We start from the raw sequence: 288358 nt of genomic DNA, 5'->3' as shown, positions 1-288358 counted from the left end.
GTGCCTCTATCAATATGGCCTCCCAGGAGGAATACTTCCTGTGCCTCAAATAGGCGGGTCATAGCCAGGAACTTCATGAAAATAACAAGACCACAGAAACTGGAAACTATACCCTATGAGGATTGAGGACAAATCTTTTATTAATGCGGTTTCTCAGTCCCAGGGGGGGTGGGAGGTAACCGAGGACTGGGACCAGGAAGACTATGACTCGGAGTAATGAAGATTACCGATAAGTAACTGAGTCATTTACCCTGGTTTCCAGTTTCTTTTGTGTTGTTTTCTGCACTGAAAAAATTGCCCACTATATGTTTTTACTAGATCTCATGCATCTGCTCTCATGATGTATCATGGTCAGTTCTCTTCAGATTCCCAAATGCAACATCTTGCATGCATGAAGTAATGTTTACTATTTAGTGCTCACCTATTCTCTCACATTGAAGTGTTTAATAGAGGCACTCTAAAGTGTGAGTCCAACTCCAAGTACAATCTTTATCTTTAAATGAATGTACGTTTTCCAGACTCAAGGGGCTTGATTCACAAAAGTAATCTGAGACAAAAAGGATTTAGTAATAGTAAAGTTAGGATTCCTAACTTTACTACTACTAAATGTCTTTTGTGAATACCGAAAGTCGTAAAGGTAGGATTTTGTCTCAGTTTAGTAGTAGTAAACTTAGGAGTCCTAACTTTACTACTGCTAAATGACTTCTGTGAATACCAAAAGTAGTAAGTTTAGGAGTTTGTCTCAGATTAGTTCTGTGAATCGGACCCAAGGTTTTTAACCAGCAGCATTTGCCTATAAAGAGTCAGCACTATGCCAAAGCGCTGCAAGCCAAACGGCTGTCACTGATTGATTTTTCATTTGTCTTTATTTACAGTTCAGGCCCTCATTCTCATTGGACTTTTAATTCTGAATAGGTAGTTAACAAGAGTTTTCAGCCCTATTGCAATTACGAGATCTGTGGAAACTCAGCAGAATTCATATCTTTAAACCAGAAACAGGTGGAATCCCATCTGCTTTAAATAGATGGAGTCTCTGGGTGAAAAGCAGGAGGCAGTGAGAATGAACCTGGGGACTGTGGACTGCCATTACTGGTTCCACTGGTAATTCATCATTTCTAATGGTACCCTCAGGGTTCCACTTGTAATCAGACTGTAATCCCACCACCTCCTCAGAGTTTCAGCCTGTAATCGTCCCTCTCTCTAATTAATTATGGATCAAGTTGCCAGCTGCATTTTCAAGAATCTCATAATAGAGCTAATGAGACTGAGGGCCTGATTCAAAATGGGACTTACGACTCGTTAAGTTGCGAGTGCTGAGTCTTCGCACTGGGGGCAGAATCTCCGCACTGCAGTGCAGAGATTCAGCCCAGAGTATCGGAGACTAAGCACTCGTAACTTTACAAGTTGTAAGTCCCTTTGTGAATCGGGCCCTGAGTGTTATAATTGTCTTCTGTAATTTGTAGGAGGCCTGGGAAACAATCCTATATCTGTAAGTGAAAAAACAGGTGCAGAAAAGTGGCATCTGTATCCGCATATTCCAGATCCAGGCACAGACAACATTACAACTGCAAACCTCTGCCAGGTTGGGCATGCCAAAAACATAAGAACAGTGGGGGCTTTCACAACGAGTACATTTCCCATATAATGTGCATGCATAAAACTACACTGAAAGTTTTGAGTAAGATTGCATTTAGGATGGAAAAGTACCTCAATAGGCCGGTATTTCCGGGGTTTGCACGAGAAGTGATTTCTCCACTTGCAAAATGATTTCCATGTGAAGAGCAAAACATGGAAAATAATGCGCAATTGCTTGTTTGCTCTTAAACCTGTGGATTTTCCACTCTGGACAACTAGCAATTGTACGACCACGGTAAGTAAGAATCCAAGTGGAAGTGTACGATTTCCATACCTTCCAATACCGATTGGAAATAAGTGAATCTAGCCATATTGTATTCATAAATCTAGCATCTATAGATTTATATTTATAAAAAAAACGGAAATTAAGCTGTATAATTATATTTGCATAGTAATCCATCAGATATTACACAATTTACTGATTACACAATTTACTGAGCTGTAGATTATATATATATGTACATATATATAAATATGTCAAAGTTCATTGACTCATTTCTGGCCCCATGGGTAACTCAATTGAGTTCGTACACCAAAGATACAAAGGACTTCCTTAGGCAGATACAGGATGTGGAGTGGGAAAATGACCTGATAATGATAACTCTAGACATTTCCAGCCTATATACGAGCATAAGGCATACTGATGGGATGAGAGCGGTGAAAACCTTCCTTGACCTAAGATCTGCCAGATACCTGAAACACAGCAGAATGATTATGGACTTTATATCATTCTGTCTCAATAACAATATTTTTTATCTTCCAGGACCAACGGTATAGGCAGATCAGGGGGACGGCTATGGGCACCTGCTTCGCCCCCAGTTACGCGAACTTGTTTGTGGGCTGGTGGGAGAAGCAGGTGGTCTAGGCGGATGACAAGGCTGAATGGGTGGACAGGGTAATCTGTTGGAGGAGATACATCGATGATCTCTTCCTTATTTGGAAGGGATCGGAATCCTCAGCAGACCAATACATAGCAGCCCTGAACATCAATGATTTGAATCTGAATTTCACCCACAACATGAGCAGTAAAGAGGTCAATTTTCTGGACCTTAGGGTCTTTGTCGACTCAGGCGCAATCCAAACTGCACTTTACAGAAAGGAGACAGCGGGGAACTCCGTTCTGCATGGACGGAGCAGTCACCCCGGAACCCTTGTGAAAAGTATCCCCTACGGGGAATTGTTGAGAATAAAACGCAACAGTTCCCTGGATAAGGACTTTGAGGAGGCAGCTGAGAAAAGTATAAAACTTTTTAAATCACGTGGCTATTCTCACACGGTGCTTCAACAAGCAAAAGGCAAAGTATTAGCTACTGACAGGCAGGCACTCTTGATGGAGAGGCAGAGCAGAGCAAGGAAAGGCGGTAATGGCATAATAAGACTAATCACCAACTATTCGGTGGCAGCGAATAGGGTGAGAGCCATTATGCTAAGGAATTGGGGTATTCTCAAATCTGATGTTGTCATCGGTAAAGATCTACCGGATCATCCAATGATAATGTTCAGGAAAACTAAGTCCCCGAAGGACAGGTTAGTACAAAGCGATCTGTCCAAAGAAAGATCTAAAGCAGAATTACATGCCATGCAGGGGTCATACCCATGTGGGAAATGCAAGGCCTGTAGCACGAGTCAGAGAGTCTTATCGTACCAGGTACCTCACAAGGAAGTCAAGATCAGAATCCCTAAATTTATAACCTGCTCTACCACGTATGTAGTGTACTGCCTGAAATGTCCCTGCGGACATCGCTACGTAGGGAGCACGACAAAAGCAGTGAAGCTAAGAATACTAGAACACCAACGGGCCATCGCTAACAAGGATGAGAACTATCCGATGGCTCGCCATTTTGCCACGCACCATAATAGTGATAGAACTCTTCTTAGCTTTTTTAGCCTAGACTGCATCCTACAAGATTTGAGAGGGGCCGACTACAAGCTTAAGCTAAGACGCTTGGAGTCGAGGTACATCATTGAACTCCAAACAAAGTCACCTGGAGGTCCTAATGCAGGGGAAGAATTAATATCACACCTGTAAATAATGATACAAGAGAGTCACCATGAACTGTGTCGGTGCCAGAGTATTTGTTATGAATGAATTGAGGAAACCAGGGTAGTAAGGAGTCAGGGGACTATATGATACATGATATAATGCATACTTCCATTTAGAAAAGACAGTGATTCTAGAATAAACTATGATTAGTCTAAATAAACTTTTTCACTGTTTGCCCATTCAGGGCTTTATGGTTGCTGCGTGTTTTAATATATTCAGATTCTCCTCATGACATGCCACTACATGATATAATAACTCAGGTGCACTTCAGAGACTGAGGGACCGCGATACATTAATTAATTCAGATGACACTGAATTAACTGACCCGTAACGATTGCCCATTCAGGGCTCAAGACAGGGATGTAATTATTTATTTGGTGTAATGTAATATTAAACACCACTGGCATATTTTTTCCAACAGTAATCTGAACTGATACACTTGAACTGATGAAATTGTAATTTGGTTTCTTTTTTTGCCATTACAAGATGGCGCTTATGATTTGGACAGTGGTCCGTTTTTTATTTTGATTATGTTTGCCTTTATTAATTTCCGCCTTGCCGCCGCCAGCTGACACTGACGAAGGCAAGTGCTGAAACGCGTTTGTTTCATTGTTTTTCTGTGCAATAAACCTGACTAGGTTTAACCTACTACGAGTGCTGGTGTGTCAAGTTTTTGGCAGCGGAGCAATAATATATATATATATATATATATATATATATATATATATATATATATATATATATATATATTTATATTTACCGCTCTCCACGCACCTACATGCGCGGCACTCGCAGGCGGGTGCTGACACGCGAGGGTGCACTCGCTAGTCAATTGCCGCTCCCAACTCCAAAGGTGGACAATTCTCCACAGGAATAAAGCACTCGCGGGGGCCGTTTGAATCATTTATTGTGAAACAAACACAGCAGCCAGCAAACAGTTTGCTGGCTGCTGTGTTTGTTTCACAATAAACGATTCAAACGGCCCCCGCGAGTGCTTTATTCCTGTGGAGAATTGTCCACCTTTGGAGTTGGGAGCGGCAATATATATATATATATATATATATATATATATATATATATATATATATATATATATATATATATATATATATATATATATAGTTACTGAAAAAACCCAAAGGTTACAGGGACGTTATAGTTAGGCTTAGATTGTACATGCATAAAACCATAGTATTTCAGGGTAACTGGCCAGGAACTGCCGGTGGAGGTTGGTACCAGCAGGACAAACTTCCACCTTGGATACTGCAAACCCACTTGGGATTTATTTTGGTCTTATTCAGCGATTTCTCGGCGACTCACATGTGGATAACTAATGACACTACATGCTCCATGAGGCCACGCGGGTGGCCACGCCCATCGGGGTGGGGAGAACTGTCAATATCAATCAAGCCGAGACTTAGCTGTGTACCAATGCCCTGAGCCCCTGAAGAAATGCTGTTGCATGAAACGCGTCGGGAAGGACATTTAAAGCGTGCATGACAACGTAGCAGTTTGAAAATGCTTTCCTCCATCATTAAAGTGGCTGGATATACGTACCTGGGTGTGGTCCTCTCCTATTGTGGCAAACTTATGATTGAATATATATATATATATTTTTATATATAAATATATAGTTACTGAAAAAACCCAAAGGTTACAGGGACGTTATAGTTAGGCTTAGATTGTACATGCATAAAACCATAGTATTTCAGCAGTTATAGTTCAATGTGCTAACTATAACTTATGCTCTATCAATGCACTGCTTATGACCTCACATCTTACGTCACTGATGACATTGTCATCAGCATAATGCTGTTAAGATGGCCCTGCACAGAATCCATGCTATTTGAACCTCCAAAGTTCAACAAACAAATAAGTATAGCCCAATCTTTTTCACGTAATGTCCTGAAAATGTACAACTCGATTTTCTCCTTATTCCACACAAATACATATTTTGAGGTGTTCAGACAGTAGCTGACACAACTAACGCTCCAGCGATACTTCCAAAGATAATCATAATCTTCCTTAAGCACCGACCAAGCACATTAACTAGTATTATGCTCTGCATGAGTATCAACATATGACTTGTCCTTTTATATACATTTCATCACTCTATACATTGTGGATATGCTGCTGTGTTATATGTGCCTGGCGGAAACCACACTAACGCCCTCAGGTCTGCTTCATGCTATATAAAAGTGCATGTATAAATTAATGAATTAATTAATAAAATCCTTGGAGCTTATTTACAAGCCCCTTGCGTCACCCTTACGTCACTTTTCCCATGTTAAAAATGACGCAAAAGTTGTGCAAAAGGTTTGTAAAGAAGCCCCCTAGTTTCTTTGAGCAAAGAAAATATTCATGAATCAGCACTAAAACACCATTTCCTGTATGGTACTCCCCATTTCCCCACAATCAGGAGTCATTCCCACCAACCCCGATTTACACATGGTACCGGGTAGTTCCGTGGAACTGGAATTCCAGGCCCATTTTCAGCCCGTAAAATGGGCTCCACAAGGCCTCCCTTGGTACATCTCTATGGTATGAGGAAAAGGAACTGTGGTTTCTCCTCCTCTGTGTTGTCCTTTCTCTCCTGTACCGATTCACCAAAGGACTGATAATAACCGGAAGGCTCTTAGCGTTTCTCATGCAGAAGGCAAACAATCAACTATGGCGCCACACAACTGGCTAACCAATTACAGCTGGGTGAGCAGTTCCAATCATGCCCACAAATTTGGGAACAGAATGCAATGGTCTGGTGGTTCATTTTGTGTCCTATCAGAGGTTAGTATGCAGATTCAGTTAGATTCTGACTCAGGCGTCACAAAATCTAACACTTGAATCAACACTCCTTACCAGGGGAGTAGCGTTTATTAGAGCAGCAGGTGCAGTTGCACCGGGCTCCCACTAAACCCTGATTATAACTGTATTTTATCATGATATGTAGACCATAATTTGCTCTCTTGAAAAGATGAAATTGGCGAGGCAGCTAAAACCATTTCTAAGCCAAACCAAATAATGGCTGGGATGCCAGCTGAATACAGAAATGCACCTTGACAGAAGTTTGATGGTGATTAGGTAGACAATACATATGACTTTGGTGACTTTAAAAAGGGGAGTCCCGGCTGGTTTTCCAAACTGAGTATAAAGGCTTACCAACATTACTTCTATCCATTACTATTATGCATGGCTTAAGGATACACACGGATGTTCACTACCATTTGTCATAGGGCATAGAGATCTATACTAGGCAGACAGAGATTCCAAAATATTGTGAGGGGATTACCTCCATCCCCCCAGTCAACGTCTGGCCTTTAGTCCCTTATATATCAACACCAAGGGCGGCCGGCAGGGGTCGGGTGGGGGAGCGGGTAGGAGAGGTGAGGGGGTTAAAAATAAGAACAAAAGATACCTTATTACCGGGTCTCTCCTGTGCCGTCCCTCATCGTCTCTCCAGCCGGAAGAGGGAAGCAGGAATCACCTGGCTCCCCTGAGCCAATTACAACGCTGCAATGCAGCGTTGTGATTGGTCTGAGCGCCGTGGATTGGCGCTCAGCCAAGGAATGACGGCCTGGGCATGTTTTCCATGCAGACTGTAATGCAGCCTGTATGGAGAACATGCCCGAGAGGGCTGACCAAATATTTATGCACAGGTTGTGAGTCCAAACCACTCCTCCCCTGCCGTGCCCCACTCTGTAAGGGGAGCAGCCCCGCCCGCCCACACAGATGCCACAGCAGGAAAACATAAAATGATAATAGCAAAGAGTTGTTATCATTTTATGTTTTCTTTATTTCACTGCTGCAAGCAGTGGGGCGATGCTCCTCCGCCTTAGAGGAGGATCCGCCTCTGATCAACACAATTGCCCACAAATAAGTAATTGGTAAATCTCTTTGCTCCATCAGGTCATTAGAATGCGTAGGACTGTTGGTTGAAAAAACAGAACTAGTCCATGAAATGCAGTCAACTGTCAGCCATTAAAAAGCACAGCATTAAAAATGAAGGGGCATATTATCAAGGGCAATATCGCCACTTTAGCAGCATTTTTTGCCGCTAAAGCGGCGATTTTTTTATTACCCTATTAGCAAGCTGTCGCTAACATATGTTAGCGACAGTTCACTGGCAATAGCTTCCGTTTTCTTGCTGCTTTGCATGTCAGCGATATTTATTGCTAATGAAATGCAAAGTAGGCATTCCTCAGTAACAGTAAAGGGAAACGGTCGCAAAGACAAGTTCTCCCTATTATCAAAGCCCACGTTGCGTCCAGAAAAGTAGCGATAACCGCGATTACCGCTGTAAGCTAACGTCTGCAAAAAAACAGACTTAGCTATGTACACCGTGGGAGGTGGATTCTGTGGCTGAATCCACATCTCCCTATTATCAAGCTTTCCCCTATCGCTGCGGGAATATCACTGGATTTCCAGCGATATTCCTGCATATCGCCGCTTTTGCAGGATTTTTGATCGCCTCGGCGATACGCCTTGATGATAGAGCCCTAACCGGGCGATAATTTCCTGAGACAGACGGCGATAAATATTACAGCGCTAAGCGAGCTTTGCGAAATTTACCGCAGTCTTTTGCTGATATGCCCAGAAGATGCTGTGTATGACACAGAGCCATTTAGCAGCTGCCGTTTTGGTTGATAAATCCAAGGCAGACATAAGTGGTTTTGTAGGCATCTGATTTTTAACACAAAAATGTATGTGCTCCAAAGGAGATAGTGTAATTTCCACTCAGGGCCAGATTATGAGTAGGAGTTGGGCCAGAGATTTCCTACCTCTGAGCTATCCCCTATGTACACAGCTGCAAGTATTCTGAGTTGTGCAGAGTTTACAACACCCTGTGCAATAAAGACCGCAGGTTGTGACCCTAATTATGAGTGAGTCAAAATGTTTTCGACCCCTGCGTAAACCCATGATTACGCTGGGGTCACACTTATGAGTAGTAGTATTTAATACATCCGGTAATTGGATGGTGTGTTTAATATCTCACCCTTCGTTACCCATCATTAAATGTCATAAGGTCAAACCTACTGGAAATGAACAGGGGGAAACTGTACGATGTTACAGTGCCCTGTGTATGTTTGTGAGGTCAGCACTAAAATCTGCATGTCATTCCTCAGAAACTCATAATAGGGCTATTTATAGCAAGGTATAGACTTAGAGCGGATTGTTAAAATTCAGCAGATAAGTCTGACTCAGATTTAACAAGGGAAAAGAGTACAGTATGTACCATTATTCGGATTTTGGTGCTGCAACCGCCAAAATTGGCATGCTATTCCCCATAAACTGAGAAAAGGTGCACTTTTTTGCATCCTCTATAAATTCTGATATCTGCGGAGTCTGGTTTGATTGGGTGAGACAAATTGAATTTTCCCCCGCTGTGACACTTGTAACCAGCCTCAGGAATGTTAATAAAAGATACTCTCTGCAACACACACAGAGTAAATTGAGCAATGTCCTAATTAGCCGAGTTTTCATGGACAGTTGTTTGGTAATGGAACATCTCTACCCAGTGACGCGGCGCGTGCTATGGATCCGCGGCGCTCCTCGCGCGTCTTTTATTGCTCGCGCTGAGCATCTCTACCCAGTGACAAGGCGCGTGCTGCATGGATCCGTTGGTCTCCTCGCGCGCCTTTTATTGCTCGCGCTGCTCTGCGCCTCAACGGCCCTGTGACGGATGGCCTGCCTGCCCTTTCAGGAGGCGCGAGGCGGCCTCTCCTTGGGAATTCGTAACGAACCGTCTATATTTAGCCTTTCCATCGTGTCTTCGACTGGAAAAACGTCTCGCTGATTAATCTGTTAATTGATCTGCGTCGGGTAAGAGCAGGCGAGGGGCATGGTGTCTGGGGACCCGGCTGCATTGACACTTCTTGGGCTGAAGTAAATCCCATTTCACAGCAGGCCCGCCCCGACAGGATTAGTGGATAAGGCACTCTGTAAGGTAGGTCTGCCTCGGTTTGAGTGTTCCAGGAAAAATTTAAAGAAGGAAGGGATCTAGAAACCTCCAAAGGCCTCTTGGTCTAATCTAAGGTAGCCAATCTAATGTGCATGTATGCCACTCGTTAGCTACACACTGTGCTGCTAATGTCTCAATTACACAACGGTAATCTCTTTACTCCGATTAACCTTCTCTTGTACCAGTAATTACTATATGAGGTTCCACTATGCACCCCTCAAGCACTACATGACTCAGCAAAAATAACAAGATGCCCATCAAACTCCTTAGCCTTCCCCGTCCTTGTCCCAGCAGCGGCTCATGCAGGTAAGAGCGGTGAGGCAGTGGGGCCCGATTGGGGGATTTCGGCAGACAACGACGAGGGGAAAATATTTATTTATTTAATTATCCCTCGTGGTCATCTGTCAAATCCCCCCAACTGGCCTCACCACTCTTACCTGCATGGGCCGCGCCTGCCTTCACTCCTTCAAAGACCTGAAGGATAAATCAAGGAAAGGGTCTCTAACCGCTTCCTAGCATTACCAAGCTTTGTGGAATGGAAGTTGAGAGTTGGCGGGGGGGGGGCTGTCCTAAGTGCCAGAACAAAGAAAAGTTAATCGGAGTAGTGAAAATGTACTAGTAAGTTATCAGGACATTACCTCCTCAACTCTTTTCTCGTCCCAATATTACAATATGATGATTTACCAGAGCAGCCATAGTGACATGATTCCACAAACATAAGGCACAGCCCCAGTCTGATGCAACACATCTAGGGCCAGATTTACCACTTACTCGTGCAGCGCAGTGCAGCAGCTGCAAATGCTGTGCTGCATGAAAAGGAGACAGGAGGAGAGCACCATATTCACAAAAAATGTGGCACTCTTCTCCCCTTTTCCTAGCGCCGGCGCTGAAATCAGATGCCGTGTGCCAAGTAGACACCTTTACGCCATAGTGCAAGGGTGTCTCTATGAGTCTAGCATAAGTTTGGCACTGGAAGGGTACCCTTCCAGTAAAAAATAATATGCATGGAATGGCTTTAACCCTTTTCCCACTTTTATGTGTACTGTAGAGTGCAGCACACGTACAAAGTTGGAAAAGGAAGGAGACATGAAAGCATTTCTCCTTCTTTGCGCCTACTTAAAAAGGGTACAGTTTTCTGATGCTAAACCCTGTCTACTTTATTTAGTAAATAAGGTTTAGGATCAGAAACCTTGGGTGGTTGCATGGCAACGCCCATGCTCCAACCATGGTACACCCCTTGCCGCTAAGCAATGCAAAGCAAGCTATTCACTGCTCTGCGTTACTTAAACGTTATTTCCAGCGCTAAATAGGTTTAGCGTTGAAAGTCAATCAGAAAAAATATTTTACACCAAGTTGCATCCCTTTTGTGATGCAAACACAGCAAAAAAATCTTAGTAAATGTTTCCATTAGTATTTCATGAACATTTGCAAAAATACACTAGAGGGAAAAGTATTTCAGCTACGAACAGCAGCTGATAATACTCTCGATTCAAATTCCAGTGATTGTTGATTGCCAATGTCAAATCTATGTTGGGAGAAGTTGTAGATGGGATGGTGATATGGTTGTCTCAGCGGCGTCCTTGATAAAAGCTCCGAAAGCCTCAGGCCAAGCCATCCATCAACTAGACTTACCTTCAATTGAGCCTGCAAGGGAAGAATCCTTGAAAAAAAACTGTGCCTGTATCGTCAGGCCTGAAAACAGAACAGCACAACCCACACCTTCTATGATAGTTGCAGCTACACAGTGAATGTCATTAAGCAAAGATCAAGATGCATATGGGAAGTGGAAGGTTCAAAGCAGAATTTGTTTTGTACTTCCACCTTGCCTTCACCACATCAGTTTAGAAAACGTATTCAGAGATAAAGAATATATCCTGCTAAATTAGACACAATTAGTCAGATCAAAAAGAAAATAACTGCAACTCACCCTTTACAAGAAGATTAAACAAGTCAGGAATTTCAGCAGGTCTACTTTCACATGATTCTTTTAAACAGGCCAGAACTGGTACTTGGTTGGTTGTGTGAGAAGCTGACTTAGTATATGGTGCTCACTTATGTAAGTGTAGCACCCTGCACTAAACCAGACAACCCTTATGGTGATTTTAGTGGCCTTAGACAACCTTAGAAGGCTCTCTAAATGGTAGCTGTGGAGAACAGCCTTCAATCTTAGTCCAGAAGGAGTGTAAAGCAGCTTGTTTTACCAGAGCATAATCTTATTGATATAGATTAAGTGAAAAAGAACCACACATTGTATTTATAAAAATATGTATTTATTATAAGACACTCACACATACAAATATCTCCTAACCGGAGATATACGAAATGCACACAATACTTTGCATAGAAAACAGGTAAGAAGCACCTATAAAAAATTTGTCACCAAGGTGGGACCAAACCATATACTAAAATAGTGGGATGCGAACCACGACTCAAGTCAAGACTATACACAGAAGATGTAGAAGTGCTGGTAACCAGGAACCCCACGGAGGCCGTGTGCAGTGTGGGAACGTGACTGCGTGGTCAAGTCAAGTCAATTGGTAAGTTGTGGTTGCAATTTTAAAGAAGAAGGACCCTCCCAGTGGACCCTGAAGAAACCCAGTGAAAGACAGAAGGTTGGTGAGCCACCCCACCCATGGATACCCTAGGAACCAGGATACCTACACCAGGGAAGCCAGGTGCATAAGTGCGAAGTGGCGTCAGAAACCGCTGTCGAATTCAATGGAGGACTTCAGGTAGATGCCTCTGACGAAGATGTGTAAAGTGTCTGGTGGAACCCGAAGGTGGATTCAAGTTAAGAAGTACCTGCAAGCAGAGGGGACAGAGTCTATGCCACTTGGGAGTGACCAGGGGGCATGAAGTCGAAAGCCCACTGATGTCGGGTGTTGCAGGAATGTTGACGGTGACCTTGGAGCTGCAGCTGTGCGTACCAGGCAACGATGAAGACCAGGAGCCATTCACAAGCTGTCCCACGTTAAATGTCAAGAGTTTAGGGGTCGGTGTCTGTCGGGAGCACCAACAAGCCTTGGCAACCACAAACAACATGGAACGCGAAGAAGGTGCAATGTCGGGACCAGCAAGGTCCAGATGACTCACCGCAAGCAGGGTTTCAGAGCAGGCCAGAACAATCAGGGGAGCCCACTGAAATCAAATAAGACCCTTAAATGGACCTACAGGCCTGAGGCACTGGAGTCGCGAGAGGACCCCGAGCAGCTCACCAAAGATGCAGGCCCACGTTTCAAGGGATGTGATGAGGACAAAGACAGTGGTCACAGGAAATGCTTGAGGTGAGGGCTACTTGGAGCCCAAATGTCTCTGAGGAAGACAGCCAACAAGCCTTTGCAACGGCAATTCAACTTGGTGCACAGGAGTTTGGTTCCTGCAGCTCCGACGAGGGATACTGGCCACAAACTTGTTGAGAGGACATGGCAGGCCTCGATGGATGTGAAGAACCACCATTTGTGTCACTGAGCCTTTCGGAGTCTGTGGGAGCCCAGGATCGGCAGACCAGTCAGCTTTGTTGCAGAGCCTGCAGATGCAGGAAAGTGACTCCTTCACTTCAAGCGAGATTCCTACAGGTGTCTTGGATGCCCACAGGTCTTGGAAGGTTCCTGTATGGAGCACAGATGTTTCCTGCAGACGAACAGGGCGATACGACTAGGAGCAGCAGGAGTCTTCCCAGTTGCAGTCTCAAGACCCAGAGCGAAGTCCAGAGAAGTCCAGAGTGCCCAGATGGTTGAAGAAGAAGTGGTGTCTTGATATGAATCTTGTCCCGTGATGAATCTAGGGACCCACCTACAGGTAAGCCCTTAATTACCCTAAGGAAAGGGTTGGGACAATTCAGGGTTCCCTCCCTGGAGAGGGGTCGTATAGTGGGTAGGATACAGACATGTCCTTTGTCCAGTTTCGCACCAGAGCGGGAGCCAACGGCTCCCCTAGCTGGTTTGAGCTGGACAATGCAAGGAGGGCACCAAATGTGCCCCTCAAGCAGACGGAGTGGTGCTGGGAGGTGCTCCCACCCGGCCCCAACACACTAAACCCAGTCTGGGAGGTGGTCACACCTCCCTGTGACAGGATACCTATTGTTCTACTGTCCCGTGCTCAAGCTTGGCTCAGCAGCAGGAGGGCAGAATCGTGTCTCTGGTCAGCAGCAGACATGTTGTGCTGTCTGGGTCTACAAGACTGGTACCGAGAGCACTCAGGGCCTCCCGGAGGAGCTTTACAGTGCATGAAATCATACCTCCCACATCATTTACAGTGTGAGGGTATACCAAGCATGAAAGGGATCGTTACAGCCAGTTTTATAATAATAATACCAACATTTATAAAGCACATACAGATACCTCTAACAGAGTTGTTCCGGCGCTGTAGCAATAGGGGGTAGGCAAAGAAGATCTGAAACATAGAAAGCCTTGGGCATACTAACCTAAGCTAAAGAGCCATGTTTTTACCACTTAGAGATGGTCATCTCGTAATGACGCATCGCCACCCAATGTATCTTATTGGCTGATGCACTTACAACCTGGTGGAATGTACTCTGAAGTTGTAGGGGTGTTTTGCTCATGCAGAGGCACCCTCACACTTAGAAACAAGCACCCTGCCTTCAGGAACGAAAGGCCTCCCTTAGGGGTGACTTATAGGTTTTAAGTGCAGTGACCTCAGATATAGGGAAACCTATATCTGTCATAAGTGGTTCTGGCACCAGCTTACACGGGCTGCAATGACTGGCCCGTAGTCACAATTTGTGTGGTCCCTCATGGGCAGCATACCTACTGCAGCCCATGGGAGACCCTTGGTGCACCTATGTCCTGGGTACCTCCGTACATATACTAGGGACTTATAATGGTACACCAGTAGCCAATCTGGGATGTACCCAAGTACTCACCATAGTCAATTTAAGGGAGAAAGCACAGAGAATGAGGTCCTAGTTCGGACTAGTCAGAAACAGCATAGCACCAGGTAAGAAAGTGGGGGTAACCATAAAAGCAGATCCTACTTTCCTACAGGTTGTTTCTTTTCCTCTGAAATCTGGAGATTATCTGCTAGGTAGTTAAAAAGTACAGAATGTTCAGATCTCTTAATAAACGTACATACAGATGTTAGATCCAAAGACGACATATTCTGGTGAAGGCCGTCAAAAAAAGTGGATACAGTCCAAGAATATATTGAAAAAGTAGAATATAAAGGAGAATAGAAATTTTCTATATAGGCTCTTGGCCTCTAGTATATCTGTGATAGGGAAAGAATTAAGAAAGAAAATACATGGAGAGGAATTGTTGCAAAATTCTTCTCAGCATGCTTTTACCTATCCCCGTTTTGTCCCTTGATTCCTGGAAACAATGATGCGTTTTGTAAATGTCTTTCCTTTGCTACATGATGAATAAAAATGGCACACTGAGGAAAAATAAATCTCTTCTAGTATATCCTCAAAACGGGTTCCTAGGCTGACCTGACCAATGCCTGCTAAAATGAACAAGCATTTGCAATGCAATAGGTCTCGCATTTACTCAAGTTTAAGCTATTGACATTGTAAATTACAATGCCTTTTATTTATGTTTCAAAAACCAAAACATAAATAAGACATTGTCATTTACAATGCCAATAAGTCAAAGTCGCATAAATGCGAGACCTATTGCATTGCAAATGCTTGTTATAGATTGGTAACAGAATGAACTGACTTTCTTTCTGGGCTGAATAGTTGTTGCTAATCCCATTTGAGCTGTCCCTAAACTGAGTTCAAAGACCCGGCTCGTGAACTCCCTCGATAATTTGGCAGAAAATCAGCTAGGTGATTGAGACAGCCTCTTACGTTCAATGACAATCCGTTCCACCTTTATAGAGGGTTAGCCCATCTTGACTTTGTGCGAAAAAAGTGACTTCTAATTGCAGCATTTATTGATGCAATTTTACATTTCAGAAATCTCTTTAGGAACCGTTAATATTCATACACAAATGTTGTAACACTGAAATATGATTGACTACTCGATGTGCATTTTCTTGGCCTAATTTAAAATCAATACATGTTTTTATTTTAGATTTGGCTTTTTTTTTTACTAACTATATTATAATCATCTACCTTAAAAAAATATACTAGAATTCAGGGCATTCATTCATTTACTTTAGTAGGTTTCTGCATATAAAATGAAGCAGGCACATATTGTCAGCCTGACAGCATTTTACTGCCCGATTGGTTTGCAGGCTAGAGCAACCAGAATGAAAACTAAAAAAATAAAGCAGTAAACAATAAAGGGCCTTTGGAATGACCTTTAACTCCCAGCCCATAATTAAAAATATGCTTTCAATGCTTGGAGAACAGAGCATTGGACAATGAACCGTATGATTATTTATGGAACGAGACCAGGTCTAATTTTAATCTGTGCACATTGGGCTTGGATCGAATATTAATATCTCTATTCTAAATTTGGTGCTAAGTAGAAGCAGATGTATGCAATATATTAGTGCTCAATTAAATAGGATGTGGCGTAACGGCCAGAGCTACCCGATTTGCAAGTGGGGAAACGGGTTCGAGTCGCAGCGTGGGCTCAACATCCTGTGTTTCTGAGCAAATCACATAACCTCCCCGTGCCTTCAAAAAAATGAATGTTTCCTCGTGTAATGAAACTGGTGCTAATGTAAAGCACTCCAATACCTACTGGCAGAGTTGTGGAGTTGGCGCTATATAAAAACTGCAACAACAAAAAAATTATATGATGTGCGGTTCTCTCAGTAGAGGTATTGCGCAGTTTAAAATATAGACAAAGAGCCAACCTTCCCTGACATTTTCGCCACTATTACAATCTGCCCAATGTACAGAACTAGAGAGCTCGATTTTGAGAGAGCGGTTCTAACCATCATTTAGCACAGTTGTTTTAAATTACATATTTTATAGCTTTCTGTATTGTTTGGAAGTCTCCCTGGAAATGTCCAAACTGCTGTGCCTCAAGCTGGGTATGCGTTTTCAGCAAAATGGTCACATCTTGTCTGCAAATACTTTCCACCTTTTAACTATTGAAGGCTCCTTCCAGTTTGGCTATAAACTTGCAGTCGATAACTCACTTGAGCAACTCTATCAGATAAGTTAAGTTCAGGAATTTCAAGTTCAGGAATTTGTATAGCGCACTACTCACCCAGAGGGTCTCAAGGCGCTTGAGGAATGGTGGGTGCATTACTTATCGAATAGCCAGGTTTTAAGTTGATTTCTGAAGGAGAGGTGGTTCTGTGTAAGTCGGAGGTGAGTGGGGAGAGAATTCCATGTTTTGGCCGCTAAGTAGGAGAAGGATCTTCCTCCAATGGTGGATCTGTGGATGCGCGGAATTGCGGCGAGGGCTTGATTGGATGATCGTAGTTGGCAAGCGGGTGTGTAGAAGGACAGTCGTGCATTGAGGCATTCGGGTCCTAGGTCGTAGAGGGCCTTGTGTGCGTGGGTAAGGAGACGAAAAGTTATTCTCTTGTTGACGGGGAGCCAGTGGAGATCCTTCAAGTGACCGGAAATGTGAGCATGATGGGGAATGTCCAGTATGAGTCTGGCTGAGGCATTTTGGATGCGTTGGAGTTTTTTCTGTAGTTTGGCTGTAGTCCCGGCGTAAAGGGTATTACCATAGTCCAGTCGGCTGGTGATCAGTGCGTGGGTGACTGTCTTTCTTGTGTCGGTGGGGATCCAGCGGAAGATTTTTTTGAGCATGCGTAGGATATTGAAGCATGAAGACGAGACGGCGTTGATTTGTCTGGTCATCGAGAGGGAGGAGTCTAGGATGAAGCCCAGGTTACGTGCGTGATCTGTAGGTATGGGTGCTGTGCCCAGGGCCGGTGGCCACCATGAGTCGTCCCAGGCAGAGGGGGATGATCCTAAGATGAGGACTTCCGTTTTGTCCGAGTTAAGTTTTAAACGGCTGTTCTTCATCCATTCAGCTACTTCTTTCATTCCTTCGTGTAGATTTGTTTTGGCGGTGTTAGGGTCTTTGGTGAGGGAGAGGATCAGCTGGGTGTCGTCAGCGTAGGAGATGATGTTGAGGTTGTGTTGTCGCGCGATGGCTGCGAGGGGACTCATGTATATGTTGAAGAGGGTGGGGCTGAGTGAAGATCCTTGTGGTACACCACAGATGACTTTGGCGGCCTCTGATTTGATTGGGGGGAGGCGGACTCTCTGGGTTCTTCCGGCGAGGAACGAGATGATCCAATCCAGAGCTTTTCCTTGTATTCCGATGTTGTTGAGGCGTTGTATGAGTGTGTTGTGACATACTGTGTCGAAGGCGGCGGAGAGGTCGAGTAGGATGAGGCCTACTGTTCTCCGTTGTCCAGTAGCGTTCGGATGTCGTCTGTAGCTGCGATGAGGGCGGTTTCGGTGCTGTGTTTGGCTCGGAAGCCGGACTGAGAAGGGTCGAGGGAATTGTTGGATTCAAGGAAGGTGGCGAGCTGACTATTGACGGCTTTCTCAATGACTTTGGCAGGGAATGGGAGGAGTGAGATGGGGCGGTAGTTCTTGAGTTCAGAGGGGTCTGCTGTGGGTTTCTTCAGAAGGGCGCAGAGTTCGGCATGTTTCCAGCTTTCCGGGAAGGTAGCGGAGTTGAAGGAGCAGTTGATGACATCGCGGAGATGGGGTGCGATGATGGAGTCTGCTTTGTTGAAGATGTGGTGAGGACATGGGTCGGTGAGTATGCCTCGAGGCAGTCAGCAGAACGCAGTACACAGTTAGCCTTCTATAATGCACTGCCCTCGTGTTCAATCCGACTCTGCCAGGGTGCACGCGCTTTGCGGACGGCATTTACAAACAACTACTCGGGAAACAAGAACAGCGAAAGTAAATGCCGTCCGCAAAGCGCGTGCAGCCTGGCAGAGTCGGATTCTGACACGCGCCTCTTGCCTGTTTATCAGCGCCGCGCGCCTCTCTGCAGACTCCCCCTGCATTCCATAGAGGCGCGCGACACGATCCGGTCTGCATTCGCATGCCGTGGAGACAAGACCTGGCCGCGCGCACAACGTTATCCTATGGGAAAGCGCTGCGCGCAGCCAGGTCTTGTCTCACTTCGTCGTCTCAGACTGCTGAGACGACGACTATAGTTCTCGCTTGCGAGAACGCGCTTTCAGCGCGTTCATCGTAGGCGAGACCTAAAAAGGCCCTCTTTTCTTTCTTTAATTTATATTATGTAGAAGGGTTGGTTTAAATACAGTTTCTCAAATTCAACATCAGGTCCTAGGGAAAATTCCCAGTGTATACTGGCCCCAGTCCCCTATCAGACAGACAGAAAATTAGCTAGGTCAACATGCTTGAACTTATAAAAAGCACCAGCCTGGCATTATATATGTTTGATATCTGACAGAAGGTCTTGCTCTCTTCAACTCTTGTCTATCCTTGGGCATGTAGTAGAACTTGCTTACTGCAATTATCCTATAAATGGAAGACACAATGAAAGAAAGAGAAGGAAATGTCCCCTACACATTCCCCCCTTACATCCTCCAATGCTTAGCTGCATTTTCCCTTACCGGCCATGATAGGAGCAAATTCAAATGAAGAACAAGAGGGTACTGTGCCCTCAACTTGCTTCCTTAATCTGTCCACCACAGGGCATGACCGAAACAGAAACATGGTCATGGGTGAAGACAGAGGGCCCTGCCCCTTACACCCAGGCAAGAATACAAAGGTCAGAGTGGAAAAAGATGACCTACCTTGCAACAAGGTAGTAACGATCTTCAAAACGCATTAAAAAAGGGCTCACCCTTAAATTAATCCACCACACTCAATTCAGTTACCCGAGGACCAGCCCAGACTACCACTATACTTACCAATGTACCGCAGAGAAAAGAAGGTGCAACTACGCACCCCCAGACATGGTCAGTAACCTTGAAAACCTTACTGAGGACTAAGAAATGGATAATTGTCCATGCATACATCTGGCTACACCAGAATGACAAGATATCTGTCCAGTTTTTAACTCTGTCACCCCCTCTCACATCTTTTTGCACCTGGCCCAGACAGAAGAATTTTAAGAGGTCCTGGTTACTGTCATGTTCCAACTAAAAATGATCCGATGGGTCTGATCCCTGTTAGTGATAACCCGCATTTGTTCGAGCACTCTCTTTTTGGAAGGGTGCAAAGTGCTCCATATATAACATTTCCCATAGGGACATGTTCAACAGTAAATGATAAATTCAGAATTGCAATTAAACTATTCTAGAATAATTCTGGATTTTTTCCTCCCAGGGACCTCCCAGTCTTGCACTTTACTGATATTCTTAAGGCCTTACAGTTGAGATACAGGAAGAATCCCATTTAGGGATTTCTCCCCATTTGGTTCTGCCCTAAAGTGACTAAATACTAGCTGTTCTTTCATCGAGGAACCTTTCCTAAATGTCATTTGTGGGGATTACGTTAGCTGTGTTCCAGTTATATTGTCGGTTTTCAGGATGTACCAATTCCTTTAGAATATCGGAAACACCTTAGAGGGGCTTGCAGAGAACTCTTTGAATATTCTCACCTGTTGCTCATCCTGTTTCTCTTAGTCCCGTTTCTGTTGATTTTTAACTGTAAGCAGTTGTTATGTTATGTTATGTTATTAACATAAGTTGTTGTCTTGGAACCTGCCCGGTCTTTCTGACTGCTTTATTAAGGACCCCATAAGTATAACACCTGTTTTTTTAACCTCTACAGAGCTATTCTTTCAGCTTTCTCATATTTTGCTATGGTAGAACAATTGTGTTTGATACACAAGGGCTCTCTATGTGGAATGTTCTTTATTAAACTCTGTGGATGGTGGCTACGTGTTTTCAATACAGCAACTTGGTCTGTAATCTGTTATTTTCAACCTATACTACCAAATCCAAGTAGGCAACACTCGTGTCACTAATACATCCTGTGAATTGCAGGTTCAGGTCATTACAATTCAAAGCAGAGATATACTCGTCACTGATTACATCATCCACAGAACCACTTACACACCCACTCAAACACCCATATACAACCTCTCATACAACCACTCAAACACCCACATGATGACTCACATACCTATTCATAAACCCGTTCACAAACTCACACACGCCCACTCACTCACTGATACAGCCACTAACAGGCAAGTCACCCACCCATACAGCCACTAACACACCCACTCACTCACCCATATAGCCACTCACACCTACTCACTCACCCATACAGTCACTCATACTAGCTTTCATTCACTCATAGAGCCACTCACACAACCACTCACTCACCCACACAGCCAGTCATACTAGCACCCTCTAACCCATACAGCTACTCACACAGCCACTCAATTACCCATACAGCTACTCACACATCCATTCGCTAATCCAGTTAAACACTTACATAGCCACTCACATATCCACACAAGCAGTCACACACCCACTCACTCACCTATACAGCTACTCACACAGACACTTACTGTGCAAAAAAGCCACTCACACAAACTCACTTACCCATAAATCAATTCAAACAGCCAATAACGTACCCATACAGCCACTGACACACCCATTCACCCATCCATAAAGCCAATCACACAGCCTCTCAGTCACCAAAACAGCCACTCACACACTCCCCGCCCATATTGTGACTAAGGCAGTCACTCATTCACCCATACAGCCAATCACCCTCAATCACCAATACAGCCACTCACACACCCATACAGCTACTCACACACACCCATATTCACCTACTCAGGCATCCTATTGTCATGTGCCCAGTGCTTAATTTGTAAAATAAAAGTGCCAGGAGGCCACTGCAGCTTGCACCACCCATTGCCCCGTCATCACTGCCAATGACTGTACCAAAACAACTGCTAACCATCTCTCTCACCTGCAAGTGCGACAGTTCAGATTATTCCAGGTCTTCAAAGATAAACGAATGGCTGGGGAGTCAGGTATTAGTATTGTTTATGTATATTGTATTAATAAACAACCAGTATTCTGCTCATCTTCAAATTGGATGAGCAGTGCCACCATGTGTCAGTGTCATAAGTGTGGTAATGACAATTAAGTGCTGGTCGGAGCACCAGAAACCAATTAAGCACTGTTATCTGGCACAGAATGGAGAAAGGAAATTACAGAGAGCGCTCAACAAAGCTTGATGCAAAAAGTCACATGCCATGGTATGAATGCATACTTTTCCTTCAATGCATATTTTATATGTGATGTACTATGCTTTACTCTGTCCCACTTCCTTTACCAAGCATCTCCCTTCGGGCTGGAGGTATTATGTGTGCAAACCAAACATCTTATAATGATGAATGTCAATATCAATCATCAGGCTAATATTCCACCCACCAGTATAGGCACCTTAAATGCAAGATTATGTGTGCATTTTGTAAGCTCCAATAGCTAAGGCTTCCTTGTGAATGCCGAGACATCACTCTTCGCTCCCCTTCATTGCAATGCAGCTCTCATACAGAGCTGAACAGGCCTGACAATTTGGTGTATGGGCCAGTTTCTTAGCTGTTTTCCAGCCTGTTTTATGGTCAGGTGGGCCATATTTACTGTTGTTTCCTCTGGAATGGCCATAAATATTACTTGTAGGAAGCACAGATGCATGCAGTCTCCCATATCTTGCAAACATCCTATATACAGTGTGTTTATAAGTTCAAAACGGCCTCAATGTGCGCATTATGGGCCATGTTTTTAGCTATCGGATACACTCATATAGGGATTTTCTGTCCAAGTCCGACCTTGCTCCCATACCCTTGGTGAGGAGTGGTTACACTAGCTGAAACAGTCCCAATTCCATGTTGTAGTTGTTTAAAGCACGCCACCTTCAGAACTAACATTTACTGGCTGGTTATTAATTGCTCAAGCAAAGTTACGATGAAATTGTAGAAGGAAAGTACACAATAAATGTGTGGGTAGCTTTATGTGGCATACACACCAGACAGTGGGAGCATAACTTCATAGAATGACATTTTTACTATAGTTAGTGTATGGGTGATCTTTAATGTAAATGAAGTATTTTAAGATAGCCTGTTCTGAATACTGATTTTTTTTACATGCACTGTTGTGCAGTTTGCAATCAATTTCACCAACTGCCAATGACCAATCCTCATATTGGAGTCATTTCCTAACGAGCACAAGATATAAAATTGAAACGAGCATCGAAACTTCAAACTTCGCCTGAGGAGGAATAAGATGATAAATCATGTGACTTAGGGCATGATTACGAGTCAAGCGGTCTTGCAGTTCGAGGACCGCCAGACTTGTGGGGCGCGGCCATGGTGGTCCAGCCACCGCTGCCCCCACCGCCCTATTACAACTAGGGCGGTGGACTGCCATGGGACTGCCACTGTCGCTAGAGAACCGCCGTTCCCCAACGGTGGCGTGGCGGTCGTGAGGCCACAATATGCATGGCGGAACCACCACAGTCCCGCCAAGCATATTACGAGTTTCCTCTCCGCCGGCAGTGTCATGGCGGTTCCTACTCCATAAATGATGTGGGGGACAGGAAACAAATGGGGCCGTGCGGTCCCCTGTGCCTCCTCTGCTTGGGGGTGTATGCAGGGGGGGCACATGTCGTGCCAGCATGTGAATGCACCCCAGTTCCTGCACGTCATGGACTTCGTGCAGGAACCTTGTTGCACTGTCCCATTGCGATGCCTATTTTTTTTAAGGCACCGCTGGTGAAACACCATGCTGCCCTCTCGCCAGACCACTTTAAACTTGTAATCTGGTGAGCGGCAGTGACTTTCAGCAGTGCAGGAAAGCAGCTGTGATGTACCGCCAACTCCTGCACCGCCATAAGTTGTAATTAGGCCCTTAATGACATCACGGACCAGAACATTTTTGAAGATTCAGCATGTAATTTCCTAAAAAAAAGAAGTCAATCTTAACCCATTCACATTTTTCCCAAACCTATCAACATGATGATTGATACATGTCTGTACGCAAAGGAGTTTTTAGAGGGTAAATCTAGCGAGAGAGCAATGGGAAGTAGAAGAAAGATAGATGCCTCAAGTTACAATTCAGGAACCTTTATTACAGAGCATTATGCCTGTGGGCTGTGCATCCTTTTGTGGTCGGATGTGATGCTCTCCGACAAGGTGAGTAGCTTTGATAGATCAGGAAAACGGTATTTTTTGTACAACAGAATCTTCCCAAGTCAAATTTTTATTCAGGAAAACTCCCTGGAAGTCTTCACAAGACAGAACTACATTAGCAAAACAAAAACAAGGCTAAACAAGAATGTCTTATAATGTCCAAAACTCAATCCATCAAAAAAAAATGCTTGCCCAAATTCTAAAGGGTAGATACGGTTCATGTAAAGACCGAAGAGTGCAAGACAACCTGGGTTTATTGTTTGATTTATTTTGCACTTTGGATGCCACTAAGCGCTGTAAATAACAGATGTTACTATTAATCAATTTAAAAGGTAAGCCATATACTGAGCTTGGAAAGATGGAATCTTGAGATGGATTTTCCCTGATTCTTACTTGTGACCTGTAGATCAAAGCGGGTGTTATCATGCAGAGATTTTCCAAGATCTGCCAACAGTATCTGTTCAGGATACTTGCCCTGCTACTCTAGAAGAGCCAAGCCTCTTTACACTCACTTTTTAGAAATCAAGGGCCAGATCTCAGGAATCTCCTTATGGGCTAAATAAGCAGGAGAAACCCATTAGATTCTTATTCTATGTGTCCAATTCAGAAAAGAGGAGACAGATTTTGTACCAGGTCACATCACGGACAGCTTTTTGCACCAAGGCAAAACTGAGGATAATTGATTGTGAAACCATCCGCAAAGCATGTAATGTTTACAAATGATTTTAGGCAAGTCCGAGATTTTAGCAAAGAAATCCCCAGATATTAAAAAAATCTATCTTCAAAAACTAAAACAAGCTCCTTCTGGGCAGTTTGTTTCTACTGTGTCATAAAAAGGACAAACTGATTTATTTTGCCTCAAACGCACAGCTATATTTTATGTCTGAAAACGAAGTTCTCTTTCCTAACTATTATTAATTATGCAAACTGCACAAGTAGTATGAAATCAGTTTGTTTCTAGTTTTGAGTTGATGCAAATTCCACTTTCAATGGCATTCTAAGAGCACCAAAACTGTGCCAACTGCTTTGCGTTCCTTTATATCTGCACCTCTACAACGGTTGTTCCTTTGTTCCAAATGTAAGTGTAATTCCCACAAATGTTGGAAAATCCCTGGCCCTCACATAACGCAGTGCATGTTGCTGCCCCATGGACTAAGCACCTGGGGTGAATAGCTCAGAAGATTAAGACACCATTCTCGATAAATCAGAGGTTTGCCTGAAGCTCACCCTTAGACAAGAGTGGATAGAATTAATACTTTTACCTAACAGAAAAATCAAGAGATGCTCCTATTTAGTCATGAACAACATAAGCACTTTACAGTAGAAGCAGCGTAAATAATCATAGAGAAGGACTTAAAACTGGCGCCTGACAGCACGGCCATGTGACTATTAAATGAGGGTTAAAGTACCCCTATCGTAAATTATAAGAATACTGAAGGTCACTGAGGAGTTCCATAACCATATATACAGGAATGAGGCCACAGACTGAGTTCCTTCATAAGGTTATGGGACTCCAAGGTGACATGAAATGTATCCTTAAAATGTACAGCAGAGTGTATTCTATTACTTATAATACACGGTCACAGCATCACCCTTCCCACAGACCATTTAAAATCCTTGGTGCCATGCTCTTTCATATGAAAGAGGTAGACTGGTTGTAGACACGAACAATAAAAACAAAATGTAGTGCAAAATTAAACACTTCACTAAGCATTTAGGAATTTGATGCACACATATTGAAGAATCAGGATGTACATACATTACATTAAATAAATGCTGAAGCTCAAAACATGTAGAAAAAAGCAGATATAATATTTTTGCTGTACTGACTAGGAGAGTGCAAAAACTAAACAAATTGCTGTAAATATCTCCTTTCTACTGATCAGAGTCTGTTTTAGAAAAAACAGATCATAAGAATGAAAAAACAGCATTCTTTGCCTGTTTAAACTGCAGCTGTGTGTATTCTGCGACCTGCCTTTTGAATTGGCTGGTCTTTGAAATTGGCTGCTGGCAGGTGACACTATGACAAAGAAATTCACTGTAATAACTTATTACAGTTGATTAGCTATGTTATTTCATTATTATAGATGACTAGAGAAGCATGTCGCCTGTAATAAGGAAATCAGAGCTGGGTTTTTACACAGGTATTCCATGCTCCAATGTATTAGATATGGGATAAAGTACTCGCCTACAGTATATTATAAGAATATATCAAGACGCCAAGAAGTTCTGTGACCAAACAGAGGAATGAGGCCAAAGGCCCTGCGCCTTTATGAAGACATGAAACAGTGAGGTGACTAGCAATATCCTTTTAAGGTACAGAGGGCTGGTTATTCCTTATAATATGTGGTCATTCCATCGCTCTTCCCACAAACATTGTAAGTCCTCAGGGGCTTTCGCCTTCATTTGAAATAGTATGGTTACAGAGATTAATAAAAATGGAATCGATAGTGCAAAATTTTAAACACACCAAAAGGAAGAATTTGTTGCAAAGACATATTAGAATCAGCCTAATGTAAACCAGATTAAAAAGAGTAGAATAAATTGTAACATGAAGAGAGACTCTGCCTTTCCTGTAATGATCTGTGTGAAAAAAAGAAACATGAACACCTCTCCTTTCTGGTCATTGATTTTAGAAATATATATCTTAAGTAATAACCTGTAATAGTTGAGAAGCTTTTTCTTTTTTTATTACAGGTTACTAGAGAGGTCAAGCAATAAGAAAATTAGAGACATATTTTATGCTAGGACTGCAAGCTTCCATGACCTATTAAGTTAATAAATTGATAAAATTTTACTTGGGACTGTAGAGCATTATTAGATTCCTGTTTGTTGAGAGTTCATAAGAAGACAATGGTGTGACATTGGGACAATAATGAGTGGGGTCCACATGGTTTCAACCTTACAATTATTGTGTTTCTGGTTCTTCCTTTCAATTTCCATTCTTCCCACAGTAAAAGGAGTGTTTTGAAAGCATTATCGTCCTTCTGCCTTTGACTGTACCATTTATTTAAGGCTGCCTCCCATTTTACAGGCGCTCTCCTGTGAGTGGGACTATAATTTAGGCAGCGGGCCTTCAATGAACAATATTGCCTAAGGTAGAAGGGCTCTGCTATAGGAGAAACTGTGAGCAATGTTTGTCCAGCACACAGGGACCAGATATGGATCGGCCTACATGTACAGTGGGATGTTTGTCCCAACCAGCAATTACGTCTGAAAGGCGCGTAAGCCTAAAGGCCTTAGTCACCTAATACGTCAGGCACATCTGACATGCAACTATTCTGCCCCAGTGCCTCCAGCCGTACAGAAACAGAGGCCTGTTGGGAAATCACATCTTACAGGAGAGGCCTGTTTCTATCAGGAACCTGAGGCCAGTTGTCGTTCCAACCATCGCGTCTCATGTCTTGTGGCCCTTCACAGCTAATTAGTGCTACATGAGCAACTGAAATGGCATGTTTTCTGTAGTTGTGGCTCCTAATACCAGCAGTAAAAAAACTAGAATGTTTACCTGCTCAAAGGACATTTTTAATTAAAGACTTCACTGCCTTAGCAAGGGCCGCCTTCTTATGAACTACATTTTTGGAAAATGTGTACACCTTTACCCTGATCAAATATCACAGTGCTGTGTCATTTCATAAACATTCACCTGGGCATGGCAAACTGAAAACATGTTAGTGAGTTACAAAGGACTTAATACCATATCACAAAAAGACAAATCTATATCTTAAATTATTCTTTTATTGGTTTTCGGATGTGCAAACAGAACAGCGCTGTCTGTAAAAAATAACTAATGTATTTTATACATATGTACAATTTTTCTATGTACAGTTGAACACCAATAGGCCATTTTGTTTCTTTTGCACAGCAAAGATAAAACATGTACATAAGATATCACTATGTACGAAATAAACATGTATAATTAGGAAATATAGGCCAAAAAAACTTCACAACAGTGCAAAACTTACACACAAAAAAAAGGATGTAATGGAATGTGTTTTTGTTAGAGGAGGAAACACCCGGTGGATCATTTCTGAAATGTAAACAAAAAAAGAATTGCTCCCCAAGAGCGTTTTTGGCAGATCTTCCACAAGTGGAGTTAGAGGTAAACAAGGAAGTTCGTGCACGGAAATAACAGGACAAGAGCTTAAGGGAATACAGTTGTACGTGTTTCTACATGGAGCGGGCACGGTTGCTACGTTTGGGGCTCAAATGGCCCATTCGCAGAAGTTATAAATTAACGTTCTTTTGTGTGCAAAATACAATGTCAAAAAAGGTCACCTTGTGCGGGGCTAAAGAAGCCCTAAGTATTGCACAGTTGTCTTCCTCAGGCGTGTGAGGCTCCACCATTGAGGTTCAGTTGTGAACCAGAGAGGGCTGAGGCCAGGACACATGAGAGGTGGTGGTGGCAGGTAGCGGGGAACAATCAATGTCTCATATTTTGAAGAACAATCCAGGTCTGCGGAGAAAAGAATAAAACTAGTGCCCCTCTGCACAAGCAGTCCATAACAAAGCTTATTTTTCATTGCACTATTGTCACAATTCAGCTGAACCCTGCCATTCAGAGGCGTGTGAAGAAGGAGTTCAGCTGTGTGTCACCCCCCAGAAAGTACAGCTGAACCGGATGGTTTGGGGTTCACTTGCCCACATTGTGGTTGGTAGTCCTGGAGCCGAAGCATAGGGGTGACAACTGGGGAGGATGCAAGACGTGTCAGATGCAAAGGACCCTTTGTAAACAATAGGTAGAGCCTGGGTGGAAGGCCCATCCACTCCTGACTGATTGCACAACCCATCTGTCCTTCACTAGTGGAAACAAAATGGCACCTTTTATGAGAATTTCCTTGAGGTGGCAGTCACCCTGTCCTAATGAAGCGTTTGAGAGTGTGTTCTTGGTTCATCACTGACACTAGGCTCCCAAGCAATGTTAGAGGTGGTTTGTGTCTGCTCTGACTGGTCCTCTTTCTGCCAGAGTCCCTTTCTGTGTCACCAGCATAGCAAGGGCCCAGACTCCCGTCCCCTGGGATTTGTGTAGATGCCGCTGCTATGCTCTGGTCGCCTAGTCCCTGTGCTGTGTAGCGCATGAGTCACTATGGCCCCAAGTGCATGAAACTATGGCTTTCCCTGTCAATCGCTGTGCACCTTGATAAATGTGTGCGCGCCCCCTGATACCAAGCCCCTGTCCAGTGTACTGCAAAGATGAGTGCATTGGGTTCTGGGTCCCTGCGCCTGTGGGTGCATGAGTGTTATGTATCCTGCCCTGTAAACTGCCCCAAGATAGGATGTGTGTGCTTCGCACCCCCTGTGCAATGTGCTGTGCGCAGATGTGAATTGCGCCCTGAGTCTGCACCCTTGTGCAAGACCCCCTATGCCTTGAACCCTTGGTCTCTGTAGTGAGCACCAATGCATCTGCTGTTGTCCCCGGGCCCCCACAATCCCTATGGCTAAACCCATGTCCGTAGTGCACGAATCTGTCTGGTCCCTGCGAAGGGGCCATTATGCCCTCGGTTTCGATGCCTGGGCCTTCATTTAAATCCATGTCTCGTGACCCCTGGACCCCTGCATGAACCATTGGATCCCAGGAAAAGGTGTATTGGTGCCCCCCAGTGTTCACAGCCTCAGTCCCTGGTTGCCTCAGTTCTCGCAGCCTTGTTTGGCCATGGGCCCCTCAGTTCTCGAGCCCCGGCCTGCGTCGGTCCTTTCCCCCCGGCCCTTTCAGCCCGTGTCGCCCCCTTCCTCGTCCTCCTCTTCATCCTCCCTGTCCTCCTCGTCGTCGTCGTCCTCCCCCAGGGGGCTGGCAGGCTCCTGGCTGCCGCTGCTCTCGATGCTGGACTCGCTGCCCGTGCTCTCCCCGGACAGCAGGCGGGTCACGCGCAGGTCCGCGCGCAGGCTCTGCAGGTCGTTGCCGATGCTGAGCGCGCCCAGGCCGTGGATGAGCTGCGCCAGCTCGGGGCTGCGCGCGCGCTCCTGCCCGGGGCCGCCCCGCCCCCGCGGCTGCAGCAGCGTGTCCTCGCAGTGCTCGCGCCGGGCCAGCAGCGCCTCCTCGCGCCGCTCCTCCTCCTCGCCGCGCGCGTCCTCCGCGATGCAGCCCAGCTTGGGCGCGCTGCGGCTCCGCTCCACCGGCGGCTTGTAGCAGCACTGGCCGTTCAGCAGCAGCTTGCGCAGGGGCACCAGCGGCACCCCGCTCTGCTCGGCCCCGGCGCCGCCTCCTCCGCCGCCCAGGAGCAGCTGCTGCTGCTGGTGGCGCGCGTCGTCGCGGCGCTTGAGGCGCTTGAACTCCTGCAGCGCGGCCGCCGAGGTCTGGTAGAGCAGCAGCGCCATGGCCCGCGCCTTCTCGGGCCGCGACACCAGCACGGCGTGGCAGCGCAGCATCACCGCCTTGTGGCGCATCTCGTGGCGGTACACCCAGGCGAAGACGCGGGGCAGCCGCGGGTCGGCCACGCAGTAGGTGACCCGGTGCAGCAGGTAGAGGTGGCCGGGCCGGGGCGGCTGGCGGTCCTCGGCGTGCACCATGCGCAGGCCCTGCGCGCTCACCGTCAGCCGCATGCGGCTACCCTGCCGGCCCAGGCCGCTCTTGGCCCAGATCTTGGCCACGGCGGCGTCGGTGCAGCCCTCGCCGCGGGACTGCAGCGTGGTGGCGTTGCCCAGGTAGAGCACGGTGTAGCTGGGGTCCTCGGCCGTGATGCGGATCTTCTTGCGCCGGGACTTGAACATGCTGCCCACGCGGCTCAGCGCGCTCTCCGGGCAGCCCTTGGCCAGCGTGGACAGCGCCGAGCAGTGCAGGCTGACGGCGTACGCCTTGGGCTTACTCTGCTTGTCCTCCTCGATCAGCTCGAACTTGTTCTTTTTCCAGGGCAGCATGTCTGCCTGGGGGCGGCCGGGCTGGGGAGGGAGGCGCCGGGCTCAGAGCGGGTGCATGCCAGAGCGAGGGGTCTGTGGATCAGCGACTCCTGCCCAGGGGGGGCCGGATTGCTGTCAGTCTTTCGGATCCACTTATCGTGCACGCACGGCCCTATCCCGCCTGTTGCACAGCCACACAGCTCCAGGGTTTTCTCGTTAGCACACACAGCTTCTTGGAATGATTTGCAGTCTGTCTGTCCTCTGCCCCTTTAAGTCTCTGCGGCCTCACAGACAAGGTTGTAACATTTTACTGCACGCGGGGCGTCTTCACTTTCATTCCTTTGCACGCAGGATGTCTCCTTTCATAGATTTCTATTTTTGCACTCACGCAGACAGGCTCGACTGTTGGGTCGCCTGTCACGGCTTGCAGTGTCTCGGATTCAGTCATTTATTCTGTGCATGCACTGTTCCCTGTGCCCCCTCGACGCCAGTGTCCGTTTCCCTACGGGCGCTGCATGCAGTGATCCAGGTTTAAGAATTCCCTTGGTTACAGCCACAGTTTATCGGATATAGCGCTCCCTGCCCCAGTGTGCAACAGTGTCTCAGATCCAGTGTTTGCCCTCAGCCGCTGGATGCCTCTCCACTGCCTGCAGTGCGCTTCCTGCACGACTCTTGTCTTTAGAGCCTCGCTGTATCCAATGCTTAGACTCAGCCCTTGGCGCCCTTCCTCTGCATGCAGTGCGTCTTTGCTGCACGATCCCCCTATTGGATGCAGTGTTTCAATAAGCGCTTCGATGTCCTTTCACTGCTTGCAGCGCTGTTCGATCCCCTTTCACCGTGTGGCGCTGCTCGAACCCCTTCCACTGGGTGTACCGCTGCTCGATCCCCTTTCACGGCGTGTAGCGCTTCGATGTCCTTTCACTGCGTGTAGCGCTGCCAGATCCTCTTCTTTGAGCTTACTGCCTCATCTCCAGCGTTTCCCCTGCTTCCAGTGTCAGGGCTCGCCGAGCTGCATGCAATGTTTTCGCTTGGGCGGCTTCCCTTCTAGCGCATGGAAACTGTGCTCCGATGGAAATGAAGGGTCAGACCCCTCCACCCCTCCTGCGCTCCAGGTATCGGCTTCCCTGGCACGCACCGGGTCACTGTCACTGCCCGTGTCCTGTTTCTGTCCCCGGCGGGGGGAAGCTCCGTCTGCCGCCCTCAGTGCACTGACCCCGGCTCGGCTCCTGCAGCGCTTCCCTTCATTGAATTGAGAGCAGCCTGCTGCTTCCCCTCTTGGCTGGGACGGACTTCCTCTCCCCCCCAGGCTGCTCCAGAAATGATGCTGTCAAACGAGGAGAGCCAGTAAATATAGGCAGGAGCGAACCATGCACACAGCTGGGGGAGGGGAGGCGTGCGCGCAGGAGCGTGCCACTTCTTTAAAGGGACGACTTTGTATTCCTGAAAGGATTAGGGGAGGAGGGGCAGGCTTTGCCGGAGACAGCTCAAGTCTGACACAATGTGGCGCAGGCTGAGGAAAGTGCATCAACAGGAAACATTTGGAATGGATACACAATCGCGAGAAAGCTGTGGTTTTGTACAGTAACAGTGTGTTTTAGTCAGAGGAACGTCGCACGATACGGTAATAAAACTTGATACACACACACAATGGAAACATAATTACAATTTGTAGCAATTCAAACTTGCTTTTGGTTATGTTTTCGGTTATGAATGCTGGCGTCCCGAATTCCATGACGTTGTGTGATCTGGTCAATTCACCTTTTCTTCCCGCCTTGTGTGATCCTGGTCAATTAACCTTTGCTTCCCGCGCCTTGCTTTATGTTGCAAGCATAGGCATGCTGAGAAACGGGCTAAGTGGTAGTAACCATGGACGGTGCTAGGCATGGGCAGCTGCCCAGGGCCACGCACTCAGCCCACCAGCATGGGGCCACGCACTGGTGGTGTGTCCTGTTGTTTCCCTGGGATCAATTTCAGAGAAAGGTGTCGCCTTGTAATTAAGGTCCTTCATAGGGGCCCCCCCTCCCCGGGCCTCTCAGGGATGGTGTCTTGAGGCATAGGGGAGGGAGACTCTCCCTTCAATTGCAAGGAGACCCATTCAAAGACACGGTGGGAGGCCCATTGTCCATCATTTTGGCACCCCCATAGTTTTAACTTTTAGCCCACAAACAATTCTCACACCTGTCAGACTGAAGGTGTGAGAAATGCTTGTGGGCTCAAAGTTAAAACTGTGGGGGGTGACAAAATGCTGGACAATGGGCCTCCCACAGTGTCTGTGAATGGTCTCCTTGAAAAGGGCCACTTATCCGCAATAGAGGGGCCTCGCACATTCCATTGTAGCCCAGGGCCTCGCAAATCCTAGAACCGGCCCTGGTAGTAACCATCAATTTGAGAAACTTGGGGGTAGATTTACAAGAAAGTGACAGTGCATTTCGCAAGCCATGTGCCTGTGCCACACTGAGTCACTTCAGAGCACAGAAATGTCAAATATTTACAATGACATGTCGTATTCTTGTGCTCTCCCCTGCGCTAGCGCACAAACATCTGCCATGCGCAGGGACCCTTGCACCATGGTGCAAGGATTCCTGCGTCATTGGGAGATTGTTTTAATGCAGTAAGGTGCCCCTTCCTGCACAAAAACAATATCTACAGGCATTTCCCTCTTTCAGTGCGTGCTGTAGAATGCAGCACGCATTGAAAGAGGAAAAAACGAGGAGAAATGAGTTTGCGCCTCCCTACTCCTCCCCTGGGGAGACTTAGCATTCACACGCATTTCCAGATTTACGATTCTTCATAAATCTGGAAATGTGTCTGGTTCCATAGGTGTTGCGTGGGAACACCCACAGCAACACCCATGGAATGCCCCTTTCACGCACAGTGCTGCGTGTAAAGAGGCTGTATTTGCAAGGACAGGAAAAAAACATGCAGAGTGGCTTTTCCTGTCCTTGTAAATATGGAGCTGGAAAATACGCCACCGGTACGTAACAAATAGTGATGTACTGGTGGTGCAGGGGGCTTGTAAATCTGCCCTTTGACGTTTACATCAGAGTGACCCTTCACAAAAAGGTGTAGGTTAGTAAATGCTGGGGGCAGCACAGTAAATGTAGAATGAGAACAGGAGTGGTGCAAAGATTTCTGGCATTTAGTCAAACTGAAATTTCACCACCTGTTTTCACAGTGAGGGCATAACTGATTCATATAAGAATTATCAGATGACCCGTACAGGGGCAGCTCAGGGCCTGAAACTGCCTTCCCGTAGAACCAGCCCTTTATGAACAAGCATTAGCAAAGCCAAATGGGCACAGTTTTATGAGCTAACAGTGCTGGAAAGTAGGGGGATCGCTCTGGGCCCAGGTTCCATCAGACAAACCCTGGTTCCAGCAGCTATTTCTGGTCAGGAATGGCGAATCCGAACCAGGGAAATATTCTGAATGGGCCCTAGTGTCCTTTTTCATTACCTGGACACAATTCAGCAGTACCCACACTTTGTCTGCATTCCATTTGATGTAGCAACTTGCATGTAGGAGCGGGCATTCTTATTTTCACTTCAAGCTAGGTACAAACAAAGGCCTGATTTAAAGGGCCATCAGCCCTTCTTTTGTTCAAGTATCATCATGGTTGGAAGTCACCTGAAGCCTAGCACATAGAAGCCGATTGTAGTGGAAGGAAACAAAGGTACATAGCTTATCAATTCACATGTATTTTAGACAAACTATAACTTGAGGCAGGTTTTTGACTTTGTTCAACCCATGTATATAAGAGAGGTGCACGCTCTAAAAGAATGCAAGATTTATCTGTTTGTGTAAGTAATTACAATAATAAGGATTTAAAGGGCACCTTCTAAATTATTTGTAACTTAATTCTTTTATACCACTACTCATCCCAGTGTAGGGTATCGGAGCGCTTTACTTCATACAGAGAGACACAAGAAATCATACACCTTTGTAAATAAATGTGCAAGAGATGTTATTTAGAACAATTAGGTTTATTGGGAGTAGGAATCATATGATCCATGCTTGTAGGCATATGTAACAGTGAACTGCAGAGAGAAACACAAAGTCAGGATGTATAATCCAACACAGTGTTTGGGGTAGTCAGTTCTAACATGGATTTATAGATTACTAGAGGAGCCCTTCTTTGAAATCTTAGAATACCAGCAGATTGGGAAAAAAAATAAGGATCTAAACAGTGACATACAATTTGCATGTTGCTAATTGATGCCAGTAAATAGATCACTGTGCTATATATGAGAAGGATTGCAACCTATAAATTGGGAGTAACAAAATGATCTCGTCAAAAGCAGGAACTCACTTATCTATCCACATAAAATACAATTGTGTGATCTTCTGTTGCGCAATGTGCTTTGCAGCACACACATTAACTCTCTATGCTACTTTATGAGTGAAAACTGTGATCAAGCAAAACACAATTGTTTTTTTTGCCAACTCCAGCACTGTGTGCTAATGCATGCAGTGTTAGCACATAAGTAGTCCCTCCTAGGCAATGCAATGCAGGCACTCGAGCGGATGCAGAAGGATGCACCCTAATAACCAATAGCATTAGGTGAGATATGAATATTCCACTGGGCTGAGCCAAGGCTTGACTGACAAACTCTCAAGCCAATTGCTTAAAAAGATTTGTCAGATAAAGCCATGGATGAAAGGGACAGACCCAAAGCCCACTCTTTTTATATTGATAGGAATAGGTCTGTTTGACAACTGTTCTGTCAAGCCCAGTCAGTGCTTAATTTAAGCTGGTGGTTGCAGGTGGAGCCCACCTGCATTTACTTTACTCATCAGAGTTTGACCCAGAACAAGAGAGAGAAAACCATAAATGGGGAAAAGGAAAAAGTTGGAAAACAGTGACAAAGGAGGGATGAAAAAGAACCCGAAAGAGTGATATAAAGAGGCAGGGAGTGTCTGGTGGTGGATGAAAAAGACATGACGTGGAATCAAGACTATGCAGCCTCGGGTTTCAGTACCCCTGGCTGCATGCATCTGGGCAAACCTTAGGGACCAGCATTTATTCTGTTACAAATTAAGCACTGCAAAACCGTGACCTAAAAATAAGCTGAGTGTGAGTAAGGGGATTGAACGATGGACCTTTATCAGCAGAGATATATCTCTCCCACACTAAGGGCCCAATTCACAGAACTAACTTAAGACAAAATCCTAAACTTACTACCATTTTGGTATTCACAGAAGGCACTTGCTCATTTCGGTATTCACAGAAGTTAGGAGTCCTAACTTTACTACTCCTAAACTGAGAAAAATCCTAACTCTAAGACTTTCGGTATTCACAGAAGGCATTTAGGAGTCCTAAAGTTAGGACTCTTAACTTCTGTGAAAACCGAAATGAGTAAGTGCCTTCTGTGAATACCAAAATGAGTAAGTGCCTTCTGTGAATACCAAAATGGTAGTAAGTTTAGGAATTTGTCTTAAGTTAGTTCTGTGAATCGGGCCCATTGATCACAGCGTTCAATCCCACATCTAAATAAGTTTAGTTTGAGGCATATTCAAGGGCATTTGCAGGTGAATGGTTTGACTAGAATGGGAGCAAACAGCTGTCTTAGTTTTAGCACTAGCTCATATGACGACCTGAGTGCAAACTGCTCATGCTACCGTATTCAGCCGAGCTCCTCCCACCATCTTTCAACTGGTGGTAACTACTACCACTAAACCTGAAAATATGGTATTCATGCACACACAACCCATAACGGAGGCAAATATTTTTGCACTTTTTTCCTCATTTTTCTATTACAGACGTTTGTCAATAGGACCCAAGACATACCCAATGACTACAGCTGTCTTACTGTGTTACTTTTGCATCCATTTTTACCACCAGTGTCTTAATTATCCTTTTATAACAGCCTATGATACGTTTCTGTATTGTGGAATTGTGTTTCGTGAGCCAGAAGGCCCAAATTCCAAGTGCCGTAGAGACAGGGTTGGGATAATTATCACACCTGGTGAAATCCAAGACCCCAATGTTCAGATTTATCAGGTGCATCATTATGCACTTGATGAACTTCCAATTGCAAATTTTGTTCTTCAAAACGTGGCCCAACATCCTGATTTTGGTGCTTTCCACAACAAAACCTGCATGTTCTGATATTTCTAAGCCTTTTCTCTCCATCTATATTGTGAAAAGTTTCCACTGTCGAAGGAGTACCCAGAGAGAGAGAGAGAGAATTAAAGGGATGCATAGTTTAGGCACTCCGCTCCCCATAGTTTGTAAATCTGATTCCTGCACAAGCAAGGGATTCCATAGAGGTCAGAATTATTTGGCACACTTGTAATCAGGACCAAACATTTTTTGAAAATAGTAGTGCAGTTGTACTTTATGATCTTCCAGTGTCACTCTCCTGTGGACTTTTGATCTTGTACAACATCCTGTTCAGTAGCTGCAATTCCTCTGTGCAAGGTGTTTACCTGTGAAACTATACATCATTTGGCAGAAAATCTCCAGAATAGGTTAAAACGCTATGGTGGATAGACTGCAGGAATGAGTTGGTTACAGACATAGGCAAATTCAGTGGTTAGGTAGGGATGAGGGTACAGCAACTTCCAGCAAGCAGTTCAGCATATCTGGGTGACCCGCACATGTGTGGGATTGGACATGCTTGTAGAGTCCACGAACACATGCACCAGAAACCTTTTATTTAGGGAGTACTGGGCTTGGCTCCCAGGTGGACCCCTTATGATTATGTGCCCCACCCAGTGCTTTTTTTGTGGAAAAAAATAAGTGCCATTGCAGCTGCCAGTGATGCCAATGACAGTACCACCACAACTACTAATCATCACACTGCTACATGTGTGACGATTCAGACTGTTAGAAGCCCACAAAGCTATATTAATAGGTTGGGCAGCAGGTAATAGTTGTTTTAAATGTATGTTGGATTAAAAAACAGCTATTCTGCTGACTTCAAAAGTACACAAACAGTGCCACCAGGTGGCAGCTGTCAAAAGTTCTGGTGTTGACAATAAAGTGCAGAGCACGAAAAAACCACCGGCTCAAATTAAGCATTGGCCCCACCCCACAGGCAAAGCGTAAATGGTGCCTTCGTTATATTGAAGCTACTAATGTATTAATTTTGGTCTCATCCTACCGCAGGCAGTACCAGCTGATTCACCAGATAACTCTAAGGGGGTCACAGGAAAATCCCCCCCTCGGGAACATCTGCTTGATGGTTGATGCCAGGAGCTAAGACACCAATGGGAGTCCATTCTGTTATCTTTCATGGCCTGTTGGGTCAGCAGGCATCGCTTGAACGCTCATCACGTACTAAGGGGTGTTGCTACCACTGGTGTAGCATGTTCAGTGAGTGGCACAGAGGCTATTTGAACCTGGACAGTGCTGTACTTTACTACCCCAACAGCAGTCAACAGGGACATTCTCCTTGCTTGCACTAGGGCCCATGGCATTCTCACTACACTACTGTGTGTGCTCCACACTATTTTTCGAATCCACTCTTCTTGTGAAGGTAACTTTTCGTGGGCCTTTCATTTTAAGGAATAACTTACTGTGTTTGCTCCAAATTTGATGTGTCATCAATACGTCCTCTTCCAACTTCCTTCATCCAGTTTTCACCAAGCAAAGTTGGGTCTGTGACTTCGCGGACGAGAACTCAAAATAATGATTTCTTGCAACTGGGGTAATATTCTGTGACTGTATTTTTTGTTTGCATCTATCACCTTCCTCCTTTTCAAATTAATGTTTACAAATCTCAGTTTCGTTGTGGGTACTACTGTAAAAAATAATGCATCCTCACTGCCGGATAGACATTAAAAAAAAAAACGCTATTTTTATTGGCAATGCAAGAATCTTATTTTCAGGGGAATTTACACAATTTGAGATCTTCCTTGTAAGCATTTAAGGTTCTGCATCCTCTTTGCTTCTCAGCATGGCATGCAAAATTCCAGGTCCATTAATATAATTTAAGGAGTTTTTCTCTGAGCACAGACATGATTTGTCTGCTGTGTAATTTATAGCATCTACTTTCTGTAGTTTTTAGGCAGGTTTACTAACACATTTATTACGCTCATGCTTTGTGGAAGGAGACAGGCTCCATGGTTAAAATACTTATGTTTTTCTAGAGTATTTACTAGGGAAGTTTTGCCTTTTTGCCTTGTTGTATAGGGTTGTTCTCATGATCAAACTCTTTTTTCCCCTTATGAAATCGACTTCAGAAGGAGGAAGGGCTGATACTGTTCTGTTGAGATTCAGCATGTGTCCTGCAACAGGGATCTCCACATGGAACGCTGACAGTTTTTGCAACATCTGCTTTTGATCAGTAGCAGGAAAAACTCTGATATTCCAGTGTCAGAAATCTGAACCAATGCCTGAAAGTCCATCTGTCAGGTTCCATGTAGCATTATATACTGAAAAATAAAGGGAGCGATTTGGAAATTCACAGTAACATGACATCTGTCGAGTCCCAGCAGATATGCTGGTGGGGGCATGTCTCTGCATTAATTAGCTTTACCCCCCTACAGCATTGCTTCGTTAACTTTGCAGGAAGTGACCCCCACTGGTGACAGCACGTGCCAGGAAATCAACAGATTTTTCATTATAGCTCATCTCTCAATCACAAGCCCAGAGTCTGCAAAAAAATTCTAAAAACACGCTGCATCAGAATTTTAACCACACACAAATATCCCCTATATAAATTTCAACCTATTTTAAACTTCTGACTCGAGCACAAGTCACTAGGGGTGGGCGTAACTTATATAATTCAGTGTAGCGGAATCAAGCGGACTTTCCCGAACATTCTGCGAGATTCCACATAAGTACGTGAGAAGAGTAATTCTACATGTAGTGATATTTCTTAATGCCCTCCTGTGTCCCAAACGGGTATGAGAACACATTTTACGTTAAGAAATAGTGCTAAATGCAACAGAACGCAAATAACAAACACGAGCAACCACTCTTGCTCGCCAAATGTGCTCTTGGGGCAGGATTTCCCCCAATTTACCCTGCATCATTTAGTGCTATTTACTTATCACAAAACACCTGCATCATGTCAAAAATGGGTTCCTAACGATACACAAGAGCCATAGTGTGCTCGACCGAAACGGAAGATGCTGATGAGTGCCAATCCAACGCAGTAACTCTGCCTTCGCAGACTATATAAGAAAAACCCCATAGACCCACACTTTCATGACGTCGAATGATTGTATGATTGCAAAGTTTCGTGACATGTTGTAATACGCTGCCGAACCCCAGGGTTGTCGGCCTTGAGGCTGTGTTCATTTATTATACCCAATGCAATATTCATTACTCGCAGCTGGCCCGGCTGGGTTGTAAGCTGAATGCTGTGTACAGTACATGTTGGAAAATAAAGGTCTTTTAAAAATAAAAAATAAAATAAAAAAATCATGTCAAAAATGGGTGTGAGGCTACATTTTGCGTTCAGAAATAGCGCTAAATCCAGCAGAACACACATAGCAGGTGCAAGCAACCATTCACGGCCGCTAAATGTGCTCTCGCGGTATGACACTTTCCCCCCAAATTACTCTTAATTTTGCGATCAGGCATAATCGTGTTATCAGTTATTCTGTATCAAAGAGTAACATGGAATTACCAAATTGACTGATTACTCCAACGTAAAATGACCTATTGTAGGAAATTTGTAGCACATTCAATTTAATCGCATTAGGAGCAAGTAGAAAATTCTATAGGGAGATATTATGGCGGTCTCTATTGTTCAATCATTTCTTTTAACAGTTTATATATTATACACTTTATTATTGATCATACTGCCATTTTGGCTGCCTGGATATTCGAACCTCATGGCTGCCGATGGGGAGGCGGGGAGGGCCGCAAGCAGATAACATTGCAGGAGTTAAAAGGCCCCACCAGTGTAAAAACCCACTCAGCACTGAGCATTTTATTTAGGTCCCAAAACTGCAATACAGCATTGATGTGGATAACATAATTACACGTTCCCTTATTTATTGTGCTTACAGTGCGAAATGGGAAGAGATGAGCCCTTGAAGCCATCTTCAGAGATGCACTTTTGCTTACAATTCAGTTTTGCAACTTCATATGTATTACTGTGTTGTTTTGGAATAAAAGTCAGGGATTTGGAATTTAGAAGCTCATGTATTTGAATATCTATTGTGATGTGTCTTTTTAGGTGCTGCATTCAGAGGTGCCGGGCATGTCCCTCTCATGCGCTTAGTGACACCATTGCAAACTTCCCCTACCTCTATCACACTCCCTATGAGTGAGAAAGTCCAGCAGGGGCCATTTCAAGACCTTTTTTTGATCTTTACTGAGGCTGCCATGGGCAGGAGATGACCATTTAGTGTCATAAGCACTATCACGACCTAATAGGAGAATTGTATCCAGTGTGTGTGCCACCCCAACATTGCATATGAATTCGGGATACGTTTGCCCACCTTTTCATCAAGGTGTCGACACCGGTTTCAGCAACAACAAAAAAAGGGGGGCAATTTGCTCGACTGGTAACAACAGATAAGCTAATATGTAATTATTGCTCCTGGTTGTTGTTTTTTTTAATGTGACTATATTTAACGACCAACTGGAACTCTCAACTGCAATATGAATGTACCTGTATTTGTAGAAAAATAATTTAAAAACATTATACAGAGAATGCTTGAATTGATATCAGTCGCTGGTGATTGTTCGCCCACATTTCCAGTCCATCATTTTCAGCCAAGATGACACTGTAGAAACCAGCCATATGCAAATCAGTCAAGGTCCTGCGCCAATAGAATCAATCGAGCTCGAATTGGCATGCAAGGCCCCCTCCAGACAGGAACACAAGCAACCTCAGACCGGTTTCTGGATACTTAGGCCTCGTCAGTGAGTTTTAGCTTGAATCCTGTTGTACAGTGAGCACAGGGCCCATGTCTGGGCACACCCAACACACTTGAATTGTTGTACCAAGGGAAACAGAAATGTGATGAGTGGAATATTTGAATTAATCTCGTCCTCTGGTAAATAACAGTGGAATGCTGTAGGCGTGTTGCTGGTTAATTAAATGAAGGAGTTTCACTTTTTTTCTGAAATTGTCTTTTACTACTGATTGAAGTAATATCTTGTTTTGTGTTCTGCAGCATCGGTCGGTGGCGGGAGTGCTGCCGGGCAGTGATGTGGTGCGGGGCAGGGGCAGGGTGAGGGTGGGGGATAGTAATCTACGGAATACGGCCAAATACAGGTAAGTAAACATAAAACTAATTTCGTTGCGTGCACTTCATCTCATTTCTTCCTTCCAAATGGATGCCTTTTTGTGGCACCCTTTCAATGTGCCTCCTAAAGGCATGTTTGCCTCTGCATCATCATCCATAATATGTCATGGGTGCAGAGGCAAAGTGATTGCCTCATTTGCATTCGACCATGCCCCCATGTAAATGAAGGAATTACCTCTTATGATAGCGCTGGCGCAACATGTGAGCCAGCACTATCAGTTTTACAGAAAGGGACACACAAACTTCTGCGCCCCCTCTTTAATACCATTGTGCCCTGTGGGCACACAAAGCAGGTTCACATGCCCGTTGCACCCCAAAGGCACAATGTATATTAGTGCCCCAGCACTCATTTTTTGTTACTGGGCATTATTTTTCAACAACAGACTTTTACCCAGGGAAAGGCCGTAAAGGGAAAGATTGGAATACAGTGACAAAAGGAGAAAGAAGGGAAGAAAAGGCACCTGCAGGACTGAGATGAAGAGACAGGAAGTGTAGGGTAGTGGGAGAAATGGGCATGAAGTGGGATCAAAACCAGGGGGCTCTGGAATTCTTAACACCCAGCATTTGACAGGACCTGTGATAGGCTCCCAAGAAAATATTTGGGCCCCTGTACTTGTATTTTTACAAATTAGGCTCTGAAGTGCAAATTCACATGTGCATAATTTACATATGAATGCACACTCTTGGGACGTCCTCAAGTTACCCATGCAAGTCTGCCATCATCCATTTAATATATTTTACACATGTATAAGTTATGACTTCTCAGGCAAGAGTTTGGCTTACTGCTGATAAAGCTGTTTATTCAAGCAATACTGAGCAAAATAAAAGCATATTGCTTTACCATAAAACCCCTAGGCTCACCTAGATCCTGATGGACAGAGGCCAGATGGCCTGTTCTACTGTGCAATGGAAAGTACAGTGGTGCAATGAATTTGAAGGTGTGGCTTCATCATCTGAGGTCACCTTGACCATGGCTAGCACCTCCCAGTAATCTGGTGCGGTCACAGCCTGGGCTTATACTTGTCCAGCAGGTCTTCAGCAGATGGCAGGAGCGCTCCTGCTTAGGTGTGTTTCTGTCTAATAGGAAACATTAGAAACTTGTCGCACATTCCTGTTGGGTCTGCTATCAGGATATATTGCGATACATGAACTATAACATTAAATACCAAGTTTGGTAGGTCTGCTCAACTATATCATTTTAAAGAGGTTGGCAAAAAGGTTGTCATGTGAGGCTTGACTCCCCATATTGACCACTCATCCTGGGCTACCTAATAGAATACTTTTTCATATTACTCTAAGTCTTCTGTAAACATAATAGTCATGTGGGTTGCAAATTGATGTCAGTGAGGCACAGCCTCAGCATAAAATGTGTGCTGTTTTCCTGATTCTTTTATCAGAAAATAAACACAAATAATAATACACTAAATGAATCTACAATGTTTTAATCACACGGTAGATGAAGCCAGAATATGGTATCAAACAATTTATCAAATTCTTGAATCTTAAGTGGTTGGATAGTGCCCAAGAACAAGGGTAGGTGATAAGTGAGGATAGTGCAAGTTGGGAAGGTGACATAAAAATCAGAACAAGATCTGATACATTTGCATCTGTATGAAAATAATACAAGGATAATAAATCACAAAAATTATTCACAACACGTGCCCCATGAGTACATATTATGTCATTATTTTGCGATGGGGCTGCGAAACAAGAAAGTGTTGTCGACGTTTCGACCCTCAAAAGAAGCAGGACTTATTGCACCCTTGCGGTGGGGTCTTCTTCAGGACGGGGGTTGGGACTAGCAACCTAATGAAGTTAAAAATAGAGGAGTCAAAATTAGTGACCCCAATATGGAACTAGCATAATCATTAGGACATTATTAATCTCTGGCACACATTAGAAAGAAGAGAGCATACCAATTAGTGTGAGGCTCATCATCTTGTCATCGCATAGGGAAAACCTCCATGGAGACGAAATTAATCTGGATAGAGTGAACAGAGATGGCAGAGGTACTTAATACTGGTTTGATAGAAGAGGAAAAAGCTGCAACATCCGTAATAGATGTCTACCCCTTGAAACTTACATATGAGTGAGTAAATATCAGAGGCGAGCGTCGAGGCGTGGGTCAGGCGTGGCCCGGGGACGTTGGGCAATGGTTATCTTGATTCAATCTAAGGCAATAAGAAGATTTATTCAGGTGCCGAGTTAATAAGGCTTACCGAGATATTAGGCAAAATGCGCGGTAGTCCCCATTGATGTAAACAATATCACTTTAAGTTTGCAGGGGGGAGGAGCCTCAACAGTTGAGGTAGGATCTAGTGCAGCCCAGGGACGGCAAGCACGAAGTTGCACCAATCAATCTGAAAAATTAAATAAAATAAATGGGGAAATGGCGTCAGGGGAGAACGAGCCACAGGACACCGTACAAGAAGTAGGCTGGTTCCTGGACCGTGGCTTACCGTGACTGTAGGTCGTTACTGCTGGCGTCCGATGGTAATTCCTCCTACTACTACCAACCCGGTAGTCAATATCTCCCAATATGCCTTGAGTGAACATGAAATGCAAGTACTCAATAAAGGATTATCCTACGTCCCCACCAGTAATCCTGATCCATTTATGGTACGCACTGAACTCTTTAAATTCTTCCGCAAAATCAGATTAAAATATTTTTTCAGAGACGCAGGTCCATTTTCGGATCGCTCACATACAGGCCTGAGAATACCCTCCACCTTTGTTCCTGCATCATGCACCATGTCACACAAAATTCTGGCCTATGAAGCAGTGGTATGGAGAGATGTAAATAAAGTATTACTTGAGAAAACCTTTGTCAAATATAACACCAATCGGTCTGAAAGAAGTGCCCTCTAATCACTGGCGAACAATACCCAGGTTGTCATCAAACCGGCTGACAAGGGTGGGGCCATTGTGGTCCAAGACGTCTCAAAATATGAATCTGAGATCAACCGACAATTGATGGATGGTGCCAGCTACCATAAATTGAGATCTGACCCTACACCAGCCATTGCCTCTGAAATTTTGTTACTAACTAAGGAAGGATTTGACCAGGGTTTCCTGTCAAAAAATGAGTTTGATTACCTCAACCAACAACATCCTCGCCTAGCGACGATCTACACACTTCCCAAGATCCACAAGAACACCACGGACCCACCCGGACGTCCCATCGTATCAGGATGTGGTTCGATTTTGGAACCCCTTGGTAGATATATAGACTTTTTCTTAAAACCCTTGGCCGAAGCTACCCCAACTTACTTGAGAGACACACTTCACACGATCAATATCATTGAGAACCTACCCTTCAACCCAGAGCACCAAATTCTTGCCACCTGCGATGTGGTTTCCCTCTATACCTGCATTCCTCAAGAGGAAGCATTGGCAGTCATCTTCAAACACCTACAGCTAAGACCAGCTCCCATGCAAGTACCAACTGAATTCATCATCGCACTACTCCGGATAGCGATGACCAAAAATTTCTTTATGTTTAAAAACCAATTCTTTTTGCAAACCCAAGGAGTAGCCATGGGGGCACCGTTCGCACCGGATGTGGCCATTCTATACATGGCATCATTTGAGGAAGACACTGTGTTAGGCCCATACAATCCATTCAGAGGTAACCTACATCTATGGGTGAGGTATATCGATGACATTTTACTGATCTGGAATGGAGATCAATTGGAATTGTCAGCTTTCCATACTTGGTTAAATCAACAACTACCACACCTTCAATTTACTATTGAATCCAATACTCATAATGTGAACTTCCTTGACATCACCATCTACGAGGAACAGGGACACCTACTGACAACCCTATATCGTAAACCTACGGAGAGAAACTCTTTACTGCAGTACAATAGCCATCATCGTCGGGCCCTCCGCGACAACCTGCCCTTTGGCCAATTTTTAAGGATTCGTCGCAACTGCTCTAATAAAGAACACTATCTCCAACAATCAGATGACCTGTCCAATCGCCTGAAACAGCGTGGATACCCCAGAAGACTCATCACAAAAGCTCGCAAAAGAGCTTGGTTCTATCCTCGAGAAGAACTTCTGGCTCTTAAGGACCCACCTAGTCAGACACAAGATCGCATAGTCTGTGTCACCACTTACTCTACCAAGAGCAACAAAATCAAAAACATTGTGAATCATCACTGGAAACTTGTCTCAGATGATATCAACCACTCTGGGACTCCGTTACACGCCTTCAAACGAGGAAAGAGTGTGAAAGACTTTGTGGTACGATCTCTGCTACCGACCCCAGCTCAACCCACCTTAACAACATTATGGAATTTGCCACCAATAATCGGTCATTTTAGGTGTGGCAATTGCAAGGCTTGTGACTCTACAATGCAAGTAAAAGCATTCGAACACAACCAACGTAAGATCACTCTAAAGACTTTCAGCAATTGCAACACCTGCAACATCATTTACGCAATAGTCTGCCCCTGTAATCTAATTTACATTGAGCAAACCCAGCAGAAGGCTAAACTACGTATCCTCCAACATATGAGCAGAATCCGCTGTGATGTACAGGGCGCACCTCTCGTTGACCACTTCAGATTGGCTGCCCACCCTCCAGAAAGTCTTAAATGGGTCATAATTGAACAAGCGATACTTGGACCCCGGGGTGGCAACATTGCCACCATATTGAACACTCGTGAACTAAAATGGATGTTTTTCTTTAATTCCATACAAACTGGTCTTAACGAACATGATAGCTCATTTTCTCAGTTAACGACATTGCCCTAATACATCTGTAACATTTTTCGAGATTTTGGCATTTCTTCCCATACGACACTGTACCAGTACTTTTTAACTAGTATATCTAATGCAACTCTTAAATTGGTTTATTTAACATATGTTGATGCACTTATTTTGACATCTAAATTGGTTTTTTCCATAATTTGGCAGGGTGTGAATAATGACAGTATTTAACTTTGAACCTTCATGGGTTTGTTTGTTTAATTTTGAGCTATCAAGGTCTATACCGTCTTGTGACAGGTACACCTTTACAACTACAAGCCATTAAATGCCGGAGGTTTGGGGTTTGCCAGGTTTTGACACGGCCGATTCTTTTCACAACACCTTGAAGCCATTTCCCTTTGCTCCATAATTCTATTGTCAACCCCACTATTAATAATGCTTCAGTGCGTTACTAATCCAAATTGAAACGGAATCTGTCTTTCGTACAAACCATGTGGCATGCTTGTTGCGCAGTCTTTCCACCATTTCGACCATTTTGTTTGGTCACCTGGTCAGATTACCATGGTAACAACCTCCCCTACAGGAAGCGGGTTAGTCAGCTTCCAGCCTTCTGTGAAGACGCCGCACTCGACTACCCACCAGGTATTCCTGACGGCTGCCCTGATCATTTTCTCGTACTTCAATATGAACGAGACCCCGCTAATGCGGTGGATACTCATTTAGTCTTGTTTTCTTCCAGCGGGTGAGCACCGATTTATTCACAGCGCTCGGTGACCTTTGGGGACGCCAGCAGTAACGACCTACAGTCACGGTAAGCCACGGTCCAGGAACCAGCCTACTTCTTGTACGGTGTCCTGTGGCTCGTTCTCCCCTGACGCCATTTCCCCATTTATTTTATTTAATTTTTCAGATTGATTGGTGCAACTTCGTGCTTGCCGTCCCTGGGCTGCACTAGATCCTACCTCAACTGTTGAGGCTCCTCCCCCCTGCAAACTTAAAGTGATATTGTTTACATCAATGGGGACTACCGCGCATTTTGCCTAATATCTCGGTAAGCCTTATTAACTGTCACATGTTTGCTGTCTTAGCTACGATTAAGATCGGCACCTGAATAAATCTTCTTATTGCCTTAGATTGAACCAAGATAACCATTGCCCAACATCCCCGGGCCACGCCTGACCCACGCCTCGACGCTCGCCTCTGATATTTACTCACTCATATGTAAGTTTCAAGGGGTAGACATCTATTACGGATGTTGCAGCTTTTTCCTCTTCTATCAAACCAGTATTAAGTACCTCTGCCATGTCTGTTCACTCTATCCAGATTAATTTCGTCTCCATGGAGGTTTTCCCTATGCGATGACAAAATGATGAGCCTCACACTAATTGGTATGCTCTCTTCTTTCTAATGTGTGGCAGAGATTAATAATGTCCTAATGATTATGCTAGTTCCATATTGGGGTCACTAATTTTGACTCCTCTATTTTTAACTTCATTAGGTTGCTAGTCCCAACCCCCGTCATGAAGAAGACCCCACCGCAAGGGTGCAATAAGTCCTGCTTCTTTTGAGGGTCGAAACGTCGACAACACTTTCTTGTTTCGCAGCCCCATCGCAAAATAATGACATAATATGTACTCATGGGGCATGTGTTGTGAATAATTTTTGTGATTTATTATCCTTGTATTATTTTCATACAGATGCAAATGTATCAGATCTTGTTCTGATTTTTATGTCACCTTCCCAACTTGCACTATCCTCACTTATCACCTACCCTTGTTCTTGGGCACTATCCAACCACTTAAGATTCAAGAATTTGATATATTGTTTGATACCATATTCTGGCTTCATCTACCGTGTGATTAAAACATTGTAGATTCATTTAGTGTATTATTATTTGTGTTTATTTTCTGATAAAATAATTTGTTTGATTCACTAACATAATTTCACTGGGACCCCCCTCTTTGCAATACCTCATACAACCCAGGTCCCAGCGACTCTATTGGGTAAAACCCCCTCGCTATACCCCGTTTTCCTGATTCAGCATTGATTTTGCCCAAAATGTTTTAAAAGGTTTCTATGTTCAAGACACCATTCCTGCCCCCTTTAATTTGCACCTTTTGTAATATATTGTTAAGTGGTCTGCACACACCCTAAGTGCTCTCTAAGTTGTGCACTTGTCCAGAACAGAATAGCATGTATTATGGCTTATTAATACATTGACTGGGTGCCTGCATGACAGTATAACACAACTGTAGGCTGTACTTCTGTGTGCATAAGTATCAATGTGGTATGATGTGTGTTACTATCATGTCATCCTCTCCATGAGCCATGAAGGTACAGTTTATCAACATGGAATTGTGAACCTTTATGTCAAGCTGCAGATTGACTTGAGCAGGTTGTGAACCACTATAGTGAAATATTGTGTTACGCGATCAGCAATTTATAAACAAAACATCATTACATGATCAACCGAGTCATGTATATTCTGGTAGACTCTGTAGTAGTCAACAATCATATTATGAAATAGCATCCATCAATAGAAAATTGAACAGAAAATTGAAACGACTTTCAATTTTCAATTTGCTGTTCAATTTTCTGTTGATGGATGCTATTTCACAATATGAAATGTTGACTACAGAGTCTACCAGAATAAACATGACTCAGTTGATCATGTAATGAAGTTTTTTTTAAATAAATTGCTGATCGTGTAACAAAATATTCCACTATAGTGGTGCACACCCTGCCCAAGTCGCCTTTTGGGACTTGGCCACTACGGCTTACATTTCAGAATTACAAGGCAGTAATTATAAGGGTGTAGCACACTGATCGCATTCACAGTCAAAAATCCATATTCTTTTGACTAACTGGAGTGCACAATCTACACAATTTACTTAAGCTGCAGATTGCGTCAGCTGCCTGTAGGTGTTTCTAATACACTACTTCCGGGAGATGGCAGTGGTGGCTCATCTACTGGGATGAGTGGGCAGTGCCCCGTCACCTGCTTGCTGCCACCTAATGTGGGCTGCCCGACGTCCACGAAGGGGACCCTCCTAAGAGGGCAGCTCCTTTTGTGCCACAGGATGGCACACGAGACAGCCCAACGTCGCGAGACCCCTTTGGGGTCCCACTCGTCATTTCCGGCCCAGGTTGGGGAAGGGGAGAGGTATAAGTTCCTCCCCCGCCCACCTGCGGCCTCCCTACCGCTTACCCGGCGTAATCGGGGTGGGGGACGGGATGGAATTTCTAATCTTTTATTTTGTGTTGCAGGCGGAGTTACAGGGTGATCCAGAGGCGGAAAGGTACTCAGGGGTACCCTCTTCAGGAGCACAAAGGGTGCTGAGGCCTTATAACCCCAGGAAGTATTCGCGGTGGCCCTGGGGTGCGACGGCGCCCCGTCTGTCCTACGGGCGGTTGGAAACCTGTACAACCGGGGGTTGCTTGAACACTCCGCCCCTCGTAGGGGGGGACGTGAGTAATGGGGTGGACCGAAGGTGGGAGGGGCAATCCCCTCACCACAACTGCTAAGCACCGATTGGCTAAGGCCACGATGCAAGTTGGCCCATCAGGTGGTAGGCCGTATGGGGTTGTTAACCTTTGGTTCGCCTGTAAGATAACCCACCATGTTGGCATAGTTGGTATGTTAATAAACCTGCAGCAATTTTATCTACGAAAAAGGTGTTGTGTCTGTTTATTTATTCTGTATGATGCTGCATGAGGGGTGGTGAGATTTAAAGATATTGGCACTATGCCCCTGGCCTTTGCCCACAATCTTCTGCATTTCATTTAGCAGCGTTTATGAAAATGATGGGGCATATTAGCAAAGAGTAGCAATAATTATCGCATTTTTTTTATCGCCGGATATTATCGCAGAGATAACGTGCTATTAGCAAAGTTTATCTCCAAAGCGATAAAATATCCAGCGATAGCGGCTCAATGCGTGAATATCGCTGGAAATCCAGCGATATTCAGGCATTATCGCTAATGGGGACTTAACCTTAATATCCACCTCCCATTGAATATACAGGTTAAGAAGTGGTCCGAGCAGGTGTTAGTTTCTTGCGATATTCGCGCTTAGCGTGAATTTTTTTCTCTCTTCGCCTGTCTTGCTAATAGGCGATAGCTGTGTTAGGGACTGCTTTCAGTGGCTAACAGGTTGGGTACGCCCACTTTGCATGTCATTAGCGATAAATATCGCTCACATGCAAAGCGGGCCCCTAACCTGTAGCTATCACCTACAAGCTGTCGATAACTGCTGTTAGCGACAGTTTGCTAATAGGGCGATAAAAATATCACCACTTTCGCAGGAAAAAGTCCAGCTAAAGTGGTGATATCGCCCTTGCTAATATGCCCCTATGTTCTTCTTGTCATAAACACTGGCAGTGTGCAGGTCAAAGCCGATCCCCTGCAGTCTCTTCAGCCAATGACAGTGTGAGGAGGATCCTGAGGGCGCTGAGACACATTCTATCTGCAAAGTGCTGTTTAAGAAGATGGCATTTTGTTAATCGATGTCTGGATTGCACATGTGTGAGGGCGTACTTAAGCTTGTTCTCTGCCACCGATACAATCCATGTGATTTACTATATACAGTGGCGTAACATTAGCCCGGCAGCTCCCGCGGTGTGTGGGGGGCCGAGCTCCAGGCTGCCCCCTCCAGCGATGTGCACGAGCGGCCGGCTCTTGGCCTGAGAGGTCCTGACTGGGCCAAGCAGAAGGGCCTCCAGAAACTTTGCGCGGGGGCTCCCTCAAGTTTCACTATGCCACTGACTATATTTTCGGCTTATGCCAAAGGCAACACTGTATATCTGATAAAATGAGGTTGTCAGGAAACTACTTGAGGGCAGCTAAAATGCTCCCACGTCAGCAGGCACGGGATCCCCAGCTCGGTCTCAGCTTCTGATAGTACCAGGCTTCCGGCTCTATCAGACGCTGCATCACTCAGAAGCCATGTTCCAAAAAAAACTCAAAACCTGTTTTTTTTTAGACAACTTCATGTGAGCACTGGAGTGTGTTGTGGGATCCTTGTGGCCTGTGGAAGCCTAGCGCAGGGGCACTCCGAATGGAGTAACCATGCACTTTATAAAACTCGTAATAATAATAATAAGAAGAAGAAGAAGCTGGAAGAGGGCTTTCGGGCCGCTCTTCCTCCCAGCAGTACTGCCCCTGCTGCCTTTTCTGGCTCTGCGGTTCCAGCGCTGGAAAGCTAGCCAGCATTTCCTATCCCCAGCAGCAGATTATTTCTGTGCTGCTGACATGAAGCGGTGGAGAGCAGCCAGCAGCGGAAGCAAGGTAAATAAACACGCATTTCCAATGCTGCTCTGTGTGAGTGAGTTCATGTGGCTGTGAGTGAGAGTATAAATGCGTTTGAGTGGGCATGTGGGAGAGAGGAAAAGTTTGAGAGTGAGTCAGCGACTGAGGGCCATAATATCAAGAAAGGGCGATACATTATCTCTGCTTTTATCGGCAGGAAACTACCGCTAAAGCGGCGATAATGGGCTTGATAATAGGTCCTTGTGAATTCCCATAGAAGCCCAGGTTAACACAAGAAACTGGGCTGCTATGGGAATTCACAAGGACATATTATTAAGCCCATTATCGCCGCTTTAGCGGCAGTTTCCTGCCGATAAAAGCAGCGATAATGTATCACCCTTTCTTGATAATATGGCCCTGAGTGACAGTGAGTGAATGTGTCTAGAGAGGGTGAGTACATGAGTGTGAGAGTGATCAGTGGCGTAGGCCTGTGCCGCCCGTGGTGGTCCCTGCGTTTGCCGCACGCGGCGGCCACATGTAAGAGGGGGAAGTGCTGCTGAGTTGCAGATTCCTGCCACGACCTCCCCGCGACGGCCACAGGTAAGAGCAAGGGGGTGCCAACCCCAAAACTCAAGCCCCCCGGGGCGGACCGCCCTCCTCCCCCCCCCACCCCCCCGGCCACACCTCTGAGAGTGAGTCTGCGAAAGCTAGTGCCTGTGTTTGTCATAGAAAGTGTGTGAGAGGCTGAATGAGTGAGAGTCAATGAGTAAGAGTGAATGCATGAAAGCATTAGAGTGAGTGTTATTGTGTGCATAGTTAAGTAGAGTGTGTGTGTTATCCTCGCAAGTATATGGCTGGGCTTGGAACACAGACGGTTTCTGGACACCAGTGTAGCATGGGAACATGGGCGTAAAACAGGTCCCTACTGCCCCTGCAGCTCAACCCCCCCACCCCCAACCCTTCAGCGGGCCCCACACATTCAGGGGGCCTCATTCTGTACAAGAGCAATTAATATATTTGAACAATGGGAACTTAAAGGCCCCTCATCATATTCCATGGAGACTTAAGGGCCCCTCATCATATTCCGTGAGGTAGAGCCGGGGGGTAGGGAGGGGGCATTGGGGCCATTATTTTGCGATACGCCACTGATGGGAACACCCAGGGTCGGATTGGGATCACAATTTGGCCCGGGCACTGACGAAAAAAGTGGCCCACGTTCAAGGGGCGTGGCATACATTTAAGGGGTGTGGACTACAGTTAAGGGGCGTGGCCCACATTCAAGGGGCGTGCCCTTTCATGAAACACTATTTGGTTACTCTTTGAGGTCTAATTCGTAGAGAAATATTTAGTAAATTAAGCCTTTTAAAGCTTACAGAGCAAGTAACATTGGTAAAGACTAGGAGCACTGCAGGTCTGATAACTGAATACTTACATGCAGTCTTAACGCCCTGCACAAGGTCGTTAGATACTCTTTCCCAACCAGCTAATCATCACATAAATCAGAAATCTAGTACAAAGTCAAGGAGAAAGGGTAAGACTGGAATCTCTGGAAACAGAACATGTAATAACTAAAGTAAGAATTCACAAATGAGGAAAAGGCAGTCTGGGGTGTAAAGAATGCTGAAAAAATGTATCTGTACAATCTAGTCATAAATTTATTTCACAGCCAGCAAGTGATGTCTATATACAAAAAACACAGTTTTATTCACATCTGTTGCTGCCTTCAAGTCTGGGCCATGAGGAGACTGAGGATTACTCAATTAACCATGAAAATGATATAAAATCTGCAAAAAGGAATTCTAACCTGAACATGCTAGAAAAGTTAATTCTTCTGCACAGAGAAAGAAGTGCCAAGTTTGCAAATTTTGCTTAGGCCTCGAACAAGGCCTAGCATAGAATGAGGCTAAACAGCTCTCTTTTGAGAAATCACATTACATAAAGTCTTAGACATGTCCTGAAATCAACACACAAACATGTTGCCACATTCTGGCCTAGGACCTAAAATAGAGTGCAGTCAGACCTACACACTACAAACAAAAACGAACCAAAACTTACTAATTAATATGTTTTGCATATAGAGAAATATGCCCCTTGTCTGCATTTTGGATGAGGCCTTTAAAATAAAGTTACATTATTAACTGGCACACAAATGAATCAGTAAATTGTGCAAAGAAATGGTAAACAAAATGGTTCCTACCGGTTCCTTCTTGCTTCAGAGGAAGGGATCGGCTAGCAACACATTGCATTTCTGGGTGCTGGATGTGGCAAGTCAAGTAAACCTTTGAGGAAGACCTACTGAACTGAGTCTAGTGCAGTATTTTCTGGATTTGGTGGGATGACAATTGAGGCACACTCGATGTAGCTTTGAGTACTTAGCTACTAGCTTTACTCAGCCTACTTTGGTCAGCCCTGTGGAGAGTGGGATGCCAAGGGGATTAGATGGCCCCTCTTGAGTTAGAGCTTGGCAGTGTGGTGCATCTGGTTACAAGAGTAACCAAATAGAAAAGGCAGGGTGAACACTCTGTAGTTCTGTATGGGAGTGTCAGGACTAGGGTGACCAACTGGCATGGGTGCAAATTCAGGATGCGGAGTGTAAAAATTCAGGACAAAGGGTTAAAATTCAGAACAAACCTTCTGGACAAAAGGTACGTTTTACAGACCCATCAGAGGAGGTTGCGCATTATTATGTACGTAAGTAAATAGACAACCATTTAAGCTCTAGTCAAAATAAGTTTATATCAGGTTGAACCAATCGTGTACTTCACGGTTTTTCGGTATGCACCCAGCTTTGATCAACTGTGCAGGTCTTTTTGTGATATTTCATATGATAATAATCTATATATATGGTTACAGCACTGGGTTGTCCAGTCTGATATTTTGTTTACAATTCATGGTTCTGAGCAGGCATGTTTGGTGAGAGAAATGGTCGGGAAGATCTGCTTTGATAGTCATTGTGAAATGTAAAGTGGCAAACATAAGATGCCGCTAATCCAGATCCAAACATATTCAACCATTTGCAAACCTATCCATCATGTATTCTTCCATCCATCATTTCACTCATCCATCCCTCCATCCACCCTTTTACTCATCCACCCATTAATCCACTCTTCCACCCATCCATCCATTCACTCATCCATCCATTTACCCTTTCACCCATCCAGCCACCCTTTCACTTACTCATCCATCCACCCAGTCACTCACCCTTAGGCACATTCACCCTTTCAGTCATCCACACATCCATCCTCACTTTTTCTCTCCATCCACCCTTTCACCCAATTCATCTCTTCACTCATCCATCTAGCCATTTGCCCTCTCACCTATCCAGCCATCCTTTCACTTTCTTATCCATCCACCCAGTCACTCATCCTTCCACCTATTCACCCTTTCAGCCATCCATTCTCCCTTTCTCTCTCCATCGACCCTTTCACTTAGCCATCCATCCTTCCTTCCATCCACCCAACTATCCATCTACTCATCCACTCATGCATCCATCCATTGACCCTATCACTCATCCATCCTTTCAATCATCCATCCATCCATCCTTTCACTCCTTCACTCATCTATCCAATCTTTTGCCCATGTACCCTCCCTTTCACTCACTCATCCATCCTTACGGCCGCCCTTTCACACATCTGTTCATCCATTCACACTTTCCCTTATCAATTAATCAATCCATCCATCATTTCACTCATCCATCCACCCATTCTCTCTCATCATCCATCCATTCACCCTTTCATTCATCCATTCACCCTTTCACTGATCCATCCAGCCATCCCTTCACTTACTCTCTCACCCACCTTTTCACAATAATTGTGAGCTGAGCCTTTGTAAGCAGCGTTGCAGACAGAAGAGACTCATCAGGAACTCACCCCTCGCTTTAGTTCCTAAAGCAAAGGGAGGCGTTCAAGATGCCCCTGCACATAGTCAATCTGAAACCTTGGAAGTCATGAGTCATGCATGATGCACAGTGCCAGGCCCTGAGGTGTCTGTGACATGGTGTTGTTTCCAGGGCTTTAAGTGGGATGACAAAACTGAGGGGTCTCTCCAAAGGGGGTGTTCAATGTAATTATGGGCGTAGCTTAAAACACCTAAGCTACAAATCTGTGCTTAGCATAGTGTGCCGCGCGACTGGTATTTTGCTGCTTCTGTCATTGCGTTCAGATATATAATACAGCAAGTAATGTTACACCTACAACAAGCCAGAACTATAGGTTTTGTCAATGGTTGTTAGTTGCATAAAATAGAAAAGCTGCAACCATGACTTCCTTGAATGTAATATTGAAAATGCATCAGTTCTAAAATGACACCGAGAAAGAACTATAACCCTTTTTTTTTTTAAACTTCTTGCACGGGGGACCGGGGGGGGGGGGCTAAGGTGAAGATTGTGCGCTTTCAAAACATCACCTGGCCCCCACAGCCAGACCCATTCTTCCTCGCCCTCTGTGCCCTGAATGTGAGGGGCTGTGGGCGAGGTGTTAAGACTATCACTGTTTCCCAGGCGGCGTGGGCCCCAGGGGGGCCATGGTGAAAATGGCTCAAAAGGCCTGAGAAACACCTGGCCCCCAGGGAGGCCGATTCTTGTAAACAATCACCCCCTCCCCAGCGTGATTGCTTTGCAGGGCAGGGGGTGCAGTAGAGGCCACAGCTGATAATCGCTGTATGGCCTGCACAGTGAAGCGCTTTCATTTCTGTCTCTGTCTCCGTGCTGTGGGCCGTTTTTTTTCTCCCATTTCCCAGTCGACAGAGAGCAGACAGCAGAGAGCACTCTCTGTGGACTGGGAAAGGGGAGAAAAAAAACGGCCCACAGAGGGCACTGAAACAGCGGGCCTTCGGCCGATTCCCGAATGCCCGCAGTGCCAATCCGCCCCTGGGAACACCCGTAGCAAAAACTTGTTTTTGACATTCTGTCCCTGACACACTAAAATTAATAATTGTCATGTTTTCACACACGGACTCCCGCATTTAACACTTTTGGGCAGTTTTAAGCAAGAGTCAAGAATACATGTGAACAGGCAGGCTCACTTTATTTACTGTGCCAAACAAGGGCTCCAAAAAATACGGAACTATACGCTTCACTATTCTGATTGCGTAGTGCCATCTACTGGATTATTGTGGTAATGCAGCTGTTTCTAAAATTGCTTTCTGTTGCAACCCCTCTTGGTATTTAGTACATCAGGTTATGGGCAGGGCCACGGGAATGAGGCAGGGACGGGATAGGGGCCACATTTTACACCAGGATTGACTACATTGTGCAACAACGAAAGGCAAATTATGTGGCATAATGCTACACATTGTGTGATGCAAAAGAAACTATTGATGGACAGAATGCTGGACAATGCAAACATTCACACCCAGTAACAAGGATCTGGGTTTAATCCATCAATCTTTTGCTCTCCACACCACCCCAGTTTGGACCCAGCCAAATGCAAATCAGTCTTGACCCTGTTTCTTAAGGGAACACACCAGCCCGAACTGCCAAGTCAGCTCTTCCCTGGACCAGAAACAAGCATCCTGGGACCAGTTTCAGGGAATCACCCTTCATTAGTCAAACTAGCCTGAATCCAGTGAGCACGGGACACACATCTGGGCAAGCCAGAACAGGAAACAAGCATCCTAGGACTGATTTCAGAGCATCAACCAGCCTGCCTTGAAACCAGTAGTGTAGTAAGCACAGGACGCATGTATGGACATACCCATCCCACTTAGGGCGACATTTGCAAAAGAAATAATTAATGGACAGAATGCTGGACAATGCAAACATTCACCACCAGTCACAAGGATCTGGGTTTAATCCATCATTCTTTTGCTATCCCCACCATCACAGTTTGGACGTAGCCATATGCAAATCAGTATTGACCCTGTTCCTTATGGGAAGAGTCCAGCATAAACTGACAAGAAATGCTCTATTTGTACCGGAAAAAAGCATCCTAGGACTTAGTTTCAGAGCATCATCCTTCATCACCAAGACTAGCTTGATTCCAGTAGTGTAGTGAGCACAGGACCCACATCTGGGCATACCCTTCCCACTTAAGTCGACATATGCAAAAGAAACAATTGATGGACGGAATGCTGGACAATGTAAACATTCACCCCCAGTCACAAGGATATGGGTTGAATGGATTATTCTTTTGCTCGCCACACCACCCCAGTTTAGACACAGCCAAGTGCAAAAAAGTCTTGACCTAGGGGCATATTAGCATGAACCTTGTTAAAATGATCACCGTTTTAGCGGCAGGAAACTGCAGCTAAAACGGCAATAATGGGTTTGCTAATATGCGTTATAGAATTCCAATAGAAGCCCAGGTTAGATGTCCTGCACATCTGACCTGGGCTTCTATTGGAATTCTATAACACTTATTAGCAAGTCAATTATCGCCGTTTTAGCAGCAGTTTCCTGCCGCTAAAACGGCGATAATTTTACTAAGGTTCTTTCTAATATGCCCCCCAGTTCCATATGGGAACAGTCGAGCCTGAACTGTCTAGCCAGGTCATCCGAGGACCAGAAGCAAGCATCCTGGGACCGGTTTCAGCGCATCACATTTAATCAGCCAGGCTAGCTTGAATCCAGTGCTGTAGCGAGGACAGGACCCACTTCTGGGCATACCCTTACCACTTAGGGCAACATATGCAAAAGAAACAATTGATGAACAGTATGCTGTACAAAGCAAACATTCATCCCCCAGTCACAAGAATCTGGGTTTCATCCATAATTCTTTTCTCTCCACACCACCCCAGTTTGAACTCAGTCATTTGCAAATCAGTCTTGACCCTGTTCCTTTTGGGAACAGTCCAAACCGAACTTACAAGCCAGGTCAGCCCTGGACCAGAAATCCTGGAACAGGGTTCAAGACATCATCCTTCATCAGCCAGGCTAGCTTGAATCCAGTGGTGTAGTAAGAACGGGCCCTTAGGGCAACATTTGCAAAATACACAATTGATGACAGAATGCTGGACAATATAAACATTCACCCCCAGTCAACAAGGATCTGGGTTTAATTCATGATTCTTTTGCTCACCACACCACCGCAGTTTCAACCGAGCCATATGCACATCTGTCTTGACTTTTTTTCTTATGTGAGCAGTCCAGCCGTAAATGCCAAGCCAGGTCCTCCCTGGACTGGAAAAACATCCTGGGACTGGTTTCAAGCATCACACTTCATCAACCAGGCTAGTTTGAATTCAGTGGTGTAGTGAGCATGGGACCCACGTCTAGGCATACCCTTCCCACTTAGGAAAACCTATGCAAAAGAAACAATTCATGGATGGAATGCTGGGCAATGCAAACATTCACCCACAGTAACAAAGATCTGGGTTAAATCAATCATTCTTTTGCTCACCACACCACCCCAGTTTGGATCCAGCCATAAGCAAATCAGTCTTGACCCTGCTCCTTGTGGGAACAGTACAGCTGAACTGTCAAGTCAGGTTCTCCCTAGACCGGAAACAAGCATCCTGGGACCGGTTTTAAAGCATCACCCTTTATCAGCCAGGTTAGCTTGAATCCAGTGGTGTAGTGAGCATGGGACCCACATCTGGGCATACCCTTCGCTCTTAGGGCAACATATGCAAAAGACACAATTGATGGACGGACGGAATGCTGGGCAACGCAAACCTTCACCCCCAGTCACAAGGATCTTAGTTTGATCCATCATTCTTTTGTCCTCAAGACCACCCCAGTTTGGACCCAGCCATATGCAAATAAGTCTTGACCATGTTTCTTTATTGGAATAGTCCAGCCGGAACAACCAAGCCAGGTCCTTCCTGGACCGTAAACAAGCATCCTGGGACCAGTTTCAGGGCATCACTCTTCATCAGCCAGGCTAGCTTGACTCCAGTGGTATAGTGAGCAGAAGACCCACGTCTGGTCATACCCTTCCCTCTTAGGGTGACATATGGAAAAGAAACATTTGATGGACGGAATGCTGCACAAGGCAAACATTCACCCCCAGTCACAGAATCTGGGTTTAATCCCTCATTCTTTTTGCTCTTCACACCACCCCAGTTTGGACCCAGCCATTTTCAAATTATCCTTGACCCTGTTCCTTATGGGAACAGACCAGTCCACATTGACAAGACAGATCTTCCCTAAACAAGAAACAAGCATTGTGAGACCAGTTTCAGAACATTACCATTCACCAGCTAGGCTAGCTTGAGCCCAGTGGTGTAGGGAGCACGGAACCCCCGTCTGGTTATACCCTTCCCACTTAGGGTGACATATGGAAAAGAAACAATTGATGGACAGTATGCTGGACAATTCACCCCCAGTCACAAGGATATGGGTTTATTCCACCATTCTTTTGTCCTCCGTACCACCCCAGTTTGGGAAGAGCCATATGCAAATCACTCTTGACCCTGCTCCTTATATGAACAGTCCAGCCTGAATTTCACAGCCAGGTCTTCCCTTGACCAGAAAAAAGCATCCTGTGATCACCCTTCATCAGCCAGGCTAGCTTGAATCCAGTGGTGTAGTGAGGAGCAGACCCATGTCTGGTCATATCCTTCCCTCTTAGATTGACATATGCAAAAGAAACAATTGATGGACAGAATGCTGGACAATGCAAACATTTACCCTCAGTCACAAGGATCTGGGATTAATACATCATTCTTTTTGTTCTCCACCATACCACAGTTTGGACCCAGCCGTATGAAAATGAACAATTACCCTATCCCTTTTGGGAACTGTCCAGTCCGAACTGCCAAGCCTGGTCTTCCCGAACAAGAAACATAAATTCCCAGACCGGTTGCAGGGGATCAGCCAGGCTAGCTTGAATTAAATTGTGTAACGAGCATGGAACCCACGTCTCGGTATACCCTTCCCACTTAGAGTAACATGTGCAAAGGAAAGAATTGATGGAGGGAATGCTGGACAATGCAAAGCTTTAATTCCAGTCACAAGAATATGGGTTTAATCCATTATTATTTTGTTCACCAGACCAACCCAGTCTGGGCCCAACCATACGCAAATCAGTCTTAAACCGGTTCCTTTTGGGAACAGTCCAGCTCGAATTGCAAAACCAGGTCCTCCCAGGACCGGAAACAAACATCCTGAGACCGGTTTCAGGGTATCACCCTTTATCAGCTAGGCTAGCTTGAATCCAATGGTGTAATGAACCCTTCATCCACGTTTTGGCATACCCTTCATACATAAGTCAACACATGCAAAAGAAACACTTGGGGAACAGAATGCTGGACAACGCAAACATTCACCCCCATTTACAAAGATCTGGGTTTAATCTATCATTCTTTTGCTCTCCACACCAAGCAAGGTTTGACACAGCCATATGCAAATCAGTCTTGACCTTGTTCCTTATAGAAATACACCAGTCGGAACTGCCAAGCCAGGTTCTCTCTGGACCGGAAACAAGCATTCTGGGACTGGGTTCAGGACACCACCCGTCATCATACAGGCTAGATTGAATCCAGTGTTATAGTGAGAACGAGTCCCACGTCTGGGCATACCCTTCCCACTTAGGGTGACATATGCAAACAAAAAATTGATTGATGGGATGCTGGACAATACAAACATTCACCCCCAGTCACAAGGATCTGTGTTTAATTTCACATTCATTTGCTCTCCACACCACGCAAGGTTGGTTCCACCTGTATGCAAACAGCCTTAAACCTACTCCTAATGGGAGCAGTCCAGCCCTAACTGGCAAGCCACGTCGTCCCTGGACCGGAAACAAGGATCATGGGACTGATTTCCAAGCATCACTCTTTATCAGCCGGGCTAGCTTGAATCCAATGGTGTGTGAGGGCGAGTCCATCATCTGGGCATACCCGTCCCACTTAGGGCAATATATGCAAAAGAAACAATTGATGGACAGAATACTAGACAATGCAACCATTCACCCCCAGTCACAAGGTTCTGGGTTTAATGCATTATTCTTTTACTCTCCAGACCACCTCAGTTTGGAACAAGCCATATGCAAATCAGTCTTGATCCTGTTCCTTATGGGAAAAGTCCAGCCCTAATCACCAAGTCACATCCTCCATGGATCAAAAACACACATTCTGGGCAAATTACAAGGCATCACCATTCATCAGCCAGTCTAGCTTAAATCCAATGGTATAGTGAGCACAGGGCACACGTCTGGGCATACCCTTGCCACTTAGGACGACAAAAGCAAAAGAAAAAATTGATGAATGGAATGCTGGACAATACAAACATTCACCCCTAGACACAAGGATCTAGGTTTAATCCATCATTCTTTTGGTCTCAATACCACCCCAGTTTGGACCCAGCCATATGCAAATCAGCCATGACCCTACTTCTTATATGAACAGTCTAGCCTGAATTGCAATGCCAAGTCCTCCCCGGACCAGAAACAAGCATCCTGAGTCTGGTTTCAGAGCATCACCCTTCATCAGCCAGGCTAGCTTGAATCCAGTGGTGTAGGGAGCACAAGACCCACGTCTGGTCATACCCTCCCACTTAGGGCGAAATATGCAAAAGAAACAATTGATGGAGACAATACTGGACAATGCAAACATTTACCCGTAGTCATAAGGACCTGGGTTTAATACATAATTCTTTTTGTTCTCCACACCACCCCAGTTTGGAGCCAGCCATATGCAAATCAGCCTTCACCATTTTCTTTATGGGAAAAGTCCAGTCCGAACTGCCAAGCCAGGTCCTTCCTGAAACAGAAAGAAAAATCCTCAGACTGGTTTCAAGGCATCACCTTTCCTCAGCCAAACTAGCTTGAACCCAGTGGTGTAGTGAGCACAGGGCCCAAGTCTGGGTATACCCTTCCCACTTACGGCGACATATGCAAAAGAAACAATTGATAGACGGAATGCTGGACAATGCAAACCTTCACCTCCAGTCACAAGAATATGGGTTTAGTCCATCATACTTTTGTCTTACAGACCACTCCAGTTTGTACCCAGCCATATGCAAATCAGTCTTGACACTGTTCTTTATAGGAACAATCCAGCCCGAATTGCAAAGCCAGGTCCTCCCTGGACCAGAAACAAGCATCCTGGGGCTGGTTTCAGGCCATCACCCTTCATCCGCCAAACTATCTTGAATACAGGGGTATATTGAACACAAGACCCATGACTGGGTATACCCTTCCCACTTTGTTCAACATATGCAAAAGACACAATTGATGAACGGAATGCTGAACAATACAAACATTCACCCCCATCACGAGGATCTGGGTTTAATCCATCATTGTTTTTGCTCTCAACATCACCCCAGTTTGGACCCAGCCATATGCAAATTAGCCTTGACCCTGTTCTTTATGGGACCAGACCAGTCCAAACTGCCAAGTCAGGTCCTCCCTGAACCAAAATGAATTGTGATCCTGTGAGGGAAGCACCCGCACTCGTGATTCTGGCAGATGGTATACACAGTGTCAATGGTAGGTAGGTGCTGTTTGGTAACTCCTCCTGAGTAAGAGGATGTGAAAATCAGGGATTGTGCGTTGTACCAAGCGTGGACAACATCCCTAAACGCACTCAAAATTGAAAGTTCTTCACATAAATTTGTGATCATTTGTTTATAAGTTCATCAGAAAAATGTATTGAGTTTCTGCTCAATTTCAATCATTTTCTTAGTGATGTTGTTTTCACATCATTATATTATCTCATCTTCAATTCATTGCCCAATGCATTTTGGGCCCTAAGCCCTTCTTCAGGGGCTTCACAATCTACCAAAGGAAATATACACAACATTAGGATTGTTAGCAATTTCCATATATACATTTCGCAATTTATCAAGATAAGATGGTGTGCATCAATGGTAATAATGAACCTTATATCCCAAACGGTGTGTCTGTTGGTTCGTAATTGGGAGAGTCAACCTGTGCGAAATGTCCCATCTGTGATACGAAAAAATCGAAAGAAAGTAAAGTTCAGGATGACCAGATCCACGAGTGAATAAAAGCGTGAAACAAAAACCGAAATTGTGAAATGTATATATGGACATTGCTAAAAATCCTAATGTTGTGTATATTTCCTTTAGTAGATTGTGAAGCCCTTGAAGAAGGGCTTAGGGCCCGAAATGCATTGGGCAATGAATTGAAGATGAGATAATATAATGATGTGAAAATAACATCACTAAGAAAAAGATTGAAATTGAGCAGAAACTCAATACATTTTTCTGATGAACTTATAAACAAACGATCACGAATTTATTTGAAGAACTTTCAATTTTGAGTGTGTTTGGGGACGTTTGGGGACATTGTCCACGCTTGGTACAACGCGCAATCACCTCCCTGAACCAAAAACATGCAGCCTGAGACCAATTTCAGAGCATCCCCCTTCATCAGCCAAGCTAGCTTGAATCCAGTGGTGTAGCGAGCACTAGACCCACGTCTGGGTATACCCTTCCCTCTTAGGGCAACATATGCAAAAGAAACAATTGATGGACGGAATGCTGGACAATGCAAACCTCCACCCCCTGTCACAAGGATCTCAATTTAATCCATCACTCTTTTGTTCTCCAGACCAGCCAAGTTTGGACCCAGCCATATGCAAATCAGTCTTATCATTGTTTCTTATGGGAACAGTCCAGCAAATTGCAAAATCAGGTTCTCCCGGGACCGGAAACATGCATCCTGGAACCAGTTTTAGACCATTACCCTTCATCAGCCAAGCTAGCTTGAATCCAGTGGTGTAGTGAGCACTGGACCCACGTCTGGGCATACCCTTCCCACTTAGGGAAGCATATGCAAAAGAAACAGTTGATGGAAAGAATACTAGACAGTGCAAATATTCACCCCCAGTCACAAGGATCTGGGTGATATATGCAAAAGAAACAATTGATGGACGGAATGCTGGACTATGCAAACATTTACCCCAGTCACAAGGATCTGGGTTTAATCCATCCTTCTGTTGCTCTCCACACGATTCCAGTTTGGAACCAGCCATATGCAAATCAGTCTTGACCCAGTTCCTTATGGGAACAATTCTGTCTGAACTGCCAAATCAGGTCCTGCCTGAACCAGAAACAACCATCCTGAGACCAGTTTCAGGGCATACCCTTCTTCAGCCAGGCTAGCTTGAATCCAGTGGTGTAGTGAGCATGGACCCACGTCTGGGGATACCCTTCCCACTTAGGGAAGCATATGCAAAAGAAACAGTTGATGGAAAGAATACTAGACAGTGCAAATATTCACCCCCAGTCACGAGGATCTGGGGTTAATCCATCATTTGTTTGCTCTCCACTCCAGATTGCAACCAGCCATAAGCAAATCAGTCTTGTTCCTGTTACTTATGGGAACAATCCAGCCCAAACTGTCAAGCCAGGTTCTTCATGGACTAAAAACAAGCATCCTGGGACCGATTTCAAGGCATCACTCTTTATCTGCCAGGCTAGCTTGAATCCAGTGAACACAGGACCCACGTCTGGGCCTACCGTTCCCACTTACAGTGACATATGCAAAATAAACACTTGATAGAAAGAATGCTGGACAATGACCACATTCCCCCCAAATGCCAAGAATCTGGATTTAATCCCTCATTCCATTGCTCTTTACACCACCCCAGTTTGGACCTCACCATATGCAAATCAGTCTTGACCCAGTTCCTTATAGGAGCAGTTCAACCTGAACTACTAACCAGGCCCTCCCTGAACCAGAAACAAGCATCCTGAGAACCCTTTCAGGGCATTACTCTTCTTCAGGCAGGCTAGCTTGAACCCAGTGGTGTAGTGAGCACGGGGCCCACGTCTGGGTATACCCTTCCCACTTACGGCGACATATGCAAAAGAAACAATTGATAAACGGAATGCTGGACAATGCAAACCTTCACCTCCAGTCACAAGAATATGGGTTTAGTCCATCATACTTTTGTCTTACAGACCACTCCAGTTTGTACCCAGCCATATGCAAATCAGTCTTGACACTGTTCTTTATAGGAACAATCCAGCCCGAATTGCAAAGCCAGGTCCTCCCTGGACCAGAAACAAGCATCCTGGGGCTGGTTTCAGGCCATCACCCTTCATCCGCCAAACTATCTTGAATACAGGGGTATATTGAACACAAGACCCATGACTGGGTATACCCTTCCCACTTTGGTCAACATATGCAAAAGACACAATTGATGAACGGAATGCTGAACAATACAAACATTCACCCCCATCACGAGGATCTGGGTTTAATCCATCATTGTTTTTGCTCTCAACATCACCCCAGTTTGGACCCAGCCATATGCAAATTAGCCTTGACCCTGTTCTTTATGGGACCAGACCAGTCCAAACTGCCAAGTCAGGTCCTCCCTGAACCAAAATGAATTGTGATCCCGTGAGGGAAGCACCCGCACTCGTGATTCTGGCGGATGGTATACACAGTGTCAATGGTAGGTAGGTGCTGTTTGGTAACTCCTCCTGAGTAAGAGGATGTGAAAATCAGGGATTGTGCGTTGTACCAAGCGTGGACAACATCCCTAAACGCACTCAAAATTGAAAGTTCTTCACATAAATTTGTGATCATTTGTTTATAAGTTCATCAGAAAAATGTATTGAGTTTCTGCTCAATTTCAATCATTTTCTTAGTGATGTTGTTTTCACATCATTATATTATCTCATCTTCAATTCATTGCCCAATGCATTTTGGGCCCTAAGCCCTTCTTCAGGGGCTTCACAATCTACCAAAGGAAATATACACAACATTAGGATTGTTAGCAATTTCCATATATACATTTCACAATTTATCAAGATAAGATGGTGTGCACCAATGGTAATAATGAACCTTGTATCCCAAACGGTGTGTCTGTTGGTTCGTAATTGGGAGAGTCAACCTGTGTGAAATGTCCCATCTGTGATACGAAAAAATCGAAAGAAAGTAAAGTTCAGGATGACCAGATCCACGAGTGAATAAAACCGTGAAACAAAAAACGAAATTGTGAAATGTATATATGGACATTGCTAAAAATCCTAATGTTGTGTATATTTCCTTTAGTAGATTGTGAAGCCCTTGAAGAAGGGCTTAGGGCCCGAAATGCATTGGGCAATGAATTGAAGATGAGATAATATAATGATGTGAAAATAACATCACTAAGAAAAGGATTGAAATTGAGCAGAAACTCAATACATTTTTCTGATGAACTTATAAACAAACGATCACGAATTTATTTGAAGAACTTTCAATTTTGAGTGTGTTTGGGGACGTTTGGGGACATTGTCCACGCTTGGTACAACGCGCAATCACCTCCCTGAACCAAAAACATGCAGCCTGAGACCAATTTCAGAGCATCCCCCTTCATCAGCCAAGCTAGCTTGAATCCAGTGGTGTAGCGAGCACTAGACCCACGTCTGGGTATACCCTTCCCTCTTAGGGCAACATATGCAAAAGAAACAATTGATGGACGGAATGCTGGACAATGCAAACCTCCACCCCCTGTCACAAGGATCTCAATTTAATCCATCACTCTTTTGTTCTCCAGACCAGCCAAGTTTGGACCCAGCCATATGCAAATCAGTCTTATCACTGTTTCTTATGGGAACAGTCCAGCAAATTGCAAAATCAGGTTCTCCCGGGACCGGAAACATGCATCCTGGAACCAGTTTTAGACCATTACCCTTCATCAGCCAAGCTAGCTTGAATCCAGTGGTGTAGTGAGCACTGGACCCACGTCTGGGCATACCCTTCCCACTTAGGGAAGCATATGCAAAAGAAACAGTTGATGGAAAGAATACTAGACAGTGCAAATATTCACCCCCAGTCACAAGGATCTGGGTGATATATGCAAAAGAAACAATTGATGGACGGAATGCTGGACTATGCAAACATTTACCCAAGTCACAAGGATCTGGGTTTAATCCATCCTTCTGTTGCTCTCCACATGATTCCAGTTTGGAACCAGCCATATGCAAATCAGTCTTGACCCAGTTCCTTATGGGAACAATTCTGTCTGAACTGCCAAATCAGGTCCTGCCTGAACCAGAAACAACCATCCTGAGACCAGTTTCAGGGCATACCCTTCTTCAGCCAGGCTAGCTTGAATCCAGTGGTGTAGTGAGCATGGACCCACGTCTGGGGATACCCTTCCCACTTAGGGAAGCATATGCAAAAGAAACAGTTGATGGAAAGAATACTAGACAGTGCAAATATTCACCCCCAGTCACGAGGATCTGGGGTTAATCCATCATTTGTTTGCTCTCCACTCCAGATTGCAACCAGCCATAAGCAAATCAGTCTTGTTCCTGTTACTTATGGGAACAATCCAGCCCAAACTGTCAAGCCAGGTTCTTCATGGACTAAAAACAAGCATCCTGGGACCAATTTCAAGGCATCACTCTTTATCTGCCAGGCTAGCTTGAATCCAGTGAACACAGGACCCACGCCTGGGCCTACCGTTCCCACTTACAGTGACATATGCAAAATAAACACTTGATAGAAAGAATGCTGGACAATGACCACATTCCCCCCAAATGCCAAGAATCTGGATTTAATCCCTCATTCCATTGCTCTTTACACCACCCCAGTTTGGACCTCACCATATGCAAATCAGTCTTGACCCAGTTCCTTATAGGAGCAGTTCAACCTGAACTACTAACCAGGCCCTCCCTGAACCAGAAACAAGCATCCTGAGAACCCTTTCAGGGCATTACTCTTCTTCAGGCAGGCTAGCTTGAACCCAGTGGTGTAGTGAGCACGGGGCCCACGTCTGGGTATACCCTTCCCACTTACGGCGACATATGCAAAAGAAACAATTGATAAACGGAATGCTGGACAATGCAAACCTTCACCTCCAGTCACAAGAATATGGGTTTAGTCCATCATACTTTTGTCTTACAGACCACTCCAGTTTGTACCCAGCCATATGCAAATCAGTCTTGACACTGTTCTTTATAGGAACAATCCAGCCCGAATTGCAAAGCCAGGTCCTCCCTGGCTGATTTGCCATATGCAAATCAGCCTTCACCATTTTCTTTATGGGAACAGTCCAGTCTGAACTGCCAAGCCAGGTCCTTCCTGAAACAGAAACAAAAATCCTCAGACCGGTTTCAAGGCATCACCTTTCCTCAGCCAAACTAGGTTGAATCCAGTGGGGTAGTGAGCACGGGGCCCACATCCGGGTATACCCTTCCCACTTAGGGCAACATGTGCAAAAGAAACAATTGATGGACGGAATGCTGGACAATGCAAACCTTCACCCCCAGTCACAAGAATCTGTGTTTAATCCATTATTCTTTTGTTCTCCAGACCACCACAGTTTGGACCCTGCCATTAGCAAATCAGTCCTGACACTGTTTGTTTGTGACCAGTCCAGCGTGAATTGCAAAGCCAGGTCCACCCTGAACTGGAAACAGGCATCCTGGGACTGGTTTCAAGCCATCACCCTTCATCAGCTAGGCTATCTTGAATCCAGGAGTGTATTGAGCACAAGACCCACGTCTGGTCATACCCTCCCCACTTAGGGAGACATATGCAAAAGATACAAATGATGGACGGAATTCTGGACAATGCAAACATTCACCCCCAGTCACAAGCATCTGGGTTTAATCCATTATTGTTTTTGCTCTCTACACCACCTCAGCTTAGACCCAGTCATATGCAAATCAGCCTTGACCCTGCTGTTTATGGGAACACACCGGTCCAAACTGCCAAGTCAGGTGCTCCCTAAACCAAAAACAGGCATCCTGAGACTAGTTTCAGAACATTACCCTTCATCAGCCAAACTAGCTTGAATCCAGGGGTGTAGTGAGCATGGGACCCACGTCTGGGTATACCCTTCCCATTTAGGGCAAAATATGCAAAAGAAACAACTGATGGACGGAATGCTGGACAATGCAAACCTTCATCCAAAGTCACAAGGATCTCAGTTTAATCTATCATTCTTTTATTCTCCAGACCACCCCAGTTTGGATCCAGCCATATGCAAATCAGTCTTGACCCTGTTCCTTATGGGAACAGTCCAGCCAAATTGCAAAGCCAGGACCTCCCTGGACAATGCAAACATTCCCCCCCCCCTCAGTCACAAACATCAGGGTTTAATCCATTATTGCTTTTGCTCTCTACACCACCTCAGGTCAGACCCAGCCATATGCAAATCATGCTTGACCCTGTTCTTTATGGGAACAGACCAGTCCAAACTGCCAAGTCAGGTGCTCCCTGAACCAAAAACAAGCATCCTGAGACCGATTTCAGGGCATTACCCTTCATCAGCCAGGCTAGCTTGAATCCAATGGTGTAGTGAGCACGGTACCCACGTGTGGCCATACCCTTACCACTTAAGGAAGCATATGCAAAAGAAACAATGGATGGACAGAATACCAGACAATGCAAATATTCACCCCAGCCACGAGGATATGGGCTTAATCCATCATTCCTTTGCCCTCCACACCACCCCACTTTGCACCCAGCCATAAGCAAATCAGTCTTGTTCCTGTTACTTACGGGAACAATCCAGCCCGAACTGTCAAGCCAGGTTCTCCGTGGACTAAAAACAAGCATCGTAGGACGGATTTCAAGACATCACCCTTTATCAACCAAGCTCGCTTTAATCCAGTTAGCAAGGGACCCACGTCTGGGCCTACCCTACCCACTTAGAGTGACATATGCAAAAGAAACAATTGATGGACAGAATACTAGACAATGCAAACATTCACCCCAAATGACACTCTTCACATCACCCCAATTTGGACCCAGCCATATGCAAATCAGTCTTGACCCAGTTCCTTATGGGAATAGTTCTGCCTGAACTACCAAACCAGGTCCTCCCTGAACCAGAAACAAGCATCCTGAGACCAGTTGCAGGGCATCACCCTTCATCCGCCCGGCTAGCTTGAATCCAGTGGTGTAGGGAGCACGGGACCTACGTCTGGTTATACCCTTCCCACTGACGGCAACATATGCAAAAGAAACAATTGATGGACGGAATGCTGGACAATGCAAACCTTCACCCCCAGTCACAAGAATCTGGGTTTAGTCCATCATTCTTTTGCCTTACAGACCACGCCAGTTTGGATACAGCCATATGCAAATCAGTCTTGACACTATTCCTTATGGGAACAGTCCAGCCCGAATTTCAAAGCCAGGTCCTCCCTGGACCAGAAACAAGCATCCCGGGACTGGTTTCAGGCCATCACCCTTCATCCGCCAAGCTAGCTTGAATCCAGGGGTGTATTGAGCACAAGACCCATGACTGGGTATACCCTTCCTACTCAGGGCAACATATGCAAAAGAAACAATTGAGGGACGGAATGCTGAACAATGCAAACTTTCACCCCCAGTCACAAGGATCTGGGTTTAATCCATCATTGTTTTTGCTCTCAACATCTCCCCAGTTTGGACCCTGCCATATGCAAATCAGCCTTGACTCTGTTCTTTATGGGACCAGGCCAAACTGCCAAGTCAGGTCCTCCCTGAACCAAAAACAAGCAGCCTGAGACCAATTTCAGAGCATCCCCCTTTATCAGCCATGGTAGCTTGAATCCAGTGGTGTAGCGAGCACGGGACCCACGTCTGGGTATACCCTTCCCACTTAGGGCAACATATGCAAAAGAAACAATTGATGGACAGAATGCTGGACAATGCAAACCTTCACCCCCTGTCACAAGGATCTCAATTTAATCCATCACTCTTTTGTTCTCCAGACCACCCCAGTTTGGACCCAGCCATATACAAATCAGTCTTAACACTGTTCCTTATGGGAACAGTCCCACCGAATTGCAAAATCAGGTTCTCCCAGAACCGGAGACAAACATCCTGGGACTGGTTTCCGGGCATCAACCTTCATCAGCCAGGCCAGCTTGCATCAAGTGGTGAAGTGAGCACGAAACCCACGTCTGGTTATCCCCTTCCAACATAGAGTGACATATGAAAAAAAAACAATTGATGGACGGAATGCTGGACAACGCAAACATTCACCCCCAGTCATAAGAATCTGTGTTTAAACCATCCTTCTTTTGTTCTCCAGATCGCCCTAGTTTGGACCCAACCATATGCAAATCAGCCATGACCCTGTTGCTTATGGGATCAGTTAAGTCTGAACTGCCAAGCCAGGTCCTCCCTGACCCAGAAAAAAGCATCCTGAAACCGATTTTCGGGCATTACCCTTTACCGGCTAGGCTAACTTGAATCCAGTGGTGAAGTGAGCACGGAACCCACGTCTGGTTATCCCCTTCCCACTTAGGGCAACATATGCCAAAGAAACATTTGATGGATGGAATGCTGAACAATCCAAACCTTCACCCCCAGTCACAAAGATATGGGTTTAATCCATCATTCTTTTGCTCTCCACATCACCCCAATTTGGACCCAGCCATATATAGATCAGCTTTGACCATGTTCCTTATGGGAACAGTCCAGCCCGAATTGCAAAGCCAGGTCCTCTCTGGACTGGAAACAAGCAACCAGGGAGCGGTTTCAGGAAATCACTCTTCATGAGCCAGGCTAGCTTAAAACCATTGGTGAAGTGAGCACAAGACCCACATCTGGTCATACCCTCTCCACTTAGGTTAACATATGCAAAACAATTGATGGACGGAATGCTGGACAATGCAAACCTTCACCCCGAGTCACACGTATCTGGGTTTAATCGGTCATTCTTTTGTTCTCCAGATCACTCCAGTTTGTACCCAGCCATATGCAAATCAGTCTTGACCCTGTTTTTATGGGAAAAGTCCAGCCCAAATTGCAAAGCCAGGTGCTCCCTGGACCAGAAACAAATATCCTGGGACTGGTTTCAAGACATCACCCTTCATCAGCCAGGCTAGCTTGAATCCAGTGGTGTAGTGAGCACTGGGGCTACATCTGGGCATACCCTTCCCTCTGTGGGCGACATATGCAAAAGAAACAGTTGATGGACAAAATGCTGGACAATGCAAACATTCACCCCAGTCACAAGGATATGGGTTCAATCCATCATTCTCTTGGCTCACCACACCACCCCAGTTTGGACCCAGCCATATGCAAATCAGCCTTGACCCTGTTCCTTATGAGAACAGTACAGTCCGAATTGCTAATCCAGGTCCTTCCTAAACAAGAAACAAACATCCTGAGACCAGTTTCAGGTCATCACCCTTCACCAAGCAGGCTAGCTCGAATCCAGTGGTGTACTGAGCACAGGACCTACGTCTGGGTATACCCTTCCCACTTAGTGCAACATATGCAAAAGAAATAATTGATGGACGGAATGCTGGATAATGCAAACCTCCTCCCCCGCCACAACGATCTGGGTTTAATCCATCATTCTTTGGTTCTCCAGACCACCCCAGTTTGGTCCCGGCCATATGCAAATCAGTCTTGACCCTGTTCCTTATGGGTACAGTCCAGCCCGTATTGCAAAGCATGGTCCTCCCTGAACCAGAAACAAGCATTCTCGGACCGGTTTCAGGGCATCACCCTTCATCAGCCAGGCTAGCTTCAATCCAGTGGTGTAGTGAGCACTGAACCCACATCTGGGCATACCCTTCCCACTTAGGGCGACATATGCAAATGAAACAATTGATGGACGGAATGCTGGACAATGCAAACATTCCCCCCCCAGTTACAAGAATATGGATTTAATCTATCATTCTTTTGCTCTCCACACTACCCCAGCCATATGCAATTCAGTCTTGACCCTGTTTCCTTATGAGAACAGTCCAGCCCATACTGCCAAGTCAGGTTCTCCGTGAACCAGAAACAAGCATCCTGAGACCGGTTTCAGGGCATCACCCTTCATCAGCCAGGCTAGCTTGAATCCAGTTGTGTAGTGAGCACAGGACCCACATCTGGGCACACCCTTCCTACTTAGGGCGACATATGTAAAATAAACAATTGATGGACAGAATGCTGGACAATGCAAACATTCACCCCTGGCACAATGATCGGGGTTTAATCTATCATTCTTTTGCTCTCCACAACACCCCGGTATGGACCCAGCCATCTGCAATATAGTTTTGACCCTGTTTCCTTATGGGAACAGTCCAGCTGAAACTATCAAGCCAGGTCATTCCTGGAACGGAAACAAGCATCCTGGAACAGGTTTCAAGGCTTCACCATTCATCAGCCAGGCTAGCTTGAATCCAGTAGTATAGTGAACACGGGGCCCACGTCTGGGCATACCTTTCCCACTTAGGGGGAAATATGCAAAAGAAACAATTGATGGATGGTATGCTGGACAATACAAACATTCACCACCAGTCACAAGGATCTGAATTAAACAAATCTTTCTTTTGCTCTCCACACCACCCCAGTTTGGACTCAGCCATATGCAATTCATTATTGGCCCTGTTTATTTAAAGGAACAGTACAGCCGGAACTGCCAAGCCATGTCCTCACTGAACCAGAAACAAGCATCCTGAGACCGGTTTCAAGGCATCACCCTTTACGAGCCTGGCTAGCTTGAATCTAGTAGTATAGTGAACACAGGGCCCACGTCTGGGCATACCTTTCCCACTTAGGGGGACATATGCAAAAGAAAAAATTGATGGATGGTATGCTGGACAATACAAACATTCACCACCAGTCACAAGGATCTGGATTAAACAAATCTTTCTTTTGCTCTCCACACCACCCCAGTTTGGACGCAGCCATATGCAATTCATTATTGACCCTGTTTCTTTAAAGGAACTGTACAACCCGAACTGCCAAGCCATGTCCTCACTGAACCAGAAACAAGCATCCTGAGACCGGTTTCAAGGCATCACCCTTCACGAGCCAGGCTAGCTTGAATCTAGTGGTGTAGTGAACACAGGACCCAAGCCTGGTTATGCTCTTCCCACTTAGAGAAACAAATGCAAAAGAAACAATGGATGGACTGACAGCTGGACAAAACAAACCATCACCCCCAGTCAAAAAGACCTGGCTCTAATCTATTATTATTTTGTCAGTCTTGACCATGTTTTTTATGGGAACATTCCAGCCCGAATTGCAAAGCCAGGTCCTCCCCAAACCAGAAACAAGCAACCTGGGAGCAATTTCAAAGCATCACTCTTCATCAGCCAGGCTAGCTTAAAACCAGTGGTATAGTGAGCACTGGACCCACCTCTGGGCATACCCTTCCCACTTAGGGTGACATATGCAAAAGAAGCAATTGATGGACAGAATGCTGGACAATGCAGGCATTCACCCCCAGTGACAAGAATCTGGGTTTATTCCATAAATTTTTTTGCTCTCCACACCACCCCAGTTTGGATACAGCCATATACAAATCAGCCTTGACCCTGTTCCTTATGGGAACAGTCCAGGCCGAACTGCCAATACAGGTCCTCCCTAAATCAGAAACAAGCATCCTGAGACCGGTTTCAGGGCATCAACCTTCATCAGCCAGGCTAGCTTGAATCCAGTGGTGTAGTGAGCACGGGACTCATGTCTGGTTATACCCTTCCCACTTAGAGTGATATTTGCAAAACAAACAATTGATGGACGGAATGCTGGACAATGCAAACCTGCACCCCCAGTCACAACAATCTGGGTTTAATCCACCATTCTTTTGTTCTCCAGACCACCCTCATCTTGACCCTGTTTATTATAGCTACAGTCCATTCGGAATTGCAAAGCAAGGTCCTCCCTGGAGCAGAAACAAGCATTCTGGGGTCCATTTCAGAACATCACTCTTCATCAGCCAAGCTATCTTGAATCCAGTGTTTTAGTGAGCACAAGACCCACGTCTGGTCATATCCTTCCCACATTGCGCGACAAAGGCAAAAGAAACAATTGATGGACGGAATGCTGGACAATGAAAACATTCACCCCCAGTCACAGGGATCTGGGTTTGATCCATAATTGTTTTGCTCTCCACACCATCACAGTTCAGACCCAGCCATATGCAAATCAGCCTTGACCCTGTTCCTTATGGGAACAGTCCAGTGCAAACTGCCAAGCCTGGTCCTCCCTAAACCAGAAACAAGAATCCTGAGTCCGGTTGCAGGACATCACCCTTCATCAGCCTGGCTAGCTTGATTCCAGGGGTGTAGTGAGCATAGGACCCACGTCTGGGTATACCCTTCCCACTTGGGGCAAAATATGCAAAAGAAACAACTGATGGACGGAATGCTGGACAATGCAAACCTTCATCCAAAGTCACAAGGATCTCAGTTTAATCTATCATTCTTTTGTTCTCCAGACCACCCCAGTTTGGATCCAGCCATATGCAAATCAGTCTTGACCCTGTTCCTTATGGGAACAGTCCAGCCGAATTGCAAAGCCATAACCTCCCTAGACAATGCAAACATTCCTCCCCCCCTCAGTCACAAGCATCTGGGTTTAATCCATTATTGTTTTTGCTCTCTACACCACCTCAGGTCAGACCCAGCCATATGCAAATCATGCTTGACCCTGTTCTTTATGGGAACAGACCAGTCCAAAATGGAGTAGGTGTGGTGAGCATGGGGCCCACATCTGTGTATACCCTTCCCACTACGGGCAACATATGCAAAACACACAATTGATAGACAGAATGCTAGACAATACACACCTTCACCCCAGTCACAAGGATCTGAGTTAAATCCATCATTCTTTTGCTTTCCGCACCACCCCTGTTGGACCCAGCCATATGCAATTAAATCTTGACCCGGCTCCTTATAGGAACAGTCCAGCCCGAACTGCCAAGCCAGGTCCTCCCTGGACCAGAAACAAGCAGCCTGGGACTGGTTTCAGGGTATCACCCTTCATCAGCCAGGCTAGCTTGAATTCAGGGGAGTAGAGAGCCCGGGACCCACGTCTGGGCGCACTCTTCCCACTTAGGGTGAGATATGCAGAAAAGAAATGATGGACAGAATGCTAGACAATGCAAATATTCACCTCCAATCACAAGGACCTGGGTTTAATGCATCATCCTTTTGCTCTCCACACCACCTTGGTTTGGATCCAGCCATATATAAATCAGCTTTGACCCTGTTCCTTATGGGAACAGTCCAGTCCAAACTGCCAAACACGGTCCTACGTCAACCAGAAACAATCAACCTGAGACCAGTTTAAGGGCATCACCCTTCATCAGCCAGGCTAGCTCGAATCCAGTAGTGTAGTGAGCATTGGACCCACGTCGGGGTATACCCTTTCCAATTAGGGAGACATATGCAAAAGAAACTATTGATAAACGGAATGCTGGACAATACAAAGCTTCACCCCCAGTCACAACGATCTGAATTTTATCCATCATTCTTTTGTTCTCAAGACCATCCCAGTTTGGACCTAGCCTAGTCCAGCCCGAACTGCCAAGCCAGGTCCTCCCTGGACCAGGATAAAGCATCTCGAGACTGGTTTCCCGGCATCACCCTTTATCAATGAGGCTAGCTTGGATCAAGTGATGTGTGAGCACGGGACCCACGTCTGGGCCTACTCTTCCCACTTTGGGCGATATATGCAAAAGAAACAATCGATGAACGGAATGGTGGACAGTGCAAACATTCACAAGGATCTGGGTTTGATCCATCATTCTTTTGCTTTCCACACCACCCCAGTTTGGACCCAGCCATATACAAATCAGTCTTGACCCTGTTTCCTTATGGGAACAATCTGGCCGGAACTACCAAGCCAGGTCCTTCCTGAACCGGAAACAAGCATCCTGGGACAGGTTTCAAGGCATCACCAGTCATCAGCCAGGCTAACGTGAATCCAGCGGTATAGTGAGCATGGGGCCCACGTCTGAGCATATCCTTTGCACTTACGGCAACATTTGCGAAAGAAACAATTGATGGGTGGAATGCTGGACGATACAAACATTCACCCCCGTCACAAGAATCTGGGTTTAATCCATCTTACATTTGCTCTCCACACAACCCCAGTTTGGACTCAACAATAGGCAGTTCAGTCTTGACCCCATTTTCTTAATAGAATAGTACAGGCAAAACTGTCAAGCCAGGTCCTCCCTAAACGAGAAACAAGCACCCAGAAACCAGGTGGAGGGCATCAACCTTCACCAGTCAGGCTAGCTTGACTCTAGTGGTGTAGTGAGCACGAGACCCACGTCTAGTTATACCCTTCCCGCTTAGGGCAACATATGCAAAAGAAACAATGGATGGACAGAATGTTGGACAATGCAAACCTTCACCCCCAATCACAAGGATTTAATTCATCATTCTTTTGTCCTCCAGACCATCCCAGTTTGGACCCAGCCATATGCAAATCAGCCTTCACCCTGTTCTTTATGGGAACAGTCCAGCCCGAATTGCAAAGCAAGGCCCTTCCTAGGAGTATATTCACAAAAAGGTGTGCTAAACACCACCAAAAAATGCGAACGCAGCTTTACACATTGGAGCTGATCACGGGAAAATAACCCAGTGTAAACGTGGAATTCACAAAAAGGGGTTAGCATGCAATAGTCTGCCAAAACCGTGGCCAATGTCCACGATACACCCACCTCGGCGGCGATAAAAACACAAACCTGAACGCGCAAAAACATGCGATGGGCCAAAGCGCGATTAGGAAATCAGCAGAAAAGAAGCTCCAGGCCTGCAACACACATGGCACTGGCAGGCGGGAAAAATCACTATAAAAGTAGAAAAAACACCCAAACACAATCTGACCAACACCCAAGCACCATGGAGGCAGCCGGAGCAGGCGCAGAGGAGGAGCGCAACCCCACAGGCTCCTTGGACGACCAGCCTGGGACCTCGGGGACAGGGAAGGGCATGGACAAGGAGAAGAGGAAGACTAAGTTCAGTCCGCAGGAAAACAGGAGCCTGATTACAGAGGCGATGGAACACCATCAACAACGGTTCGTCATCTCCAACGTGTCATTGGGAACCAAAAATGGGACATGGCGGAACATCGTGGACAAGGTGAATGCCGTCGGAGAGTACAGGAGGTCAATGGACGAGGCCAAGAGGCAATGGATTAACATCAAGCGTATGACCAAGGAGAAACTCGCAGCCATCAGAAGGCAACAATGCAGACTGGAGGTGGGAGCCCAGCGCCACAGCTCGTGCTGGATGGCATGGAGGAGCTGGTGTCGACAGTCATCAGTGTGGAGACTGTGGCCAGAGTCGGGGGACCGGACACTGCTCGACAGGACACAACACAACCACAACATGGTGAGTGACCACCAGGTACTAGGGGGATGGGTAGAGAGGGCCACAATGGCACACATGCACACCCACAATGACTCTGGGTCATGCCCCTGATCTACACACTGTCACAATGTACAATGCCATGCTGTCTGAATGTCAACTTGTACCATGCGGCTACAAACATGTGGACACATATTATAATACACCATCTCTCCTTCACATTGCAGGGGCACTATCAACATCCCGTGCAGAGCAGTCACAGCCACTCTTCATTGATGACGAGGAGGACAACGCCAGCATCGACACCCAAGCCCTCCAACATATCATGGACATCATCCGCAACTCACCTCGAGGATCAGGGCAGCCCAGCTGCATCGAGGAGACCCCACCCACTACCCAAAGCACCCAGCAGGAGGCACCCAGAGCTCCGGCACTCTCCGAAGACCCCCAGAAACAAACCATGGCTTTCCAATGCCGTTTGCTGGAGGGCCAGAGGTAGATGGCTGAGCAGGTGCTGGTGTGGTTCGGCCTCGTGGCTACCAAACCGGACGCCATCCATTGGTGTCTAGGTCCCATCAGGGTCCAGCTCCAGTCCCTAACGGACACCCATGGCCCACTCCTTGCTCTCCAATGAGCCCTGACTGACATCGCTGGAGTCATGACATGGAGAGAATCCAAAACAACGACCTTTCTATGAACCACGACATCATTAAACACGACTTACACAAACAACTACTTTCCTAAACCACAAATAAAATGACCTCCTAACTGGCCAATAGATATCACTTTTGTTATATATATCAATGACAAGCCGTAGTTTGATAGTGTTTATTTGTGATCACCTTTTGTGAGGGGGTATAAATAAAGAGAAAGAACCCGCCAAAGAACAATTTTAGAAGCATGAATAATAGGTTTGCATTGTTGGGGTCATGGTGGTAAATCAACATCACATAAAACATGTATAATAAAACAAATACAACAGCAATATTGGTAACATTTATACAGGAGCGCACAGCGTGTATAAGTATGTACATATGAGAAACAATATCCAATTGGTGCTCCAAGTGGAAAAGAGTAGGTTACCACTACTCAAATTATAAAGCCAGTGGCTTAAAAACAAGTCCAGAAAATCCACCAAGCACTCAAAATATCAAATAAAGTCCAAATTATCAAAGTCAAAGTCTTCCAGAGTTTTCATAGAGTTTTCATTTCTTTACTTTATTCCATCATTCAACGTAGTTTTCAGAGCACAGCCAACACGTGTTTCGTCTTGTCAATCTCAGACAAACAGACTTCTTCAGGGCTGTAAACAATACAGTAACCAATATTCAAATCGCAGTTCTGTTCTAAACGTTATCGTAATATAACCAAGGTTCACCGAGTACTGTGGCCAAAAAAGTAAAATAGGAAGAACCTGTCACCAAGGAAAAGCCAGAATCACCTAGCGTGTGATAAAAAAAGCCACAAAGGCAATACCAGAAATATAGTTCCATAAATAAATCAGAGTAGGTAATAGCTGGTGTAACGTACCATTCAAAGTAATCTCAGAGGTATTCAATTCTTCTCAGTAGGCTATTCTATGTTAGGTTTTCTAAAATTAAAAAGGCCCCGATCACAAACAAACTCTTCGAAATAAGAAGACTATTAGATATGAATAGAGTAAAGTAACTCACCATCATAATATGTCTTAAGTCAAGTAGCACGAACAAACAAAAAGTAGTATAAAGTTCCGTAGGTAACAAGTTGCAAGTAAACGTTCCACTCTGTAACAAATAAATGTCATGTAACGTCTGGGTAAATCGTAAAGTATCTAAGTCCCATTTATATTCAATGAAGTTCGTAATCTTACCAAAATCAATAGTTGAATCACTTTATCATCGGAATCAAGAGTAATCCGTCATCAAATCCAATTACTAGAAAAGAAGAACATTCAACCACTCAGTATAAAACCCACAAGATAATCCTAGCGTTAAAGTAAATTACACTACGCTCTACGGAAAAACTCACCGCATATCTGCTTGGAAATCGTCATGAAAAAACTCCGCGTGCTACACGGGCGCCATCTTTCAATGGCAATTTATAGTGAAATATAGGACGCGCCATCTTTGAGTAGCTAAAGTATAGCGTTATGTATCAGCGCGCTAAATGGTGCGACATTAGTAAACCTTGTACACGCCATCATAGAGTGGTTAGTAAATAAACTAAACTCGCTATCTTAGTAATAATGATAGATTATTTACAATTGTTAAATTTTCAAAACGTAAGTATTCAGCTAGAATAAGTAATAAGTAAGTTAGTGAGTGAAATAAAATGAATTATGAATAAATAATAAGTCAGTACAACAGTACTGAAATGTCGGACCAGCAAAACCAAGAAAGGGGAGGATGAGCAGAAGGGCAAGGGAAAGGCAAAGATGACAGTATAAATGAGAAGTTAGTTCAACCTTACAGCAATCAGTAATTACGGACATTCAGTTTGTAAAGTATCACATAGGACCATGCACTTAAAAGATGTTACAATTCACAGTTCACAGTTTTAATCATTCCCTAGGTAGTACTCAAATTCATGATTTTATTTCACCCCGGGGCAGACATGCATTTTCGAAATATTAGAGACAACCAAGTGACTGTGGCGGTTTACTAATCTAATGCCGAGTTTAAACTTGCTCCTACTACTAGATTCTGACGCGTAGCAATTTTGCAATCTTGACTTTGTTTTCTACTACACATTTACGCAATTTACACATTCAGCGCTATTAGTGGGTTTATTATTTCTAATACACCAATAGTTGACATTATCGATGTTTTATGGCTATATACTCACTAACTTACTTATTACTTATTCTAGCTGAATACTTACGTTTTGAAAATGTAACAATTGTAAATAATCTATCATTATTACTAAGATAGCGAGTTTAGTTTATTTACTAACCACTCTATGATGGCGTGTACAAGGTTTACTAATGTCGCACCATTTAGCGCGCTGATACATAACGCTATACTTTAGCTACTCAAAGATGGCGCGTCCTATATTTCACTATAAATTGCCATTGAAAGATGGCGCCCGTGTAGCACGCGGAGTTTTTTCATGACGATTTCCAAGCAGATATGCGGTGAGTTTTTCCGTAGAGCGTAGTGTAATTTACTTTAACGCTAGGATTATCTTGTGGGTTTTATACTGAGTGGTTGAATGTTCTTCTTTTCTAGTAATTGGATTTGATGACAGATTACTCTTGATTCCGATGATAAAATGATTAAACTATTGATTTTGGTAAGATTACGAACTTCATTGAATATAAATGGGACTTAGATACTTTACGATTTACCCAGACGTTACATGACATTTATTTGTTTACAGAGTGGAGCGTTTACTTGCAACTTGTTACCTACGGAACTTTATACTACTTTTTGTTTGTTCGTGCTACTTGACTTAAGACATATTATGATGGTGAGTTACTTTACTCTATTCATATCTAATAGGCTTCTTATTTCGAAGAGTTTGTTTGTGATCGGGGCCTTTTGAATTTTAGAAAACCTAACATAGAATAGCCTACTGAGCCTACTGAGAAGAATTGAATACCTCTGAGATTACTTTGAATGGTACGTTACACCAGCTATTACCTACTCTGATTTATTTATGGAACTATATTTCTGGTATTGCCTTTGTGGCTTTTTTTTATCACACGCTAGGTGATTCTGGCTTTTTCTTGGTGACAGGTTCTTCCTATTTTACTTTTTTGGCCACAGTACTCGGTGAACCTTGGTTATATTACGATAACGTTTAGAACAGAACTGCGATTTGAATATTGGTTACTGTATTGTTTACAGCCCTGAAGAAGTCTGTTTGTCTGAGATTGACAAGACGAAACACGTGTTGGCTGTGCTCTGAAAACTACGTTGAATGATGGAATAAAGTAAAGAAATGAAAACTCTATGAAAACTCTGGAAGACTTTGACTTTGATAATTTGGACTTTATTTGATATTTTCAGTGCTTGGTGGATTTTCTGGACTAATAAAACAAATACAAAGTTAATATTTGCCTCAAAGACACCTGCTTAAAGGTGAGAATGATATGAGTAAATGGAAATCTTGCAATATAGAAATTGAAGCAAAAACGTTTTAATTGTATAATTTCGTTAAAAAAAAATACACAAGCTCATATCTGTATTAAAACTAATTTATTTTCAGGGGTTTTCTAAAGACACACAGAGCAATGGCAAAGCAGTGTAGTACAAAAATAATTCACTTTTGCTAATAATCTAGTAAGCATGAATCACCCTTGCTTCGGAATGTTAACATTTTCTTTCTAAGATGATGCTGGTCCAGAGATGCTTTTGTAATAAGAATGTAGGGCCCGATTCACAGAACTAACTTAAGACAAAATCCTAAACTTACTACCATTTTGGTATTCACAGAAGGCCCTTACTCATTTTGGTATTCACAGAAGGCACTTACTCATTTCGGTATTCACAGAAGTTAGGAGTCCTAACTTTAGGACTCCTAAATGCTTTCTGTGAATACCGAAAGTCTTAAAATTAGGATTTTTCTCAATTTAGTAGTAGTAAAGTTAGGACTCCTAACTTTAGGACTCCTAAATGCCTTCTGTGAAGACCGAAAGTGTTAAAATTAGGATTTTTCTCAATTTAGTAGTAGTAAAGTTAGGACTCCTAATTTTAGGACTCCTAAATGCCTTCTGTGAATACCGAAAGTCTTAAAAGTAGGATTTTTCTCAATTTAGTAGCAGTAAAGTTAGGACTCCTAACTTTAGGACTCCTAAATGCCTTCTGTGAATACCGCAATTCTTAAAATTAGGATTTTTCTCAACTTTACTACTACAAACTGGAAAAAATCCTAATTTTAAGACTTTCGGTATTCACAGAAGGCATTTAGGAGTCCTAAAGTTAGGACTCCTAACTTCTGTGAATACCGAAATGAGTAAGTGTCTTCTGTGAATACCAAAATGAGTAAGTGTCTTCTGTGAATACGAAAATGGTAGTAAGTTTAGGATTTTGTCTTAAGTTAGTTCTGTGAATCGGGCCCACAGTGCTTAAAATTGTGTTAAAGTAAAATGAATTAACAAAAGACAAATAAAAAGTTCCCAATTCTATTTGTAATTCTATATGTGGGATTTTCTCAGAGGGACTCACCACGTGGAACTATCTGTTTGAATGGTATCTTCAGGAAAAGAGCAAATTAAATAATTTTCGTTGTTTAGGAAGTCGTTGTTAAGAAAGTAGTGGTTTGGCATTGCTCGTGGTTTAGCATTCGTGGTTTAGGAATTTGTTGTTGAAGTAGTAGTTATTAAATTATATATCTGCGAAATGTAGCTGGGATCTACCAGTCCCTGCAGATCCTCATCATGGCATTGCTGCCACAAAGTGTGGCACTCATAAATGTTGCTGCCCCCACACTGTCCACATCTCCGCCACCTGGTGTGTCAGTTGCCTCACAGTGCAGCAGGCGTATTCACTCCGGCACCTAATGTGCCACTGCCACACAGTGCAACCGACAATCCTCCTCTGGCCCCTGATGTGTCAGTGGCACAAAGTGCCCCAGCCGGTACTGCAACAGCCACAGGTGGGGCAGGGCACACATACGAGTACGAGGACGTGGATGGGATTGATGTCAGAAGGAGGCAGTAGCATTCATTTCCGCCACCTGGCCTGTGTCTGCTTGGTGTCGCACATGGCCTCGTGACCTCCCACTGACCCCGATACACTCCGCTGCACTCACCTTGGACCACAACATGGACTGCCATATCCTGTCTGATGACCAATGACACGGCGGCCAGACTGCGGACTGTACCGTTCCTCTTCCGCAGTACCTGTCATCCACGGATGGACTCTGGCTGGCCCTCCAAGGGCCCATATTGTGTGGTGTGCTTGGCATGGCCCTGTACCTCTCCAGGTGCAAAACTCCACTGGATGTGAAATAAACATCCAGTAATGCACTTCTGTGTCATGTCTTTCATCATTCCTGCATGAATGTATGAATAGAAGTAGGCACAGTGATTTCCCTTACGTCAATGATGCTCATCTAGTGTGATGCCAGTCATCATGTGCTACATTGCCTATTGTGTCCCAGGTGCCGTGGACACTACAACAGGAACACACACATTAGTCACTTCCTTGTCCGGACATGGACTGAACCACACCCAGAGTGTACGCCTGGTGTACGCCAGGCCAGACCACTCCGCTGATGCTCTGAGGGGGTGCCCACATAGCTGTCGCAGGCATACTCGCTGGTGGTGTGCAGGTCACGTGTCTAGTTGTCAGCATGTCACAGCCATTCCCTGAGGGCAGGTCTGCACACAGACCACACCCATCCGGCACAGGCGTCACAGGCCATGTGACCCCATTAAATATAAGGGGCCAACAACGTCACATTCCTCTCTGCTGGGGTGACTGGATGACGGAGGCTCCACGGTGCTAACCCATAAAGGGCCCATGATTTGCTGTGCACAGGGTTGGTGGCATCCGAGGCCTTGCGGCCGACATGGGCCTACCACCACGTGGTGCTGACTTGCGTAGCACAGGGTTGGTGGCACCCGAGGCCTTGCGACCGACACGTGCCTACCACCATGTTGCGCTGGCTGGCGTTGGCCAGGGTTAGTAGCACCGAGGCCTTGCGGCTGACACGGGCCTACCACCATGTGGCGCTGACTGGCGTTGCACAGGGTTGGTGGCACACGTAATTGCTGAGCGGGTGTGCAGCCTGCGATGATGATGCGTGCACTGATGTGGTCTCTGCCATTGATGACTCAGGACTCAGCGTCATGTGAGTCCTGAGGACCCACATGACGTGGGACCTGCTGGGCCGTGGTGAGGGATGTATGTCATTACCACGCATGCTTTTACAACGCATGCCTTTACTACGCAACTTTAACAATGCAAGTCGTTACAACGACTTGCGTTGGGGGATGCTGGACAGTGAATAGTTTAATTTACTCTTACAACTCCAGTCCCCGTGGATAGTAGGGAAGGTTTTGGATAGTAAATTAACTATTCCCTATCCTAGAGCGCCCCCCAGCGCAAGTCGTTGTAATGACTTGCGTTGTAAAAGTTGTGTGGTAAAGGTACTGCGTTGTAAAAGTTGCGTTGTAAACGCTGTTCCGCATGGGGAGGGCCCGCATGAAGTGGACCATGCCATGGTGGCGTGACCGGGGCCTGGAGTTTGCACGGGCACGCGGTATGCCTACTGATGGACACACCGGTGGCAGCAGGTGAGCAGTGGGGCCTGTGTGCGCAGGGGTGGCGGTGTCTCTCTCTCCCTTCATTTTTTTGTCTCGCACTCTGACTCTCCCTTCCCTCTCTCTCTCTCACTCACTCTCTTGCCCTTCCCTCTCTCTCTCCCTCCCCTCTCTCTCACTCTCTCTCCCATCCTTTCCTTCCCTCTCATTCTCTCTTTGACTCACTTTCCTTCTCTGTTTCTCTGTGTCTCGCTCCTTTGATGTGCGCATGACACACATCCTGATTTTGCGCTTTCTTTTCCAGGCTGTGTCATCGAGATTGTCTCTGGCGGACTCGACAGGAGTCTTCCGCATTGTTGTTTTATGTTGTGTTTCAATAAAGTTTTTGGTTGTTACTTCAGTGCTGTGTGACTGTTTCTCATTCTTCTGGCCACACATGTGTATTTATTTTGGCTCTGTGTGTCATCATGCGTTTGTTGTGGCTCTTGTGTCGTGCACGGTATTTGTATGTCTGGAGGGGAGGGCCGGGGGGGCCTGGGGTGGTTGCAGGGGGTATTGTGGCCCTCATGGGTATCCGCGTTGCATGATCATTGTCTCCATGGCATCTGTGGGTCTTCAGGTGTGGCTCTTGGCGGGGCTCCCTGTCATGCTGCAGGTAGTCATCCTGCTTAACACCAGCAGAAGGCAGGTGTTAATTCCCTGCTGCTGCGGCTTATCGTCTGTTTTTGGTTCGCTTCGCAGATCTGGCAGTTCGTTGTGAATGTGGTTTTGTGTGTTTTTTTGTGTGTTTTTGCATGGGAATGCCCACTCTGCATCTCCTTAGGGTTAATTGGTGGTGTCGCTGTGGTGATACATTTTGGGGCAGTTATCGCGGGAATACAGGCGATGTCTGCAGATTGCACCAGCTTGTGAATGGGGTGTTAAATCTAGCTCCACATTTGTTGCGTTAGGTGGGAAAAAGTCGGAGTTGAGTCCTTGTGAATATCAGTGGAGTAGTGTGGCTCACTGGTTAGAGACGGCAGACCCGGGAGCAGAAGTCGGCCCGGGACCAGGGTTCAATTCCCGACGCGGCAGGGTCGTGGACCTGGGTCAGCGGACTTGATAATTCTCGCTTCGGTGCCTACTCTAATCAGGGGTCCCACTCGGCAACTCTGGGCATTAGCTTGCCTAATCTCCACAACGGCCCCATCAACGCTGGGGATGCCTGGCTCCACCTTGGGGACTCCCAGCAGGGACCATCCCACAGGGAAAGCCAGGACGGGTTCCCCAGCGTTAAACAGCACCAGGAAACCTCCGGGTAGCAGTGCGCTTTACAAGCTCAAATACATTTACATTTACATCCCCCAGTTTCTCTCAGAGGGAACTGGAGAGATGGATTTATTAAATGATACAGAAGGAGTAAAGTCGAGATAAAGACAGAGACTGGCGTAAATGTGAAGACAGGGAATGGTAGAGAGGCATCTCTCTTTCCAAAGGAAAGTGGCAGAGTTGGATTATTGCAATTTCCTGTTTTTTGGGTTTTGTTCTAACATAATCAAGGTGGGCTCTCCATTGGGAAACTGAGGGGCATATTCACAAGGAGCTATAGCCGAATTAACAGCACTTTATAGCAGCCAAAGTCGTGATAAATTTACCCCACCATTCACAAGCTGGTGCTAACAGCCCACAGCATCAGTTTGCCCGTAATAGCAGCCCCAAAAAAGATCGCCACAGAGGACCCCTGCAACTATCGCTAATGAGATGCAGAGTAGGCGTTCCCATACCAAAACCCGCGATAACACCACACCTCAACATTCACAACGACCAGAGAGATCGGCTATAAGAACACAAAACACGCAATAAGGTGCATTAGCTGCAGGAATTTTACACCTGCTCTGACCAGGTGCAAAGTCGGACCACATCCTGCACCACAAAAGGGAGCACAGCCCACAGCCACATCTGAAGACAAACAGATGCCATGGAGCAACTGAACATGCAGCATGGACACCCAAGAGGGCCACAACACCCTCTGCCACCACACCTCCAACCCCGGACCAAGAAACTGCACACCAACACCACGAATCCCAAAACAAATATTCTGCCTGATGTCACAAAAGCAGGAACATTAACATACATGCGTGGGCAGAAAATGGAGATTCAGTCACACAGCAATGCAATCACCAACACAAAACACCATACAAACAATGCCAAAACACTCATTTGGATGAGACCTGGCGGGTCCTCACTAGGCAATCCGTAGGACACATACTGGATCACTAAACCCAAGAGAAGAAGGTGTGCCATGCACCCAACAAAGGAAAGAGAAGGAGAGAGCAAGGGAGAGAGACAGAGTGAAATTGCACAAGCAGCGTAGGGCCTTGCACGGCACCTGGCAACTCATGCCAACATGTGTGTGTGCATCGCCATCCGTGCACCATGAGCCCAAAGCCGTTTCCCAATCTCAGCGCCAAAGCCACATCACATTCCGAAACTGCAAGTAGAAGACAGACAAACATCTGGGATGAAAGCTCCATTGTCCAATGCAGAAGGCGGGAGGACACCTGCCCCTCTGACCTTGGTCCAGAATGCGCCTGGAACACCCTGAGATAGATGCAATGGCAGATGTGGAGGACTGGCACAAACTCGTTTGGTATTTCTGTCTATTGCAGTAGGTAAGATTAAAGCTAAAACTATTTCACAATTGGCTTGGGTTCTTACACTTGGGTACTTATTATAGTTTTTTACACTTGGGCACCAGCATTAGTTTTTCACTAGAATCGGATATACTCTATTTCGTCTAGGTAACTTCACCTATGAATGAATGGGCAGGAACGAGGTCTATAACACTCTGGTTGTGCGCACATTTTGTTTTTGTTGTTTATAGAAAAAGAGGAACGTGTTTGAGCTGGTGAAACCAATTCATGACAAATAATGTAAAATAATGTATATAGCAACACCCCTCTTTAACATAATTGTCGAGAAATGAAAATGTCTAAAGCAATTTATTTAAAAACAAAAAATCTTGTTTTGCTTTTTGTAAAGCATTGGTTACATACGTGATTATAATTTTTGCAGTGTTCCCCTGATGAAGGTGCAAGCACGGAAATGTATTGGGAGGTGTTGGACGCATTACTGAAAGATTGGAATTTGTGAAAGTGTAAATCTGTAAAATTGAAAATTTAGAAATCTTGCTCATCTGAAAATTGAATATAGAGAATGAATTCTTGTTTTCTAGTTGCTTTTCTTCTTGTTCTTTAATGTAATTTTTGCTTTTATGTTGATAATATTACACATTTGGTCAAAAATTGGTATGACTTGTGATATCTCACAGTGTTTTTCATGTTGATTAACGGCCACGCAAATGATAGAATTTTTGAGGAATTTTGATCACTATAGTAGAAAGGAGTTTGTTAAAAAGTGAATTACTGCACTCAGTAGCATACATTTATGTTAACGTTTGATAGCACCTAACAGGGCAATTTCTTGAACAGTGCACCCTGGTAATTAAACACTAAGGGCCTCATTATGATGGAGGATTTTCCGCCTCCTCCGGGCCGGCGGAAGCCACCTCCGGCCCGGAGGAGGCGGAAAATCCTCTGCGGAGTCACCAAAGACCCACCGCCGCATTACGATGGCTGGTGGGTCTTGGTTTCTGTCCGCAGCATTTCCGCCGCGGTCGGATTACAACCGCGGCGGAAAAGCTCTCATTTGGCTGGCAGTGTCTATCAGACACCGTCAGCCAAATTAGGAAGCATTTGTAAATATGCTTTTCCGCGTCGGTTTTTCCGCCGTGGAAAAGCATGTGTACTTTTGATTTTGGGGGCCCGTTGCGGGCCCCCAGGGTGTAGGCGGGTGGGGGGTGCACATGGGGGGTACCTATGGTACCCCCCAGTATTTACATGCACAAAGTGGCAGGCACCGCGCGGTGCTTGCCGCTTTGTGCATGTAAATGTTAAACATGCACTTTTAACATTGCGGCGGGTGCTGCTTGAAGCAGCACCCGCCGCAATGTTAAATATCCAGGATGTGATCGCCAGGGTGGCGGTCACATCCTAATTTGCACGGAGGGACCGCCGCTGCCCCTGCGGACGGTCCCTCCACCTCTGGGGTGGCGGACGGACGTCCGTCCGCCATCCTAATCGGCCCCATAGTGTTTATAATTTATAGATGTGGACGACTCCCACACCACGCAGAGCACAAATAAACTATCCGACTCATCCACACCCCACACACAGAAGCCCCTGTCGGAGGTACCCCCGCAAGGGATGCCCTTGCCACTCACGGAAACAGCAACCCATTCAGCCCAACGTTGCACACACATTCAAAACAATGCCCAGAGCTGTGGCATATCCTCCACACAACAGCCGCAGTTAAGAAGAGTACCAGTTCCATGAGACGCAGCAAGGCAATGGCAGGCCATACCGGGCACATGCACAACCCCCATCAGGTGGAACACTACAGTGCACATATGCTGCATTTACTGGGTGCAGTGCCACTGGCAGTGCTGCGGATCAGTTACCGGCTCAACTTCCGCATTGCCTACGTCACCTGCGTCCAGCCCTGTTTCCACTGCCGAAGATGCTCATTCGAGTGTCCCATGGATGTCTGCCTATCCAACTCAACCGTAGATAAATTGGACTATGACTTGAGTGTGCGCCCCCTGTTGGAACACAAACTGGAGTGTAACCGAGACAGCTGTGCATGGGATGCCTTGAGATACTGCGTATGTATTGGCAGTTGTGCATGGAAATTGCACAATTCCTCATTATGTGCAGTGACCATATAGAGGCACTTCCCCATTGGGCTGCATTGCGGATTGATGAAATGGCGTGGGCTGAGCACACCTGCCCAGACCAGTTAATGAATTGGCTCACCCTGGGGTTCGGGTGGCGGGGAATAGAAAGGGAGACCAGGTGCGGTCCGTTGTTATGCGCGGAGAATAACTTTGTTTAAAAAGCGTAGGGGCGATGAGAGAGTGGATCTCACATTAATACACTTAGGGCACTCCTAGGAATACTTAAACGACATTGTAGAGAGGTCAGTGCAAGTACTGGAGTTAAAGCGAATCTGACCTGCACTAAAACCGCCCGCAAAGGAGCGGATGTGTAATAATGGCAATACGAGGGTGGAACACCTGGGGGAAGAGGCCTGCGAACAGAAGTAAACCTTATGCGAGTCTCTGCTTCAAATAAATAGAGCATTGATCGGCGAGTAAATGATGTAGAGGACCCTTATACCAAACGAAGGAGAAAGAGCGTAGGAATGTATAAATTACGGTATAAATAGACCCCTGATTTATGACCCTTCAAGATTCCATCGAGATTCAAGGCTGGGAAATTTTGGCGCATGACCCGCAAACAAGTGCAACAGGAGCTGTGGGGCGCTAGTGGATCCCAATCAAAAAGAAAAGAAAAAAAGGAATTTAAGTACAAATCTTCAATAGATTCATACCGACACCAAGGTAAGCAACACTGAAAAATCCCTCTGACATATAAAATTACAGAGAGGTGTCGAACTGAATAATAAAACCCCTCCATATATCACCATGCAGGGAATCATTAATGTTATCCTTTAATGAAATTCTACATATGAGAGAGCAAGAGGAATAAGCAACTCTTACACGGAAGGTAAGATAGCTGTATTGCAAGTAACGGCTGAGAAGGGCCATACAATACTGCTATAGAAACTAACAAGGCTTTTATATTCTCATACTATTCTAGCTCTGACCAGTGTGGGAACTCCTTTTATCAGAACTGCATATAAGATATGGATGCACCACCAGAAATTAGCCTACTCCACGGTTAGTGGATTACATTATACAACAATAGAGTGCCTGTGTATGAATGAGCATGTTAATATGAAGTGGGACAACCTACATGGGGAGGACCCTTTTTCTCAAGAAGGGAGGATTCCAAGGGGGAGGTAATGGCAAAAACATATGAACTCCAGAATGGAAGGTAGTGCTAAATTAAAATTATAGGCTTAAGATTATGATATCTGGTTGAGAAAAAAATGAGGGAGGTAATTAATACAGTGAAACGTGAATAGAGAAAGGTTAATGTATTTATATGTATTCAGGGAACATAGGAATATGCATTGTTTATGTATGTATAATCTATGGAGATAAGTTTGACATTTGTTTTTTCTTATTTAGATCAATGATTTGCAAAATTGGAACATTAGACCTTGTACTCATTTATGTTAGTCCTGAAGAAGGTGGGTGGGCAATAAGTATAAACACCACCGAAACGCGTTGACGCACTTGTAAAGAATCCACTGCTGAAGGGTTTTTCAGGACAAAAAAGAAAAACTATTTGCCGAAATTACATTTAAGTATATATCAGCTTTGGATCGATAGTTTGGCTACAACTCAACGTTATTATCGGGTTGTTGGTGGCCTCAGGGTCTTGCATTTTGGTTTGATGAACTGTTTATTGTCGTGTCACTGTTTTTTATAAAAAAGTCTTCTTGATAGCGTCCTCTATATACAATTGTGTAGGAGCTGTTCTTTTTAATATTTTGTATTGATATAATTGAATATTTGTCTATAGGGGGAATATATTGTGACTTCAAGGAAGAGTGGATGTGTGATGTAGAATTAGTTGTGAGTGAACATTACAATTGGATGTGAATTCCTATCTACCATTAGAAAGTCCAGGGGAACCTTTCTTTGTGTTCCTTGAACACGACAACAACGTACTATTGGAACACATTGCACATGAAGCAGCGCGGGCATTCACGGACAAGTAACTACGTCCCTGCAGCCACATCCGATTGTTACCCACACCACATGTCCCAACAACTTGTTGCCTCGTGGGGATTGCTCACATATCCCACCACAACAGAGGACATGTCTGCTATCGTCATGACTCTGTATGCATGTGCGTGGCACAACACGTTTGTACACACACCTGTGCAAGGTGATGCAGGTTCATGGTTGGAGCAACACAGAGTCATTTGGCAACATTGCCAATTCGGACACACTGCTGTGGGAGAGTACACACATGGCAATGTAGCACGACATGTGAACCTGTCGGACCCTTTCACCTGAACACTGTCAGCAGAGCAGGCAATCGAAGCACTCCGGTGGCAGAGCACTATGCAGATCCCATGGGCAGTGAGTCGTGCCTCCTCACACAGGGCAACGGTCAGACGCCACACAACACATGACACATCCAGCAAGGAAAGGTGGGCTGGGAGCGTTGCCATCCGTGATGATTGTTGTACATTTTTGCACCACCATTCCTGAACCTCGACATGTACCAATGCTGCATGTACTTGTCTTAAGCATGTCCTTGCCTGTTGTGGCCGTTGCCTCGTCCACACTGACACACACATCCCAATAAAGTTTATGCCACCCCACTGGTGTCTAACTGTGAGGTGTGTTGATTTGATTGTCCACTCGTATGCCACAATGAGCATCGTCCCTACACAGGGAGGAACTGATGGTTGCATGTGCAATGGGGGTAGGTCCCTTTTGCAAGGTCAACCTCTGTGAGCAAGACATTGTATTGGGATAGGTGTTGGCCAACATGTGCACTGACGTGACTTCAGCAATGTGAGTATTGTGTCCAACCTCTGACCATGTGGAGCAATGTCATATATCATAAAAGAATGTATCCACATAGATGTGTGTAAGTAGGTATACGTCGTGAAGTTCTGTTCTCACATGTGAAGTAGGACACCACTCCTGACCTGCTACCGATTTGGTCACTCTGATAGCACTATTCAACACATGGGCGTGTGCCTACATTGAGGGCTCATGAGATTATTGTTGATGTGCAATGGGCCACAGCTAGTACTCACCTTCACAGTCATCCAATTTGCCATGTGTCTCAGGGATAGATGTCAGTTACCATGGTGTACCTTCATGTGCAATCATTGTCCCCACATCCAGCCATTCATCCATACATTAGTGAACATAGTAATGACACATCTGTGTGATTCTGAATGGTAAATTCACATACAGGTGATTGACGGAGTTGGTGCTGTACATGGGCATCCAAGCCCACATCACATGGAAGCCCAGTGGTGGGCAAACCACAGTCATTTGGGGATTGAGAAGTGATTAGGAAGTGGGAGGGTGTAGTCCGAAGCAGGATTGGTGTGTAATTGGCCAGCAGTGATGAAATTGGAGTCCCTGTCGGGGTCCGGGTGCATGTCGCTGAGTGTTCTGGGAGGTCTGTAGGAGGTGTTTCCCAGGGCATGATGCATAGGTCATCACCAGGCAGGGACAGGGCATATGGTGTTGATGGATTGTACTGCCTCCTTCCTCACACAGTATTTCCCATCCCGTTCTTACTCCCCTGATACAGGTTCTGTGTCCGGTGTGTCCGGTGTGTGTGGTGGGGTGATGGCTACACCACTGTGTGCCACTGACACAACAGACTGCGAGGGTGATGGGGCAGCATCACTGTGTGCCACGGACACATCAGGGGTCGGAGCTGTGTGTTCAATGTTCCCGCTGCAGTAGTCTGGGAGCGGCTTAGTGGCATCAATGGCAATTGAAGCACTGCAGGGCATTGAAGTTCCCAGTTACTACTTGCTGGTGTTCAGCCTTGGCAGACATACTTCCAGCATGATCTGCTCCATGGTCTCCATTGGCCTCCGCATCTGTGCCGACTCTGTGCTGTGATCGCTGGTGCCTGTCTGAGCAGACAGTTCCTATAGTATATTCATGGCCCCAGCGAGGTCAGCCAAAGTCTGTGGCGGAGCATAGTGCGTGCAGGAGGTGTCAGATAGGGACTGTACGTGGTCCCTGATGGGACTCAGACACCCACGTATGGCATCGAGTTTAGCTGCCACGAGTTCGAAACCCACCCGCAGCTGTTCAGCCAAATTCAGCTGGCAACTCCACACACGTTGTTGGAACTCCATGTATTGGTCGGGGGTGCTGGGAGACAGCCGTGGTGGTGTGTGTTTCCTGCTGTGTGGTCTGTGCAGGTGGTGGGCTCACCTCGGAGCAGCTGGCCTGCCCTGATCCTGGGGATGGGGTGCGGCGGCTGTCCATTATCCTTTGGAGGGTGTCTTGACATGGTATAGAGTCAAAATATCGAGTTTTTAATATCGACTAGACATAATATCGAGTAAAAAATATAGAATGGACATAATATCGACTAGACATAATATAAACTACCAAAATATCGATTAGAAAATTTTAATATCGAATAAAATGGACATAATATCGAATCAAAAATATAGAATGGACATAATATCGACTAGACATAATATAGACAACAAAAATATCGAAATTTAGGTAAGTTAATATTCATTTTCTTTTTGTGTAATGTAAATCTGTAGCGGGTTGTGGGTTTATAGGGGAATAGGGTGGGAAGTAATTTAATTATAATTAATTAAATATGTTAATTTATTTTTTGTTATTTATTTAGAATTAAATGTTAATTAATTATTAATTGGTAATTAATTAAAATATAATTGGTAATTAATTTTAATTGATTAATTGATAATTATTTTAATTTTAGTAATTTATTTTCTGTAGCGGGTTGTGGGTCTATAGGGGAATAGGGTGGGAAGTAATTTAATTATAATTAATTAAATATGTTAATTAACTAATTGGTATTTATTTTGAATTAATTGTCAAGTAATTTTTAATTGATAAATAAATTATTCTTAATTGATAATTCATTTAAATTAATTGTTTAATTAATAATTATGTGAATAATAATATTTTATTTGTAGTAGCGGGTTGTGGGTTTATAGGGGAATAGGGTGGGAAGTAATTTAATATAATTAATTAAACATGATAATTAATTAATTGGTATTTATTTTAAATAAATTGTTAATTAATGTTTAATTGGTAATTAATTATTTCTTAATTGGTAATTAAAATGTATTAATTGATTAATTTATAATTATGTGACTTAGATTAATTTATTTTCACTAGAGTGGGGATAATAAAATGTACCCCTATGCTATCCAATGCTTTCCTTACTGTTGCACTCTCTGGAGTGGGAATAGTAATTTTTACCCCTACGCTATCCAACGTCTTCCCTACTGTTGCACTCTCTGGAGTGGGAATAGTAATTTTTACCCCTACGCCATCCAACGCTTTCCCTAATGTTGCACTCTCTGGAGTAGGAATAGTAATTTTTACCCCTACGCTATCCAACGCTTTCCCTACTGTTGCACTCTCTGGAGTGGGAATAGTAATATTTACCCCTACACTATCCAACGCTATCCCTACTGTTGCACTCTCTGGAGTGGGAATTGTAATTTTTACCCCTGCGCTATCCAACGCTTTCCCTACTGTTGCACTCACTGGAGTGGGAATAGTAATTTGTATCCCTACGCTATCCAACGCTTTCCCTACTGTTGCACTCGCTGGAGTTGGAATAGTAATTTTTACCCCTACGCCATCCAACGCTTTCTCTACTGTTGTACTCTCTGGAGTGGGAATAGTAATTTTTACCCTTATGCTATCCAACGCTTTCCCTACTGTTGCACACGCTGGAGTTTGAATAGTAATTTTTACCCCTACGCTATCCAACGCTTTCCCTACTGTTGCACTCGCTGGAGTTGGAATAGTAATTTTTACCCCTTCTCTATCCAATATCTTCCCTACTGTTGCACTCTCTGGAGTGGGAATAGTAATTTTTACCCCTACACTATCCAACGCTTTCCCTACTGTTGCACTCTCTGGAGTGGGAATAGTAATTGTTACCCCTACGCTTTCCTACGCTTTCCCTACTGTTGCACTTGCTGGAGTTGGAATAGTTATTTTTACCCCTACGCCATCCAATGCTTTCCCTACTGTTGCACTCTCTGGAGTGGAAATAGTAATTTTTACCCCTACGCTATCCAACGCTTTCCGTACTGTTGCACTCGCTGGAGTGGGAATAGTAATTTTTACCCCAACGCTATCCAACGCTTTCTCTACTGTTGCACTTGCTGGAGTTGGAATAGTAATTTTTACCCCTACGCTATCCAACGCTTTCCCTACTGTTGCACTCTTTGGAGTGTGAATAGTAATTTTCACCCCTACACTATCCAACGCTTTCCCTACTGTTGCACTCTTTGGAGTGGGAATAGTAATTTTTACCCCTACGCTATCCAACGCTTTCCCTACTGTTGCACTCACTGGAGTTGGAATAGTAAATTTAAAACTCTCGCTATCTTACGGAAAAAATATTGTATATGTTTTGTTAATAATATGTATGTATATATATATATATATATATATATATATATATAAACACACACCAGATTCCCGTATTGTAGCCAGTACCCGCTCACAAAAGGGTCGCTGTCAGGGTCTCGGAAACCCAATATTTCAAACCAAAGAGTTCCTCGGTAGAAGAAAACGTGCAACGACACACCAGGAATTGCTGTGCTGTAAAGGTTTATTCGGCAGCAAAAAACAACAAACAACGCGTTTCACCTCTCGGCTTGTTCACGTTTGCCGTGGACCCAAAACAATAGTCCTTTTACGTTCTCAGTGATTTGGTCTAAACATAAACAAAGGACTTTTTTGTGCACACCCTTTAGTGTCATAAGTGTAGCGGACATATTGGAGTGGAGATTTCAGCATATATCACGTACTTCATTAGTTAAATTCATGTCTGATCATGCACTTAGGTTATGGCAACAAATATCAAAAGTATTTGCGGTTTTTGTCTGAAGGATAGCTTGTTCAAAGCCAATCATTGTTTACATATATTAACATGAATTGTATATAAATGTGCACACCCCTCAACAACATCAGTATAACAAACTTGTTGGAGAAGAAATTTCAGTGTATATCATATAGTCCATAAATTAAATCCATGTCTGATCAGACACTAAAATGTTGCAATATATATATATATGAATGTGATCAAGGGCTCTGGAAGCCCGAAACGCGTCTTTGTAGGCTGCGGGTAACGCAAATAAATTTACATCTTGCCTGAACTACTGTAGTGGTCCGAGTTCCTTCTTCGCCGAAGCACGGATGTGGTCGGAAGTGGTGGGAATTGTTTGGCATATATATATATATATATATATATATATATATATATATATATATATGTTTTAAAAAAAAATGTAAGTTACAATCATTAATTTTAAGTTTATTTAAGTATTTTAAGTATGTTTAAAATAGTTATATTTATTATTATAGTACTTTAAAATTACTTTTAAGATAATTTAAAAAATCGATATTTTGACTGTCTATATTTTTTCCTATCGATATTTTGGAGTCGATATTTTTGTACTTACCTGTTTGTAGATAGGAGGTCGATATTCTGGCATTCTATATTTTTACCTCGATATTTTGACTGTCGATATTTTGACAGTCGATATTCTGTCAGTGATCCGTCTTGACATATGTTCAGGTTGTCCTCTTTGTCATCATTGAAGTGAAATGTGGTGTGCACTGCATGAGGTGTTGTTTGTCCCTCTGCAATGTGAAAGGTGAGATGCAGGTTAACAGAGTTACACATGTATTTTGGATTTTTGCACATGTTTACATTCAGACTGCATGCAAATGTACATTGTCACAGTGGAGCTGGCTATTTGATGGCAGTCAGTGTGTTTTGTGACTACATGACAGATGTGTGGTAGTACCCATGCATCTTCATCACAAAGTCTCAGGCAATGCCAGATGTGAGTGGACAGTTACTATGCACGTGTGGGACCTGTTGTGAGCCGTGGCCTATGCTGTTGGTGTTCCACTGTGTTCCACATTGCCGTCATTGCTGATGTTCTGGGATTGCTACATGTGTGTGCTGCATTGTGGGGGAGTTGCCAATGCAACTCAGGTTTCATGTGTCCTTCTCCCTTTGAGGAGGTGTGCCTTTGAATCGGGTGCTTTTCGGACCCTGAATTGTTTTTGACTTGGGTCATATGTGCTCTTGGACAGGTTCTGTGGTCTGGTGCATTGATTGTCTGCTGCGTGTATTGTATGGCATGGGTTGTGTGTGCACGTGGGCATGTCAGAGTGTGACGTGCTCCTTTACGGATGTGATATGCACTGGGCTACCTCCATGTCGATCTGTGGGCCATCTCATGTTTTTGGGCTGCTGCCATGCTATCGGGCATGCAGTTTTACTTGCATAGTCAGTGTGGGTCACAGAGCCATTGCTTTGCTGGATTCAGCACATTTTCATGGGTGGGTTGTGGTATTGGTGATATGGAGGGGCCCCTTTGTGCACATTGTGTAGGGGGGCTTACTTGGAGTTTCTATGTGTGATGCAGTGTTCCAAGACTATCAGTGACATGTTCCTCTATCATTGTGGGGGTGCAGTGTGCTACACATTTTAGTTCATGTGTGCCATTGTGCCCATCTCCCCCCATCCCCCCGTCCCTGGTCGTTACTCACCCTGTTGGGTCAGGTCGTATCGTGCTGTGTCCAGGCCCCCAATCCATCCACCGTCTCCACACTGCTGAATATGGCCACCATTTCCTCCAGGTCATCCAGCTCCTCCTGTGTTACAGGGCTCCCACCTCCAGTCGCCCTTGCTGCCTTCCTGTTGGCAGAGAACTTATCCTTGGTTTGGCTGGGCACTTCATGCCAGAGCCTCTTGACCTCCTCCAGTGATCTCGTCGACACTCCGACTGCATTGACGTTGGTGACAATGGTCTGCCATATTTCCGTTTGGGTCACCAGTGCCACAGTGGAGTTGCCAATCAGTTGTTGATGGTGTCCTATGATCTCCATGATGATGATCCGGTCTTCCTGTGGACTGAACCCCGTCTTCCTCTTCCTCTTCTCCTTGCCCTTCCCCGAACACGGGGTTCCATGCTGGTCCACAGTGGGACTTGTGGGGTTCGGCTTGTCCTCTGCGCTAGGTACGGGTGCATCCATGGTGCTACGCAGTTAGAATTGGTTAATTTTTTCTTTCTTATATAGTGCATTTTCCTGCATGATGCATGGGATTTGCAGGCCTGTGGCTGTTTTTCTCTGATTCTTGTCTCGCGCTTTGCCTCATTGCATGTTTTTTTGGGTTCGCGTATCGCATTTTTGCGGCATGGTGTTGATTTTCACTCGGACATTTGCCGTGTTATCTGGTGTCTATCACATGTTACTGCCTTGTTGTGAATTCCACTTTGACACAGGGTTATTTTCCCCCGATGGGCTGCGATGTTGAAAGTTGTGTTACGCTACTCTTGCGGTAGTTATCACACATTCTTGTGAATATACCCCTGATTGTCTTGACCAATAGCAAGTTTTAATCCAGCGCTCCCATATTTCCTAGGAATCGCTATGTTCACCTTTTTGGTCCTCCTATGAAATAATAATGTGTTTAGGAGCAAATTTCATTGGAAGAGAGGCCATCCAATATTACTTACCTGTAATATCTAATTGCTTGCTCTTCAATATTGTTTTCGAAAGGAATGCCCTCTGTGCATAAAAGAGCATATTGAATTCTGCAACCACTGTGAGATCTTCCTAAAGTCTGTTGACATGAAGCAATTAAATAAGTTTTTTTTATTAGTCACTGTTCTACAATTGTTCTTCACACCCAGTTACAGATGGCAGCATCTATGCATTACCACCATCACAAAGGTAAGCGATCCCTAGAATTGGATCATATGGTTGCAGTTGAATTAGTTAGTTACCACAGGTCTTTTTTTATTTTGAAAGGCAGGTTTCTCTTAATGTAGTAGTCCATTTTATTTGTCATTCATGATTATGTTTGTTTTTTACTCTTATAAGAGTTATTGATATGCATTAGCTATATATATGAAATTAATGTATTTTGAGTGTTCTTATACTTTTTTTCAATAAATGTAGCTGTGTTTCCTTATGTAATCTTTTTCTTTTTTAATTGCAAATCTCTTGGATTCATAATTTTCTATTTTTACAGAAACTCAAAAAAGAAAAATGGAAATGTTTGCAACTAATGTTACCAGTGAGATTCAAGCAATTCACCTCAGAAATAAAGAAACAAGTGCCCTATTCCTACAAATGAACCTAAAGATACCAGTAATTGGCTGAATCACAGGCCGTAAAGTTGAGAAAAAGGCAGAGACTGAAGAAAATGGGAACACGTGGACTGGAAAAGAGATACATATCTTAACTGAGTGCAGGTTCCTACCCCAAAAAGTACAAAGCATAGTTTATTAGACATGTATGCATCAGTTTGTCCTTCAGGTTCTTCTGAACCGAGGATCTATTTTGATCTGTTAATAAAATGGTATGTTTCTTCTTCAATTATCAAACACATTCAACCTGCATTTGTTTTAAATTATTTCTTTTTCGTTAGTCTGGTTGTAACTTTTTTTTACTAGTGTTATAATTGTATATGTACATATTTTTAGTCGTAAAATATGATTTGTCTTTTGTGAGTTAGCTAATTCTAGGAAACCAAACAAAATAATTGAAGGGTTTTCAAAATAACAATGGCAGTCAGAAACATGATATTAAGGTTACAAGGGAACAAAGCACAAAAAGGGAGCAAATGACACAAAGTGGCTGTTACAGAACAAATATATTTGAGTACAAGTCAGAGACTGAAGTGCATAGGGTCACAGGTAATTGGAGATAGATACATTTTTTAAGAGAGTGCAGGATCCTTCTTAACAAAAGTGGTACAGAAAAGTTTATTGAGTACAAACAGTGACAAACTCGTATGTTTGAAAAAACTGCCTTCACTCACACACAAATGTGTGTGACATGCTTCATCTTCGGGTCTGCTACAACGCCCTGGCGTAGCCATGCACAGAGCGGAGCATAGGGAAGGGGAACATAAAACATAAAGACAGCACAAAAACTCGACGTGACAAATGGTGTTCACAGCAGAATGTGTCAGTCCAAGACTGGGTACAGTGATAGAACAAAAAGTGCAGTCAAAGTAATGAATTTAAAACTGGCTCATGGATACCTAATGTACCTTTATTCGTAGGTCCCAAGGTTAGGATTAAAAAATGAATAACGGATGGTGGTGTTAAGGAAGGAAATTTAGGAACCTATAATACCCCTCCTAAACTGCTGGAGTCAACATGTTTCGACCTGGGCGTACCCCCAATCAGTAGGTCACATTGGTCTTCTTCAGGACGTCTATCCATCCCAGTCCCATAAGAAACCTCCTTACCTTAATCAGTTGTCAAGGAGATAGTGGTAGATCTAATTGATCTTGACCATGTGGAGGGAATTCCCCTAACACGGAGTACACATACTGCGGAGAGATAAACAACATTCTAGGAAGTGTGATCCAGGCACGTATTACCCATATCCCGATATTCAAATTCATTTACCCTACAGAGTTAAGTACTGTCATTGTATGAAGAATACTAATCTCTTGTCCCCATAGGAGACTGCTCAATAGTGAGTCTGTTCCATCTTAACTTAATGGTTCCAGAAAGGTTAAAACATAGAAGTGTGTTCATAAATTCATTGTAGGTGCAAGCGTATTTAATGCATGGTTGAGATTGACGTAGAAAATTATTAACTGACATGAAGTTCATAATCTAATAACATATTCATACTCATAATCACAATCAAGAGCATATTTCCGACCCAGCGAATCCTCGCCCTTCGTCATATTTAGTATAAACTCACCGAGTTTATTGGCAGATTAAACTCAAAATGACGTCAGTTTGACACACTTCTATGTCTCAAAAAAGAAAAATAGAAATGTTTTCAACAAATGTTACCAGTGAGATTCAAGCAATTCACCTCAGAAATAAAGAAACAAGTGCCCTATTCCCACAAATGAACTTAAAGATACAAGTAGTTAACTGAATCACAGGGTGTAAAGTTGACAAAAAGGCAGAGACTGAAGAAAATGGGATCATGTGGACTGGAAAAGAGATACCTTTCTTAACTGAGTGTAGGTTCTTACCCAAAAAAGTGCTTAGCATAGTTTATTAGACATGTATGCATCGGTTTGTCCTTCAGGTTCTTGTAAACCAAGGACCAATTTTGATCTGTTAATAAAAGGCTATGTTTGTTGTTCAATTATCCAAAATGTTCAATCTGCATTTGTTATGAAAAAAAAAAAGTTTTGTCTGATTGTAACTTTTTTTCACTAGTGTTATAATTGTATATACACACGTGATAAATCATAAAATATAAGTCTTCTTTTGTGAGTTAGATAATTGTAGAGAACCAAACAAAATAAGTTAAAGGTTTTCCAAAAAACAAGGGCAGTCAGAAGCAAGAAATTAAGGTTACAAGGGATGAAAGCAAGTAACATATTCACACAAAGGAAGCAAATGACACAAAAGTGACTGTTACAGAACAAATATATTTGACTATGAGGCAGAGACTGAAGTGCACAGGGCCACAAAAAATTGGAGATAGATACGTTTTTGAAGAGATTGCAGTACTCTTCTCATCAAAAGTGGTACAGAACAGTTTATTACAATTTCTTCCTACAATTTTTGCTTGGTTGTACTCTCTTGACATCATCATTAGGTACTGTGACATTAAATGCCCAATTGCCCGATCCATAACATAGCTCTCGCTGTTTCAAGGATTGATTTTTTCAAAATTCTTTCACTAATATGAAATAATAAGGTGAGCCAGTGAAACCACTGCTAGAAAGTGCTAGAAGAGAGGATATTCCATCTTCCTTGCCAGCAATAACATTGTACATCCTCTTCTACATAGTCTAGCTGTGAGGTGTGGCCTCTATCTATAAATTAGCATATGCAAATCTTGTACATCATCATGATCTTCTATACTCTGATGGGCCTGAATGCAACAAATCTAATGCTTTTCTCAGATGCTCAGAATTCTATATTATTTCTTCAGATCCCATCAGTATCAGTGTAGAGCCACCGTCACAATGATACGAAATACTTTGGTTAGGGTTACAAGCTTGTCAGCTTTTTTGTTAGATATTTTCGCTCTTAAACTATTTGTCAAGTAGGTTTCTTTTAGCAGAGAAAAACATTATATTTGTTAAAAAAAGATTTATTTGTGTTTTTCTTAGTCTCAAATGTTTGCAGTTTATATGTTTTAAAATGTGTTTTCTTGTTTTACTTTAGTATGTTATGTTTGTGTACATCTTGCTAATATTCTGTAGGTAAGTTATTCTTTCTCACTTCATGGATCTCCTGTTTTGCAATTTAGTTATTTATAAATAGCTAAATTATGAACTTAAAAAAATGTATGCAACTGTTATTAGGGGCAAGAGTCATTCAACTATGATAAGAAGTGAACTGAACAAAAGAAAGATTTTCTCGGAGGGAACTAGAGAGAGTGGTTTTTAAATGATACAGAAGAAGTAAAGTCTAGATAAAGACAGAGACTGGCGTAAATGTGAACACAGGGAATGCTAGAGAGGCATGTCTCCTTCCAAAGGAAAGTGGCAGAGTTGGATTATTGCCCTTTCCTCTTTTTGGGTTTTGTTCTAACATAATCTAGGTGGGCTCTCCATTGGGAAACTGATTGTCTTGACCAATAGCAAGTTTTAATCCAGAGCTCTCATAGTTCTTAGGAATCGCTATGTTCACCTTCTTGCTCCTCCTATGAAATAATAATGTGTATAGGAGCACATTTCACTGGAAGAGAGGCCATCCAATATTACTTACCTGTAATATCTAATTGCTTGCTCTTCAAAGTAGTTTTCGAAAGGCGTGCCCCCTGTCTATAAAATAGCATATTGAATTCTGCAACCACTGTGAGATCTTCCTAAAATCTGTTGACATGAAGCAATTAAATAATATTTTTTGGATTAGTCACTGTTCTACAATTGTTCTTCATGCCCAGTTACAGATTGCAGCATCTATGTATTGCCACCATCACAATGATGAAAGATCCCTAGAATTGGATCACATGGTTAGGGTTGAATAAGTTAGTTTCCGCAGGTCTTTTTTTTATTTTGAAAGACAGGTTTCTCTTATTGTAGTATTCCATTTCATTTGTAATTCATGATTATGTTTTTGTTACTCTTTTGAGAGTTATTGATTTGCATTAGCTATAAATATGGCATTCATGTTTTTTGAGTGTTCTTATGCATTCTTTCAATAGATGTAGCTGTGTTTCCTTATGTAATCTTTTTCTTTTTTACTTGCGAATCTCTTGGATTCATAATTGTATATTTTTACAGAAACTGAAACAAAGAAAAATGGAAATTTTTTCAACTAATTTTACCAGTGAGATTCAAGCAACTCACCTCAGAAATAAAGAAACAAGTGCCCTATTCCCACAAATTAACTTAAAGATACAAGTAGTTAACTGAATTTCATGGTGTATAGGTGACAAAAAGGCAGAGACTGAAGAAAATGGGAACAGTGGACTGGAAAAGAGATGCCTTTCTTAAATGAGTGCAGGTTCTTACCCAAAAAAGTGCATAGCATAGTTTATTAGACATTTATGCATCAGTTTGTCCTTCAGGTTGCTCTAAACCGAGGACCTATTTTGATCTGTTAATAAAAGTCAATGTTTGTTGTTCAAATATCCAAAACGTTCAATTTGCATTTGTTTTAAATTATTTCTTTTTCTTTAGTCTGGTTGTATCTTTTTTTCACTAGTGGTATAATTGTATATATACACGTCTTTAATCATAAAATATAATTCTTCTTTTGTGAGTTAGCTAATTCTAGAGAACCAAACAAAATAAGTGAAAGGTTTTCCAAATAACAAGGGCAGTCAGAAGCAAGAAATTAAGGTTACAAGGGACGAAAGCAAGTAACATATTCACACAAAGGGAGCACATGACACAGAGTGACTGTTACAGAACAAATATATAGTACAAGGCAAAGACTGAAGTGCATAGGGCCACAGGAAATTGGAGCTAGATACGTTTTTGAAGAGATTTCAGGATCCTTCTTAACAAACGTGGTACAAAACAGTTTATTACCATTTCTTCCTACAATTTTTGCTTGGTTGTACTCTCTTGACATCATCATTAGGTACTGTGACATTAAATGTCCAATTGCCCGATCCATAACATAGCTCTCACTGTATTCAAGGATTGATTTTTTCAAAATTCTTTTACTAATATGAAATAATAAGGTGGGCCAGTGAAACCACTGCTAGAAAGTGCTAGAAGAGAGGATATTCCATCTTCCTTGCCAGCAATAACATTGTACATCCTCTTCTACATAGTCTAGCTGTGAGGTGTGGCCTCTATCTAAAAATTAGCATATGCAAGTCTTGTACATCATCATGATCTTCTATACTCTGAGGGGCCTGAATGCAGTAAAACCTAATGCTTTTCTCAGATGCTCAGAATTCTATATTATTTCTTCAGATCCCATCAGTATCAGTGTAGAGCCACCGTCACAATGATAGGAAATACTTTGGTTAGGGTTACAAGCTTGTCAGCTTTTTTGTTAGATACTTTTGCTCTTTAACTATTTGTCAAGTAGGTTTCTCTTAGCTGAGAAACCCATCATATTTGTTAAAAATAGATTTATTTGTGTTGTTCTTTGTCCCAAAAGATTGCAGTTTATATGTTTAAAAATGTGTTTTCTTGTTTTATTATAGTATGTTATGTTTGTGTACATCTTGCTATTATTCTGTATATAAATTATTCTTTCTCACTTCATGGATCTCCTGTTTTGCAATCTAGTTATTTATAAATAGCTAAATTATTAATTTAAAAAAATGTATGCAACTGTTATTAGGGGCAAGAGTCATCCAACTATGATAAGAAGTGAACTGAACAAAAGAAAGACTTTCTCTGAGGGAACTAGAGAGATGGGTTTATTAAATGATACAGAAGGAGTAAAGTCTAGATAAAGACAGAGACTGGCGTAAATGTGAACACAGGGAATGCTAGAGAGGCAAGTCTCCTTCCAAAGGAAAGTGGCAGAGTTGGATTATTGCCCTTTCCTCTTTTTGCGTTTTGGTCTAACATAATCTAGGTGGGCTCTCCATTGGGAAACTGATTGCCTTGACCAATAGCAAGTTTTAATCCAGAGCTCTCATAGTTCTTAGGAATCGCTATGTTCACCTTCTTGGTCCTCCTATTAAATAATAATGTGTATAGGAGCACATTTCACTGGAAGAGAGGCCATCCAAAATTACTTACCTGTAATATCTAATTGCTTGCTCTTCAAAGTAGTTTTCGAAAGGCGTGCCCCCTGTCCATAAAATATCATTTTGAATTCTGCAACCACTGTGAGATCTTCCTAAAATCTGTTGACATGAAGCAATTAAATAATATTTTTTGGATTAGTCACTGTTCTACAATTGTTCTTCACACCCAGTTACAGATTGCAGCATCTATGTATTGCACCATCACAATGATGAAAGATCTCTAGAATTGGATCACATGGTTACGGTTGAATTAGTTAGTTACTGCAGGTCTTTTTTTTATTTTGAAAGACAGGTTTCTCTCATTGTAGTACTCCATTTAATTTGTATTTCATGATTATGTTTTTGCTACTCTTTTGAGAGTTATTGATTTGCATTAGCTATAAATATGGCATTCATGTTTTTTGAGTGTTCTTATGCATTCTTTCATTATATGTAGCTGTGTTTCTTTATGTGATCTTTTTCTTTTTTACTTGCGAATCTCTTGGATTCATAATTGTATATTTTTACAGAAACTCAAAAAAGAAAAATGGAAATTTTTTCAACTAATTTTACCAGTGAGATTCAAGCAACTCACCTCAGAAATAAAGAAACAAGTGCCCTATTCCCACAAAAGAATTTAAAGATACAAGTAGTTAACTGAATTGCATGGTATAAAGTTGACAAAAAGGCAGAGACTGAAGAAAATGGGAACACGTGGACTGGAAAAGAGATACCTTTCTTAACTGAGTGCAGGTTCTTACCCAAAAAAGTGCATAGCATAGTTTATTAGACATTTATGCATCAGTTTGTCCTTCAGGTTCCTCTAAACCGAGGACCTATTTTGATCTGTTAATAAAAATCTATGTTTGTTGTTCAAATATCCAAAACGTTGAATCTGCATTTGTTTTAAATTATTTCTTTTTCTTTAGTCTGTTTGTAACTTTTTTTCACTAGTGGTATAATTGTATATATACACGTCTTTAGTCCTAAAATATCATTCTTCTTTTGTGGGTTAGCAAATTCTAGAGAACCAAACAAAATAAGTGAAAGATTTTCCAAATAACAAGGGCAGTCAGAAGCAAGAAATTAAGGTTACAAGGGACGAAAGCAAGTAACATATTCACACAAAGGGAGCACATGACACAGAGTGACTGTTACAGAACAAATATATTTGAGTACATGGCAAAGACTGAAGTGCATAGGGCCACAGGAAATTGGAGCTAGATACTTTTTTGAAGAGATTGCTGGATCCTTCTTAACAAAAGTGGTACAGAACAGTTTATTACCATTTCTTCCTACAATTTTTGCTTGGTTGTATTCTCTTGACATCATCATTAGGTACTGTGACATTAAATGCCCAATTGCCCGATCCATAACATAGCTCTCATTGTTTTGAAGGATTAATTTTTTCAAAATTCATTTACTAATATGAAATAATAAGGTGAGCCGGTGCAACCACTGCTAGAAAGTGCTAGAAGAGAGGATATTCCATCTTCCTTGCCAGCAATAACATTGTACATCCTCTTCTACATAGTAAGGCTGTGAGATGTGGCCTCTATCTATAAATTAGCATATGCAAGTCTTGTACAATATCATGATCTTCTATACTCTGATGGGCCTGAATGAGGCAAATCTAATGCTTTTCTCAGATCCTCAGAATTCTATATTATTTCTTCAGATCCCATCAGTATCAGTGTAGAGCCACTGTCACTATGATAGGAAATACTTTGATTAGGGTTACAAGCTTGTCAGCTTTTTTGTTAGATGCTTTCGCTCTTTAACTATTTGTCAAGTAGGTTTTTCTCAGCTGAGAAACCCATTATATTTGTTAAAAATAGATTTATTTGTGTTGTTCTTTGTCCCAAATGTTTGTAGTTTATATGTTATAAAATATGTTTTCTTGTTTCACTGTAGTATGTTATGTTTGTGTACATCATGCTGTTATTCTGTATGTAAGTTATTCTTTCTCACTTCATGGATCTCCCGTTTAGCAATTTTGTTGTTTATAAATAGTTAAAATATGATTGTAAAAAAATGTACGTAACTGTTATTAGGGGCAAGAGTCAACCAACTATGATAAGAAGTGAACTGAACAAAAGAAAGATTTTCTCGGAGGGAACTAGAGAGATGGGTTTATTAAATGATACAGAAGTAGTAATGTCTAGATAAAGACAGAGACTGGCGTAAAAGTGAACACAGGGAATGCACGAGAGGCATGTCTCCTTCCAAAGGAAAGTGGCAGAGTTGGATTATTGCCCTTTCCTTTTTCTGAGTTTTGTTCTAACATAATCTAGGTGGGCTCTCCATTGGGAAACTGATTGTCTTGACCAATAGCAAGTTTTAATCCAGAGCTCTCATAGTTCTTAGGAATCGCTATGTACACCTTCTTGGTCCTCCTATGAAATAATAATGTGTATAGGAGCACATTTTACTGGAAGAGAGGCCATCCAATATTACCTACCTGTAATATCTACTTGCTTGCTCTTCAAAGTAGTTTTCAAAAGGCGTGCCCTCTGTCTATAAAATAGCATATTGAATTCTGCAACCACTGTAAAATCTTCCGAAAATCTGTTGACATGAAGCAATTAAATAATATTTTTTGGATTAGTCACTGTTCTACAATTGTTCTTCACACCCAGTTACAGATTGCAGCATCTATGTATTGCACCATCACAATGATGAAAGATCTCTAGAATTGGATCACATGGTTACGGTTGAATTAGTTAGTTACTGCAGGTCTTTTTTTTATTTTGAAAGATAGGTTTCTCTCATTGTAGTACTCCATTTAATTTGTATTTCATGATTATTTTTTTGTTACTCTTTTGAGAGTTATTGATTTGCATTAGCTATAAATATGGCATTCATGTTTTTTGAGTGTTCTTATGCATTCTTTCATTATATGTAGCTGTGTTTCTTTATGTGATCTTTTTCTTTTTTACTTGCGAATCTCTTGGATTCATAATTGTATATTTTTACAGAAACTCAAAAAAGAAAAATGGAAATTTTTTCAACTAATTTTACCAGTGAGATTCAAGCAACTCACCTCAGAAATAAAGAAACAAGTGCCCTATTCCCACAAAAGAATTTAAAGATACAAGTAGTTAACTGAATTGCATGGTATAAAGTTGACAAAAAGGCAGAGACTGAAGAAAATGGGAACACGTGGACTGGAAAAGAGATACCTTTCTTAACTGAGTGCAGGTTCTTACCCAAAAAAGTGCATAGCATAGTTTATTAGACATTTATGCATCAGTTTGTCCTTCAGGTTCCTCTAAACCGAGGACCTATTTTGATCTGTTAATAAAAATCTATGTTTGTTGTTCAAATATCCAAAACGTTGAATCTGCATTTGTTTTAAATTATTTCTTTTTCTTTAGTCTGTTTGTAACTTTTTTTCACTAGTGGTATAATTGTATATATACACGTCTTTAGTCCTAAAATATCATTCTTCTTTTGTGGGTTAGCAAATTCTAGAGAACCAAACAAAATAAGTGAAAGATTTTCCAAATAACAAGGGCAGTCAGAAGCAAGAAATGAAGGTTACAAGGGACGAAAGCAAGTAACATATTCACACAAAGGGAGCACATGACACAGAGTGACTGTTACAGAACAAATATATTTGAGTACATGGCAAAGACTGAAGTGCATAGGGCCACAGGAAATTGGAGCTAGATACTTTTTTGAAGAGATTGCTGGATCCTTCTTAACAAAAGTGGTACAGAACAGTTTATTACCATTTCTTCCTACAATTTTTGCTTGGTTGTATTCTCTTGACATCATCATTAGGTACTGTGACATTAAATGCCCAATTGCCCGATTCATAACATAGCTCTCATTGTTTTGAAGGATTAATTTTTTCAAAATTCATTTACTAATATGAAATAATAAGGTGAGCCGGTGCAACCACTGCTAGAAAGTGCTAGAAGAGAGGATATTCCATCTTCCTTGCCAGCAATAACATTGTACATCCTCTTCTACATAGTAAGGCTGTGAGATGTGGCCTCTATCTATAAATTAGCATATGCAAGTCTTGTACAATATCATGATCTTCTATACTCTGATGGGCCTGAATGAGGCAAATCTAATGCTTTTCTCAGATCCTCAGAATTCTATATTATTTCTTCAGATCCCATCAGTATCAGTGTAGAGCCACTGTCACTATGATAGGAAATACTTTGATTAGGGTTACAAGCTTGTCAGCTTTTTTGTTAGATGCTTTCGCTCTTTAACTATTTGTCAAGTAGGTTTCTCTCAGCTGAGAAACCCATTATATTTGTTAAAAATAGATTTATTTGTGTTGTTCTTTGTCCCAAATGTTTGTAGTTTATATGTTATAAAATATGTTTTCTTGTTTCACTGTAGTATGTTATGTTTGTGTACATCATGCTGTTATTCTGTATGTAAGTTATTCTTTCTCACTTCATGGATCTCCCGTTTAGCAATTTTGTTGTTTATAAATAGTTAAAATATGATTGTAAAAAAATTTACGTAACTGTTATTAGGGGCAAGAGTCAACCAACTATGATAAGAAGTGAACTGAACAAAAGAAAGATTTTCTCGGAGGGAACTAGAGAGATGGGTTTATTAAATGATACAGAAGTAGTAATGTCTAGATAAAGACAGAGACTGGCGTAAAAGTGAACACAGGGAATGCACGAGAGGCATGTCTCCTTCCAAAGGAAAGTGGCAGAGTTGGATTATTGCCCTTTCCTTTTTCTGAGTTTTGTTCTAACATAATCTAGGTGGGCTCTCCATTGGGAAACTGATTGTCTTGACCAATAGCAAGTTTTAATCCAGAGCTCTCATAGTTCTTAGGAATCGCTATGTACACCTTCTTGGTCCTCCTATGAAATAATAATGTGTATAGGAGCACATTTTACTGGAAGAGAGGCCATCCAATATTACCTACCTGTAATATCTACTTGCTTGCTCTTCAAAGTAGTTTTCAAAAGGCGTGCCCTCTGTCTATAAAATAGCATATTGAATTCTGCAACCACTGTAAAATCTTCCGAAAATCTGTTGACATGAAGCAATTAAATAATATTTTTTGATTAGTCACTGTTCTACAATTGTTATTCTCGCCCAGTTACAGATTGCAGCATCTATGTATTGCCACCATCACAATGATTAGAGATCCCTAGAATTGGATCACATGGTTGCGGTTGAATTAGTTAGTTACCACAGGTCTTTTTTTATTTTGAAAGGCAGGTTTCTCTTAATGTAGGACTCCGATTTCATTTGTAATTCATGATTATGTTTTTGTTACTCTTCTGAGAGTTATTGATATGCATTAGCTATAAATATGAAATTATTGTTTTTTGAGTGTTCTTATGCATTCTTTCAATAGATGTATCTGTGTTTCCTTATGTAATCTTTTTCTTTTTTACTTGCGAATATCTTGGATTCATAATTGTATGTTTTTACAGAAATTCAAAAAAGAAAAATGAAAATTTTTCAACTACTTTACCAGTAAGATTCAAGCAATTCACCTCATTTTTTTTTGTTTGAATATGTTTATCGCATTTTGTTATTGTACAACAATACACATATGCTGACAGAGCTAATAAAGGGCGCTGGTACGTAAAGTATTGTGCTCCAGGCTGTTGCGGACAATCACACCCTCACGGAGGCATGGTAGTAAGGAGCAAATGAAATAGTTTTACATAGAAACAGCATGACAAATTCGTGTAGCACCAGCTCATGTGTAATACATTGATGTTCAATAGAGGCAGTGCCCAATATTGGTGCAAGTAACTTCTGTATTGTGACTGCATACCTTAGTCTTATTCTATACAGCGCTCAAGGTATATCATGACCGTAGAATCAAAGTAGTTGTTCACATTGACGGCATATTGCATAGTCAAAGGTGTATTTGAAAACTATCAACCATAAAGAACAATCCCAGATATATAGGAAACAATAAACCAGGTGGTGTTTAACAGTAATCACGTGTGTATGTGTGGAACCTGCGGTGTGGAGAGGAGTGGGGTCATATTGCGTCGTGTCCTCGGTAATGTACAAATCGTAGGGTTTGTCTTGTGTGCTGAAGAGCGCGTGGGGGACTCCGCGAAGAAGGGGGGGCAGGAAGAGAGGGGGGAGGGAGGGAACGAGAATAGCGTTAGGAGCGACACTGGAGAGTAGGGTGCAAGCGCTCACATGATACCATTCTGCAGACAGACCTGGTGGTAGGCCGTCAGGGTGCTATCCCACCCTAGCGCGATAGGATACTGTCGGAGCCCTGCCGTCTCCTCCCGATGCAATGCTACACTCTCAGCTCTCGCCCAATTATCCAGTGAGCGACGCCACTGTGCCGTTTGGGGGGGGGGCACTCTATGTTTCCACCGCCTAGTGATGAGGCGTTTCGCCGTGATCAGTCCCAAGTCCCAGAAACTCGCTTGGACATTTCGTCTGCTTCGTCCTTTTAAATAACCCCAGCAGACAAGCTTCCCGAGTGCTCGGTAAAGTGCCCCCTGTCGCTGTCGCCAAGGCTGTTGACACTGCGGACCAGTGGGGCTGCAGCGATGAGCAGGACCAGAGGACATGTAGGAACTGCGCGTCTACAAGTCCACATCTAGGGCACGCCGACGTAGTGAGCCCAAAATATCGATTAATTTTGTCTGGAGACAGATACGCTCGATGTACCACGTAATACTGTATGATCTTAAAGCGCGCATTGCGTGGTACATGTAGAGCTCCAGCTAGCACTCTTGCCCATTCTTTATCAGTCCAGTCCCGTCCTCTATCAGCCGTCCATTTGTCTCACAGGCACTGAGGGGAGAACTGCGTGTGCGTGTGCAGTGCTTGAGCAATCCAGTGTATTAGATGAGAACTGTTTCCCATCACATGTAGGTATTGAATGAGTAGGTGTGTTGGTGGTTCCTCCGCCAGCGGTCCCCAGGCCCTCGTCAATGTATGTAACAGTTTCGCATGAGTCAGGAATTGTCCTGCCGGTAACCCCGTGCTGTCTGCGAGCGTCGCAAAAGGGAGCAGTGCACCCTCTTCAAATAGGTCGCCCAGGCTGTCTATATCAGCCGCCCCCCAGCTTTCCAGTATAGGCGTCGTGAGCACTCCGGAACCCCAAGGCGTACCCATCAGCGGCAGGTTAGGTGCGTATGGCTTGACCGCTGCAGTGAGTTTCAGGCTTCTCAGAAAGCACTTTCTCGCTACCTCAAGGTGAAGTTGAGTATGCGACCTAGTCAAGGGGTAAAACAGCGTATGTATCTGCGAGACCGTCATGATCGTCTCCGTTGTGGCCGTATCTCCCAAATTTCTCCCACTCAGCCAATAAGCTACCCATTGTAACTGCGCGGCCAGGTAATAAAGCTCATAGTTAGGTACCGACAGCCCACCACTCTCGGTTGCAGCATAAAGGGTTTTCAACGCTACTCTGGGATGGCCATTGTTCCAGCTCAATCGCCTATGTAGAGTTTCCAGTTCACGAAAGATACGAACCGGTACGTACACCGGCAAATTCGCATAATAATACAGTAGCCTGGGCAGAGCGATCGCCTTTGCCAGCGCTATGCGACTGGGCACATTTAGCGGGAGAGTGTTCCAAAAGGAGACTTGCGCCGTAAGTGAAGAAATCGCTCTCGTGAGGTTGCCTTCCAGTAGGTCTGCGGGGTCGCGGTAAACATGGATTCCCAGGTAACGAAACACTGTGGGGTACCAAAGGAGCCGCTCGCCCATCACCGAGATGTCACACTCAGGGGTGTTTACTGCAAAAGAGTAAACCCCCGACTTTGCCCAATTGACGCGCAACCCCGACATGTCGCCAAAGTTGCTGAATATGTCCGTGAGTGCACGGGGGAAGCAGGTCAGGTCCCTGACATAAATCAGTAAATCATCGGCATACAACGATACCGAATGTGTCCCGTCCGTCAATGGAATCCCCCAACCCTCGCCAGAGGCACGTAGTTGTGCCGCCAGTGGCTCCATCATGAGCGCAAAAATCAAGGGAGAGAGGGGACATCCTTGTCTCGTGCCTCTGCGGACACGGATCGGGTCCGAGATAAGCCTGTTCGTTCGGACCCTCACTACGGGATCGGAGTAGAGGAGTTCCACCATACGAAGGTAAGCCGCACCCAGTCCAAATTTTTCCAACACCAGCGCCAGGTAGGGCCACTCCACTGAATCAACCGCCTTCTCGAGATCGAGAACCACACACCCCGAGCGGGGCCATCGGGTCACCGACAAACTCTGCACTCGAAATAGCTACCTGATATTGTAAGACGTGCTGCGGGTGGGGACAAATCCGTTTTGGTCCGCATGTACTAGCGCAGGGACCAAGGATGCCAGTCTCTGGGCCAGTGCAGACGCCAGGATCTTATAGTACGTGTTAAGAAGGGCGAGTGGTCTGTAAGATCCCATGTTTAACGCATCCTTGCCAGGTTTCAAGAGTGAGATCACATTGGCCTCATTCAGGGACAACGGGAGTACAGCATCCTGTACCGCCGCCGCATACACCCGTATTAATTCGGGAATGAGAATGGTAGAATATGCCTTATAAAACTCCACCGGCAGGCCATCGGGCCCTGGGGTCTTGTCGTTTGAAAGAGAGGATATTACAGCGCGGATTTCTTCCGCTGTGAACGGCGCACCCAGTTCCTCACTTTGCGCATTAGTGATCGTCGGCAATGGGAGGTCTAATAAGTACTCAGCAATATCTACTCCAGTAGCTCTCAAGCGGGAACAGTACAATGACCTGTAGTGACTCGTAAATGCCTCATGGATAGCCCTCTGGGTGTAGACCACAGCACCCTGTGCAGTACGGATCGGCATCACCGGTAATGTTTGGGTATCTCTCCTGATCAGCCAAGTCAATAGTTTGCCAGCTTTATCCCCAGCGTGATGTGTGCGTGCCGAGTGCGCTGTGTAATTTAAGTTCTTCAATCTATCAAGGAGCTACGCATGCTTCCCGCGAGTGTCCAGTAAGCTCGAGTCGTCGCCCTCCACTGTCTCCCGCTCGCCCGACAGCAATTCTGCCTCTATCTGCGTCAGTTCCCTGTCCACCTGGCGCCTTAGTCCTGCCTGTGCTCCCAGGCAATGGCCCCTCGCGACCACTTTGAATGCATCCCACTCAACTTGCGGGGTGGATGCAGTATCAGTGTTGTCTTCAAAGTACTGTAAGATACGGTTCGATAGTAGTTCCCGGAATGGAGCATCTAACAATACATCTGGCTGGAGGCGCCACGTGGGTATCGGTGGGTACGGACGTTCCCAGGCGAAGTCAAGTGTGTGCGGATTGTGATCCGAATGAGTGCGACCCAGGTAGTGGGAGTCAGTGACTAAGGGTAAGAGATCGCTGGTCAGCATGAATCTGTTGAGTCTGACATGTAACGCATGAGCGCCCGAATAGTATGAGTAAGTCCGTGTGGTGGGGTTGCGGCTGTGCCAAGCGTCAGTGAGATCCCATTGTGTTGCCCAGTCAGCAAATGCGCGCGACGTACCGTGCATCGTCGCATTCGCTAAAGGGGGGGGTGGACCTATCCAGCATAACATCAAGGACACAATTGTAGTCGCCCCCTAGCAAAAGTGGTACCCCCGGCCATGCTGCTATTGCCGTCGACAAGTGTGTGAGGAAATGCCCATGGTCAATGTTGGGAGCATAAATAGAGGCTCGAACTATGTGTTGGCCGTCCAGTTTGCCCTGAAGTAGCACATATCTGCCTTCCTCATCTATGTTACTGTGCGTAATTGCAAAGGGGACCCCCGGGCGAATCTATATTAGTGCCCCGCGCACGTAAGCCGAGTAGCCTGTAGCATATATTTGCCCCCTCCAGCGGCGGCGCAGAGTGTGTGTCTCCGGCTCTGTCAGGTGCGTCTCATGTAATAGCGCTATCTGTACCTGTTGACGCTTGAGGTACGAGTACACCTGATAGCGACGTGAGGGGGTGTGCATACCGCGCACATTCCAGGTGCAAAATTTAATCACATCCATTGTAACATTGCTTCCCCGCCTCCCAGATCCCCCGCCCACCCACTACACCACAATCTATGACCCTACAGTCCAAATCATCACAAAATGCATTGCGCGTTGACCACTGATTCACATCATCTCTCCTACACACATCAGGGGGAAGGGAAATATGCACCAGACCTGTAACCATAAAACACTGAACAATAATGCCAAAAGGACGACTGCGAAACATGCTGTCGTCCAAACGCTCTAATGAGCACTAACCGTTCGTGAGTTCAAAAAAGGGGGGGTTCGCTGAGCTTGTGTATTAAATGTACATATGATTCATGCAGAGACGACATGGGCGCCCCTCCCATGTCACAGGGATCCATTGTCGCACAGCCCAATTACAACAAAGGCACTCAGGGCCGGGTGCAGTCAAGGCGGCAGCAAACCCGCGGCCACTTCAGACAGTTCATGTGCCAGGACTTACCATCGGGGGGCAGTACACCCATATCCCCCGCTACGACTCACCAGCGACAGGACCTTTTATAGCAATGTGCCAACGTCATGCTCAGCATCCAGAGCCCGTGTTTCCGAGTTCGGGCCCCTCCCCAGTGCCCGTCGAGGGCTCACAGTAGTCCCCTCGGTCAACACTAGTGTGGGGGCACAGAGGGCGCAGGTAAGTCTCGCATGTTTCTCTCCGACAGCCAGTCAGTCCGTGACAATGTTAATGAAGCAAATCAGCTGTCTGCGGTGTGACATCTGGGAGTTCAACTGACACCTGCGAGTCCGGTAGTCCATTTATATATTCATTGTCACTCACCAGGGCGCCAGGGCTGGCTCCCACCGGGACGTTCGCCTGTGACCCGCTAATCTCCGCAACTCTGCGGATAGCCTCTTGTTGCTCTTCATGGCGGTGTTCAGGGGTAGGGCCAATGTTCACCTCTGGGTGCACCGAGCTCACCGTCGAGTGTCTCCTGCGCCGGCGTCTCCGAGCTCCTCCTCTGCGGCGGGACCTCGGGGGCGGGCCACCCGGTTCCGTAACAATTCCCGAGTCAAGCCAGGACTCAGCGGCCTCCGGAGTGTTGAAAAAGTGCGTTTTGTCCTGAGCCATAACTCGCAGGCGAGCAGGGAACAGTAGGGAGTATTTGAGTGCTAGGCGGCGGAGGCGCTGCTTGACCTCCAGAAAGGAATGCCGCTGACGCTGTACCTGTATTGTGTAGTCCGGGAAGAACATAATTGTGGCGTTGTCCACCCTGACCTCCGACAGTTTTCTGACCTCCCGCAGTATAGTGTCTCGGTCGCGATAGTTCAACACGCGAATGAGCATGGGCCTAGGGTTGGAGCCCTCAGGGGGAGGTTTAGACGGGACGCGGTGAGCGCGCTCTACCACAAAGTGCTGCGAGAGGGTGCCTTCCGGGAGAATGTCTCTGATCCACCGCTCCATGTGTTCCGGTGCCTCTCGGGGTTCCCACCGTTCCGGCAGACCCACGATGCGGATGTTGTTCCGCCTCGCCCGCCCCTCCGCATCCTCTGCGCGATCCTCCAGGAACTCCACCCTGTAGAGAAGATCCTGCACATGTTTGTCCATCTGGGATATTTTGGGAGACAGGCTGGTCACAGCGGTCTCCAACGTCGTCGTCCTCTCAGAAAGCTTTTTGTGGTCAGCCCGGAGATACGTCATATCTATAGCCACACTATCGATTTTAGTCTCTAAGGAGGCGCGGGTCAGCTGCATTGATTCCTCAAGCCTCTCCATGGCCGCCAACATCGTGTCCAGCTTGGAGGCAGTATGGTCTGTCTCTGCCTGTTTCGCCATTTTTCCCTTCACCAGCGTGTTGCCTGTTACAGCTCTCGTTTTAGGTCCCCCCGACATGAGCGACTGTGTCGTGATCGGTCAGTGGTACAGCTCAAAGGGACACGCTATTGCACAAGTAAAAAGAGGGCCGTTGACAGGGCGGGGTAGAGTAGTCCCAAGCAGTCCAGACAGGTATACCCACAGGCTCCTGCAGCCCCCACGTGCGTCGTGTGGTTGTCGCTGATCGTTTCAGGCGGTTCGCATCCATGCCGGGATGTAAGTACTCCTATAGTAGGACCGCAAAGAAGATCGCTGTGTGGGTGAGCAAGCGTCTCTGACGGGGTAGGGTATGATCAAGGACCGCTGTTATCGCCTCCAGGTGGTGCAAGGGGGGGAAGCAGTGCTGCATGCACTGGGCAGGGCCATAATATCAAGCCAGTCCAAGGGCAGTGGTGCGTGCTCAGGGGCACCCTCACAACAGGGCAAATCTTCTAGCCACTTCGGGAAGTCTCCCGCTCTCGACCCCCTCCGCAGCGGTGGCACCACCAGGGACGCATCCCGGCCTCAGAAAGTCAGTGGGGGGGAGGGGGGCGCCTCGTTGGTGTGACACACTGTACTCCCCACCACGCCTAATTCCAACTGCAGACGATTCCGGGGCGCCGCCACATCACCGATGCCAGTAACTCACCATCTCCGCTCTCAACACCACGCATGGCCTCTGGGAAGAGTATCGCCGATTCCAGCAGCTTCCAGCGCCTCTCACCGCCGCCGGGCCCAACGAGTAGGCCGTGTCCTCGGTCTCCGGCAGTCCCCCTCCGCAGCGGTGGTAATTCCAGGGACTTGGCTTTGTGCCCCGGCCTCAGAAAGTCAGTGGGGGGGCGTTGTGATGGCGTGACCCACTGTGCTCCCCACCGCGCCTAATCCAAACTCCAACAGTCCTCAGCACCTCTCGTCGCTGCCAGGCCTATTAAGTAGGCCGCGTCCCCGGGCTCGGGCAGACCCGAGTGGCCGACAGTAGGGGCCCTGGGTAGAGGCGCCGCGGTCGGATCCTATGGGCAACCGGTATCCAGCTGGCAAGTGAGGCACTTCGGAGATCCCAGGGAAGCCTCGGGTCATCCAACGCAGCCGTCGCGGTGGGGGGGCACTCCGACGGCGAACCGGACGTCAGGGTTCCTCCGCCACGGAGGCCGGCAGGGGCCGATCCCACCCCGCAGCTCCGATCTTCGTGTCAGTCTCTCAAAGGGGGGAGCTCCGACGGCGCCCAAAAGCAGCCGGAGGGCACAGGGCGGCAATCTGTTACGGTGGGCCCAGAAGGCCGGCTGAATCCCCGACCTCGCCTGACTTCCCACGCCATCTCGCAAGGAGCGCTGATCGGGCAGACAGTGCTCGTCTCAGCCGGGGCGGCTCGGATTGAGTCAGCTGTCCCAAACCGCGGCAGCCGACAGAGGGGTACTCAGCACACACCCGCTGACAGTTTCAGGATAGAGCGGGCAAAAGTGGCGGAGAAATGGCCTGTGGTAGGGGAGTCTCTCACGGAGCTCTACCCAGGCACGTCCGCCGCCATTGTGTGCTTAGCCACGCCCCTTCAAGCAATTCACCTCATAAACAAAGAAACAAGTGCCCTATTACCACAAAGGAACCTAAAGATACAAGTAGTTAACTGAATCACAGGGCGTAAAGTTGACAAAAAGGCAGAGACTGAAGAGAATGGGAGCACGTGGACTGGAAAAGAGATACCTGTCTTAACTGAGTGCAGATTCTTACCTAAAAAAGTGCATAGCATAGGTTATTAGACATTTATGCATCAGTTTGTCCTTCAGGTTCCTCTAAACCGAGGACCTATTTTGATCTGTTAATAAAAGTCTATTTTTGTTGTTCAAATATCCAAAACGTTCAATCTGCATTTATTTTAAACTATTTATTTTTCTTTAGTCTGGTTGTAACTTTTTTTCACTAGTGGTATAATTGTATATATACACGTCTTTAATCATGAAATATAATTCTTCTTTTGTGAGTTAGCTAATTCTAGAGAACCAAACAAAATAAGTGAAAGGTTTTCCAAATAACAAGGGCAGTCAGAAGCAAGAAATTAAGGTTACAAGGGACGAAAGCAAGTAACATATTCACACAAAGCGAGCACATGACACAGAGTGACTGTTACAGAACAAATATATAGTACAAGGCAGAGACTGAAGTGCATAGGGCCACAGGAAATTGGAGCTAGATACGTTTTTGAAGAGATTGCAGGATCCTTCTTAACAAAAGTGGTACAGAACAGTTTATTACCATTTCTTCCTAAAATGTTTGCTCGGTTGTACTCTCTTGACATCATCATTAAATATGAAATAATAAGGTGAGCCAGTGAAACCACTGCTAGAAAGTGCTAGAAGAGAGGATATTCCATCTTCCTTGCAAGCAATAACATTGTACATCCTCTTCTACATAGTCTAGCTGTGAGGTGTGGCCTCTATCTATAAATTAGCATATGGAAGTCTTGTACATCATCATGATCTTCTATACTCTGATGGGCCTGAATGCAGCAAATCTGGATATATGACGTAATAACGCATACTTTTACAACGCATACCTTTACAACGAAATTTTTACAACGCAAATACTATTACAACGCATGTATTTACAACGCATGTTTTTACAACGCAGGTACCTTTACAACGCATACCATTACAACGTAAGTATTGGTAAGTATATATTAATTTTTTAATTGAAATTAATATAATTTAATGTAATGTAATTTAATTAATTTAATTTAAATTTAATTTTACTTTATTTTTACCCTGTACCCCTGTACCCCAAAAACCCAAAACTGACCCTGAACCCTAAAAATACCCCTTTACCCAAAAACTCAAAACTGACCCTGAACCCTAAAAATACCCCTTTACCCAAAAACCCAAAACTTACCCTGAACCCTAAAAATACCCCTTTACCCAAAAACCCAAAACTGACCATGAACCCTAAAAATACCCCTTTACCCAAAAACCGAAAACTAACCCTGAACCCTAAAAATACCCCTTTACCCAAAAACTCAAAACTGACCCTAAACCCTAAAAATACCCCTTTACCCAAAAACCCAAAACTGACCCTGAACCCTAAAAATACCCCTTTACCCAAAAACCCAAAACTGACCCTGAACCCTAAAAATACCCCTTTACTCAAAAACCCAAAACTGATCCTGAATCCTAAAAATACCCCTTTACCCAAAAACCTAAAACTGACCCTGAACCCTAAAAATACCCCTTTACCCAAAAACCCAAAACTGACCCTGAACCCTAAAAATACCCCTTTACCCAAAAACCCAAAACGGACCCTGAACCCTAAAAATACCCCTTTACCCAAAAACCTAAAACTGACCCTGAACCCTAAAAATACCCCTTTACCCAAAAACCCAAAACTGACCCTGAACCCTAAAAATACCCCTTTACCCAAAAACCCAAAACTGACCCTGAACCCTAAAAATACCCCTTTACCCAAAAACCCAAAACTGACCCTGAATCCTAAAAATACCCCTTTACCCAAAAACCTAAAACTTACCCTGAACCCTAAAAATACCCCTTTACTCAAAAACCCAAAACTTACCCTGAACCCTAAAAATACCCCTTTACCCAAAAACCCAAAACTGACCCTGAACCCTAAAAATACCCCTTAAAAAAACCCAAACATATAACATTTTAATTATAATTATATACTTACCAATACTTACGTTGTAATGGTATGCGTTGTAAAGGTACCTACGTTGTAAAAACATGCGTTGTAAATACATGCGTTGTAATCGTTTTTACGTTGTAAAAGTTTCGTTGTAATGGTAGTGCGTTGTAAAAGTTGCGTTATAAAGGTTGTATACCAGCAAATCTAATGCTTTTCTCAGATGCTCAGAATTCTATATAACTGTCACTGTATATGTACACGTCTTTAATCATAAAATATAATTCTTCTTTTGTGAGTTAGCTAATTCTAGAGAACCAAACAAAATAAGTGAAAGATTTTCCAAATAACAAGGGCAGTCAGAAGCAAGAAATTAAGGTTACATGGGACGAAAGCAAGTAACATATTCACACAAAGGGAGCACATGACACAGAGTGACTGTTACAGAACAAATATATTTGAGTACAAGGCCTAAGGTTAGGACTTTTACCCCAACAAAGAGCAGTGATGCTGAAGATATAGTCCCCCTAGTCCCTCAAGTCAAGTGGGCCAGTAATACAACTTATTCTCATGAAATCCTAACAACCCATACAGTGGCCCATGGTGGAGGGAATGGCCAAGTAGAAAATTTGCAATCGGTATTGCTGGCTAATAAACATGTTAATACTGGTTTAAATCGGCTTAGCAGAGAGCATCCAAAAAACCCATTAAAGCGACCCTTTGAGGTGGTGACTAACACTGTAGGAAAAATACAGGTTGAGAGCAGTATGCCCCGCCAAAAGTGACAATCTCCTTAGGTGATGGAATTAGTGGAGCTGAGGGTAATATTTTTCGTTTAATTTCCTGGAATATAGCTGGTTTGTCTCGGAGGTTGGAGGACCCGATATGGTTAAAATGTGTCCAGTCCTTCGATATACTTTGCCTCCAGGAATCTTGGTATAGAATGGATTTTAACCTTGATGGTTTTCAAATGTTTAACGTTTATGCTGAGCCCGTACCATCAGGCAGAGCTAAGGGTGGTCTTATAACAGCCATGTCGGTAAAGTATAATCTTACAAAGATTACCTTATTGACTGACTCCCCTTGGTATCAAATTCTCATGATTAAGGCTCTATTCCCAGGACCGCTGCTCTTAATAAACTGGTATTACAATATATTTCATGCAAACTCTACCACTGTTATTGAGAAAATACAGGACGAGATTGTTAATGTGAGTAATAAGGTTTTCCCCCTTTTTATTGTATGGATAGGTGATTTTAACTGTGTATTGTGCAAATTTAGTGGGACAAGAGCTTGTGGCATGTTGGATCAAAGTGATTAGCCATTGGCTCATTTCACTCATACAAAAGAGGGGGATGCTCTAAACAACATTGTCATGACGAACGAACTCTGTGTCCTGGACATGCCCAGTTTTTCGAGACCTATGGGTATACCCACCTTTCAAGGATCAGGGGCCGCGACGAGTACAATTGATTTTGCTCTGGTCTCCCTCAGGTTTGCCCATTTTATTAAGGATTTCCAGATTGATGTAAATCCCGCCAGTGATCACAACCCCTTAATAGTGAGTTTTAACCCCGTAGTTGGGAGTAATGAAACCCTGGAACAACTGATAATACATAGCCAGAACCAGGGAGTAACTCTGAAGTGGGACAAGGTAAATGTGGGGCAACTGGAGTTGGATATTTTTAAGGAAAATAAGGCGGGTATAGAAGCTTGTCTGATGCCCACAAATGAACCAGATGTAATAATTAGAAATTTTGAAGAACTCTTAGGTAATGTGGCTACACACCTCCAAAAAACTGTGAGGGGGAAAAAAGAAAGTGGACCTAAATGGTTCGATGGAGAGTGTTCTGCTGCACAATCAAGTTTAAAAAAAGTTTAAATCTGTGATAGCACGCAATTATCTATGCGCATCACGTAGGCTAAATGAAATCCGGCGATAGTCGGCGATATGGCACATTAGCGCATGAAAATAAGCGTTGTTTTCACGCGCTAATGTTCTCCTTGATAATATGGGGGTGGTTTCAGCTTTATGATCCACACCCCCATGTTATCAATGCTCTAACACCTGGTCAGAGCAGGCGTTGGGAGACCTGCGATAAACAAGTTTATCGCAGGTCTCCCTCTCCCAACACCTGCCTTGGTAATAAGGTGTTCCCACATGTGGTTGGACGTGGGAACGCCCACTTTGCATGTCATTAGCGATGTTTGTCGCCGACATGCAAAGTGGGCTTGTGCCAGGCGTTAAAATGCCCTTGTGGATAGGGCTGTAGAAGTATCGCCGCTTTCTCGGCACAAATCGCTGAAAAAGCGGCGATATTTCCCCTTGCTGATATGCCCCTATGTTTGTTGTTCAAATATCCAAAACGTTCAATCTGCATTTGTTTTAAATTATTTCTTTTTCTTTAGTCTGGTTGTAACTTTTTTTCACTATTGGTATAATTGTATATGTACACGTCTTTAATCATAAAATATAATTCTTCTTTTGTGAGTTAGCTAATTCTAGAGAACCAAACAAAATAAGTGAAAGATTTTCCAAATAACAAGGGCAGTCAGAAGCAAGAAATTAAGGTTACAAGGGACGAAAGCAAGTAACATATTCACACAAAGGGAGCACATGACACAGAGTGACTGTTACAGAACAAATATATTTGAGTACAAGGCCTAAGGTTAGGACATTTACCCCAACAAAGAGCAGTGATGCTGAAGATATAGTCCCCCTAGTCCCTCAAGTCAAGTGGGCCAGTAATACAACTTATTCTCATGAAATCCTAACAACCCATACAGTGGCCCATGGTGGAGGGAATGGCCAAGTAGAAAATTTGCAATCGGTATTGCTGGCTAATAAACATGTTAATACTGGTTTAAATCGGCTTAGCAGAGAGCATCCAAAAAACCCATTATAGCGACCCTTTGAGGTGGTGACTAACACTATAGGAAAAATACAGGTTGAGAGCAGTATGCCCCGCCAAAAGTGACAATCTCCTTAGGTGATGGAATTAGTGGAGCTGAGGGTAATATTTTTCGTTTAATTTCCTGGAATATAGCTGGTTTGTCTCGGAGGTTGGAGGACCCGATATGGTTAAAATGTGTCCAGTCCTTCGATATACTTTGCCTCCAGGAATCTTGGTATAGAATGGATTTTAACCTTGATGGTTTTCAAATGTTTAACGTTTATGCTGAGCCCGTACCATCAGGCAGAGCTAAGGGTGGTCTTATAACAGCCATGTCGGTAAAGTATAATCTTACAAAGATTACCTTATTGACTGACTCCCCTTGGTATCAAATTCTTATGATTAAGGCTCTATTCCCAGTACCGCTGCTCTTAATAAACTGGTATTACAATATATTTCATGCAAACTCTACCACTGTTATTGAGAAACTACAGGACGAGATTGTTAATGTGAGTAATAAGGTTTTCCCCCTTTTTATTGTATGGATAGGTGATTTTAACTGTGTATTGTGCAAATTTAGTGGGACAAGAGCTTGTGGCATGTTGGATCAAAGTGATTAGCCATTGTCTCATTTCACTCATACAAAAGAGGGGGATGCTCTAAACAACATTGTCATGACGAACGAACTTTGTGTCCTGGACATGCCCAGTTTTTCTAGACCTATGGGTATACCCACCTTTCAAGGATCAGGGGCCGCGACGAGTACAATTGATTTTGCTCTGGTCTCCCTCAGGTTTGCCCATTTTATTAAGGATTTCCAGATTGATGTAAATCCCGCCAGTGATCACAACCCCTTAATAGTGAGTTTTAACCCCGTAGTTGGGAGTAATGAAACCCTGGAAACTGATAATACATAGCCAGAAACAGGGAGTAACTCTGAAGTGGGACAAGGTAAATGTGGGGCAACTGGAGTTGGATATTTTTAAGGAAAATAAGGCGGGTATAGAAGCTTGTCTGACGCCCACAAATGAACCAGATGTAATCATTAGAAATTTTGAAGAACTCTTAGGTAATGTGGCTACACACCTCCAAAAAACTGTGAGGGGGAAAAAAGAAAGTGGACCTAAATGGTTCGATGGAGAGTGTTCTGCTGCACAATCAAGTTTAAAAAAGGGTTTACATCAGGTACCCCGAGACGTAGAGCTTGTCAAGAAATCGAGGAAAAAGTATAGAGCCGCAATTGATAGGCGAAAATCAGAATTAAGGGCCATAGCCTGGGAAGATCTTGGAAAAGCGGCAGAATTGAGGGACAGTAGACTCTTTTGGGAAATAATAAATCAACCTTTTTTAAAGAATGGGGACAAGGGCAATATATTAGTGCACATTCCGGAGGAGACCTGGGTGTTACACTATGGGAACATTTTTAACCCAAACGAGGTGTTGCTGGCTACTGATGATGGGGTTGGAGACTTTAATCTGGAGTCAGCTAAAGAACTTAGCCTCTCTATTACCTTGTCGGAGATAGAGGTTGCCTTGAGGATGGGCATTCCATTAAAGGCTCCCGGGCGGGATTCAGTACCTTTAGATCTCTTCAAACATAACCCGGAGGTCTGGGCACCATTGCTATTAAACGTTTTTAGAGCAATTGTGGTGGGGCGTATCCCAATTTCGTGGCACGAGGCGGTAGTAGTACCGATTTTTAAAAAGGGTGATAAGGGTGACCCTTGCTGCTACCGGCCGATATCCTTACTAGATGCCTCGTGTAAACTAATGGGTAGAGTGATATTGGCACGCCTTGAAGTTCGGGCAGAATCCGCAGGTACCATAGTGGACTCACAGTACGGGTTTAGGAGGGGTAAGGGAACCACTGAGCAGTGTCTCAATCTGGCATTCATTATGGGCAAGTACATGGGGGCCAAGCATAGTTGTATTCACTTGGCCTTCATGGACTTGTCCAGTGCATTTGACACTGTATATAGGGGTACGTTGTGGCAAATGATGGAAAACATGGGGTTTGAAGAAACATTAGTGACCCAGCTTCGTAGACTCCACGCTGCCACCTCAGTGAAAACTAGATATGGTCCAGGAGGTGAGAAGACAAATCTAATTCCATCCACCGAAGGTGTTCGCCAGGGTTGTATTTTGGCTCCATTCTTATTCCTGCTGTACACCAACGGTTTAGAAAGTTTTCTGCTTGATAGCAGAGCCGACTTCCCCCAAGCAAATGGTAAAAGGATACCGATGTTGTCCTACGCAGACGACACGGTCTTAATGACCCTTACTTCCAATGGTATGCAGATTACCTTAGCTGCCTTTGAGGCCTTCATGGGTAGTTTAGACCTCAAGGTTAATTTTGCTAAATCGTTTGCTATGACTTGCGGCCCAAAAGGTGTAAAATCTCGTAGGTACATGGTAAGGGACTCAATTATTGCAAAAGTTGACAATTTTAATTATCTTGGTAATCTTTTTAATAAAAAGTTAACCTGGGACCCCTTAATATCACTCAGGGTACAAAAAGTTACACAATCGGTCGAGGCTCTGTTTCGTTTTGCTAGCAAATTGGGGCAAAAACCGATTAGAGAATTAATAACTTTATATAAAGCTAAATGTCTCTCTGCCGCCAAATACGGGGCAGGTGTATGGGGGACCCAGAAATAAGATAAAATACAAGTCATGGAAAACACATTTTTTAAACGGTTGTTATGTGTCCCACCAGGTACCTCTAATAACTTCTGTCATGGGGAGGTGGGCATTGTTTTTGTGAGCGACATTATTCATTTGTCGCCTTTGTTGTTATGGTCTAAAGTTTGGCAGTCAGAAGAGTTAAAATTAACGAAGGAAATCTTGTATGACTGCCTTAAACTTGATCATTCCATGAATATTCCGTGGCTTCGATATGTCAGGGACACTTTTAATATAATTGGGTTAGGGCAAATGTTCAAAAGTCCAGATATGGCTGGCAAGGATTATAAATTAATTATCCAAAATGCTTATTATTCCAGCCGAGGCACTCTGAGAAATGGTGAGAACGCAGTATATAGGAAGGACGAGCTGTACCAGCAGTTTTACTTGTCACATATCGCCCACACTCAATGGCGTTTTCTCTTGACAAGGTTTCGATTAAATTCTTTACATTATCTGTTTGCTTTCCCAAAACAAGGGGGGTGGTGTGAGAGGCTACCCCCTTGCCCTTGTAATAATAGGGTCTCACAAAGCACTTTGCATCTTATTCTTTTTTGTGCATTGTACAAGGATGCAAGAAACAGGTTTATCAAGCCTTGGATCTCGTTACTACAAAGAAGGCTATGAGTACCTTTTGTCCTTGTCAACTCCAGAGACTTGTAGTGCTGTGCTGAGCTTTATCCGAGTGTCTCTTGACATTAGAAACAAATATGAATCCCCATAAAACTGACAACTGTTTAGCTAAGAATATGGTGTGGACTTAAGACTGTAATGCACTTTATGAAAAGTTTTATAGATGTGCCTTGACTGTTTTGAACTTCATATAATTTTAAACTGTAAAATGAATTATGGATTTTTAATCAATCATGTATTTTTGTATAATTAAGTGAGGTTCGAATTTGTGTATACTTTTGTGATTCCCTTGTTGAATCGAATAAAGTTATTTGAATGAATGAGTACAAGGCAGAGACTGAAGTGCATAGGGCCACAGGAAATTGGAGATAGTACAGAACAGTTTATTACAATTTCTTCCTAACATTTTTGCTTGGTTGTACGCTCTTGACATCATTATTAGGTACTGTAACATTGAATGCCCAATTGCCCGATCCATAACATAGCTCTCACTGTTTTCAAGGATTGATTTTTTCAAAATTCTTTTACTAATATGAAACAATAAGGTGAGCAAGTGCAACTACTTGCTAGAAAGTGCTAGAAGAGAGGATATTCCATCTTACTAGCCAGCAATAACATTTTACATCCTATTCTACATAGTTTAGCTGTGAGGTGTGGCCTCTATCTATAAATTAGCATATGCAAGTCTTGTACATCATCATGATCTTCTATTCTCTGATGGGCCTGAATGCAGCAAATCTAATGCTTTTTTCAGATGCTCAGAATTCTATATTATTTCTTCAGATCCCATTAGTATCAGTGTAGAGCCACCGTCACAATGTTAGGAAATACTTTGGTTAGGGTTACAAGCATGTCAGCTTTTTTGTTAGATACTTTCGCTCTTTAACTATTTGTCAAGTAGGTTTCTCTTGGCTGAGAAACCCGTTATATTTGTTAATAATAGATTTGTTTGTGTTGTTTTTTGTCCCAAATGTTTGCAGTTTATATGTTTTAAAATGTGTTTTCTTGTTTTACTATAGTATGTTATGTTTGTGTACATCTTGCTATTATTCTGTATGTAAGTTATTCTTTCTCACTTCATGGATCTCCTGTTTTGCAATTTAGTTATTTATAAATAGCTAAATTATGAATTTAAAAAAATGTATGCAATTGTTATTAGGGGCAAGAGTCATCCAACTATGATAAGAAGTGAACTGAACAAAGAAAGATTTTCTCGGATGGAACTAGAGAGATGGGTTTATTAAATGATACAGAAGGAGTAAAGTTTAGATAAAGACAGAGACTGGCGTAAATGTGAACACAGGGAATGCTAGAGAGGCATGTCTCCTTCCAAAGGAAAGTGGCAGAGTTGGATTATTGCCCTTTCCTCTTTTTGGGTTTTGTTCTAACATAATCTGGGTGGGCTCTCCATTGGGAAACTAATTGTCTTGACCAATAGCAAGTTTTATTCCAGAGCTCTCATAGTTCTCAGGAATCACTATGTTCGCCTTCTTGGTCCTCCTATGAAATAATAATGTGTATAGGAGCACATTTCACTGGAAGAGAGGCCATCCAATATTACTTACCTGTAATATCTACTTGCTTGCTCTTCAAAGTAGTTTTCGAAAGGCGTGCCCTCTGTCTATAAAATAGGATATTGAATTCTGCAACCACTGTAAGATCTTCCGAAAATCTGTTGACATGAAGCAATTAAATAATGTTTTTTGGATTAGTCACTGTTCTACAATTGTTCTTCACGCCCAGTTACAGATTGCAGCATCTATGTATTGCCACCATCACAATGATGAGAGATCCCTAGAATTGGATCACATGGTTGCGGTTAAATTAGTTAGTTACCACAGGTCTTTTTTTATTGTGAAAGGCAGGTTTCTCTTAATGTAGTACTCCATTTCATGTGTAATTCATGATTATGTTTTTGTTACTCTTTTGAGAGTTATTGATATGCATTAGCTATAAATATGAAATTATTGTTTTTTGAGTGTTCTTATGTATTCTTTCAATAGATGTAGCTGTGTTTCCTTATGTAATCTTTTTCTTTTTTACTTACGATTCTCTTGGATTCATAATTGTATATTTTTACAGAAACTCAAAAAAGAAAAATGAACATTTTTTCAACTACTTTTACCAGTGAGATTCAAGCAATTCACCTCAGAAATAAAGAAACAAGTGCCCTATTAGCACAAAGGAACCTAAAGATACAAGTAGTTAACTGAATCACAGGGTGTAAAGTTGACAAAAAGGAAAGAAAATGGGAGCATGTGGACTGGAAAAGAGATACCTTTCTTAACTGAATGCAGATTCTTACCCAAAAAAGTGCATAGCATAGGTTATTAGACATTTATGCATCAGTTTGTCCTTCAGGTTCCTCTAAACTGAGGACCTAGTTTGATCGGTTAATAAAAGACTATTTTTGTTGTTCAAATATCCAAAACGTTCAATCTGCATTTGTTTTAAACTATTTCTTTTTCTTTAGTCTGGTTGTAACGTTTTTTCACTAGTGGTATAATTGTATATATACACGTCTTTACTCATAAAATATAATTCTTCTTTTGTGAGTTAGCTAATTCTAGAGAAACAAACAAAATAAGTGAAAGGTTTTCCAAATAACAAGGGCAGTCAGAAGCAAGAAATTAAGGTTGCAAGGGACAAAAGCAAGTAACATTTTTTCTTTTTTTTTTGTAACTTTTTATTCATGACTGTGTCAGATATTGCATGGTACATTTGTTCATTTTACATTGCATCAGTCTTTTCCTTTTTCTCTAACATAACTTTGGCATATTAACCGTCATATCCAATTTTTCATTGCATCTTACATTTTCTCAGATAAAGTTCCATTGCAACATTTATCATTAGCATTCAAATTGCATTGTCGCCTATATATAAACTGTTCCTCAACCCCCTCCCACCCCCACCCCGTCTCCCGGCTATTTCTACGTTCACACTTTGTAATCTGGATATATGAGCTTTTATTCTTTCCAGAGAGTATTTCATTCGGCAGGCCTGGTTAACCCATGCGCCTGGTCTAAGTATCCGAATGTGCAGGCACTCCATATACCTGGCATACGATCAGATGGCATGTCACTGCGTTATGTCTAGGTCTACTTCTTCCAACTCTATCAGCATTCGTTCCCATTCTTGCGCATTAGGATATTTATGTAGGCCCTTCCCTTCTTCCCTACGCAGCTCTGCGGATTCCGCTTTGCCCCATTTCAGCAGGTCCGATCGCCATAATACTACATTCGGGGATCTGGGCGATTTCCATCTCATAGTGAGAAGTCTAAGTGCCAGCAAGAGGGCTAAATCTAAAAATTTCACCTGTGCCTTACAGGACTTAGTCCTTTTCCTGTGTCCTAGCAAGCAGGGCAGTGCCCCCTCAGGAATCTGCAGGGCTGTTATGGTGTGTAGTATGTTTCTAATCGACCCCCAGTAGTTCCGTATTCTCGGGCAAGTCCACAACATGTGGAGGATGTGTGCTTCATCCTCCTGACACCTAGGGCAGTTGTGGGGGTGGCAGGGAACATCCTGTGGAGCATGTGGGGGGTGAGATATGCCCTATGTAGTACCATGGCTTGTATAAATTTGAATTTAGCATTCCTGGACACCCTCCTATGGTGACCCAGGATGATCTTCCATTCCCCGTCCGTTATGGCCTCCCCTGTATCCGTAACCCAGGTCTCCCTGAGTGCGGTGAGGGGCAAAACTGCATGTTCCCTGATGCCCACATTGAGCCACTTTACTAGGTGTCCACCCGTCCCCATATAATGGAGGAAATGAACCAGTTTGTGCTGGTCTGGCTTTGTGCGTTGTGGAGCCCAGGTGCGTTGTACATAGTGGGTCATCGAGGCGTGTAGGAGATACAGTCGTTGTGGGGCACCTGTGTATTGCGCGAATGAGGCATGATCTAGTAGGGTGTCGTCCCCAAACAGGTCTCCCACTCTGTCCACCCCGGCCGACTACCAGGGATGTAATCTGCGTTGTGTCAGGTTTCCCTGTGGTGTTGGGAGTCCTGGAAGGGGGATGTTGTCTGCGTAGGGAATGGTCCCAGCCGTGTATGACAGCGCTTTATGCCAACATTTCAAACCTACGTGTAGTCGGGGGTGGCAGTCTCTGGGGATCTTAGCAGCGGGCAGTAGAAGGGAGTGAAGGTCTCCGCGTGCCAGTTTGTCTGTTGTGAAAGCAATCTCGTGTAAGTTCCTACCCGCTACCCAGCATGTTAGCCACTGCAGTTGGCTTGCGTAGTAATAGCTTCGTAGGTCCGGTACCCCCAGGCCTCCCTGTCTGGTATTCAGTTGTAGTTTCTTGAGGCTTATTCGCCGTCTTCCTGACCCCCATATGAGACTGATTAATAGCGTGTTTAGTGCGGTAAAAATTTGTTGTGGGAGTAGTACTGGTAAGTTTACGAAGTAATACAGTATCCGGGGGAGTAGGACCATCTTTGAGATCGCCACCCGACCCATTACAGAGAGGGGCAGGGAGGACCAAAAGCTCACGCTACCCCGAAGGCCATTGACTGCCCTCCGTACGTTACCCTCAATCTGGTCCTCTGAGCTCCGATATACGTTGATGCCAAGGTATTTGAACGTGGTTGGTGCTACCTGGATCTCATAGGTCCCAAACTGTATATGGGTAGGCCACTGTCCGTCTCGGAAAAAGAAGCCCAGGGATTTTCTTGGGTTTATGGCCAGGCCAGATATTTTCTCAAATTGTTCAAAAATGGCCGCTAGTTGCGAATGATCATCCTGCAGATTACGGAGGAACACCAGTATATCATCGGCGTATATGGAGAGCAAGTTTTGGATGTCCCCAACTGGTATGCCCTTCTCTGCTGCTCAATTTCGGAGTGCGATCGCCAGAGGTTCTAATGTGAGTACGATCAACAGTGGCGACAGCGGGCATCCCTGTCGGGTGCCCCTATGGCTGTCATAACTGTCCGAGGTGTACCTGCCTGTGCGCGCTCTAGCCGTTGGATTCGTGTAGAGTAAACGAATCCATTGTATCAGGGCATCCGGGAAGCCAAATCGGCTCAGAACTTTAAACATAAAGTCCCATACCAGGGAGTCAAACGCCTGTCGGAGATCTAGGGCTATGCAGCCAGCGTACGGCAGGTCTTGTGGGGTGGTCGACATGACGGCGTGCAGACACCGCATATTCTGAGAAGTGCTTCTCTCTGGGAGGAAGCCACATTGATCAGTGTGGATCAGGCCAGGGAGATGGGCTTGTATTCGTAAGGCGATAGCTTTGCTAAGGATTTTATATTCCGAGGAGAGCATGGAGAGGGGTCTGTAGTTGCTTACGTCAAGGGTGTCTCTACCGGGTTTTGGAATGGATATTACCAAGGCCTGCATAGCCGTGACTGGTAGATGGCCGACTTCATAAGCAGTTTTGTAAATGTTTTCCAAGACAGGTGCCAGAGTTTCGGAATAGGTTTGGTAAAATTCCCCAGGCAATCCATCCATACCCGAAGTCTTACCCCGGTTAAGCGTGTGGATAGCTACTTTTATTTCCTGTTGCGTTATGGGCTTGGCTAGAGCCGTCTGAATCTCTTGGGTCAGGGTTGGAATTGTCAAGTCTCCTAGGAAATCTATCATGTCCTCCCTAGTATCTGCAGGAGGAGGAGCATAGAGTCCCTCTAGATGGGTCTTGAACACAGTGCTAATTTCTAGTTGTGTGTCGACTTGTCTGCCTGTTTCATCCCGGATGCTCGTAATTACTGGGATCTCAGGGGTAACTCGGACCAGGCGAGCTAGCAGTGCTCCGGGTCTATCCACCTCCGCCTGCTGTCGCCTCAGATAGTCCCCATAATCAATAACCCGTAAGGTTTCTAGGATTTCTGCATGTTCGATGTTACACAATTGCAATTTGCCTTTGTGCTCTGGGTCAAGTCCCACTGCATTCTCTAGCTCTTTCAGGCGATTCTCCACTTCACATAGTTTTCCATGAATTTCTTGTCTGGCTCCCACCAGTTTACCTATCACAGCTCCCCGTATCACAGCCTTCATGGCATCCCACACCACCAGATTCGAGGACGTGGAGCCCCAGTTTTCCCTGAAATAATTGGTTAATGTGTCTGCCAGGTGTGTGCGGAACGGCCCGTCTTCAAGTAGGGAGGGGTTGAGTCTCCAGGTGGGGGACTGGTGAGGGTATCCTACCCCAGTGTAGGTCTAGCGTTTGCGGCCTATGATCCGAGAAGGTTTTGGCAAGATACTCTGAGGACGTGCACTTTGTCAGTAAGGAAGTGGTGCAGATGAATCTATCTAGTCGGGTATGTAGGTTATGCAATGGGGAGTAGTAAGAGTATTCCTTGTGTGTTGGGTGTAGCGAGCGCCACACATCGGATAGTCCCCATCCCTGAAGCCATGTCCTAAATGAGTCAGACAGTTTGCGCACCCCTGTCACCTGGAGGGGAAGGTGTGGTCTGTCCAGGTCTACATCTAGTATCATGTTCCAATCACCCCCCAGGACCCAGGGAATGTCTATCCAGTCTGCCAAGGCCCGGCCGACGGTTGTGAGGAATCCATCCTGATCAAAGTTCGGGGCGTAGATGCTACCCAGGACCACCAGTATGCCGTCTAGTGTGCCCTTTACCAGTATGTATGGCCTTGGTCATCCACCCTCCTCTCCAGTTCCACAAAAGGAGTATCATGGCCCCCCTGGAGAAAGCAGAGTACGTAGTGGATAAGACGGTCCCCCTCCATTTTTTCCGTAGCGTGTGTGCCTCGGACCGTGTCATATGGGACTCCTGTAGGAATACTATGTGTGCTCTTTGGCGAATTAAAAAGGCATGCACTCTATGTCTCTTCTGTACCGACCCTAATCCTCGCACATTCCAGGTAACCAGCCTATATTTCCCTTTCTCTTCAGCCATATCCAGATTCAGGTGGTACAGTGAGCAGTATTTTACATTGCAGTGTGTACATCTTCAGTGTGAGCCAGGAGACAATTCCCTCCCCTTCCCAACCACAAACTCTGAAGGCAAACCCCGAAACCCTGCTGTGCCGAACAAAAAACTGTAAAACATAACCAAACAATCTGTATTGCATACGCTTCTGGGGGTTGGCTAAGCGTGGGCCGTGTCCAAAGAGCCATACTTATTTGCGCCGCCGGCTCAACAGCGCCACCGGGGGAGGTAGCATACAATCGTCTATTACTGGTAGCCGCGTTGTGGGAGGAGGGGCATATGTCCTACTTATACAATGCTACATCCCTGTGTGGCACAGGAGTGTGGGGTGCGTGAGGTCCTTATGTCAGAGACAATACATAGAAAGCTCACCTCGGTTATCTCAGGGGTCGACATATCACTATACAGAGACAGTCATGTGCCCCGTCTGTGGATCCCCCTCTCCCAGCATGGTTTGGCTGTGCAATCAGGTTACATTAAAAGAAAAAGGATACCAAGGTGACCTGGAGTTCCACGTCCCATCCGCATGAGAAGTCACTCTTAGGCTTCGTCCAAAATGTCATCCGCCGCTCTAGGTGTGACAGTCGGGAATAACACCACACTGTTTTCCGAGTCCGAATGTACAGTGCTGCCTTCAGTGTCCGTATTTATCATTTCACGTTCCTCCCTGAAGGAGCCCAGCAGTGCTATAGCATCTTCCTGTCCTTGTTTCTGTTGGTGGGCAGTAGGTTTGCGCCGTTTCGGTTCTGCGCTGCGTGCATCCGATCTGTCCTCCGCACGAACCGATCCGTCCTTGGATCCACTGGCCGTCGAACCTTGGGTTGGGGCCTGGTTCTCCTCAATATCCATGACTTCTAGCCATTCTTCCACGTCCGTGGGGCTTTAAAAAAAGTGAGTTTTATTATCGTGGATCACCTTTAGGCGTGCAGGAAATAACAGGGCATAGCGGAGTTTGGCTCTTTGGAGTCTCTTTTTCACCTCATAGTAGGAGGACCTCTGTTTTTGCACCAGGTTGGTATAATCCGGGTATAGCGAGATACGTTTGTTCTCGTATTCTATGATGGATTTCATCCGGGCCTGTCTAAGCAGGGTGTCCCTATCTCGGTAGTTAAGAATCTTCACAATCAGTGGCCGCGGTGGCCATCCCGGTCTCGGTTGGCCAGTGGGGATCCTGTGTGCCCGCTCCACACAGAAGTACGGTGAAAGTCCCTCCGCAGCTACGTTATCTCGGAACCACTGCTCCATGAATTCCGTCGCGTGGGGCCCCTCACTGCGTTCCGGAAGACCAATGACGCGTATGTTGTTGCGTCGATTACGGCCTTCCGCATCCTCCACACGGTCCATAAGAGTTTTCACCTGGTGTTAGATTTGTTGGATAGTTTCGGCGTGTTCCGCCACCGTCGGGGTAAGGTCCGTCAGTGTCATCCCTTGGTCTTTGACTTTGTCCGCCAGTGTGTCATGGTCGGCTTTGCGTAGTGAGAGATTAGTGGTAAGGGTGCCAATTTGTGTCTCCATCGCGGCCCTAGAGTCTCTGATTTCCTTGAGTATTAGATCCAGTTTGTCCCCCTGCTGTTCTTCTGAGAGGGTAGAGTTCAGTGTCAGAGGTATGGAACCTCCCTGGCTCGCGTCCGGAGTAGGCCCCATAGATGCTCCTTCCTTGCCATCTATGGCCTTTGCACCTTTTCCGCACCATGGTTGTCGTCCAGAGACCCACCTAATGGCTAGGGCTATGTCGCAGGGCAGGTATCTATCACCTCTCGTGCCTTTCCCCACTCGGTCTCCCGACTCAGTCCTGCGGCCTGTCTAGGCTTTGACAGGTAGGCGGTCTATCGACAGGGTTCTAGGTAGGTCACTGTTGCTTGGGAGGTCGCAGGTCACTCTCACCGTCTTCCACTTCAAGGGGCGCCAGGGACTAGTTCGTGGGGTGGGCACCAATTTTTGCCGTCTCCTGAGACTCAGAGTGGGCGATCTGATACTCCTCGCCTAGGGCTGCAATAGCCGCTTCCTCCGCGTCCTTATACGTCCATGGGGCCGTTCCCACATCTCCGCTGGGTGTGGGGTCGATCGTCCCGGCCCTTACTCCTCCGGCGTAGTGCAGTTCGAGGCCGGCAGTTTCCCTCCCTCCACTACCCCCACCTCACGCAGGGTAGTTCCAGTGGCTCTCCCCGCAGCTCCGGCCCCGACCTAGGACGTCAGCTCCGGCAATAACCCGCCTTCGCGATTCTCCAGTGTAAGCAATGGCAGCGGGGAGGGGGGGATAGGAGGGAAGGGAGGGAAAGCAGTCGGGGCCAGCACAGCGCTCCCCGCGGTATCTCAGTGGTAGCCTGACTGGGCTCCAGTCATGGACATCAATGCAGTGTGGCTTCGGGGTTCCAGCAGGCTGGGCCTCCGTCCGTGCGCCAGCCCTCTCCTCTGAGCGTTCGCTTCCAGACCCCTTAAACCTCACACCAGGGGTATCAGGGGGGAGGGGTTGGTCTTAGCTCTCACCCTCCGGGATCCGTTAGTATGCAGGCGGCGCACCAGCCGATCACTTCAGGACAATCCCCCGTCACCGCGGCAGGCAGCGCTCCATTTCCCCGGGCACAGTCCGCACTCGAGGCCCCGGCTCCCAGCGCGGGACCAGGCCGCAGATGCTCCATCGAGGATTGCCAGGCAGTCGTGGCTCCCGGAACCTCCAAACCTCCGTCGAGTCGAGCGGGGGACTCCAGTGACAGAATCCCACCTTTAGTGTCGCAGGACGGCCCTCCGTTACGGCGTTCAGGATTATTTTTCCCCCGACGGCACCGGAGCTCTAGCAGCCTCCGCCCGCCATGATGGCTTGCTAGCCACGCCCCAAAAGCAAGTAACATCTTCACACAAAGGGAGCACATGACACAGAGTGACTGTTACAGAACAAATACATTTGAGTACAAGGCAGAGACTGAAGTGCATAGGGACACAGGAAATTGGAGCTAGATACGTTTTTGAAGAGATTGCAGGATCCTTCTTAACAAAAGTGGTACAGAACAGTTTATCACAATTCGTTCCTATAATTTTTGCTTGGTTGTACTCTCTTGACATCATAATTAGGAACTGTGACATTAAATGCCCAATTACCTGATCCATAACATAGCTCTCATTGTTTTGAAGGATTGATTTTTTCAAAATTCTTTTACTAATATGAAATAATAAGGTGAGCCAGTGAAACCGCTGCTAGAAAGTGCTACAAGAGAGGATATTCCATCTTCCTTGCCAGCAATAACATTGTACATCCTCTTCTACATAGTCTAGCTGTGAGGTGTGGCCTCTATCTATAAATTAGCATATGCAAGTCTTGTACATCATCATGATCTTCTATACTCTGATGGGCCTGAATGCGGCAAATCTAATGCTTTTCTCAGATGCTCAGAATTCTATATTATTTCTTCGGATCCCATCAGTATCAGTGTAAAGCCACCGTCACAATGATAGGAAATACATTGGTTAGGCTTACAAGCTTGTCAGCCTTTTTGTTAGATAATTTCGCTCTTTAACTATTTGTCAAGTAGGTTTCTCTTAGCTGAGAAACCCATTATATTTGTTAAAAATAGATTTATTTGTGTTGTTCTTTGTCCCAAATGTTTGCAGTTTATATATTTTAAAATGTGTTTTCTTGTTTTACTATACTATGTTATGTTTGTGTACATCTTGCTATTATTCTGTGTGTAAGTTATTCTTTCTCACTCCATTGATCTCCTGTTTAGGTATATTGTTGTTTATAAATAGTTAAAATATGAATTTAAAAAAATGTATGCAACTGTTATTAGGGGCAAGAGTCATCCAACTATGATAAGAAGTGAACTGAACAAAGAAAGATTTTCTCGGATGGAACTAGAGAGATGGGTTTATTAAATGATACAGAAGGAGTAAAGTTTAGATAAAGACAGAGACTGGCGTAAATGTGAACACAGGGAATGCTAGAGAGGCATGTCTCCTTCCAAAGGAAAGTGGCAGAGTTGGATTATTGCCCTTTCCTCTTTTTGGGTTTTGTTCTAACATAATCTGGGTGGGCTCTCCATTGGGAAACTAATTGTCTTGACCAATAGCAAGTTTTATTCCAGAGCTCTCATAGTTCTCAGGAATCACTATGTTCGCCTTCTTGGTCCTCCTATGAAATAATAATGTGTATAGGAGCACATTTCACTGGAAGAGAGGCCATCCAATATTACTTACCTGTAATATCTACTTGCTTGCTCTTCAAAGTAGTTTTCGAAAGGCGTGCCCTCTGTCTATAAAATAGGATATTGAATTCTGCAACCACTGTAAGATCTTCCGAAAATCTATTGACATGAAGGTATTAAATAATATTTTTTTGATTAGTCACTGTTCTACAATTGTTCTTCACGCCCAGTTACAGATTGCAGCATCTATGAATTGCCACCATCACACTGATGAGAGATCCCTAGAATTGGATCACATGGTTGTGGTTGAATTAGTTAGTTACCACAGGTCTTTTTTTATTTTGAAAGGCAGGTTTCTCTTAATGTAGTACTCCATTTCATTTGTAATTCATGATTATGTTTTTGTTACTATTTTGAGAGTTATTGATATGCATTAGCTATAAATATGAAATTATTGTTTTTTGAGTGTTCTTATGCATTCTTTCAATAGATGTAGCTGTGTTTCCTTATGTAATCTTTTTTTTATGTGCGAATCTCTTGGATTCATAATTGTATATTTTTACAGAAATTCAAAAAAGAAAAATGAAAAAAATTTCAACTACTTTTACCAGTGAGATTCAAGCAATTCACCTCAGAAATAAAGAAACAAATGCCCTATTAGCACAAAGGAACCTAAAGATACAAGTAGTTAACTGAATCACAGGGTGTAAAGTTGACAAAAACGCAGAGACTGAAGAAAATGGGAGCACGTGGACTGGAAAAGAGATACCTTTCTTAACTGAGTTGCAGATTCTTACCCAAAAAAGTGCATAGCATAGGTTATTAGACATTTATACATCAGTTTGTCCTTCAGGTTCCTCTAAACCGAGGACCTAGTTTGATCTGTTAATAAAAGTCTATTTTTGTTGTTCAAATATCCAAAACGTTCAATCTGCAATTGTTTTAAACTATTTCTTTTTCTATAGTCTGGTTGTAATGTTTTTCACTAGTGGTATAATTGTATATATACACGTCTTTAATCATAAAATATAATTCTTCTTTTGTGAGTTGGCTAATACTAGAGAACCAAACAAAATAAGTGAAAGGTTTTCCAAATAACAAGGGCAGTCAGAAGCAAGAAATTAAGGTTACAAGGGACGAAAGCAAGTAACATATTCACACAAAGGGAGCACATGACACAGAGTGACTGTCACAGAACAAATATATTTGAGTACAAGGCAGAGACTGAAGTGCATAGGACCACAGGAAAATGGAGATAGATTCGTTTTTGAAGAGATTGCAGGATCCTTCTTAACAAAAGTGGTACAGAACAGTTTATCACCATTTCTTCCTACACTTTTTGCTTGGTTGTACTCTCTTGACATCATTATTAGGTACTGTAACATTAAATGCCCAATTGCCCGATCCATAACATAGCTCTAACTGTTTTCAAGGATTGATTTTTTCAAAATTATTTTACTAATATGAAACAATAGGGTGAGCCAGTGCAACCACTGCTAGAAAGTGCTAGAAGATAGGATATTCCATCTTCCTTGCCAGCAATAACATTGTACATCCTCTTCTACATAGTCTAGCTGTGAGGTGTGGCCTCTATCGATAAATTAGCATATGCAAGTCTTGTACATCATCATGATCTTCTATACTCTGATGGGCTTGAATGCAGCAAATCTAATGCTTTTCTCAGATGCTCAGAATTCTATAATATTTCTTCAGATCCCATCAGTATCAGTGTAGAGCCACCGTCACAATGATAGGAAATACTTTGGTTAGGGTTACAAGCTTGTCAGCTTTTTTGTTAGATATTTTCGCTCTTTAACTATTTGTCAAGGAGGTTTCTCTTAGCTGAGAAACCCATTATATTTGTTAAAAATAGATTTGTTTGTGATGTTTTTTGTCCCAAATGTTTGCAGTTTATATGTTTTAAAATGGGTTTTCTTGTTTTACTATAGTATGTTATGTTTGTGTGCATCTTGCTATTAGAAGTGTGGCTCACTGGTTAGAGGAGGCAGACCTGGAAGCAGAGATCAGCCCGGGACCAGGGTTCAATTCCCGGCTCGGTGGGGTCTTGAGTCCTAAAATGTGCATGGACTTGACAATTCTCGCTCCGGTGCCTACTCGATTCACGGGTTCACACTCTGCGACTCTGGGCAATAGCTTGCTTAATCTCCACAACGGCCCCTTGCGGCGGGATGCCTGGCTTTCACCTTGCGGATACCCTGCCGGGGTTATCTCACAGGGGAATACCAGGACGGGTTCCCTAAGCAAGCGCTTAGAAACCGCTTGGTGATTTGAGCTATATAAATTCATGTACATTTACATTTACATTTACATTCTGTATGTAAGTTATTCTTTCTCACTTCATGGATCTCCTGTTTTGCAATTTAGTTATTTATAAATAGCTAAAATAAGAATTTAAAAAAATGTATGCAACTGTTGTTAGGGGCAAGAGCCATCCAACTAGGATAAAAAGTGAACTGAACAAAAGAAAGATTTTCTCGGAGGGAACTAGAGAGATGGGTTTATTAAATGATACAGAAAGACTAAAGTCTAGATAAAGACAGAGACTTGCGTAAATGTGAACACAGGGAATGCTAGAGAGGCATGTCTCCTTCCAAAGGAAAGTGGCAGAGTTGGATTATTGCCCTTTCCTCTTTTTGGGTTTTGTTCTAACATAATCTAGGTGGGCTCTCCATTGGGAAACTGTTTATCTTGACCAATAGCAAGTTTTAATCCAGAGCTCTCATAGTTCTTAGGAATCACTATGTTCACCTTCTTGGTCCTCCTATGAAATAATAATGTGTATAGGAGCACATTTTACTGGAAGAGAGGCCCTCCAAAATTACTTACCTGTAATATCTAATTGCTTGCTCTTCAAAGTAGTTTTCGAAAGGCGTGCCCCGTGTCTATAAAATAGCATATTGAATTCTGAAACCTCTGTGAGATCTTCCTGAAATCTGTTGACATGAAGCAATTAAATAATATTTTTGGGATTAGTCACTGTTCTACAATTGTTCTTCACGCCCAGTTACAGATTGCGGTACAAAAGGGGGTGGTGATGGACGGAGCATCTGAACCAATCAAACACTCACACCCAGTCAAAAGATCTGGGTTTGATCCATCACCGTTCTTTAGCCCACTCTGCCACCCCAGTTCAGACATGGCTATATGCAAATCAGTCTGACCCTGTGCCTCATGGGAACAGTCCAGCCCGAACTGCCAAGCCATGCCTTCACTGGACCGGAAACAAGCTTCCGAGGACCGGTTTCTGGCATTACAGCCGTCTTCAGCCCGGCTTGCTTGAATCCAGTGGCAAAGTGAGCAAGGGACTCACGTCTGAGCATACCCTGCTACACTTATGGTGGCCAAAGCGGAACAAAAGGGGGTGGTGATGGACGGAGCATCTGAACCAATCAAACACTCACACCCAGTCAAAAGATCTGGGTTTGATTCATCACCGTTCTTTAGCCCACGCTGTCACCCCAGTTCAGACATGGCTATATGCAAATCAGTCTGATCCTGTGCCTCATGGGAACAGTCAAGCCGGAACAGTCAAGCCCGAACTGCCAAGCCATGCCTTCCCTGGACCGGAAACAAGCTTCCCAGAACCGGTTTCTGGGATTACAGCTGTCTTCAGCCGGGCTTGCTTAAATCCAGTGGCAAAGTGAGCAAGGGACTCACGTCTGAGCATACCCTGCCACACTTATGGTGGCAAAAGCGGTACAAAAGGGGGTGGTGATGGACGGAGCATCTGAACCAATCAAACACTCACACCCAGTCAAAAGATCTGGGTTTGATCCATCACCGTTCTTCAGCCCTCTCTGCCACCCCAGTTCAGACATGGCTATATGCAAATCAGTCTGACCCTGTGCCTCATGGGAACAGTCCAGCCCGAACTGCCAAGCCATGCCTTCCCTGGACCGGAAACAAGCTTCGAGGACCGGTTTCTGGCATTACAGCCATCTTCAGCCCGGCTTGCTTGAATCCAGTGGCAAAGTGAGCAAGGGACTCACGTCTGAGCATACCCTCCCACACTTATGGTGGCAAAAGCGGTACAAAAGGTACCCAGTTACAGATTGCAGCATCAATGTATTGCCACCATCACAATGATGAAAGATCCCTAGAATTGGATCACATGGTTGCCGTTGAATTACTTAGTTACCGCAGGTCTTTTTTTTATTTTGAAAGACAGGTTTCTCTTATTGTAGTACTCTATTTCATTTGTAATTCATGATTATGTTTTTGTTACTCTTTTGAGAGTTATTGATTTGCATTAGCTATAAATATGGAATTCATGTTTTTTGAGTGTTCTTATGCATTCTTTCAATAGATGTAGCTGTGTTTCCTTATGTAATCTTTTTCTTTTTTACTTGTGAATCTCTTGGATTCATAATTGTATATTTTTACAGAAACTCAAAAAAGAAAAATGGAAATTTTTTCAACTAATTTTACCAGTGAGATTCAAGCAACTCACCTCAGAAATAAAGAAACAAGTGCCCTATTACCACAAATGAACTTAAAGATACAAGTGGTTAACTGAATTGCATGGTATGAAGTTGAGAAAAAGGCAGAGACTGAAGAAAATGAGAACACGTGGACTGGAACAGAGATACCTTTCTTAACTGAGTGCAGGGCCTTACCCAAACAAGTGCATAGCATAGTTTATTAGACATTTATGCATCAGTTTGTCCTTCAGGTTCCTCTAAACCGAGGACCTATTTTGATCTGTTAATAAAAGTCTATGTTTGTTGTTCAAATATCCAAAACGTTCAATCTGCATTTGTTTTAAATTATTTCTTTTTCTTTAGTCTGGTTGTAACTTTTTTTCACTAGTGGTATAATTGTATATACACACGGGGCATATTATCAAGCCTGGGCGATAAAATTATCGCCCGAAAACAGACAATAAAGCGGCGATAATGGGCTTGATAATATGCTCTATGTAATTCCAATCGAAGCCCATGTTAGATGTGAAGACATCTAACATGGGCTTTGATTGGAATTCCATAGAGCATATTATCAAGCCCATTATCGCCGCTTTATCTGCCGTTTTCGGCCGATAAAGCGGCGATAATTTTATCGCCCAGGCTTGATAATATGCCCCCACGTCTTTAATCATAAAATATAATACTTCTTTTGTGAGTTAGCTAATTCTAGAGAACCAAACAAAATAAGTGAAAGGTATTCCAAATAACAAGGGCAGTCAGAAGCAAGAAATTAAGGTTACAAGGGACGAAAGCAAGTAACATATTCACACAAAGGGAGCACATGACACAGAGTGACTGTTACAGAACAAATATATTTGAGTACAAGGCAGAGACTGAAGTGCATAGGGCCACAGGAAATTGGAGCTAGATACGTTTTTGAAGAGATTGCAGGATCCTTCTTAACAAAAGTGGTACAGAACGGTTTATTACCATTTCTTCCTACAATTTTTGCTTGGTTGTACTCTCTTGACATCATTATTAGGTACTGTGACATTAAATGCCCAATTACCCGATCCATAACATAGCTCTCATTGTTTTGAAGGATTGATTTTTTCAAAATTCTTTTATTAATATGAAATAATAAGGTGAGCCGGTGCAACCACTGCTAGAAAGTGCTAGAAGAGAGGATATTCCATCTTCCTTGCCAGCAATAACATTGTACATCCTCTTCTACATAGTCTAGCTGTGAGGTGTGGCCTCTATCTATAAATTAGCATATGCAAGTCTTGTACATCATCATGATCTTCTACACTCTGATGGGCCTGAATGCGGCAAATCTAATGCTTTTCTCAGATGCGCAGAATTCTAGATTATTTCTTCAGTCCCATCAGTATCAGTGTAGAGCCACCATCACAATGATAGGAAATACTTTGGTTAGGGTTACAAGCTTGTCAGCTTTTTTGTTAGATACTTTCGCTCTTTAACTATTTGTCAAGTAGGTTTTTCTTAGCTGAGAAACCCATTATATTTGTTAAAAATAGAGTTATTTGTGTTGTTCTTTGTCCCAAATGTTTGCAATTTATATATTTTAAAATGTGTTTTCTTGTTTAACTATTGTATGTTATGTTTGTGTACACCTTGCTATTATTCTGATATAAGTTATTCTTTCTCACTTCATGGATCTCCTGTTTAGCAATTTAGTTATTGATAAATAGCTAAAATATGAATTAAAAAAAATGTATGCAACTGTTATTAGGGGCAAGAGCCATCCAACTATGATAAGAAGTGAACTGAACAAAAGAAAGATTTTCTCGGAGGGAACTAGAGAGATGGGTTTATTAAATGATACAGAAGGACTAAAGTCTAGATAAAGACAGAGACTGGCGTAAATGTGAACACAGGGAATGCTAGAGAGGCATGTCTCCTTCCAAAGGAAAGTGGCAGAGATTGATTATTGCCCTTTCCTCTTTTTGAGTTTTGTTCTAACTTAATCTAGGTGGGCTCTCCATTGGGAAACTGATTGTCTTGACCAATAGCAAGTTTTAATCCAGAGCTCTCATAGTTCTTAGGAATCGTTATGTTCACCTTCTTGGTCCTCCTATGAAATAATAATGTGTATAGGAGCACATTAAACTGGAAGAGAGGCCATCCAATATTACATACCTGTAATATATAATTGCTTGCTCTTCAAAGTAGTTTACGAAAGGCATGCCCTCTTTCTATAAAATAGGATATTGAATTCTGCAACCACTGTAAGAACTTCCGAAAATCTGTTGACATGAAGGTATTAAATAATATTTTTTTGATTAGTCACTGTTCTACAATTGTTCTTCACGCCCAGTTACAGATTGCAGCATCTATGTATTGCCACCATCACAATGATGTAAGATCCCTAGAATTGGATCACATGGTTGCGGTTGAATAAGTTAGTTACCACAGGTCTTTTTTTATTTTGAAAGGCAGGTTTCTCTTAATGTAGTACTCCATTTCATTTGTAATTCATGATTATGTTTTTGTTACTCTTTTGAGAGTTATTGATATGCATTAGCTATAAATATGAAATTATTGTTTTTGAGTGTTCTTATGCATTCTTTCAATAGATGTAGCTGTGTTTCCTTATGTAATCTTTTTCTTTTTTTACCTGCAAATCTCTTGGATTCATAATTGTATATTTTTACAGAAACTCAAAAAAGAAAAATGAAAATTTTTTCAACTACTTTTACCAGTGAGATTCAAGCAATTCACCTCAGAAATAAAGAAGCAAGTGCCCTATTAGCACAAAGGAACCTAAAGATACAAGTAGTTAACTGATTCACAGGGTGTAAAGTTGACAAAAAGGCAGAGACTGAAGAAAATGGGAGCACGTGGACTGGAAAAGAGATACCTTTCTTAACTGAGTGCAGATTCTTACCCAAAAAAGTGCATAGCATAGGTTATTAGACATTTATGCATCAGTTTCTCCTTCAAGTTCCTCTAAACCGAGGACCTAGTTTGATCTGTTAATAAAAGTCTATTTTTGTTGTTCAAATATCCAAAACGTTCAATCTGCATTTGTTTTAAACTATTTCTTTTTCTTTAGTCTGGTTGTAACGTTTTTTCACTAGTGGTGTAGTTGTATATATACATGTCTTTAATCATAAAATATAATTCTTCTTTTGTGAGTTAGCTATTCTAGAGAACCAAACAAAATAAGTCAAAGGTTTTCCAAATAACAAGGGCAGTCAGAAGCAAGAAATTAAGGTTACAAGGGACAAAAGCAAGTAACATATTCACACAAAGGGAGCACATGACAAAGAGTGACTGTTACAGAACAAATATATTTGAGTACAAGGCAGAGACTGAAGTGCATAGGGCCACAGGAAAAGGGAGATAGATTCGTTTTTGAAGAGATTGCAGGATCCTTAACAAAAGTGGTACAGAACAGTTTATTACCATTTCTTCCTACAATTTTTGCTTGGTTGTACTCTCTTGACATCATTATTAGGTACTGTGACATTAAATGCCCAATTGCCCGTTCCATAACATAGCTCTCACTGTTTTCAAGGATTGATTTTTTCAAAATTCTTTTACTAATATGAAACAATAAGGTGAGCCAGAGCAACCACTGCTAGAAAGTGCTAGAAGATAGGATATTCCATCTTCCTTGCCAGCAATAACATTGTACATCCTCTTCTACATAGTCTAGCTGTGAGGTGTGGCCTCTATCTATAAATTAGCATATGCAAGTCTTGTACATCATCATGATCTTCTATACTCTGATGGGCTTGAATACAGCAAATCTAATGCTTTTCTCAGATGCTCAGAATTCTATAATATTTCTTCAGATCCCATCAGTATCAGTGTAGAGCCACCGTCACAATCATAGGAAATACTTTGGTTAGGGTTACAAGCTTGTCAGCTTTTTTATTAGATATTTTCGCCCTTTAACTATTTGTCAAGGAGGTTTCTCTTAGCTGAGAAACCCATTATATTTGTTAAAAATAGATTTGTTTGTGTTATTTTTGGTCCCAAATGTTTGCAGTTTATATGTTTTAAAATGTTTTTTCTTGTTTTACTATAGTATGTTATGTTTGTGTGCATCTTGCTAATGTTCTGTATGTAAGTTATTCTTTCCCACTTCATGGATCTCCTGTTTTGCAATTTAGTTATTTATAAATAGCTAAATTATGAATTTAAAAAAACATGTATGCAACTGTTATTAGGGGCAAGAGTCATCCAACTATGATAAGAAGTGAACTGAACAAAAGAAAGACTTTCTCTGAGGGAACTAGAGAGATGGGTTTATTAAATGATACAGAAGGAGTAAAGTCTAGATAAAGACAGAGACTGGCGTAAATGTGAACACATGGAATGCTAGAGAGGCATGTCTCCTTCCAAAGGAAAGTGGCAGAGTTGGATTATTGCCCTTTCCTCTTTTTAGGTTTTGTTCTAACATAATCTAGGTGGGCTCTCCATTTGGAAACTGTTTGCCTTGACCAATAGCAAGTATTAATCCAGAGCTCTCATAGTTCTCAGGAATCACTATGTTAGCCTTCTTGGTCCTCCTATGAAATAATAATGTGTATAGGAGCACATTTCACTGGAAGAGAGGCCATCGAATATTACTTACCTGTAATATCTACTTGCTTGCTCTTCAAAGTAGTTTTCGAAAGGCGTGCCCTCTGTCTATAAAATAGGATATTGAATTCTGCAACCACTGTAAGATCTTCCGAAAATCTGTTGACATGAAGGTATTAAATAATATTTTTTTGATTAGTCACTCTTCTACAATTGTTCTTCACGCCCAGTTACAGATTGCAGCATCTATGTATTGCCACCATCACAATGATGTAAGATCCCTAGAATTGGATCACATGGTTGCGGTTGAATAAGTTAGTTACCACAGGTCTTTTTTTATTTTGAAAGGCAGGTTTTTCTTAATGTAGTACTCCATTTCATTTGTAATTCATGATTATGTTTTTGTTACTCTTTTGAGAGTTATTGATATGCATTAGCTATAAATATGAAATTATTGTTTTTGAGTGTTCTTATGCATTCTTTCAATAGATGTAGCTGTGTTTCCTTATGTAATCTTTTTCTTTTTTACCTGCAAATCTCTTGGATTCATAATTGTATATTTTTACAGAAACTCAAAAAAGAAAAATGAAAATTTTTTCAACTACTTTTACCAGTGAGATTCAAGCAATTCACCTCAGAAATAAAGAAACAAGTGCCCTATTAGCACAAAGGAACCTAAAGATACAAGTAGTTAACTGATTCACAGGGTGTACATTTTACAAAAAGGCAGAGACTGAAGAAAATGGGAGCACGTGGACTGGAAAAGAGATACCTTTCTTAACTGAGTGCAGATTCTTAACCAAAAAAGTGCATAGCATAGGTTATTAGACATTTATGCATCAGTTTCTCCTTCAAGTTCCTCTAAACCGAGGACCTAGTTTTATCTGTTAATAAAAGTCTATTTTTGTTGTTCTGTGGTAAATAAAATATTACCCTGTCATAATTTCTATACATAAACAATGCATCATGCAGTAAATGAGAGGCAGAGTCCGTGGTATCCGAGTCAAATGGCTTTATTCCAATAACTCGAGTTAAGGGAGAATCTGTTCCATCACCTCTAAGGTTCAGGAAGGGTCTTCTAAACATTATTTTCTGATTACATATTTATACGTGCAATCTTGTACATAGGAGGAGAGCAAGAGAGAAAAGAAGATAAGAGCATGTGGGCGTGCATGAGGGTGTACACTTGATGAGTCATAGGTGAGTCATAGGTGGGTGGATACATGGAGGGGGGTTGCATGGCAGGCTGGAACTTTGCCCTACTTGTGCGTGCAACTTGATCATGACATGCAACTGACGTGTAACTGGGGGGAGCTGACATTCAGTCTAGTAGAGAGGCCTTCAGTGTCAGGGCGACCAGCACGTCTGGTATTATCTGATATCTTGAGTCCGGGGATGTTTTATCTGAAGCAAAGGTCGCTCATCACTAAGAGCCAGAGAGGGCATATATTTCTTCGTTCATTGCATGGGGCTGTGGGCTTTCTACGGATGCAAGTTCTGTAATTTACTTAAACGGAGACAGAAAGGCTAGGCCCTATCTTTGCAGACGGGTTCTGTTTACCTTCTTCACTGGGCAGGAATGTGATTCTGTAGAACAAGCAGATAACTATTCTGCAAAACACTGTCTTGGCACCCCTCGCTGGGCTTCTTTCAGCTGAGCCAGAAATATGCGAGGTCAGGGATACGTAACTGTAGCTCTCAGAATGTCTGAGCCATGAAAACCTTAATTCTGAAACAGGCTCAGGCTGAACCACAAAATGGGTTTGTCGTGATTTATTTAAAAGTGCACAATGCAAATACATGGGCCTTAAATGCTAACTTAATATTTCTTACATGGGAGACTTGATGACTGGCATCCTAATGCAGGACGTAAATGCAGAGGCCTTGTGATTCAGGCCACTTAAGGGAAAATGCATGTATGACATGCACATACATTAAACATAGGGTACACGCAGGGGACATATTGGTCATGTAAAATTTCATTTTCCTCATTCCCTCCTTGTCCCCTACGTTACCCTTCAGGACACATCTATATTCATGAGACCGTATAGTTGATCATACAGCATCATTTGTTCATCTTTGATCCTTTGTACACGTGGATGTGGAACACAGGCAGTCGCAGAACAAGGCGGTTCTGAATAACAACAAGTCTCATGGCAGACTGCTCCTGGGTCAAGTTCGCCAGAGCAGAGGCAGTCACATTCACTACTGCTTCCAGAGTTCTTGTTAACTTGCGTATTAGTTTACTGTTTTGGACGGGACCTATGAAGAAAAAGAATCCTTTGTTGAAATCTGTATATTGCTCCCAAGCTGTTTCAGTCTGATCGATCTCTGAGGCATCGGTCTCTCTCCTTTGTCTAACATGCTCTAGTCGTGAATCTCGATGGTAATGGGATGGGGCCAGAAAGACGGGTGGCAGCAGGAACGCTATATAACATGTCCCACCCCAGTCTGGGGGCAGATGTACATAGGCTGTTTGACCGCAAATGAAATAGGTATGGCGTGACGTCTTGAAAGAAGACTGTCCTTTATCATTAAACTCTACTACAGCTTTACACTCGCTGTGTCCCATATGTACTGAACCTTTCTTTCTAACACATAAATCACCTTTTACCGGTAGGACTGAAATAAATGGTGGACCTATATTTTGCACGGGCTGAGCGTTCAGCATTACAAAACTAACAGATGCATTTCCTTGCTCGTACTCTTCATTTTCTAGATCTGTTCCCTTCCTTTGGGGAAATCCGTCTTTGTCTGGAAAACATGCTTCATTCATTACTTTATTCAGGTTTCCATATATCCATTCATCTTGGTATACTATGGACTTTCTGTCTAGTGAGGTCATTAAGGCAAACCATGCTCCGCACGAACCATTGTGGGAGAACGGTAAAGGAAAGAAGGGCAGAACTCCCTTCGTCTTTTGATAAGGTGGCAGTTGGCCACATACCCAGCAATTAGTCGCATTGCTGGTCTGATGAGAACGGTGTAACATTCGAATGAAAGTATTGTTACGCAGGGTAAGTCGATATGACAGTTCATGAGGTGGCAGGTCACTGAATGTATGCTCTACGGTGTTGTTAAGGGATGAGTGCATATGTGAGGCATGAGGAGGAAAGAAAACATGTAGTATCAAACTGACACAAATAATAACGATGCACAGATAAAAATAGAATAATCATAGAAACTATACATCTACTATGTAATAGCTTACAGTATTTCTCTCTCATTTTGCTCTTCTTACTATTATCGTATGCGATCTTATACATGTCAGAAATCTAGTCTAACCGATTCACCACCTAGTGGACTTAAACAATTAAACTTCGTCTGACTTACTAGATCGTAACTTAGACCTATACTCTTGCTGTGGAGTCTTTTCTAGCAAAGGCGGCGCAAGCGGCGCAAAGTCTTTAATGTCTTTAAAGTCTTTAATGTCTTTATTCTTTTCAAAAGTTCCAGATTGTCCAAAGTATCTCTTGCAGTGTTGAGCGTGAAGCCATCCCTTTCTTCCCTCGACCTTAATCGCAGTCCTCGTGGTCAGTAACACTAACTTCGGTGTCTTCCAACGTGGCTCAAGGGGGCTTGAACGATCAAAATTCCGGACAAACACGAAATCTCCAGGGACTATGGCGTGTTCCTTGACCTGGGTGGTGTCAGGGAAGGCGGTAGCAACCTGTGAACGACAGGAGAGTAGTGCAGACATCAAGGAAGCCAGGTAATCTGTCAGCATGTTACTGTCAACATCAGTTATTTTCTTAGGCATAGGCGTACCCCACATATTTGGCGGTCTACCGAAAACTACTTCATACGGGGATAGGCCTGTTCTGGAATGAGCTACCATACGCATGTAAAAGAGGGCAACCGGCAAGGCTACCATCCAATCCACGCCTTTTTCTGCACAGATCTTTGCTAGTTTCGTCTTGATTGTCTGATTATGTCTTTCTACAAGGCCTGCTGCTTCAGGGTGTCGTACACAATGGAACTTCCAATTATATCCTAACAGAAGAGACACTTGTTTCATTAATTCAGAGGAAAATGGCTGACCATTGTCTGAGTAGATGACACGGGGCAATCCATATCTGGGGAAGAACTCACGCACCAATTGCCTGGCGGTTGTCACAGCAGTATAATCTGGAACTGGATACTCTTCTGTCCATCTAGATAGTGCACACACAACTACCAAGACATACTTGTAACCTCTACATCTGTCCATTTGGATGTAATCCATCTGGAGGACCTCAAAAGGGTGGTCAGGAGGATGAAATCCGCCTTGTTCCACCGGGATGCCTTTACCTGGATTGAACTGGCAACAGATCATACATGTTCGTACTTTCTGTTTTGCTGTTGCACGCAGGTGCTTGTTAAACCAGATATTCTGTAAACTGTCTATCATTGCCTTTTCTCCCAAGTGTGCTGGACTATGTGTTGTGTTTATGATTACTTGTACCATGGAATCTGGAAGAAACCATGTGCCTTTTCCCTTAGTCATCCAACCTTGGTCAGTCTGGACCCCTCCTTGTTCAGTCCATTTCTTTATTTCATCTGTAGTGGCATGTGTCTGTATGTCGAGTACATCTTGAGAAGGATCCCTGACTGTCATACTTTTTGTCAGTAATGGTACTTCTGTCCTTGTCGTGTCTGTTGGTGTCTGGGCTGTAAGTTTAGCAGTTCGGTCTGCCAGGTCATTACCCTGGGAAATGGTGTCTGTAACTTTGGTGTGAGCTTTGTTATTTCAGGATAGCTATGGCTGTAGGTAAATGTATTGCTTCTAACAGGGCTTGAATAAGCGGGCCGTGCTGAATTTTGGCCCCATGAGAGGTCAAGAAACCTCTCTCCCTCCATAGTACTCCGAAATCATGAACTACGCCAAAAGCATATTGTGAATCTGTATAAATGTTCACTCTTAAGTGCTTAGCTCTTATGCAGGCTTGTGTCAGGGCGATGAGCTCTGCTGCTTGTGCTGACAGTATGTCTATTCTTTGTGTCTCTATGACTTCAGTAGCAGTGGTCACGGCATATGCTGCTACTAACTCTCCTGCACTTGTTCTCATGCATGATCCGTCTACATAGAGTGTTAGGTCAGGGTCTGGAAGTGCAATATCTGTCAGGTCTTGTCTTGGTTTCGTCACTATATTCATTACTTCCACACAGTCATGTGGTGGTGCATTTACTGTACTTGAGGGCAAACGTGTAGCAGGGTTTAGAATATTACATCGTCTGATCTCTATGTGTGGTTGAAATAATGTCAGTTCATATCCTGTCAGTCTCGCTATAGTCAAATGTTGTGTCTGTGTCCTGTTTAAGAGAACCTCTACTGCATGTGGTACCTGTACTGTCAGAGGGTGTCCCAGCACTATCGAGTCACTTTGTCTTATGGCTAGGGCTGTTGCTGCAACCGATTTCAGGCACGCAGGCAGAGCCTGGGCCACTGGGTCTAGTGTACTAGAAAAATAAGCACATGGCTTGTGTTTTCCTGCTTGATCTTGTGTGAGGACAGATAATGCTGTTCCATCCTGTTCAGTTATGAAAAGCATAAAAGGCTTACTATAATTAGGAGTCGCTAGAACTGGCGTTTGACATAATGCTCTTTTTAATTCCTCAAATGCCAAGGTATGTTCTTGTGTCCAAGGGAGGACAGTCGAAGTGGCTGCCTCCTGTGTTGTCAATTGTATGAGTGGTTTGGCTAGATAGGCATACTGGGGAATCCATTGCCTACAGTATGAAGTGAGGCCAATGAAGGCCCGTACTTCCTTTTGTGTCTTGGGCTGTGAAAGGTTAGAAATGAGCTGTATACGTTCTGGTGTTAGCTGTCTACCATCCTTGGACAGCAAGTGTACACCACTTGCTGTTCACAGAATTGTAACTTAGAAGGGGACACTTTGTGCCCCTTGTCAGCCAGAAAATGTAAAACTGTCATTTTCGCATTCTGGTTCTGATCGTGCTGTAATTAGGATGTCATCTACGTACTGGAGTAGGGCAGTGTTGGGAGGCATATAAATACTGTCCAGCTGTCTCTTCAATGCTTGGCTGTAAATGCTAGGACTCATTGCAAGAGCAAAACTCCTGCCAATTATTCTGTTTACACTACGAGGGAAAAACTATTCATTTGCAAGCATGCCTCATCTGAAGTCAATGAAGCTTTCTGTGCTGACTGTAAGGAAGAGCAACTTGACCCCCTCCTTTTATAAACATTTCTCCCCGGCTCATCAGGTTTTTTTTTCTACACTGCCTTCCCCTTCATCGTGATGTCACCCACAGGGCTGTTCCTCCACCCTTTCAAAACTCTGAGAGCTAAGAACAGCTGCCAAGTTACTGGAGAGAGAACTTGGTCAAATTGCAAGCATTCTTTATCTGCATGCGAAGGAAGCCTGAGTCAGTTGGAGGACTGCCAACAACTTGTCCGCGGAAAAGAATTGGAGTATGGCCAATAATAACAAGACAGGCACTGCTCGGTGCTCCAAGAGGGAAAAGCCCTCCCTTCACAAAATATCTTTCCCTGGGAGCCAGGCCACCTCAAGGCCGAAAAACACATTCTCTGTAATTCAAAACATATCTGTACCCAGGCCAGAGAGCTAACCAACATTCTCTAACTTAACTGGAGCAAATTCAAAACGTGATAAAAAGCATCCTAAAATCAGTAATTAATAAGGACATATTTTATTTCGTAACCTAGACACATGCTAGTATTTTAAAATAATTATATCATAAAATATTGTTACTAGCTGCAAAGGAAAAAAGAAACAGAACAACATGACATGGAAACACATCACGTTTTACTTTTTGAAAATAACATGTGAAACACCATAATTTGCATTGCAGAACCAAGATTTTCATAATTAAGTGTGCAAGCTCTTCTATTCTACCTATTAAAAGGGCCAGATTCATAATTTTTCAAAAGGCCATTTTTTTCTAATTGAGTGGATTAACTGCCACACGCTATTCTAAAGGGCAGCTTGCATTGGAAAAAATAATAATGTGTATTTTGTAGAACAAATTTTTATTTAAAAAAACACACGGTTGCATTACACTAATTAAAAGCACATTCTATGATGGGTCTGTTTTATATTTCCTTCTCAACCGTGAAAACATTAAAGCACCCTCCGTGCAAACCCTTATCTCAATCCGACTGGTTTATTTACAGCTTACCGACCTCTGAGTCAAACACATTAAATCAAGTGTTCCAAGGCAAACCCACACAAATACACGGACGCATTTGAAATAGAATGTTAAATGAACACTTCTTTACTCTCCATGCAAGACGTTACCATTTCAGTCAGCAAGCTGACAAAGCACATAGGCAGACCCAGCAACCAATGAAAAAGTTAAATCAAACCATCATTCGTCTGAACACTCACTGACTTTTAGTGTCAGCTCACATAACCATGCATGTTAAATAGCATGTTAAAACAAATACTGCCTTCTCAATACAAGATATTAACTCTTTGGCAGCTGAAGCACAATCTTTCCCCAATGACTGCAGTACATGGGAAAGTCATGAACTCATCTCTCCACGTTATCACATAACACGTACGCACATCTTCAAAACGTTTTCTCCAAGCACTTGAAAGAGATCCAGCTCTCTCCTGCCTAACGTAATGATAACATGCTCTGCACAAACCATAACCACATGGCGCTATTCACAAGCCATATTCACAAGAAACTCAACATGTTATAATAATGACATGCTCTTCATAAACCATATTTACAAGGAGCTATTTACAAGGAACTACACAGTAAACTTATATGGCCGATGGGGGTGGAAGGAAATCTGCGTTTACGTAGTCCGGTGCGGGCTCTTCTATATAGGAGGAAATAAAAGCCTCTGATGCTGTCGGCTTCTTTCTACATACTCTAAAGGGTACAGGTGGTGGCGTTCGCGACCTACTGGGTGTTTCTGAGGTGGTCACTCTAGCTAGTTCTTCTGAGAGGACGGGATAAATACCAGTAACGACGGCATTTCTTTCTCTATCAACCTGTTCTGTTTTGAACCGTTCCCCCTCCTCTCGCAGTTCTTTTTCTTTTTCTTTTTCCCCTGCTTGTTTAGCTCTCTCTGCTTTATTAAATTCTTTCTCTGTTCTCCTATGTGACTCCTTGCGCCATAATTCAATGGCATCTTTCTGAGAGGGTCTTGACTTCTTTTTCCATAACGCTTCCTCTACTCTCATAATGCATTCAGAATCCCATGTCCCCGAGACAGGCCATCTATATTTCTCCTCCAGATCCTTCGTGTAATCTACCCATAAATCTAAAAACAAAATGGCGTCTAGCCCGTGCTTATTATACATAAAATGACCAGGTGTGTCTCTGGGCGGGATGTTGACTGACTCTTCTAGTATACCTTTTCTGGTCCCTATCTGACGCAATTTTGAAAACAGTGGCATGTTGAAACTAACACAATGGAAATACAATACACATAGAATAGACTGAAACAATCAACAATTATTCACACTACAACATTAAAACACTAAAAGAGATACAGTCTAACCTGATACATGGAATAAAACATGTACTTGAAAACAGTTAACTTTATGCACTGGAATACAGTACAACCATACCGGTCCCAAAAATGAGACACGTCTTTACCGTGCCCACGTTTTACCGTGGACCCGTCTTTACCGTGCCCACATCTTACCGTGGACCCGTCTTTACCGTGCCCACGTTTTACCGTGGACCCGTCTTTACCGTGCCCACGTCTTACCATGGACCCGTCTTTACCGTGCCCACGTTTTACCGTGGACCCGTCTTTACCGTGCCCACGTTTTACCATGGACCCGTCTTTACCGTGCCCACGTTTTACCGTGGACCCGTCTTTACCATGCCCATGTTTTACCGTGGACCCGTCTTTACCGTGCCCACGTCTTACCGTGGACCCGTCTTTACCGTGCCCATGTTTTACCGTGGACCCGTCTTTACCGTGCCCACGTCTTACCGTGGACCCGTCTTTACCGTGCCCACATTTTACCGTGGACCCGTCTTTACCGTGCCCGTGTGAACGGACACGTCTTTAACTTGATGCGTTCCCCATAGTGGTACTCACCGGGAAGCAGAACTTGAAGGCCTCGGAAACTTGATACTAGATGCCACGCATGCGCCTCGGAACAGGTGGGCCTCCGGAACCTCGGACCTTGCTCTCTCACGGGTTGGGCCCTGGTTGGGATGATCCGCGATCCTCACCGCCTCGTGTGGACGCCTGGTCGCAGTCCGTCTCCTCCGTGGGCCTGAGGGAGTAAGCAGGAAGTCCCGCTGCGTGTACACTTCGAAGTCCGTCACGGCTGTAGAAGGGGGCAAAGGCTGGACCTACGTCGCCGGCGTGTGGGGAAAGGGATTAGTCCCTGTTCGGGCGCCAGATTAATGTGGTAAATAAAATATTACCCTGTCATAATTTCTATACATAAACAATGCATCATGCAGTAAATGAGAGGCAGAGTCCGTGGTATCCGAGTCAAATGGCTTTATTCCAATAACTCGAGTTAAGGGAGAATCTGTTCCATCACCTCTAAGGTTCAGGAAGAGTCTTCTAAACATTATTTTCTGATTACATATTTATACGTGCAATCTTGTACATAGGAGGAGAGCAAGAGAGAAAAGAAGATAAGAGCATGTGGGCGTGCATGAGGGTGTACACTTGATGAGTCATAGGTGAGTCATAGGTGGGTGGATACATGGAGGGGGGTTGCATGGCAGGCTTGAACTTTGCCCTACTTGTGCGTGCAACTTGATCATGACGTGCAACTGACGTGTAACTGGGGGGAGCTGACATTCAGTCTAGTAGAGAGGCCTTCAGTGTCAGGGCGACCAGCACGTCTGGTATTATCTGATATCTTGAGTCCGGCGATGGTTTATCTGAAGCAAAGGTCGCTCATCACTAAGAGCCAGAGAGGGCATATATTTCTTCGTTCATTGCATGGGGCTGTGGGCTTTCTACGGATGCAAGTTCTGTAATTTACTTAAACGGAGACAGAAAGGCTAGGCCCTATCTTTGCAGACGGGTTCTGTTTACCTTCTTCAATGGGCAGGAATGTGATTCTGTAGAACAAGCAGATAACTATTTTGCAAAACACTGTCTTGGCACCCCTTGCTGGGCTTCTTTCAGCTGAGCCAGAAATATGCGAGGTCAGGGATACGTAACTGTATCTCTCAGAGTGTCTGAGCCATGAAAACCTTAATTCTGAAACAGGCTCAGGCTGAACCACAAAATGGGTTTGTCGTGATTTATTTAAAAGTGCACAATGCAAATACATGGGCCTTAAATGCTAACTTAATATTTCTTACATGGGAGACTTGATGACTGGCATCCTAATGCAGGACGTAAATGCAGAGGCCTTGTGATTCAGGCCACTTAAGGGAAAATGCATGTATGACATGCACATACATTAAACATAGGGTACACGCAGGGGACATATTGGTCATGTAAAATTTCATTTTCCTCAGTTCAAATATCCAAAACGTTCAATCTGTATTTGTTTTAAATTATTTCTTTTTCTTTAGTCTGGTTGTAACTTTTTTTCACTAGTTTTATAATTGTATATATACATGTCTTTAATCATAAAATATAATTCTTCTTTTGTGAGTTAGCTAATTCTAGAGAACCAAACAAAATAAGTGAAAGGTTTCCAAATAACAAGGGCAGTCAGAAGCAAGAAATTAAGGTTACAAGGGACAAAAGCAAGTAACATATTCACACAAAGGGAGCACATGACAAAGAGTGACTGTTACAGAACAAATATATTTGAGTACAAGGCAGAGACTGAAGTGCATGGGGCCACAGGAAAAGGGAGATAGATTAGTTTTTGAAGAGATTGCAGGATCCTTCTTAACAAAAGTGGTACAGAATAGTTTATTACCATTTCTTCCTACAATTTTTGCTTGGTTGTACTCTCTTGACATCATTATTAGGTACTGTGACATTAAATGCCCAATTGCCCGTTCAATAACATAGCTCTCACTGTTTTCAAGGATTGATTTTTTCAAAATTCTTTTACTAATATGAAACAATAAGGTGAGCCAGAGCCACCACTGCTAGAAAGTGCTAGAAGATAGGATATTCCATCTTCCTTGCCAGCAATAACATTGTACATCCTCTTCTACATAGTCTAGCTGTGAGGTGTGGCCTCTATCTATAAATTAGCATATGCAAGTCTTGTACATCATCATGATCTTCTATACTCTGATGGGCTTGAATACAGCAAATCTAATGCTTTTCTCAGATGCTCAGAATTCTATAATATTTCTTCAGATCCCATCAGTATCAGTGTAGAGCCACCGTCACAATCATAGGAAATACTTTGGTTAGGGTTACAAGCTTGTCAGCTTTTTTATTAGATATTTTCGCTCTTTAACTATTTGTCAAGGAGGTTTCTCTTAGCTGAGAAACCCATTGTATTTGTTAAAAATAGATTTGTTTGTGGTTTTTTTGGTCCCAAATGTTTGCAGTTTATATGTTTTAAAATGTGTTTTCTTGTTTTACTATAGTATGTTGTGTTTGTGTGCATCTTGCTATTATTCTGTATGTAAGTTATTCTTTCTCACTTCATGGATCTCCTGTTTTGCAATTTAGTTATTTATAAATAGCTAAATTATGAATTTAAAAAAACATGTATGCAACTGTTATTAGGGGCAAGAGTCATCCAACTATGATAAGAAGTGAACTGAACAAAAGAAAGACTTTCTCTGAGGGAACTAGAGAGATGGGTTTATTAAATGATACAGAAGGAGTAAAGTCTAGATAAAGACAGAGACTGGCGTAAATGTGAACACAGGGAATGCTACAGAGGCATTTCTCCTTCCAAAGGAAAGTGGCAGAGTTTGATTATTGCCCTTTCCTCTTTTTGAGTTTGGCTCTCCATTGGGAAACTGATTGTCTTGACCAATAGCAAGTTTTAATCCAGAGCTCTCATAGTTCTTAGGAATCGCTATGTTCACCTTCTTGGTCCTCCTATGAAATAATAATGTGTATAGGAGCACATTTCACTGGAAGAGAGGCCATCGAATATTACTTACCTGTAATATCTACTTGCTTGCTCTTCAAAGTAGTTTTCGAAAGGCGTGCCCTCTGTATATAAAATAGGATATTGAATTCTGCAACCACTGTAAGATCTTCCGAAAATCTGTTGACATGAAGGTATTAAATAATATTTTTTTGATTAGTCACTGTTCTACAATTGTTCTTCACGCCCAGTTACAGATTGCAGCATCTATGTATTGCCACCATCACAATGATGTAAGATCCCTAGAATTGGATCACATGGTTGCGGTTGAATTAGTTAGTTACCGCAGGTCTTTTTTTATTTTGAAAGGCAGGTTTCTCTTAATGTAGTACTCCATTTCATTTGTAATTCATGATTATGTTTTTGTTACTCTTTTGAGAGTTATTGATATGCATTAGCTATAAATATGAAATTATTGTTTTTGAGTGTTCTTATGCATTCTTTCAATAGATGTAGCTGTGTTTCCTTATGTAATATTTTTCTTTTTTACCTGCAAATCTCTTGGATTCATAATTGTATATTTTTACAGAAACTCAAAAAAGAAAAATGAAAATTTTTTCAACTACTTTTACCAGTGAGATTCAAGCAATTCACCTCAGAAATAAAGAAACAAGTGCCCTATTAGCACAAAGGAACCTAAAGATACAAGTAGTTAACTGATTCACAGGGTGTAAAGTTGACAAAAAGGCAGAGACTGAAGAAAATGGGAGCACGTGGACTGGAAAAGAGATACCTTTCTTAACTGAGTGCAGATTCTTAACCAAAAAAGTGCATAGCATAGGTTATTAGACATTTATGCATCAGTTTCTCCTTCAAGTTCCTCTAAACCGAGGACCTAGTTTTATCTGTTAATAAAAGTCTATTTTTGTTGTTCAAATATCCAAAACGTTCAATCTGCATTTGTTTTAAAATATTTCTTTTTCTTTAGTCTGGTTGTAACGTTTTTTCACTAGTGGTATAATTGTATATATACATGTCTTTAATCATAAAATATAATTCTTCTTTTGTGAGTTAGCTAATTCTAGAGAACCAAACAAAATAAGTGAAAGGTTTTCCAAATAACTAGGGCAGTCAGAAGCAAGAAATTAAGATTACAAGGGACAAAAGCAAGTAACATATTCACACAAAGGGAGCACATGACACAGAGTGACTGTTACAGAACAAATATATTTGAGTACAAGGCAGAGACTGAAGTGCATAGAGCCGCAGGAAATTGGAGCTAGATACGTTTTTGAAGAGATTGCAGGATCCTTCTTAACAAAAGTGGTACAGAACAGTTTATCACAATTTCTTCCTACAATTTTTGCTTGGTTGTACTCTCTTGACATCATCATTAGGTACTGTGACATTAAATGCCCAATTACCCGATCCATAACATAGCACTCATTGTTTTGAAGGATTGATTTTTTCAAAATTCTTTTACTAATATGAAATAATAAGGTGAGCCGGTGCAACCACTGCTAGAAAGTGCTAGAAGAGAGGATATTCCATCTTCCTTGCCAGCAATAACATTGTACATACTCTTCTACATAATCTAGCTGTGAGGTGTGGCCTCTATCTATAAATTAGCATATGCAAGTCTTGTACATCATCATGATCTTCTATACTCTGATGGGCCTGAATGCGGCAAATCTAATGCTTTTCTCAGATGCGCAGAATTCTAGATTATTTCTTCAGTCCCCGTCAGTATCAGTGTAGAGCCACCGTCACAATGATAGGAAATACTTTGGTTACGGTTACAAGCTTGTCAGCTTTTTTGTTAGATACTTTCGCTCTTTAACTATTTGTCAAGTAGGTTTCTCTTAGCTGAGAAACCCATTATATTTGTTAAAATAGGTTTATTTGTGTTGTTCTTTGTCCCAAATATTTGCAGTTTATATATTTTAAAATATGTTTTCTTGTTTTACTATAGTATGTTATGTGTGTGTACATCTTGCTATTATTCTGTATATAAGTTATTCTTTCTCACTTCATGGATCTCCTGTTTTGCAATTTAGTTATTTATAAATAGCTATAATATGAATTTAAAAAAATGTATGCAACTGTTATTAGGGGCAAGACCCATCCAACTATGATAAGAAGTAAACTGAACATTTTCTCGGAGGGAACTAGAGAGATGGGTTTATTAAATGATACAGAACGACTAAAGTCTAGATAAAGACAGAGACTGGCGTAAATGTGAACACAGGGAATGCTAGAGAGGCATTTCTCCTTCCAAAGGAAAGTGGCAGAGTTTGATTATTGCCCTTTCCTCTTTTTGAGTTTTGTTCTAACTTAATCTAGGTGGGCTCTCCATTGGGAAACTGATTGTCTTGACCAATAGCAAGTTTTAATCCAGAGCTCTCATAGTTCTTAGGAATCGCTATGTTCACCTTCTTGGTCCTCCTATGAAATAATAATGTGTATAGGAGCACATTAAACTGGAAGAGAGGCCATCCAATATTACATACCTGTAATATATAATTGCTTGCTCTTCAAAGTAGTTTACGAAAGGCGTGCCCTCTGTATATAAAATAGCATATTGAATTCTGCAACCACTGTGAGATCTTCCTAAAATCTGTTGACATGAAGCAATTAAATAATATTTTTGGGATTAGTCACTGTTCTACAATTGTTCTTCACGCCCAGTTACAGATTGCAGCATCTATGTATTGGCACCATCACAATGATGAAAAATCCCTAGAATTGGATCACATGGTTACCGTTGAATTAGTTAGTTACCGCAGGTCTTTGTTTTATTTTGAAAGACAGGTGTCTCTTATTGTAGTACTCAATTTCATGTGTAATTCATGATTATGTTTTTGTTACTCTCTTTAGAGTTATTGATTTGTTTAGCTATAAATATGGAATTCATGTTTTTTGAGTGTTCCTATGCATTCTTTCAATAGATGTAGCTGTGTTTCCTTATGTAATCTTTTTCTTTTTTACTTGCGAATCTCTTGGATTCATAATTGTATATTTTTACAGAAACTCAAAAAAGAAAAATGGACATTTTTTCAACCAATTTTACCAGTGAGATTCAAGAAACTCACCTCAGAAATAAAGAAATAAGTGCCCTATTCCCACAAATGAACTTAAAGATACAAGTGGTTAACTGAATTGCATGGTATACAGTTGATAAAAAGGCAGAGACTGAAGAAAATTGGAACACGTGGACTGGAAAAGAGATACCTTTCTTAACTGAGTGCAGGTTCATACCCAAAAAAGTGCATAGCATAGTTTATTAGACATTTATGCATCAGTTTGTCCTTCAGGTTCCTCTAAACCGAGGACCTATTTTCATCTGTTAATAAAAGTCTATGTTTGTTGTTCAAATATCCAAAACGTTCAATCTGCATTTGTTTTAAATTATTTATTTTTCTTTAGTCTGGTTGTAACTTTTTTTCACTAGTTTTATAATTGTATATATACACGTCTTTAATCATAAAATATAATTCTTCTTTTGTGAGTTAGCTAATTCTAGAGAACCAAACAAAATAAGTGAAAGGTTTCCAAATAACAAGGGCAGTCAGAAGCAAGAAATTAAGGTTACAAGGGACGAAAGCAAGTAACATATTCACACGAAGGGAGCACATGACAAAGAGTGACTGTTACAGAACAAATATATTTGAGTACAAGGCAGAGACTGAAGTGCATACGGCCACAGGAAAAGGGAGATAGATTTGTTTTTGAAGAGATTGCAGGATCCTTAACAAAAGTGGTACAGAACAGTTTATTACCATTTCTTCCTACAATTTTTGCTTGGTTGTACTCTCTTGACATCATTATTAGGTACTGTGACATTAAATGCCCAATTGCCCGTTCAATAACATAGCTCTCACTGTTTTAAAGGATTGATTTTTTTTAAATTCTTTTACTAATATGGAACAATAAGGTGAGCCAGAGCCACCACTGCTAGAAAGTGCTAGAAGATAGGATATTCCATCTTCCTTGCCAGCAATAACATTGTACATCCTCTTCTACATAGTCTAGCTGTGAGGTGTGGCCTCTATCTATAAATTAGCATATGCAAGTCTTGTACATCATCATGATCTTCTATACTCTGATGGGCTTGAATACAGCAAATCTAATGCTTTTCTCAGATGCTCAGAATTCTATAATATTTCTTCAGATCCCATCAGTATCAGTGTAGAGCCACCGTCACAATCATAGGAAATACTTTGGTTAGGGTTACAAGCTTGTCAACTTTTTTATTAGATATTTTCGCTCTTTAACTATTTGTCAAGGAGGTTTCTCTTAGCTGAGAAACCCATTATATTTGTTAAAAATAGATTTGTTTGTGTTTTTTTTGGTCCCAAATGTTTGCAGTTTATATGTTTTAAAATGTGTTTTCTTGTTTTACTATAGTATGTTGTGTTTGTGTGCATCTTGCTATTATTCTGTATGTAAGTTATTCTTTCTCACTTCATGGATCTCCTGTTTTGCAATTTAGTTATTTATAAATAGCTAAATTATGAATTTAAAAAAACATGTATGCAACTGTTATTAGGGGCAAGAGTCATCCAACTATGATAAGAAGTGAACTGAACAAAAGAAAGACTTTCTCTGAGGGAACTAGAGAGATGGGTTTATTAAATGATACAGAAGGAGTAAAGTCTAGATAAAGACAGAGACTGGCGTAAATGTGAACACATGGAATGCTAGAGAGGCATGTCTCCTTCCAAAGGAAAGTGGCAGAGTTTGATTATTGCCCTTTCCTCTTTTTGAGTTTTGTTCTAACATAATCTAGGTGGGCGCTCCATTTGGAAACTGTTTGTCTTGACCAATAGCAAGTATTAATCCAGAGCTCTCATAGTTCTCAGGAATCACTATGTTAGCCTTCTTGGTCCTCCTATGAAATAATAATGTGTATAGGAGCACATTTCACTGGAAGAGAGGCCATCGAATATTACTTACCTGTAATATCTACTTGCTTGCTCTTCAAAGTAGTTTTCGAAAGGCGTGCCCTCTGTCTATAAAATAGGATATTGAATTCTGCAACCACTGTAAGATCTTCCGAAAATCTGTTGACATGAAGGTATTAAATAATATTTTTTTGATTAGTCACTGTTCTACAATTGTTCTTCACGCCCAGTTACAGATTGCAGCATCTATGTATTGCCACCATCACAATGATGTAAGATCCCTAGAATTGGATCACATGGTTGCGGTTGAATAAGTTAGTTACCACAGGTCTTTTTTTATTTTGAAAGGCAGGTTTCTCTTAATGTAGTACTCCATTTCATTTGTAATTCATGATTATGTTTTTGTTACTCTTTTGAGAGTTATTGATATGCATTAGCTATAAATATGAAATTATTGTTTTTGAGTGTTCTTATGCATTCTTTCAATAGATGTAGCTGTGTTTCCTTATGTAATATTTTTCTTTTTTACTTGCAAATCTCTTGGATTCATAATTGTATATTTTTACAGAAACTCAAAAAAGAAAAATGAAAATTTTTTCAACTACTTTTACCAGTGAGATTCAAGCAATTCACCTCAGAAATAAAGAAACAAGTGCCCTATTAGCACAAAGGAACCTAAAGATACAAGTAGTTAACTGATTCACAGGGTGTAAAGTTGACAAAAAGGCAGAGACTGAAGAAAATGGGAGCACGTGGACTGGAAAAGAGATACCTTTCTTAACTGAGTGCAGATTCTTAACCAAAAAAGTGCATAGCATAGGTTATTAGACACTTATGCATCAGTTTCTCCTTCAAGTTCCTCTAAACCGAGGACCTAGTTTTATCTGTTAATAAAAGTCTATTTTTGTTGTTCAAATATCCAAAACGTTCAATCTGCATTTGTTTTAAAATATTTCTTTTTCTTTAGTCTGGTTGTAACGTTTTTTCACTAGTGGTATAATTGTATATATACATGTCTTTAATCATAAAATATAAATCTTCTTTTGTGAGTTAGCTAATTCTAGAGAACCAAACAAAATAAGTGAAAGGTTTTCCAAATAACAAGGGCAGTCAGAAGCAAGAAATTAAGATTACAAGGGACAAAAGCAAGTAACATATTCACACAAAGGGAGCACATGACACAGAGTGACTGTTACAGAACAAATATATTTGAGTACAAGGCAGAGACGGAAGTGCATAGAGCCGCAGGAAATTGGAGCTAGATACGTTTTTGAAGAGATTGCAGGATCCTTCTTAACAAAAGTGGTACAGAACAGTTTATCACAATTTCTTCCTACAATTTTTGCTTGGTTGTACTCTCTTGACATCATCATTAGGTACTGTGACATTAAATGCCCAATTACCCGATCCATAACATAGCACTCATTGTTTTGAAGGATTGATTTTTTCAAAATTCTTTTACTAATATGAAATAATAAGGTGAGCCGGTGCAACCACTGCTAGAAAGTGCTAGAAGAGAGGATATTCCATCTTCCTTGCCAGCAATAACATTGTACATACTCTTCTACATAATCTAGCTGTGAGGTGTGGCCTCTATCTATAAATTAGCATATGCAAGTCTTGTACATCATCATGATCTTCTATACTCTGATGGGCCTGAATGCGGCAAATCTAATGCTTTTCTCAGATGCGCAGAATTCTAGATTATTTCTTCAGTCCCCGTCAGTATCAGTGTAGAGCCACCGTCACAATGATAGGAAATACTTTGGTTAGGGTTGCAAGCTTGTCAGCTTTTTTGTTAGATACTTTCGCTCTTTAACTATTTGTCAAGTAGGTTTCTCTTAGCTGAGAAACCCATTATATTTGTTAAAATAGGTTTATTTGTGTTGTTCTTTGTCCCAAATATTTGCAGTTTATATATTTTAAAATATGTTTTCTTGTTTTACTATAGTATGTTATGTGTGTGTACATCTTGCTATTATTCTGTATATAAGTTATTCTTTCTCACTTCATGGATCTCCTGTTTTGCAATTTAGTTATTTATAAATAGCTAAAATATGAATTAAAAAAAATTTATGCAACTGTTATTAGGGGCAAGAGCCATCCAACTATGATAAGAAGTGAACTGAACATTTTCTCGGAGGGAACTAGAGAGATGGGTTTATTAAATGATACAGAACGACTAAAGTCTAGATAAAGACAGAGACTGGCGTAAATGTGAACACAGGGAATGCTAGAGAGGCATTTCTCCTTCCAAAGGAAAGTGGCAGAGTTTGATTATTGCCCTTTCCTCTTTTTGAGTTTTGTTCTAACTTAATCTAGGTGGGCTCTCCATTGGGAAACTGATTGTCTTGACCAATAGCAAGTTTTAATCCAGAGCTCTCATAGTTCTTAGGAATCGCTATGTTCACCTTCTTGGTCCTCCTATGAAATAATAATGTGTATAGGAGCACATTAAACTGGAAGAGAGGCCATCCAATATTACATACCTGTAATATATAATTGCTTGCTCTTCAAAGTAGTTTACGAAAGGCGTGCCCTCTGTATATAAAATAGCATATTGAATTCTGCAACCACTGTGAGATCTTCCTAAAATCTGTTGACATGAAGCAATTAAATAATATTTTTGGGATTAGTCACTGTTCTACAATTGTTCTTCACGCCCAGTTACAGATTGCAGCATCTATGCATTGGCACCATCACAATGATGAAAAATCCCTAGAATTGGATCACATGGTTACCGTTGAATTAGTTAGTTACCGCAGGTCTTTGTTTTATTTTGAAAGACAGGTGTCTCTTATTGTAGTACTCAATTTCATGTGTAATTCATGATTATGTTTTTGTTACTCTCTTTAGAGTTATTGATTTGTTTAGCTATAAATATGGAATTCATGTTTTTTGAGTGTTCCTATGCATTCTTTCAATAGATGTAGCTGTGTTTCCTTATGTAATCTTTTTCTTTTTTACTTGCGAATCTCTTGGATTCATAATTGTATATTTTTACAGAAACTCAAAAAAGAAAAATGGACATTTTTTCAACCAATTTTACCAGTGAGATTCAAGAAACTCACCTCAGAAATAAAGAAACAAGTGCCCTATTCCCACAAATGAACTTAAAGATACAAGTGGTTAACTGAATTGCATGGTATACAGTTGATAAAAAGGCAGAGACTGAAGAAAATTGGAACACGTGGACTGGAAAAGAGATACCTTTCTTAACTGAGTGCAGGTTCATACCCAAAAAAGTGCATAGCATAGTTTATTAGACATTTATGCATCAGTTTGTCTTTCAGGTTCCTCTAAACCGAGGACCTATTTTCATCTGTTAATAAAAGTCTATGTTTGTTGTTCAAATATCCAAAACGTTCAATCTGCATTTGTTTTAAATTATTTCTTTTTCTTTAGTCTGGTTGTAACTTTTTTTCACTAGTTTTATAATTGTATATATACACGTCTTTAATCATAAAATATAATTCTTCTTTTGTGAGTTAGCTAATTCTAGAGAACCAAACAAAATAAGTGAAAGGTTTCCAAATAACAAGGGCAGTCAGAAGCAAGAAATTAAGGTTACAAGGGACGAAAGCAAGTAACATATTCACACAAAGGGAGCACATGACAAAGAGTGACTGTTACAGAACAAATATATTTGAGTACAAGGCAGAGACTGAAGTGCATAGGGCCACAGGAAAAGGGAGATAGATTCGTTTTTGAAGAGATTGCAGGATCCTTAACAAAAGTGGTACAGAACAGTTTATTACCATTTCTTCCTACAATTTTTGCTTGGTTGTACTCTCTTGACATCATTATTAGGTACTGTGACATTAAATGCCCAATTGCCCGTTCAATAACATAGCTCTCACTGTTTTCAAGGATTGATTTTTTTTTAATTCTTTTACTAGTATGAAACAATAAGGTGAGCCAGAGCCACCACTGCTAGAAAGTGCTAGAAGATAGGATATTCCATCTTCCTTGCCAACAATAACATTGTACATCCTCTTCTACATAGTCTAGCTGTGAGGTGTGGCCTCTATCTATAAATTAGCATATGCAAGTCTTGTACATCATCATGATCTTCTATACTCTGATGGGCTTGAATACAGCAAATCTAATGCTTTTCTCAGATGCTCAGAATTCTATAATATTTCTTCAGATCCCATCAGTATCAGTGTAGAGCCACCGTCACAATCATAGGAAATACTTTGGTTAGGGTTACAAGCTTGTCAGCTTTTTTATTAGATATTTTCGCTCTTTAACTATTTGTCAAGGAGGTTTCTCTTAGCTGAGAAACCCATTATATTTGTTAAAAATAGATTTGTTTGTGTTTTTTTTGGTCCCAAATGTTTGCAGTTTATATGTTTTAAAATGTGTTTTCTTGTTTTACTATAGTATGTTGTGTTTGTGTGCATCTTGCTATTATTCTGTATGTAAGTTATTCTTTCTCACTTCATGGATCTCCTGTTTTGCAATTTAGTTATTTATAAATAGCTAAATTATGAATTTAAAAAAACATGTATGCAACTGTTATTAGGGGCAAGGTCATCCAACTATGATAAGAAGTGAACTGAACAAAAGAAAGACTTTCTCTGAGGGAACTAGAGAGATGGGTTTATTAAATGATACAGAAGGAGTAAAGTCTAGATAAAGACAGAGACTGGCATAAATGTGAACACATGGAATGCTAGAGAGGCATGTCTCCTTCCAAAGGAAAGTGGCAGAGTTGGATTATTGCCCTTTCCTCTTTTTGGGTTTTGTTCTAACATAATCTAGGTGGGCTCTCCATTTGGAAACTGTTTGTCTTGACCAATAGCAAGTATTAATCCAGAGCTCTCATAGTTCTCAGGAATCACTATGTTAGCCTTCTTGGTCCTCCTATGAAATAATAATGTGTATAGGAGCACATTTCACTGGAAGAGAGGCCATCGAATATTACTTACCTGTAATATCTACTTGCTTGCTCTTCAAAGTAGTTTTCGAAAGGCGTGCCCTCTGTCTGTAAAATAGGATATTGAATTCTGCAACCACTGTAAGATCTTCCGAAAATCTGTTGACATGAAGGTATTAAATAATATTTTTTTGATTAGTCACTGTTCTACAATTGTTCTTCACGCCCAGTTACAGATTGCAGCATCTATGTATTGCCACAATCACAATGATGTAAGATCCCTAGAATTGGATCACATGGTTGCGGTTGAATAAGTTAGTTACCACAGGTCTTTTTTTATTTTGAAAGGCAGGTTTCTCTTAATGTAGTACTCCATTTCATTTGTAATTCATGATTATGTTTTTGTTACTCTTTTGAGAGTTATTGATATGCATTAGCTATAAATATGAAATTATTGTTTTTGAGTGTTCTTATGCATTCTTTCAATAGATGTAGCTGTGTTTCCTTATGTAATATTTTTCTTTTTTACCTGCAAATCTCTTGGATTCATAATTGTATATTTTTACAGAAACTCAAAAAAGAAAAATGAAAATTTTTTCAACTACTTTTACCAGTGAGATTCAAGCAATTCACCTCAGAAATAAAGAAACAAGTGCCCTATTAGCACAAAGGAACCTAAAGATACAAGTAGTTAACTGATTCACAGGGTGTAAAGTTGACAAAAAGGCAGAGACTGAAGAAAATGGGAGCACGTGGACTGGAAAAGAGATACCTTTCTTAACTGAGTGCAGATTCTTAACCAAAAAAGTGCATAGCATAGGTTATTAGACATTTATGCATCAGTTTCTCCTTCAAGTTCCTCTAAACCGAGGACCTAGTTTTATCTGTTAATAAAAGTCTATTTTTGTTGTTCAAATATCCAAAACGTTCAATCTGCATTTGTTTTAAAATATTTCTTTTTCTTTAGTCTGGTTGTAACGTTTTTTCACTAGTGGTATAATTGTATATATACATGTCTTTAATCATAAAATATAATTCTTCTTTTGTGAGTTAGCTAATTCTAGAGAACCAAACAAAATAAGTGAAAGGTTTTCCAAATAACAAGGGCAGTCAGAAGCAAGAAATTAAGATTACAAGGGACAAAAGCAAGTAACATATTCACACAAAGGGAGCACATGACACAGAGTGACTGTTACAGAACAAATATATTTGAGTACAAGGCAGAGACTGAAGTGCATAGAGCCGCAGGAAATTGGAGCTAGATACGTTTTTGAAGAGATTGCAGGATCCTTCTTTTCAAAAGTGGTACAGAACAGTTTATCACAATTTCTTCCTACAATTTTTGCTTGGTTGTACTCTCTTGACATCATCATTAGGTACTGTGACATTAAATGCCCAATTACCCGATCCATAACATAGCACTCATTGTTTTGAAGGATTGATTTTTTCAAAATTCTTTTACTAATATGAAATAATAAGGTGAGCCGGTGCAACCACTGCTAGAAAGTGCTAGAAGAGAGGATATTCCATCTTCCTTGCCAGCAATAACATTGTACATACTCTTCTACATAATCTAGCTGTGAGGTGTGGCCTCTATCTATAAATTAGCATATGCAAGTCTTGTACATCATCATGATCTTCTATACTCTGATGGGCCTGAATGCGGCAAATCTAATGCTTTTCTCAGATGCGCAGAATTCTAGATTATTTCTTCAGTCCCCGTCAGTATCAGTGTAGAGCCACCGTCACAATGATAGGAAATACTTTGGTTACGGTTACAAGCTTGTCAGCTTTTTTGTTAGATACTTTCGCTCTTTAACTATTTGTCAAGTAGGTTTCTCTTAGCTGAGAAACCTATTATATTTGTTAAAATAGGTTTATTTGTGTTGTTCTTTGTCCCAAATATTTGCAGTTTATATATTTTAAAATATGTTTTCTTGTTTTACTATAGTATGTTATGTGTGTGTACATCTTGCTATTATTCTGTATATAAGTTATTCTTTCTCACTTCATGGATCTCCTGTTTTGCAATTTAGTTATTTATAAATAGCTAACATATGAATTTAAAAAATGTATGCAACTGTTATTAGGGGCAAGACCCATCCAACTATGATAAGAAGTAAACTGAACATTTTCTCGGAGGGAACTAGAGAGATGGGTTTATTAAATGATACAGAACGACTAAAGTCTAGATAAAGACAGAGACTGGCGTAAATGTGAACACAGGGAATGCTACAGAGGCATTTCTCCTTCCAAAGGAAAGTGGCAGAGTTTGATTATTGCCCTTTCCTCTTTTTGAGTTTTGTTCTAACTTAATCTAGGTGGGCTCTCCATTGGGAAACTGATTGTCTTGACCAATAGCAAGTTTTAATCCAGAGCTCTCATAGTTCTTAGGAATCGCTATGTTCACCTTCTTGGTCCTCCTATGAAATAATAATGGGTATAGGAGCACATTAAACTGGAAGAGAGGCCATCCAATATTACATACCTGTAATATATAATTGCTTGCTCTTCAAAGTAGTTTACGAAAGGCGTGCCCTCTGTATATAAAATAGCATATTGAATTCTGCAACCACTGTGAGATCTTCCTAAAATCTGTTGACATGAAGCAATTAAATAATATTTTTGGGATTAGTCACTGTTCTACAATTGTTCTTCACGCCCAGTTACAGATTGCAGCATCTATGTATTGGCACCATCACAATGATGAAAAATCCCTAGAATTGGATCACATGGTTACCGTTGAATTAGTTAGTTACCGCAGGTCTTTGTTTTATTTTGAAAGACAGGTGTCTCTTATTGTAGTACTCAATTTCATGTGTAATTCATGATTATGTTTTTGTTACTCTCTTTAGAGTTATTGATTTGTTTAGCTATAAATATGGAATTCATGTTTTTTGAGTGTTCCTATGCATTCTTTCAATAGATGTAGCTGTGTTTCCTTATGTAATCTTTTTCTTTTTTACTTGCGAATCTCTTGGATTCATAATTGTATATTTTTACAGAAACTCAAAAAAGAAAAATGGACATTTTTTCAACCAATTTTACCAGTGAGATTCAAGAAACTCACCTCAGAAATAAAGAAATAAGTGCCCTATTCCCACAAATGAACTTAAAGATACAAGTGGTTAACTGAATTGCATGGTATACAGTTGATAAAAAGGCAGAGACTGAAGAAAATTGGAACACGTGGACTGGAAAAGAGATACCTTTCTTAACTGAGTGCAGGTTCATACCCAAAAAAGTGCATAGCATAGTTTATTAGACATTTATGCATCAGTTTGTCCTTCAGGTTCCTCTAAACCGAGGACCTATTTTCATCTGTTAATAAAAGTCTATGTTTGTTGTTCAAATATCCAAAACGTTCAATCTGCATTTGTTTTAAATTATTTATTTTTCTTTAGTCTGGTTGTAACTTTTTTTCACTAGTTTTATAATTGTATATATACACGTCTTTAATCATAAAATATAATTCTTCTTTTGTGAGTTAGCTAATTCTAGAGAACCAAACAAAATAAGTGAAAGGTTTCCAAATAACAAGGGCAGTCAGAAGCAAGAAATTAAGGTTACAAGGGACGAAAGCAAGTAACATATTCACACGAAGGGAGCACATGACAAAGAGTGACTGTTACAGAACAAATATATTTGAGTACAAGGCAGAGACTGAAGTGCATAGGGCCACAGGAAAAGGGAGATAGATTTGTTTTTGAAGAGATTGCAGGATCCTTAACAAAAGTGGTACAGAACAGTTTATTACCATTTCTTCCTACAATTTTTGCTTGGTTGTACTCTCTTGACATCATTATTAGGTACTGTGACATTAAATGCCCAATTGCCCGTTCAATAACATAGCTCTCACTGTTTTAAAGGATTGATTTTTTTAAAATTCTTTTACTAATATGAAACAATAAGGTGAGCCAGAGCCACCACTGCTAGAAAGTGCTAGAAGATAGGATATTCCATCTTCCTTGCCATCAATAACATTGTACATCCTCTTCTACATAGTCTAGCTGTGAGGTGTGGCCTCTATCTATAAATTAGCATATGCAAGTCTTGTACATCATCATGATCTTCTATACTCTGATGGGCTTGAATACAGCAAATCTAATGCTTTTCTCAGATGCTCAGAATTCTATAATATTTCTTCAGATCCCATCAGTATCAGTGTAGAGCCACCGTCACAATCATAGGAAATACTTTGGTTAGGGTTACAAGCTTGTCAGCTTTTTTATTAGATATTTTCGCTCTTTAACTATTTGTCAAGGAGGTTTCTCTTAGCTGAGAAACCCATTATATTTGTTAAAAATAGATTTGTTTGTGTTTTTTTTGGTCCCAAATGTTTGCAGTTTATATGTTTTAAAATGTGTTTTCTTGTTTTACTATAGTATGTTGTGTTTGTGTGCATCTTGCTATTATTCTGTATGTAAGTTATTCTTTCTCACTTCATGGATCTCCTGTTTTGCAATTTAGTTATTTATAAATAGCTAAATTATGAATTTAAAAAAACATGTATGCAACTGTTATTAGGGGCAAGAGTCATCCAACTATGATAAGAAGTGAACTGAACAAAAGAAAGACTTTCTCTGAGGGAACTAGAGAGATGGGTTTATTAAATGATACAGAAGGAGTAAAGTCTAGATAAAGACAGAGACTGGCGTAAATGTGAACACATGGAATGCTAGAGAGGCATGTCTCCTTCCAAAGGAAAGTGGCAGAGTTGGATTATTGCCCTTTCCTCTTTTTGGGTTTTGTTCTAACATAATCTAGGTGGGCGCTCCATTTGGAAACTGTTTGTCTTGACCAATAGCAAGTATTAATCCAGAGCTCTCATAGTTCTCAGGAATCACTATGTTAGCCTTCTTGGTCCTCCTATGAAATAATAATGTGTATAGGAGCACATTTCACTGGAAGAGAGGCCATCGAATATTACTTACCTGTAATATCTACTTGCTTGCTCTTCAAAGTAGTTTTCGAAAGGCGTGCCCTCTGTCTATAAAATAGGATATTGAATTCTGCAACCACTGTAAGATCTTCCGAAAATCTGTTGACATGAAGGTATTAAATAATATTTTTTTGATTAGTCACTGTTCTACAATTGTTCTTCACGCCCAGTTACAGATTGCAGCATCTATGTATTGCCACCATCACAATGATGTAAGATCCCTAGAATTGGATCACATGGTTGCGGTTGAATAAGTTAGTTACCACAGGTCTTTTTTTATTTTGAAAGGCAGGTTTCTCTTAATGTAGTACTCCATTTCATTTGTAATTCATGATTATGTTTTTGTTACTCTTTTGAGAGTTATTGATATGCATTAGCTATAAATATGAAATTATTGTTTTTGAGTGTTCTTATGCATTCTTTCAATAGATGTAGCTGTGTTTCCTTATGTAATATTTTTATTTTTTACTTGCAAATCTCTTGGATTCATAATTGTATATTTTTACAGAAACTCAAAAAAGCAAAATGAAAATTTTTTCAACTACTTTTACCAGTGAGATTCAAGCAATTCACCTCAGAAATAAAGAAACAAGTGCCCTATTAGCACAAAGGAACCTAAAGATACAAGTAGTTAACTGATTCACAGGGTGTAAAGTTGACAAAAAGGCAGAGACTGAAGAAAATGGGAGCACGTGGACTGGAAAAGAGATACCTTTCTTAACTGAGTGCAGATTCTTAACCAAAAAAGTGCATAGCATAGGTTATTAGACATTTATGCATCAGTTTCTCCTTCAAGTTCCTCTAAACCGAGGACCTAGTTTTATCTGTTAATAAAAGTCTATTTTTGTTGTTCAAATATCCAAAACGTTCAATCTGCATTTGTTTTAAAATATTTCTTTTTCTTTAGTCTGGTTGTAACGTTTTTTCACTAGTGGTATAATTGTATATATACATGTCTTTAATCATAAAATATAAATCTTCTTTTGTGAGTTAGCTAATTCTAGAGAACCAAACAAAATAAGTGAAAGGTTTTCCAAATAACAAGGGCAGTCAGAAGCAAGAAATTAAGATTACAAGGGACAAAAGCAAGTAACATATTCACACAAAGGGAGCACATGACACAGAGTGACTGTTACAGAACAAATATATTTGAGTACAAGGCAGAGACGGAAGTGCATAGAGCCGCAGGAAATTGGAGCTAGATACGTTTTTGAAGAGATTGCAGGATCCTTCTTAACAAAAGTGGTACAGAACAGTTTATCACAATTTCTTCCTACAATTTTTGCTTGGTTGTACTCTCTTGACATCATCATTAGGTACTGTGACATTAAATGCCCAATTACCCGATCCATAACATAGCACTCATTGTTTTGAAGGATTGATTTTTTCAAAATTCTTTTACTAATATGAAATAATAAGGTGAGCCGGTGCAACCACTGCTAGAAAGTGCTAGAAGAGAGGATATTCCATCTTCCTTGCCAGCAATAACATTGTACATACTCTTCTACATAATCTAGCTGTGAGGTGTGGCCTCTATCTATAAATTAGCATATGCAAGTCTTGTACATCATCATGATCTTCTATACTCTGATGGGCCTGAATGCGGCAAATCTAATGCTTTTCTCAGATGCGCAGAATTCTAGATTATTTCTTCAGTCCCCGTCAGTATCAGTGTAGAGCCACCGTCACAATGATAGGAAATACTTTGGTTAGGGTTGCAAGCTTGTCAGCTTTTTTGTTAGATACTTTCGCTCTTTAACTATTTGTCAAGTAGGTTTCTCTTAGCTGAGAAACCCATTATATTTGTTAAAATAGGTTTATTTGTGTTGTTCTTTGTCCCAAATATTTGCAGTTTATATATTTTAAAATATGTTTTCTTGTTTTACTATAGTATGTTATGTGTGTGTACATCTTGCTATTATTCTGTATATAAGTTATTCTTTCTCACTTCATGGATCTCCTGTTTTGCAATTTAGTTATTTATAAATAGCAAAAATATGAATTTAAAAAAATTTATGCAACTGTTATTAGGGGCAAGAGCCATCCAACTATGATAAGAAGTGAACTGAACATTTTCTCGGAGGGAACTAGAGAGATGGGTTTATTAAATGATACAGAACGACTAAAGTCTAGATAAAGACAGAGACTGGCGTAAATGTGAACACAGGGAATGCTAGAGAGGCATTTCTCCTTCCAAAGGAAAGTAGCAGAGTTTGATTATTGCCCTTTCCTCTTTTTGAGTTTTGTTCTAACTTAATCTAGGTGGGCTCTCCATTGGGAAACTGATTGTCTTGACCAATAGCAAGTTTTAATCCAGAGCTCTCATAGTTCTTAGGAATCGCTATGTTCACCTTCTTGGTCCTCCTATGAAATAATAATGTGTATAGGAGCACATTAAACTGGAAGAGAGGCCATCCAATATTACATACCTGTAATATATAATTGCTTGCTCTTCAAAGTAGTTTACGAAAGGCGTGCCCTCTGTATATAAAATAGCATATTGAATTCTGCAACCACTGTGAGATCTTCCTAAAATCTGTTGACATGAAGCAATTAAATAATATTTTTGGGATTAGTCACTGTTCTACAATTGTTCTTCACGCCCAGTTACAGATTGCAGCATCTATGTATTGGCACCATCACAATGATGAAAAATCCCTAGAATTGGATCACATGGTTACCGTTGAATTAGTTAGTTACCGCAGGTCTTTGTTTTATTTTGAAAGACAGGTGTCTCTTATTGTAGTACTCAATTTCATGTGTAATTCATGATTATGTTTTTGTTACTCTCTTTAGAGTTATTGATTTGTTTAGCTATAAATATGGAATTCATGTTTTTTGAGTGTTCCTATGCATTCTTTCAATAGATGTAGCTGTGTTTCCTTATGTAATCTTTTTCTTTTTTACTTGCGAATCTCTTGGATTCATAATTGTATATTTTTACAGAAACTCAAAAAAGAAAAATGGACATTTTTTCAACCAATTTTACCAGTGAGATTCAAGAAACTCACCTCAGAAATAAAGAAACAAGTGCCCTATTCCCACAAATGAACTTAAAGATACAAGTGGTTAACTGAATTGCATGGTATACAGTTGATAAAAAGGCAGAGACTGAAGAAAATTGGAACACGTGGACTGGAAAAGAGATACCTTTCTTAACTGAGTGCAGGTTCATACCCAAAAAAGTGCATAGCATAGTTTATTAGACATTTATGCATCAGTTTGTCCTTCAGGTTCCTCTAAACCGAGGACCTATTTTCATCTGTTAATAAAAGTCTATGGGGTATATTATCAACAACTAGCGATAATTTTTGTCTCTAACTTGTTTAGAGACAAAAATTATCGCCGCACATCGGCGATTTTTATCGCAGATAAACCTTGCTATTAGCAAGGTTTATCGCAAATGCGATAAAAAACGCCCGCAATGCATGAATATCGCTGAAAAGTCAGCGATATTCATGCATTATCGAGCAAATGCTCTTAGCCATGTTATCCACCTCCCATTGGATAACATGGTGAAGAACTGCTCAGGGCAGGTGTTAGCTTTTGGAGATATTCGCGCTTAGCGCGAATATCTCCAAAAGTTGGTAATAGGAGATAGCGATGTTAGCGACTGTTTCCAGTCGCTAACATCTTGGCACGCCCACTTTGCATGTCATTAGTGATAAATATCACTGACATGCAAAGCGGGGCCCAAGATGGTCGCTATCTCCTATTAGCTGTCACTAACTGGTGTTAGCGACAGCTTGGTAATAGGGAGATAATTTTATCTCCGCTTTCTTGGCTTTTAAAGCCAAAAAAGCGGAGATAAACCCCTTGATAATATACCCCTATGTTTGTTGTTCAAATATCCAAAACGTTCAATCTGCATTTGTTTTAAATTATTTCTTTTTCTTTAGTCTGGTTGTAACTTTTTTTCACTAGTTTTATAATTGTATATATACACGTCTTTAATCATAAAATATAATTCTTCTTTTGTGAGTTAGCTAATTCTAGAGAACCAAACAAAATAAGTGAAAGGTTTCCAAATAACAAGGGCAGTCAGAAGCAAGAAATTAAGGTTACAAGGGACGAAAGCAAGTAACATATTCACACAAAGGGAGCACATGACAAAGAGTGACTGTTACAGAACAAATATATTTGAGTACAAGGCAGAGACTGAAGTGCATAGGGCCACAGGAAAAGGGAGATAGATTCGTTTTTGAAGAGATTGCAGGATCCTTAACAAAAGTGGTACAGAACAGTTTATTACCATTTCTTCCTACAATTTTTGCTTGGTTGTACTCTCTTGACATCATTATTAGGTACTGTGACATTAAATGCCCAATTGCCCGTTCAATAACATAGCTCTCACTGTTTTCAAGGATTGATTTTTTTTTAATTCTTTTACTAGTATGAAACAATAAGGTGAGCCAGAGCCACCACTGCTAGAAAGTGCTAGAAGATAGGATATTCCATCTTCCTTGCCAACAATAACATTGTACATCCTCTTCTACATAGTCTAGCTGTGAGGTGTGGCCTCTATCTATAAATTAGCATATGCAAGTCTTGTACATCATCATGATCTTCTATACTCTGATGGGCTTGAATACAGCAAATCTAATGCTTTTCTCAGATGCTCAGAATTCTATAATATTTCTTCAGATCCCATCAGTATCAGTGTAGAGCCACCGTCACAATCATAGGAAATACTTTGGTTAGGGTTACAAGCTTGTCAGCTTTTTTATTAGATATTTTCGCTCTTTAACTATTTGTCAAGGAGGTTTCTCTTAGCTGAGAAACCCATTATATTTGTTAAAAATAGATTTGTTTGTGTTTTTTTTGGTCCCAAATGTTTGCAGTTTATATGTTTTAAAATGTGTTTTCTTGTTTTACTATAGTATGTTGTGTTTGTGTGCATCTTGCTATTATTCTGTATGTAAGTTATTCTTTCTCATTTCATGGATCTCCTGTTTTGCAATTTAGTTATTTATAAATAGCTAAATTATGAATTTAAAAAAACATGTATGCAACTGTTATTAGGGGCAAGGTCATCCAACTATGATAAGAAGTGAACTGAACAAAAGAAAGACTTTCTCTGAGGGAACTAGAGAGATGGGTTTATTAAATGATACAGAAGGAGTAAAGTCTAGATAAAGACAGAGACTGGCGTAAATGTGAACACATGGAATGCTAGAGAGGCATGTCTCCTTCCAAAGGAAAGTGGCAGAGTTGGATTATTGCCCTTTCCTCTTTTTGGGTTTTGTTCTAACATAATCTAGGTGGGCTCTCCATTTGGAAACTGTTTGTCTTGACCAATAGCAAGTATTAATCCAGAGCTCTCATAGTTCTCAGGAATCACTATGTTAGCCTTCTTGGTCCTCCTATGAAATAATAATGTGTATAGGAGCACATTTCACTGGAAGAGAGGCCATCGAATATTACTTACCTGTAATATCTACTTGCTTGCTCTTCAAAGTAGTTTTCGAAAGGCGTGCCCTCTGTCTGTAAAATAGGATATTGAATTCTGCAACCACTGTAAGATCTTCCGAAAATCTGTTGACATGAAGGTATTAAATAATATTTTTTTGATTAGTCACTGTTCTACAATTGTTCTTCACGCCCAGTTACAGATTGCAGCATCTATGTATTGCCACCATCACAATGATGTAAGATCCCTAGAATTGGATCACATGGTTGCGGTTGAATAAGTTAGTTACCACAGGTCTTTTTTTATTTTGAAAGGCAGGTTTCTCTTAATGTAGTACTCCATTTCATTTGTAATTCATGATTATGTTTTTGTTACTCTTTTGAGAGTTATTGATATGCATTAGCTATAAATATGAAATTATTGTTTTTGAGTGTTCTTATGCATTCTTTCAATAGATGTAGCTGTGTTTCCTTATGTAATATTTTTCTTTTTTACCTGCAAATCTCTTGGATTCATAATTGTATATTTTTACAGAAACTCAAAAAAGAAAAATGAAAATTTTTTCAACTACTTTTACCAGTGAGATTCAAGCAATTCACCTCAGAAATAAAGAAACAAGTGCCCTATTAGCACAAAGGAACCTAAAGATACAAGTAGTTAACTGATTCACAGGGTGTAAAGTTGACAAAAAGGCAGAGACTGAAGAAAATGGGAGCACGTGGACTGGAAAAGAGATACCTTTCTTAACTGAGTGCAGATTCTTAACCAAAAAAGTGCATAGCATAGGTTATTAGACATTTATGCATCAGTTTCTCCTTCAAGTTCCTCTAAACCGAGGACCTAGTTTTATCTGTTAATAAAAGTCTATTTTTGTTGTTCAAATATCCAAAACGTTCAATCTGCATTTGTTTTAAAATATTTCTTTTTCTTTAGTCTGGTTGTAACGTTTTTTCACTAGTGGTATAATTGTATATATACATGTCTTTAATCATAAAATATAAATCTTCTTTTGTGAGTTAGCTAATTCTAGAGAACCAAACAAAATAAGTGAAAGGTTTTCCAAATAACAAGGGCAGTCAGAAGCAAGAAATTAAGATTACAAGGGACAAAAGCAAGTAACATATTCACACAAAGGGAGCACATGACACAGAGTGACTGTAACAGAACAAATATATTTGAGTACAAGGCAGAGACGGAAGTGCATAGAGCCGCAGGAAATTGGAGCTAGATACGTTTTTGAAGAGATTGCAGGATCCTTCTTAACAAAAGTGGTACAGAACAGTTTATCACAATTTCTTCCTACAATTTTTGCTTGGTTGTACTCTCTTGACATCATCATTAGGTACTGTGACATTAAATGCCCAATCACCCGATCCATAACATAGCACTCATTGTTTTGAAGGATTGATTTTTTCAAAATTCTTTTACTAATATGAAATAATAAGTTGAGCCGGTGCAACCACTGCTAGAAAGTGCTAGAAGAGAGGATATTCCATCTTCCTTGCCAGCAATAACATTGTACATACTCTTCTACATAATCTAGCTGTGAGGTGTGGCCTCTATCTATAAATTAGCATATGCAAGTCTTGTACATCATCATGATCTTCTATACTCTGATGGGCCTGAATGCGGCAAATCTAATGCTTTTCTCAGATGCGCAGAATTCTAGATTATTTCTTCAGTCCCCGTCAGTATCAGTGTAGAGCCACCGTCACAATGATAGGAAATACTTTGGTTAGGGTTGCAAGCTTGTCAGCTTTTTTGTTAGATACTTTCGCTCTTTAACTATTTGTCAAGTAGGTTTCTCTTAGCTGAGAAACCCATTATATTTGTTAAAATAGGTTTATTTGTGTTGTTCTTTGTCCCAAATATTTGCAGTTTATATATTTTAAAATATGTTTTCTTGTTTTACTATAGTATGTTATGTGTGTGTACATCTTGCTATTATTCTGTATATAAGTTATTCTTTCTCACTTCATGGATCTCCTGTTTTGCAATTTAGTTATTTATAAATAGCTAAAATATGAATTTAAAAAAATTTATGCAACTGTTATTAGGGGCAAGAGCCATCCAACTATGATAAGAAGTGAACTGAACATTTTCTCGGAGGGAACTAGAGAGATGGGTTTATTAAATGATACAGAACGACTAAAGTCTAGATAAAGACAGAGACTGGCGTAAATGTGAACACAGGGAATGCTAGAGAGGCATTTCTCCTTCCAAAGGAAAGTGGCAGAGTTTGATTATTGCCCTTTCCTCTTTTTGAGTTTTGTTCTAACTTAATCTAGGTGGGCTCTCCATTGGGAAACTGATTGTCTTGACCAATAGCAAGTTTTAATCCAGAGCTCTCATAGTTCTTAGGAATCGCTATGTTCACCTTCTTGGTCATCCTATGAAATAATAATGTGTATAGGAGCACATTAAACTGGAAGAGAGGCCATCCAATATTACATACCTGTAATATATAATTGCTTGCTCTTCAAAGTAGTTTACGAAAGGCGTGCCCTCTGTATATAAAATAGCATATTGAATTCTGCAACCACTGTGAGATCTTCCTAAAATCTGTTGACATGAAGCAATTAAATAATATTTTTGGGATTAGTCACTGTTCTACAATTGTTCTTCACGCCCAGTTACAGATTGCAGCATCTATGTATTGGCACCATCACAATGATGAAAAATCCCTAGAATTGGATCACATGGTTACCGTTGAATTAGTTAGTTACCGCAGGTCTTTGTTTTATTTTGAAAGACAGGTGTCTCTTATTGTAGTACTCAATTTCATGTGTAATTCATGATTATGTTTTTGTTACTCTCTTTAGAGTTATTGATTTGTTTAGCTATAAATATGGAATTCATGTTTTTTGAGTGTTCCTATGCATTCTTTCAATAGATGTAGCTGTGTTTCCTTATGTAATCTTTTTCTTTTTTACTTGCGAATCTCTTGGATTCATAATTGTATATTTTTACAGAAACTCAAAAAAGAAAAATGGACATTTTTTCAACCAATTTTACCAGTGAGATTCAAGAAACTCACCTCAGAAATAAAGAAACAAGTGCCCTATTCCCACAAATGAACTTAAAGATACAAGTGGTTAACTGAATTGCATGGTATACAGTTGATAAAAAGGCAGAGACTGAAGAAAATTGGAACACGTGGACTGGAAAAGAGATACCTTTCTTAACTGAGTGCAGGTTCATACCCAAAAAAGTGCATAGCATAGTTTATTAGACATTTATGCATCAGTTTGTCCTTCAGGTTCCTCTAAACCGAGGACCTATTTTCATCTGTTAATAAAAGTCTATGGGGTATATTATCAACAACTAGCGATAATTTTTGTCTCTAACTTGTTTAGAGACAAAAATTATCGCCGCACATCGGCGATTTTTATCGCAGATAACCCTTGCTATTAGCAAGGTTTATCGCAAATGCGATAAAAAACGCCCGCAATGCATGAATATCGCTGAAAAGTCAGCGATATTCATGCATTATCGAGCAAATGCTCTTAGCCATGTTATCCACCTCCCATTGGATAACATGGTGAAGAACTGCTCAGGGCAGGTGTTAGCTTTTGGAGATATTCGCGCTTAGCGCGAATATCTCCAAAAGTTGGTAATAGGAGATAGCGATGTTAGCGACTGTTTCCAGTCGCTAACATCTTGGCACGCCCACTTTGCATGTCATTAGTGATAAATATCACTGACATGCAAAGCGGGGCCCAAGATGGTCGCTATCTCCTATTAGCTGTCACTAACTGGTGTTAGCGACAGCTTGGTAATAGGGAGATAATTTTATCTCCGCTTTCTTGAATTTTAAAGCCAAAAAAGCGGAGATAAACCCCTTGATAATATACCCCTATGTTTGTTGTTCAAATATCCGAAACGTTCAATCTGCATTTGTTTTAAATTATTTCTTTTTCTTTAGTCTGGTTGTAACTTTTTTTCACTAGTTTTATAATTGTATATATACACGTCTTTAATCATAAAATATAATTCTTCTTTTGTGAGTTAGCTAATTCTAGAGAACCAAACAAAATAAGTGAAAGGTTTCCAAATAACAAGGGCAGTCAGAAGCAAGAAATTAAGGTTACAAGGGACGAAAGCAAGTAACATATTCACACAAAGGGAGCACATGACAAAGAGTGACTGTTACAGAACAAATATATTTGAGTACAAGGCAGAGACTGAAGTGCATAGGGCCACAGGAAAAGGGAGATAGATTCGTTTTTGAAGAGATTGCAGGATCCTTAACAAAAGTGGTACAGAACAGTTTATTACCATTTCTTCCTACAATTTTTGCTTGGTTGTACTCTCTTGACATCATTATTAGGTACTGTGACATTAAATGCCCAATTGCCCGTTCAATAACATAGCTCTCACTGTTTTCAAGGATTGATTTTTTTTTTATTCTTTTACTAGTATGAAACAATAAGGTGAGCCAGAGCCACCACTGCTAGAAAGTGCTAGAAGATAGGATATTCCATCTTCCTTGCCAACAATAACATTGTACATCCTCTTCTACATAGTCTAGCTGTGAGGTGTGGCCTCTATCTATAAATTAGCATATGCAAGTCTTGTACATCATCATGATCTTCTATACTCTGATGGGCTTGAATACAGCAAATCTAATGCTTTTCTCAGATGCTCAGAATTCTATAATATTTCTTCAGATCCCATCAGTATCAGTGTAGAGCCACCGTCACAATCATAGGAAATACTTTGGTTAGGGTTACAAGCTTGTCAGCTTTTTTATTAGATATTTTCGCTCTTTAACTATTTGTCAAGGAGGTTTCTCTTAGCTGAGAAACCCATTATATTTGTTAAAAATAGATTTGTTTGTGTTATTTTTGGTCCCAAATGTGTGCAGTTTATATGTTTTAAAATGTGTTTTCTTGTTTTACTATAGTATGTTGTGTTTGTGTGCATCTTGCTATTATTCTGTATGTAAGTTATTCTTTCTCATTTCATGGATCTCCTGTTTTGCAATTTAGTTATTTATAAATAGCTAAATTATGAATTTAAAAAAACATGTATGCAACTGTTATTAGGGGCAAGGTCATCCAACTATGATAAGAAGTGAACTGAACAAAAGAAAGACTTTCTCTGAGGGAACTAGAGAGATGGGTTTATTAAATGATACAGAAGGAGTAAAGTCTAGATAAAGACAGAGACTGGCGTAAATGTGAACACATGGAATGCTAGAGAGGCATGTCTCCTTCCAAAGGAAAGTGGCAGAGTTGGATTATTGCCCTTTCCTCTTTTTGGGTTTTGTTCTAACATAATCTAGGTGGGCTCTCCATTTGGAAACTGTTTGTCTTGACCAATAGCAAGTATTAATCCAGAGCTCTCATAGTTCTCAGGAATCACTATGTTAGCCTTCTTGGTCCTCCTATGAAATAATAATGTGTATAGGAGCACATTTCACTGGAAGAGAGGCCATCGAATATTACTTACCTGTAATATCTACTTGCTTGCTCTTCAAAGTAGTTTTCGAAAGGCGTGCCCTCTGTCTGTAAAATAGGATATTGAATTCTGCAACCACTGTAAGATCTTCCGAAAATCTGTTGACATGAAGGTATTAAATAATATTTTTTTGATTAGTCACTGTTCTACAATTGTTCTTCACGCCCAGTTACAGATTGCAGCATCTATGTATTGCCACCATCACAATGATGTAAGATCCCTAGAATTGGATCACATGGTTGCGGTTGAATAAGTTAGTTACCACAGGTCTTTTTTTATTTTGAAAGGCAGGTTTCTCTTAATGTAGTACTCCATTTCATTTGTAATTCATGATTATGTTTTTGTTACTCTTTTGAGAGTTATTGATATGCATTAGCTATAAATATGAAATTATTGTTTTTGAGTGTTTTTATGCATTCTTTCAATAGATGTAGCTGTGTTTCCTTATGTAATATTTTTCTTTTTTACCTGCAAATCTCTTGGATTCATAATTGTATATTTTTACAGAAACTCAAAAAAGAAAAATGAAAATTTTTTCAACTACTTTTACCAGTGAGATTCAAGCAATTCACCTCAGAAATAAAGAAAAAAGTGCCCTATTAGCACAAAGGAACCTAAAGATACAAGTAGTTAACTGATTCACAGGGTGTAAAGTTGACAAAAAGGCAGAGACTGAAGAAAATGGGAGCACGTGGACTGGAAAAGAGATACCTTTCTTAACTGAGTGCAGATTCTTAACCAAAAAAGTGCATAGCATAGGTTATTAGACATTTATGCATCAGTTTCTCCTTCAAGTTCCTCTAAACCGAGGACCTAGTTTTATCTGTTAATAAAAGTCTATTTTTGTTGTTCAAATATCCAAAACGTTCAATCTGCATTTGTTTTAAAATATTTCTTTTTCTTTAGTCTGGTTGTAACGTTTTTTCACTAGTGGTATAATTGTATATATACATGTCTTTAATCATAAAATATAATTCTTCTTTTGTGAGTTAGCTAATTCTAGAGAACCAAACAAAATAAGTGAAAGGTTTTCCAAATAACAAGGGCAGTCAGAAGCAAGAAATTAAGATTACAAGGGACAAAAGCAAGTAACATATTCACACAAAGGGAGCACATGACACAGAGTGACTGTTACAGAACAAATATATTTGAGTACAAGGCAGAGACTGAAGTGCATAGAGCCGCAGGAAATTGGAGCTAGATACGTTTTTGAAGAGATTGCAGGATCCTTCTTAACAAAAGTGGTACAGAACAGGTTATCACAATTTCTTCCTACAATTTTTGCTTGGTTGTACTCTCTTGACATCATCATTAGGTACTGTGACATTAAATGCCCAATTACCCGATCCATAACATAGCACTCATTGTTTTGAAGGATTGATTTTTTCAAAATTCTTTTACTAATATGAAATAATAAGGTGAGCCGGTGCAACCACTGCTAGAAAGTGCTAGAAGAGAGGATATTCCATCTTCCTTGCCAGCAATAACATTGTACATACTCTTCTACATAATCTAGCTGTGAGGTGTGGCCTCTATCTATAAATTAGCATATGCAAGTCTTGTACATCATCATGATCTTCTATACTCTGATGGGCCTGAATGCGGCAAATCTAATGCTTTTCTCAGATGCGCAGAATTCTAGATTATTTCTTCAGTCCCCGTCAGTATCAGTGTAGAGCCACCGTCACAATGATAGGAAATACTTTGGTTAGGGTTACAAGCTTGTCAGCTTTTTTGTTAGATACTTTCGCTCTTTAACTATTTGTCAAGTAGGTTTCTCTTAGCTGAGAAACCCATTATATTTGTTAAAATAGGTTTATTTGTGTTGTTCTTTGTCCCAAATATTTGCAGTTTATATATTTTAAAATATGTTTTCTTGTTTTACTATAGTATGTTATGTGTGTGTACATCTTGCTATTATTCTGTATATAAGTTATTCTTTCTCACTTCATGGATCTCCTGTTTTGCAATTTTGTTATTTATAAATAGCTAAAATATGAATTTAAAAAAATGTATGCAACTGTTATTAGGGGCAAGAGCCATCCAACTATGATAAGAAGTGAACTGAACATTTTCTCGGAGGGTACTAGAGAGATGGGTTTATTAAATGATACAGAACGACTAAAGTCTAGATAAAGACAGAGACTGGCGTAAATGTGAACACAGGGAATGCTAGAGAGGCATTTCTCCTTCCAAAGGAAAGTGGCAGAGTTTGATTATTGCCCTTTCCTCTTTTTGAGTTTTGTTCTAACTTAATCTAGGTGGGCTCTCCATTGGGAAACTGATTGTCTTGACCAATAGCAAGTTTTAATCCAGAGCTCTCATAGTTCTTAGGAATCGCTATGTTCACCTTCTTGGTCCTCCTATGAAATAATAATGTGTATAGGAGCACATTAAACTGGAAGAGAGGCCATCCAATATTACATACCTGTAATATATAATTGCTTGCTCTTCAAAGTAGTTTACGAAAGGCGTGCCCTCTGTATATAAAATAGCATATTGAATTCTGCAACCACTGTGAGATCTTCCTAAAATCTGTTGACATGAAGCAATTAAATAATATTTTTGGGATTAGTCACTGTTCTACAATTGTTCTTCACGCCCAGTTACAGATTGCAGCATCTATGTATTGGCACCATCACAATGATGAAAAATCCCTAGAATTGGATCACATGGTTACCGTTGAATTAGTTAGTTACCGCAGGTCTTTGTTTTATTTTGAAAGACAGGTGTCTCTTATTGTAGTACTCAATTTCATGTGTAATTCATGATTATGTTTTTGTTACTCTCTTTAGAGTTATTGATTTGTTTAGCTATAAATATGGAATTCATGTTTTTTGAGTGTTCCTATGCATTCTTTCAATAGATGTAGCTGTGTTTCCTTATGTAATCTTTTTCTTTTTTACTTGCGAATCTCTTGGATTCATAATTGTATATTTTTACAGAAACTCAAAAAAGAAAAATGGACATTTTTTCAACCAATTTTACCAGTGAGATTCAAGAAACTCACCTCAGAAATAAAGAAACAAGTGCCCTATTCCCACAAATGAACTTAAAGATACAAGTGGTTAACTGAATTGCATGGTATACAGTTGATAAAAAGGCAGAGACTGAAGAAAATTGGAACACGTGGACTGGAAAAGAGATACCTTTCTTAACTGAGTGCAGGTTCATACCCAAAAAAGTGCATAGCATAGTTTATTAGACATTTATGCATCAGTTTGTCCTTCAGGTTCCTCTAAACCGAGGACCTATTTTCATCTGTTAATAAAAGTCTATGTTTGTTGTTCAAATATCCAAAACGTTCAATCTGCATTTGTTTTAAATTATTTCTTTTTCTTTAGTCTGGTTGTAACTTTTTTTCACTAGTTTTATAATTGTATATATACACGTCTTTAATCATAAAATATAATTCTTCTTTTGTGAGTTAGCTAATTCTAGAGAACCAAACAAAATAAGTGAAAGGTTTCCAAATAACAAGGGCAGTCAGAAGCAAGAAATTAAGGTTACAAGGGACGAAAGCAAGTAACATATTCACACAAAGGGAGCACATGACAAAGAGTGACTGTTACAGAACAAATATATTTGAGTACAAGGCAGAGACTGAAGTGCATAGGGCCACAGGAAAAGGGAGATAGATTCGTTTTTGAAGAGATTGCAGGATCCTTAACAAAAGTGGTACCGAACAATTTATTACCATTTCTTCCTACAATTTTTGCTTGGTTGTACTCTCTTGACATCATTATTAGGTACTGTGACATTAAATGCCCAATTGCCCGTTCAATAACATAGCTCTCACTGTTTTCAAGGATTGATTTTTTTTAATTCTTTTACTAATATGAAACAATAAGGTGAGCCAGAGCCACCACTGCTAGAAAGTGCTAGAAGATAGGATATTCCATCTTCCTTGCCAGCAATAACATTGTACATACTCTTCTACATAATCTAGCTGTGAGGTGTGGCCTCTATCTATAAATTAGCATATGCAAGTCTTGTACATCATCATGATCTTCTATACTCTGATGGGCCTGAATGCGGCAAATCTAATGCTTTTCTCAGATGCGCAGAATTCTAGATTATTTCTTCAGTCCCCGTCAGTATCAGTGTAGAGCCACCGTCACAATGATAGGAAATACTTTGGTTAGGGTTGCAAGCTTGTCAGCTTTTTTGTTAGATACTTTCGCTCTTTAACTATTTGTCAAGTAGGTTTCTCTTAGCTGAGAAACCCATTATATTTGTTAAAATAGGTTTATTTGTGTTGTTCTTTGTCCCAAATATTTGCAGTTTATATATTTTAAAATATGTTTTCTTGTTTTACTATAGTATGTTATGTGTGTGTACATCTTGCTATTATTCTGTATATAAGTTATTCTTTCTCACTTCATGGATCTCCTGTTTTGCAATTTAGTTATTTATAAATAGCTAAAATATGAATTTAAAAAAATTTATGCAACTGTTATTAGGGGCAAGAGCCATCCAACTATGATAAGAAGTGAACTGAACATTTTCTCGGAGGGAACTAGAGAGATGGGTTTATTAAATGATACAGAACGACTAAAGTCTAGATAAAGACAGAGACTGGCGTAAATGTGAACACAGGGAATGCTAGAGAGGCATTTCTCCTTCCAAAGGAAAGTGGCAGAGTTTGATTATTGCCCTTTCCTCTTTTTGAGTTTTGTTCTAACTTAATCTAGGTGGGCTCTCCATTGGGAAACTGATTGTCTTGACCAATAGCAAGTTTTAATCCAGAGCTCTCATAGTTCTTAGGAATCGCTATGTTCACCTTCTTGGTCCTCCTATGAAATAATAATGTGTATAGGAGCACATTAAACTGGAAGAGAGGCCATCCAATATTACATACCTGTAATATATAATTGCTTGCTCTTCAAAGTAGTTTACGAAAGGCGTGCCCTCTGTATATAAAATAGCATATTGAATTCTGCAACCACTGTGAGATCTTCCTAAAATCTGTTGACATGAAGCAATTAAATAATATTTTTGGGATTAGTCACTGTTCTACAATTGTTCTTCACGCCCAGTTACAGATTGCAGCATCTATGTATTGGCACCATCACAATGATGAAAAATCCCTAGAATTGGATCACATGGTTACCGTTGAATTAGTTAGTTACCGCAGGTCTTTGTTTTATTTTGAAAGAGAGGTGTCTCTTATTGTAGTACTCAATTTCATGTGTAATTCATGATTATGTTTTTGTTACTCTCTTTAGAGTTATTGATTTGTTTAGCTATAAATATGGAATTCATGTTTTTTGAGTGTTCCTATGCATTCTTTCAATAGATGTAGCTGTGTTTCCTTATGTAATCTTTTTCTTTTTTACTTGCGAATCTCTTGGATTCATAATTGTATATTTTTACAGAAACTCAAAAAAGAAAAATGGACATTTTTTCAACCAATTTTACCAGTGAGATTCAAGAAACTCACCTCAGAAATAAAGAAACAAGTGCCCTATTCCCACAAATGAACTTAAAGATACAAGTGGTTAACTGAATTGCATGGTATACAGTTGATAAAAAGGCAGAGACTGAAGAAAATTGGAACACGTGGACTGGAAAAGAGATACCTTTCTTAACTGAGTGCAGGTTCATACCCAAAAAAGTGCATAGCATAGTTTATTAGACATTTATGCATCAGTTTGTCCTTCAGGTTCCTCTAAACCGAGGACCTATTTTCATCTGTTAATAAAAGTCTATGTTTGTTGTTCAAATATCCAAAACGTTCAATCTGCATTTGTTTTAAATTATTTCTTTTTCTTTAGTCTGGTTGTAACTTTTTTTCACTAGTTTTATAATTGTATATATACACGTCTTTAATCATAAAATATAATTCTTCTTTTGTGAGTTAGCTAATTCTAGAGAACCAAACAAAATAAGTGAAAGGTTTCCAAATAACAAGGGCAGTCAGAAGCAAGAAATTAAGGTTACAAGGGACGAAAGCAAGTAACATATTCACACAAAGGGAGCACATGACAAAGAGTGACTGTTACAGAACAAATGTATTTGAGTACAAGGCAGAGACTGAAGTGCATAGGGCCACAGGAAAAGGGAGATAGATTCGTTTTTGAAGAGATTGCAGGATCCTTAACAAAAGTGGTACAGAACAGTTTATTACCATTTCTTCCTACAATTTTTGCTTGGTTGTACTCTCTTGACATCATTATTAGGTACTGTGACATTAAATGCCCAATTGCCCGTTCAATAACATAGCTCTCACTGTTTTCAAGGATTGATTTTTTTTTAATTCTTTTACTAGTATGAAACAATAAGGTGAGCCAGAGCCACCACTGCTAGAAAGTGCTAGAAGATAGGATATTCCATCTTCCTTGCCAACAATAACATTGTACATCCTCTTCTACATAGTCTAGCTGTGAGGTGTGGCCTCTATCTATAAATTAGCATATGCAAGTCTTGTACATCATCATGATCTTCTATACTCTGATGGGCTTGAATACAGCAAATCTAATGCTTTTCTCAGATGCTCAGAATTCTATAATATTTCTTCAGATCCCATCAGTATCAGTGTAGAGCCACCGTCACAATCATAGGAAATACTTTGGTTAGGGTTACAAGCTTGTCAGCTTTTTTATTAGATATTTTCGCTCTTTAACTATTTGTCAAGGAGGTTTCTCTTAGCTGAGAAACCCATTATATTTGTTAAAAATAGATTTGTTTGTGTTTTTTTTGGTCCCAAATGTTTGCAGTTTATATGTTTTAAAATGTGTTTTCTTGTTTTACTATAGTATGTTGTGTTTGTGTGCATCTTGCTATTATTCTGTATGTAAGTTATTCTTTCTCACTTCATGGATCTCCTGTTTTGCAATTTAGTTATTTATAAATAGCTAAATTATGAATTAAAAAAAACATGTATGCAACTGTTATTAGGGGCAAGGTCATCCAACTATGATAAGAAGTGAACTGAACAAAAGAAAGACTTTCTCTGAGGGAACTAGAGAGATGGGTTTATTAAATGATACAGAAGGAGTAAAGTCTAGATAAAGACAGAGACTGGCGTAAATGTGAACACATGGAATGCTAGAGAGGCATGTCTCCTTCCAAAGGAAAGTGGCAGAGTTGGATTATTGCCCTTTCCTCTTTTTGGGTTTTGTTCTAACATAATCTAGGTGGGCTCTCCATTTGGAAACTGTTTGTCTTGACCAATAGCAAGTATTAATCCAGAGCTCTCATAGTTCTCAGGAATCACTATGTTAGCCTTCTTGGTCCTCCTATGAAATAATAATGTGTATAGGAGCACATTTCACTGGAAGAGAGGCCATCGAATATTACTTACCTGTAATATCTACTTGCTTGCTCTTCAAAGTAGTTTTCGAAAGGCGTGCCCTCTGTCTGTAAAATAGGATATTGAATTCTGCAACCACTGTAAGATCTTCCGAAAATCTGTTGACATGAAGGTATTAAATAATATTTTTTTGATTAGTCACTGTTCTACAATTGTTCTTCACGCCCAGTTACAGATTGCAGCATCTATGTATTGCCACCATCACAATGATGTAAGATCCCTAGAATTGGATCACATGGTTGCGGTTGAATAAGTTAGTTACCACAGGTCTTTTTTTATTTTGAAAGGCAGGTTTCTCTTAATGTAGTACTCCATTTCATTTGTAATTCATGATTATGTTTTTGTTACTCTTTTGAGAGTTATTGATATGCATTAGCTATAAATATGAAATTATTGTTTTTGAGTGTTCTTATGCATTCTTTCAATAGATGTAGCTGTGTTTCCTTATGTAATATTTTTCTTTTTTACCTGCAAATCTCTTGGATTCATAATTGTATATTTTTACAGAAACTCAAAAAAGAAAAATGAAAATTTTTTCAACTACTTTTACCAGTGAGATTCAAGCAATTCACCTCAGAAATAAAGAAACAAGTGCCCTATTAGCACAAAGGAACCTAAAGATACAAGTAGTTAACTGATTCACAGGGTGTAAAGTTGACAAAAAGGCAGAGACTGAAGAAAATGGGAGCACGTGGACTGGAAAAGAGATACCTTTCTTAACTGAGTGCAGATTCTTAACCAAAAAAGTGCATAGCATAGGTTATTAGACATTTATGCATCAGTTTCTCCTTCAAGTTCCTCTAAACCGAGGACCTAGTTTTATCTGTTAATAAAAGTCTATTTTTGTTGTTCAAATATCCAAAACGTTCAATCTGCATTTGTTTTAAAATATTTCTTTTTCTTTAGTCTGGTTGTAACGTTTTTTCACTAGTGGTATAATTGTATATATACATGTCTTTAATCATAAAATATAATTCTTCTTTTGTGAGTTAGCTAATTCTAGAGAACCAAACAAAATAAGTGAAAGGTTTTCCAAATAACAAGGGCAGTCAGAAGCAAGAAATTAAGATTACAAGGGACAAAAGCAAGTAACATATTCACACAAAGGGAGCACATGACACAGAGTGACTGTTACAGAACAAATATATTTGAGTACAAGGCAGAGACTGAAGTGCATAGAGCCGCAGGAAATTGGAGCTAGATACGTTTTTGAAGAGATTGCAGGATCCTTCTTAACAAAAGTGGTACAGAACAGTTTATCACAATTTCTTCCTACAATTTTTGCTTGGTTGTACTCTCTTGACATCATCATTAGGTACTGTGACATTAAATGCCCAATTACCCGATCCATAACATAGCACTCATTGTTTTGAAGGATTGATTTTTTCAAAATTCTTTTACTAATATGAAATAATAAGGTGAGCCGGTGCAACCACTGCTAGAAAGTGCTAGAAGAGAGGATATTCCATCTTCCTTGCCAGCAATAACATTGTACATACTCTTCTACATAATCTAGCTGTGAGGTGTGGCCTCTATCTATAAATTAGCATATGCAAGTCTTGTACATCATCATGATCTTCTATACTCTGATGGGCCTGAATGCGGCAAATCTAATGCTTTTCTCAGATGCGCAGAATTCTAGATTATTTCTTCAGTCCCCGTCAGTATCAGTGTAGAGCCACCGTCACAATGATAGGAAATACTTTGGTTAGGGTTACAAGCTTGTCAGCTTTTGTGTTAGATACGTTCGCTCTTTAACTATTTGTCAAGTAGGTTTCTCTTAGCTGAGAAACCCATTATATTTGTTAAAATAGGTTTATTTGTGTTGTTCTTTGTCCCAAATATTTGCAGTTTATTTATTTTAAAATATGTTTTCTTGTTTTACTATAGTATGTTATGTGTGTGTACATCTTGCTATTATTCTGTATATAAGTTATTCTTTCTCACTTCATGGATCTCCTGTTTTGCAATTTTGTTATTTATAAATAGCTAAAATATGAGTTTAAAAAAATGTATGCAACTGTTATTAGGGGCAAGAGCCATCCAACTATGATAAGAAGTGAACTGAACATTTTCTCGGAGGGAACTAGAGAGATGGGTTTATTAAATGATACAGAACGACTAAAGTCTAGATAAAGACAGAGACTGGCGTAAATGTGAACACAGGGAATGCTAGAGAGGCATTTCTCCTTCCAAAGGAAAGTGGCAGAGTTTGATTATTGCCCTTTCCTCTTTTTGAGTTTTGTTCTAACTTAATCTAGGTGGGCTCTCCATTGGGAAACTGATTGTCTTGACCAATAGCAAGTTTTAATCCAGAGCTCTCATAGTTCTTAGGAATCGCTATGTTCACCTTCTTGGTCCTCCTATGAAATAATAATGTGTATAGGAGCACATTAAACTGGAAGAGAGGCCATCCAATATTACATACCTGTAATATATAATTGCTTGCTCTTCAAAGTAGTTTACGAAAGGCGTGCCCTCTGTATATAAAATAGCATATTGAATTCTGCAACCACTGTGAGATCTTCCTAAAATCTGTTGACATGAAGCAATTAAATAATATTTTTGGGATTAGTCACTGTTCTACAATTGTTCTTCACGCCCAGTTACAGATTGCAGCATCTATGTATTGGCACCATCACAATGATGAAAAATCCCTAGAATTGGATCACATGGTTACCGTTGAATTAGTTAGTTACCGCAGGTCTTTGTTTTATTTTGAAAGAGAGGTGTCTCTTATTGTAGTACTCAATTTCATGTGTAATTCATGATTATGTTTTTGTTACTCTCTTTAGAGTTATTGATTTGTTTAGCTATAAATATGGAATTCATGTTTTTTGAGTGTTCCTATGCATTCTTTCAATAGATGTAGCTGTGTTTCCTTATGTAATCTTTTTCTTTTTTACTTGCGAATCTCTTGGATTCATAATTGTATATTTTTACAGAAACTCAAAAAAGAAAAATTGACATTTTTTCAACCAACTTTACCAGTGAGATTCAAGAAACTCACCTCAGAAATAAAGAAACAAGTGCCCTATTCCCACAAATGAACTTAAAGATACAAGTGGTTAACTGAATTGCATGGTATACAGTTGATAAAAAGGCAGAGACTGAAGAAAATTGGAACACGTGGACTGGAAAAGAGATACCTTTCTTAACTGAGTGCAGGTTCATACCCAAAAAAGTGCATAGCATAGTTTATTAGACATTTATGCATCAGTTTGTCCTTCAGGTTCCTCTAAACCGAGGACCTATTTTCATCTGTTAATAAAAGTCTATGTTTGTTGTTCAAATATCCAAAACGTTCAATCTGCATTTGTTTTAAATTATTTCTTTTTCTTTAGTCTGGTTGTAACTTTTTTTCACTAGTTTTATAATTGTATATATACACGTCTTTAATCATAAAATATAATTCTTCTTTTGTGAGTTAGCTAATTCTAGAGAACCAAACAAAATAAGTGAAAGGTTTCCAAATAACAAGGGCAGTCAGAAGCAAGAAATTAAGGTTACAAGGGACGAAAGCAAGTAACATATTCACACAAAGGGAGCACATGACAAAGAGTGACTGTTACAGAACAAATGTATTTGAGTACAAGGCAGAGACTGAAGTGCATAGGGCCACAGGAAAAGGGAGATAGATTCGTTTTTGAAGAGATTGCAGGATCCTTAACAAAAGTGGTACAGAACAGTTTATTACCATTTCTTCCTACAATTTTTGCTTGGTTGTACTCTCTTGACATCATTATTAGGTACTGTGACATTAAATGCCCAATTGCCCGTTCAATAACATAGCTCTCACTGTTTTCAAGGATTGATTTTTTTTTAATTCTTTTACTAATATGAAACAATAAGGTGAGCCAGAGCCACCACTGCTAGAAAGTGCTAGAAGATAGGATATTCCATCTTCCTTGCCAGCAATAACATTGTACATCCTCTTCTACATAGTCTAGCTGTGAGGTGTGGCCTCTATCTATAAATTAGCATATGCAAGTCTTGTACATCATCATGATCTTCTATACTCTGATGGGCTTGAATACAGCAAATCTAATGCTTTTCTCAGATGCTCAGAATTCTATAATATTTCTTCAGATCCCATCAGTATCAGTGTAGAGCCACCGTCACAATCATAGGAAATACTTTGGTTAGGGTTACAAGCTTGTCAGCTTTTTTATTAGATATTTTCGCTCTTTAACTATTTGTCAAGGAGGTTTCTCTTAGCTGAGAAACCCATTATATTTGTTAAAAATAGATTTGTTTGTGTTTTTTTTGGTCCCAAATGTTTGCAGTTTATATGTTTTAAAATGTGTTTTCTTGTTTTACTATAGTATGTTGTGTTTGTGTGCATCTTGCTATTATTCTGTATGTAAGTTATTCTTTCTCACTTCATGGATCTCCTGTTTTGCAATTTAGTTATTTATAAATAGCTAAATTATGAATTTAAAAAAACATGTATGCAACTGTTATTAGGGGCAAGAGTCATCCAACTATGATAAGAAGTGAACTGAACAAAAGAAAGACTTTCTCTGAGGGAACTAGAGAGATGGGTTTATTAAATGATACAGAAGGAGTAAAGTCTAGATAAAGACAGAGACTGGCGTAAATGTGAACACATGGAATGCTAGAGAGGCATGTCTCCTTCCAAAGGAAAGTGGCAGAGTTGGATTATTGCCCTTTCCTCTTTTTGGGTTTTGTTCTAACATAATCTAGGTGGGCTCTCCATTTGGAAACTGTTTGTCTTGACCAATAGCAAGTATTAATCCAGAGCTCTCATAGTTCTCAGGAATCACTATGTTAGCCTTCTTGGTCCTCCTATGAAATAATAATGTGTATAGGAGCACATTTCACTGGAAGAGAGGCCATCGAATATTACTTACCTGTAATATCTACTTGCTTGCTCTTCAAAGTAGTTTTCGAAAGGCGTGCCCTCTGTCTGTAAAATAGGATATTGAATTCTGCAACCACTGTAAGATCTTCCGAAAATCTGTTGATATGAAGGTATTAAATAATATTTTTTTGATTAGTCACTGTTCTACAATTGTTCTTCACGCCCAGTTACAGATTGCAGCATCTATGTATTGCCACCATCACAATGATGTAAGATCCCTAGAATTGGATCACATGGTTGCGGTTGAATAAGTTAGTTACCACAGGTCTTTTTTTATTTTGAAAGGCAGGTTTCTCTTAATGTAGTACTCCATTTCATTTGTAATTCATGATTATGTTTTTGTTACTCTTTTGAGAGTTATTGATATGCATTAGCTATAAATATGAAATTATTGTTTTTGAGTGTTCTTATGCATTCTTTCAATAGATGTAGCTGTGTTTCCTTATGTAATATTTTTCTTTTTTACCTGCAAATCTCTTGGATTCATAATTGTATATTTTTACAGAAACTCAAAAAAGAAAAATGAAAATTTTTTCAACTACTTTTACCAGTGAGATTCAAGCAATTCACCTCAGAAATAAAGAAACAAGTGCCCTATTAGCACAAAGGAACCTAAAGATACAAGTAGTTAACTGATTCACAGGGTGTAAAGTTGACAAAAAGGCAGAGACTGAAGAAAATGGGAGCACGTGGACTGGAAAAGAGATACCTTTCTTAACTGAGTGCAGATTCTTAACCAAAAAAGTGCATAGCATAGGTTATTAGACATTTATGCATCAGTTTCTCCTTCAAGTTCCTCTAAACCGAGGACCTAGTTTTATCTGTTAATAAAAGTCTATTTTTGTTGTTCAAATATCCAAAACGTTCAATCTGCATTTGTTTTAAAATATTTCTTTTTCTTTAGTCTGGTTGTAACGTTTTTTCACTAGTGGTATAATTGTATATATACATGTCTTTAATCATAAAATATAATTCTTCTTTTGTGAGTTAGCTAATTCTAGAGAACCAAACAAAATAAGTGAAAGGTTTTCCAAATAACAAGGGCAGTCAGAAGCAAGAAATTAAGATTACAAGGGACAAAAGCAAGTAACATATTCACACAAAGGGAGCACATGACACAGAGTGACTGTTACAGAACAAATATATTTGAGTACAAGGCAGAGACTGAAGTGCATAGAGCCGCAGGAAATTGGAGCTAGATACGTTTTTGAAGAGATTGCAGGATCCTTCTTAACAAAAGTGGTACAGAACAGTTTATCACAATTTCTTCCTACAATTTTTGCTTGGTTGTACTCTCTTGACATCATCATTAGGTACTGTGACATTAAATGCCCAATTATCCGATCCATAACATAGCACTCATTGTTTTGAAGGATTGATTTTTTCAAAATTCTTTTACTAATATGAAATAATAAGGTGAGCCGGTGCAACCACTGCTAGAAAGTGCTAGAAGAGAGGATATTCCATCTTCCTTGCCAGCAATAACATTGTACATACTCTTCTACATAATCTAGCTGTGAGGTGTGGCCTCTATCTATAAATTAGCATATGCAAGTCTTGTACATCATCATGATCTTCTATACTCTGATGGGCCTGAATGCGGCAAATCTAATGCTTTTCTCAGATGCGCAGAATTCTAGATTATTTCTTCAGTCCCCGTCAGTATCAGTGTAGAGCCACCGTCACAATGATAGGAAATACTTTGGTTAGGGTTACAAGCTTGTCAGCTTTTGTGTTAGATACTTTCGCTCTTTAACTATTTGTCAAGTAGGTTTCTCTTAGCTGAGAAACCCATTATATTTGTTAAAATAGGTTTATTTGTGTTGTTCTTTGTCCCAAATATTTGCAGTTTATTTATTTTAAAATATGTTTTCTTGTTTTACTATAGTATGTTATGTGTGTGTACATCTTGCTATTATTCTGTATATAAGTTATTCTTTCTCACTTCATGGATCTCCTGTTTTGCAATTTTGTTATTTATAAATAGCTAAAATATGAGTTTAAAAAAATGTATGGAACTGTTATTAGGGGCAAGAGCCATCCAACTATGATAAGAAGTGAACTGAACATTTTCTCGGAGGGAACTAGAGAGATGGGTTTATTAAATGATACAGAACGACTAAAGTCTAGATAAAGACAGAGACTGGCGTAAATGTGAACACAGGGAATGCTAGAGAGGCATTTCTCCTTCCAAAGGAAAGTGGCAGAGTTTGATTATTGCCCTTTCCTCTTTTTGAGTTTTGTTCTAACTTAATCTAGGTGGGCTCTCCATTGGGAAACTGATTGTCTTGACCAATAGCAAGTTTTAATCCAGAGCTCTCATAGTTCTTAGGAATCGCTATGTTCACCTTCTTGGTCCTCCTATGAAATATTAATGTGTATAGGAGCACATTAAACTGGAAGAGAGGCCATCCAATATTACATACCTGTAATATATAATTGCTTGCTCTTCAAAGTAGTTTACGAAAGGCGTGCCCTCTGTATATAAAATAGCATATTGAATTCTGCAACCACTGTGAGATCTTCCTAAAATCTGTTGACATGAAGCAATTAAATAATATTTTTGGGATTAGTCACTGTTCTACAATTGTTCTTCACGCCCAGTTACAGATTGCAGCATCTATGTATTGGCACCATCACAATGATGAAAAATCCCTAGAATTGGATCACATGGTTACCGTTGAATTAGTTAGTTACCGCAGGTCTTTGTTTTATTTTGAAAGACAGGTGTCTCTTATTGTAGTACTCAATTTCATGTGTAATTCATAATTATGTTTTTGTTACTCTCTTTAGAGTTATTGATTTGTTTAGCTATAAATATGGAATTCATGTTTTTTGAGTGTTCCTATGCATTCTTTCAATAGATGTAGCTGTGTTTCCTTATGTAATCTTTTTCTTTTTTACTTGTGAATCTCTTGGATTCATAATTGTATATTTTTACAGAAACTCAAAAAAGAAAAATGGACATTTTTTCAACCAATTTTACCAGTGAGATTCAAGAAGCTCACCTCAGAAATAAAGAAACAAGTGCCCTATTCCCACAAATGAACTTAAAGATACAAGTGGTTAACTGAATTGCATGGTATACAGTTGCTAAAAAGGCAGAGACTGAAGAAAATTGGAACACGTGGACTGGAAAAGAGATACCTTTCTTAACTGAGTGCAGGTTCATACCCAAAAAAGTGCATAGCATAGTTTATTAGACATTTATGCATCAGTTTGTCCTTCAGGTTCCTCTAAACCGAGGACCTATTTTCATCTGTTAATAAAAGTCTATGTTTGTTGTTCAAATATCCAAAACGTTCAATCTGCATTTGTTTTAAATTATTTCTTTTTCTTTAGTCTGGTTGTAACTTTTTTTCACTAGTTTTATAATTGTATATATACAAGTCTTTAATCATAAAATATAATTCTTCTTTTGTGAGTTAGCTAATTCTAGAGAACCAAACAAAATAAGTGAAAGGTTTCCAAATAACAAGGGCAGTCAGAAGCAAGAAATTAAGGTTACAAGGGACGAAAGCAAGTAACATATTCACACAAAGGGAGCACATGACAAAGAGTGACTGTTACAGAACAAATATATTTGAGTACAAGGCAGAGACTGAAGTGCATAGGGCCACAGGAAAAGGGAGATAGATTCGTTTTTGAAGAGATTGCAGGATCCTTAACAAAAGTGGTACAGAACAGTTTATTACCATTTCTTCCTACAATTTTTGCTTGGTTGTCCTCTCTTGACATCATTATTAGGTACTGTGACATTAAATGCCCAATTGCCTGTTCAATAACATAGCTCTCACTGTTTTCAAGGATTGATTCTTTTAAAATTCTTTTACTAATATGAAACAATAAGGTGAGCCAGAGCCACCACTGCTAGAAAGTGCTAGAAGATAGGATATTCCATCTTCCTTGCCAGCAATAACATTGTACATCCTCTTCTACATAGTCTAGCTGTGAGGTGTGGCCTCTATCTATAAATTAGCATATGCAAGTCTTGTACATCATCATGATCTTCTATACTCTGATGGGCTTGAATACAGCAAATCTAATGCTTTTCTCAGATGCTCAGAATTCTATAATATTTCTTCAGATCCCATCAGTATCAGTGTAGAGCCACCGTCACAATCATAGGAAATACTTTGGTTAGGGTTACAAGCTTGTCAGCTTTTTTTATTAGATATTTTCGCTCTTTAACTATTTGTCAAGGAGGTTTCTCTTAGCTGAGAAACCCATTATATTTGTTAAAAATAGATTTGTTTGTGTTTTTTTTGGTCCCAAATGTTTGCAGTTTATATGTTTTAAAATGTGTTTTCTTGTTTTACTATAGTATGTTGTGTTTGTGTGCATCTTGCTATTATTCTGTATGTAAGTTATTCTTTCTCACTTCATGGATCTCCTGTTTTGCAATTTAGTTATTTATAAATAGCTAAATTATGAATTTAAAAAAACATGTATGCAACTGTTATTAGGGGCAAGAGTCATCCAACTATGATAAGAAGTGAACTGAACAAAAGAAAGACTTTCTCTGAGGGAACTAGAGAGATGGGTTTATTAAATGATACAGAAGGAGTAAAGTCTAGATAAAGACAGAGACTGGCGTAAATGTGAACACATGGAATGCTAGAGAGGCATGTCTCCTTCCAAAGGAAAGTGGCAGAGTTGGATTATTGCCCTTTCCTCTTTTTGGGTTTTGTTCTAACATAATCTAGGTGGGCTCTCCATTTGGAAACTGTTTGTCTTGACCAATAGCAAGTATTAATCCAGAGCTCTCATAGTTCTCAGGAATCACTATGTTAGCCTTCTTGGTCCTCCTATGAAATAATAATGTGTATAGGAGCACATTTCACTGGAAGAGAGGCCATCGAATATTACTTACCTGTAATATCTACTTGCTTGCTCTTCAAAGTAGTTTTCGAAAGGCGTGCCCTCTGTCTATAAAATAGGATATTGAATTCTGCAACCACTGTAAGATCTTCCGAAAATCTGTTGACATGAAGGTATTAAATAATATTTTTTTGATTAGTCACTGTTCTACAATTGTTCTTCACGCCCAGTTACAGATTGCAGCATCTATGTATTGCCACCATCATAATGATGTAAGATCCCTAGAATTGGATCACATGGTTGCGGTTGAATAAGTTAGTTACCACAGGTCTTTTTTTATTTTGAAAGGCAGGTTTCTCTTAATGTAGTACTCCATTTCATTTGTAATTCATGATTATGTTTTTGTTACTCTTTTGAGAGTTATTGATATGCATTAGCTATAAATATGAAATTATTGTTTTTGAGTGTTCTTATGCATTCTTTCAATAGATGTAGCTGTGTTTCCTTATGTAATATTTTTCTTTTTTACCTGCAAATCTCTTGGATTCATAATTGTATATTTTTACAGAAACTCAAAAAAGAAAAATGAAAATTTTTTCAACTACTTTTACCAGTGAGATTCAAGCAATTCACCTCAGAAATAAAGAAACAAGTGCCCTATTAGCACAAAGGAACCTAAAGATACAAGTAGTTAACTGATTCACAGGGTGTAAAGTTGACAAAAAGGCAGAGACTGAAGAAAATGGGAGCACGTGGACTGGAAAAGAGATACCTTTCTTAACTGAGTGCAGATTCTTAACCAAAAAAGTGCATAGCATAGGTTATTAGACATTTATGCATCAGTTTCTCCTTCAAGTTCCTCTAAACCGAGCACCTAGTTTTATCTGTTAATAAAAGTCTATTTTTGTTGTTCAAATATCCAAAACGTTCAATCTGCATTTGTTTTAAAATATTTCTTTTTCTTTAGTCTGGTTGTAACGTTTTTTCACTAGTGGTATAATTGTATATATACATGTCTTTAATCATAAAATATAATTCTTCTTTTGTGAGTTAGCTAATTCTAGAGAACCAAACAAAATAAGTGAAAGGTTTTCCAAATAACAAGGGCAGTCAGAAGCAAGAAATTAAGATTACAAGGGACAAAAGCAAGTAACATATTCACACAAAGGGAGCACATGACACAGAGTGACTGTTACAGAACAAATATATTTGAGTACAAGGCAGAGACTGAAGTGCATAGAGCCGCAGGAAATTGGAGCTAGATAAGTTTTTGAAGAGATTGCAGGATCCTTCTTAACAAAAGTGGTACAGAACAGTTTATCACAATTTCTTCCTACAATTTTTGCTTGGTTGTACTCTCTTGACATCATCATTAGGTACTGTGACATTAAATGCCCAATTACCCGATCCATAACATAGCATTCATTGTTTTAAAGGATTGATTTTTTCAAAATTCTTTTACTAATATGAAATAATAAGGTGAGCCGGTGCAACCACTGCTAGAAAGTGCTAGAAGAGAGGATATTCCATCTTCCTTGCCAGCAATAACATTGTACATACTCTTCTACATAATCTAGCTGTGAGGTGTGGCCTCTATCTATAAATTAGCATATGCAAGTCTTGTACATCATCATGATCTTCTATACTCTGATGGGCCTGAATGCGGCAAATCTAATGCTTTTCTCAGATGCGCAGAATTCTAGATTATTTCTTCAGTCCCCGTCAGTATCAATGTAGAGCCACCGTCACAATGATAGGAAATACTTTGGTTAGGGTTACAAGCTTGTCAGCTTTTTTGTTAGATACTTTCGCTCTTTAACTATTTGTCAAGTAGGTTTCTCTTAGCTGAGAAACCCATTATATTTGTTAAAATAGGTTTATTTGTGTTGTTCTTTGTCCCAAATATTTGCAGTTTATATATTTTTAAATATGTTTTCTTGTTTTACTATAGTATGTTATGTGTGTGTACATCTTGCTATTATTCTGTATATAAGTTATTCTTTCTCACTTCATGGATCTCCTGTTTTGCAATTTAGTTATTTATAAATAGCTAAAATATGAATTTAAAAAAATGTATGCATCTGTTATTAGGGGCAAGAGCCATCCAACTATGATAAGAAGTGAACTGAACATTTTCTCGGAGGGAACTAGAGAGATGGGTTTATTAAATGATACAGAACGACTAAAGTCTAGATAAAGACAGAGACTGGCGTAAATGTGAACACAGGGAATGCTAGAGAGGCATTTCTCCTTCCAAAGGAAAGTGGCAGAGTTTGATTATTGCCCTTTCCTCTTTTTGAGTTTTGTTCTAACTTAATCTAGGTGGGCTCTCCATTGGGAAACTGATTGTCTTGACCAATAGCAAGTTTTAATCCAGAGCTCTCATAGTTCTTAGGAATCGCTATGTTCACCTTCTTGGTCCTCCTATGAAATAATAATGTGTATAGGAGCAGATTAAACTGGAAGAGAGGCCATCCAATATTACATACCTGTAATATATAATTGCTTGCTCTTCAAAGTAGTTTACGAAAGGCGTGCCCTCTGTATATAAAATAGCATATTGAATTCTGCAACCACTGTGAGATCTTCCTAAAATCTGTTGACATGAAGCAATTAAATAATATTTTTGGGATTAGTCACTGTTCTACAATTGTTCTTCACGCCCAGTTACAGATTGCAGCATCTATGTATTGGCACCATCACAATGATGAAAAATCCCTAGAATTGGATCACATGGTTACCGTTGAATTAGTTAGTTACCGCAGGTCTTTGTTTTATTTTGAAAGACAGGTGTCTCTTATTGTAGTACTCAATTTCATGTGTAATTCATGATTATGTTTTTGTTACTCTCTTTATAGTTATTGATTTGTTTAGCTATAAATATGGATTTCATGTTTTTTGAGTGTTCCTATGCATTCTTTCAATAGATGTAGCTGTGTTTCCTTATGTAATCTTTTTCTTTTTTACTTGTGAATCTCTTGGATTCATAATTGTATATTTTTACAGAAACTCAAAAAAGAAAAATGGACATTTTTTCAACCAATTTTACCAGTGAGATTCAAGAAACTCACCTCAGAAATAAAGAAACAAGTGCCCTATTCCCACAAATGAACTTAAAGATACAAGTGGTTAACTGAATTGCATGGTATACAGTTGATAAAAAGGCAGAGACTGAAGAAAATTGGAACACGTGGACTGGAAAAGAGATACCTTTCTTAACTGAGTGCAGGTTCATACCCAAAAAAGTGCATAGCATAGTTTATTAGACATTTATGCATCAGTTTGTCCTTCAGGTTCCTCTAAACCGAGGACCTATTTTCATCTGTTAATAAAAGTCTATGTTTGTTGTTCAAATATCCAAAACGTTCAATCTGCATTTGTTTTAAATTATTTCTTTTTCTTTAGTCTGGTTGTAACTTTTTTTCACTAGTTTTATAATTGTATATATACACGTCTTTAATCATAAAATATAATTCTTCTTTTGTGAGTTAGCTAATTCTAGAGAACCAAACAAAATAAGTGAAAGGTTTCCAAATAACAAGGGCAGTCAGAAGCAAGAAATTAAGGTTACAAGGGACGAAAGCAAGTAACATATTCACACAAAGGGAGCACATGACAAAGAGTGACTGTTACAGAACAAATATATTTGAGTACAAGGCAGAGACTGAAGTGCATAGGGCCACAGGAAAAGGGAGATAGATTCGTTTTTGAAGCGATTGCAGGATCCTTAACAAAAGTGGTACAGAACAGTTTATTACCATTTCTTCCTACAATTTTTGCTTGGTTGTCCTCTCTTGACATCATTATTAGGTACTGTGACATTAAATGCCCAATTGCCCGTTCAATAACATAGCTCTCACTGTTTTCAAGGATTGATTTTTTTTAAATTCTTTTACTAATATGAAACAATAAGGTGAGCCAGAGCCACCACTGCTAGAAAGTGCTAGAAGATAGGATATTCCATCTTCCTTGCCAGCAATAACATTGTACATCCTCTTCTACATAGTCTAGCTGTGAGGTGTGGCCTCTATCTATAAATTAGCATATGCAAGTCTTGTACATCATCATGATCTTCTATACTCTGATGGGCTTGAATACAGCAAATCTAATGCTTTTCTCAGATGCTCAGAATTCTATAATATTTCTTCAGATCCCATCAGTATCAGTGTAGAGCCACCGTCACAATCATAGGAAATACTTTGGTTAGGGTTACAAGCTTGTCAGCTTTTTTATTAGATATTTTCGCTCTTTAACTAATTGTCAAGGAGGTTTCTCTTAGCTGAGAAACCCATTATATTTGTTAAAAATAGATTTGTTTGTGTTTTTTTGGTCCCAAATGTTTGCAGTTTATATGTTTTAAAATGTGTTTTCTTGTTTTACTATAGTATGTTGTGTTTGTGTGCATCTTGCTATTATTCTGTATGTAAGTTATTCTTTCTCACTTCATGGATCTCCTGTTTTGCAATTTAGTTATTTATAAATAGCTAAATTATGAATTTAAAAAAACATGTATGCAACTGTTATTAGGGGCAAGAGTCATCCAACTATGATAAGAAGTGAACTGAACAAAAGAAAGACTTTCTCTGAGGGAACTAGAGAGATGGGTTTATTAAATGATACAGAAGGAGTAAAGTCTAGATAAAGACAGAGACTGGCGTAAATGTGAACACATGGAATGCTAGAGAGGCATGTCTCCTTCCAAAGGAAAGTGGCAGAGTTGGATTATTGCCCTTTCCTCTTTTTGGGTTTTGTTCTAACATAATCTAGGTGGGCGCTCCATTTGGAAACTGTTTGTCTTGACCAATAGCAAGTATTAATCCAGAGCTCTCATAGTTCTCAGGAATCACTATGTTAGCCTTCTTGGTCCTCCTATGAAATAATAATGTGTATAGGAGCACATTTCACTGGAAGAGAGGCCATCGAATATTACTTACCTGTAATATCTACTTGCTTGCTCTTCAAAGTAGTTTTCGAAAGGCATGCCCTCTGTCTATAAAATAGGATATTGAATTCTGCAACCACTGTAAGATCTTCCGAAAATCTGTTGACATGAAGGTATTAAATAATATTTTTTTGATTAGTCACTGTTCTACAATTGTTCTTCACGCCCAGTTACAGATTGCAGCATCTATGTATTGCCACCATCACAATGATGTAAGATCCCTAGAATTGGATCACATGGTTGCGGTTGAATAAGTTATTTACCACAGGTCTTTTTTTATTTTGAAAGGCAGGTTTCTCTTAATGTAGTACTCCATTTCATTTGTAATTCATGATTATGTTTTTGTTACTCTTTTGAGAGTTATTGATATGCATTAGCTATAAATATGAAATTATTGTTTTTGAGTGTTCTTATGCATTCTTTCAATAGATGTAGCTGTGTTTCCTTATGTAATATTTTTCTTTTTTACCTGCAAATCTCTTGGATTCATAATTGTATATTTTTACAGAAACTCAAAAAAGAAAAATGAAAATTTTTTCAACTACTTTTACCAGTGAGATTCAAGCAATTCACCTCAGAAATAAAGAAACAAGTGCCCTATTAGCACAAAGGAACCTAAAGATACAAGTAGTTAACTGATTCACAGGGTGTAAAGTTGACAAAAAGGCAGAGACTGAAGAAAATGGGAGCACGTGGACTGGAAAAGAGATACCTTTCTTAACTGAGTGCAGATTCTTAACCAAAAAAGTGCATAGCATAGGTTATTAGACATTTATGCATCAGTTTCTCCTTCAAGTTCCTCTAAACCGAGGACCTAGTTTTATCTGTTAATAAAAGTCTATTTTTGTTGTTCAAATATCCAAAACGTTCAATCTGCATTTGTTTTAAAATATTTCTTTTTCTTTAGTCTGGTTGTAACGTTTTTTCACTAGTGGTATAATTGTATATATACATGTCTTTAATCATAAAATATAATTCTTCTTTTGTGAGTTAGCTAATTCTAGAGAACCAAACAAAATAAGTGAAAGGTTTTCCAAATAACAAGGGCAGTCAGAAGCAAGAAATTAAGATTACAAGGGACAAAAGCAAGTAACATATTCACACAAAGGGAGCACATGACACAGAGTGACTGTTACAGAACAAATATATTTGAGTACAAGGCAGAGACTGAAGTGCATAGAGCCGCAGGAAATTGGAGCTAGATAAGTTTTTGAAGAGATTGCAGGATCCTTCTTAACAAAAGTGGTACAGAACAGTTTATCACAATTTCTTCCTACAATTTTTGCTTGGTTGTACTCTCTTGACATCATCATTAGGTACTGTGACATTAAATGCCCAATTACCCGATCCATAACATAGCACTCATTGTTTTGAAGGATTGATTTTTTCAAAATTCTTTTACTAATATGAAATAATAAGGTGAGCCGGTGCAACCACTGCTAGAAAGTGCTAGAAGAGAGGATATTCCATCTTCCTTGCCAGCAATAACATTGTACATACTCTTCTACATAATCTAGCTGTGAGGTGTGGCCTCTATCTATAAATTAGCATATGCAAGTCTTGTACATCATCATGATCTTCTATACTCTGATGGGCCTGAATGCGGCAAATCTAATGCTTTTCTCAGATGCGCAGAATTCTAGATTATTTCTTCAGTCCCCGTCAGTATCAGTGTAGAGCCACCGTCACAATGATAGGAAATACTTTGGTTAGGGTTACAAGCTTGTCAGCTTTTTTGTTAGATACTTTCGCTCTTTAACTATTTGTCAAGTAGGTTTCTCTTAGCTGAGAAACCCATTATATTTGTTAAAATAGGTTTATTTGTGTTGTTCTTTCTCCCAAATATTTGCAGTTTATATATTTTAAAATATGTTTTCTTGTTTTACTATAGTATGTTATGTGTGTGTACATCTTGCTATTATTCTGTATATAAGTTATTCTTTCTCACTTCATGGATCTCCTGTTTTACAATTTAGTTATTTATAAATAGCTAAAATATGAATTTAAAAAAATGTATGCAACTGTTATTAGGGGCAAGAGCCATCCAACTATGATAAGAAGTGAACTGAACATTTTCTCGGAGGGAACTAGAGAGATAGGTTTATTAAATGATACAGAACGACTAAAGTCTAGATAAAGACAGAGACTGGCGTAAATGTGAACACAGGGAATGCTAGAGAGGCATTTCTCCTTCCAAAGGAAAGTGGCAGAGTTTGATTATTGCCCTTTCCTCTTTTTGAGTTTTGTTCTAACTTAATCTAGGTGGGCTCTCCATTGGGAAACTGATTGTCTTGACCAATAACAAGTTTTAATCCAGAGCTCTCATAGTTCTTAGGAATCGCTATGTTCACCTTCTTGGTCCTCCTATGAAATAATAATGTGTATAGGAGCACATTAAACTGGAAGAGGGGCCATCCAATATTGCATACCTGTAATATATAATTGCTTGCTCTTCAAAGTAGTTTACGAAAGGCGTGCCCTCTGTATATAAAATAGCATATTGAATTCTGCAACCATTGTGAGATCTTCCTAAAATCTGTTGACATGAAGCAATTAAATAATATTTTTGGGATTAGTCACTGTTCTACAATTGTTCTTCACGCCCAGTTACAGATTGCAGCATCTATGTATTGACACCATCACAATGATGAAAAATCCCTAGAATTGGATCACATGGTTACCGTTGAATTAGTTAGTTACCGCAGGTCTTTGTTTTATTTTGAAAGACAGGTGTCTCTTATTGTAGTACTCAATTTCATGTGTAATTCATGATTATGTTTTTGTTACTCTCTTTAGAGTTATTGATTTGTTTAGCTATAAATATGGAATTCATGTTTTTTGAGTGTTCCTATGCATTCTTTCAATAGATGTAGCTGTGTTTCCTTATGTAATCTTTTTCTTTTTTACTTGCGAATCTCTTGGATTCATAATTGTATATTTTTACAGAAACTCAAAAAAGAAAAATGGACATTTTTTCAACCAATTTTACCAGTGAGATTCAAGAAACTCACCTCAGAAATAAAGAAACAAGTGCCCTATTCCCACAAATGAACTTAAAGATACAAGTGGTTAACTGAATTGCATGGTATACAGTTGATAAAAAGGCAGAGACTGAAGAAAATTGGAACACGTGGACTGGAAAAGAGATACCTTTCTTAACTGAGTGCAGGTTCATATCCAAAAAAGTGCATAGCATAGTTTATTAGACATTTATGCATCAGTTTGTCCTTCAGGTTCCTCTAAACCGAGGACCTATTTTCATCTGTTAATAAAAGTCTATGTTTGTTGTTCAAATATCCAAAACGTTCAATCTGCATTTGTTTTAAATTATTTCTTTTTCTTTAGTCTGGTTGTAACTTTTTTTCACTAGTTTTATAATTGTATATATACACGTCTTTAATCATAAAATATAATTCTTCTTTTGTGAGTTAGCTAATTCTAGAGAACCAAACAAAATAAGTGAAAGGTTTCCAAATAACAAGGGCAGTCAGAAGCAAGAAATTAAGGTTACAAGGGACGAAAGCAAGTAACATATTCACACAAAGGGAGCACATGACAAAGAGTGACTGTTACAGAACAAATATATTTGAGTACAAGGCAGAGACTGAAGTGCATAGGGCCACAGGAAAAGGGAGATAGATTCGTTTTTGAAGAGATTGCAGGATCCTTAACAAAAGTGGTACAGAACAGTTTATTACCATTTCTTCCTACAATTTTTGCTTGGTTGTACTCTCTTGACATCATTATTAGGTACTGTGACATTAAATGCCCAATTGCCCGTTCAATAACATAGCTCTCACTGTTTTCAAGGATTGATTTTTTTTAAATTCTTTTACTAATATGAAACAATAAGGTGAGCCAGAGCCACCACTGCTAGAAAGTGCTAGAAGATAGGATATTCCATCTTCCTTGCCAGCAATAACATTGTACATCCTCTTCTACATAGTCTAGCTGTGAGGTGTGGCCTCTATCTATAAATTAGCATATGCAAGTCTTGTACATCATCATGATCTTCTATACTCTGATGGGCTTGAATACAGCAAATCTAATGCTTTTCTCAGATGCTCAGAATTCTATAATATTTCTTCAGATCCCATCAGTATCAGTGTAGAGCCACCGTCACAATCATAGGAAATACTTTGGTTAGGGTTACAAGCTTGTCAACTTTTTTATTAGATATTTTCCCTCTTTAACTATTTGTCAAGGAGGTTTCTCTTAGCTGAGAAACCCATTATATTTGTTAAAAATAGATTTTTTTTTTTTTTTGGTCCCAAATGTTTGCAGTTTATATGTTTTAAAATGTGTTTTCTTGTTTTACTATAGTATGTTGTGTTTGTGTGCATCTTGCTATTATTCTGTATGTAAGTTATTCTTTCTCACTTCATGGCTCTCCTGTTTTGCAATTTAGTTATTTATAAATAGCTAAATTATGAATTTAAAAAAACATGTATGCAACTGTTATTAGGGGCAAGAGTCATCCAACTATGATAAGAAGTGAACTGAACAAAAGAAAGACTTTCTCTGAGGGAACTAGAGAGATGGGTTTATTAAATGATACAGAAGGAGTAAAGTCTAGATAAAGACAGAGACTGGCGTAAATGTGAACACATGGAATGCTAGAGAGGCATGTCTCCTTCCAAAGGAAAGTGGCAGAGTTGGATTATTGCCCTTTCCTCTTTTTGGGTTTTGTTCTAACATAATCTAGGTGGGCGCTCCATTTGGAAACTATTTGTCTTGACCAATAGCAAGTATTAATCCAGAGCTCTCATAGTTCTCAGGAATCACTATGTTAGCCTTCTTGGTCCTCCTATGAAATAATAATGTGTATAGGAGCACATTTCACTGGAAGAGAGGCCATCGAATATTACTTACCTGTAATATCTACTTGCTTGCTCTTCAAAGTAGTTTTCGAAAGGCGTGCCCTCTGTCTATAAAATAGGATATTGAATTCTGCAACCACTGTAAGATCTTCCGAAAATCTGTTGACATGAAGGTATTAAATAATATTTTTTTGATTAGTCACTGTTCTACAATTGTTCTTCACGCCCAGTTACAGATTGCAGCATCTATGTATTGCCACCATCACAATGATGTAAGATCCCTAGAATTGGATCACATGGTTGCGGTTGAATAAGTTAGTTACCACAGGTCTCTTTTTTATTTTGAAAGGCAGGTTTCTCTTAATGTAGTACTCCATTTCATTTGTAATTCATGATTATGTTTTTGTTACTCTTTTGAGAGTTATTGATATGCATTAGCTATAAATATGAAATTATTGTTTTTGAGTGTTCTTATGCATTCTTTCAATAGATGTAGCTGTGTTTCCTTATGTAATATTTTTCTTTTTTACCTGCAAATCTCTTGGATTCATAATTGTATATTTTTACAGAAACTCAAAAAAGAAAAATGAAAATTTTTTCAACTACTTTTACCAGTGAGATTCAAGCAATTCACCTCAGAAATAAAGAAACAAGTGCCCTATTAGCACAAAGGAACCTAAAGATACAAGTAGATAACTGATTCGAAGGGTGTAAAGTTGACAAAAAGGCAGAGACTGAAGAAAATGGGAGCACGTGGACTGGAAAAGAGATACCTTTCTTAACTGAGTGCAGATTCTTAACCAAAAAAAGTGCATAGCATAGGTTATTAGACATTTATGCATCAGTTTCTCCTTCAAGTTCCTCTAAACCGAGGACCTAGTTTTATCTGTTAATAAAAGTCTATTTTTGTTGTTCAAATATCCAAAACGTTCAATCTGCATTTGTTTTAAAATATTTCTTTTTCTTTAGTCTGGTTGTAACGTTTTTTCACTAGTGGTATAATTGTATATATACATGTCTTTAATCATAAAATATAATTCTTCTTTTGTGAGTTAGCTAATTCTAGAGAACCAAACAAAATAAGTGAAAGGTTTTCCAAATAACAAGGACAGTCAGAAGCAAGAAATTAAGATTACAAGGGACAAAAGCAAGTAACATATTCACACAAAGGGAGCACATGACACAGAGTGACTGTTACAGAACAAATATATTTGAGTACAAGGCAGAGACTGAAGTGCATAGAGCCGCAGGAAATTGGAGCTAGATAAGTTTTTGAAGAGATTGCAGGATCCTTCTTAACAAAAGTGGTACAGAACAGTTTATCACAATTTCTTGCTACAATTTTTGCTTGGTTGTACTCTCTTGACATCATCATTAGGTACTGTGACATTAAATGCCCAATTACCCGATCCATAACATAGCACTCATTGTTTTGAAGGATTGATTTTTTCAAAATTCTTTTACTAATATGAAATAATAAGGTGAGCCGGTGCAACCACTGCTAGAAAGTGCTAGAAGAGAGGATATTCCATCTTCCTTGCCAGCAATAACATTGTACATACTCTTCTACATAATCTAGCTGTGAGATGTGGCCTCTATCTATAAATTAGCATATGCAAGTCTTGTACATCATCATGATCTTCTATACTCTGATGGGCCTGAATGCGGCAAATCTAATGCTTTTCTCAGATGCGCAGAATTCTAGATTATTTCTTCAGTCCCCGTCAGTATCAGTGTAGAGCCACCGTCACAATGATAGGAAATACTTTGGTTAGCGTTACAAGCTTGTCAGCTTTTTTGTTAGATACTTTCGCTCTTTAACTATTTGTCAAGTAGGTTTCTCTTAGTTGAGAAACCCATTATATTTGTTAAAATAGGTTTATTTGTGTTGTTCTTTGTCCCAAATATTTGCAGTTTATATATTTTAAAATATGTTTTCTTGTTTTACTATAGTATGTTATGTGTGTGTACATCTTGCTATTATTCTGTATATAAGTTATTCTTTCTCACTTCATGGATCTCCTGTTTTGCAATTTAGTTATTTATAAATAGCTAAAATATGAATTTAAAAAAATGTATGCAACTGTTATTAGGGGCAAGAGCCATCCAACTATGATAAGAAGTGAACTGAACATTTTCTCGGAGGGAACTAGAGAGATGGGTTTATTAAATGATACAGAACGACTAAAGTCTAGATAAAGACAGAGACTGGCGTAAATGTGAACACAGGGAATGCTAGAGAGGCATTTCTCCTTCCAAAGGAAAGTGGCAGAGTTTGATTATTGCCCTTTCCTCTTTTTGAGTTTTGTTCTAACTTAATCTAGGTGGGCTCTCCATTGGGAAACTGATTGTCTTGACCAATAGCAAGTTTTAATCCAGAGCTCTCATAGTTCTTAGGAATTGCTATGTTCACCTTCTTGGTCCTCCTATGAAATAATAATGTGTATAGGAGCACATTAAACTGGAAGAGAGGCCATCCAATATTACATACCTGTAATATATAATTGCTTGCTCTTCAAAGTAGTTTACGAAAGGCGTGCCCTCTGTATATAAAATAGCATATTGAATTCTGCAACCACTGTGAGATCTTCCTAAAATCTGTTGACATGAAGCAATTAAATAATATTTTTGGGATTAGTCACTGTTCTACAATTGTTCTTCACGCCCAGTTACAGATTGTAGCATCTATGTATTGGCACCATCACAATGATGAAAAATCCCTAGAATTGGATCACATGGTTACCGTTGAATTAGTTAGTTACCGCAGGTCTTTGTTTTATTTTGAAAGACAGGTGTCTCTTATTGTAGTACTCAATTTCATGTGTAATTCATGATTATGTTTTTGTTACTCTCTTTAGAGTTATTGATTTGTTTAGCTATAAATATGGAATTCATGTTTTTTGAGTGTTCCTATGCATTCTTTCAATAGATGTAGCTGTGTTTCCTTATGTAATCTTTTTCTTTTTTACTTGCGAATCTCTTAGATTCATAATTGTATATTTTTACAGAAACTCAAAAAAGAAAAATGGACATTTTTTCAATCAATTATACCAGTGAGATTCAAGAAACTCACCTCAGAAATAAAGAAACAAGTGCCCTATTCCCACAAATGAACTTAAAGATACAAGTGGTTAACTGAATTGCATGGTATACAGTTGATAAAAAGGCAGAGACTGAAGAAAATTGGAACACGTGGACTGGAAAAGAGATACCTTTCTTAACTGAGTGCAGGTTCATACCCAAAAAAGTTCATAGCATAGTTTATTAGACATTTATGCATCAGTTTGTCCTTCAGGTTCCTCTAAACCGAGGACCTATGTTCATCTGTTAATAAAAGTCTATGTTTGTTGTTCAAATATCCAAAACGTTCAATCTGCATTTGTTTTAAATTATTTCTTTTTCTTTAGTCTGGTTGTAACTTTTTTTCACTAGTTTTATAATTGTATATATACACGTCTTTAATCATAAAATATAATTCTTCTTTTGTGAGTTAGCTAATTCTAGAGAACCAAACAAAATAAGTGAAAGTTTTCCAAATAACAAGGGCAGTCAGAAGCAAGAAATTAAGGTTACAAGGGACGAAAGCAAGTAACATATTCACACAAAGGAAGCACATGACAAAGAGTGACTGTTACAGAACAAATATATTTGAGTACAAGGCAGAGACTGAAGTGCATAGGGCCACAGGAAAAGGGAGATAGATTCGTTTTTGAAGAGATTGCAGGATCCTTAACAAAAGTGGTACAGAACAGTTTATTACCATTTCTTCCTACAATTTTTGCTTGGTTGTACTCTCTTGACATCATTATTAGGTACTGTGACATTAAATGCCCAATTGCCCGTTCCATACCATAGCTCTCACTGTTTTCAATGATTGATTTTTTCAAAATTCTTTTACTAATAGGAAACAATAAGGTGCGCCAGAGCAACCACTGCTAGAAAGTGCTAGAAGATAGGATATTCCATCTTCCTTGCCAGCGATAACATTGTACATCCTCTTCTACATGGTCTAGCTGTGAGGTGTGGCCTCTATCTATAAATTAGCATATGCAAGTCTTGTACATCATCATGATCTTCTATACTCTGATGGGCTTGAATACAGCAAATCTAATGCTTTTCTCAGATGCTCAGAATTCTATAATATTTCTTCAGATCCCATCAGTATCAGTGTAGAGCCACCGACACAATCATAGGAAATACTTTGGTTAGGGTTACAAGCTTGTCAGCTTTTTTATTAGATATTTTCGCTCTTTAACTATTTGTCAAGGAGGTTTCTCTTAGCTGAGAAACCCATTATATTTGTTAAAAATAGATTTGTTTGTGTTTTTTTATCCCAAATGTTTGCAGTTTATATGTTTTAAAATGTGTTTTCTTGTTTTACTATAGTATGTTATGTTTGTGTGCATCTTGCTATTATTCTGTATGTAAGTTATTCTTTCTCACTTCATGGATCTCCTGTTTTGCAATTTAGTTATTTATAAATAGCTAAATTATGAATTAAAAAAAACATGTATGCAACTGTTATTAGGGGCAAGAGTGATCCAACTATGATAAGAAGTGAACTGAACAAAAGAAAGACTTTCTCGGAGGGAACTAGAGAGATGGGTTTATTAAATGATACAGAAGGAGTAAAGTCTAGATAAAGACAGAGACTGGCGTAAATGTGAACATATGGAATGCTAGAGAGGCATGTCTCCTTCCAAAGGAAAGTGGCAGAGTTGGATTATTGCCCTTTCCTCTTTTTGGGTTTTGTTCTAACATAATCTAGGTGGGCTCTCCATTTGGAAACTGTTTGTCTTGACCAATAGCAAGTATTAATCCAGAGCTCTCATAGTTCTCAGGAATCACTATGTTAGCCTTCTTGGTCCTCCTATGAAATAATATTGTGTATAGGAGCACATTTCACTGGAAGAGAGGCCATCGAATATTACTTACCTGTAATATCTACTTGCTTGCTCTTCAAAGTAGTTTTCGAAAGGCGTGCCCTCTGTCTATAAAATAGGATATTGAATTCTGCAACCACTGTAAGATTTTCCGAAAATCTGTTGACATGAAGGTATTAAATAATATTTTTTTGATTAGTCACTGTTCTACAATTGTTCTTCACGCCCAGTTACAGATTGCAGCATCTATGTATTGCCACCATCACAATGATGTAAGATCCCTAGAATTGGATCACATGGTTGCGGTTGAATAAGTTAGTTACCACAGGTCTTTTTTTATTTTGAAAGGCAGGTTTCTCTTAATGTAGTACTCCATTTCATTTGTAATTCATGATTATGTTTTTGTTACTCTTTTGAGAGTTATTGATATGCATTAGCTATAAATATGAAATTATTATTTTTGAGTGTTCTTATGCATTCTTTCAATAGATGTAGCTGTGTTTCCTTATGTAATCTTTTTCTTTTTTACCTGCAAATCTCTTGGATTCATAATTGTATATTTTTACAGAAACTCAAAAAAGAAAAATGAAACTTTTTTCAACTACTTTTACCAGTGAGATTCAAGCAATTCACCTCAGAAATAAAGAAACAAGGGGCATATTATCAAGGGGCTTTATCTCCGCTTTTTTGGCTTTAAAAGCCAAGAAAGCGGAGATAAAATTATCTCCCTATTACCAAGCTGTCGCTAACACCAGTTAGCGACAGCTAATAGGAGATAGTGACCATCTTGGGCCCCGCTTTGCATGTCAGTGATATTTATCACTAATGACATGCAAAGTGGGCGTGCCAAGATGTTAGCGACTGAAAACAGTCGCTAACATCGCTATCTCCTATTACCAACTTTTGGAGATATTCGCGCTAAGCGCAAATATATCTCCAAATGCTAACACCTGCCCTGAGCAGTTCTTAGCCATGTTATCCAATGGGAGGTGGATAACATGGCTAAGAGCATTTGCTCGATAATGCATGAATATCGCTGACTTTTCAGCGATATTCATGCATTGCGGCCGTTTTTTATCGCATTTGCGATAAACCTTGCTAATAGCAAGGTTTATCTGCGATAAAAATCGCCGATGTGCGGCGATAATTTTTGTCTCTAAACAAGTTAGAGACAAAAATTATCTCTATTGGTTGGTAATATGCCCCCAAGTGCCCTATTAGCACAAAGGAACCTAAAGATACAAGTAGTTAACTGATTCACAGGGTGTAAAGTTGACAAAAAGGCAGAGACTGAAGAAAATGGGAGCACGTGGACTGGAAAAGAGATACCTTTCTTAACTGAGTGCAGATTTTTAACCACAAAAGTGCATAGCATAGGTTATTAGACATTTATGCATCAGTTTCTCCTTCAAGTTCCTCTAAACCGAGGACCTAGTTTGATCTGTTAATAAAAGTCTATTTTTGTTGTTCAAATATCCAAAACGTTCAATCTGCATTTGTTTTAAAATATTTATTTTTCTTTAGTCTGGTTGTAACGTTTTTTCACTAGTGGTATAATTGTATATATACATGTCTTTAATCATAAAATATAGGGGTATATTATCAAGGGGTTTATCTCCGCTTTTTTGGCTTTAAAAGCCAAGAAAGCGGAGATAAAATTATCTCCCTATTACCAAGCTGTCGCTAACACCAGTTAGTGACAGCTAATAGGAGATAGTGACCATCTTGGGCCCCGCTTTGCATGTCAGTGATATTTATCACTAATGACATGCAAAGTGGGCGTGCCAAGATGTTAGCGACTGGAAACAGTCGCTAACATCGCTATCTCCTATTACCAACTTTTGGAGATATTCGCACTAAGCGCGAATATCTCCAAAAGCTAACACCTGCCCTGAGCAGTTCTTCACCATGTTATCCAATGGGAGGTGGATAACATGGCTAAGAGCATTTGCTCGATAATGCATGAATATCGCGGACTTTTCAGCGATATTCATGCATTGCGGCCGTTTTTTATCGCATTTGCGATAAACCTTGCTAATAGCAAGGTTTATCTGCGATAAAAATCGCCGATGTGCGGCGATAATTTTTGTCTCTAAACAAGTTAGAGACAAAAATTATCGCTAGTTGTTGGTAATATACCCCATAATTCTTCTTTTGTGAGTTAGCTAATTCTAGAGAACCAAACAAAATAAGTGAAGTAACATATTCACACAAAGTGAGCACATGACACAGAGTGACTGTTACAGAACAAATATATTTGAGTACAAGGCAGAAACTGAAGTGCATAGAGCCGCAGGAAATTGGAGCTAGATACGTTTTTGAAGAGATTGCAGGATCCTTCTTAACAAAAGTGGTACAGAACAGTTTATCACAATTTCTTCCTACAATTTTTGCTTGGTTGTACTCTCTTGACATCATCATTAGGTACTGTGACATTAAATGCCCAATTACCCGATCCATAACATAGCACTCATTGTTTTGAAGGATTGATTTTTTCAAAATTCTTTTACTAATATGAAATAATAAGGTGAGCCGGTGCAACCACTGCTAGAAAGTGCTTGAAGAGAGGATATTCCATCTTCCTTGCCAGCAATAACATTGTACATCCTCTTCTACATAGTCTAGCTGTGAGGTGTGGCCTCTATCTATAAATTAGCATATGCAAGTCTTGTACATCATCATGATCTTCTATACTCTGATGGGCCTGAATGCGGCAAATCTAATGCTTTTCTCAGATGCGCAGAATTCTAGATTATTTCTTCAGTCACCGTCAGTATCAGTGTAGAGCCACCGTCACAATGATAGGAAATACTTTGGTTAGCATTACAAGCTTGTCAGCTTTTTTGTTAGATACTTTTGCTCTTTAACTATTTGTCAAGTAGGTTTTTCTTAGCTGAGAAACCCATTATATTTGTTAAAATAGGTTTATTTGTGTTGTTCTTTGTCCCAAATATTTGCAGTTTATATATTTTAAAATATGTTTTCTTGTTTTACTATAGTATGTTATGTGTGTGTACATCTTGCTATTATTCTGTATATAAGTTATTCTTTCTCACTTCATGGATCTCCTGTTTTGCAATTTAGGGGCATATTACCAACAACTAGCGATAATTTTTGTCTCTAACTTGTTTAGAGACAAAAATTATCCCCGCAAATCGGATATTTTTATCGCAGATAAACCTTGCTATTAGCAAGGTTTATCGCAAATGCGATAAAAAACGGCCGCAATGCATGAATATCGCTGAAAAGTCAGCGATATTCATGCATTATCGAGCAAATGCTCTTAGCCATGTTATCCACCTCCCATTGGATAACATGGCTAAGAACTGCTCAGGGCAGGTGTTAGCTTTTGGAGATATTCGCGCTTAGCGCGAATATCTCCAAAAGTTGGTAATAGGAGATAGCGATGTTAGCGACTGTTTCCAGTCGCTAACATCTTGGCACGCCCACTTTGCATGTCATTAGTGATAAATATCACTGACATGCAAAGTGGGGCCCATGATGGTCGCTATCTCCTATTAGCTGTCACTAACTGGTGTTAGCGACAGCTTGGTAATAGGGAGATAATTTTATCTCCGCTTTCTTGGCTTTTAAAGCCAAAAAAGTGGAGATAAAACCCCTTGATAATATGCCCCTTAGTTATTTATAAATAGCTAAAATATGAATTAAAAAAATGTATGCAACTGTTATTAGGGGCAAGAGCCATCCAACTATGATAAGAAGTGAACTGAACAAAAGAAAGATTTTCTCGGAGGGAACTAGAGAGATGGGTTTATTAAATGATACAGAACGACTAAAGTCTAGATAAAGACAGAGACTGGCGTAAATGTGAACACAGGGAATGCTAGAGAGGCATTTCTCCTTCCAAAGGAAAGTGGCAGAGTTTCATTATTGCCCTTTCCTCTTTTTGAGTTTTGTTCTAACTTAATCTAGGTGGGTTCTCCATTGGGAAACTGATTGTCTTGACCAATAGTAAGTTTTAATCCAGAGCTCTCATAGTTCTTAGGAATCGCTATGTTCACCTTCTTGGTCCTCCTATGAAATAATAATGTGTATAGGAGCACATTAAACTGGAAGAGAGCCCATCCAATATTACATACCTGTAATATATAATTGCTTGCTCTTCAAAGTAGTGTACGAAAGGTGTGCCCTCTGTCTATAAAATACCATATTGAATTCTGCAACCACTGTGAGATCTTCCTAAAATCTGTTGACATGAAGCAATTAAATAATATTTTTGGGATTAGTCACTGTTCTACAATTGTTCTTCACGCCCAGTTACAGATTGCAGCATCTATGTATTGCCACCATCACAATGATGAAAAATCCCTAGAATTGGATCACATGGTTACCGTTGAATTAGTTAGTTGCCGCAGGTCTTTTTTTTATTTTGAAAGACAGGTGTCTCTTATTGTAGTACTCAATTTCATGTGTAATTCATGATTATGTTTTTGTTACTCTCTTTAGAGTTATTGATTTGTTTAGCTATAAATATGGAATTCATGTTTTTTGAGTGTTCCTATGCATTCTTTCAATAGATATAGCTGTGTTTCCTTATGTAATCTTTTTCTTTTTTACTTGCGAATCTCTTGGATTCATAATTGTATATTTTTACAGAAACTCAAAAAAGAAAAATGGACATTTTTTCAACCAATTTTACCAGTGAGATTCAAGAAACTCACCTCAGAAATAAAGAAACAAGTGCCCTATTCCCACAAATGAACTTAAAGATACAAGTGGTTAACTGAATTGCATGGTATACAGTTGATAAAAAGGCAGAGACTGAAGAAAATTGGAACACGTGGACTGGAAAAGAGATACCTTTCTTAACTGAGTGCAGGTTCATACCCAAAAAAGTGCATAGCATTGTTTATTAGACATTTATGCATCAGTTTGTCCTTCAGGTTCCTCTAAACCGAGGACCTATTTTCATCTGTTAATAAAAGTCTATGTTTGTTGTTCAAATATCCAAAACGTTCAATCTGCATTTGTTTTAAATTATTTCTTTTTCTTTAGTCTGGTTGTAACTTTTTTTCACTAGTTTTATAATTGTATATATACACGTCTTTAATCATAAAATATGATTCTTCTTTTGTGAGTTAGCTAATTCTAGAGAACCAAACAAAATAAGTGAAAGGTTTCCAAATAACAAGGGCAGTCAGAAGCAAGAAATTAAGGTTACAAGGGACGAAAGCAAGTAACATATTCACACAAAGGGAGCACATGACAAAGAGTGACTGTTACAGAACAAATATATTTGAGTACAAGGCAGAGACTGAAGTGCATAGGGCCACAGGAAAAGGGAGATAGATTCGTTTTTGAAGAGATTGCAGGATCCTTAACAAAAGTGGTACAGAACAGTTTATTACCATTTCTTCCTACAATTTTTGCTTGGTTGTACTCTCTTGACATCATTATTAGGTACTGTGACATTAAATGCCCAATTGCCCGTTCCATACCATAGCTCTCACTGTTTTCAATGATTGATTTTTTCAAAATTCTTTTACTAATAGGAAACAATAAGGTGCGCCAGAGCAACCACTGCTAGAAAGTGCTAGAAGATAGGATATTCCATCTTCCTTGCCAGCGATAACATTGTACATCCTCTTCTACATGGTCTAGCTGTGAGGTGTGGCCTCTATCTATAAATTAGCATATGCAAGTCTTGTACATCATCATGATCTTCTATACTCTGATGGGCTTGAATACAGCAAATCTAATGCTTTTCTCAGATGCTCAGAATTCTATAATATTTCTTCAGATCCCATCAGTATCAGTGTAGAGCCACCGACACAATCATAGGAAATACTTTGGTTAGGGTTACAAGCTTGTCAGCTTTTTTTATTAGATATTTTCGCTCTTTAACTATTTGTCAAGGAGGTTTCTCTTAGCTGAGAAACCCATTATATTTGTTAAAAATAGATTTGTTTGTGTTTTTTTATCCCAAATGTTTGCAGTTTATATGTTTTAAAATGTGTTTTCTTGTTTTACTATAGTATGTTATGTTTGTGTGCATCTTGCTATTATTCTGTATGTAAGTTATTCTTTCTCACTTCATGGATCTCCTGTTTTGCAATTTAGTTATTTATAAATAGCTAAATTATGAATTTAAAAAAACATGTATGCAACTGTTATTAGGGGCAAGAGTGATCCAACTATGATAAGAAGTGAACTGAACAAAAGAAAGACTTTCTCGGAGGGAACTAGAGAGATGGGTTTATTAAATGATACAGAAGGAGTAAAGTCTAGATAAAGACAGAGACTGGCGTAAATGTGAACATATGGAATGCTAGAGAGGCATGTCTCCTTCCAAAGGAAAGTGGCAGAGTTGGATTATTGCCCTTTCCTCTTTTTGGGTTTTGTTCTAACATAATCTAGGTGGGCTCTCCATTTGGAAACTGTTTGTCTTGACCAATAGCAAGTATTAATCCAGAGCTCTCATAGTTCTCAGGAATCACTATGTTAGCCTTCTTGGTCCTCCTATGAAATAATAATGTGTATAGGAGCACATTTCACTGGAAGAGAGGCCATCGAATATTACTTACCTGTAATATCTACTTGCTTGCTCTTCAAAGTAGTTTTCGAAAGGCGTGCCCTCTGTCTATAAAATAGGATATTGAATTCTGCAACCACTGTAAGATCTTCCGAAAATCTGTTGACATGAAGGTATTAAATAATATTTTTTTGATTAGTCACTGTTCTACAATTGTTTTTCACGCCCAGTTACAGATTGCAGCATCTATGTATTGCCACCATCACAATGATGTAAGATCCCTAGAATTGGATCACATGGTTGCGGTTGAATAAGTTAGTTACCACAGGTCTTTTTTTATTTTGAAAGGCAGGTTTCTCTTAATGTAGTACTCCATTTCATTTGTAATTCATGATTATGTTTTTGTTACTCTTTTGAGAGTTATTGATATGCATTAGCTATAAATATGAAATTATTGTTTTTGAGTGTTCTTATGCATTCTTTCAATAGATGTAGCTGTGTTTCCTTATGTAATCTTTTTCTTTTTTACCTGCAAATCTCTTGGATTCATAATTGTATATTTTTACAGAAACTCAAAAAAGAAAAATGAAATTTTTTTCAACTACTTTTACCAGTGAGATTCAAGCAATTCACCTCAGAAATAAAGAAACAAGTGCCCTATTAGCACAAAGGAACCTAAAGATACAAGTAGTTAACTGATTCACAGGGTGTAAAGTTGACAAAAAGGCAGAGACTGAAGAAAATGGGAGCACGTGGACTGGAAAAGAGATACCTTTCTTAACTGAGTGCAGATTCTTAACCACAAAAGTGCATAGCATAGGTTATTAGACATTTATGCATCAGTTTCTCCTTCAAGTTCCTCTAAACCGAGGACCTAGTTTGATCTGTTAATAAAAGTCTATTTTTGTTGTTCAAATATCCAAAACGTTCAATCTGCATTTGTTTTAAAATATTTATTTTTCTTTAGTCTGGTTGTAACGTTTTTTCACTAGTGGTATAATTGTATATATACATGTCTTTAATCATAAAATATAATTCTTCTTTTGTGAGTTAGCTAATTCTAGAGAACCAAACAAAATAAGTGAAAGGTTTTCCCAATAACAAGGGCAGTCAGAAGCAAGAAATTAAGTTTACAAGGGACAAAAGCAAGTAACATATTCACACAAAGTGAGCACATGACACAGAGTGACTGTTACAGAACAAATATATTTGAGTACAAGGCAGAGACTGAAGTGCATAGAGCCGCAGGAAATTGGAGCTAGATACGTTTTTGAAGAGATTGCAGGATCCTTCTTAACAAAAGTGGTACAGAACAGTTTATCACAATTTCTTCCTACAATTTTTGCTTGGTTGTACTCTCTTGACATCATCATTAGGTACTGTGACATTAAATGCCCAATTACCCGATCCATAACATAGCACTCATTGTTTTGAAGGATTGATTTTTTCAAAATTCTTTTACTAATATGAAATAATAAGGTGAGCCGGTGCAACCACTGCTAGAAAGTGCTTGAAGAGAGGATATTCCATCTTCCTTGCCAGCAATAACATTGTACATCCTCTTCTACATAGTCTAGCTGTGAGGTGTGGCCTCTATCTATAAATTAGCATATGCAAGTCTTGTACATCATCATGATCTTCTATACTCTGATGGGCCTGAATGCGGCAAATCTAATGCTTTTCTCAGATGCGCAGAATTCTAGATTATTTCTTCAGTCCCCGTCAGTATCAGTGTAGAGCCACCGTCACAATGATAGGAAATATTTTGGTTAGCATTACAAGCTTGTCAGCTTTTTTGTTAGATACTTTTGCTCTTTAACTATTTGTCAAGTAGGTTTCTCTTAGCTGAGAAACCCATTATATTTGTTAAAATAGGTTTATTTGTGTTGTTCTTTGTCCCAAATATTTGCAGTTTATATATTTTAAAATATGTTTTCTTGTTTTATTATAGTATGTTATGTGTGTGTACATCTTGCTATTATTCTGTATATAAGTTATTCTTTCTCACTTCATGGATCTCCTGTTTTGCAATTTAGGGGCATATTACCAACAACTAGCGATAATTTTTGTCTCTAACTTGTTTAGAGACAAAAATTATCCCCGCAAATCGGATATTTTTATCGCAGATAAACCTTGCTATTAGCAAGGTTTATCGCAAATGCGATAAAAAACGGCCGTAATGCATGAATATCGCTGAAAAGTCAGCGATATTCATGCATTATCGAGCAAATGCTCTTAGCCATGTTATCCACCTCCCATTGGATAACATGGCTAAGAACTGCTCAGGGCAGGTGTTAGCTTTTGGAGATATTCGCGCTTAGCGAGAATATCTCCAAAAGTTGGTAATAGGAGATAGCGATGTTAGCGACTGTTTCCAGTCGCTAACATCTTGGCACGCCCACTTTGCATGTCATTAGTGATAAATATCACTGACATGCAAAGTGGGGCCCATGATGGTCGCTATCTCCTATTAGCTGTCACTAACTGGTGTTAGCGACAGCTTGGTAATAGGGAGATAATTTTATCTCCGCTTTCTTGGCTTTTAAAGCCAAAAAAGTGGAGATAAAACCCCTTGATAATATGCCCCTTAGTTATTTATAAATAGCTAAAATATGAATTAAAAAAATTGTATGCAACTGTTATTAGGGGCAAGAGCCATCCAACTATGATAAGAAGTGAACTGAACAAAAGAAAGATTTTCTCGGAGGGAACTAGAGAGATGGGTTTATTAAATGATACAGAACGACTAAAGTCTAGATAAAGACAGAGACTGGCGTAAATGTGAACACAGGGAATGCTAGAGAGGCATTTCTCCTTCCAAAGGAAAGTGGCAGAGTTTCATTATTGCCCTTTCCTCTTTTTGAGTTTTGTTCTAACTTAATCTAGGTGGGTTCTCCATTGGGAAACTGATTGTCTTGACCAATAGTAAGTTTTAATCCAGAGCTCTCATAGTTCTTAGGAATCGCTATGTTCACCTTCTTGGTCCTCCTATGAAATAATAATGTGTATAGGAGCACATTAAACTGGAAGAGAGCCCATCCAATATTACATACCTGTAATATATAATTGCTTGCTCTTCAAAGTAGTGTACGAAAGGTGTGCCCTCTGTCTATAAAATACCATATTGAATTCTGCAACCACTGTGAGATCTTCCTAAAATCTGTTGACATGAAGCAATTAAATAATATTTTTGAGATTAGTCACTGTTCTACAATTGTTCTTCACGCCCAGTTACAGATTGCAGCATCTATGTATTGCCACCATCACAATGATGAAAAATCCCTAGAATTGGATCACATGGTTACCGTTGAATTAGTTAGTTGCCGCAGGTCTTTTTTTTATTTTGAAAGACAGGTGTCTCTTATTGTAGTACTCAATTTCATGTGTAATTCATGATTATGTTTTTGTTACTCTCTTTAGAGTTATTGATTTGTTTAGCTATAAATATGGAATTCATGTTTTTTGAGTGTTCCTATGCATTCTTTCAATAGATATAGCTGTGTTTCCTTATGTAATCTTTTTCTTTTTTACTTGCGAATCTCTTGGATTCATAATTGTATATTTTTACAGAAACTCAAAAAAGAAAAATTGACATTTTTTCAACCAATTTTACCAGTGAGATTCAAGAAACTCACCTCAGAAATAAAGAAACAAGTGCCCTATTCCCACAAATGAACTTAAAGATACAAGTGGTTAACTGAATTGCATGGTATACAGTTGATAAAAAGGCAGAGACTGAAGAAAATTGGAACACGTGGACTGGAAAAGAGATACCTTTCTTAACTGAGTGCAAGTTCATACCCAAAAAAGTGCTTAGCATAGTTTATTAGACATTTATGCATCAGTTTGTCCTTCAGGTTCCTCTAAACCGAGGACCTATTTTCATCTGTTAATAAAAGTCTATGTTTGTTGTTCAAATATCCAAAACGTTCAATCTGCATTTGTTTTAAATTATTTCTTTTTCTTTAGTCTGGTTGTAACTTTTTTTCACTAGTTTTATAATTGTATATATACACATCTTTAATCATAAAATATGATTCTTCTTTTGTGAGTTAGCTAATTCTAGAGAACCAAACAAAATAAGTGAAAGGTTTCCAAATAACAAGGGCAGTCAGAAGCAAGAAATTAAGGTTACAAGGGACGAAAGCAAGTAACATATTCACACAAAGGGAGCACATGACAAAGAGTGACTGTTACAGAACAAATATATTTGAGTACAAGGCAGAGACTGAAGTGCATAGGGCCACAGGAAAAGGGAGATAGATTCGTTTTTGAAGAGATTGCAGGATCCTTAACAAAAGTGGTACAGAACAGTTTATTACCATTTCTTCCTACAATTTTTGCTTGGTTGTACTCTCTTGACATCATTATTAGGTACTGTGACATTAAATGCCCAATTGCCCGTTCCATACCATAGCTCTCACTGTTTTCAATGATTGATTTTTTCAAAATTCTTTTACTAATAGGAAACAATAAGGTGCGCCAGAGCAACCACTGCTAGAAAGTGCTGGAAGATAGGATATTCCATCTTCCTTGCCAGCGATAACATTGTACATCCTCTTCTACATGGTCTAGCTGTGAGGTGTGGCCTCTATCTATAAATTAACATATGCAAGTCTTGTACATCATCATGATCTTCTATACTCTGATGGGCTTGAATACAGCAAATCTAATGCTTTTCTCAGATGCTCAGAATTCTATAATATTTCTTCAGATCCCATCAGTATCAGTGTAGAGCCACCGACACAATCATAGGAAATACTTTGGTTAGGGTTACAAGCTTGTCAGCTTTTTTATTAGATATTTTCGCTCTTTAACTATTTGTCAAGGAGGTTTCTCTTAGCTGAGAAACCCATTATATTTGTTAAAAATAGATTTGTTTGTGTTTTTTTATCCCAAATGTTTGCAGTTTATATGTTTTAAAATGTGTTTTCTTGTTTTACTATAGTATGTTATGTTTGTGTGCATCTTGCTATTATTCTGTATGTAAGTTATTCTTTCTCACTTCATGGATCTCCTGTTTTGCAATTTAGTTATTTATAAATAGCTAAATTATGAATTTTAAAAAACATGTATGCAACTGTTATTAGGGGCAAGAGTGATCCAACTATGATAAGAAGTGAACTGAACAAAAGAAAGACTTTCTCGGAGGGAACTAGAGAGATGGGTTTATTAAATGATACAGAAGGAGTAAAGTCTAGATAAAGACAGAGACTGGCGTAAATGTGAACATATGGAATGCTAGAGAGGCATGTCTCCTTCCAAAGGAAAGTGGCAGAGTTGGATTATTGCCCTTTCCTCTTTTTGGGTTTTGTTCTAACATAATCTAGGTGGGCTCTCCATTTGGAAACTGTTTGTCTTGACCAATAGCAAGTATTAATCCAGAGCTCTCATAGTTCTCAGGAATCACTATGTTAGCCTTCTTGGTCCTCCTATGAAATAATAATGTGTATAGGAGCACATTTCACTGGAAGAGAGGCCATCGAATATTACTTACCTGTAATATCTACTTGCTTGCTCTTCAAAGTAGTTTTCGAAAGGCGTGCCCTCTGTCTATAAAATAGGATATTGAATTCTGCAACCACTGTAAGATCTTCCGAAAATCTGTTGACATGAAGGTATTAAATAGTATTTTTTTGATTAGTCACTGTTCTACAATTGTTCTTCACGCCCAGTTACAGATTGCAGCATCTATGTATTGCCACCATCACAATGATGTAAGATCCCTAGAATTGGATCACATGGTTGCGGTTGAATAAGTTAGTTACCACAGGTCTTTTTTTATTTTGAAAGGCAGGTTTCTCTTAATGTAGTACTCCATTTCATTTGTAATTCATGATTATGTTTTTGTTACTCTTTTGAGAGTTATTGATATGCATTAGCTATAAATATGAAATTATTGTTTTTGAGTGTTCTTATGCATTCTTTCAATAGATGTAGCTGTGTTTCCTTATGTAATCTTTTTCTTTTTTACCTGCAAATCTCTTGGATTCATAATTGTATATTTTTACAGAAACTCAAAAAAGAAAAATGAAATTTTTTCAACTACTTTTACCAGTGAGATTCAAGCAATTCACCTCAGAAATAAAGAAACAAGTGCCCTATTAGCACAAAGGAACCTAAAGATACAAGTAGTTAACTGATTCACAGGGTGTAAAGTTGACAAAAAGGCAGAGACTGAAGAAAATGGGAGCACGTGGACTGGAAAAGAGATACCTTTCTTAACTGAGTGCAGATTCTTAACCACAAAAGTGCATAGCATAGGTTATTAGACATTTATGCATCAGTTTCTCCTTCAAGTTCCTCTAAACCGAGGACCTAGTTTGATCTGTTAATAAAAGTCTATTTTTGTTGTTCAAATATCCAAAACGTTCAATCTGCATTTGTTTTAAAATATTTATTTTTCTTTAGTCTGGTTGTAACGTTTTTTCACTAGTGGTATAATTGTATATATACATGTCTTTAATCATAAAATATAATTCTTCTTTTGTGAGTTAGCTAATTCTAGAGAACCAAACAAAATAAGTGAAAGGTTTTCCAAATAACAAGGGCAGTCAGAAGCAAGAAATTAAGTTTACAAGGGACAAAAGCAAGTAACATATTCACACAAAGTGAGCACATGACACAGAGTGACTGTTACAGAACAAATATATTTGAGTACAAGGCAGAGACTGAAGTGCATAGAGCCGCAGGAAATTGGAGCTAGATACGTTTTTGAAGAGATTGCAGGATCCTTCTTAACAAAAGTGGTACAGAACAGTTTATCACAATTTCTTCCTACAATTTTTGCTTGGTTGTACTCTCTTGACATCATCATTAGGTACTGTGACATTAAATGCCCAATTACCCGATCCATAACATAGCACTCATTGTTTTGAAGGATTGATTTTTTCAAAATTCTTTTACTAATATGAAATAATAAGGTGAGCCGGTGCAACCACTGCTAGAAAGTGCTTGAAGAGAGGATATTCCATCTTCCTTGCCAGCAATAACATTGTACATCCTCTTCTACATAGTCTAGCTGTGAGGTGTGGCCTCTATCTATAAATTAGCATATGCAAGTCTTGTACATCATCATGATCTTCTATACTCTGATGGGCCTGAATGCGGCAAATCTAATGCTTTTCTCAGATGCGCAGAATTCTAGATTTATTTTCCAGTCCCCATCAGTATCAGTGTAGAGCCACCGTCACAATGATAGGAAATACTTTGGTTAGCATTACAAGCTTGTCAGCTTTTTTGTTAGATACTTTCGCTCTTTAACTATTTGTCAAGTAGGTTTCTCTTAGCTGAGAAACCCATTATATTTGTTAAAATAGGTTTATTTGTGTTGTTCTTTGTCCCAAATATTTGCAGTTTATATATTTTAAAATATGTTTTCTTGTTTTACTATAGTATGTTATGTGTGTGTACATCTTGCTATTATTCTGTATATAAGTTATTCTTTCTCACTTCATGGATCTCCTGTTTTGCAATTTAGTTATTTATAAATAGCTAGAATATGAATTAAAAAAAATTTATGCAACTGTTATTAGGGGCAAGAGCCATCCAACTATGATAAGAAGTGAACTGAACAAAAGAAAGATTTTCTCGGAGGGAACTAGAGAGATGGGTTTATTAAATGATACAGAACGACTAAAGTCTAGATAAAGACAGAGACTGGCGTAAATGTGAACACAGGGAATGCTAGAGAGGCATTTCTCCTTCCAAAGGAAAGTGGCAGAGTTTCATTATTGCCCTTTCCTCTTTTTGAGTTTTGTTCTAACTTAATCTAGGTGGGTTCTCCATTGGGAAACTGATTGTCTTGACCAATAGTAAGTTTTAATCCAGAGCTCTCATAGTTCTTAGGAATCGCTATGTTCACCTTCTTGGTCCTCCTATGAAATAATAATGTGTATAGGAGCACATTAAACTGGAAGAGAGCCCATCCAATATTACATACCTGTAATATATAATTGCTTGCTCTTCAAAGTAGTGTACGAAAGGTGTGCCCTCTGTCTATAAAATACCATATTGAATTCTGCAACCACTGTGAGATCTTCCTAAAATCTGTTGACATGAAGCAATTAAATAATATTTTTGGGATTAGTCACTGTTCTACAATTGTTCTTCACGCCCAGTTACAGATTGCAGCATCTATGTATTGCCACCATCACAATGATGAAAAATCCCTAGAATTGGATCACATGGTTACCGTTGAATTAGTTAGTTGCCGCAGGTCTTTTTTTTATTTTGAAAGACAGGTGTCTCTTATTGTAGTACTCAATTTCATGTGTAATTCATGATTATGTTTTTGTTACTCTCTTTAGAGTTATTGATTTGTTTAGCTATAAATATGGAATTCATGTTTTTTGAGTGTTCCTATGCATTCTTTCAATAGATATAGCTGTGTTTCCTTATGTAATCTTTTTCTTTTTTACTTGCGAATCTCTTGGATTCATAATTGTATATTTTTACAGAAACTCAAAAAAGAAAAATGGACATTTTTTCAACCAATTTTACCAGTGAGATTCAAGAAACTCACCTCAGAAATAAAGAAACAAGTGCCCTATTCCCACAAATGAACTTAAAGATACAAGTGGTTAACTGAATTGCATGGTATACAGTTGATAAAAAGGCAGAGACTGAAGAAAATTGGAACACGTGGACTGGAAAAGAGATACCTTTCTTAACTGAGTGCAGGTTCATACCCAAAAAAGTGCATAGCATAGTTTATTAGACATTTATGCATCAGTTTGTCCTTCAGGTTCCTCTAAACCGAGGACCTATTTTCATCTGTTAATAAAAGTCTATGTTTGTTGTTCAAATATCCAAAACGTTCAATCTGCATTTGTTTTAAATTATTTCTTTTTCTTTAGTCTGGTTGTAACTTTTTTTCACTAGTTTTATAATTGTATATATACACGTCTTTAATCATAACATATAATTCTTCTTTTGTGAGTTAGCTAATTCTAGAGAACCAAACAAAATAAGTGAAAGGTTTCCAAATAACAAGGGCAGTCAGAAGCAAGAAATTAAGGTTACAAGGGACGAAAGCAAGTAACATATTCACACAAAGGGAGCACATGACAAAGAGTGACTGTTACAGAACAAATATATTTGAGTACAAGGCAGAGACTGAAGTGCATAGGGCCACAGGAAAAGGGAGATAGATTAGTTTTTGAAGAGATTGCAGGATCCTTAACAAAAGTGGTACAGAACAGTTTATTACCATTTCTTCCTACAATTTTTGCTTGGTTGTACTCTCTTGACATCATTATTAGGTACTGTGGGCCCGATTCACAGAACTAATTTAAGACAAAATCCTAAACTTACTACTTTTGGTATTCACAGAAGTTAGGATTTTGTCTTAAGTTTGTCTTAAGACAGATTTAAGACAGACTTAAGTTAGGATTTTGTTTTAAGTCTGTCTTAAGTCTGTCTTAAGACAAACTTAAGACAAAATCCTAACTTCTGTGAATACCAAAAGTAGTAAGTTTAGTATTTTGTCCTAAGTTAGTTCTGTGAATCGGGCCCTGTGACATTAAATGCCCAATTGCCCGTTCCATAACATAACTCTCACTGTTTTCAAGGATTGATTTTTTCAAAATTCTTTTACTAATATGAAACAATAAGGTGAGCCAGAGCAACCACTGCTAGAAAGTGCTAGAAGATAGGATATTCCATCTTCCTTGCCAGCAATAACATTGTACATCCTCTTCTACATAGTCTAGCTGTGAGGTGTGGCCTCTATCTATAAATTAGCATATGCAAGTCTTGTACATCATCATGATCTTCTATACTCTGATGGGCTTGAATACAGCAAATCTAATGCTTTTCTCAGATGCTCAGAATTCTATAATATTTCTTCAGATCCCATCAGTATCAGTGTAGAGCCACCGTCACAATCATAGGAAATACTTTGGTTAGGGTTACAAGCTTGTCAGCTTTTTTATTAGATATTTTCGCTCTTTAACTATTTGTCAAGGAGGTTTCTCTTAGCTGAGAAACCCATTATATTTGTTAAAAATAGATTTGTTTGTGTTTTGTTTGGTCCCAAATGTTTGCAGTTTATATGTTTTAAAATGTGTTTTCTTGTTTTACTATAGTATGTTATGTTTGTGTGCATCTTGCTATTATTCTGTATGTAAGTTATTCTTTCTCACTTCATGGATCTCCTGTTTTGCAATTTAGTTATTTATAAATAGCAAAATTATGAATTTTAAAAAACATGTATGCAACTGTTATTAGGGGCAAGAGTCATCCAACTATGATAAGAAGTGAACTGAACAAAAGAAAGACTTTCTCTGAGGGAACTAGAGAGATGGGTTTATTAAATGATACAGAAGGAGTAAAGTCTAGATAAAGACAGAGACTGGCGTAAATGTGAACACATGGAATGCTAGAGAGGCATGTCTCCTTCCAAAGGAAAGTGGCAGAGTTGGATTATTGCCCTTTCCTCTTTTTGGGTTTTGTTCTAACATAATCTAAGTGGGCTCTCCATTTGGAAACTGTTCGTCTTGACCAATAGCAAGTATTAATCCAGAGCTCTCATAGTTCTCAGGAATCACTATGTTAGCCTTCTTGGTCCTCCTATGAAATAATAATGTGTATAGGAGCACATTAAACTGGAAGAGAGGCCATCCAATATTACATACCTGTAATATATAATTGCTTGCTCTTCAAAGTAGTGTACGAAAGGTGTGCCCTCTGTCTATAAAATACCATATTGAATTCTGCAACCACTGTGAGATCTTCCTAAAATCTGTTGACATGAAGCAATTAAATAATATTTTTTGGATTAGTCACTGTTCTACAATTGTTCTTCACGCCCAGTTACAGATTGCAGCATCTATGTATTGCCACCATCACAATGATGCAAGATCCCTAGAATTGGATCACATGGTTGCAGTTGAATAAGTTAGTTACCACAGGTCTTTTTTTATTTTGAAAGGCAGGTTTCTCCTAATGTAGTACTCCATTTCATTTGTAATTCATGATTATGTTTTTGTTACTCTTTTGAGAGTTATTGATATGCATTAGCTATAAAAATGAAATTATTGTTTTTGAGTGTTCTTATGCATTCTTTCAATAGATGTAGCTGTGTTTCCTTATGTAATCTTTTTCTTTTTTACCTGCAAATCTCTTGGATTCATAATTGTATATTTTTACAGAAACTCAAAAAAGAAAAATGAAAATTTTTTCAACTACTTTTACCAGTGAGATTCAAGCAATTCACCTCAGAAATAAAGAAACAAGTGCCCTATTAGCACAAAGGAACCTAAAGATACAAGTAGTTAACTGATTCACAGGGTGTAAAGTTGACAAAAATGCAGAGACTGAAGAAAATGGGAGCATGTGGACTGGAAAAGAGATATCTTTCTTAACTGAGTGCAGATTCTTACCCAAAAAAGTGCATAGCATAGGTTATTAGACATTTATGCATCAGTTTCTCCTTCAAGTTCCTCTAAACCGAGGACCTAGTTTGATCTGTTAATAAAAGTCTATTTTTGTTGTTCAAATATCCAATACGTTCAATATGCATTTGTTTTAAACTATTTCTTTGTCTTTAGTCTGGTTGTAACGTTTTTTCACTAGTGGTATAATTGTATATATACATGTCTTTAATCATAAAATATAATTCTTCTTTTGTGAGTTAGCTAATTCTAGAGAACCAAACAAAATAAGTGAAAGGTTTTCCAAATAACAAGGGCAGTCAGAAGCAAGAAATTAAGGTTACAAGGGACAAAAGCAAGTAACATCTTCACACAAAGGGAGCACATGACACAGAGTGACTGTTACAGAACAAATATATTTGAGTACAAGGCAGAGACTGAAGTGCATAGGGCCACAGGATATTGGAGCTAGATACGTTTTTGAAGAGATTGCAGGATCCTTCTTAACAAAAGTGGTACAGAACAGTTTATCACAATTTCTTCCTACAATTTTTGCTTGGTTGTACTCTCTTGACATCATCATTAGGTACTGTGACATTAAATGCCCAATTACCCGATCCATAACATAGCTCTCATTGTTTTGAAGGATTGATTTTTTCAAAATTCTTTTACTAATATGAAATAATAAGGTGAGCCGGTGCAACCACTGCTAGAAAGTGCTAGAAGAGAGGATATTCCATCTTCCTTGCCAGCAATAACATTGTACATCCTCTTCTACATAGTCTAGCTGTGAGGTGTGGCCTCTATCTATAAATTAGCATATGCAAGTCTTGTACATCATCATGATCTTCAATACTCTAATGGGCCTGAATGCGGCAAATCTAATGCTTTTCTCAGATGCGCAGAATTATAGATTCTTTTTTCAGTCCCCGTCAGTATCAGTGTAGAACCACCGTCACAATGATAGGAAATACTTTGGTTAGGGTTACAAGCTTGTCAGCTTTTTTGTTAGATACTTTCGCTCTTTAACTATTTGTCAAGTAGGTTTCTCTTAGCTGAGAAACCCATTATATTTGTTAAAATAGATTTATTTGTGTTGTTCTTTGTCCCAAATGTTTGAAATTTATATATTTTAAATGTGTTTTATTGTTTTACTATAGTATGTTATGTTTGTGTACATCTTGCTATTATTCTGTATATAGGTTATTCTTTCTCACTTCATGGATCTCCTGTTTTGCAATTTAGTTATTTATAAATAGCTAAAATATGAATTTAAAAAAATGTATGCAACATTTATTAAGGGCAAGAGCCATCCAACTATGATAAGAAGTGAAATGAACAAAAGAACCATTTTCTCGGAGGGAACTAGAGAGATGGGTTTATTAAATGATACAGAACGACTAAAGTCTAGATAAAGACAGAGACTGGCGTAAATATGAACACAGGGAATGCTAGAGAGGCATTTCTCCTTCCAAAAGAAAGTGGCAGAGTTTGATTATTGCCCTTTCCTCTTTTTGAGTTTTGTTCTAACTTAATCTAGGTGGGTTCTCCATTGGGAAACTGATTGTCTTGACCAATAGCAAGTTTTAATCCAGAGCTCTCATAGTTCTTAGGAATCGCTATGTTCACCTTCTTGGTCCTCCTATGAAATAATAATGTGTATAGGAACACATTAAACTGGAAGAGAGGCCATCCAATATTACATACCTGTAATATATAATTGCTTGCTCTTCAAAGTAATTTACAAAAGGCGTGCCCTCTGTCTATAAAAAAGTATATTGAATTCTGCAACCACTGTGAGATCTTCCTAAAATCTGTTGACATGAAGCAATTAAATAATATTTTTGGGATTAGTCACTGTTCTACAATTGTTCTTCACGCCCAGTTACAGATTGCAGCATCTATGTATTGCCACCATCACAATGATGTAAGATCCCTAGAATTGGATCACATGGTTGCGGTTGAATAAGTTAGTTACCACAGGTCTTTTTTTATTTTGAAAGGCAGGTTTCTCTTAATGTAGTACTCCATTTCATTTGTAATTCATGATTATGTTTTTGTTACTCTTTTGAGAGTTATTGATATGCATTAGCTATAAATATGAAATTATTGTTTTTTGAGTGTTCTTATGCATTCTTTCAATAGATGTAGCTGTATTTCATTATGTAATCTTTTTCTTTTTTACTTGCGAATCTCTTGGATTCATAATTGTATATTTTTACAGAAACTCCAAAAAGAAAAATGAACATTTTTTCAACTACTTTTACCAGTGAGATTCAAGCAATTCACCTCAGAAATAAAGAAACAAGTGCCCTATTAGCACAAAGGAACCTAAAGATATAAGTAGTTAACTGAATCATAGGGTGTAAAGTTGACAAAAAGGCAGAGACTGAAGAAAATGGGAGCACGTGGACTGGAAAAGAGATACCTTTCTTAACTGAGTGCAGATTCTTACCCAAAAAAGTGCATAGCATAGGTTATTAGACATTTATGCATCAGTTTCTCCTTCAAGTTCCTCTAAACCGAGGACCTAGTTTGATCTGTTAATAAAAGTCTATTTTTGTTGTTCAAATATCCAAAACGTTCAATATGCATTTGTTTTAAACTATTTCTTTTTCTTTAGTCTGGTTGTAACGTTTTTTCACTAGTGGTATAATTGTGTATATACATGTCTTTAATCATAAAATATAATTCTTCTTTTGTGAGTTAGCTAATTCTAGAGAACCAAACAAAATAAGTGAAAGGTTTTCCAAATAACAAGCGCAGTCAGAAGCAAGAAATTAAGGTTACAAGGGACAAAAGCAAGTAACATATTCACACAAAGGGAGCACATGACACAGAGTGACTGTTAAAGAACAAATATATTTGAGTACAAGGCAGAGACTGAAGTGCATAGGGCCACAGGATATTGGAGCTAGATACGTTTTTGAAGAGATTGCAGGATCCTTCTTAACAAAAGTGGTACAGAACAGTTTATCACAGTTTCTTCCTACAATTTTTGCTTGGTTGTACTCTCTTGACATCATCATTAGGTACTGGGACATTAAATGCCCAATTACCCGATCCATAACATAGCTCTCATCGTTTTTAAGGATTGATTTTTTCAAAATTCTTTTACTAATATGAAATAATAAGGTGAGCCGGTGCAACCACTGCTAGAAAGTGCTAGAAGAGAGGATATTCCATCTTCCTTGCCAGCAATAACATTGTACATCCTCTTCTACATAGTCTAGCTGTGAGGTGTGGCCTCTATCTATAAATTAGCATATGCAAGTCTTGTACATCATCATGATCTTCAATACTCTGATGGGCCTGAATGCGGCAAATCTAATGCTTTTCTCAGATGCGCAGAATTCTAGATTATTTCTTCAGTCCCCGTCAGTATCAGTGTAGAGCCACCGTCACAATGATAGGAAATACTTTGGTTAGGGTTACAAGCTTGTCAGCTTTTTTGTTAGATAGGTTTCTCTTAGCTGAGAAACCCATTATATTTGTTAAAATAGATTTATTTGTGTTGTTCTTTGTCCCAAATGTTTGCAATTTATATATTTTAAAATGTGTTTTCTTGTTTAACTATAGTATGTTATGTTTGTGTACATCTTGCTATTATTCTGTATATAAGTTATTCTTTCTCACTTCATGGATCTCCTGTTTTGCAATTTAGTTATTTATAAATAGCTAAAATATGAATTTAAAAAAATGCACATTAAACTGGAAGAGAGGCCATCCAATATTACATACCTGTAATATAGAATTGCTTGCTCTTCAAAGTAATTTACGAAAGGCGTGGTGCCCTCTGTCTATAAAATAGCATATTGAATTCTGCAACCACTGTGAGATCTTCCTAAAATCTGTTGACATGAAGCAATTAAATAATATTTTTTGGATTAGTCACTGTTCTACAATTGTTCTTCACGCCCAGTTACAGATTGCAGCATCTATGTATTGCCACCATCACAATGATGAAAGATCCCTAGAATGGGATCACATGGTTGCCGTTGAATTAGTTAGTTACCGCAGGTCTTTTTTTATTTTGAAAGACAGGTTTCTCTTATTGTAGTACTCAATTTCATGTGTAATTCATGATTCTGTTTTTGTTACTCTTTTGAGAGTTGTTGATTTGCATTAGCTATAAATATGGAATTCATGTTTTTTTGAGTGTTCTTATGCATGCTTTCAATAGATGTAGCTGTGTTTCCTTATGTAATCTTTTTCTTTTTTACTTGTGAATCTCTTGGATTCATAATTGTACATTTTTACAGAAACTCAAAAAGAAAAATGGAAATTTTTTCAACCAATTTTACCAGTGAGATTCAAGCAACTCACCTCAGAAATAAAGAAACAAGTGCCCTATTCCCACAAATGAACTTAAAGATACAAGTGGTTAACTGAATTGCATGGTATAAAGTTGACAAAAAGGCAGAGACTGAAGAAAATTGGAACACGTGGACTGGAAAAGAGATACCTTTCTTAACTGAGTGCAGGTTCATACCCAAAAAAGTGCATAGCATAGTTTATTAGACATTTATGCATCAGTTTGTCCTTCAGGTTCCTCTAAACCGAGGACCTATTTTCATCTGTCAATAAAAGTCTATGTTTGTTGTTCAAATATCCAAAACGTTCAATCTGCATTTGTTTTAAATTATTTCTTTTTCTTTAGTCTGGTTGTAACTTTTTTTCACTAGTGGTATAATTGTGTATATATACGTCTTTAATCATAAAATATAATTCTTCTTTTGTGAGTTAGCTAATTCTAGAGAACTAAACAAAATAAGTGAAAGGATTTCCAAATAACAAGGGCAGTCAGAAGCAAGAAATTGAGGTTACAAGGGACGAAAGCAAGTAACATATTCACACAAAGGTAGCACATGACACGGAGTGACTGTTACAGAACAAATATATTTGAGTACAAGGCAGAGACTGAAGTGCATAGGACCACAGGTAAATGGAGATAGATTCGTTTTTGAAGAGATTGCAGGATCCTTCTTAACAAAAGTGGTACAGAACAGTTTATTACCATTTCTTCCTACAATTTTTGCTTGGTTGTACTCTCTTGACATCATTATTAGGTACTGTAACATTAAATACCCAATTGCCCGATCCATAACATAGCTCTCACTGTTTTCAAGGATTGATTTTTTCAAAATTCTTTTACTAATATGAAACAATAGGGTGAGCCAGTGCAACCACTGCTAGAAAGTGCTAGAAGATAGGATATTCCATCTTCCTTGCCAGCAATAACATTGTACATCCTCTTCTACATAGTCTAGCTGTGAGGTGTGGCCTCTATCTATAAATTAGCATATGCAAGTCTTGTACATCATCATAATCTTCTATGCTCTGATGGGCTTGAATGCAGCAAATCTAATGCTTTTCTCAGATGGGCAGAATTCTAGATTATTTCTTCAGTCCCCGTCAGTATCAGTGTAGAGCCACCGTCACAATGATAGGAAATATTTTGGTTAGGGTTACAAGCTTGTCAGCTTTTTTGTTAGATACTTTTGCTCTTTAACAATTTGTCAAGTAAGGTTAATGTAGCTGAGAAACCCATTTTATTTGTTAAGCATAAATGTGTTGTATTGTTCTTTGACCCAAATGTTTGCAATTTATACATTTTAAAATGTGTTTTTGGATTTTCTATGGTATGCTATGTTTATGTACATGTTGCTATTATTGTGCATGTAAGTTTTTCTTCTTCACTTCATGGATCTCCTGTTTTGCAATTAAGGGGCATGTATCTACATTCTGCGATAAATAATGCAAAGCGCGCTTACCGCGATTTAAATTATTCCCGGCTATCGCTGGATTTCATCGCCGTGTCAGCAGCGTATTGGCAAAGCTTAGCTGAGAGGCAATGTGATAGACTGAGATAATGAACATTAGCGTATGAAATCCTGTGATGATTTCACAACGCTAATGTCAAGCTTGGTAATAGGGGGAGTGTGGACTCAGCCTTACAATCCACCTCCTATAGTCAATAATGACAAGTCAGGTTTTTTATGGCGTTAGGATCGGCGATAATGGAGGCTTAGCATGCCTTTTCTGTTTGCTTCGCTGTTAATGGGAAGCATTGGTAATAGAGTGATGTTGGATTAGCAAGCATTACACATGTGGCCCTAGGAGGGAACACCTACATTGCATCTCATTAGCGATGTATATTGTTGAGATCCTTGGCATTAAGAATTCGGCTGCTTACATGCGCTAATGCATGTTAGCACCACCTTCGTAATAAGGCGATAAGAATATCGCCGTTTTAGCAGCAAAAAGTGCTGCTAAAACGGCGGAACTGCCCTTGATAATATGCCCCTTAGTTGTTTATAAATAGCTAAGATATGATTTTTTTTAAATGTATGCAACTGTTATTAGGGGCAAGAGTCAACTAACTATGATAAGATGTGAACTGAACAAAAGAATTTATTAAATGATACAGAAGGAGTAAAGTTGAGCTAAAGACAGAGACTGGCATAAATGTGAACACAGAAAATGGTAGAGAGGCATGTCTCCTTCCAAAGGAAAGTGGCAGAGTTGGATTATTGCCCTGTCCTGTTTTTGGGTTTTGGTCTAAAAAAATCTAGGTGGGCTCTCCATTGGAAAACTGATTGTCTTTATCAACAGCAAGTTTTAATCCAGGGCTCTCATATTTCCTAGAAATTGCTATGTTCATCTTTTTGGTCCTCCTATGAAATAATAATGGGTATATGAGCAAATTTCACTGGAAGAGAGGCCATCCCATATTAATTACTTGTAATATCAGATTGTTTGCTCTTCAACGTTGTGCCCTCTGTCTATAAATTAGCACATTGAATTCTGCAACAACTGTGAGATCTTCCTCAAATCTGTTGACATGCAGCAAATAAACCATTTTTTTGGTGATTGGTCATTGTTCTAAATTCTTCTTCACGCCCAGTTACAGATTACAGCATCTATGTATTGCCACCATCACAATGATGAGAGATCCCTACAATTTGATTATATGGTTGTGTTTGACTAGTTAATTGTCACTGGTTTTTCTTTAAATTTTATTTTGAAAGGCAGTTTCATCTTAATATAGTAGTTTATTTCATTTGTTAATTCATGACTATGTTTTTTGTTACTCTTTTGAGAGTTATTGATATGCATACGTTTTATATATTAAGTGATATTTTTGAGTTCTTATACTTTTTTTTCAACAGATGTAGCTCTGTTTCCTTATGTAATCTTTTTCTTTTTTATTACAAATCTCTGGTTTCATAATTTTCTATTTTTACAGAAACTCAAAAAAGAAAAACAGATACATTTGCAACTAATGTTACCAGTGAGACTCATGCAATTCACATCAGAATTAAACAAACAAGTGCCCTATTCCAACAAAGGGACCTAAAGAGACCAAGTAATTGACTGAATCACAGGGTGTACAGTTGACAACAAGGTAGAGACTGAAGAAAATGGGATGGAAAAGAGATACATTTCTTCACTGAGTGCTGGTTCTTTCCCAAAAAAGTGCATAGCATAATTTATAAGACATGTATGTAGCAGTTTGTCCTTCAGGTTCTTCTAAATCGAGTTCCTATTTTGATCTGTGAATAAAAGGTTATGTTTGGTTTTGAATTATTAAAAACATTCAATCTGCGTTCGTTTTAAATTATTTCTTTTTCTGTAGTCTGGTTGTAACTTTTTTTTACTAGTGTTACAAATTTTATATGTACACGTTTTTAATCAGAAGATATCCTTCTTCTTTTATGAGTTAGCTAATTCTAGAGAACCAAACACAATAAGTGAAAAGTTTTCCAAATACAATGGCAGTCAGAAACAAGAAATTAAGGTAACATGGGAACAAAGCAAGTAACATATTCTCACAAAGAAAGCAAGCGACACAACGTGACTGTTATGGAACAAATACATTTGAGTACAAGCCAGAGACTGAAGTGCATAGGGTCCACGGTAAGTGGAGATAGATACATTTTTTAACAATGTGCAGGATCCTTCCTAACAAAAGTGGTACAGAACTGTTTATTACCATTTCTTCCTTCAATTTTTACTTGATCGTACTCTCTTGACATCATCATTAGGTACTGTGACATTAAATGCCCAATTGCCCGATCCATAACTTAGCTCTCACTGTTTTAAAGGACTGATTTTTTCAAAATTCTGGTACCATTATGAAATAATAAGGTGAGCAAGTGCAACCACTGCTACAAAGTGCTAGAAGAGATGACAATCCATCTTCCTTGCCAGTTATAACATTGTACATTCTCTTCTACGTAGTCTAGCTGTGAGGTGTGGCCTCTATCTATAAATTAGCATATACGAGTCTTGTACATCTTCATAATCTTTCTATACTCTGGTGGGACTGAATGAAGCAGATCAAATGTTTTTCTCAGATGCTCACAATTCTAGATTATTTTTTCAGATTCCATCAGTATCGGTGCAGTGCTGCCATCACAGTGACAGGAAATAATTGATTGGAATTGGGTAACAGGCTTTACATCTTTCTTGTTTTGTATTTTAGCTCTTTGTTGAGTAGGTTTTTCTTAGCTGAAGAACCCATTGTATTTATTAATAACAGATTTTGTTGTGTTTTTTTGTTTTAAATTCTTGAGGGCAGATTTACAAAGTATTTGCACCACTGGTGCATCATTTATGATGATGCATGTGTTTTTGTTTTATGCAAAATTTGCAAGATGACACACCTATGGAGATGCGTCACATAAACGGAGATTTAACAGAATGGAACTGTGCGAGAATCTGCTGTGTCATGTAAGTACTAAAATATGCAAGGTAGGCGTTCCCACATTACATCCAACGCAGTTCGGATGCAGGCCTATTTACAATAATTCCCTGCAGTGACGCATCTTTTGGATGCATCAAGCAACTTTTAAATTGTGCTCGTAAGCCTACGCCTCCTAAACCCACGCACAGGAAATGAGGTGAGTACCACATACATAGAATAGAAGTCCTGCAGAGCACTTTTTCAGCAGATCAGACAACATGGACCTCCTAATCCTGCAGCTGGGAGTTGGCCCAAGAAGACGACAACCACCCCCAGACCAAATACCACAACCTCAACCTCCGCCATTACCACAAAGGCAGCGCAGGAGAAGGGAGTGCATCTACCGGCAAAAGACCACCCTCATTGGACTCCATGATGAACAAGTCATCAAAATGTGTCACCTCAAGAAAAGATCCGTTTTGAACCTGCTGCGTCAGATCTCACCACGGTTACAGACACCAAGTGACAGGGTCTGCAACATTCCACTGCAGACAAAGCTACTGGCGGTGTTACACATGTTGGCCTCCGGATCTTTTCAAGCACCAGGCAGCACGAGTGGCAGAGGTCTCACAGGCATCTTTCTCCACCTTCCTCCCTTCTGTCTTGGATGCCATCGTTCAACTCACACCACAGCATATCCATTTCCCCAACACACCACAGCAGCAGATGGACATTAAACAAGGCTTCTATGCCATCGCTGGCTTCCCACATGTACTTGGTGCAATGGACTGCACGCATGTCCAACTAGTACCACCTGCAGCAACTTCACACCTATATCATAACAGGAAGCACACACACTGCATCAATGTCCAGGCCATTGTGGACTATCAGGGACTATTCATCAATGTACTGGCCAAATATCCTGGAAGTGTGCATGATTCATATATCTGCAGAAACAGCATCATGAATGACAGTTTCCAAAATGGACAATATGGCAATGGGCTCCTTGTAGGTAAGCATCAATCAATTAACACATAACTATACTCTTTTCATGAATAGCTGGCCCTCTGGCAAATGATGTGCCCTTGTGTCAGAATGACACAATAAGTGAATGTTAAAATTGCAAAACCACATATACACTATAATCACATAACATACAGGGGCATATGTACAAGCCCCTATCCCCACGGTAACGTCACTTAACGTGGCTTAAGGCAGACTTGTACATAAGGCACCCTTTCACCCTAACTGAGCGTGAAAGGGGCATGCAGTGGGTGTTGTGGTGGGCATTCCTCCGCAACACCCATTGTATTTGACGCTGCCCCTATGTGCAAGGATGGCGAACATAGGAGCCAGCCCCAAAATGAAGACCAGGAAAATCCTGGTCTTAAGTTGGCAAAACAAGGAGAAATTTATTATTTCTCCTCGTTTTTACTTTTTCCATGTGTGCTGCCTTGTGCAGCACACATGGAAAAAGCAAATTGCCATGGTTTTTTTATGTACAGGAAGGTGTCCCTAACTGTACACGAACAAACCTTTTAAAAAAATTCCATTTTGTAACTTTCATGTGTGCTGCATGAAGCAGCACACATGAAAGTTACAAAATGGCATTTTAGGATTGTTTGTGTGCAGGAAGTGACACCTTCCTACACATAACTTTCCTACCCTGCACACAGACACCCTTGCACTCTGGTGCAAGGGTGCATGCGTTGGCGCTAAGTTGTTAAACTTATCGCCATCACAGGGGAAACGCAAGGCTGCACCACATTCTTGTAAATATGGTGTAGCCTTGCATTTCCGAAGTGGCAGAGTGTGTCGTTAAGCCAAGGAGGCTAATGACAGGCTCCGCCACTTCATTGTACATATACCCCTCAGTCCAAAGCTGCATACATACATAGCAGCATAACAGAAAGTGCTTAGGGATGCCAGATAGAAATTCAAGCGAATATCCTACAAAAACTTGTGAAGACCAATAAGTCACACTGTTGACATGATATGCACACATCTCATCTAATTCAATTTAACGATTGAAAGGTGTAATGCATTGTAAAGCATGCATAGAAATAGCTAACCAGCCAAATGGTATGTGTACGTGCATTAACCCCTTAACTGCTCCGAACAATCCGCGCCGGTGCAGAACGTTCTATTGAGCGGGCGGGGTTGTGACGGCCAACGGACGTGCACAGTACTACAAAGGTAGTGCACGTGATGGCCGTTGGCCGTCAGAAGCAGACATGAGGCTAAGGTGTCCATTTGTGTACAAATATATTATACACAGGATGCATGTATTAGTGCACCATGGGACAAAGGTATCTATGCAGGGCCATGTCAACAAAATGTGTGACAACACAGGGGCAAAGACATTGAACCCAAAAATGTACTAAATGTGTTGGATCACTATGCCTTGCAATTGAATCACTTTTGCACAGACAAATCATTTGCAGCACTCACACATTGAAATGTGCCATGCACAACCTGGGAAAGTGCGCATCAAACATAATAATTACACAGGTATCATTCACACATTGCAACACCACACCTCTTTCACTCAACAAATCATGCACTGCAAAGCACCGGCCCCTGTCATGCACATCAAGTGATAGACAGCAAGTCAAGGGACACATGTCACAAACATGGTGAAACTCAATGTTAAACACAACATCTAATCATCACAAACAGAAACTACAATCAAAATGTTTTCAAACATGACGTACAAAACATGCCATGTACACTGAATTCCCACTAAAGTTAACACATTCATCATAATTCCACTTACAGTTGATTTAGGATATGGCCTACAGAAGTGGCTGATGACACCATTTGGCAATGCACAGACTGATCCATAAAAAGCATACAACCATGCACATTGCCGAAAAAGAAACATCATACGAAGAAGCTTCAGAATGCTCAAGTCCAGGTTTCGCTGCCTGGATTTATCAGGTGGAAGGCTACTCTATTCACCAGAAATGGTGTGCAAGATGATCATGATGTGCAATACTACATAACATATGTGTCAAAATAAATGTGCCCTGGGATGAAGAGGAACAACCCCCCTGAACAAATGGATGATGGTGATGATGAACCTGAAGCAGAAGGTCGAGCCAAACTCAACACTGCTGCAGGGATAAGTAGTCGCACTCACTATGTCACTCAAGTCTTCATATGATGTAGCAATTCTACATTTGTAGCAATATGCACTAATTTCACAATTAAAAAAATCTGAGGATCACTTTTATGTTCATTTTGTACACAGGTCATATGTTACAAATACATAATATGTACATAGCTCTATCAACATGTAACATCTCATGTCATGAATCTTCAAAATGATCTGTGTATGTAACACGTATGTACACAGGGTTTTGGGACACATATAGACAAAAATGAAAATGAAGGTGTTGCATCCATTTGTGTGTGCACCACATTGATAAAGAATTGACATGTACATCCATCATGCCATCAACATCTACAGATGTGACACACAGATTGTCATAGGTGCACTGCCACATGCAAATGGCAAACTACAACATTCTTCACTTGCATGTCCACCTGCCTCAAGCAGTGACTATCTGAATTGTTCAGGAGAGGCATTGACATCAATATTGCACATGTCGTCACACATTATGCCCATATGCAATGTCATTACATCCGCAGCAGTGCATAGTATGCAACAATGTGATGTGTCACATCACAAACATGAACATCTATCATGTGAAGTGGCAATACTGTGCTCTATTCTCCCTGGGAATGACAATCAAACTATGCATGCTTATGCAAGGACATTTGCTGAGACAGGCTGGGACATGAATGATATACAGACATGCAACATACTCGCAAACACATGTTCTTCTTTGTGTTGTACTCTGTGTATGTGCACAAGCTCATGGCATTTTTTGGCAGAACCACACTGGCACCATGGCCCAAGGATGGCCGTGTGGTGTGGATGACATGCATAGCTGCAGAAAGTGTCACCTTCCATCACTCAGAAAAACACATTTAGTAAAATAATTGCTTAAGATGTGTGATATGTGAATCATCACATAGTGAAAATGTATGCGTATAAAAGAAATTACATCTCATTGTGGCTTTGAGACATCAACGCAGGTGTTGTGTACCAATTGAACACAGAGATGCATGTATTCATGTATATAACTGTTGCAATGCAAAAGTGGACATGTGTGTTGTACACAAAATCCACACCAATACCCATGTCTACCCCCAACATGAAAGGTTTGCATGAGAGGTGGTATTTGACACAAGCATATGTGAAGCCACACACGGTGCCTGGCTGTGACATGGTAAGAAATGTCCTGCAGGTTGTGCTGATGATGCGCGATGCAATGTTATCAACCTGCTGTGTAAGTTGACTGTAAAAGTAACACAAACAAACAAACAAATCAGTTTCGCAAAAACTATGGGCCTCAATTAAAAGCCCCTTGCGCCGCCGGTACGTCACATTTTCCCATGTTAAAAGTGATGCACCAGTGGTGCAAGGTCCTTGTAAATAAGCCCCTTTGTACACACATCCCACGATGTACTTGAATGTATGTGCCAGAAGTTAACAAAACACATCCAAAAATCATGCGTCATGTTGAAAATGAACACATACATGACACATCACTTGCACAATATCACACATCTTCACCTATTCATCCCTAAATCAGGGTTAAATCACTCAGATACCCAAATGTGTCTCATCTGACCATAAAATGTCACAAAAACAAAAACAGGTAGCATTTCCAAATCAGGGTTGAGCAACTCAGACACCCAAACATGTCGCATCTGGCCGTATAATGTTTCAAAAACAAAAACAGGCAGCATCTCCAAATCAGGGTTGAGTCACTCAGACACCCAAAACATGTCGCATCTGCCCGTAAAATGTTGCAAAACTAAAAGCATAAAGCATCTTCCAATCAGCGTTGAGTCACTCAGACACCCAAAATGTGTCGCATCTGACTGTAAAATGTTGCAAAAACAAAAACGGGTAGCATATGTATAAATCTAGACACAAATTTACAAACGTGATGCTTTTCATGCAAAAATGCCTGTTACCTCGTGAGGCCTAACGCAACAAAGATGAAACACACGCAAAACAGAGAAACGTCACGCATGCAAATGTGAACTGAAATGGCAATTGAGTCAAAAACACGACGCTTTATCTGAAATATGACGCAAAATGTCAAAACGTGTCGCATCAAAGCAGGAAATTATGCAATGACTCAGCCATGCTAAAACCAGAAAGTACACAGGGGCATATTACCAAGGATAATTTTATCGCCCTATTACCTAGCTGTCGCTAACACCAGTTAGCGACAGCTAGTAGGAAATAGCGATCATCTTGGGGCCCACTTTGCATGTCAGTGATATTTATCGCTAATGACATGCAAAGTAGGCGTGCCAAGATGTTAGCGACTGTAAACAGTCGCTAACTTCGCTATCTCCTATTACCTACAAAGGCGTACTTTTGGAAATATTCTCGCTAAGCGCGAATATCTTCAAAAGCTAACGCCTGCCCAGAGCAGTTCTTAGCCATGTTATCCAATGGTAGGTGGATAACATGGCTAAGAGCATTAGCTCGGTAATGCATGAATATTGCTGACTTTTCAGTGATATTCATGCATTACGGCCGATTTTTATCGCTTTTGAGATAAACCTTGATAATAGCAAGGTTTATCTGCGATAAAAATCAGCGGAGCTCGGCGATAATAATATTGCCGCTAACCGTGTTAAGCGATAAATATCGCTTAATCTTGGTAATATGCCCCACAGTTACTTTCTCTTTCTCTTACTATTCCTAGGAGTGTGCTTGATGGAGGAGGCTGTTGTGGAGTGCTCTGATAATTTGCTGACTTTGTACTGTGTTTTGTCTGTTTTTTGTGCACTTTAAACATTTGTCATTGTAAAGTGAATTTTTAAGATAACATGTGGGACATTCATTGGCCATGTAAATATGTCACATGTGTGTGGCACTTTTACATCACATCCCTGTTCCATATGTGTTGCTGTGTGTGTTTACACTCAACACCCATGGACCATCTAACATTTCATTAATGTTTTTTAAAATGAAACATAATGTAAGGGCATTGCAGTGCACCACAACACTTGAGTGACATAACGAGGCACTATGTTGAGGAAATTTAAAGTTTCATATTAGTCGGAATGTTTTTGGAAGCATGAGGCATCAATCAATCACCAATCATGGAAATTATAAGCGCGCTACTCACCTGTGAGGGTCTCAAGGCACGATGGGGGGTGCAGCTCCGGTCAGTCGAAGAGTCAGGTCTTGAGAGTTTTACTGAAGATGTGCAGGGGGGTGCATCTGATGTTGATGGGTAGCTTGGCTGCAATGTAGGCGATGGTTCTTCTGCCCGTTCTTGCTATGCTGATGCGAGGGGTTTTGGCGACTACGCGCTCGGCGGATCAGAGGATCCTCTTGAGGGTGTGGTAGGAGATTCTGTCATTGAGGTATTGGGCTCCAGTGTTGTGGAGGCATTTGTAGGCGTCAGTGAGTATCTTGAGGGTTACTCTCTTCCCTACGAGGAGCCAGTGGAGATCTCGCAGGTGTTGGGTGATGCTTTTGTGTCGGGGATGCAGAGGACAGGCCTGGCTGTGCTGTTCTGTACGGTCTAGAGTTTGCGGAGTAGAGATTTGTTGCTCCCGGCGTAGAAGGCGTTTCCGTAGTCCAGTCAGTTTGCTGGTTATGAGTGCATGGGTGATGGTCTTCATTGATTCAGTGGTGATCCATTTGAAGGTCTTTCGGCGGATGCGGAGGGTGTTGAAGCAGGTGTAGGTGACTGAGTTTACCTGTCGGGCCATGGAGAGGCAGGATTCGAGTATGATGTCGTGGTTTCGGGTGTGGTCTGTGGGGGTGGGGAGCTGACGAGTACGGTGGGCCACCAGGAGTTGTCCCATGCAGAGGGGGAGGGTCCAAGGATGAGGACCTCTGTCTTCTCTGAGTCCAGTGTCAGGCAGCTGTTGCTCATCCAGGATGCAGCGACTTTCATTCCTTCCTAGAAGTTGAGTCTGGTGGTGATGGGGTCCTTGGTGAGGGAGAGGATGAGCTGGGTATCATTGGCATAGGAGACTATGCTGAGCCTGTGCTGTCTGTCAATGGCGGTGAGGGGGGCCATGTAGATGTTGAAGAGCATGTGTCTGAGTTACGATCCTTGAGGTACTCCTCAGTTGATTTACGTGGGTTTGGAAAGGAAAGGTGGGAGTCTGATTCTTTGGGTTCTCCCAGCGAGGAAGGAGCAGAGCCATTCGAGGATGGATCCCTGAAAGCCGGCTTTATGGAGTCTGGTGGTGAGTGTGCAGTGGGAGACGGTGTTGAAGGCTGCCAAGAGATCTACTAGGATCGGGGCTGTGGTGTGTCCTTGGTCGAGGAGGGTGCGGATGCCGACTGTGGTGGTGTGTTGAGTGGTCTCTGGTCTGTGGTTGCTGGGGAATCCAGACTGGGATGGGTCAAGGATGGTGTTGTCTTCAATTAATTTTGTTAGCCGGACATCGACGGTCTTCTCTGTGACATTGTCCGGAAATATTAGGAGGGAGATGGGTTGGTAGTTTTTGAGGTCTATTGGGTCTGTTGAATGCTTTTTGAGTAGGGGTCTGACTTCTGCATGCTTCCAGTTGTCAGGAAAGATGGCGGTTTTGAGAGTGCCATTGATAGTGTGCTGTAGTTCTGGAGCGATGGCGGCAGCTGTTCTTTGGAAAAGCGGGGTAGTGGTCCATGGGGGCTCCTGAGTGGATTTCCTTCATGGTCGATGCGGTTTCTTCGGTGGTGATTATGGTCCAAGATGAGATGGTGGGTTGGCTGGCATTGCTGGAGAATTTGGTGGTTTTGGAGCCTGGTGTCTGGTTGTTGAACTTGTCATAGAAGTACTTGATCTTCAGGTGGAAGTAGTAGCCAAGCTTGTTGCAGAAGTCCTGTGAGGGGGTGATGTCCGTGGTTTCGCTGGGGGTGTTGGTGAAGTCCTGGATAATGCTGAATAGTTCCTTGGTATTGCTGGAGTTTGTGAGAATCTTGTTCATGATGAAGGTCCTTTTGGTGGATCTGATGCGTTAGTGGTAATCTGTCATGGCGTTCTTGTAGGTGGTGCAGTCCTCTGAGGATTTTCTGTTACTCCAGTTCTTCTTGAGGTGTTTGTAGGCGCGTTTGGATTGTTGGAGTTTGGTGGTGAAACAGGAGGCCTCCTGGGCCGCTGTCTGTCAGGGTCACATAAGGGTGTCATCTCATCTGCGCAGTTGGATCCATCTGTGGAGTTCTTTGTCTGAGAGGTTGGCGTAGGTCAAGGTGGTGGTGGTATTGCAGTTGGGGGAGGAGTTGAGTTACTCTTCAGTGATCTTGTTCCAGTTTCTTTGTGGAGGGTGGGGAATATTTTTGGGTGCCGATGGTTTGTCGATGTGGATGTATAGGCAGTGTTTGTCCATCCATTGGGGTTGCGTGGGGTGGCTGAAGTGGATGTTGTCACTTCCTGTGAATATGGAGTTACGGGTGTGTCTTGCCTTGTGGGTGGGTGTGGTAACAGGTTGTTTCTGTCTGAGGTTTGCGAGGTTATCCTGGAGGGTGGCGGAGTTGGGGTCACTGAGGATATCGAGGTATCGTTTGAGGTCTCCGATTAGTATGTAGTACATGTAGGCGATGGCGTGTTGTGTGAAGAGTTCGGAGATGGAGCTGGTGAATGAAGTTTGAGGTCCTCAGGTCTGTGGGCAAGGGTCCCTCTTAATGTAGTTCTGGAGCTGGTCTGGATCTGGAAGTGGAGGTGTTCAGTGGTCAGCGGGCTGTTGCTTGAGCTGGAGGTCGTGTGTCGGAGGGAGCTCTTGAGTGCAATGGCAATTCCTCCTCCTGGGCAGTTGGGGCTGTCCTTCCTCTGGTTCTTGAATCCGTCGGGGATGGCAGTGGCAATGTCGGGGGTGGGGTTGTCCAGGTGTCTGTGAGGAAGGCAACAGCTGGTGCGAGGGTGTTGAGGAGGTCCCAGACCTCCACAGAGTGTCTGTGCAGGGAGTGCATGTTGAGGAGGATGCATCTCAGGCTCCACTGGTGTTGCTGTGCAGTGTGTGGGTGGTGTTCATGTGGGTGCGGTCGGTGGTGAAGGTCTGGTGGCAGTGGTGGCAGGAAAACGGTCCGTGGGTGGTGCTCTGCATGGATAGCTTGCAGTTGTTGTTTCTTCTTGGGTTCAGTGCAAGGAGGGTCGCTGAGTCATAGCAAAGGGAGTTCAGAGATCCGGGGTCTCTGGTGCTGGTCACGGATGGGTTGTGGACGGGCACAGATGGGCTTGCCTTTTGCAAGGACGCTGTGCACGTCCACTGCGTGGTCATGCAGCGGCCACCATTAAATAGGGAAGGGGGAAGGAGGTGCAGCTGGGAGGCAGGAATCGGCAGGGGGGAAGGCACACGGGCACAGCAGTGGCAGGAAGGGACCAGGAAGCGGGCAGAGAAAACAACAAAACAAGGGCAACAGTGACAATCAAGGCACAATCAGGGTACAATCATGGCACAAAATAGAGGGCAATATGCTGCAAACATGTAGATAGTCAAACAACTTTTGTGACTTATCATGTCCAAGAATGTGTTTATATGTACAGTACAAACTAATTTGGAGAAGCAGACGTACTTCCATCAATGTGCAGGTTTGTCTGCGTAAGGGCATTTCTGATTTTTCTGGCAATGCAAGGCAAGCTCCCACTGATGTTACACATCATTGTTTAACTCTCAGTAAACGGTGCTGTGGAAGTGACCCATCATTTACACTGTCCAAGTGTCAGTGGTACAAAATTGCTGTACTTGATGAATTAGCTGCATGTGTTATGACAATATTATTTGCAAAATGCATAGACTGTATATATGTCCGGCATTCACAGCTGATTTTACATCTGTTCATGTTTCATAGGTGGACCCCAGCCATACACACAAGGGGAGGTAGACACATTTGAGGACCCCAACGCTACCAATGAGTATCAATTTTAATTGATTATGATGTTGATGATGTGCAAGGATCAAAAATTGACTATGTCTGTGGCGACCTATAGGAAGATCACTAGATCCCACTGCTGTCTCGACTTGGCTTACGCTATTATTATTATTATTATTATGCGTTCTTATATAGCGCTCGATTACCCGTAGGCATCTCGGCGCTTGCCTTGGGAACCCGTCCTGGCTTTTCCCTGTGAGATACCCGTACTGGGCATCCCCAAAGTGAAAGCCAGGCATCCCGCCGCGGGGGGCCATAGTGGAGATTAAGCATGCTGATGCCCAGAGCTGCAGAGTGTGAACCCGTGATTCGAGTAGGCACCGAAATGAGAATTATCAAGTCTGTGGATATTTTGGGCTCAAGACCCTGCCGCGTCGGGAATTGAACGCTGGTCCCGGGTCTGACCTCTGCTTCAGGGTCTACCTCCTCTAACCAGTGAGCCACACTTCTCCACTCAAGCTATTCAAGTTCAAACAACATGAGGCAACACATTGTGAATGGTGTACTGCGTGAAGACATGCCTGGACCAATGAAAATCCATGAAAGTGTCAGACATGCCTTCCCTCAGTCCACAATGTACAATGCAGTGCCTATTACCATTTTGACTGGAGTAGCAGAAGCCAAATGGAGACAGCAGCATCAGCTGTATACAGGGGCGTAACACAGGCTCCCGCATCCCCCGCAGTGCGGAGGGGCCCTAAGCTCCAGAGGGCCCCCTAGGCACTGCACTCTGCCCAGAGAGCTCCTGATTGAGCCTGGAGGGGGCCCCTCTGCATGCCGTGCAGGGAGGCCCCCTCAATTTTCGTTACGCCAGTGGCTGTATAATGTTTGGCAAGGAAGGCAGTCTTACAACAGTCCTCAATACGTGTGAGTGGTGCTGTTTTGTCCAGTTGTTTAATGGGATGGTGCGTGGGGGTTGCAGTGTGGGTGCAAAGTCAGTGTCAGCTGGGCCAGGGAAGTACACTGTTTGTAATGCATTTTTGCTGAGAGTCAATGTAATACCCCAGAGTACAACAAAGCAAAATATGCCCATGTTCAGTGTGCATCATTGACATCTGTCTCTTAATGATTATGCAAAAGAACATCTGAGCATGTTTAGTTGTCTGACCGTTATTTGTTATACATGCTTCAATTTTCTGGTGTCTTGTAATTGAAAATTCGGATCAATCCAGCACTTTCAATATCCGTAAATAGGCCATACTAATTTGTATGCAACTGAGCTCTAGGATTGTCAGTCTGCCTTGTGTAATTTCATGGGGTACTCACTGTGCAGTGTTAAGGACAAGATTTTATTCTACTCAAGAAATGCCTTCTGAGTCCTGACTGTGTGAGACTGAATTCCTCATGCACAAATGAATCCTTGGTCCATTTACATGAGGACCAAGTAGCTGTAATCAAACTTTTGCAATATTGTAACGCATTGTTGAAGGAACAATGGACACAATACCATGAATCTATGTTCCCAGGTAGGGGCATGTATGCCTAAATCCTAAGCCCATATGTAGTTCACCCCGCTAGACCTACATGGCATGCTGCATGTCAGTCAACATGAGTAGTGTCATTCATTAGATGTGGCATCCTTGTTGCAACAGAGAACACATATCTGCTTCTTACAAAGACACTTGCTACAACACTGCATAACTCTGTAAATGTGTGAAATGAATGTACATGCATGTCAAATGGCTTATGAACCTCATACTAAACACGCTGTGACACTGTCTGATCACAGCAGTTGTTACAGCTTAAGGATCACGTGACTACATGAATGTTACCTGGTGAGCCACATAATGAAAAGTTTTGAAAAAATGATCTGAGGACATGATGTATGTTAACTGGTTTCTTATGTCTCTGAGTGTTGATATTATTTTCATTCATGGGAAACAAGGATTTACTTAGGATCATGAGGTTTATCTGATAGCATAGTATGTGATGCCCAAACCTAGCAGTATGCTTTTGGTGTGTGTGGCCCACACAGTGTTCAGATGATTGGCACAATTTTTGGAGTTATCTTAAATGATCACATGCATTGTCTATCAACATTTGTCAGTTATGTACACATTGACTGACACATATGTATATCTTTTCCAAAAGATAACATGACTGCAGAGGAGGAAAGGAATTTCCGTATTCGCAAAATAAGGTACTCACACATCTGTGAAGTGGCTAAGGGCTTCCGGTGGCCGTCTTGTTTGTATGAAAAGCAAAAGACTGCCAAGACATGGCTTTCAAATGTTCCTGCAAAGAAAAAAACAATGGGAATGGGAAGGCGTCCTCAAAGGACATTGGCAATGGAGGTGGGACTGTCCTACAGGAAGGACCATCTCATGCACCAACACCAGCCCCAGGACCTGGAATTGCAGTGCCCTTGACTTCTGGACAGTCTTGCAGCCAGGTGATGTCCAGCCAAGATGTTGATTATTTCAAATTAAAGATATGTGGCCTGGAATTGCAGATGGCTGCAATGTTAGAAAAAATGGACTACATGCAGCAGTGTATGGACCATTTCATGAGACAATTCTAGAGACCACTTTGTATATAGTTTTTATAGTTTCCGTTGTCATTTTACTTAGGATTAGTCATAGTGTAGGTGTAGCATAGTTATATTAGGTAGTGTTAGGTAGGGTAGTTATTATTTATTTTTCCTATACTATGGGTTGGGTGGGTGATCTGGGGGCATATTATCAAGGGGGTTTATCTCCGCTTTTTTGGCTTTAAAAGCCAAGAAAGCAGAGATAAAATTATCTACCTATTACCTAGCTGTCGCTAACACCAGTTAGCGATAGCTAGTAGGAGATAGCGACCATCTTGGGCCCCGCTTTGCATGTCAGTGAAATGTATCACTAATGACATGCAAAGTGGGCGTGCCAAGATGTTAGCGACTGGAAACAGTCGCTAACATCGCTATCTCCTATTACCAACTTTTGGAGATATTCGCGCTAAGCGCGAATATCTCCAAAAGCGAACACCTGCCCCTGAGAAGTTCATAGCCATGTTATCCAATGGTAGGTGGATAACATGGCTAAGAGCATTAACTCGGTAATGCATGAATATCGCTGACTTTTCAGCGATATTCATGCATTTCGGCCGATTTTTATCGCTTAGGAGATAAACCTTGATAATAGCAAGGTTCCGAAGCGATAAAAATTGCCGCAGCACGCCGATAAAAATATTGCCGCTAAGCCAACATAGCGATAATTATCGCTAGTTGTTGGTAATATGCCCCCTAGTGTGTTGTTACTTGTTTCATAAAACAAATCTCCAAAAATAATTACAAAGATTATCTGTGTTTTACTACTTTTCCTCTTAGTTTATGTATAGGATAAGTATGTGTATGTCTATTGTGCATTAATGTGTTAAGGGTGGGTGGGGGCTGATGTTTAGTGGTCTAATGGGATTCATGTTTAGCTTAGGATAATTTGCACACATTGTGAATGGTGTACTGCGTGAAGACATGCCTGGACCGATGAAAATCCATGAAAATGTCAGACATGCCTTCCCTCAGTCCACAATGTACAATGCAGTGCCTATTGCCATTTTGACTGGAGTAGCAGAAGCCAAATTGAGACAGCAGCATCAGCTGTATACAGGGGCGTAACACAGGCTCCCGCATCCCCTGCAGTGCGGAGGGGCCCTAACTCCAGAGGGCCCCCTAGGCACTGCACTCTGCCCAGAGAGCTCCTGATTGAGCCTGGAGGGGGCCCCTCTGCATGCCGTGCAGGGAGGCCCCCTCAATTTTCGTTACGCCAGTGGCTGTATAATGTTTGGCAAGGAAGGCAGTCTTACAACAGTCCTCAATAGGTGTGAGTGGTGCTGTTTTGTCCAGTTGTTTAATGGGATGGGCGTGGAGGTTGCAGTGTGGGTGCAAAGTCAGCGTCAGCTGGGCCAGGGAAGTACACTGTTTGTAATGCATTTTTGCTGAGAGTCAATGTAATACCCCAGAGTACAACGAAGCAAAATATGCCCATGTTCAGTGTGCATCATTGACATCTGTCTCTTAATGATTATGCAAAAGAACATCTGAGCATGTTTAGTTGTCTGACCGTTATTTGTTATACATGCTTCAATTTTCTGGTGTCTTGTAATTGAAAATTCGGATCAATCCAGCACTTTCAATATCCATAAATAGGCCATACTAATTTGTATGCAACTGAGCTCTAGGATTGTCAGTCTGCCTTGTGTAATTTCATGGGGTACTCATTGTGCAGTGTTAAGGACAAGATTTTATTCTACTCAAGAAATGCCTTCTGAGTCCTGACTGTGTGAGACTGAATTCCTCATGCACAAATGAATCCTTGGTCCATTTACATGAGGACCAAGTAGCTGTAATCAAACTTTTGCAATATTGTAATGCATTGTTGAAGGAACAATGGACACAATACCATGAATCTATGTTCCCAGGTATGGGCATGTATGCCTAAATCCTAAGCCCATATGTAGTTCACCCCGCTAGACCTACATGGCATGCTGCATGTCAGTCAACATGAGAAGTGTCATTCATTAGATGTGGCATCCTTGTTGCAACAGAGAACACATATCTGCTTCTTACAAAGGCACTTGCTACAACACTGCATAACTCTGTAAATGTATGAAATGAATGTACATGCATGTCAAATGGCTTGAAATATGAACCTCATACTAAACATGCTGTGACACTGTCTGATCACAGCAGTTGTTGCAGCTTAAGGATCACGTGACTACATGAATGTTACCTGGTGAGCCACATAATGAAAAGTTTTGAAAAAATGATCTGAGGACATGATGTATGTTAACTGGTTTCTTATGTCTCTGAGTGTTGATATTATTTTCATTCATGGGAAACAATGATTTACTTAGGATCATGAGGTTTATCTGATAGTATAGTATGTGATGCCCAAACCTAGCAGTATGCTTTTGGTGTGTGTGGCCCACACAGTGATCAGATGATTGGCACACTTTTTGGAGTCATCTCAAATGATCGCATGCATTGTCTATCAACATTTGTCAGTTATGTACACATTGACTGACACATATGTATATCTTTTCCAAAAGATAACATGACTGCAGAGGAGGAAAGGAATTTCCGTATTCGCAAAATAAGGTACTCACACATCTGTGAAGTGGCTAAGGGCTTCCGGTGGCCGTCTTGTCTGTATGGAAAGCACAAGACTTCCAAGACATGGCTTTCAAATGTTCCTGCAAATAACAAAACAATGGGAATGGGAAGGCGTCCTCAAAGGACATTGGCAATGGAGGTGGGACTGTTCTGCAGGAAGGACAATCTCATGCACCAACACCAGCCCCAGGACCTGGAATTGCAGTGCCCTTGACTTCTGGACTATCTTGGAGCCAGGGGATGTCCAGCCAAGATGTTGATTATTTCAAATTAAAGATACGTGGCCTGGAATTGCAGATGGCTGCAATGTTAGAAAAAATGGACTACATGCAGCAGTGTATGGACCATTTCATGAGACAAATCTAGGGACCACTATGTATGTAGTTTTTATAGCTTCTGTTGTCATTTTACTTAGGATTAGTCATAGTGTAGGTGTAGCATAGTTATATTAGGTAGTGTTAGTTAGGGTAGTTATTATTTATTTTTCCTATACTATGGGTTGGGTGGGTGATCTAGTGTGTTGTTACTTGTTTCTTAAAAAAATCTCAAAAACTAATTACAATGATTATCTCTGTTTTACTACTTTTCATCTTAGTTTATGTATAGGATAAGTATGTGTATGTCTATTGTGCATTGATGTGTTAAGGGTGGGTGGGGGGTGATGTTTAGTGGTCTAATGGGATTCATGTTTAGCTTAGGATAATTTAAGTTAAGTATGGTAGGTTACCCATAGTTAGGATAGATAGATTTGTAGATAGAGTTTTAGCTTTTGTATCATTAAAAAAATGTGTGATCCCTCCTTTAATAACTTTAAGTCGAGCGGGCTCCTGAAGATAAACCTGACCCCCTAAAGATTTGATTGGATCAATCAGTTTACGTAGTTCCCAGCGTCTGTCCATAGTGGCTTTGCTAAGATCAGAGCGAACAAACAACGATAAATTCCCTATAATTATAGGGGCATTGGGTCGAGCTTTCTGCCACACAGCCTGTCTCAGCAAAAAATTGCCAAAAAAAATGAGGAAAGGACGTGGGAATTTACTTTCTTTGTTCCTTTGAGTTAAGGGTAAGCGGTGTGCCCGCTGAATTTGAGAGTCCCAGTCCCAGTCTGCCAAGTCTGGAAAAGCTTTATTGCATTAGACCTACGAGAAAGGCCCTTGGGTCTGAGCCTTCAGATCCTTCCGGTACCCCAAAAACAAGAGAAGCCGAGCAATTCATATCAGGCTTAAGCAAAAGTTAGATTCTAATTACTACTATAACTGATTTGTCAGAGTTACAACTATGTTGACACAATAGTTAAGGAGACTATGTTTTCAGGGGGTGATGGGTATTTTATTTTCTTTTTTTTCTAGTTTTTAGGAACAGTTATTCTCGGGTAACTTTATATAAAAAAAAGGAGGGGTTGGTGGGGTACCCTCAGGTGGTTTGCCGCTACTGCTGCCTTTCCAACGGCAGCTGTAGCTGAAGGGTGGTCCCTCACCGGTTTGGGTGGGAGACAGGGGGGTGGGGGGTGGGAGTTTCTGTTCTCCGCAGGGTGGGGGGGTCGGGGGTAAAAATGTGAAAAAATGTGTTTTCAATCTGATGGGGAGACATGCAATTAAGGACAAAATTATGAGCAAATATTTCCTTTTGTGCGGTTTATGGATAGAAAATTTCCACTTGGCTTATTATAATGTTGTTTTCTTTGCTTTTAAATGCATAAAATAAAATGTCTTGCCTGGAATGTCGCAGGGCTAAACAGTAAAAATAAAAGACGTCTCGTTTCGGAAGAACTGAGATTACACAATCCTCACCTTATGTTGCTATCCGAAACGCATATAGCTGGCAAGGATAAAAAACTACTTTGTCAATTAGGATATGACATAGTAATATGCTCTACTTTCGGGGCTTCAACTAGAGGGGTCGCAATTCTTAAGGATAAACGATTCAAGATAGAAATTTTGCAATCTGCTCACGACAAAGATGGTAGATGGGTTATTGTTCAGGTGAACATTGAAAACCACTAATATGTTTTTTGTGCAGTGTACGGTTCAAACCAAGATGAGCCCAGGGTTTTTGATCATTTAAATGTTAAACTTTTAGACTGGGAGGGGGAGCTCATTATAATGGGGGACTTTAATTGTATCATGGATTATCAATTAGATACTACTAGGCCCGAGAGCTTCCAGCGGATGCGCAAAACCAGAGCTTCTATTTTAGATTTATGCATCACTCATAATATCAGAGATGCCTGGCGGTATCTACATTTAAACACTCCTGGTTACACATATTATTCTGCGCCCCATAAACTATGTTCACGGCGGGATATGGCTTTAGCTAATGTTAATTTACTGAACATTAGTCTAATGGAGGTATGTCCCCGAATTTCTTCAGACCACAACCCCCTAATGCTGATATTTGATAGCCCACATACTCGTACATGCCCCAGACCATTCTCTTTCCCCAGATATTTAACATCAGATTCTGTTTACATTTCACAGCTAAAACCTCATCTCACTGGCTTTATAGAAATTAACCAGAACTCTGCCTCATGTAATGTGGTTTGGGACGCTTGCAAGGCAAGTATCCGAGGATTCACGCAGGAATACGTGTTTAGACAAAACTCTGAACGCCGAAAACTAAGTGAATCCCTGATCTCCAATATCACTGCCTTGGAAGTGCAGCTGGCTTTAGCACTACGGCTAAACTTGCCAACAACAGTAGAAATAGGTCTTAAATTAGGACAATTAAAATCTGAAACAAAAGCAAAGTTTATTCAAAAAAATAGCGCTAATATACACCAATTTAAAATTGCACAATATGAGGGCGGGGATAAAATTGGCAAAATATTGGCCTACAAAGTAGCGGAAGATAGAGCCAGCTCGCTGATCGCTAATATCCGACGTTTTGATAACAAGCTTTATGATCAACCGCACGATATATTGGAACAATTTGTGGATTTTTATAAGACCCTGTATACTCCCGAATCTACCCCGAACGATGTTACAATAAAGAACTATTTAGATGAGACTTCTATTACTTTAGTTGATATTTTAGAAACAGACCCACTATCAGAAGACATTACTAGACAAGAACTATGTCAAGCTATTGCTGCCCTACCTGCAGGAAAAGCCGCAGGGGAAGATACCATCCCTCTTGAGATCTATAAAATCTGTTTAGAGGAACTAGTACCCTTACTATTACAGGTTATACAATTTATCGGGATGACCGGAAGGGCCCCCAATTCATGGAATAGAGCTAAAATAATATTCTTTCTTAAAAAAGGCAAACCAAAGGAAGAGAGGGGGTCATATAGACCCATTTCTCTGTTTAACACCGACGCAAAAATATTTGCGAAAATTTTAGCAACTAGGCTGGCTCCTCTCATGCCCAAAATAGTTAATCCACAGCAACATGGATTTGTGACTGGGAGAGACACTACCACTCACGTCAATATGGCTATAACAGCGTTTGACCTGGCCGAGACTGAGTCCATCCCACTCGGCATGATTTTGATGGATGCCGAAAAGGCTTTTGACCGAGTGGGGTGGGACTATCTTTGGCATGTTATGACTAAAATGGGGTTTAGTGGACATTTTTTTAAATGGATACAGGCACTATATGATAACCCCTCAGCTCATATTAGTTACGGGGGACAGACATCCTCAGATTTTATGATTTCTCGGGGCACCCGTCAAGGCTGCCCCCTATCACCCCTATTATTTGCTCTTTCACTTGAACCATTTTTACATGCCCTCCAGGCGCAACCCCAAATCGCACCTTTCAGGTCTAATGATCAGGTATTAAAAATGACGGCATATGCCGACGATATTGCTGTCTACTCTCCTGATATTATTAAGGCATTACAAGGGATCACCACTGAGGCTTGTAAATTCGGCAAAGTATCCGGTTACAAGCTTAATATACATAAAACATAAATCATAGCTAATCATACACCAGTGGTAAGGGTTCCGGAGATCTGCAAAATTGCTACATACCTAGGTGTTAAAATTACATCTAAAATAAGAGAAATAAACGATATCAACTATAATGATCTAATTAAATCTACTATTTTATTGCAAAAAAAGTGGCATAGATTGCCTTTGAATTTAATTGGCAGAATTAATCTCATCAAAATGAAGGTACTACCTAAATTCTTATATCTTTTTCGCTCCATTCCACTAGCACTAAATAACTCTTTTTTTAAGCAACTAGATGGAATATTTAGTAAGGTAAGGTAAGGTAAGGTATAACTTTATTGCATGATTAATTAAAACCTTTGCAAACGAATAAAACATTAGTTCTCAGGATATGCCTTCTTCTTTAAAAAATGTTAAAGGATTACAAATATGTTGTAAATCATTAAAATTGCAAAGGAGTAAAAATTTGTAGGTAAAGTAATTCTTCTTAGTGAAAAAGATAGATCAGCATAGGGCTTGTTCACATTGGCGGATCCACACCAGGCAATGATATATGTGGAGTCGATGAGCTCACAGCCAGGCCATGCTGGCTGCTGGGAGCTTAGCAACCAGGGAGGTATTCATAAGACTTAATCAAAGCGCTAGTAGAGACGGCTGTTGACCTTGACTCATAAGTAAGATAGCATAGGATAGAGACCGATGACTTGGGGGTCTTCCCGACTTAGCTTAACGTTCGCTTCCTTCATAAACCGAACAAGGCTGCAGGAAAGGCGGATGTTGCTGCCCTCAAAACAGGCCTTTACCGCTTCCCTACAAGATCGAACCTGGCTTGCGATCAAGAGCTGTTTTAGAAACTGTCTCCTTTCCGCTCTCAAACCGTTGCAGATGCATAGTAGATGTATTATATCTTCGTTTAGATTTCCACACAGTCTGCAGCAGTTGGAGGAGGTTATGCGTTTCCATGGAGGAAGGTGGGGCTTTGCTGGAAGGATTCCAAGCCTCAGATGAAGGAACCGTTCTTTTGTTAATCTTGCGAAACCTGTTCCTAGATATGGCTGGGGCTTTGTTGACAGATAGCTCTGGATTACGAACCAGCCATGGGTTCTCCTACTAAGGACAGCTTTGTCTTCTGCGAGAGATACGATCTTTACAGATTTATTTACCAGGACCTTAAAGCTTTTCTGGGATGGGCATGAGTCCCATAGGTCCTGTTAAGCTAACAGCTTAATTGCTGATTGGAGGTAGGTCTTCGCTGGGCTTTCATTTCTCTTTGAGATTTCCAACCATAGGTGTGAGTTCAATGTGCCCGGCTCGGCCCCCTTTATTTTGAACCAGCAATTGGCGTAGGCCCCTTTCCGTGAAATTTCCTGCTTTAGAAGTCCAAATTCTAATCTTATTTGTGCTGGTGAGGTGAATTGCGGAAGATTGAATATTATTCTCAGGGCCTTGGCAACCGCAATGTCCAGGGTGACTTCGTCTCTACCTCTCATTGCTTCGCTTCCGTAGGTGATGGAGGGAAGGAGGCGCGCTCGAAGCACTTCTAGCAAAGGGAGAAGGCTAGGGCCAGCTATTTTTTGCTTGATGTTTTTTAAAGCAACAGCCAATACAGTTCCTCTACCTTCAATGGAGGCTTTCTGTTTAGAAAATGAGCCGTTTCTTTCGAATATGATTCCCAAATACTTGTACTCCTCTACCGGGACCAGCAGCCGATTGCTCATTGACCATCGAAAGTAGGGTTTATTTTGACCTTGGTTTAGTACCATTACTTTGGATTTTTCCAGATTTATGGTCAGCCCATTTTTATCTGCGAAGGTACTTGTGATGTTTATCAGATGCTGGAGGCCAATTGGAGTACGGCTAACTAATAGGAGGTCATCGGCGTACAAGAGGTTTGATAGTGTTAAGCCCCCTAGATTTGGTGCATGATTGTTACATTTGTCCAAGTCGGTGGAAATATCAGAGACAAAGAGGTTGAACAAGGTTGGGGCCAGTATACAACCCTGCTTCATCCCTTTGGTAGTAGGAATTTTTCTAGACAGGGTATCTCCTGCTCCAATTTTAATCTGGACCCAAGTATCAGAGTGAAGCAGGATTAGCTGGTTTAGAAGATTTGTAGGGATTCCCCACCTCGCCAGTTTGGCCCAAAGTAGCCCCCTGTCGATGCTGTCGAAAGCTGCCTTGTAGTCAATAAAGCAGACGAATAACGGTTTGTTCATTTTTTTGGAGGCGTCAAACAGGAGAGAAAGGGCGAGAATGTTTGTCGAAGTCCCCAGTCCTTCCTGAAACCCAGTTTGATTTATGGGAATTAAGTTTTTTTCCAGAGCCCAAGCTGTAAGTTCATTTAGTAAGAGCCCTGCATAGAATTTGGCTTCGATGTCTATTAAGGCGATGAGCCTATAATTTTTTGGGTCTGACATGACACCCTTTTTGTGGATAGGGGAGATAATTGACCCTTTCCAAGAGTCAGGAATTCGCTCACTTTCTAGGATGTTACTATAAAGGGGAAGGAGTACTTTACCCCAGTAGATCGAATCCTGCCTAAATAAAATAGTTGGAATATTTAGTAGTTTTATTTGGGGGTACAAAAAAGCTAGAAGGTCGATGAAACTCCTTAAAAACAGTACGGATAAGGGGGGCTTAAACCTTCCCGATGTTAAGCTGTATTTTTGGTCTTCATTTGTCAGACGCCTCCGATCCTTGCTACATAATGAAGATACCTTTTTTTTCATTCTTTTTTGTTAAAATCCGACTCAAATATGTTTTTACTCCGAGCTAATGACCCTAACTATTACAAGAGGGCGAAATTCAAGACCGCCAAAGATATTGTTAAGATATGGGTTCATATTTTAGCCTATTGTAATACTTCTTTCTATCATCCGAAAATGCAACTATGGGGCAACCCGGGTCTCCCGGGGATTTTCAACGATGGCATGGCCCTCAGATGGTCTGCTCGGGGAATTAATATTTTGGGAGACCTATATGGCGCACAAGGGTTTTTAGACTTTCCCACACTTCAAATTTTATATAACTTGCCGGAAACAATGAGATTTAAACACTTACAAATACAGGACTTTTTAATAAGGAAAAACCAAATACACAATATCCTAGATTGTGATGTTTGGAATTGTTTATACTCTACTAAAAACAAATCAGTGATAAGTGAGGCTTACAAACACTTTTGCGCTTTCAAAACTGATGACTGTCCAAAATTAGCCGAAAAATGGAGCAGCAAAATGGCCTTAAATATAACACCCAAACAAATAACATGTTCTCTATCCAATATTAATAACTCTGTACGATCATCTAGCTTAAGGCTGCAACAGTTTCGAACAACTTGCATGTTATATTATACACCAGAAAGGATTTCCAAATGGTCTCTTAATAATATCCAAGGTGATCGTACTAAATGTCCTAAATGCTCCGCTGACGCAGTAGATCTGGAACACATGCTGTTTTCTTGCCCAAATTTGAAAGACTTTTGGGGGGGGGGGGTACATAAAACTCTAGAAATTAAGAAGGTCTTTCTACCCTCTCTTACTGCTCCAATAGTACTACTTGATATACATCCTGTCTCCCTTCCCCAGTCTGCCCTGGTATTGATTCTTATTTTCTGCGCCAAACTTACATTAGCTAGAGCATGGATTTGTCCCAAATACCCTAACATCTGGGAATGGTGGTCATTAGTCAACGAAATTCACTCTATGGAGCTAGGGCTAGAAAAACTCAGAGGAGTCCGTTCACTAAAAAAAATTGAGAAAATTTGGGGTAACTTTATATGAAGGCCTCGAGGCCACTTAACATTTTCCGTTGGATAGATACTTTGATCTTGTATATAACTATATTATTTTTGCTGCTATGTCTCCCTTCCTGCACATAAACAATCATTCATGGCATTTGTAAGCTTCTATGTGTGCTGCTTAATGAGGCACACATTGAAGTTGCAAAACATCATTTTTTTCTGATTGTTTATGTGCAGAAAAGGTCACATTCCTGCACATAAACAATCAATGGCTATTTGCTGTTTGTATGTGTGCTGCTGAAGGTTTTCCCTGGTCTTAATTTCAGCACTGCCTCCTACTTACGCTGCTCTTGTAAATAGGGGGCAGCGTCAAAATCAATGGATGTTGCGGTGGATCGCCCACCATAACACCCATTGCCTGCCCCTTTCCTGCTAAGTGTAGCATGAATGGGGGCCTTATTTACAAGGCAGCTTTAAGCCACGTTATGTGCTTTAACGCTGGCTTCTAAATAAGGCGAAGCTGCTATCGACATCACAACATCACAAAAAATGACATTGTGGTGGCAATAGTGACTTGTAAATATGCTCCTATATGTCAGATTGCTCGATCTATAACATAACTCTTAATGATTTGAAGGAATGGTACTCATCTAAAATAATAATGTGAGCAAGGTCGGTGGTAGAAGATAAGGCAACCCATGTTCTTTGCCAGGAATAGCATTGTACATCCTCTTTTAAGTGTTCTAGCTGTGAGGCTTGGCCTCTGTTTAAAAATTAGCATATGGCAATTGCTACATCTGCAAGATATTTACATATAAACATCAGGCCAATGGAAAACACAATAGATGACATTGCAATACACATTTGACCCCTAAAAGGTCATTACACCTAAAACCACAGTAACTCCCCCTACCTCACCATGCCGGTTATCAAATCACAATAGAAGAGAGTGCCACTTTAGATAAAGCACGCCTATTGGCTTCAGCAAATGTTCACCATATAACCAGAATGTCATCCACATGTAAACAAACACCATCATTCTGCATGTAAGCGCAATAATCAGTAATCACTATGTGTAAATCCAAATATAAATAAAATATATTAACAACATCGATCAATAATTCCTATCAATCTTATTATGCAAATAAAGCATTTTAAAATGAATATAATATGTGCCTGTTCTTGATATATACTTTCAAGGCATGGAAAATACCATCATTAAAACACCACAAAAAGAAACCACATTCCAGCAACATTAAACGCAACCCTAAAGTTAGTTACTAATGATAACTACATTGTATGTGTTCTTTTATACACCTTCTAACCTCTTTGTATGTATCCATTACATAAACTCATAAAGAACATTACACACTCCGCTAAATAGTAAAAGCTTGCGAGAAACTCCCAGAGGCTCATGGATTGCTTGACCCCGCAAACATAGGGTCAGTTTTGAGAAGATTACTTCTGGGGATCTGTTGTCCCTCCTAAAACCCTTACACCACTATTTTTAAATTCATTGGTGGTGCCCCTGTCCTCATTGGGCCACCACAGAGACAGACCAATATTTAAAAGAGCAAGCCACGCAGGGCATTATGGGACGCTCCAGCTACGAGCAGTGAATGTTTTAATGGTAGCTCTCTCACTGTCCTGTGCTGTTCCGGGAGAGCCATGTAGCTTTTTCTTCATTTTTTTCTCTTTTTAGGGGGGAGGCAGCAGGTCCTATCTAGACACTCGACCTTCCATTTACTGTGGCCACATGAGGAGCCCATTGTTGCGTGGCCCAGCCGGCTCCCTGCTTGACCAGTTTCATTCTCTCCAGTGCAGCAGCCCGAAGGGCACAGGGAGCTGAGGGGAGGCCACCACTACTGGTGTGCACGAGGCGCTACCCCATTCTCTTTCAGTGTGCCGGGGCCCGGAATTGGGGCCCCAGGCCTCCTGCTTGCATCAGCCACCAGGGAGATAGGGGCATCGGGTGACAATCCATCCATGGGGACAGTTTATGATAGCATCACCCAGGAGTCACTGGTCACTTCTGCTCTTGGGGTCTCAGCTTTGGTCCTGCTGCCGGAGAGAAATGTAATTAACTTGGCACAGGAGGGTGACAAAATGCCTGGGCTCTGATCTTGAGCTGAGCCAGACAATTATGACAATCCTGACATAAGTTGCACAGATTTCTTTTTGGAACTCTTGGATTTGGGTTTGACATACATGTTCCACTCCATTTTGATATGTCACTGGACTTTATAGGCCAAAGGGAAGCAAAACTGCACTCTAGGGCTGTCTCCCCCCTCTATGTATATAATGGAGCAGCGCTGCAGACAAGACAGCAAACCACACTGACTTTCCTTATGAGTGTACACTAACATTATGAGGCAAACCCCATGTCAATATTGAATCCTGCGGGGTTTCTTCTGCACCAGGTTTCCTGGGCAGGGCTGGACTGGGAACTCAAAACAGCCCTGGCAAATTATATGAGAGCTGCAAGTGAGCCTGAGCAATAGAAGAGGTGTTGGGGTAGTTCTCCCACCAAGAAAATTTGGGGGGGAATGGCGCATTGTACAAACATTTTTCATGATATATATTCAATTGAATTTGCGTTTAAAGCATAGTAAATGATGACATTAGAGTACACCAGAATACAAAAACCTTTGTTGGGGCCCTTCAATGATTCCCTTACACCCTCCAGCAGTGCTCCTCATTTCTCCATAGACCCTCACTCACATGTATTTCATTTGTTTCATAGCGCCTCTCTTTTCAGTGTAGGGTGTTGGAGCATGTTACAGAACACACACATAGAGACAATGAACAAGATGTGTTTACATTAGTATATAGAAAATGTAACATTAGGCAAAGGGGACTACAAGGTGTAGGAATCACGTGTCATCTATAATGGTCGGTATTGTAGAGTGCTTGGTCTGGAGAAGCACAAACTTTTGATTCAAAATGTAACACAGTGGTTAGGGTTGACATTAATAATAAGACTTTATTTCTATGCAAAAAAACTCTTTTTAGCAACATTAGGATAATGAAAGACTGGGAAAACCATAACTTTCTAACCTTTACCATGCAGTTTACATACAGCTGTTTGATGGCAGTCCTTAGCTCACTGTGCTAAATTAAAATTGTAACTTATGACCAGAACAGTAACAAAACCATCTTTTGGCAAAAGCAGTAACCCACAGAGCTATGCACATAAAAATACAGGGGTATATCACCAACAAACTGCGATAAACATCGCAGAGCGCACATAACGGTAATTTGTATAACGCGTCTATCGCCGGAATTAATCGCCGAGATAACATGTTATTATCAACGTTTATCTCCACGGCGATAAAAATTCTGGTGATAGCGGCATAATGAGGGAACATCGCTGGGAATCCAGCGATGCAACTACAGCGCTAAGGAAATCCTTGTTAATAGTGAGATGTGGACTTAGGCTTAGAATCTACCTCCCATTATAAATATAGCTACGTCTGACATTTTGCAGATGTTAGCTGATGGCGATAACCGCGGTTAGTGCCGATTTTTATGTCGCTATGGGTATCAGGTCCGGCTTGATGATACCGCGATGCGCGGTTAGCAACTTTTCCAGGGTTGTTTTCAGAGGGAATCCTAGGGAACGCCTACTTTGCATGTCATTAGCGATGAATATCGCTGACATGCAATGCGGCAATAACACAGGCACTATTGCCAGTAAGTTGTCCCTAACAGCTGTTAGCGACAGCTTGCTGATAGGGCGATAAAAATATCGCCACTTTAAAGCGGCGATATTGCCCTTGATAATATGCCCCACAGTTCTCTGATCTGCGTAGTATACATTCTTTGCAGCGGCATCTTAATCCTCTGCGCTACTTGAGATGAGTCAAAACTGCCACAAGACAAAACTCTGATCTCACTCCAGCAGAAAGATTACTCACTAGGGTTATCTTGACACTTTTATTGTAGCTGAAAACTGCCGGATACATAAGGAACTCTGCAGCAGGTGCTTTTAAAACCAATATACAGGTAGGCTGGAATCGAAAGCGAGTGCTGAGGGGGTCATGGGGGTTATGCTGGGCCTGCTGATGTTGTCACTAGGGTTAGTATTTCAGCACTGCTGAAAAAAACGGTCCCCAAGTAACAAAACCAGCCTCCCAGCCTCTTGGGGAAATGCCCAATACATAAGGTCCTTCCTTCACTCAGAGATGTGCTGAGCATAGTGTCACACATCATGCTGTCTGAAAATCCAAGCAATGCTCCTTCCTCGTTGGCCCTTAATAGAGGACCAAAAAGATCTCAACACAGATATAACACCTCCTCTCTCGCAGTGAAATATTTTCAACCTGGGTAGGTCAGCTGAATAGTCTGGTATTAAACCTAGTTGGAACCAATAGCAAGCATGTTATCTTAGTCCACCTTTACAAGCATGAGTTGCATAATATCTAAAGGAAGAGTCAGAGCCTGGATCTCATGACTTCTGGTTAGAAAGTAAGCAAACTCAAGACACCAACCCGCAAAACAGTCATATAACTATGCTTTTCAGCCAGGGAACCTAAAAACGACTTCCATTCAGGTGCCATGGTACTCACACCAGCTCAGGTCGGACCATCAGCAGTGTACACTCAAAACCTAGATCCTAGCAACACAGCGAGCTTCACTCTCCCACAGCCCACCACACTGAGGTGGAAGCTTGCCATGATGTTGCCAAAGCCTCTTTCATCAGAGAAGCCTGCCCCTCTGCAACTCTTAGGTCAGGAATCTTTTTCTCGTGCTGGGCAGAGTGTCTACTGTTGCCTACTGCACCACCAAAAGGTTGCACACACAGCCTGTGTGACTGGCTATCACAAAGAAAGGCAGACAGCAAAGTGTAGTTTGACTTCAGTGAGACTAGCATGGCCCCCGTTAGACAATGCAGCATTTTTCTCCTAAAATCAGGCTCAGCAGGAGACTACTGCTGAGATTTAAATGTATTAAACCTATTTCTTGCCCCATTTAAAAAAGGAACTGTGGTATAGTGACATGTATGTGTGTTGGTAGTTTCTCCTTTCCCCATGTCTCTTTGGTTCAGCCTGTAAGCACGGAGCATTGATACGGAATGGAGTGATTCAAAGGAGACTGAAGAGGAGTTCAATGGAGTTGGAGGCTGACTCTGATGGTGGCTGGAGATTCTTTTCTCAACAATAAATCTGGAACTACATTAATTTTACGAGCCTGCAGTGTCTAATTCCACAATTTGGCAACAAACTGGAGAGAACTGATTTCAGGAAAGAAACGTAAACATCTTTTACTTGGATTTTGTGTGAGGTGCTTTACAACTGGCTTTTCTTCCAAACGCTATGGGATTGTAGGTATTATTATCACCTGTCACCTGTGTGCCGCCCTGCAGCATAGTTTTTGGTTGGCTGCCTTTCATTATTTTTTGTTGTGGGTTGATCCTAGGCAGCACGCATGTGCTGTATGCAACACCTGCTGTACTCGATAAAGGACTTAGGGCCAGATGTAGGTAAATACTATTTACAGATTCTTAAATACCTAATTTTACCGATTTGGTATTTAAGAATAGGTAAATAGTATGTAGGTAATTTTTCGGTAAATGTTACCGAATCGGTAAAATTCGGTATTTACCGATTCGGTATTTACCGAATCGGTAAATACCGATTCGGTAAATGGGGAACACATACAAGGGTGGCAGGGTGACACATTCACACCCTGTTGAACCCCTGAATAGTGCATGGGTGCACATGTGGCACACATACATGCCCTAAGGGCATGTATGTCTGCCACATCGCAGTGTTGTAAAAGCAAAAAATTGCTTTTTCAAAGGTTTTCTTTATTTACCACCAACTTGTAGTTGGTGGTAAATAACGAATCCTTAACTGAGGACTGCACTCACTTGAGTGCCCTTTACATTACGGATTCGGTAATTTACCGAATCGGTAGGGTACGAAATCGGTAATTTACCGATTCCTTAAGTTACCGATTCGGTAAAATACAGAATCCTACAAAAATGCCACCTACATTCCAAATGCCAAATACCGGTCAGTAACGGACGAAATTAGGTCATTTCGGCCGTTACCGACCGATATTGGGCGACCTACATCTGGCCCCTAGATCCCACCTAGTGCCTCCCGATTGGTTAAGTGCAGTGTTGCTCTTCTTTGCTGCTTCCTAAATGGATCAAGCAGCGATATGTCACTTCAGTTTTTTTGCCACAGGAGCACCGCCCAAGTACAGTTTCTTTCCGCTTCCATTGTTCATGTGTTGTTTCGGAGAACTCTTTTTTATAATTGTTGCAACGTTGCATGCCGAGCCGTATCTTCAAGTATGGCGCCGCACCTTTCTTTTGTTTGGCATGGCTCGGCTCACCCACCTTCATTTTATTAATGACTTTGAACATACTTTAACTCTCAGCTCAGCGCCCATTTTACACGAGCCACACTTTATCTTTTACCTGCAGCTTCGACGCATAATCTCCCTGTACCGCTCCACATTCAGCGGCACATCACAGCAGTATCCAAGCCCTGCGTCTCCCTCTTCATGCTCATGTGATTTCTCAATAATATGTGTAAAAGCACCATACTGTAACTCTCAAAGCAAACACAAGGATATGATGGACAGAGCACTGAAACTTTTCAGACACTTACCCCCAGCCACAGACCCGGGTTGAATCCATCATCGTTCTTCTTTAGCTCACTTTGCCACCCCAGTTCAGACCCAGCTATATTCAAATCAATCTTGACCCTGTTCCTTATGGGAACAGTACAGCCCAGACTGCCAAGCCAGTTTTTCAATGGACCAGAATCAAGCATCCTGGGTCCGGTTTCAGGACACCCCTCATCAGCGAGGCTAGCTTGAATCCAGTAGGAAATTGAGCAAGGGACCCACATCTGGGCATAGCCTGCCAACTAGGGGTGAACAAAGCAAACACAAGGAGATAATAGATGGAGCACTGAAACTTTTCAGACATTTACCCCAGTCCCAAATCTGGGTTGAATCCATCATCGTTCTTTAGCTCACTTCACCAACCCAGTTCAGACCCAGCTATATGCAAAACAGTCTTTTTTTTTTATTCTCTTTTTATTAAACAGTTGTGATAGTACAGTGGTGGGCCACAATGCCACAAAACAATAGCATACAATGGCATAGACTCATGACCAGGTAGCACAGATGCAACCATTTTCTCTGTACAGCATTAGATAGAAATAAGATCAATGTCCAACTCTGCTCTCTGCAATTCGACTGAAGGAGATATACATAGTTCGCCACGGGATACTTTCCATTTAGCCCATTTGTGATCCCTTTTTGCGGGGCAACCTCTATGTTTAAACACATCCTTTTCTGCAAGCATCGCATTATCCATATTATTGGCCCATTTTTGGTACTTAATCAAATCACTAATCCCTCACCCCAGGGGTATGTTTCTCTTGGCAAGGACAAAACCCAATGATGCCCATGTGCGCTCAGTTTGGGTCAGGTCCGTGGCCTCCCACACATTTAGTAAACACAGTCGCTGGGAGTGGGCAAAGTGTTTCCCACTTACCCTTGCAAGTGTAGAGATAATTTTCACCCAGTACAGTTGGACATTTGGACACTCCCAGATCGTGTGAAAAAATTTACCCTCTGCTGTACACCCTCTAAGACACCCAGGATCCAGCCTATGTCCCATCCTGACCAGCTTCTGCACAGACAGGTAAGTTCTATGTCGTACTTTAAGCTGAATGAGTCGTAGTCTCATTGGTATAGCAACTTCCCTGGGGGAGGAAAGGGCTTCCTGCCAGTCATTGTCCTCTAGATACCCAAGGTCCAACTCCCACAACTGCCGGTGATGCACCAATGGGTCTGGTTTGTTGTTTATTAATTGACGGTATGTGAGCTATATAGCTTAGCGTGTCAGGGGAGCTGTTAAAAGTCGATCTTCTAGTCAGGAAGCCTCAGGTAAAGCCTCACCCCGTCGCGACAGTGGTTAGTGCATGGCGGATTTGTAGGTAGCGCAACATCTTGGACCCAGCCAACTGGTACTCTGCCTGTAAATCTGTAAATGGGACCAACTTGTTTCGCTTCCACAGGTCACCAACTGATGAAATACCAGTCAAGTCCCACTTATCAAAGCCCCGACATCTACTGATTGACCCACTGATTGACCACCGCAAGCTGGGAGGCCCAATAGTATTGTTTTCAGTAAGGCAACGCTATTCCTCCGTCATACCATCCCCATGTCAATTTATTTGTCGTAATGCGCAGGTTCTTCAAATGTAAATCAGTCTTGACCCTGTTCCTTAGAGGAACAGTCCAGCCCGAACTGTCAAGCCAGGTCTTCACTGGACCAAAAACTTGCATCCTGGGACCGGTTTCAGGGTAACACCCCTCATCAGCCAGGCTAACTTGAATCCAGTGAGGTATGCCCAGACATGGGTCCAGGGCTTACTGCGCCTCTGGATTCAAGCTAGCCTGGCTGACAGGCAGAGGTGTGGTGCCGCGACAAGGGCGACTGATGCTGGACGCTGGGGTTCAATCCCTGGCTCTGGCAGCAGGGGTCAGCCCAGCACCATGCGACTCTGGGCAATAGCTAGCTTTATCTTCCCAACGGCCCCCAGTGCCGAGATACCCCTTTGGGGGTGATTTGTGCACTATACAAGTACTGGATTTTATGAGGGGTGAGGTACTTTGGAAAGGGATACAAAAAAGTCCCTTTTCTATGTCCATGGCTCTGTTTCCTGTTCAGCTGCTTCAGACACATGGGACAGAGTTGAACTCAGACGTTGCATCCACTGGTTCTGGTCAGTATCTGCCTCGACTTTCAGGCTCTGACTCCTCCCACCCTGTCTGTATTTCCTCTCGAAGAGCTTCAGTGGTTCAGAGTCCGATGCAACCTTGTGGCTCTTCTAACCCATTCCAAAGGAGAACAGCTGCTATGCCAGATGTAGGTCATTATTTAGAAAATGGTGGACAGGATACTCCATCACAAACATGGTGCATGTCCTCTCTGCCACATTACAAATACATAATAGTCTATGGCACTTGTAATAAGGTAGATTGGATATCCTGCGTGATTTGAGGGATTATCTGATCCTCCAAATTCCTAATCAGGCCCATAACCTTTTTTACTGGTCTGTTTGATAATCTGATAAAATAAAAGATAGCACGCGTGTGCAGGAACGGAGCGGTGTTATCGGTGCACAGTCAAAATATCGACTACAAAATATCGACTGGACACAATATCGAGTTTTAAATATCAAATGGACAAAATATCGACTGGACAGAATATAGACATCAAAAATATCGTTATTAAGGTAAGTAATGATATATCGATTGTTAAAAATATAGGCATTTAAAATATCGAAGTATATAATATAGTTTAATAAAATTATCGAATTTTTGATAATATTGAATTTTTTATAGTGATATTTATGCTATTATGTGTGTTAAAAGTGTGTATTTATGTTATAAATAATTTTAATTAATGAAAATTTTATTTTTTAATTTTTGCGTAATTTAATTCTATAGTGAGTTGTGGGTTTATAGGGGAATAGGGTGGGAAGTAATTGAATTATAATTAATTAAATATGTACATTTATTTATTGTTATTCATTTTTAATTATTTGTTCATTAATATTAATTTATATTTGGTAATTAATTAACTTTTAATTGGCAATTAATTTTAATTAATTGATTTATTGCTAATTATGTTAATTTTACTAATTTATTTTCTGTAGCGGGTTGTGGGTTTATAGGGGAATAGGGTGGGAAGTAATTTAATTATAATTAATTAAATATGTAAATTTATTTATTGGTATTGTTTTACAATTAATTGTTAATTTTTTATGGGTAAATAATTAAATTAGAATTGCTAATTAATTTTATTTAATTGATTAATTGCTAATTATGTTAATTTAATATTTTTTTTCTGTAGTGGGTTGTGGGTTTATAGGGGAATAGGATGGGAAGTAATTTATTTAAAATTAATTAAATAAAACAACTTTTTTAAATTGTATTTAATTAGAATTTATTGTAAATTAATTTTTAAATGTGAAATTATTAATTGTTAATTTGTAATTAATTTGTATTAATAGTTAAATAAGTGTAATGATTAATTTTAATTTGTAATTTTAATTGATTAATTATTATATTATATTAAATTCGTAATTACTTTTAATTAATTTTTGATAGATATTTATTTATATTTATTGAAATAATATATGAAGTATTTAATTTCCCTACTGTTGCACCTACTGGAGTGGGAATAGTAATTTTTACCCCTACGCTATCCAACGCTTTCCCTAATGTTGCACCCACTGGAGTGGGAATAGTAATTTTTACCTCTACGCTATCCAACGCTTTCCGTACTGTTGCACTCTTTGGAGTGGGAATAGTAATTTAAACCCCTACGCTATCCAATGCTTTCCCTACTGTTGCACTCTTTGGAGTGGGGATAGTAATTTTTACCCCTACGCTATCCAACGCTTTCCCTACTGTTGCACTCTTTGGAGTGGGAATAGTAATTTTTACCCCTACGCTATCCAACGCTTTCCCTAATGTTGCACCCACTGGAGTGGGAATAGTATTTTTACCCCTACGCTATCCAACACTTTCCCTACTGTTGCACCCACTCGAGTGGGAATAGTAATTTTAACCCCTACACTATCCAACGCTTTCCCTACTGTTGCACTCTTTGGAGTGGGAATAGTAATTTAAATCCCTACGCTATCCAATGCTTTCCCTACTGTTGCACTCTTTGGAGTGGGAATAGTAATTTTTACCCCTACGCTATCCAACGCTTTCCCTACTGTTGCACCCACTGGAGTGGGAATAGTATTTTTTACCCCTACGCTGTCCAACACTTTCCCTACTGTTGCACCCACTGGAGTGGGAATAGTAATTTTAACCTCTACGCTATCCAACGCTTTCCCTACTGTTGCGCTATTTGGAGTGGGAATAGTAATTTTTACCCCTACGCTATCCAACGTTTTCCCTACTGTTGCACCCACTGGACTGGGAATAGTCATTTTTACCTCGACGCTATCCAACGCTTTCTCTACTGTTGCACTCTTTGGAGTGGGAATAGTAATTTAAACTCCTGCGCTATCCAACGCTTTCCCTACTGTTGCACTCTTTGTAGTGGGAATAGTAATTTTTACCCCTACGCTATCCAACGCTTTCCCTACTGTTGCACCCACTGGAGTGGGAATAGTAATTTTTACACCTACGCTATCCAACACTTTCCCTACTGTTGCACTCACTGGAGTGGGAATAGTAATTTTAACCCCTACGCTATCCAACGCTTTCCCTACTGTTGCACCCACTGGAGTGGGAATAGTAATTTTTACCCCTACGCTATCCAACGCTTTCCTCACTGTTGCACCCACTGGAGTGGGAATAGTAATTTTTACCCCTACGCTATCCAACGCTTTCCCTACAGTTGCACTCTGTGGATAGGGAATAGTATTTTTTACACTTATGCTATCGTACGGTAATAATATTGGATATTATTTAATATATTATGTTAATATATATATATATATATATGTGTAACAGGTTCGGGGCGGGAGGCCTTGAAGACTGGTGGACCCCTGACCCTAACTCCCCTCCTTACCTGCAGACGGACACTCCGAGGGCAGAATGGGAAAGCCGTTCCGAACAGGAAGAGGAATACTACCCCGGTGCCTTTAACTGGGCGTATGTCGACCAAGACGAGACTCCGCCCCCTGCTGACGTCGAGAGCCCCAGATTGGTGAAAGGGCAGAAAGTCCTTTTTGCAGAGTGTGACATCACCCCGGAGGTCGGAGAAGGAAGCGGAGAAGCGGTGGAGAAGAAAAAGCGAGGAGAAGACGGAGAGGATGAGAAAAACGAGAGTGGAAGAAAGCCAGGAGGCCAACGACCGTGAACCGCCGTGCCACACTCCCGAGGGAGGAGTGTGGCTTTCTCAGGTACGGCGGCGGTGGGCAACCTGGGTGGGGAAAAAGAGCGCCCCTTTGTAATTAGTGTACAAACCCCTGTGTGTGCCTTTACCGTGTTCGTTTCCATACCCTTCACCCTACCGTACCCGTCCCACGTTCCTCACACCTCCCCTCCTCCCTGAGCACGAGCACGTTCTACTTGAAGTATTCACGGGTGCTCCCTCACCACACTCGGTCCCACAGCGGGTAAGCCGGTATCAGACGGCAAACAAACGGTTCCCTCTGTTGGTCTCTCTCCCTTACGGTCCTGAGACGGAGTATCCGAGTGGGAGGAGAAGAAGTCCACCTGAAGTACCTTCGGCCATACAACACCGCCACCACGGATAAGCTGGACTTTGCGAGAGAGAGGCTCACCTTTAGAACACGTCGAACCATAAAAATAAAACCCAGTTTAAAGAAAGCTTCTGGTCTTCCACTTGTTACTGTTGCCGCGCCCCCGTCCTCCTCCCCTCCCACGCCCACAATATGTTTTAACAAATATGATTGTAAACATTTTTTTTATAACTTTCATTAATTATTTAATTATTATAAGTTAATTTAAGTATTTTTAAGTATATTTTAGTAATTAATTATTAATTTTAATTTAATTTAACACTGTTTTTAATAAAGTCGATCTTTTTTACAACTATATTTTTTGTAAACGATATTTTGTACTCGATATTTTTGTACTTACCTGTTTGTAGATACAAACTCGATATTTTGTCTGTAGATATTTTTCCTCAATATTTTTGCTAGTCGATATTCTGTCAGTCAATATTATTTCAGTGATCCGGTGTTATCCTCAAGATGTATGAGGTAATGTGCCCTTAAAACCAGCCACGGCCGGCAGTGGGAGTAAATGCAGGGCGGTGACGTGGGGAGGGGGAGGGGCAGGGTGGGGGGTAGTAATGTATGGATTACGGAGTTTTACAGGTAAGTAAACATTTAAATAAATAAAACGAAATTCGTTGCGCGCACTGCATCGCATTTTGGATTTTGGATTACCTCCGTAATCCATACATTACTACCCCCACCCTGCCCCTCCCCCTCCCCACGTCACCACCCTGCATTTACTCCCACTGCCGGCCGCGGCTGCTTAAAACATCAAAGTCGAAAAGCAACTCATGGTTCACCTCCAAAATGAGCCCAATTTAATAGGAAAGTACACAGTGAAAATCAGTCGGAATAAGCTGAGCAAAATGTTGCACAGACTCAGTGAATCACAGTACAGAATAAAATCCAACAAATCTAATACCATTGTAATACCATCCCCAACATAAATAATAATGAATGCCTTCTTGACCTAATGTCTTCGGATGCGATAGTACAAATCTAGTTACACAAACAACAATGTAAGACTTATGAAAAAGGCCAGCCAAAGTTCAGACTAGAATGAACTTGAACAGTTATATTTATAAGGGAAGCCTCTTCTGGAGTTCACCAGAAACAGCATGTCATCACAAAGCATTTCATTAGTGCACATTTTGCGTGCAGTGAGAGAAGAAATGAAAACACTGTCACGTTCGATTTCAAGGCGGAGTCATGCCCAGTTGGGCCAAGAATGGCCAAATTTAGGACTAAACAGTCCTGTAGATTACAATGAAATTATTTTTTGAAGCTTAACATTCATGACACAACTCAGACATTTATAAAACAGAGATATCTCTGACAAATCTTCAATATGTGACTTCTCCAGCATTACCAAGACAGTGACCGGCGGTCGGGAGCTCAAAATCAAGATTGTTTTGTGTACATTTCAAATGGTCATGTTCTCTCTGGCTCTTTCTTTGAACCTTGCACAGCACCATTAATAGTTGATGAGGAGAAAGCCTAGGGTGTATGTGCCATGATCCCTAACATCTTTTCGAGATCAATACGCTGACTGGAGAGTCCCATGTTATCCCCCTACTGACACTTAATTGAAGCTGTAGCAAATAAAAACATTTATTGTGTGAAGAATAAGAGCTGCTAGCTCCGCAAAGCAAGCAGCTTATCTTTGCTAAATTGCACACTATTTAGGATAGGAGTATCTCTATTGATGCTTCTGGCCCATCACTGAATGAAGGACAAAAAGAGCACCTCCTCCATTGTCATAGGCAACTGAATTATGCGCACAAAAGGTGATGGGAGGATATTTGCAGTAAGTCTAAACTCTAACAATTGCTTGGGGTGGCATTCCGATCCATCGTTCTTTTGCTCACCATGCCACCTCAGATTAGACCCAGCCATGAGCAAAATCAGTCTTGATCCTGCTCCAATAAAAACAGTCCAGCCCAAACTGCCAAGACAGGTTCTCTCTGAACCGGAAGACATGCTACCCAAGACTGGTTACACCTTGATCGGGGTGCTACAGCCAGTTGTACCTTGGTTCCAGTGGCACAGTGAGCAAGAAACCCATGTCTGGGCATACCCGTGGCCACCTGGGGCATTACATCGAACGCACATAAGGTGATGGGGGGATTGCTTGCAATAAATAAGTCTTACAGCTTGCAATCGCTCGTGCTAGCATTCCAACCACCAATCTTTTGCCCAACATGCCACCTAAGTTTAGAGCCAGCCATGTGCGTTATGACTTCAGGCAGCACCGGGTGCACTGCTGCAATACATCACATACAGAAGAAAAGGTTTTCTGTTACTGTGGTGGAGTATTGGGCAATGCTACCGGGTGCAACCAAGGGTAAAAATAGAAAGGACCTCAGAACACTCGGGGCAAAGCCAGTGTCCAGATCTTATTTGCTCATACAACTCAGGCTCACTCCCGGTGCAGTGGGCATCCACGCATTCCACTTTCGGAGAATGCAGGAACCCAGGGGGTGCATGGCATTAGCCAGTGTCCCCCTGGGTACTTTGCACAATGGAACGGGCCATGGGACAGGATAGGTAGGGTAGGGTAGGTAGTATGGGCAGGGCTTAGCAGAAGGTTATAACATTAGGTTTTTGGGTGGAAAGGCACCAGTTGAAGCAGTGCCCAGAGTGGTTAGGGAATTTTGAGTGACCCACCCGTAGCCAATGAATGTTTGTTTTTCATTCTATTATTAGATTTCTACAGAGAAAATGTTGGAAGGTTGATTGAACAAAGGTTAATTTTGCCATGATAAGGCAGGTTGTAGTGTTTTGTGTCTAGTTAGGTGGGTTTTTGGGGGTGGACAGTATGGAGCGGGCTTATCCATCCATCAGGGTGAGGACAGAACAAACAGACTCTTGGTCTGGCCAGTAGCACAAAACAACAAAGGACTCTTCCCACAAAACATTTAGAAAGTAAAGAAGGACCCATTAACTCTTCTCCTTGCTTACAAATCATGAATGAAGGTCTCCTTGCCTCTATTCATTCACTGTCAGCCATCTTGCAGTGGCGTTGGTCTTGCTGTCTCTTATTAGCTTGTGTTGTCCCTCAACTAAAAATCATCTTCTGTTTCCAGTTACTGATCATCCCCTAGGAGCTCCCCGATATCCTCTAGTTGCCCAAGTTGGCGCTCCCCACACAATGCTTAATGCATGGCTGAGTCTACAACACTCCTCTTTTGGCAAACGGGGTCTCTGAATCTATCCTGCACACGTGCAGCAACCCGATCGGTGCACAGGTGTATCTTCACACCTTGCACAGGGAGCCCTCTCGGTATGGCTCTGGACCTCGCTCCCTCCAACAATCTCCTCTTACTCACAGGACACACTGGTCTTGGCATGCAGGATGGAGCTGCTGCGCATCACTCCAGGGCAAGGGGTCGTGGTTTCCCTGGGTGATGTCCTCTTACCCAGCAAGGAGACTACCAGGCCTTGGCCCCAGTCCCTGTCACAGGCAGAAGTCTTGCAGAGCTTCCCCATCTCACACAGCTCTTCTGGTTGCTTGGAAGACAACAAATGTTGGGGTCTCAACCTCTCCTTCTTACAGTCCATTTCCAGACACCAAATGTGATTTATGGTCTGGGTATTTAAAGTTTATGTTGCAGTTCTGCTTCTTTTGAAGTACACACTCTTCTTTCTCTCTTGAAAGGTACCCTATCACAGCAGGAAAGACTATGAAGCGGATAGATCCATAACACAGGTCATGGGAGTGACTAGAGTTCAAACCAGGATGTCAGCCACAGTGATATGTGCATCAAGAGCTAATCCTGGGCTCCCTGGCTTACTCTTTATGATTCCCTTACCAGCTCCATCACCTTCCTGAGATTTGTCCAGGCCCCTTCCTTGTGATATATCTCTGAATCAAAGAGCACCTTTTTGAAGTATAAAGGGGGAGACTCTCTCTCCCCTCCTCCTTTGTGTTCCACTTAGCTCACAGGAATGCAGCAATGCACAAATCTCTCTGAAGGGATTCCTCTACTCCTCACATCTTCAAAAGGAAGCCTGAGCTTTGCAAAATGGAACCCACGGTCCTCCATGAAATGTACCATCACAAGAACACTTGCCTTCAGTGTATGTGCACAGCATATACACTGTCCAGTGCTGTTATCTCTGTGTATTGTGCCACCACAGATACACATACATTCTGCACACATATTGAATCTGCACACACTATTCAGTCCTGTAACTTTTTGCATTGTACCATGATGTGCCATGTGCAAACACACACACTATGAGCAAACACTCACCTTGTGTGCTGCTCAATACTTCATCCTTCATATATTGCACTTCTCGCAGCTGTACATACACCCAAAACATGTTTTCACTGTGCATGCCCTGAACAGCACTACATCTCTCATGTAATGTATTCCTAGCAGGCATACATATACTCAATACATGCACTAACCACAGACGCAGTACACAGCACTGTTTTATCCCTGAACTGTACCCCTCCCAGGCACACATTCATCCAGTGAAGAACCACTACTCCTGTGCGATGCAGCACTCTACATCTACCTGAGGTAGACCAACAGTGAGTTAAGCACACAGCAGCAGAACATTTAGAATGCTGAGTGTAAGTCTCACTCAAATGAGACGGGGTAAAAAGAAGATGTTCACTTCTACTGATCACTACACAGTATGCTGCCACCACCACATGTTTGCTACACTACTTATCTCTTTGGAGAAAGCGGTAGCCTTCCACCACTAAGATGGTAGCCCCTCCCGGTCGATTAGGCCCGTACTCCATGAGACAGGCCTATGTTATGTTGCACATGCATAATCCGTGTTTACCTATGACAACAAAAATCAGCATTAGGGATCTAGATAACAATACAGTTGTGCACTCAGGGCAGGGGTACCCGTCTTAAACCACGTAGAGAATTTTAGTCCCAACACCCAGGAAGAAAATCAGCCTTAATTGTGTATATTTGCAGCACATGTAATACTTTATATATTTATTTCCTTCTTTTGCTCTCTTCTTCCTTCTTCCTTTCCCTATCTATCTCTCTCTCTCTCTCTTTTATTTTATTTTATTTCTTTAATTCTTTTCCTCTATTTCATTTTTTTCTTTATTTCCTTATTCCTTTGTCTTTCTTACCTTCTTTCCACATTTCTTTCTTTTCTTCCTTTCTTTACTTTTTTCTTTCCATCTTTCTTTCTACATACCTTACTTTCTTGGTTTACTTCGTTCCTTTTTTACATCCTTGCTTTCTTTCCTTCTTCCCATCTTTCTTTCTTTCTCTTTCATTCCTTCTTTCATATTTTGTCATTCTTTCTTTCCTCCTTTCTTGCTTTCATTGCTTCTTTTCCTTTCCCTCTTTTTACTTTTGTTTTTCTTTCTTGCAGTCCTTCATTTCTTTCTTTTTGTTTTCTTGTATTGCTTCTTTTTTCTTTCTTTTCTTTCCTTTCATTATTTTTTCTTTCTTTCTTTACTTCTTTCATTCTGCTCTTCTTTTTTTCATTTTTCTTTGCTACCTTCCTGATTTCTTTCCTTTTGTCTTTTCTTCTTTCTTTCCTTCTTTCTTTTTTCTTTCTTGCCTTTTCTCTTTCTTTCTATTCATCTTTCTTTCCTGCCTTCTTTTCAAAGGCAAGAAGCAAGCCGCCAATGGCATAATGATACATGCTTACTTATAGGTGCTTTCAGCCACACTCATCCACTTTTTTTTGCAGTTTTATATAGCGCAAACTCGAGCCAAAGGTATTAGAGCGCTTTACATAAGCACCAGTTGCATTACTGATCAACACATTCATTTTTAGGCACGGGTAGATTAAGTCATTTGCCCAAAATCACAGGATATTTGAGCCTAACGCCAGACTCAAACCTCGTTCCCCAGCTTCAAAGTCGGTTGCCCTAGCCGTTGTCAGTGGTTCTGTCATTCACATTTTTATCCAACCCACTGACACATGCATGAAGGGGCTATTTGTCCACCCACATCAGCCATTGGCTGACTTCACTATGAGTTAAGGAACACTGTCCTTTACCAATGAGCACATCCACACACAGTAGTTCCCCTCAGCGCCATGGTGTACTATGGTATTTATTTATTTTTTTTACCAAAAAGCATTTTTATCTTTAGTCAATATGTTTTTTTAGATTGCCGAACACCCGCAGCTTCCTGAACAAAAACGTTTTGCAAAAACAATGACAACTGTTTTTTTTTTGTATTAGAGCATGTGATTCTATGTGTGCTTGTGTTTGTGCGGATGTTTCTGTTTGTGTGCTTATGTCTGTGCGTGTGATGGTGTAAGCATTTATTTATTTGAGTGTTTTTGTATTAGAACATGGGATTGTATGTATGCTTGTGCATGTGGATGTTTCTGTATGTTTCTGTATGTGCGCTCTCTGTTCGTGTATGAGAGTGTGTGCGCACATTTGTTGTGTGCTTGTGCATGTTTGTGCGTGTGATGGTGTGCGTGTGTGTGCATGTTTTTTGTGTGTACGTCCTTGGGTATTTTTGTTCTGGAGCATGTGACTGTATGTGTGCTTGTGTTCTTGATAGTTTCTGTATGTGCGTCTGTGCGTGTCTGCGTGTATATGAGTGTGAGCGCATTTGTGAATGATTGCGCATGTTTGTGCATGTGATGGTGTTTGTGTGTGCATGTATATGGGTGTTTTTGCATTAGAGCATGGGATTCTATGTGTGTTTGTATTCTTTGATGTTTCTGGCTATGTGCTTGTCTGTGTGCATCAGTGCGCATTGGAGAGTGTGTGCTCTCATTGGTGGGTGCTTGTGCATGTCTGTGCGTGTGATGGTGTGTGCACGCTGGATTTGCTATTTTCTGGCGGCCCCTGTCCTGGATATTGACTTTAACTGCCTGATGCCTCACCTTAGGATGGCCACCAGAGTACCAGTGTACAGTACAGTCCCCTGAATGACACCAAGATGGCTTCCATAGTGGTCCCCTACATGTTGTTTTACTTCCCTGGGACAACAATTGGACATTGACCAGACTGTGGAGACCTAGCGATTTGGCTGATGCCCGGTAGAGCTACCATATAGCTAAAGAGGAGATGGGTTGTGGACTCCCCCTCCATGACGTCACCTACCCAGCCGGACCTTGGGCAGATTTTCCCCTCGTCTCTACATCCTGTTTTCCTCCTAATCCTTTACCCTATCCCCTTACCTTTCCTGCTCCATTCACCTTGTCCCCTATGTTCTTTAAATGTTTTTCTTGCTACTTATGTAATTTTAACTGGTGTAATTTGCAACATTATTGGCACTCATGTAAAGCGCTCTGATTCCATCGGGTCTAGCCAGCGCTATATAATATCTCATTAATTAAATCTGTTCCCTTTTAGTACTCTTTCTCCCTTTGTCTACCTCCCCAGCTCCTAGCTCCTATCCACTCTCCCCTGAATCTCTCACCTTGCATGCTAGTCTGCCTAGCCCCCTGTCCTTTGTGCCCTTTGACTAAGCACTCCTTCTCCCCTTGTTGGGGAAAGAATCAATATTTATACTCTGGAGTCTCAGCGTACCCGCTGAGAGAGCCCACTGCGCCTAGGGAGCCACTCACAGCTGAGATACGGTATGGCACCCCTTGCCAAAGCACTCCCTCTCCCCTTTTTGGGGAAGGATCCAGTATGTAGGCCTTAGAGTCTCAGAGACCCCTCTGAGAGAGTCACCTGTGTAAAGGGAGCCTCCCGCAACAGCGATACCATTTCTCCTGGGATCACAGCTTACTGGACTTTGGACATTGCTCTGACTCGTCTACCGGTTTGTGTCCCCGTCACCCTTCCCCTCCACTTTCCATGCAATGTCCTTCACCCTCCTCTCCTCTTTCCCACCGTCTTTACCTGTTTACTTCCCCAGCTCCTTCCCCCCTCCCCATAATCTTCCTCTTGCCTGCTTGTCCCCTTACCTATTGGTTATCTTGACCTTACAAGTAACTATGTTGCCATGCTCTAATAACTGTGTAACTTTTGTAACAATGTAACGTGTAACTATGATCTGATGCTCATGTAAAGCGCTCTGATACCTCCGGGTCTAGCCAGTGCCTCCCCAGCTCCTAGCTCCTATCCACTCTCCCTTGAATCTATCTTGCCTGCTAGTCTGCCTTGCCCCTTGTCCTTTGTGCCCTTTGACTAAGCACTCTTTCTCCCCTTGTTGGGGAAAGATCCAATATTTATACTCTGGAGTATCAGCGTACCCGCTGAGAGAGTCCACTGTGCCTAGGGAGCCACTCACAGCTAAGGTATGGTATGGCACCCCTTGCCAAAGCACTCCCTCTCCCCTTTTTAGGTTGAGCTGGTAAACTGCATCCGAAGGATGCAGGTGTCCAGCTGGAGACCTAATGTTGCTGTCACGGGAAGGAGGACAAGAGGGTGTTACGAGCTTTTTTCCTGGATTTGGGTGCGCGAACGCGCACGTTCCGTCCCGCGCCGCGCCGTGGCAGCAAGTCAGCCTAACGCGCATGCATGCACACAGACACACACACGCGCGCACACGCACTTACACTTACACAGACACGCAGGCACCCAGACAGGCAACCCCCTCCCCCCCACAGTCACACACACACACGCATACACACAGACTCCAAGACACATACACACACACACGCACGCACGCTCACACACAGCCCGCCGCCGCACGCGCGCGCACACACACATGCCCCCCGCCCTCGCACCCCAGCAACAAGGCGAAGCCCCACTCACCGGCTTCCTTGGTGCAGCGGCTCTCACCGGCAGCAGGACTCTTCCTCCCTTCTTCGGCACCGGGCGCAGGGTAGGCTCCTGCCTGCTCCGGTGCTCCAAACAATCGCGGCTCTTCCGTGGGAGGCGGGGTAGGCTCCCGCCCTCCTACTTCCTGTTTCCGGTTGTCCCGCCCGGCCTGCCTGACTTCCTGGTCGCAGGCCGGCGGCGCGAGCTCTTTTCTTCATGTATTCTTCCTTGCATTTCCAACTTTTTTCTGTCCTGTTATTTTATTGTTCTGTGATTTTGTCTACTTTGTATCTCGATTGTACAGCACTCTCTTGTTCTATAGCTAACTTTTCTATCCATAAATATCCATACATTTTTACCGTTTTTTGACTTGGCAAGTGGCAGAAACCTCTCGAGGTCTTCGAATACCCCTGCCAATTTTCTCCAGTAGGATGATTTCCTTGTTTCGTCCTGGACCACAATCTAGGAACGTTGAGGAGCTCATGTTTTACCCTCCTCCCTCCATCTCTAGAGTGAGCCCACCTGATCGCACATCTGTCTGGTTGAAAAATATCTATTGTCGGTTAATCAAGATCTCACAGGTGTTAAAAGGCCACCTATTGCTTACTATAGGTCGGCTTTGTTTTCCAACTGTATCCTTTGTGCTTCTGCCCCGCGCCCCCCCCATGTTGTTTTCTCTCATCTGTGGCATTTTCTCTCCCCACGCAGCTCTTTCTCTCCTATGTGTACTTCTCTTCCTCCACCCCATGTTGCTCTCTTACCTGTGTGCTTCTGTGATG

The 288358-nt window shown here is 41.1% G+C and overlaps 1 protein-coding gene and 39 pseudogenes across 1 annotated transcript; 39 read left to right on the top strand and 1 right to left on the bottom strand.

The window, feature by feature from the left end:
• Positions 1-27376: 27376 nt before the first annotated feature.
• FAM43A (family with sequence similarity 43 member A) lies at positions 27377-31796 on the bottom strand. The gene has a single exon (XM_078666305.1). The coding sequence runs from the start codon at positions 30509-30511 to the stop codon at positions 29366-29368; it is 1146 nt and encodes a 381-aa protein (XP_078522431.1). The 5' UTR covers positions 30512-31796; the 3' UTR covers positions 27377-29365.
• A 74156-nt stretch (positions 31797-105952) lies between these two features.
• Positions 105953-106010, top strand: LOC144793223 (U7 small nuclear RNA; annotated as a pseudogene).
• A 2390-nt stretch (positions 106011-108400) lies between these two features.
• On the top strand, positions 108401-108458 carry LOC144793242 (U7 small nuclear RNA; annotated as a pseudogene).
• A 2390-nt stretch (positions 108459-110848) lies between these two features.
• Positions 110849-110906, top strand: LOC144793225 (U7 small nuclear RNA; annotated as a pseudogene).
• Positions 110907-129073: 18167 nt separating this feature from the next.
• On the top strand, positions 129074-129131 carry LOC144793245 (U7 small nuclear RNA; annotated as a pseudogene).
• A 9466-nt stretch (positions 129132-138597) lies between these two features.
• Positions 138598-138655, top strand: LOC144793227 (U7 small nuclear RNA; annotated as a pseudogene).
• A 2385-nt stretch (positions 138656-141040) lies between these two features.
• Positions 141041-141098, top strand: LOC144793220 (U7 small nuclear RNA; annotated as a pseudogene).
• Positions 141099-145132: 4034 nt separating this feature from the next.
• Positions 145133-145190, top strand: LOC144793246 (U7 small nuclear RNA; annotated as a pseudogene).
• A 2385-nt stretch (positions 145191-147575) lies between these two features.
• On the top strand, positions 147576-147633 carry LOC144793248 (U7 small nuclear RNA; annotated as a pseudogene).
• Positions 147634-159541: 11908 nt separating this feature from the next.
• Positions 159542-159599, top strand: LOC144793219 (U7 small nuclear RNA; annotated as a pseudogene).
• Positions 159600-161969: 2370 nt separating this feature from the next.
• LOC144793240 (U7 small nuclear RNA) lies at positions 161970-162027 on the top strand (annotated as a pseudogene).
• Positions 162028-164403: 2376 nt separating this feature from the next.
• LOC144793218 (U7 small nuclear RNA) lies at positions 164404-164461 on the top strand (annotated as a pseudogene).
• Positions 164462-166852: 2391 nt separating this feature from the next.
• Positions 166853-166910, top strand: LOC144793239 (U7 small nuclear RNA; annotated as a pseudogene).
• Positions 166911-169286: 2376 nt separating this feature from the next.
• On the top strand, positions 169287-169344 carry LOC144793217 (U7 small nuclear RNA; annotated as a pseudogene).
• Positions 169345-171734: 2390 nt separating this feature from the next.
• Positions 171735-171792, top strand: LOC144793247 (U7 small nuclear RNA; annotated as a pseudogene).
• Positions 171793-174167: 2375 nt separating this feature from the next.
• LOC144793216 (U7 small nuclear RNA) lies at positions 174168-174225 on the top strand (annotated as a pseudogene).
• Positions 174226-176616: 2391 nt separating this feature from the next.
• Positions 176617-176674, top strand: LOC144793237 (U7 small nuclear RNA; annotated as a pseudogene).
• Positions 176675-179604: 2930 nt separating this feature from the next.
• LOC144793215 (U7 small nuclear RNA) lies at positions 179605-179662 on the top strand (annotated as a pseudogene).
• A 2390-nt stretch (positions 179663-182052) lies between these two features.
• On the top strand, positions 182053-182110 carry LOC144793236 (U7 small nuclear RNA; annotated as a pseudogene).
• A 2930-nt stretch (positions 182111-185040) lies between these two features.
• Positions 185041-185098, top strand: LOC144793213 (U7 small nuclear RNA; annotated as a pseudogene).
• Positions 185099-187488: 2390 nt separating this feature from the next.
• LOC144793235 (U7 small nuclear RNA) lies at positions 187489-187546 on the top strand (annotated as a pseudogene).
• A 2375-nt stretch (positions 187547-189921) lies between these two features.
• Positions 189922-189979, top strand: LOC144793234 (U7 small nuclear RNA; annotated as a pseudogene).
• Positions 189980-192355: 2376 nt separating this feature from the next.
• LOC144793212 (U7 small nuclear RNA) lies at positions 192356-192413 on the top strand (annotated as a pseudogene).
• Positions 192414-194803: 2390 nt separating this feature from the next.
• On the top strand, positions 194804-194861 carry LOC144793249 (U7 small nuclear RNA; annotated as a pseudogene).
• Positions 194862-197237: 2376 nt separating this feature from the next.
• On the top strand, positions 197238-197295 carry LOC144793210 (U7 small nuclear RNA; annotated as a pseudogene).
• Positions 197296-199686: 2391 nt separating this feature from the next.
• Positions 199687-199744, top strand: LOC144793232 (U7 small nuclear RNA; annotated as a pseudogene).
• Positions 199745-202121: 2377 nt separating this feature from the next.
• On the top strand, positions 202122-202179 carry LOC144793209 (U7 small nuclear RNA; annotated as a pseudogene).
• A 2391-nt stretch (positions 202180-204570) lies between these two features.
• On the top strand, positions 204571-204628 carry LOC144793231 (U7 small nuclear RNA; annotated as a pseudogene).
• Positions 204629-207004: 2376 nt separating this feature from the next.
• Positions 207005-207062, top strand: LOC144793251 (U7 small nuclear RNA; annotated as a pseudogene).
• A 2390-nt stretch (positions 207063-209452) lies between these two features.
• On the top strand, positions 209453-209510 carry LOC144793230 (U7 small nuclear RNA; annotated as a pseudogene).
• Positions 209511-211886: 2376 nt separating this feature from the next.
• On the top strand, positions 211887-211944 carry LOC144793243 (U7 small nuclear RNA; annotated as a pseudogene).
• Positions 211945-214334: 2390 nt separating this feature from the next.
• On the top strand, positions 214335-214392 carry LOC144793224 (U7 small nuclear RNA; annotated as a pseudogene).
• A 2376-nt stretch (positions 214393-216768) lies between these two features.
• LOC144793208 (U7 small nuclear RNA) lies at positions 216769-216826 on the top strand (annotated as a pseudogene).
• Positions 216827-220263: 3437 nt separating this feature from the next.
• On the top strand, positions 220264-220321 carry LOC144793241 (U7 small nuclear RNA; annotated as a pseudogene).
• Positions 220322-223261: 2940 nt separating this feature from the next.
• On the top strand, positions 223262-223319 carry LOC144793207 (U7 small nuclear RNA; annotated as a pseudogene).
• A 2389-nt stretch (positions 223320-225708) lies between these two features.
• Positions 225709-225766, top strand: LOC144793221 (U7 small nuclear RNA; annotated as a pseudogene).
• Positions 225767-228706: 2940 nt separating this feature from the next.
• LOC144793206 (U7 small nuclear RNA) lies at positions 228707-228764 on the top strand (annotated as a pseudogene).
• Positions 228765-231152: 2388 nt separating this feature from the next.
• LOC144793229 (U7 small nuclear RNA) lies at positions 231153-231210 on the top strand (annotated as a pseudogene).
• Positions 231211-233844: 2634 nt separating this feature from the next.
• Positions 233845-233902, top strand: LOC144793205 (U7 small nuclear RNA; annotated as a pseudogene).
• Positions 233903-236293: 2391 nt separating this feature from the next.
• Positions 236294-236351, top strand: LOC144793228 (U7 small nuclear RNA; annotated as a pseudogene).
• Positions 236352-288358: the final 52007 nt, after the last annotated feature.

The sequence above is a fragment of the Lissotriton helveticus genome, chromosome 11 (assembly GCF_964261635.1).
Source record: "Lissotriton helveticus chromosome 11, aLisHel1.1, whole genome shotgun sequence".
Classification (NCBI taxonomy): Eukaryota; Metazoa; Chordata; class Amphibia; order Caudata; family Salamandridae; genus Lissotriton; species Lissotriton helveticus.
The sequence above is the reverse complement of the archived record's forward strand: the minus strand, read 5'-3'. Positions and strand labels throughout refer to the sequence as shown.

Bases quoted from the DNA above. Each gene is read 5' to 3' on its own strand.
- FAM43A (XM_078666305.1), bottom strand. From the start codon at position 30,511: ATGCTGCCCTGGAAAAAGAACAAGTTCGAGCTGATCGAGGAGGACAAG.